At 50.1% G+C, this 206,730-nt stretch overlaps 4 protein-coding genes and 2 long non-coding RNA genes across 9 annotated transcripts; 4 read left to right on the plus strand and 2 right to left on the minus strand.

The window, feature by feature from the left end:
* Window positions 1-2,851: 2,851 nt before the first annotated feature.
* On the minus strand, window positions 2,852-52,945 carry FZD3 (frizzled class receptor 3). Its single transcript, XM_050314762.1, has 7 exons — window positions 52,853-52,945; window positions 48,150-48,656; window positions 28,378-28,574; window positions 26,215-27,232; window positions 9,859-10,007; window positions 8,154-8,387; window positions 2,852-7,162 (listed from the first exon to the last, which is right to left on the minus strand). The coding sequence occupies exons 2-7, from the start codon at window positions 48,336-48,338 to the stop codon at window positions 6,949-6,951; spliced, it is 2,001 nt and encodes a 666-aa protein (XP_050170719.1). The 5' UTR covers window positions 48,339-48,656; window positions 52,853-52,945; the 3' UTR covers window positions 2,852-6,948.
* Window positions 52,946-53,145: 200 nt separating this feature from the next.
* On the plus strand, window positions 53,146-84,384 carry FBXO16 (F-box protein 16). 2 transcript variants are annotated; one of them, XM_050314800.1, is made up of 10 exons: window positions 53,146-53,178; window positions 57,209-57,344; window positions 61,478-61,513; window positions 65,868-66,074; window positions 66,635-66,799; window positions 67,179-67,384; window positions 74,916-75,021; window positions 77,953-78,166; window positions 81,128-83,674; window positions 83,884-84,384. In XM_050314800.1, the coding sequence occupies exons 2-9, from the start codon at window positions 57,249-57,251 to the stop codon at window positions 81,193-81,195; spliced, it is 1,098 nt and encodes a 365-aa protein (XP_050170757.1). In that variant the 5' UTR covers window positions 53,146-53,178; window positions 57,209-57,248; the 3' UTR covers window positions 81,196-83,674; window positions 83,884-84,384. The 2 variants fall into 2 exon arrangements, with proteins under 2 accessions (XP_050170757.1, XP_050170758.1); XM_050314801.1 differs by having other exon boundaries at window positions 84,109-84,384.
* Window positions 84,385-89,229: 4,845 nt separating this feature from the next.
* On the plus strand, window positions 89,230-172,592 carry ELP3 (elongator acetyltransferase complex subunit 3). 2 transcript variants are annotated; one of them, XM_050314769.1, is made up of 15 exons: window positions 89,230-89,319; window positions 90,486-90,585; window positions 91,348-91,486; window positions 92,168-92,238; window positions 94,375-94,438; window positions 95,913-95,981; window positions 96,817-96,971; window positions 122,796-122,957; window positions 126,730-126,856; window positions 141,455-141,648; window positions 144,037-144,127; window positions 148,741-148,806; window positions 154,086-154,313; window positions 156,161-156,242; window positions 171,263-172,592. In XM_050314769.1, exons 1-15 carry the CDS (start codon window positions 89,292-89,294, stop codon window positions 171,337-171,339), a joined length of 1,653 nt encoding a protein of 550 aa, XP_050170726.1. In that variant the 5' UTR covers window positions 89,230-89,291; the 3' UTR covers window positions 171,340-172,592. The 2 variants fall into 2 exon arrangements, with proteins under 2 accessions (XP_050170726.1, XP_050170725.1); XM_050314768.1 differs by lacking the exon at window positions 171,263-172,592 and having other exon boundaries at window positions 156,161-156,584.
* Window positions 157,152-159,236, plus strand: LOC126639707 (uncharacterized). The gene is made up of 3 exons (XR_007628870.1): window positions 157,152-157,170; window positions 157,272-157,304; window positions 157,440-159,236. It is a non-coding gene; the product is annotated as an uncharacterized LOC126639707 (long non-coding RNA).
* An 8,896-nt stretch (window positions 172,593-181,488) lies between the features above and the next one.
* PNOC (prepronociceptin) lies at window positions 181,489-198,320 on the plus strand. 2 transcript variants are annotated; one of them, XM_050314812.1, is made up of 4 exons: window positions 181,489-181,560; window positions 185,671-185,823; window positions 192,918-193,278; window positions 198,155-198,320. In XM_050314812.1, the coding sequence occupies exons 2-4, from the start codon at window positions 185,704-185,706 to the stop codon at window positions 198,274-198,276; spliced, it is 603 nt and encodes a 200-aa protein (XP_050170769.1). In that variant the 5' UTR covers window positions 181,489-181,560; window positions 185,671-185,703; the 3' UTR covers window positions 198,277-198,320. The 2 variants fall into 2 exon arrangements, with proteins under 2 accessions (XP_050170769.1, XP_050170770.1); XM_050314813.1 differs by lacking the exon at window positions 198,155-198,320 and adding an exon at window positions 196,675-196,969.
* Window positions 198,321-202,810: 4,490 nt separating this feature from the next.
* LOC126640275 (uncharacterized) lies at window positions 202,811-205,476 on the minus strand. The gene is made up of 3 exons (XR_007628973.1): window positions 205,381-205,476; window positions 205,167-205,264; window positions 202,811-203,741 (listed from the first exon to the last, which is right to left on the minus strand). It is a non-coding gene; the product is annotated as an uncharacterized LOC126640275 (long non-coding RNA).
* Window positions 205,477-206,730: the final 1,254 nt, after the last annotated feature.

Genomic DNA, 206,730 nt, shown 5'->3' on the forward strand with positions numbered 1-206,730 from the left:
ACTAGAGGTCCAAATTCTTTTAACCCTTGGTTGGCCCCAGATTTTATTGGTCCCCCACGAGCCAGCACATCCTCGGTCCTGCTTGCTAAGTGCATCAGTGCCATCATCCTCAGGCTTTGGGGACCACCGGGAGAGCCCCAAGCCCCCCCTCTGCAAGGGAGAACCACCCCAAGGAGCCGGTTCCCCTCCAAAAATTAACACTGAGGAGCAGCGTTAGCTTTGCCTCATCCCACTTTCTGCAGCCAAGCAGATGCTCTGAGTCTTTTGGCAGCGGCTGAGCCTTATCTGATGGCGGCGTTTCCAGGCGGAGATCAGAGGGCTTTTGAAGGAGCTCGGCCCGAGGTGTGTCGGGGCTCGTCCCTCCTGACAGACTCCAGGTGGGATTTGTAGCTGGATGATGTTGCAATTCAGGGCCTGGGGGGGATTTTTTTTTTCCAGCACGCTTTCCCAAAGGCAGGAACCCTCTGCCGGGCCAACAAACAAACAACGGGAAGCAGCAGAGGATATGTCTACACCAGAAAAGGTGGTTATAAATATATCACAAATATTCCCTTACAGCAGCTTGGGAAAAGACTGGCAAACATTTGGCACTGCAGGTCCTTCCTTCTTCAGCTTTCCCACCATTCCAGGTATCATGATCCCTCCAATTTGCTGAGCATCCACTTGGGAGACATTCTGGAAGTCTCTTTAAAAATCAGCCAGAACTCAAAATGCATCCAAGTGCTGGAGCTGGGTTGTGGAGGTGATGTCAGAAACGAGGGTGGGAAGCAAAGGGGCTCAGTGGAAGGTGGGATTTGATAAACCCAAAAGCAAAGAGATGGGTGAGGAGAAAGCTGCTTTTCCTGCCTGTGACGTCCCCACGGGATGGAGGGGGAGCACAGGATGTTGGTGGGACCATGGCAGCAGGATGTGGGTGTTGAGGCAGCAAACAGACACAAACAGCGAAACTGGAGACTGAATATCAATCAAACGTGCCTGGAGTGTTACAAAAACCAGTCAGACCGGTAGCAGAGGGTGTTGGAGACGTGGATCCCAGCAGATGGTCACGCTCAGGGGTCGGTGGTTGTGTCCCTCTGCACGAGGGGAGGCAACACCTACAGAAAACGGCTTTTTGAAAAGATCCTCCCATTGCCACCTATTTTGCTTCAGCCTTTTGTGACCAAGGATTTCTTGGAGTAGGTTTAGATTAGGTATTAAGAAAAAATCCTTCCCTGTGAGGGTGGGGAGGCCCTGGCACAGGTTGGGTAGAGAAGCTGTGGCTGCCCCTGCATCCCTGGAAGTGTCCAAGGCCAGGCTGGATGGAGCTCTGAGCAACCTGGGATGGTGGAAGGTGTCCCTGCCCACGGCAGTGGGATGGGAACGAGATGATCTTTAAGGTCCCTTCCCACCCAAACCATTCTACAATTCTGTGATTTTGTTTGTGGGGTTTGTGCATGGCCAGATGCTTTTCTCCCTTCCAGCTGGAGAAAAAAACCACAAACAAGAGCACGAGCTGGCAGGGCTGAGAGGCAAAGCTGGACCCAAAGCAGTCAAATAGGGTGTTAAGGTGCATCAGGAAGGTGACAGTAATTAAAATACACCAGCCCTAATCCCAGCCTGAGTGCCTGATGTGCCCTGCCCTGCCCTCAGCCCCTGCTCTGACCACACCCCTCTCCCAGCTGCTCCTATTCCATGCTTCTCCCACCTTCCCCACCTGCAGGTCATGAAACCACCTCTGAGAGGACTCAACAAGCTCCAGGTGACTCCAATCTCCTCCTCAACCCCTGCACTAACCCCTCTGGGACCTGCTAAAGCAGCCCAGAAGTGAGGAGATCGATGCCATGAGCTCCCATTCCTCACCCCTGATGGTTTTTGCTGCAGGGAGAATCCCCCTCAGTGCTCCAAGAGGCCGAGGTGGATCCTCTCTTTGGCTGCTCGACTTTGGAGTCAGCTGCTCCCAACCCACAACAGCCAGAGTGTAAATCCAGGAGAGATGGAGGAGAAGGGATATCGTCCCTCCTGCTCTCCCTGCCATGGTGCAGGTCCTCATGGCAGTACAGGTGTCCCCAGCAGCTCCAGGAGTCCCCAGCAATCAGCAGCCACAGCCCCACCTTGGTTTTCCCTAGAAGGGCTTTTCCTACCACTGCTCCAAGGACTCTTTGGGTGCTGAAGCTGCAGCATTCCCAGGCAAGGCTGATGTTTCCAGATTGGAGCTGCTCTGCTGAGGGAGGAGCCGATTTCACACCTCCACGTGGCCCTGGCAGGACTTCAGGCTTTAAAACCTCAAGTTTCATCTGCAAACTGTTCACCTCCTAAAGTTTCCTCCCTGAATTATTGATCTTCACGAGGCCCAAACCAGCCCCCAGTGCTAAACCAGCCCCAGCTGTGATTAGTGAGTTATTTTATCACCAGGCTCAGCACCTGAAACCACCCCATCCCCGCCCAAATGCCAGACAGCTACTTAAAATAAATCACTCATCAGTCTATCCTCAGGTTTGATTTGGCAATTAAAAAAAAAAAACAACAACCCAAACACCCTTGTATCACTGCTCCCAAACCTGTTTGCCCTTCGCTTGTCCATGCTCATGGAATGTTGGTGGTTGGAGTGGTCTGTTCCCAGGAAAAAGGGTGGAACAAACCAGAGCCCAAAATCTTGTGTTTGCTGGAAGGGTGCCCGGTGTCCACGAGTACAGATGTTTGGGGGGAGGATTAAGCCTAGAAAGCCTTTCTTCAGATTCAGGGCAACTGCTGGCCAGAGTCAAATCTGATCCTCAATTATTTAATCTCAACTGGGATTTTAAAAGGGGTGGGGGGAGGATCACGGAGAGGGGTGGGGAAAACCTGTCGACAGAGAGAGAGAGAGAGAGACCAGGGCGTTTCAAACGTTTTATTAAAAACTTCCAAAGGTCTAAAATGAAAATGTACACCTACTACAGTTTGTACACTCACAGTTAAAGTGCTAAAAAAAAAAAAAAATAAAAATAAAAATTAAACTTTACAAAACCCACACTGGACTAACTGTAAACGCGCCTACCGAGAGCAGAGGGCAGGTCGGGTCAGGACCGGCCCCCGTGCGAGGGACTCACGGACACGGGAGCTCCTTCCCCTCCCATCCAGGTGGATGATGGTACAGCAGGGACACAAAGAGTGTCCGGGGAAAGCATTACATGCACCAAGTTGCCCCCATGCAACGACCCCCAGGGCTGCTCTTGGCAGGCAGGAACTGCGGAAAACGCCCTTGCCTCGGCTGGAAATAAACCCCGGTCCGGGCAGGAAAGGAGAAACGTGGGGAGAGAGGAGGGAAATTTCACATTCAGCTGGACATTCTGCTGTTCGAGGTGGACCTTGGGATGTCTGCCATGCAGGGTGACTCTGCTCTGTGCCCTGGTTTCATGGCACGGGGTGGGGGGCTGCCTGCTCCCCGCTGCTGTTTTGGGATCCTCATCCCCCTGGAATTGGGCTGTGGAGTCAGCTCCCTTGGAAGGCTGGGCATTAACCCAGCTCTCTCCTGAAGCCCTTTACGAGGGGTTTTCCCTCCCCTCCCTGCTGGAACAGCTTGGGAGCGGTGCTGGATTTGGCTGCAGCTGGATTTTGGCCCCGTGCTCACACCCAGCCCCCAGGACAGCCGGTAATCCAAGGCTTCCAGAGCAAAATCTGGGTCTAGGGAAAGGGAAAGCATCGGGAGCAGGCAAAGGCATTTACACCTGAACGTGGCTTTTTGCTGCTGTTGGATTGCTTGTGCTCTAAAGACGATGAGCAGCCCAGACTCCAGGGAAGGGCGGCTGCTCCTTTTCCATGCAACGCGACCGCAGCTCCGATTTGAGATATTCCAGAGCTACGAAGGGAAAGAAGGAACATCACAGGCTCTGGGGAAGGTGTTGTCAGCGGCAGCTGGGTTCACAAAGCAGGAGATGCAGCTCCTTAGGAATACTGGGAGCGAGAAGCCGTGCGTTTTCCGGGAAGCTTCGCCGTCGCGATTGCGCAGAGCGGAGTTTTGGGGCTCAGGTCACCTCGTGTGTGGAGGAGGGGGATACATTAACCTGCTGTGGGGGTGAGCTGGAGAAGCTGGGCAGCTTCTCTGCCTGTTTCCCAGGAGAAAAAGGGTGCAGGTTTTGGTGTCCTGTTTCTGCTGGGAAGGGATAAAGCAGTGCTGGAACACCACGAGGAACGTTCAGCTGCAGGAACATCCAGGCAGCCAAAGCCCAAAGCACCTGGAGTGTTCCAGTGACTGCACAACTCTCCTCCTGGGCAGGGGCTTATTAAAGCAGGGATTTTAAGCTCCAGGAGAATTTAAAGCTTGGCACCATCCCAGAAATCCGGTGCCCAGGCTGGAGCTCTCCCTGGTGAGCAGGATGTGCCAAAGTTAGGAAAGCACCCCAAAAACGCACCTGGTGCCCCTGCCAGAGGTGCTGGCTGGACCACATTGCAACTGGGACATGATTCAGAGCCCCTGGGCAGGATGATTTGGGAGCTGAAGTGCCCTGGCTGTGGAACTGCATCAGGTCTGGGACAATCTGACATCAAGGATGGGCTTCAAAATCCTGGGAGGAATGCTCTGCCCAGAGCTCAGGTGTTGAAGATAAAAGGGAGGGAGTAGGGAGGCAAAAACCTGTCCAGAACTCTAATTTTAGGTTTAATCACCTCTCCAAGGTGACAGGAGTCTGCCCTTTACAGGATCCCTGAGCAAGGAACGGCTGAGATATTCCCATCTGGAGGCAACAGGGAGACTGAACCTCCCAAAATTAACATTTCCAGCAGGATCTGTTTCCAACCTCCATCACTGTTCCCCTCCCTGACTCTAAACAAGTGAAACCATTGCTACAATTTTTAAATATATATATAAAAAGGGACTGGAAATTGAGCCAAGAAGATCAATGTAAACACTTGAGCTTATTTAGTCCGGGTCCAGTGCTTAGGAAAACTCAGCTTCCCGGCTCCTTCTGCAGATCCAGATTCCTAAATGGATCATCCCTTTGAAGCAGCAGGTTATTTAGTAGGAGCTGAACCTGAAAATAACAAAGGTTCCACCTCTGGGGCTTCCAGGGAGTTGCATTTTTGCTGGTTTCAGGATTTTCCACACCCTTCTGCTCTGGGGAGGCGATGCCGGGATCCGGGCAGTTATCCCTGCGGACAGCCCGTTATCCCTGGGGATGTTTGCTGAGCAAACAGGCACAGCAGAGTCTGCTCCGCCCCAGGGAGGAGGGGGGTGGGTGCAGAACTCCCTCCCTGGACTGTTATTCCACGCCGGGATCCCTCTGCTCCTCTCCTTTAGAGCAAGAAGCCCGGTGGAAGCGAGAAGGACAATTTCGGATAAATGTTAATCTCAATTTAGGATAAACTTTATCTCAGTTTAGGATAAATGTATCTCTAAGACTCGGTGCCTCCCGAGGCAGCCCTTGATCCCCCAGCTCTGCTGTTGTGTCATCAGCGACAATTAACAGGAGGAGTTGTGGAGCAGCCCCGGGAGCTGCTGCCCCCTCCCTGCCCTCGAGGTTGTGCCACACAAACTGTCTCCAAAGGCCTCACTCCAAAGGGAATTACGGAAGGACAATGAAAAAATAAGGATTCATCTCCCAGCAATGGTCTGCAGTAATTACTGAGGTAGGTTTACATGGGATCGGTGTCTCCTCACAGCTGAATGAATCCCAACAGCAGATGCTCCGGAATATCCACGGCACCGGCCACGACGTGCCTCGACTCCTGCCTCCTGTGCCTCCCAACAGAGTGTTTCCACTTTAAAAAAGCCCAAAGCGAGAATTCTCCACTCTGAATCTGAATGAAAACAACCTACAGCAGAGGTTGATCCACAATGCAAAATCCCCAGATGGGAAAGAGCCAAAAATTTACAGCGGATCCCGTCTCCTCCTGCTCAAGACAGCAAATCCGGCTGCCACATCCTGCTCTTTCCCCTGTCTGTGGGCAGCTCCTGCCTGGTTTTCTCCCACCCATTTTCTAAATTCTTGCTCAGCACACAGAATTCCCCCCACCCAAAACCAGCCATGATATCGCAGGGCAGGAGGATCGTCCCTGAATAAACTCCTCCCTCCGGTCCTTTTGGCCTCAGCCTTTCCTCACCCAGGAGCTGGGGCTTGTAAACAAAACAGGGCCTTGCTCTGGTTGTAGGGAACGGGCTCTACATTCCTGGCTGGGTGAAAAATTCAGCTTTTCTATTATAACTTTTTTTTTTTTTAAATAGATCAGGAACAGGCAATCTCAGCTTCTGTACAGGACTCTAAAAAATAAGTGGCTGAAGATCATCTCGATAACCGGTTCGAAAAGCCGTTCTCTTCCTACAGAAGCTGCGAACGAGTAGAAAATTTAAAGAGTCTTTTCGTAAAAAAGCAAGGACAATACAAGTCATTAAAAAAAAAAATCGCTCTTCCCTGCCTGTGTCTCCTCCCCCCGCCCTCCCACCCCATCCCATCCTGAGCAGCTCTGGGAAGAGCCGGGGATCCTCAGTGGGGTTTCCTTCTCCGTTGGGTTTCCAGTGTGACCATCCCGGCTCCCACAGGTGTCCCTCAGGCAGCATCTGACGCGACTCCTCCTGATGCACACGATGAAGACAAGCAGGAATTGTGCCAAGGAATTCCCTCAGCAACCAGGAGTTCCCAAGTCTCCCTGGAAAAGCCCTCGGCGCGACCCCGGCGACGAGTTTTCGGGGTGGAACCTCCCGACACGCGGAGGGAGAGAGGGAGGAAAAGGGAGACCGTTTTCCACAAAGAATTTCAGCAGCGGTGCCTGATGAGGACCAGCCACGGAATAAATAACCACCTACAGAGAGAGGTTCAAAGGAGACAACCGGCTTTTTTAACTCAGGAATTCGGGACAGCCGAGCACTGGAGCTCCACGAGGCTGCTTTTGGCTTCCTGATTCAGCCCCAAATTCAGCACCTGACGAGAGGGTGATAATACTGAGGGAGGGACCACGAGCTGTGCAACCACCCCGAGCTGTCGGAGCGCTGGTCCCGGCTCAGGCGCTGGTGCCATCCTCCTCGATGACGCGGTTCATGCTGGTGCCGTGCGTGATGTGGGTCATGGGGTTGCTGCTGAGGTCCCTGATGCTGCTGTGCCGTGACTGCTCGTTCAGCCGGTGCGAGCTGCTGTGCCTGGAGTGGTCGGTCAGTCGGGACATGCTGCCGTGAGGTAGTCGTTCCTCCACGCCTCTGTAGCTGCAGGGAGTGTACCTGAGTCAGGGGAAACGCGAGGACAATTATTGCCGTCGTTACCGCCTGCCTCGCTCGGGGCAGAATGTAAATAGATCTCACCAACCCTCCGCTCTGGGGAGGAAAGTCCTTCCCCTGCTTAGCTCAGTCATTCGGCTCGCACAGCCCCGGGCAATGCGTTTCAGCTCCTCTCACTACGGTTCTTACTCGGTTCTTACTCCAGCCTATTGGTAATTAGGGGAGTAAATCACTCGGTGATAAACTGGGCTATAAACCTTAACCCCACCTCAGGTCAGAGCTCTCCTTTGCTTCAGCAGGGCCGGGGCTATTTAGAGACACAAAAATCGATTTGCACGCAGACCAAACCAGCCACAAAATTACTGAGCTGATGTCGAGACAGGTCTGTTTTTCCACGTGCTCCACATGCAGGAAAACCAGCACTGGACACAGCCACGCTGTGTAACTCATGGAGACCTGAGTGGAGTCTGGAAATACCATCGTATTTCCCCCTCTCCAATCCAGACTCTAACAGGGAGAGGAGATGAAATAGAAGAACATCCAGTTCTAGCACCACGGTGGCCACACAGGCAGGGAAGGGGCCTGTCCAATCTTCTACACCATTTTCTCAGTGAGGCTGGGGACTCCCAGAATCTCAGGCTCTGGGAGAGCTGGGAATGACCAGGCTGGAGAAGAGAAGGATCCAGGGAGAGCTTGGAGCCCCTTCCAGAGCCTAAAGGGGCTCCAGGAGAGCTGGAGAGGGACTTGGGACAAGGAATGGAAGGACAGGACACAGGGAATGGCTTCCCACTGCCAGAGGGCAGGGAGAGATGGGAGATGGGGAAGGAATTGCTGGCTGGGAGGGTGGGGAGGGGCTGGGCTGGAATTCCCAGAGGAGCTGTGGCTGCCCCTGGATCCGTGGCAGTGTCCAAGACTGGATGAGACTGGATGAGCTTTCAGGTCCCTCCCCACCCAGGCCGTTCCGGGACTCCACGTGTTTTTGGGACACACGTACCGTCCGTCCCGCGAGCGGTGCAGGCTGCCGTGGTAGCTGCTCACTTTGCTGTGCACGCTCCCCGCCTTGCTCCTCTGGTCGTCCATCACGGCCAGCTGGGTGGAGGAGGCGTGGGTCGAGGTGCCCTGCGTGGAAGTGCCCCTGGACTTTCGGATGATGGGGGTGTTGGGATCCCTCAGGAGGGACTGGGCGAAGTCTGGCTCCTGCAGCACTTGGCGACTCTCGTTTACAACTCTGAGCAAGACAAAGCAGTTCGAACAATTAACGCTAATTGCGGCGGTGTCCCGGCGATTGCAGCGCTGGAGCTGCTTTACAAACAGAACGAGCTCGGCAAATCAGCCCCCGTGTTTGCATTGTTGGCTCCCTAATTGCCTCACTTTGAAGCATCTCTCTGGATCTGGGTATTTTAGCGAAGTTCACGTTCTTGAATCCTTCCTAATCCCTGACCCTCCCGCCTGGACGTGGGAACGATCACAGCGTTTGCGGGGCTGGTTTGCGAATGTTGTTCCAAGAGAAATCCCTGGGATAGCGCCGTGACCCGGCAGGCTCGGATTCAGTTCAGAACACAAATATTTATTATGAAAACGGCTCCTCACGGCTACCACCCCACCTTGGCCTAAATTAATTTCACCCTCACAGAGGCTCCAAGACATTCTAATTGTCACTTTGTCAAGCTGCACTTCAGCGCTAATGCACAGTGGAAATCAAAAGCAGAGACAGGTTCTTTTAGCTGCGACCACGGTGAAAAGCACTTGTGTTTGATTCCCATTTAAAGGTCTGATTCGGCTGAATGGAAACAACACATTTATAAATAAAACCTTTCAATCCCACCTCTCTCTCTGTAAAGTGGCACAGTAGTTGGGGTGTTCACCTGAAACCTAATTCTTGCTAAAAAATATTTTGAAGGCAGAGGAATGTAGATTCGATTCTGGGACCAAATTACGGAAAAAATAAGGAATTTCAGTGGTTTTTTTTTTTGAGCTGTTGTTCGTCCAGTCCTTCCTCACTCCCCTTTGGAGAGTGAGAAGTTTCTAACAAAACTGTCCCTTTTTTCAAATCCCTTGTGCTATAGTTAACATATATATATAAATATATATGTTATATATATAAAAATATATATATTAACAATGTATGTATAAATATGTTATATGTTATATATAAAATATGTATAGATTATCTACATATAAAAATATGTTGAATGTTATACACACATATAAATATGCATACATATTATCTACATACATATTTATAAATATATATGTAGATAAATATGTGTTTTAAATAATGGGCAGGTGCAGTTACATTCTCATGCACAAGTGGTTTGCCACAGAAATTTTTATTTAACGACGAAGACCAAAAAACTCTTAAGAACCAAAAGTCCACCCTGACCACAACACCCTGTGACAGAGGAAGGAAAAAAACCCAAACCCTAAAGTATAAATATGAGAAGATAACACATTTGTTACCTCTATATACACAAAGTTAAAGGAGCAAGTAATCTTCAAAATCAACGAGTTATTTTTTATTTAGAAATAAATATCTTTTTGTGTAAATAGAAATAAATAGCTTTATGTGTAAAATGGAAACATGGATTGTTTTCGTGTCCTGTCGTGCCTCATCAAAAAAAAAACCAACCATAATATTCCTCCAGGACTATGAGGGCAGAGGTGATTTGCCAGTTGATCCCCCAGCTTCCCCCACTCACTCTTTTTTCCTGCGCCCGTGGAAGAAACTGGCCCACTCAAAGCAGGTCTTCTTGCTCCCAACCCAGAACACGGAGGGAATCCCGACCACCAAGGCCATGAGATACTTCATGAGGAACAGGATCAGATCCGGGCGGCTCATCTGAGGCACCTGGGGAGAGAAAAGGAGAAAAGGGGGGGATTCTCCAACCCATCCTAACTCGCTCTCCCATTTACAAACTCATTTAAACCAACTCCCCCTGCCCCGAGCCAAAGCAAACACGGCCAGGGCTCCTTTGTCCCGGGGCTCCACAGACCATGACGGAGCCCGGTCCCGCCTCAAACAAAAGGCTCAACTGCTGTGAGGTCTTGGCCTTTTATCTGTGTTTCTGGTCCTTTTGTCCGTGCCCTGAATAACTGTGAAATATTTTCTAGCCTACCAATCATAAAGACCCGTCTCTTTGACGGGGTTAACCTATATAGGGCCAGGTGCTGCGGGTGCCGCTGGGAAAAATCCCCTGTGGAACGCTCCGTGGAAGCTCAACGCTGATCCTTTATTCCTTGGCCTTCAGTGGTTGGTTACACCCCGTTTCCCTCCCTTGGGAACTCGAGGCACCAGCAAGGTTCATCTGCCTGGCTCTTATCAACCCACCAAAACCCCCCTTCTTTTTGGAAATCAACTTCAAAACGCTCACGAGGCCTCTTTTGGCCAACGTTTTGATGTACGAAAGGGTTTGTTTGGGAAAGACGTGGAGGAGACACAAAGATATTCCTTCTGGGAAGGTCTGTAGGGCAGCTGTAAAACAAACAGACATCCAGGGGCCTTCTTGAAGGGGTAACTCAGCTCAAAAACCGAAAACCTTCAAGGACGGAGAACTTCGGGTTTAAGCCTCAAAGGCACCACCAAGCTGCAGAGGAAGAGAACAAATTTCTGCTGGTGGAATTAAGTCCTCTAAAAGCACCTGTGCCACTCTTGTCACTGTGACCACGGAATTCCAGCAAAGGCTGGGAGAACTGGGATAAAGGCTGGGAGAACTGGGATAAAGGCTGGAAGAGCCAGGATTGTTCATCCTGGAGAAGAGACGGCACCGGGTGACCTCACTGTGACCTTCCAGGACCTGAAGGGGCCTCCAGGAAAGATGGAGAGAGAAACTATTTACAAGGGCCTGGAGGGACAGGACACAGGGAATGGCTTCCCACTGCCAGAGGGCAGGGAGAGGTGGGAGATTGGGAAGGAACTCCCAGCTGGGAGGGTGGGGAGTGGCTGGGATGGAATTCCCAGAGCAGCTGTGGCTGCCCCATCCCTGGAAGTGTCCAAGGCCAGGTTGGAGCAGGTGGGATAGTGGAAGGGTTGGGACAGGCTCAGCTTTAAGATTCCTTCCAACCCAAACCATTCCATGACTCTGTGTCCTCAAACACCCACTAAACGGACTTGGGGTTCAGGAAAAGCTTCCCCTGCTTTTCATCGCAGGTGAGGGAGAGCAGGTTGGAAAACCAACATGACGTTTCGAGCTGGGAAATGTCGCTCTGTGAGGGAAAAGTGAGGCTGGAATGCTTTGTGCAGCCCTGGGAATTCAGAGGGATGTAAAGCAGGGCCGGGAGGAGGGCAGGGAACAGCCAGCCCCTCCTGCAAGAAGAAGGGAAGGACGAGAAAGCACGGAAAAATAACAGCTACATAACATGAAACAGCTGAACACTGAAATGTGGGGGAAAAAGAACATTTGGAGGGCTTTAAGCTGAGCAATAGGAAAGAAATAGGGCTGCAGATCATGAGGGAACGTCATCCTCATGGGAATAGGATTTTGGAATAGCCTCCAACATGAACTGGGGGACATCTTTTGAGGCTGAGTGTTATCAGTTCATCAAAGGCGTTGACAGTGAGAGTCAGAGCTTCCCTCTGATCCTCTGAGCCTGTTTTAACACAGAAACACAGCCACAACCTCCTGGAACAATATCAGGGACTATTTTTTTCCCCCAAAACTGAAAATCTGAATTCAGTGCAGTCCCTGTGTCGAGAGGATTTTCCAGAAATGTTCGCACCCCGTGGATATTCCAACCGTTTAGTGCTGAGGGGCAGCACAGCTTCTACATGCACCAGTGAAAATATAAGAATAATTGGATTATTATTGCACATTTTTTAATATTGTCACCACTGCAGATGGAAAACAAAAGCGTAGAAATTAATGAGCATCATTAGAAGATTTTCTCAGAGCTCCCCATCCACCCCTGCCCCAGGAAACCCACCAACATCAACGGGTCAAACGGATCTTCCTGCACTTGTCACCATTTAACCAGGACAAGTAGTCTGAGGGTTTTTTTCTGGGTTTTGTCACTCAGGGGAAAAAAAGAAAAAAAAAATAAAAATTAACAACTGGCCAATTGAAAAATTACCCAACAAAACCGAAGCTCTCAAAAATTAACCTCGTTATTTCGCAACGTGCTCACGTGGCACGAAGTGGAATGAGTGGGGAAATTCATCATTTCTTAATGAAGCCGATGTTCAGGTGTATTTTTAAATCTACATACATAACGCTTGTTCACAGGGCCAAGTCTCCCCTGGCAGAGCTACTGCCCTGAAGGGAATTTAATTTGATTTTTGCATTAAGAATAAAACCACCAGTTCCAGCACCAAAGCTCCCAGTTGCTCGCTGTATTACTTCCATGGAGATACCGCAATAAATCACTTGCTATCAACACTTCTGGATCAATTTATTCACTCTGGCTGCCACAAATGATTCCAAGCAAAAAATATAAAGGAGATTTTCACTTCTTTACTGCCAAGCTGTTTAGGAAGAGTCAAAAATACGACTTAAAACAGTGAAGTTGTTGCAGGCTTGGACAGCAGGCTTCAATTCACCTGGAATATCCAAACTCCACACATCACCCAAAGTGCAAAACATATTCCAATGATCTGCTTTGGGTCTTTACTTACAGTAAATCCCCACTGGCAGTGAATATAAGGTTGAAATATAATATTGAAATATAATATAGAAATATAGAACTATAATATAGAAATATTATATAGAAATGTGGTATAGAAATATAATATAAATATATAACAGAGAAATAGAATATAGAACTATAATCTAGAAATATAATGTAGAAATATAATATATTATACAGGGGCTAAAATATATAAGGAATATATAGGAAATATAACGTTTAACAGTTTCAGCAGCACTTGTGCTATTTTAAACCCATTTTAACTCCCATTTTTAACCCCATTTTTATACTCAGCTTTTAAAGCTCAGCTTTCCCACTGCTATTTGTGCCTCCTGAGAAAATCCAGGTTAACTGGGACTCCTGAGGAGAGCCTGGAGCAGCTGGAGCAACAACAGCAGCAATTCCAGCACTACTTCACTGGATCTTCCTCTTCCCAACAAATTCCTTGCCCAGCACCAAATCTTTTCCAGAATCCAACACATGAGACCTCAATGATTTTTCAGGGGGAATTCTTGGACAAAAAGCTGCTGCTTTGAAGGATTAAAAAAGGAGACACAAATGCTCTATGAAATTCCAGACTTGTGTGGAACCACCTTGGAAGATGACACCGAAAATTGGGCAGGATTCCTGGTTTCTATTTCTCTTCTTGGAGAGAGGAGATGATGCAGGGAATAGTCAATAACTGAGACCCTGAGGTCTCTGATGCTGTCCATGCTTAGGGAACAAAGTCACTTCATCCACTTTCCGCTCCTTAAAAATTCAGGATGAGCTTTAATAAGGCCCCTTCCGACCCAAACCATTCTGTGCATCCCAAAATGTGCATCTAAAAAAAAGGGTGAGCACCATAAAAATTACCTAAAATCATGACTGTAACTTTTTTGGGCACAGATGGAGCCACGTGAATCCCTTTAGAAAAGAGATCCCTTCAGATTAGTGGAGTTCCACTGCCAGATGCAGCCAATGAGGGAAAAATCCCTTTAAAGCCAATCCCACAGGCACTCCCATTATCACCTGAAACAGTAGCTGTGAACATCTACTTTAATTTAATTCCATTATTTCTGGTGTTTCCCACTTGGCACCTTCCTTTATGTCTGAACCTCAGCCCTCCCCTCATCATCACGTGCCAAAGGCTTTCAAAATGCCTCAAAAAGCTCAAATCCAGGGACAAATTTCCCCTGGGCCTCAAAACCCTGGGATAATACCTTTTCCTTCTAGATAAAAACCTGCCTTCCAAGAGCTCTGGAACACCAGGAGCTGCCTTTCCATGAGGGCAGACGTTGTTGAGGACACAGGTCCAATGTCCTTGGAGATGAGAACCTCTCCCAGAGGGAAGACAATACTGGGGTGATTTTCTGTTTTCCTTCCCATCCCATTGTTTTCCTGGAAGTGCAGGAGGGGCTCGTGCACTCCAGGAACACGAGAATTTGGCAATTTTGTGGAGTCACAGAATGGTTTGGGTTGGAAGGGACTTTAAAGGTCATCTAATCCATCCCCTGCCATGGGCAGGGACACCTTCCACTAGCCCAGGTTGCTCCAAGGGAATCCAACCTGGCCTTGGACACTGCCAGGGATCCAGGGGCAGCCACAGCTTCTCTGGGAATTCCAGCCCAGCGTTTCCCCACTCTCCCAGCCAACAATTCCTTCCCAATCTCCCATCTGTCCCTGCCCTCTGGCAGTGGGAAGCCATTCCCTGTGTCCTGTCCCTCCAGGCCTTGTCCCAAATCCCTCTCCAGCTCTCCTGGAACCCCTTTAGGCTCTGGAAGGGACTCTCAGCTCTCCCTGGACCTCAGTGTTTTCCTTTAATCCCTTGGAGCTGCATCCCACAGGATTTGTCTGCATGGAAACTGAGAATCCCAACCTGGAGTCATCCCAGCTCTACAGAATCACAGAATCTTGGAATGGTTTGGGTTGGAAGGGACCTTAAAGCTCATCCAGTCCCATGGGGCGGGGACACCTCCCACTATCCCAGGTTGCTCCAAGCCCCATCCAACCTGGCCTTGGACACTTCCAGGGATCCAGGGGCAGCCACAGCTTCTCTGGGCAACCTGTGCCAGGGCCTCCCCACCCTCCCAGCCCAGAATTCCTCCTCAATGTGCATCTCCAGGCCCTCAGAGACATCCAGCTAACACCAGAAACGGGGCATGGAGACGCAGGAGCAGGTTGGGGTTGAGGGCTCCTCGTCCTGCTCGGTGCCCGGGAGCACCGAGGCTTCACCCAACAAGTCCTGGCAGGTACCAAGAGCCCAGATGTGACAGTGGGATTCCTGTAACCCAGTTTTTCCCCCCTTCCCATCTGCTGGGCCGGTACAGTTTCCCTCAGAGAATCCAAGACTCCAATGGCTTGGAGGCACCGCCGCCCTCCCGGAACACGCGGCGGCAGCTGCTCAGAAAGGAGGTTAAAAACATCAATTTCCACATTCCCTCCCGGGAAAAACAACACTTCTCTGCAGGAACAGTGTTCATTTAAATGCTTGTGTAACTAATTCCCGAGGAGTTTCCCCTCCTGCCCCCGGATGATCAATCATAGCTGCTTTTTTAGGGACAGAGACCGGCGGCCTCTTCCCGGGAAAATGTGAGAATCCACAAATTAATGAGCTGGCTGTGGATGTGGAATGAGGGCCCAAACACAACACCTGTCCCCCTCCTCTGGGGCAGGGGGCTGCAATAATGCTGATCATTTGATATTTCCCCACGGGTGGAAAGCAATGAAATTCAAATTAACCCGTCCTTTGGATGAAAATGGGAAAAGTGGGGGGAAGACCAAAGGGAATCTGATCTGAGGGTTCTGCTTTCAGAGCCATTTCCATCACTGTCATTGCTCTGAGAATTGTATCCATATATAATTATATATATAAATATATAAAATATATAAAATTATATAAAAATAAAAATATATATTATATAAATATATTAAATATTTAAATATTACATAAATAATATTATAAAAATATATAAATATAATATAAATTAAAAATTATGTCTAATTATATAAATAATAGTATAAAATTATAATTAATATTATATAAATATTATAGAATTATATAGGATTATAATACTACATATAATTACATATAATTTATATAATTATATATTTATCTAATAGTTTATAATTAATATATAACATTTATATTATATATTCATATATATAATTTATTCAATTAGATATAATTTATATAATTTAAATGTATATTATATATAATTTTAAATAATAAAATAGATAATGTAATTTATACCTAATTTTATATAATAGTTATATACATATTTTATATAATTATCATATAATTATATATACCTATATATTACATATTTTATATTATTACATATAATTATTGTTTTGTTGTTATTATATTATTCTATTATTATATGACTATATTATACATTATTATCTTATAGATAATATTATCATACCTAATATGATATATTTTATATATACTGAATTATATATTATAATATATATTATGTATACTGAATTATATATTATAATATATATAATATATAATAATTATATAAATAAGTATATATCTATTATATATAGTTTCTTTCCCAGTAAAATGTAGTAGGATTTGTCACTGTAAAATAAATTATTATTGAAATCTTGCTTGTTTTAACAAGCAAATCCTCAGTGCTCTTCTGGCCCCTCTGCAAGACTTGGGCCAGTAACGATTTCAAACCTAACCCAACCCAAAAAATAAATAAATAAACTGTAATAAAAGCTCCTAAAATTACCATCTTAACGAGAAAAAGTCTATTCCAGAGGAAACTTATTGACCCCAGGAGCTGTGTTAGCCCAGGCACTGCAGATCCTCCTCTCCATGCCCAACCCACCTAAAACACGTATTTTTCCCCAGGAATTTTATCTAAGTGCCTAAAAAAATGCGACCCTTCCAAAAACCTGCCTTCCCAGCACATTTAAAAGCCACATTTAATTACATTTCAGATGAATTTCTCTTGAGCTCCTCTGGCTTGTTGTGGGACAGAAATATATGGGAGAGGAGTGAATTCAGGGAAGGACGGCACCGGTTTCACCAGGAGTCAGGGGGACACGGTGGAATCTCATCATTTACCGGAAAAACAGCCTGGATAACGACCCACACGAGGTGAACGCTGCATTCCCTCATCCATCTCCTTCCTGCTTCCAAAGGGATCCCAGAGGACGAGTAAAAAAGGTCTCGGAGTCTTAATCACTCCGACTCCTTCCTGCCAGGCCCCCCATCAGTCACTGCCAGCGGGGAGCTCCGCCCTGGCATTCCCGGGATGGGAAGGCATGAGGATGCAGCTCCGAGGATGCAGCTCCATCTCACAGGTGTCTCCTGGCAACCTCAGGACAGGCTGTTCCACAGCTCCTGCCGGGAGAACATCCCGTTCCTCAGGGAAAGCCGGATCCCCACGGAGCCTCCCGGCTGTCCAGGGGTTTGTGGCTTTATCCTGGAGCAGAAGCAGCACCTCAGCCTCATCCACTGGTTTCTTTAAGTGCCAGCCAGGGTTGGGAATTCCCAAGCACCTTCCCCTTCTGCTTTGCCAGTGGGGAACTGGGCTCAACATGGGAAAAGCAAATCCAGCTTGGTGTAGAATCCATGGAATACCTGGACCCTCTTTGCTCTTCCCGTGGACAGGGACAAGGTGTAGTGTGGGGTGTCAAACAAGTCCCCACCCTCCACGCAATTTGTTCAGCCCAGCACTGCTTCCCTTCCCTCCTCTCACTGGAATTAAGGAATCACTTCCCAATCCTTGCATATTTTCCTCCCTTTGGATCACTTAATAACGAATTAATGTTGGCTGAGCTGTCTGAGGCAACAGGTCCAATTCCTGACCAATTATTATCGGTGAATCCATCAGATTTGGGCTATTGAGGAGTTGCATTTGGTAGGTTTGTCCCACGGCCAGAAGAGATTGGAAGTTCCCTCTTGCCACTCAGAAAAAAAAACAAAAAAAGAGGATTTTTTTTCTTCAGGCATTAGCACTTCATTGGGAATCAAACAGTAAGTCAGGGGGGGGAAAAAAAACCCACCCCTAACGAATCAGCAAATCTGATTTCTGTCAACCCCGGCGCTAAAAAACTTAATCAGACCAAAATCTTTGCAGCCTTAACGTGCTGGGGAGTGGATGTTCTTTCCTGAAGTTAATTCCATTCTTGCAAGGGAGAATTTAGGAATATATCCCCACTAAGGAACTCCCACGGCTCGGATGAAGGCACTCGGCAATAAAAAAAAAACAACTTTGAAATCAGTGGAGAAAGAGGCGTAAGAAAAACATCAGGGCAATTTTATAAAGGTGCAAAGAAAGGCCAGACCATTGCTCAAAGCAAAAGTACAGAACTTAGGGGAGAAACAAAAAGGTTATTTTAGCAAAGGTGGTATTTATAAAATATTTCTTACTCTCCACAGACAGAAATATTATGTTCATTAGGCTACAGACTTTTCTTTTCAAGTTATGGGGTGGAGGGAGTAACATTAATAATCATTTCTGTTATTTGGTTTTTAAAAATCAGTTTTAATGAGCCTTTGAAAAATAATTTGGTGTCAGGGTTACTCCATCAATTGAGAAATTTTTACAGTGTAATACTATATTATTAATACACTCAGATATAATAACAGGAGTTATTAATGCCTTGTTTCTACTTAAAATTGCTCTTCTGAAAGAGCTGTTTCAGGAGGAGAGACTGAGGTATTTCCATTAAAAGTCAGGCTGTTAAACCTACGCAGTTTTAGAAGGAGAATTCCCAAAATTTGGATATATTTGGAACATACAGAGGGTCAGAGACCTCGAGTCAACATCCCAGTGAAGACTTTCTCTTTGCCAGCTATTTGCTGTGACTGTCCAGCATCCCAAAGCAACCCTGAATCCCAGGATCATGCACTGCCATCCCGATTTCCAAATGTAAATCACAAGAAATTCCCTTTAATTTATTAAAATGACGAGATGAATCTGTTTTTAAAGATTGGGTTTCCTGCCAGCATCCAGCTCTGAGGGTCAAGAGCGAGCGGTGCTTCAAAAATAGAGCGATCTGAGCTCCTCGCTCGGCTTTGGTCGCTGCTTTAATCACAATTAAAGAGCCAGTGGGGGGAAAAAAATGACTCCTCAATAACCAGAACTGGAGGCTGTTCCAGAAAGGTTATTAAGAAGGGAACGGAATGAGAGTGAGGACTCCAAAATAGCAGGACGTGACCTCCTTTGGCAAAGGAAAGCCAAGGAAGGGCTCACCTTGAGGAGCCACGTTGGGCCCGAATCAAACCCGTCTGAGGGTTGAGAAATGGCCTTTCCCCTTGGCTCTGGCTCAGACAATCCAATTAAAACCCAGCCAGGGCTGAGTCAGGTGATGAAACGATTTCAGGGAACGATTGCAGGGGATGAACACACCACATCCTGCGTGGGGTTTATCCGAGGCCGGGATGCGCCAGGAGGAGACTTCGCGGAAGCCGACGAGGAGAATTCTGAGAAATTCACTTCAATGCGTTATTTTCCTTCAATGTGTCCTTCTCCCCAAGCATCTAAATCAGGAGGAATTACCTGAATCACTGCCAGGAAACAGGGCAATGCTCTTGATTGATAATCACGTTGCTCGGAGCTGATGTTACGTTTGTTTTTGAAGGAAGCCCAGCTCTTAATTCACATTTGCTCCATCTCCTCTGATCAAGAAAATCTGGTTTTATCTCAACCTTTGGTGGTTTTTTGGGTTTTTTTTTTACTCCTTTAGGATGGAATAATTACACCCAACAAGAAGCACCTCCTGAGGGCAGATTTAAGCAAATCCATTACCTCTTCCACCAGGAATTCTAAACAATCACTGCAGAAAAAAGAAGGGGGAGGAGGAATTCTCGATTTATAGACACTCCTAAATACATTCTCTTTACGCCTCTACCACGCAGGGATGGTGCTGAGACACTTCCTAACAAAGCCTCTTCTCTCCACCCAGCCCAGTCACTCCCCCCTACACATTTCAGGAGCCCCACAGATGGCCAAACAGCTGAGACACGTTGGATTTGAAAAGGCTGTGGCAACACCCCTGATTAGTGGAGAAAATGGGGAAAAAAAATTGAAAACAACGGGGAAAAATGAAAAAAAAATGGAAAAAAAATTTTAAAAAATTGAAAAAATTGAAAAAAAATTTAAAAAAAAAAAGTGAAAAAACATGGGGAAAAAAAAGAAAATGCCACATAAAAATGGAGAAACTCCATCCCAACTCGACCAGCCCCACAAAACCAAGGATTCCATGTCCACAATTGTTCCTCAAGCTGTTCTCGGGGTGATGTTTGTCAGCCCTGTCCCTTCTTTGCCTCAGTCCCTGTGTGGGATTGTTCCAAAGCACCTGGAAAATAAAACCCAAGGTGTCCCCCAGGGCACAGCCCCCAGTTAAAAAAACAAGCTGACCTGACCATCCCAAAATGTAACATTTTTGGAGTAAATCCAAATGCCTGTTGGGAATTTTTTGAAGGGGAAAAAAAAATTATATATATATATATAAAAAATAAATTGAATATATAAAAGCAAAAATAGAAATTGAATATAATGAAAACTTTTTTGTTGTTGTTTTTCTTCTCTTTTTTTTTGGGGGGGGGAGAAATGAAGAGACTCAGCCGAGCTGGAACTCTGAGCAGATTGTCTTGGTGTGTCTTTTGTTTTGGCCCAATTTTATCTCCAGGAGCTGTGACAGTGGAGCGAAGGATGAAGCCATGCCAAGGAGGAGTGAAACACCTGGAAATGTTGCTCTTATTCCTACTGGAAAAGGACTTTTAAAAAAAAAGGCAACTTAAGAGCCGCTGGTGAACCAAAACATCCCGAAATGAAGAGATTTTGGTGGCAATGGAGTTAATTTTGGGACACGGGAATGGTTTGGGTTGGGAAGGAACCTCAAAGCCCATCTCATTCCAACCTCCCACTATCCCAACTTTTACAGAACCCACAGGGCAGAGAGGCCACATCCAAAATGATCTTGAAAACGAACCATTTTTAGATCAAACCCGTGAAAACGGGAGGCGGGAAAAGCTGACAGACCGAGCCAAAATCATCAGCGGGCGACCAGAGCTCAACCCTGACACTAAAATCCACTTCTCTAACGTTTAGAACAAATTCCCCCACGGTGTTAAGAGTTTTAATATCACCAGCAACAGATTGGCAAGTGGGCACTTTGCTCTTCCCTGGTCTCTCCCAAGAGGTGCCACGAACAAAACGTTCCTTCTCTTCCCACTTTTGATATCCCAGGGCAACCACAACCCCGTCCTCTTCTCCACCAGGAGGGAGTGGCTGAGAACTCCCATCTCCAGCAAAAAAAAAACCACCAACCCTCCACTTGGAATGAAACACTCGGAGAAGGGGGGGAAAAAACCGGGCTGGATTGTCAATTTTTTGCTGCTGATAAAAGCCACATCCGCTATTACATCACCTGAATAATTAAGTTCTTCCAAGCACCAAGGGCAGGTTTAATCTCTTTTAAAGCGAAGATCAGAAGGAGAGCAGAGAGAAGATTTCGAGATAAGCTCGGTGGCTGCTTCAAAGAACTCAGTGAAAATTGCTTTTGGAAAGGAGTTGGGTTGTAGCTCGTTGTTCCTGCACGTTTATAAAACCCTTAGCAAAGCAAAACTATCTGTCCAAGGGATTCCCAAATCCCAGTGCTTATTTTTATGGCTTCTCCTGAAAAAAATGGGGAAAAAAAAAAAAAAGCCTCTTCCCACATTTTCTTTCTGGAATGATTAGAAGGATTCACACCTAGGCTGGTCAGGATCTACAAAGTGAGTTTAAAAGGGTGAGGTTTAATGAGGGTTTATTCTGATTTCTGAAGGGGACTGATTGCAAAAAAACACCAAACCAACCCACATTTCTCCTACCCCTTCCTCCCAAAAATGTCACCAGGACTTTGTGGCAAAAATCCTACAATAAAAATACCAAATAAGAGCAAATGTGACTTCTCAAAACAGGTAAGTAATTAAGTCAGGTACAAATCATGTTCCATCCCTGGAAGTGGCCAAGGCTGTGCTGGATGGGGCTTGGAGCAACCTGGGATAGTGGAGGCACCTGACACGAAATAAATGATGGATATTCAGCATCCAGCACAAAACTGAGCTCCTAGTGGGAAATAAAAGAGGATTTCTGGTGTAAAAATCAAGAGGTTGAATTTGTTCTACAAACTCACCCCACTGTCAGGTCTTTCCCATCAATAGTAAATCCACATCTGCTTCCCCTCCTCCAAATAACATGGAAAACACAAGCAGGGGCATCACCTTCGCTCTCAGCAAGGCAGCACTTTCAGTCCAGGAGCAGGGAAATGATGAATATATCAGCTCCCAGGCAAAGATAATTAATTCCCAGTGCTCAGTTCCACTCCTCAAGGACTCCCATTAGGGCAGCAAAAGCCTTTGAAATAGTTTATTCTTCTTTTTTTTTTTTTTCTCTTCAGTAAGTATCCAAATTGGGAGTTTTCTCCCACCAGCCCAGTGCCAGCCTGGCCCTGAAACACCCATGGCAACTGGGAAGAGTCCATTTGCATTTGGATTTAAAAGAAATGAATCTTAACTCAGAACTTACTTGACTTTGCAGGAAATCTGATGGGGTTTATTTGGGCCGTTTCATCTCCTACTTTTCGTAAGAGAAACGTGAAATAAAACCAGCTCTGGGGACAGACTTTTGTGAGCATCTATTTCACTTTTTGGCCAAATTCATGCCAGTTTTGAGAGCCTGAGCTGTTGGAGAGTGAGTGGTCATAATTTTATCCATCGCTTCACCTGATTGAGTTCCCACAGGACGACATCATCATGATGATGATCCCATCAGCATCCAGGTAGGAATTGCAAAGTAAGAGAGCAAAGAGACAAACTTTGAGAGCTGAACTTGACAAGCCAGGCCAGTACCAAGAACTTATTAAGAATGGGGAAACTATTAGAGAGATGATGATGGTGATGATGATGATGATGATGATGATGATACCCCACTGAACAGCCATAGGAGCATGTGGAATTATTTCCCCAAACACAACTGGGAGGAGGAACAGCAAACATGGATTTTGAAGCAAGAGATGACTAAATGTGATTATTTTATGATTGGAATGTGTCCACTTCCCTGCTTTTTTTCTCCCTTCATTTCTGAAGGGAGACCACAAGAAGGATGGAGAGGGACTTTGGACAAGGGATGGAGGGACAGGACACAGGGAATGGCTTCCCACTGCCAGAGGGCAGGGAGAGATGGGAGATTGGGAAGGAATTCTTCCCTGGGAGGATGGTGAGGCCCTGGCACAGGTTGCCCAGAGAAGCTGTGGCTGCCTCTGGATCCCTGGAAGTGTCCAAGGCCAGGTTGGACGGGGCTTGGAGCAACCTGGGCTAGTGGAAGGTGTCCCTGCCCATGGCAGGGGTTGGGAAAGGATAATTTTAGAAAACTGAGGGCTGGGATGTGGTCACGGAGCTGCCACAGCTCCTACAAACCCTTCCCCTCTTTCCCAGCCTCTCCCAGAAACTTTGGGAGCCTGGAGGACACCAAGGGCAAGGTAAGGTAGGTAACATGAGCTCCACTTCCTCCTCAGAGAGCTGGAATACCGGGAATTAATTCCCTGTCCTTGTGGAAAAACACAAGTTTTCCCTGGACCAGCAGCTCTCTCCGACTCGGGAGCATCCGGGAGAATCCAGCCCAGGATTAACCCCGTGGTCTTTCCCACACGGAGCAGTCAGGCAGGAGGGAGGAAGAGCTGGAGCAGCTGCATATTCCAAACCCCCACCACCACCACCCCCATCAGGAATTTTCCAGAATAAATGACTGTGCCAACATCTCTGGTGGCAAAGACGATGCAACGCTTGAAGGGACTCGGGGGATTTTCAGCCTTGGATTTGCTGCTATCAGGGGGAGAGGGGATAAAAATCACAACCATCACAACCCTGGGTGAGCTTTGCACATAAACTCCCCCAAAATCCACGTGGAGCCAACTCCAGCTTGTCAGTTTGGGATGGTCTGATAGACACTCAGATATTCGGAGTTGAGTTTAATAACATGAATTGCTGATAAAAATCAGATTTTACTTAGGAAGGGAGGGATACTCCCCACAAAGCCCCACATTTCCCCCAATTTAACAATGTCTTTCCCTGGCATGATCTAAGGACAAAATTATTCCCCTCTTTTCCTCCCCCCCCCCTCCCAGCTTTGGAAATCTGTTTCAATTGTAACTGTGGATTGTTTAATTAGGGAAGCACGTTTAGTTGGGGGGGGGGGAGGATAAAAAAAAAACCCACAACAACCAAACCCTAAATGGATGGGTTAAAAGGAAAACAAAAAAAAAAACCAACCAAAAAACAAAACCTTCTAATGGTTCCCGGGGTCCCTGGGTCCTTCAACCCAATTTGATGTGAATGAAACCATTATTGTTCTTTTGACTCCCGCTGAGCCATTATCCAAGGGTTTGCTGGGGATTGGAGGAGCGGGTTTTGTTTTCTTCCCCTACAGGATTTTGTTATTCCACCAGCCAGGATTTCAGCCCTCAGCTGGGCAGCTTAAGTTTTGGAGGGAACAAAAAAAAAAACCAAAAAAAAACCCCAAAAACCAACCAATCAAAAAAAAAATCCCTCTTGGTTTTATAGATTCTGATAGGAATTTCAGATTTGTTTTAAGTTAATCAAGGGACAGTCTCACAGCCCCTTTCCCCCCTTTTTTTTTTAAAAGCAGTGAATAAAAGATTAAACTATTAAATTAAAATATCAATAAATTAAATATTATAAGTACTAAGTAAATAATCAAAACCTGCAGCAAGGGAGACTCAATCAAACCCATGAAACTGCACACAACACCCCCCTCACCCATCCCACTGCCAGAGGTTTCCTGCCAGAAAAATGTTGGATGGAAGAGTCCCACCCCAATAAAAGCCAACAGGGAAAACAGCACAAAGGGTTAAAAGGCAATAAAATGATTATTATCCAGCCTAAGCCAAACCTTTAAGTGATACTTTGATTGCATTAAAAGGTGAGCTCTGATGATTCAGCTGGTGTTTTAACTGCTTCAGAGCCCAAAATCCTGATTTTTAATATCCCTGTAGGTGCTGGCATTTGCTGTAAAACCTCCTGGAAACAGAGTTCCTTTCAAACAAGTTAAAGGAAATATCTGTGCAATCCTTCCAAAAGCAATTCCCCACTTTGGCTCAGAGTAGGTTTCAAGTAATTTAACACCTTAAAATACTTTGGTTTAGGTGCATCAGAATAAAACTGAATAAACCAGGGGACAGTTTGACCTCGAGAGGCTCCTGTTCCTGTGATAACTGAATTAAACTGAGCAGGCAAGCGATGATTAAAAATAAAACAAAACAAAAGAAACCCGATAAGCTGCGAGCTCTGGTTTTCTTCAGGAGACACACGAAGTAAGATTTTACACAGATGTTTTTCTGACACGCAGAAGGAGGGCAGAACCACCAGGCAATTCAAAGCACCAAAAACTCCTGCGGGCCGACAGACGAGGAGCCGAAAAAACCCCAAGCGCTCGAGCTGACGACGCCTCGGCTCAGGAGCCAAAATCCCACCCACCCGGGGCAACTCCCACTCCTCTCACGGCCACAAACGAACTCCTGAAGTCCTGGTGGTGAAGTTGGTTCAAAATAACGACTTTATAACCCCCGATGGGTCCCACAAAGCCCTGAAATTCCACAAAAAAAAGGAGGGAAGCCTCCAGTTTTCCATCAACACCAGAGGGCCCAAAGGCTTATCCACGTGGTTTGAGGATGGCAAGAACTTGGCCATCCCTGACTTTTCCTGCTGTTTTGCCTTCATTAAAAGATCTGTTGGGCTTTGCATGAGTTGAAGAAGCTGAACCAAGGTGTGCAAACACAGCTCCAGATCATGGATATTCCAAAGCAAAGGGAAAAAAGAGGTACCAGGACACCCAAAACATCTGAAATAACACTGGAATAACTGGATTTTCCCAGAGGAGTCCCACAGAAGGCACGGCAGGTGCACTTTGGGTGCTGGGAAGGGGTTGGTTTTGAGCTCAGCCTTGGCATATTCCTCAAAACACAGAAGAGATTTACTCAATCCCAGCAATCCCAGCCTCTTCTCCCAGGGAAGGAGGGGCAGGACAAGAGGAAATGGCCTCAAGGGGAGCTTCAGGGTGGACTTCAGGTGGAATTTCTTCATGGAAAGGGTTATTAAACATTGGAACAGGTTTCCCAGGGAGGTGGTGGAGTCCCCACCCCTGGAGGTGTCCAAGGAATGACTGGACGTGTCACTCAGCGCTCTGGGCTGGGTGACAAGGTGGGGACTGGGTCACAGGTTGGACTCGATGATCCCAGAGGTCTTTTCCAACCTGAAAGTCAGGGATGGCCACGTTCTTGCCATCCTCAAACCATCTGGATAAGTAATCCAGTTGCCATCCCCGAGCTGCCATCCTCAAGCCATCCAGACGAGTAACCCCGACGCCCAAACTCGAATCGCTCGGGCAAGCAACCCTCGCCACGCCTCACCATCCGCGGCCGCTCCTCACCTGGTAGGGACACGGGATGTGGTATTCCCGGCAGCGCTCCTGGATCCACGTGGTCTCCCACACGCCGCGGTAAGCCTGCTCGTAGAAGTAGCAGCCGATGACGACCAGCAGCGGCACGAGGTACAGGACGCTGAAGACGCCGATGCGGATCATGAACTTCACCAGCTTGTCCTGGTTCTCCTTCTCCAGCGGGATCTCGATGCGCACCCGGTTGAGGGAGATGATCCCGGCCAGGAGGAGGGAGACTCCCACGACGACGTAGAGGCAGAGAGGGGCGAGGACGAAGTACCTCAGCGCGTCCACGTCGTAGAGGCCGACGAAGCACACGCCGCTGATGTTGTCGCCCTCGATCTTGTTCATGGCCAAGAGGATGATGGTGAGGGTGCCCGGGATGCCCCAGGCGCTGGCGTGGAAGAGCAAGGCCTTCTTCTCGATGGCCTCGCTGCCCCACTTGGGCACGGCGGCCAGGAACCAGGTGATGGTGAGGATGACCCACCACACGCTGCCGGCCATGGTGAAGAAGTAGAGCACCATGAAGAGCATGGTGCAGGCCTTGTTGTGGGAGCCCTGGGTCACGGTGGACGCCTTGTACTGGGCGGGGCTGGAGGCGTTGCACGCCACGCGGTCCTCCAGCAGGAAGCCGATGAAGAAGATGAGGGACACCATCATGTAGCAGACGGCGTAGAAGATGATGGGCCGCTCCGGGTAGCGGAACCGCGTGACGTCGATCAGGAAGGTGAGGAAGGTGAACAAGGTGGCGGAGAGGCAGACGATGGAGATGACGCCGATGAAGTAGCGGGCGAAGGAGAGCTCCTCGCGGCGGAAGTACATGTTGGGGCAGGGAGGGGAGCAGTCGCGCACCCTCAGGAAGGAGTAGCCCAGGTCGGGGTCTATTTTCAGCTCCCGGGGGCACCAAAAGCCGTAATCCCTCTGCACCGCCATGGGGGCCTCTTCCGTGGGCTCCCCGGCCGCGCTGAGGTCAACGAGGCGAGGGTACGGCTCGTCGCAGTCGGGGAACCTGAAAAGTGGGAACAGGAGGGTTTACAGGAGGAATCCCCATGCCCTTTGCAAAGATCAGTGACCTCATCTGCACGTGTGACTTCAAGGCACAGTAACCTCATCTCTAGGTGGGACTTCAGGCGTGCCAACCGGAGCGAGGACGGACAATCCAAATTAGGGGGAGTCCACGAAACACTGCACTGTTTACACCCAAACTCCCAGAGCTCCTCGTCCCGGAGCGCAGTGGGTGTCAAAACTGCAAAATAGGTTTAAAAATTAAACAGAGGAATAAGTGGACAAGGAGCCCACTGGGGCTTCAGGGATAAAGGTGAGGGTACAAAATCCATCTCAGGAGGTCTGTAAATTTAATCTCGCTGTAAACTGAGACCGTGTGCCCTTGGTAGCAGGGTTTTATAGTGCATTTTAAAGCCTTTCCTAAGTAACTTCACTTGCTGCTCTCGGGACAGTGAGATGGTTACGTCAAAAATCCAACCCAGTATTCAAAAATTGAAATTATGATGAAGATATATGTGTGATTAAAGCTCTGTCTGGGGGCTAAGGACTGCTGGAGGAGAGACTGGAGGGATTCCACACACTACAAGCACCCTCTGACTTATTTTGCTAAAATAATTTTTAATTGCTTTTCCTTCTCTCCAATCCAACTGTAAGAGAAACTATTTCTTCCTGTTTGTGGTTCTGTATTTTGACTGTTGGAGTCAATTATATATATATAAAAAAAAATAAAGCAGAAGGTATTGTTTTTAATTTCATGCACGTTCTGTTTCAAATAGTTTGGAGCTTCATCACGTGCTTTTTCTGTAAGTTATTTGTGTAATGTAAACCTGAAAACTGCTGTTTGCACACGAGCTCAACAAGAAGTAGATGCTCTGAAAACAGAGAAATCTTTGAGATTTTATGCTCCTCAAACCCAGCCAGTTTTTCAATTATGGGGCAGGTGACGGAAATAGGAACCAGGAAACAGGAATCAGTAAAAACAGGCCGGGAAAAGTGGAACGGAAAACACGGGCACTTGCAGCGGAAAACACCCAAAACACCTGCCCGAGACCATAAAACCCCTGAGACGGTGCCAAAATTTTACCTGGGGGGTTGTGAAAGGGGGAAAAAAAAAAAAAAAAAAAAAACAACTCGGTCAGATCTTCTCACCTGGTGCACTCCATGTCCTCGGGCCAGGCCACCCCAAACATCTCCATGAGCTTGGAGCACTCGCTGTAGGCCCTCTGGCAGAGGCGGCGGCAGGGCAGCGTCACCCGCCCGTACTCCATGCACACCGGGGCGTACAGGGCGCACAGGAAGGGCCGGAAATCCCGGGAGCATTCCAAATTCACCATCGGGTGGAAGGGCTGGGGAGGAAAAAAAAAAAAAAAAAAGCTGGGGTTTAAGGGCCACAGACAGATCATACGCAGGGGGTTCCACCCGAAGCTTTGATTTGTCTCATCGCAACCCGTAAGGAGTTCCAACCTCGTTTCTCTGTTGGAGTGATCAGGTATTTTGGGAAGACAGGTGATCAAGAAGCCTGGGGACAATGACAGCGATTCACAAGGGACATTTGTGCCCTTGATTTGCCTTAAAAGCAGAGGGAATTAAGCAGCTAAACCACCCCACCCCCACCCCAGGGGAATTTCAGTCCTACCATCAGAGCGCATCTGCGGAAGGAAAACAGTCCCAACCTGCACGCTGTCATTGTCATATAAACTCTCATCAACTTCCCAGCTCCCAGGGAAGGGCTGCAACCACAGAGAAGGCACGTTAAATATGTCATTTCTTCCCTAGCCATCAGAAGGCACCGTGAAATCAAAGCCTGGAAAAAAAAAAACCCGAGTCAGAGAAAGAAAGGCCGGTGTCTCGTGCTCCCGCGGTGCTTTTATGACAGGTCTGAGTATCAGCGGGAGCAACGCTCCTTGGAAAACTCAGAGAGAGGAAATCCATCACAGTTGGGCAAATACAGCTGGTCTTGAGCATTTCTGAAGATGAAAAAGGAGGAGAAATAAGTGGGGCAGGGATTTATGTCTGAATAGAAGCTGGCGCACGTTGATAATCCACGTTATCTTCTTACTACCCCACGAGGGTTCGCTCCGCTCTGACTCGCCTTTAAAACTCTCCAGGAGTTAATCAATATTTTATTCCAAGCCTGTGTGGCACTTACCACTCTCCAAAGCCTCGCCATCTCTTTGGATGTTAATGTAAGATCAATTATATCCCTCTGAGAGTGGAATATTCCGGGATACAGAAGACTGAGATCCATCACGACTTACAACTCTGGAATGAAACATTATTTTGACGCCAGAGTTTCCCTTTCTCCCCAGCCAGGCAGGATTACAGAGCAAAAGGGAGCCTAATCTTCAGAGTTTGTGGTGCAATAGCTGAAGCACAAATGAACCTGCTGCAGATAAATACATATAAACCCTAAATCTTATTAGAACTGAAGCTGAAGAGGAGCTGCAGGAAGATTATATTTGCCAGCAGCAATTTCCTGAGAAGTATTTTAAACCAGTTCAGCTTTTTTTTTTTTTCCTTTTCCAAACTATAGAGTAGAACAGACTAAACAACAAAAAAATAGGTCATCTTCTGGGGCAATGTAAATGAGAAATACTAGGAATTACAAGGAAAAGTTTCAACCTCACTTCTCTCTTATCACCTCTTTACTCTTTCAGTTCTTCCTTTTCCCTGCAGAAGGTTAATTTTTGGAATACAAGACCCAACCACGCTGTGATTTTACTGTTTTGGTTTTTGTTTTGGTTTGGTTTTTTAATATTTATTATTTACCAAACTGATTAAATACCCTTCATTTTTTCCAGTGTTCCCTGACAGGAGAGCTGTGCAATTTGGCAACAACCCGCGTGAAGAGCAGCAGAAAGTCATCCACGAGGAAAAAAGCAGCCAGCAGTTGGAAAGTATTTACATTTACAAGCTCGTGTGACCCACGGGAATCTTTCTGTTTGGCTGGACAGGCACTTCAGATGCATAAATGTGTTTTTATTTTTGAATGTTTAGGACCCACAGCACGGTTAAAGGCGTTGTTTGACCTCGTGGATCCAAGGAATCGATTGCAGGGAGTCATGACTGGAAAAGCTGAAGGTAAGTCTTCCTTTATCTGATGCAAAGGGAAAATCAAGGAATTGTTTAACTCTCTTTCTTTTCAAAGAACCTCGAAAATGAGAAAATTGAGTTATATCTTTATGAAAAAGAGCTGTTGTTTTCATTCCTGGCTTGATCCTTGAATCTTGCCTCCTGCCACTGCAGCTTTCCACACCTAAATTTCAAGTTCTCCTGACAAATGCTCCCCTACTCTCCTCTGCTACAACTCCAGTTAAGGAAGGGTGTTCCAGAAATTCCTCTTTTCCTGATGTTTTGCCTTCATTAAAAGATCTGTTGGGCTTTGCATGAGTTGGAGAAGCTGAACCAAGGTGTGCAAACACAGCTCCAGATCATGGATATTCCAAAGCAAAGGGAAAAAAGAGGTACCAGGACACCCAAAACATCTGAAATAACACTGGAATAACTGGATTTTCCCAGAAGAGTCCCACAGAAGGCATGGCAGGTGCACTTTGGGTGCTGGGAAGGGGCTGGTTTTGAGCTCAGCCTTGGCATATTCCTCAAAACACAGAAGAGATTTACTCAATCCAGGCAATCCCAGCCTCTTCTCCCAGGGAAGGAGGGGCAGGACAAGAGGAAATGGCCTCAAGGGGAGGTTCAGGGTGGATTTCAGGTGGAATTTCTTCATGGAAAGGGTTATTAAACATTGGAACAGGTTTCTCAGGGAGGTGGTGGAGTCCCCATCCCTGGAGGTGTCCAAGGAATGACTGGACGTGTCACTCAGCGCTCTGGGTTGGGTGACAAGGTGGGGACTGGGTCACAGGTTGGACTCCATGATCCCAGAAGTCTTTTCCAACCTAAATGGCTCTGCAGATTCCTGGAGAAATTCCCTTCTAAGCAGGGTTAATCCAGCAGGACCGACAGCATCTGCAGGCAGAACAAAAACTCTCTTTCTGAATTACAATCAAATCATTTTAAAATCACGAGGAGGCTCAGCTGGAGAACAGGAGAAGGAAAAAGAACCCTACAACAACTCCTTGTGAGGCAGGAAAAGAGACTGACCTGCTTCCAAGCAGCAACAGCAGCAGCATCTGTGTCTTCAAGTGCCCCATCCCTAAAATTATCTCAAAATCATCCTACCCCCTTGCAGCTCCCAAGATGAAAAGTCACTTCCACCCACTGATTATGTTGTTCCCTATTAAAACTAAAGCCAGGGGCATTAAAAGACTCTTTTCAGGCTCTTGCCCTAGGACTCGGTGCAAGTTATGACATCAAGCCCTGGTGCCTAACAAAGGGCTCCCTGTGAAATGGGATGTGCTTTTGAAAAAAGGCCTCTTGAAGAGCTCCAAGAGGGAAAGGGAAGAGGGCAAGGACAAGGGAAGGCGTGAGGGACAAACCGATTTCAGTAACTGGGGCCAAGTCCTGGGAAATCCCAGAAAGGGAAGAGAGAAATGTTTAAGGGGAGATAAACTTGTGCACTCCTGGAAGTACTTAAAATACACCAGATCACACCACTGTGTAAGATATTCCCAGTTCTACACCCACTGGGTCCTTCCACCTCTGGGAACAACCTTTATGACCACACAAATTCCTTCCAAAATTTCCCGATTCCCAGCAATGTGGCCCCAGCTCCCTCTTTCCCTACAATTCCCACCTGCTGGAAAAAAAGCTTTAATGGCCACTCTCTGACAGAGAGCAGAAGTTTCCTGCTTGCCTTAGTTTTGCCTTCAGGAGGGGATCATGGAATCACAGAATGGTTTGGGTTGGAAGGGACCTCAAAGATCATCCAATTCCACCTCCCCCAGCTTTCATCTCCCAAGGAACTAAAGACAAAGGAAAGATGGAATAATAAGTCCATTTCCCTGCCCCCCCCCCCAATAATTTTCTGAACAAATTCTCATTTTCGGTTACAAAGCAAGAGCAATAATTCTGTCTCTTAAATACCCCCTGGACCCGCGTTTCAGACTTCTCATATTAAGAGAATAATATTAAGAGAGATAATAAACCATTATCTCTCAGCCAATAAACCAAATTCTTCTCTTTATTTTACACACCAGTAGCCACTTTAAAACTGGCTGTTACTCAGGCAGTGACAACACAAGGTTTAAAGCGAATTATTTTGGCGATTTTTTTTTTTTTTCCCTCCCCTTATCTGTTCCACCCTTTGAACAGAGAACGAAACAGGAAGCGTTCTCATAAACTCATGGAGGGAAGGAGGGAAGTTTTCTCCCCTCGGGCTCCTGGGAAGAGAGTGATGCTATGACTGTCAATTGCTCTTTGCAATTCTCTGGTGGAAGCAGCTGCCTCGGGGCACATCCAGCCACGGGAGCTGCTCTTTCTGCCCTGCCTCTTTGATTTACCCTGCTGTTCATCAGGAGAAAAAGGCTGGAATTGTATCTCAAAGGGCACGGGGAGGGGGCGATGCTGCCTTCCAGGCTGCCTCCCCTGAGGCTGCTGCTGGGTTTTTAACTCTTCAGACAGCTCCTGGTGAGGCTGCTTTTGATGACCACAGCTCTCCCCGAGCAGACCTGGTTTTCTGGAGACAGCGGAAATCTTGTTTTCCAGAGTCCCCCCGCTCCTCTAAGCTTGCCAGGTTTCCCGGAGCCTGCACTCCACTCTCCTGCTGCACACAATTCACCTGGAAATGCCTCGTTTTAGGTTAATCCCCCGCTGGAACAAACACCTGACGCCAACTTTCAACCGGGCTGCGGCTCGAGGGTCCTGCCTTCACTTCACCCACCCGGGGCCTCCTGAAGAAGCTCAGGGAATGTTCCCCCAGGCACAGCAGGGCAGGTGCTTGGCAAAGGGCACTGATTTGGGGTGCTCTGCCAGGAAAACGGAGCCATTCCCTCTTTTCCCGCCCGAGCTCGGTTGGAGCGGGACGGTGACACTCAGGAACGGTGGCACAAAGGGCCAGGAACGCACTCAGGTGTGTGAGAGCGAGGCTGTTTCTTCTGGAATCAATCCATCCCCTGCCCAAAATTAACGTGGCTCTGGAGCTGCAGCTTCACTGCAGACACTTCTTTCTGTTTTCTGAAGGCCCCAGGTCTACTTTGCCCAAGCCTGCTCTGACTGCACAGTGCCAGGACACGTTTAGTGCGGAACACCTGGCAGAAAGCGCAGCCAAACTTACCTCACCACTGACTTCCTTGTTGAGAAACTGAGATATGCTTTTATTTTTGTAGTCGTTTCTAGCTTTGCACATATTAAAAAAAAAAAAAAGCCAAATGGGGCAGAGTTCTGGCTGCCTGCTGAGCTCATCCTTCAGCTTGGAATAAAGCTCTCCACACATTTATCCCTATAAACCCCATAACCCACCGCGTTCCCAAATCCCAGGTCTCATAATTTGTTGGTAGCTGGAAAAAACATGGTTGCAACGAGGATTAGATTGACACTTTAGTGGTTGGGAAGGGAAAAAAAAAAAATCAGGTTTTTTTTTTACCTTAGCACTAAAAATAGATGTCTGCATTTAAATAGCTATTTAAGTAACTCCAACAATAAAAAAGACACGTAATTACTCTGGGTTTAAGTACTCCTTTTTTTTTTTTTTCATGCTATAGGTTGAACCAGACACTCACCCTGTTATTTACTTTCAAACCTCAGATCAATTATTTTACCTGCCTTAGTCTGAAAGGGCAGCAATCACGAAACCACCCTAAATGTTGTGTCTGCAAACAGACGGCCAAGGTTTAATTTCTCATCTGCAGGGGGGGGAGAAAAAAAAGGCAGGATAAAGTTTAAAGTAGTTAAAAGACAGCAACTGACATTAATCGCTGCCTGTATGACTAAAAAGCAAAGCCATCTGCTCTTGTTCTTTAAAGATGTCTCTCCTGCTTCATCTGAAATTCCAAAGTTCCTCTGGAAGGCACGGAAAAGACGGGGCCCATCTGTCAATTTGCACTTTTCCTGGGAGTGGGTTTTACGCGTTAGGAGCCGGTGGATGCAGATGGGTGGCCCTGGTAACCATTTCCACTTGCAAGAAGTGTTAGTTTTTATCTGACAGCTGAGGTGGTTCGGGCTTCCTCCTTCCTCTCCATATGCCTGCTGTGTGATGAGCCTGGGAGAATTCCAAAGGGAAATGAATACCCAGTGCTCTGGACTGCGGTTTAGATCCTGTCAAGACACCATAAAACACACTTGGCCTGGACAAGCAGCAGGGCAGGAGAGGTTAAGTCTTGTCAAAAATCCAGTTTTTCACAGAAATGGCACATTTCTATCTCCTGTGGCTGCAGAGACAACATTCCAAGAGCAGACAGAGTGTGATGGAGCTTTGATGGATTCTTGATGCTGACTGGAGAGCACACGGTGGAGTCTGACAGGCAGATCAGGCTCTTCAGTGCTCCAAAAAATTAAAAAAAAAAAAGGGGATTTCTGGAAATCAGAAACACGAGGGCAAATCCATCTAAGGGCAGGGTCGAGATCCAAAATCACCCATTGGATTTGCCTCACTTTTTTTCATTTTATCCGCACCCAGGAGGGCAGAGTCTGCCACAGAACACCCAGCATCGACGCCCTGCAGAGTCAAACCAGACGGGTTGGCTTTCCAGGTATAATTAATTAATAATATATTACATAGAATTATACTGAACCTTCTTACAGAAGAGAATTTAATTTTACCTCCCAAAGGCCTGATGGCTTCTGCTGCCTCGTGTGTGACTTCACTCACTGGGGGTTTTCACCCAGCTGACGTAGCAGAGTTTAATATCACAAGCCAGCTCCTCATGGAGCCACGAAACTCCACGTTTTCCAGTGGGATGAGGGTGGAAGAAGGCTTCTGTTCCCTGAATTTTGAGAGTCAAGCCAAAGTGCTTCTTGGCAGACCAGCCAAGGGAACCCATGGTATTCTGCCTGCCTTCAAAGCAGGTGTGAACCGTACAGTTGTCACCTTCCTCCTCCCACACGGCCGTGAAATGAGGACAAATCCAAGTTGCCATCTAATGCCCTTTCAGGGACAGTTTCCTGAGGGGCAGGAGTTCATCCAGCCCTGCCCTGTCCCTGCCACCAACCTCCTGCACCCTGACTTGGGTTTAAGATGGATTTAGGCCACCCATGAATTCAACCTGAAAGCCACACCTGCTGCATTTGGACCGCTTAGCCGGGTGGAAAAGTCAGGATCAAATCCTGAATGTTGAGTTGGATGAACATTTGCATCCAAATATCTTTGCTGCTTAACAGAGAATCGTCATTTAGGTTGGAAAAGACCTCAGAGACTGAGTCCAGCCTTTGCCTGATCCCCACCTTGTCACCCAGCCCAGAGCACTGAGTGCCACGTCCAGTCCTTCCTTGGACAGGGACGGGGACTCCAGCACCTCCCTGGGCAGGGAGGTTGATCAGCACCTTGGTTGATCCATTCCTTTATTTTCTAAGCTTAGTTTTGACCTGGTTTAAGGAGCCAGGTTGTCTAAAGCAGGAGCAGAACCTCTGGCAGGCAGAAAGCTGCACGAGACAAACCACACCGAAATTCAGGACGCTCTATTTTGCCACTCCCTCGGCAGCCAGCCTGACCTCACAAAATCTCCCCAAAATCCTCCCAAAACACCTGGTTTCATGGATGAGAAAACAGTGGCAGGCTCAGCTGTAATAAACCCCCTCAGTGCCTGAGCTGTGAAGGCCACAAGGTGTTCTCCAAGAAGGAGCTGCCATCCAGCAACTCCCGTGCCCTTCCCTGGCTACACCAGGACCAGCATCTCCCTGGGAACAGGTTGAACGACTCAATTTTGCTCCTATGGAAACCCACAGCAAACCTCTCCCCCAAATAATTGTGCCCCTGTGAAAAGTCACGACAAACCTCACCTGAAGACTTCAGGGAACGATCCTGCAACACCCACAAAGACAATTGCTTTGGAATTCTCTGTTACACAAAAAAACCCAAATCAATTTTGTGCCAAATTATTTCACAGATGTGTGTTGGCTACACATTGAAACTTTTCTGGACTGTCCAAATTGAAAATCCAAAATACTCAGGTGATCCAGTGATTCCATCTCTGGGGAAAAGTCTTTTTTTTTATTTTTGCTATATATGGCTCGGAGAGGAGGAGAGCACACTGATCCAACACAACCATATGCATAAATAAACATGAGCAGTAAGCACATAATCTGCTGGATTTACACTGTAAAAAATTATTCTGGATGGCAAATAAAACCTATCTGTAACATGAACGCTGATCATTTTAACAGCTGTGTCTTAATCTGACGTTACAGACCATCTGTTCCATCTACACACCAGCAAAAACACCTCCCCCTCCTTAATTGGATGGGAGAGAAGATTTACATTTTTTGGGCCTCAAAATCAAGGATATTTCACAGGGCAATAATTAAAATATATTGTTTAGTGGCTTGACAGCTTTTTTCTTTCCCTCCTGGGTACTTTGCAGGCGGGTTGAGCCGTCAGTCCGGCACGCTGAGCTGTCCTTTGGTATCAGGAACTCAAAAATCAGCAGGTTGTTCCACGTCCATAAATAGCTCAGGATGGTTTTCCTGTGTTCCTTTCCACAAGCTCTGGGGCCCTGCTGTCCCTCCTGTCATGGAATCATGGAATTCCCAGACTGGTTTGGGTGGGAAGGGGCCTTAAAGATCATCCAATCCCACCCCCTGCTGTGGGCAGGGACACCTCCCACTATCCCAGGTTGCTCCAACCTGGCCTTGGACGCTTCCAGGGATCCAGAGGCACCCACAGCTTCTCTAGGAATTCCATCCCAGCCCCTCCCCACCCTCACAGGGAAGATTTTTTCCCTAATATCTATGCATTCACTGGAGCAGAATCCATCCAAATCAAGCTGCACCATCTCCAAATCTCAACTCAACAGCACTTCCCACTTCGTTTTTTAATTCCTCTACTACAGCTCTTACCTCTTCTCTTCTCTCTCACACACAAATAATAGGGTTTGGTTTTTTTTTTTTACAATTTACAACTCCAGACTATTTTGGCTGCGAGGATTCTCAAGGGATTACACCTGATTTGGGGATTATTTCAGCCAACTTCCAGCACGGGGAAAGCAAAGCTGCGGCACTTAAGCACTCCTCACACGCTTTAATTGGGTAGATGTGGGCAGATAATGGTATCATGCAGATTTTGCTCAGTAAAATGTGTAAATTCCCCTGAAAGTTTGAGGGGAAAACCCAAGAGTGGCTCCGTGCACAACCACCCTGTCTCGCTGCTCTTACAAAGGACAAATAAAGCCAGGGCTTTATTTATTTCTTTATTTAATTTTTAATTCCATGTTTTGGAATTAAGCATTAAAACTCTTCCCACGTGACACAGACAGTGAGAAAATCAGGGTTTGGATTTGGGGGGGGGGAATTTTCAATCCTCAGAGAGAGATTTTTTTCTTTGCTTCCCGATTATTTCGTACTGCGAGCCCGCAGGTTCTCAACAAACACTGACTCCATTTACCGGGGTTCTTTAACTGCCTTTAAAGGGTATTGTCCATCCCAACATGTATTTCTTTGACCCAATTACAGACTTACAAGAGGGCCACTAAAGAGGCCCCTCTACTTCATCAGACAGGAACACAGAACCGAAAAGTTAATGGAGAACGCCTCGATTAACGATAATAACCGAGAACATCTCAATTTACCCCAACAGATGAGATGAAAATCGATTCACGCTCTAAATAGAAGCTTCGAGGTAATTAGTTGGCGACTCCAACTTTTAACCATTTTTAAGCCATTAGCCATTTTTTAAAACGAGTGCGAGCGCAGCAGCTGTAAATTAAAATTTTGAGATTCATCAGGCAGCACCGTCCCTTCCATTCAGTGCCAAGTTAATGAGGTCACAGCTGAACGCTACAGGGGAGCACATGGGGGGGAAAGAATTAAAAATAATTGCAATTGTAGCCCACTTTTCCACCGGCCAGACAGCTGTTACCCACCCTGCAAGCATCCGAACCCCCCTCTGCCCCCCTAAGTCTGGAATCCTCACCAAAACCGCCAAACTAAGAACAAACTCGAGCTCCTGACATCGATTTCTTTGCCTTGCCTTGCAGTTAATAATTCACCAGATAAATATTTGACAGGAATTCCCACAGTGCTTCGGCCTGTTTGCTTCTGTGGCACCCTCAAAATACATTTAAAAGGATATTTTACCCCTCAAGGGCGCGGGAGTTTCTCCCTGTTGAGGGCAGAAGTTTGTGCCTGACTCTCTGCTGCATCCTGAACGTCATTTTGGTCTTTTTGGGGGTGGAGGGGAGGAAAAATTGCTCCCTGCACGCCTCTGAAACACTCACAAGTAGGACAAGGCCAGACACAATAACAGGATTAATAAGACAGTGGGAGGACAGAGGGGACACGGATGAAGGAAACAAGGGAAGACAAAAAGCTTTTGCAACTGCTCCGTGAGGCCCCTGCACAGGAGGATGGACCCAAACTGTTTTCCAGTGATGTGAAGATAAGGGAATATCCGTGGATGCTGTGCAAGGAGAGCCTCTTAAAAATATTCTTAGCCAGTGACTGCTTAGGGATATTTTTGTCCTTCTTAAACTCAGCGCTGTAAATGTCAGGATCCGGGTGGAAATCACTGCAGGGGTGGGAAGATCCACGTGGAACGGAATCAGTGGGATCAAACCATAAAGAGCAGGTCAGATAAATAAAGAAATAGTCCCTTAAACTCCCTGGAGATGTAACCACTTGAGGGTGATGCAAGAAGAAAGAAGGGGAGGGGGGTGTTTTCCCACTGAATAATGCAAAATCCGCTTTTATATATATATATAAATATATAAAATTCACATCTACATGTTTCTGAAAGGATGGAAAATGCAACTGAGGGAAGAGCAGGTGTGGGGCTCTAAGGAAGGGAAGGCTTGGAGAAGGAGGATGCTCCATTGGTTAGGGCTTCGTGATGACTTCACTCATATCGGCTCCCACTGCCCCCCACCTCGTGGGTGAAACCCTTTCATCCATCCCACTGATGGATACAAGAGGATGTGTCAGAAGGATCAGACCCCACTGGAGGAGAACCCCAATCCCCAGACCCTCAGACAGCCCTGGCTCAACCCAAGGCCCCTCTCCCAAGGAGTCCCCTCCGTGACCCTGGAATTCACAGCAGCCACTCCGGAGTGGGAGGGGAACCCAAGGCTAAATTTTAAAAGCCTGGAAGTTTACTATTCCCAGACAAAAGCAGCTGCCTCCTGTTGTGCCAGGGAGGAAAAAAAAAAAAAAAAAGAAAAAAAAGAAAAAAAAAGGAAACTGCTGGATCTGAAGAATTTTGTTGCCTCTTTGTGATAATAATTAAGGTTATTCTGAGTAACTGGGATGGTTTGCCCGCAGTTGCAAAGTTAAGAGTAAAGAAAATGTCTGTGTAACCTTCAGGGGCTGAGATTTTTCAGTATTTTTAGCCACAGGAGTTTGGAAAACCGGAGGACAGATTCTTCAAATCAGACCATTTAAAATGGTATTTTTTCTATAAAAGTTGTTTTTCGGTGAGAAGGAGATAATCTGTCATTTGAAAAGCTACAGGGAAAAACCTGGAGACACAGAGAGGCTTCCCTGAAAATTTATATTAAAATTTAAACGTGTAACACATTTGTAAAACGTGTAGATAAAACATCATTATCACACGATACACATTTTTTTGTCCTGATATTATTATTATTATTATTATTATTATTATTATTATTATTATTTTATGATTGCCATTAAGCATCAAACCTGAAATCCCAGGTCAAACTTTGCTATCCTCCTTTTCTCTCCAGTTAACATTTCCATGCTGCACCTGCCCAGACGGGACCAGGACGGTGAAAATGCAAAATGAGGAGGAATTCTCAGGAGCAGGGATTCAGAAATGGATCATAATTCTACGATTCTATGATCAATGGCATATGTTCACGTGTCAGATAATTGACAGCGTGATTAAATCCTTATGAAGGGGAAAAAAAATGTAAAAACACGTTGAGTTTTATGAGAAAAACGTTCAAAACATGAATGATGCTTTTGGAACCGTGAGGGGGGGAGAAGCAAAGGAGGGGCTGACTGGAGTTCTCTCATTGAATTTAAAAAGAAAGAGGTTTCCCCTCGCCCCGTGGTGGTGCAGACACGACAACGTTTTGTTCCATAAAATCGAGGAACAGGGAACACACAACATGAGTTCACAAATTGAAAGCAAATTTAAAAAAAAAAAAAAAAAAAAAAAAGATAAATTTCGGGTCCCTCCGCCCGAACTCCTCCAAGGAGCCTTCCCGGTCCCTCGTTCCCAATCCAAACGAAGCGGCCCTTTGTGCTCCTTCTTTTCAAATTTTTCCTTCCCTGGTTTCCATGGGAACCCCCGGGGATGACGAGCCTCGGAGCGGAGCAAGAGGCCAAGCTCGGCGAGGGGAGGGGTGTGAAGAGGGGAGGGAAGTCAAAGGGCAGAATTTGGGCTCGGGAGAATCAAGATGCCAACCTTTGTCACCCCACAAAGCCCTGGAGAGGCGGGGGGGTAACCATAGGAACCAGCCCTGAGGGGGGCATCGAGGCCAAAATGAGCGAGGAGGGGGAAGAAAACGGGAAAGGTGTCCCTAAAAAGGCTTAGAGTGAAAAAATAAAAGTCTTATGGGTGAAAAACAAAATAAAATAAAACAAAACGGGGAATGAGCATCCAACCTCGTGCTAGCTCTAATTAAATGAATCCAAACAATTCGTATGAGAATTATAAGCCAGTTCATAACATCTGATTCTCAAATCTGACACGAGAATCTGATGTAAGAAGGCCAAATACTCCCCTCCACCGGTGGGCTCTGGGGGTGTTTTAATGCCCTGTGGACAAGTGGAAACAGCACTCACAGGGTGAGGAAGGTGGAGCTTTGGTTTCCCACATCCAGCTCACACGGGCAGTTCTGCAGGGTATGGACGAGTCTGGGTGTCATTGTCACCGCAGCAGAGATGTGACAGAGCAGATTCACAGTCTATTGACACGGCATCACGCTCATCCACCCCACAGAAATACCTCAATATGGCTTATTTTTATTGTTGTGCCTCGTAAAAGAGACAGCAGAGGAGGCTGAGCCCTGTGAAATCACAAATGATACATAAAGGGAAAATACGGTCCAATTGTTCACCGTATCTGCAGCACAAAAGAACCTAAAACCAGCAGCTGGTTATTTGAAGATTAAAAAAAAACAAAACAAAACACAGACAAAAAAACCCAACAGTAAATTCTTCACACAACTTATGCAACTGCCACTGGTTTGTGGGGATATAAAAGAATATACGAGTTCAGGGAGGAGGTGGATGTGACATTCCAGGCCTGCTCCGGAGAGCACCCACCGAGGGCCACCACCATCAGGTGGTGACAGGGTACAGACAAATGTGGCCTCCCATTGCTGCTCTCAGGCTCTTCAATTTAGTTAAATAATTGTCTTGCAGGTCCCAAGTGTTGCAAGATGGAAGAGTGGCCTCAGTTCTGGAGCGCTGGGTGCCTCAACTGTCAGGGGTATTCTGCAGCCCTCAGGGGGCTTCAGGACCACTTTGGTGATGGATAAGAGGACAAAATCTGGCTCAGCTTCCCTCAGAAAGTCACAAACCCCTGAGGCATCTGCATTTCTTGATGGTCAGGATATGGGAAATGGGGAATAAGGCCCAAATGAGGCCTGGGTGAATTTAAGGTTTGTCCTTTGAACGTTAAGAACAGGCTTTGATTAAATCTTCTTCTCCCTCTTCCCACCACAGAACAGCTTCAAAGCCACACAGGAACACCCCACTGATAGAAAAATGACTCAGATCTATAAAAGCCACCCTAAATTCACCACAGATCAAAAAACAAAGGAGGAAACTGCAGCCACGCCAGCAAGACCAGTGGTAAAATTTATGACAAGTGCCCCTTGGTGCTGAAGTTATTTCATATTTATTCTCTTCTCCTGTCAGTCTGTTGTGGCTTTCTCTTTGAATCCAACCCTCCTGTGATTGGAACCACCATCACACAGTGTAGAAAGCGAGGAAAAACCCATTTCCCAGGGACCAGCAAAATAAAAAGCAGCTCCTCACCACACCAGCCAGCTTTTGAGCAGCCAAATGTTATTTACGCCACTTTTTGCATGAAAACCCCACAAAGACGGGAAGGAATGTCCGTGATTTTGTGGCGGGTGAGAGAATGGTAAATGGCAAAACCAATATTCCCCCAAAGCCCTGGGCACAACACCCTCTGGCACCTGAATTTACACTCACAGGTCTAACTGACTCAACAGCACGCTGTCATCTAACTATTCAAAATAAACTCGTGTGTGTGCCACCTTTCCTGGTAATTCCTCCTCGAGGCTCCACCAGCTGCTACAGAATTAGCCACAATGCAGAGCCATCTGCCTTGGTGACCCTGGAAACATCCCCCCCCCACCACCGTGAATAGATGTTGATTAAGACGCAGATCATTTACTTTCAACTGAATCTTTAGGTAAAACTGATTTTTTTTTCCTCGTAGGTTTGTGCTAAACCATCACAGGGCTGAACTTTGCTTTCAGCCTTCCAGTTGAATCATCATTCAGAATTATTCTTTTACTGAAGCAAACATGAAACAGTGACAGAGTTCACCCTCAACGTGTTTATCAAATTAACAAAACACCCCCCAACCCTAATTCTCTTCGTTTTTAACTCTCACTGCAAGTCAGCATTTTGAACATCTTCAAGTTCTCATGGACAAACATCAAAGAACAGAAAACAGTATTTCTGAAATGATTCTCTGGGGAACATCTGTAACCCAGGGAAAAGAAAACATCTGTAACCCAGGCAAAAGAAACGAAGAGTTTCTCCCACCTGCTATCCTGCCCTAATATTTGGGGACTGATGTTTGAACCCTCATGTTCTTTGGATCCATTTTAGAAAGAAATGAGCACCTTTTTAGTGCTCATATTCCCTTGGATTGCTGTAGCAGGATGGGCCACATGCTCAGGGATGATTTATCTCCATAAATCCATTCGTTTGCTGCTGTGGATGTGGGTAACTCTGCCTGGAAAAACACCTTCCTGAGTAAATCCAGGTCTGACAGTCATTGTCTGGTTGTTAAATTGGTAATTCTGATTGTCAGAATCACCACGCTGTCCCAAACACAAATCCCTCCACACGACAGCAGCCCAAAAGTCCATTTTTCTGTGCATCTGCTCCCAGACTTCCTCTGTTTGGACTAACTCCTCCAAAAGATTTCCAGCCAAAGACAAGGCTCTTTCCCTTTCTTCCTTATTTAAGCCTCTTCCAGCTCCACAGCAGGTACAAACACAGAGCTCTGTGTTTTACCTGAGTGCAAATTATTCTCTCACGTGGCCGCTCGTCCTGCCCAAACAGCCCAAAGGCTTCAGGATTCCCTGAATTTGCAGCGTTCACTCAGATTATCCTGAACTTCACTGGTCCTTAACGTGAAAAGGATCAAACTGATGGTTCCAATAGAACACCAGCTGATTAAAACTCACTTCTCCATCAGCTTTATATGGTTCTGCTTCCAGGAGTTTTGGATGCAGAGCTGAAGAACACAGGGAGCCAAGGAAAAATGTGACATTTAGAAAGATCTGGTGCCTGGCAGAGGCAGGAGGAGACAAGGGGTGAAAAGGAATGAAGATGGAATTAAGGGGTTAAGAAGTTAAGGATTTTCCACCCTGCACTCTCCCCACCTTTGCTGATCGGTAGGAAAGAAACACCACTAAATGAGCCACTTTATACCTGACCTATCCCTGCTGGAAAAAAAACACCTCTTATCCCAGATATTAAGAGCAGGCTGGGAATAAACAGAGTTGTGCCTTCTGTTGGTGCCATTTTAAGCACACTCCAGTTCTTTTCCACTTAAAAAAAAAAGATGAAGAAAATTAACTGAGGCTCCAAGGATCACAGAAATAGAGCTGGCAAGGGCATGCAGACCTTGCAGCACATCCCCTGCTCTGAGGCAGGTCAGTGGAATCGTCCTCTGCAAGAATCGATGCGGGCAGGAAAACCACTAAATCTGAACTGGGATGTGAAAAATCAGCTGCCCTCCCATCTGTGGCTGCACAGCCTGTGTCAAAGTCCATTAACTATTCACTAGCTCTGCTTCTAAACACTCAGAAATCTTCATCACTGGGTAGTTTATTTATATCGGCTCAGTGATTTCCAGTTGGTGAAATTGGCATGTCGATGGATTAGGAGCACACCAGCTACTTCCCTCACACTGGAAAACAAACAAATTCTCTATTTCCCCCTCCTCATCTCCCACCTACACAGTGGCTACATCCCCAAGTCCCTGCTGCTGCTCTTTTTTGATATGGAAAATGGGAATGGGAGCTGGGAGACAGTGCAAAGGAACAGCACTTTATCTCCCCTGCCCATATGGTGTGGCTGCATCATCTCATTTTGAGAGTATTTGACCTCCACCATAACCCCAAAAGACAACTCAGAGAGGGACCCCATTTAGCCCCCAGCCACGTCTGGCTCCCGTCCCTTTTTAAAGCCTCTTTTTTGATCCCCAGAATCATTTGGGAGGGTCCCACAAAAATCAGGGCTAGGAGAAAGAAGGGCTTGGCAGGGTGTTCAACTGCAAACAAACAAACAAACAAACAAACAAAAAAGGTTGGAAATCATCCTACTAAACTGTCTCTCTTCACAGAGCATCCTCCCAGGCTCCAACAGGCCCCTGAGTTCCATCAATCTCTGATAAAAATGTCTACAAAAAACTGCATCAGGGCAGATAAAACCCACGGCTTGCATAAGCAAATCCTCCAAGGCCGAAGGAATATTAAGTGCAGAAGAGACAGAAGGTAATTCTTTTGCAGCAATAATAATCCACGAGATGGGTAAACAAGGTCAGGTCCCTGTTGGGGAGGAGGGAGGAGGGAGGAGAGGGGTAATTTAACTTCTCCATCCTCACAGACTCAGTTGGGATTTACAGAACGATGGTGCAACATCCCCAGTGTTGCGGCATCCTCGGGAATATACGGAGGGGGAAGTTTTAAACAGCACCCCTGAAACTGGAATTGTGTGTGATGGTTGTTGTCATAAACCATCCTGTTAATAGATTACAGAAAATGTTACAAATAACTCAGAGCAGATGGAAGGAATGGCCCTCCGGAGTCAGGAAGTGAGAGGCCCTGGACAGCTCCCGGCTCTGCTCCGGCCTGGACAGCTCAGTCCATGGAAAATCCCTGCCCTGGATTCCCAAGATCTCACAGCTCCATTCTCTGTCATAATTAATATGTCATCACTCCTTTATTGCCCCTTTTAGATGTAAAATAACTCCCATTTCGGTCCCTGCCACAGCCAAGCGGACGGATGTTGAACAGAGCTTGGAGTGGTGTTTGTCCTCCATCAAAAGCTCCTTCAGGGATATTTTGGGGGTAAAATAATGCTCTGGGCCCCTGGATGCAGTAAACCCTCCCTTCAGTCCTCCTAGATTAAAGCAGAGAGCTTAAGGAATCATCTTCCCTGGGAGTAAATACACAGGAACCGATTCCAGCAGGGACCGGCGGGAACTGAGGGACCCCGGTGTAAAATCTGCCTTTGTTTAATCAAGACTGAAAGAAGGTGGATTGAGATGGGATATTGGGAAGGAATTCTTGGCTGGGAGGGTGGGGAGACCCTGGCACAGGTTGCCCAGAGAAGTTGTGGCTGTCCCTGGATCCCTGGAAGTGTCCAAGGCCAGGGCTTGGAGCAACCTGGGAGAGTGGGAAGTGTCCCTGCCTATGGCAGGGAGTGGATTGGGATGAGCTTTAAGGTCCCCTCTCACCCAAACCATTCTGTGATTCCATGATTCTCTAACCTGCTGATGTGATTTATCAGCCTTTATTATAATTAGGAAGGAACCATATCAGCATAAAGTCTCAGAAAGGCAACTTACTGATTATTTCCAACCTCACAATAAACAAGTTTTCAAGCAGTTTCTTCAGTGAAACAACCAATGGTGTGGGAAGAGAATTACATTGAATTTACTGATGGTAAGAACACAGCTACAAGACTTCCCTATTTCACTCCCACTTTCCCTCCTGGTTGTACTGCACCCTTCCAGCACAAAACAACCTGAATTTTTTCCGACGGGTTTCAGCAGGAATCGCTGGGGAAAAGTGCTGCTGAGAAACGCTGAGAGTCACAAGATGAATCACACTGATCCTCCTGCTTTATTATTTTATCTTTGCAGCAGTTAGGGGAGGGCTTGGAGCTGAGAGGTGCTACCAGAAAAACATCACAACTCAAGGTTTCAGAGATTTCCACCCCTTCAAAATCAGAGCGCTCCATCCATTCGACTAAAAAGAACGACTAAAAAGCCAAAGAATAAAAAAAAACTTCCATCTTCCTAAGCATATATTTAAAGGAGCAATCTAAGCTGACACAAGGAATACACTTAGGAAAAACCTGGGGATTTCCATTCTTTTCCTCCTGCTCAAACCTCAGCGGTGGAGACACAAACCCCTCCAGGGGGAACTGAACTTTGATCACAGGCCTGTTCCCCTCACAGCCCTCACCATTTCTCCAGAGCCATTCAGAAGTGGCCCACAATCCATCCCCAGACTGCAGCTCCTGGTTTAAATGCTATTTATAATTGGCAGAGGGAGAGCTCCACAGTCCATCACCACCACCAAGGCACCTCAGGACGGCTCTGGCACCAATTCCAGGGTAGGAACTGCAGTGAAGTTGTGTTTTCCACCACAGAGGGCAGAGAAGTCACGCTCCACTCCTCATCTCCTTCCCTCTCCCAAGATCAGAATAATTGTCCCCGGTTTTTGTGGCTGAGGGTCCATAAATTAACCTGCTCTTGCTCCCAGAAGTGGCCACAAACGAGCTGTGGAAGTGATGCTTTTGACAACAAAAATCAGAAAGGACGAGCCTAACGCCGGCAATTAGCGGTACAAAGTGTGATTTTAATGATAAATAAATCCCTGGGGGCGATGTGCCCTTCTCAGCAAGGCCCAGGGTAGAAAAAAAGGGACAGAGAAAGTTAATTAAAATTATTGCAGCAAGGAGGCAGCTGGATTGCAAGAGTTCTCCTCTCAGTTTTGGAGAGGGGGTGATGGAACTGAGGTTTCCAAAATCTCAAGGGTTAACAGAGGACTGAACTGCAGCACGATACTGCACAGCACTGGGGCAGAAGGGTGTGAAAAGAAAAGAGCAGGAAACTGGTTGAAAAGAGGTCAGAGAATAAGTAAAATCATAAAATCCCAAATGGTTCGGGTTGGAAGGGACTTAAAGCTCAGCTCATTCCACCCCCTGCCAGGGGCACCTCCCACTGAACCATCCACATGAGTCCTTGCAGGTCCATAATTCTTCCAAACAACGCGAATTTAAGGGTAAGAATCTCTTATTTTCTTCTCACACTGAAAAAAACCCACCACATCTGGTTTCAACTCTTGCATAGAAAGACTCCACAAAGCCAAAGCTTTATATTATTTAACAACAACAACAACAACAACCACTCAATTCAGGTTTTTTGTGTTGTCAGGAAGAGCGTTCCAAGAGGTGAACACATGATTATTCTTTCTCAGGTCTCAGTGAATTTACCACAAGTACTTCAGAAACACAAATAAACCTAATCTGGACAAATCTCCCATGGAAATTTGAACAGGCTGACAGCAACACTTGCCTAACATCCTGAATCTCCACCAGTTTTAGTGGTACCACAGAATACCAAGGAAGGAAACTCCTTAAGACTGAAGGGAACTTGAAAGTCTTGCATAAACTAGACTATAGATATTTAAAGTAACAAGCACATCCAGAGTATTTCACACTCTGTTAAATTATACAATATTAAATTAGGCAAATTCTGCAGTCACAGAATACCTCAGTGTATATATTACAACACACCCTATGCAAGTGGCACCCGGGTTTATATTTAAATTAATAATTATCCTGATTTTTTTTTTTAATTTTCCAATGTATCTTCTTGGTGGTTTGTTGTTTGTTTGTTTTGTACTGATTATTTGCTAACTGAAGGACAAAACCATTTATTTTCCTGGAAAAGCCAGTCTTACCTCCATGGCCAAAGCCGCTGTTTGCTGGTCGTAGTGGTTGAGGAGGTTGGGCATGAAGGTGGTGTTGTAAGGCAGGTCCTGGCACATCCTCAGGATGATGGGCTCGCAAGAAAACAAACTGTGCCCCTCCGTGAGCCCCACCAAAACATCCAGCAGCCAGAGGGAGCACCAAACCCAGCTCCCAGCCATCCTTCCACACGGGGAACGGGGTCGGTTGCGGCCCTTCCAGCTCCTTCCGTATCCCGGGGTTTCACCCCGACGACGACATTCCCAGCCCTTGTTTGAGGCTCTTCCAAACTGGAGCAGTCTTTGTGTTCAGCATCCTCAGCTCAGTCCAGGAGGAGGTGTATTTGAGGCGGGTGTGCAAGGAATCTGCCCTTCCCTCAGTCTGATATGCCATGAATTAGTTTCGGTTTTTAAAGCATTTTCAACCACATTCCCACACGACTGACCCCATGGTGACGGAGCAGCAGCAGCAGAGGGACGTCCTCCCTTCGATGGGTAGCCCTGAAACAACAAAGAGAAAACACTAAAAAACCCCTTGGATTTGCTTAAACTCTGTTACCTCTCAATTTCTGAGGATTCCTACTGGCAGACAAGTTCTCCTGTGCAAGACTAGAAGGTCCTTGGACGAGTTTTAATCCTGGTTGTTTGGTGGGTTTTTTTTTTAATCTCTGGAAGAAATTAATGGAAGATGGAAGAAATTAATGGAAGAGGGAAGAAATCAATGGAAGATGGATGAAATTAATGGAAGGTGGATGAAATTAAGGGTAGAAAAGCTGGGATGCTGAAAGACTCTACCCGAAAAGGGCGACGAAAACAGGGATTGCGTAGTAGTTTGAGGAAACCCCGCGCTTCAAACCTTAACTGCGAGTGTTTGACCACACTGAAACCAAGCTACTTGTGACTCAGCACCTCCTCTGGTGCGCTCACATCGATAGCATCTCGTTCTTTGCGTGGCCTGATGAATAATTATAAAACACAAACACAAAGAGTCACCACCGGCACCAGCCCACAAGTCCCAGCTCGCCACTGTCCTGCCCAACAAGCTCTGCCGTGGTTTGTGCTCGAATGTGCCATTTTCATCTACTTGTAAATGGTTTTTTTTTTTTGGTCGTTCCTGACCCGTTTTAATCCCACACATCCATCCCCCCTCTCCAGGAACCACCGCAGCGGCTGAGGATAGACCAGAGGAGTGTTCTTTGACCGACAAAAAGTAACGATTTTTAATAAATGTTTTGCTTTGCCATGGTAAAATCTGCAAAATTCAGTCCCCAACCGACTGCTTTAAAGCGAATTATCGTTAAAAAAGGTAAGAAATTTAGAAGCTCTGCTCGAACCACAAATTTGAAGGGGCTTCCAACCTTGAGAGGGTTTTTCCTCGGATGTTCAGAAAGGGAAATAAATCCACAGGTTTTCCCTTTCTCCCTGAGAGTGAGGGACAGGAAAGAGTTAATTCCCAGATGTCTGCTGGTATCAGTTCTGCACGTTTTTGTTTGCACAGGCCCATCTGATGGGGGGAAAAATTAAGGAGCATAAAGCTCTTTAAAACTCTCGTGCACTGGGTGATCTTGAGAGGTTCCTTCCAACCCAAACAATTCAGGGCTTCCCTGCAAGATCCTGGGTTTGCCTGCAGGTTTTTGAAGACAGGTTGGTTAAAACCAAACATGAAAACAGGAAAAAAACCGAAAAAAAAGATGATAAACAGAACCATGTTAAATTCAGTTCATTGGTAATATTTTATTTTTTTTTTCAGAGGCTGCTCAGCTCTGTCACAGAGATTGATGGGGAAGGCAGCATGGAATCACATGAAGAATATCAACAGGAAAACTGTTCCAAATGCAGGGAAAATAAAATATGACCAAGAAGGAAAGAGAACTATCCACCCCTTAAGTGGCAGAACCAACCAAAAGAGCTCAAGTCACAGTGTCTTGCTCATATTTTAAAGCAAAAGTTGCTGTGAGGGGCCAACACACTGATTTTAGAAGGCCAAAATCAGCCCACAAGACAGATTTAAGACACGTCACGTGCAACCACATCTGATTTTTAGCCCGGTTTCAAGTTCAGATGAGCTTGAAAGGTCCTGATCTGAGGATGCCATTTCTCAGAGTGCCTTTTTAACAACTTTTTTTTTTAACAATTTGGGGACTCTCGCAAGGAACAAAGAGCTGGACTATCCCATTTTCCAGGCAGCATCACCAGAGCCTGAAGCCTTTGGCGTGTTCTCCCCCTCCCAGCCAGAAAAATCCCAAGTTACAGACAGATAAAACCAATTCCTAGTTGGTTTTTTTTCAGCCCATGGGATGGGATGGGATGGGATGGTCTTTAAGGTCCCTTCCAACCCAAACCATTCCTTGATTCCATGTTGTGCGAGGTGCCCAATCCCCCTGGAATCCAAATCCTTTGGTTTGAATTTTGGTTACTAAGAGTTCCTCCCAGTCAGGAAAAGAAGTTTTTTTGAGCTTGTGGGATTCCTGCCATTCCTTTTTTCTCTTTCCCAAACACTCTGACCACCAAACCCTCGAGATTTTATTCCAGAATTCCAGGGAATTCACCGCACAGTGTGGGATAAGTCACAAAATAAGCGACTTATTTTGCCATTGAGCACTGATCAGAAAATGCTTCATTGAAGAGGTTCAGAAGCAACATAAAATGAACTAAAGAAGTCTGAAAGCACAAACATTGGGAAAACCCAGGTCAGGATCTGAAATCTTGGGAAAAATTCCATGAACACTTCACACAAATCGTATTAAAGGCACAGAAAGCAGAGACTCCAAAAAAAAATCCACCTATTCTCTGACTCCCCCCCCAGCCTCAAACTGCTAAAAACATGCAAAAACACAGCCTCAAACTGCTAAAAACCACCACCAAAAAAAAAGTTTAGGTAAAAAGCAGAAAAACCTTTCCATGTTATGCTCATTGCAGTAGGAAGAAAATATAAAAAATATATTTACAAGGGACACCAAAGTGCATCCAGTGCCCCTTCCTGGGAGAACAACAAAATTCCAGGTGAAAGGAAGCAAAAAAGGGAACCAAATGATTGCAAAAGGAGAGCCAAGTTTTGCACAGGAGATATAGATGATCTATTAATTGGTGCAGACAGATGGGTGCTGTAATAAGCGATCCCCAGTGTCAGGAGAGCTTCTTGCCACAGATCCAGTTTGTACACTCTTTGTTAAGCCTCTGCATGTGAGATTTTTGTGGTTCTTTTTATATGCATATAAAAACAAAACACTTTCGATGACACAGGGGATAAAGAAAAAAAAAAAAAAAAGGAGGGGATGTCTCCTCATCCACCCCAAGGCACTGCAAATAAAATGCAGGGAAAAAGGGGTAGGAAACGGTAGTTTGTTAGTGTGGTTGTGGATTTATACATTATTTATCATCAGAGGAAGCTCATCCAACTCCTGGTGCAAAGAGAACTATTATAAAGAGTGACAATGATGAAAAGAAAGGGTTGACTCCCACAAGTAAATCTTAAAATAAATTTGAAAGTTCCTAAGGTGGGGGGCGGGGGGGGGATGTGGAAAGAATGAGAAAAAACTCACGAGACTTTAAGAAGAAATGGGGAAGGAGGATTAATTCACAGTTATCCGTCCCAGGGAAACGGGAAGGTAAAACAACAAACCCGGGCTCCTCCTGTACAAGTGAGAGGACAAGAGGAAAATGTCACCTCCGTCACTCCCCACCCAGCCCTGACCGCGGAGAAAGGGAAGGAGAGCAGCTCATTCATCGCACACAAGCACTGCCAGCGTTTCCCCAGCCCATTGCCACCCACATGAAGGCACAAAAGCAGAATACATTATTCTCCCCACTCCATTTTAATTAGTCAGTGGGAAAGAAACTCCCGGTGCTCGCGCTCCCCCGTTCCGCTCGCGTTGCATCTTAAGGGGGAACCACACCATAACCACCTCCCCCCCCCCTAATTCAATCAGGAGACCGGGGAGGAAAGAGGGAGCGTGGAAAGGCACAAACCCTTCCTGGGGAGATTTCATGAAATCATGGACTTGTTCGGGTTGGAAGGGACCTTAAAGCTCATCCACTTCCAACCCCAGGGATGCCACTCGCTAGATCCAGAGGGATGGGGCTGGCAGCTCGCTCCTTGAGTCCGTATTCCTTGGGAAGGGACCGGAGAGGGAGCTGGCCATCCTCCCCGGGATGGGAAGCGGGATGCTGAGCGAGCATCCCCCTTTTCCCCTTGGATCCTCGCCGCGTTTTAAAGGCGAAGGGAACAAGTGCACACGCGGGACCAGCATCCTCTCGGATTCCCGCTGCACGGCGAAGGAGAAGGAAGGAGATGCTCGCACAGAACACCTGCACGTCCTTCCCGGGTGGAAAAGGAAAGAGGAGCGCGTGGATAGAGCCGCGAAGGGAGAAGGATGAGGGACCAGCATCCCTTCCCCGGCATCCCGCACCACGGCGCGGGGGGAGCCCGGGACGAGCACCCCCGGCCCCGCAGGGAGGCACGGGCGGTGAATCCATCTCCCCTCCGCGGCGCTCAGCACCAGCATCCCCCGTTCCTCCTCCCGGGACGAGCATCCCCCCCGTGTCCCTGCGATCCGCTCCGCTCCCCCCGCCCGCCCAGCGCTGCTTGCATGGCCGCCCCGCCAGCGCCTCGGCGGGCGGCTGCCCGTCCCCCGCGGCCCGGAGGGCGGCTCCCCCGGCGGGGATGGCCCCGTGTGCCGTCGCCCCGTGGCCGGTACCTGTCCTTGAGGGGGTCCCGCAGCCCCCGCAGCTCCCGCCTTGTCCCCTCGGGTGGCGGCGGCGGCGGCAGCGCGCGCCTCCCCACCCCGCCCCGCCGGGCCACGCCCCCCGCCGCGCCATCGAGCCCCGCCCCCGCCCCGCCGCGCGGCCAATCGGAGCGCGCCCGGCGGGTTGCTAGGTAGATCGGAACCCCCGGCCGGGCTAACCCCGCCGGGGGGAGCTGATTGGCTGGCGATCACCCCCCGCGGTTGTCATGGCGACGGGATGCGGAGGGGAGGGGGAGGAGGAGGAGGAGGAGGCGATGTCCGAGGGATGAAGGAGGAAGGTGAGGGGACACCGCGGGACACGGAGGGACACGGGAGACTTAGGAGAGTGTGGGGAGCGAGTGTCACTGCAGTGGGGCACGGCCGAGCCCTGAGGGGACACGGGGGGACACGGGAGCCCTGGGAGAGTGTGAGGAGGGGTGTCACGGCAGTGGGACACGGGGGGGACATGAGGGGACACCGGAGGACAGGGAACACCTGGGAGAGCGTGGGGATGGAGAGTCACTGCAGTGGGACACGGCCGAACCCTGAGGGGACACAGTGGGGATGGTGGCACCTGGTTTGGAGCAGCCCTGGTGTGTCACAGCCCCAGGGCAGTGCCCGTCCCTGTGCTGGCACTGCTGGGGCACCTCCAGGGCTGGGGGCAGTGCTGGGCCCCTCAGACAAGAGAGACACTGAGGGGCTGGAGCAGCAGGAATATCTGAGGGAGCTGGGAGGGCTCATCCCAGAGAAAAGAGGGATCAGGAGGGACCTTTTCCCACCCCACAACTCCCTGCCAGGAGGGGGAGCCAGGGGGAGTCAGGCTCTGCTCCCAGGGAATGAGGGACAGAAGGAGAGGAAACGGCCTCCAGCTGTGCCAGGGGAGGGGCAGGTGGGATATTGGGGTGCTCAGGCACTGGAATGAACTTCCCAGGGCAGGGGTGGAGTCCCCATCCCTGGAAGTGTTCCAAAAACACGTGGATGTGGCCCCTGGGGACCTGAGTTAGTGGTGGGGTAATGTTTGGACTGGATGATCTCAGAGCTCTTTCGCCAACCTGGACAATTCTGGGATGCTGTGAGGGGGGTCTCCCACAGTGCAGGGAGGACAGGGAATAAAAGGCATCATGCAAAGAGTACAAACTCAGTCAATGAGTGGGAAAAGCACTTGATATCCATGGACAAGTCTCAGCCTTGCTGGGCTATTGATTTCACCCCCAGGTCCTTCTCCTCAGCTCTCCATCTGTTCTCTGCCCTCTGTTCCCATGCTTGTTCCTGCTGCTCAAAGCATTCCTTCCATCATCCCACTGCTTATTTTTGATGCAATTGCAAACAAAACTACTTTCCTGTCTTGGCTTGAGACTGATTCCGTTAAATTCTGTTTATTCCCAGCTGAACCCCTCGGATTGCCCCGTGGATTGATGGGATTAGGAAAAACGCATCCTTAAAATTCCCAGCGCAGCGGGCTCTGTGCACCACAAGGGCTCTTTGCTGTAGGGATGTGGTCAAAAAAACATTAATAAAGTGGGTCTGCTCCTGCAGGAGTTGTTTTGAGTATGGTTTGCCCAAACCATAAGCAGAGATTAGCCCAGGTAAAGGAAATTATTCCCATGCCCTTGGCTAATGGGATATGATCGTTATGGACTGTTAAGCTTTCTTCAGTGCAATCACTTGGGGTTTTTAACCCAAAAACTTGACCCAGCTTGTGCTGAAACCAGGGAAAGTATTTCCTCCAGTGGTTTCCAATTTAAATTGTCTCGCTGTTAGAACCCACCATTCACGTTTCCTGCCCTGTGGAATTATTTAACTTCTTCAAACATCACCAAAATCTCGTGGATCCCCGCTCAGTGTATCCTTCCATCCTAACTGGGAACCATTCCCAGGGACTCTGGCCATAGTAAGTGAGGCAGTTTTCCTCTTTTTAACCCCATATAAACTCCCAAAAGTTGGATTTTCCTCAGTCTTCCCCCCAAATCTCTTTTGCCCTGGTATTTATTATTCCTGCCACCTGCTCCCACATTCCATTCTTACTTTTTCTGGAAGGATAAGAGGTGATTTTTGGGGGGTGGCATTGTGTGTCAATAGTTTTTGCTCCCTGGGTGGTGAACCAACACATTCCTGACATGCATTTAAAGCCTGATTCCCTGTTAACCTCATCCCATCTCTCTTGCTGATGGAAATGTTTTTCGGATCAGCTGAGCTGGATGAATTTCATCCTGGGATAGGTGAAGAACAAGCTGGAGCAACCTCTGGAATGTTGTTTTGGGCAGCCAGTCCAAAGATAAAGAGCATTGCAAGAGAGAAGTGGGGCCCTGGCTAAAGTGATGGGACAAAGGGGAATGGCTTTAAACCAAAGGAGAGGAGATTTAGGTGGGATATTGGGAAGGAATTCTTGACTGGGAGGGTGGGGAGGGGCTGGGCTGGAATTCCCAGAGAAGCTGTGGCTGCCCCATCCCTGAGAGCATCCAAGGCCAGGCTGGACAGGGCTTGGAGCAACCTGGGATCGTGGAAGGGCACAAGGATAAAACCACAGGATCATGGAATCTCCTGAGCTGGAAGGGGCCCACAAGGATCATCCCAGTCCAACTCCTGGCCCTGTGTAGGACACCCCAAAATCCCACCCTGTCCTTGAGCTCTGGCACCCTTGGGAAGTGACCATTCCCTCGGGAGCCTGTTGGGTGCCCCACCACCCTCTGGGGGAAGAACCTTTTCCTACATCCAACCTCAACCTCCCCTGGAGCAGCTCCAGCTGCTCCCTCGTGCCCTGTAGCTGGAAGGAGAAGAGCTCAACACCTGCCCCTCACAAGGAAGTTGTAACCAGGCTTTGTCCACACCCTGAGCCACATTTTGGGCCCAGCAGGTGCAGGAGGGGATCCCGAGACCCCCACGAGCCGCTCCTGGGCCGGCCCTCAGAGGCACTCCGGGAATGTGGCCGCTCCAGCACCGGGAAACCACATCCAGGAGGGAATCTGGGACGTGAACCCCAGGCTGGGAGTGTTCTGCAGTGCCAGCTGATGGGGCTGTGACTAATGGAGAAAGTTGTCCCTGAAAAACAGGACACGGTTGCCCGAACCTGTTTTGGTTTGGTTTGGTTTGGTTTGGTTTTTGGCAGAGGAGCTGTTTCTCCACTCCTGGGTATTTCTGGGCAGGAAAACCCAAACAAAACCAGCCCAGTGAGTGATGCCATCCCAAAGTGTATCCCAAAAACGCCCACGGGGTTGCACGAGGCATTTTCCAGCTGCGGAATGCGGGGCTGTGAAACCTCGCTGGCTCCTTTAGGTCTTTTTTTGGGAAGTTAAAAGTTCCATGTGCAGACATGGGAGTCTTTAAGGATCTTTAGCCTCCAAAAATTAAAAATAAATAAATAAACAAAAAATTAAAAAAGGCAGGAAGAACTCAGGTTCTTGTAATGAACTTATTTCCAAGGACCACGTTACATGCCCAGAGAGGAAAATGTAACAGGTTCTTCATTGGTTTTCCTTTATATTTCTTTGACTCCATAAGGAAAATTAATCATAAAAGTGATGTGCCCAAGCAGATCCTGCAGTGGGTTTTGAAGAATAACCCATTTACATATTGAGGAATTTTGTCTGGGTAAGGAATGGGACCCTGAGCTTTCTATAATGTCTCCTGAGCCTCAGAGCTGTATTAGTGCAAAATGTCCTTTTTTCTGAGTGAGTTTTGAGGTGTTTGAGGGCTCAGGGCAGGCTGGAAAGACAATATGGGAGTTACTTCATGGATTTGCCTTTTCTTGTGTTTCAAAATTCCTATTTATCCACCTTGTTACCAGAAAGCTTTAAAGTAGTCCAAGGAATTTACAGGAAAACTGCCTGATAAGTGTAAGCAGGAAACAAAGATATTTTTTAACGTGGTAAAGGAATTATCTGGTTTTCAGGCTGCTGCAGTTTCAGCCTCCAGTCTGGGAATGGGATACTCGATCTGAGGAATGGCACTATCCTGCTGAATCCAGTCTTACCAATTTCATGAAGCTCAGTTAATTTGGGAAAGGGCAAATTTTATTCAAAGCCCGATTTTGCTTCAAGTAGAAATTTCAGTCCACAAGAGCAGCACAGCCCCCAAAACCACCAACAACCTGCAAGATTTCAGTCGGCTCTGAACCATTTTTGGCTTCCAGAAAACAAAAAACTGCCCCTTCCGAGGCTTGGCACCTTCGAGGCCCCACCCAAGACCAGCAGGCACGCCAGTCACCTGCAGTTTTCAGTCCCAAAAATCTCTGGATTGCAGGATTGTTGAGGTTGGGAGAAATTCTTTGCTCTGCAGGTGAAGGAACAGCCCGGGGGTAACTCTGGCCCGTGTTTTGTGTAAATGTTGCAGCCTCTGGTGCTGACAGGAGGCCGCCCCACCTGCTGCATCCATGGCATTTGCACCTCCCAGGAGCAGCGATGGCTCCAAGCTGCAGGTCAAGATGAGCACGTGGACCCCGCTGAACCATCAGCTCATGAACGACAAGGCGAGTTTTGGGCCTGAAATTCGGAGAATCGCGGGGTTTTTGGGGGCAGGGGGGGTGGAAGAGACTCCTGGAGATCATCCAGTCCAGCCCCTCAGGGCGGAGTCTGATTTACCATTTCTCTGCTCAGGATCATGGCCTGAGGTCTGGAATATTCTCAGAGCCTGAGGTTTGGAATATTCCCATGTCCTGAGTATTGGAATATTCTCCTGTTCTGGGTGTTGGAATATTCCCATGTCCTGAGGTTTGGAATATTCTCCTGTCCTGAGGTTTGGAATATTCTCCTGTCCTGGGTGTTGGAATATTCTCCTGTCCTGAGGTTTGGAATATTCTCCTGTCCTGAGGTTTGGAATATTCTCCTGTCCTGGGTGTTGGAATATTCTCCTGTCCTGAGGTCTGGAATATTCTCCTGTCCTGGGTGTTGGAATGTTCTCCTGTCATGGGTGTTGGAATATTCTCATGTCCTGAGGTTTGGAATATTCCCATGTCCTGGGTGTTGGAATATTCTCATGTCCTGGGTGCTGGAATATTCACATGTCCTGGATGTTGGAATATTCTCCTGTCCTCAGTATTGGAATATTCTCATGTCCTGGGTGTTGGAATATTCTCCTGTCCTGGGTGTTGGAATATTCTCCTGTCCTGAGGTTTGGAATATTCTCCTGTCCTGAATGTTGGAATATTCTCCTGTCCTGAGGTTTGGAATATTCTCCTGTCCTGAGGTTTGGAATATTCCCATGTCCTGAGGTCTGGAACATTCTCATGTCCTGAGGTCTGGAATATTCTCCTGTCTTGAGGTCTGGAATATTCTCCTGTCCTGAGGTTTGGAATATTCTCATATCCAGGGTGTTGGAATATTCTCCTGTTCTGGGTGTTGGAATATTCCCATGTCCTGGGTATTGGAATATTCCCATGTCCTGGATGTTGGAATATTCTCATGTCCTGAGGTCTGGAATATTCTCCTGTCCTGGGTGTTGGAATATTCTCCTGTCCTGAGGTTTGGAATATTCCCATGTCCTGGGTATTGGAATATTCTCCTGTCCTGGGTGTTGGAATATTCTCATGTCCTGAGGTCTGGAATATTCTCCTGTTCTGGGTGTTGGAATATTCCCATGTCCTGGGTATTGGAATATTCCCATGTCCTGAGGTTTGGAATATTCTCATATCCAGGGTGTTGGAATATTCTCCTGTCCTGGGTGTTGGAATATTCTCCTGTCCTGAGTTTTGGAATATTCTCCTGTCCTGAAGTTTGGATTATTCCCATGTCCTGAGTATTGGAATATTCCCATGTCCTGAGGTTTGGAATATTCTCCTGTCCTGGGTGTTGGAATATTCCCATGTCCTGAGGTTTGGAATATTCTCCTGTCCTGAGGTTTGGAATATTCTCATGTCCTGAATTTTGGAATATTCTCCTGTCCTGGGTGCTGGAATATTCACATGTCCTGGGTGTTGGAATATTCTCCTGTCCTGGGCGTTGGAATATTCTCATGTCCCGGATGTTGGAATATTCCCATGTCCTGTGGTTTGGAATATTCTCATGTCCTCAGGTTTGGAATATTCTCCTGTCCTGGGTGTTGGAATATTCCCATGTCCTGAGTTTTGGAATATTCTCCTGTCCTGGGTGTTGGAATATTCTCCTGTCCTGAGTTTTGGAATATTCTCCTCTCCTGGGTGTTGGAATATTCTCCTGTCCTGAGGTTTGGAATATTCTCCTGTCCTGAGGTTTGGAATATTCTCATGTCCTGGGTGTTGGAATATTCTCCTGTCCTGGGTGTTGGAATATTCTCATGTCCTGAGGTTTAGAATATTCTCATGTCCTAGGTATTGGAATATTCTCTTGTCCCATGACAAATTCTCAGGTTCACTTCACAAATTCTCAAACCCTAGAAAAATTTAATGTGTTTTTTGCCTGTGTGGGTCACGATTAATGGAATAAGAACCTCAACATCTTGTTCCTTTTAAACAAAAACAAAAAAAAAAGTGGATTTATTTCTTACTGAAAGTCCCCAAATCATTCTTTTGTGGTTTTTTTTTTTTTCACGGTAAGACTTCAGTTCAGCATTTTTCCCTCGTGGAAGGACTTTTATCCTGCTTCAAGCCAACACTTGAACCTCCTCTGATAAACTAAACAGACTGAGCTCTTTGAAGTCCTTTCAACCTGGCACATCCTCCAGCCTTTGAATCATTTTAATGCCTTTTTCCTGCTTAAAAGGTATTTTCACAGCCACGCATCCCTGTGCAGGGATTGGAAATAATTGGAAATAAGTAGGAAATCACCTTTTCCCACCTTTTTTTTTTTAAACTCCTCTCATCCTTAGGGAGTCAGAGGCAAAACTTTTAGGAGTGAATATTGGGAGCCTTTTCCAGCCTTAATGATTGGTTGAAATGCTGGATAAAAAGTGTTTTCCATGTTTTCCGACCTGCCTGAAGCTCCTTTTTGAACACCTGAAGATGTGGATGTGAGCAGGGAGATCTCAGGAGCCACCCCGGCTGCATCCAAGGCCAGCAGGAGCAGGAACAGCCCCAAGACCTTGGAGGAGAGGACACAAAACACACGTGCTTGATGAAGGCAGTGGGTGATTATCCCAATTTGGGGCCATCCTGCCGCTAATTAACGCTTCCAAACGCCCGGAGAGGCAGAACTTTCCGCGGGGCTGAGCTCAGAAGCGTCTCCAGGAGCGCTGAAAGCAAATGTGTGCCTTGCTTTGATCACGGACCATTAGCATTGCTCTTGGTTACATAAACAGCTCCCTCACTCCGCACGAATTCTCCAGCCCAAAACTCAGAGCTTTCACTATTCATCACTTGGCTCGGGGCAAACCCTTTTCCAGGTTCAGCTCGTTGGGCTTTGGGGGTTTGTGGTTTTGGGGTTGGGGTTTTTTTTTGTGCTTTATATATATTTTTTTTTCCTTCTGGCTTTGCTGAGCGTCCACCCCCCCCCCCCAAATAAAAGCGAGTAATAACTGCACAAATAAAAGGAATGTCACTTCCCAAACTGCAGCAGCACCGACAACAACGAGGTCCTTCCCCACAGGAACCCCCTTGGCGGGCTGGGGCAGCCAGGACTCGTCTGGGCTTTGTGCTGATCAGCCACATTTCCCCCTTAGTCGTGCTTAACAGATGTTTTATCTGCACTTAGAAGCTGGATTTTTCCTCCCCCCATCTTTCATCTGCCCGCTGGAGGAATCATCTGCAGCCTTTTCCTCACTTTCAGGGTCACCGTCCTGAGTGCGGGGGAGGTTCTGTGGGAGAGGAGAAGGATCCAGGGAGACCTTGGAGCCACTTCCAGAGCCTGCAGGGGCTCCAGGAGAGCTGGAGAGGGATTTGGGGTCAGGGCCTGGAATGACAGGACACAGGGAATGGTTTCCCACTGCCAGAGGGCAGGGAGAGATGGGAGATTGGGAAGGAATTCCTGGCTGGGAGGGTGGGGAGGGACTGGCACAGGTTGCCCAGAGACGTTGTGGGATCCCCATCCCTGGGGGTTTGGTTTGGAAATGACCTTAAAAATCATCTCATTCCACCCCCTGCCACGGGCAGGGACACCTCCCACTATCCCTGGCCTTGGAGACTTCCAGGGATGGGATGTTGAATCCAGGGGGTTTCCTGAGTACATTGATAACTTCCAACTGATTCCCAGACTTTAGGGAGCCTTTCAGGGCTGTCCACCATAATATCCTGGTAGATGAGCTGATGAAGGAGAGGGAATTGGACTGAAAACCAGGACACACCAGGAACAGTGAAGGTGGCAGGTCAAGGGATATGGATTCTCCCTCTCTCCACAGCACTGCTGAGGACAGTCCTGGAATGTTCTGTCCATTTTTTGGGCTCCCCAGTACAGGAAATAACAGGGACTTGCTGGACCAGAGCCAGCACAGGGCCAGGGAAGTGATTAAGGAATTGGGGAATCTGATGTTCAGGGAGGTTGTGGAATCTCCATCCTAGAAGATACTTGAAGCTCATCGGGGTTTTGAAGCCCTGAACGACCTTCTTGAGTTGGAACTGAAGGATCTCCACAGGTTTCTTCCAAACTCATCCATTCCCTTCTCCTCAGTTTGCTTTTTCAAGCTGTGTTTTCCTCAGGGCATGTGGAATCTCCTTTAAATATTCCATTTTTTTGTTTGTGTGTGTGTGTTTTACAGGTATTTGAAGAAAGAAGAGCCCTCCTTGGAAAATGGGTAAGCTTTTCCCTTTAAATATGTATTTAAATATGGATATATTTTTGGAACTGACCAAGGGGTTGTCTGATGGGAATGTAAAACTTACCCTGTTTTGAGAAAGGGCTTCATTTTCCTGCCAGGAAAGTGAGCTGTAACTGCTCTGCTTCTGAGGAAAGTAAAGCTCCAAATTCCCTCAGTGCCCACCCTGAAGTTGGGAAATCACATCCCATCATCAGAATGGGATAAGAAAACCCTGGGAAAAGCCTTGAAAGGAGATGTTGGATGTTTAGGAGTAGCCATGGCCACATGGAAATCTGTAATAAATGACATTTTTGTCTACCAAGTGCACACATAAAATCGTGGGATGGTTTGGGTTGGAACTGGGGCTTATTCTTTCTGGTTAATAAGCCATTAATTATTTTTTTTTTTTTTTTGCATATGGACTGGTCTTTACAGGCAAATCTTTTGTTTTTAAGGATTTTTTTTTTGGTCATTATATCATTATTTTTTGTCATTATATCATTATTTTTTGTCATTATATCAGCTCCACTGATAATTCCTTGCTGGAATAGCTTGCCCAGGGGTGGAATCTCCATCCCTGGAGTCCCTTGGGAACAGGTGGGACAAACACCAGCAGGAATGGTTTAGGGGAGAGCAAATCTGAACCAGCTCAGTGTTCCTCCACCTTTCCCACTGAGGGACCATCCAGCCCTCTGGAAAACCCCTCCATCAGGGAGAAGATGTCTGGGGAAGGAAGGGGGGGGGAAATTGCTTCTCCATCCACTTGGCAGAAGAGCCCCGTGGGGCGGAGAATCCCTTCCCAGTGTCGTGGAGCACGGGGAATGCCTGTGGGGTCACAACCCCCCACCTCGGGTCCTCCTGCTGGGCTGGAGGTGAGGATTGTGCCCCTTCCCAGCTCCGGGCAGGGAGAGGGGCCTCTCTGGGATCAGCTGCGGGCGCGGGGCTGTCCCTGGGTGTCAGGCTGCCTGATTTGTGTGTGTGTGTGTGTGCACTCAGGGATTAATCGTAAACCGATCCCAGGAGCGGGGCCCGAGCGATGCCAGCGCTGATGTCACCCCATCCCTGGGGAGACATTGTTTGCCAGGGCTTTGGGAAAGGCCCAGGCGAGGGGAAAAGCCGTTCGTGGCTGTGGGGAGAGGGAGGTGAAGCGAAGGGAATCCGGTTGGACTGGTCGGGTTGCCGGGATCACAGGCAAAGGGGAGGGAGGGAGGGAGGATGTGTGGGGAAAGGCAGCCAAATGTGGGATGGGGACATGCCTGTTAGCTGCTGGAAAAGACACAAATCCTCCAAATCCTGCCAGCTTAACCCCCTGGATGCTGCTGGATGTGATGGAGGAAAGGGCCGTGCGCTCCCGGCACTGATTCCAACGGAGCTTCCCCGGCACGAGGGGAAGGAATCATCCCGTGGCGGGACGGAAGGGGTTAAACAGGAGCGAATCCTTCTCCTGGAAAGTGAAGCCCGATTTGTTTTGACTGGTTCTCACTCGGCGTCTTGATGTGGAAGAGAACGAGCCAGTTACTCCCTCGCGACTCAACTCGGAGGGGAGAAACTTAACTTGGCAAATTGGGGATTGTTTTAATGAGAGGAGGATGTGGATGTGGCCACGGGAGCGAGGCAGTGTCTGCAGCAGCAGCAGCAGCAGCAGCAGCTTTTCCCCTTCCCGGGACAGGGAAAACCTTTCCCATCAAGCTGAGGGGGAGAAGGGGACCAGGAAAAACCTCCTCTGTCCCCCTCCATTTCATTTGTCACAGAGGCACAGAATATTCCGAGCTGGAAGGCACCCCCAAATTCTCTTTCCAAGCCCCAAATTCTCTTTCCAAGCCCCAAATCCCGAGGTCCTACTTCGTTTTTTCCCTGCTAAACACCATTAGAGGTGGAAGTTCTGTGCGAAACAGGGATGAGAGGAACTTAAATTCTGATTGTGTCTGAAAAAAGGGCGCTTGGGAGCTTTTTTTCCTATTTGACTTTTCATCTCCCTGGGACATCAGGAATGCCAGTCCCATCCTTCCTTCATTCTGACCTTCTCCAAGGTCTTGCAGAGGGGTTTGCAAGGAAGGGAAGAGCTATTTACTCTCCAGTGCTGGAATTCATCCAAGTGAAAATAGAGAGTGAAACAAAAGAGTTCTTCAGGATGATCAGGAAAGAAATCACTTCTCAATTACCCTTCATCTGCATAGGATATTTATTTTACACTATTATTCTGCCAGAGCATAGATTTCCTGGGGGGGAAGAAGAGGGGAAAACAATCTGAATTTCTAGTCTGTTTTGTCCTGAAAGGAAAAGGGAGACAGGACATTAAACCATTTACATGCAATAATAAGGAAAACCCTGGGAAAAAAATGTATTTTTTCTTAATATTTTTAATTTTTGGAGGTCACTTTTGACCAAGGGCTTAAATGTCCCTGAGGTCAAATGCAGCAAATGCTGTGATTTGACCTGCAGTGGAAATTTGGCTTCAGGAAACAGCCCTGTGGAAAAGAGGGTGCGTGGTTTGGGGATGGCCAGGCTGTGAGAAGGAAGGAAAAAGGGAAAAAGCAGCATTCCCCATGGAGGGGAATTCCCCTAAACTGCTCAGTTTTCCCTTTGAAAAGAAGGTGAGTTTGGGTCAAGGCGGCTCCTGCTGTGCAGGGAAGGAGGATCATCAAATCCCAGGATGGTTTGGGTTGGAAGAGACCTTAAAGATTGTTCAGTTCCACTCCCTGCCATGGGCAGGGACACCTCCCACCATCCCAGGTTGCTCCAAGCCCCGTCCAACCCGGCCTTGGACACTTCCAGGGATCCAGGGGCAGCCACAGCTTCTCTGGGAATTCCAGCCCAGCCCCTCCCCACCCTCCCAACCAGCAATTCCTTCCCAATCTCCCATCTCTCCCTGCCCCCTGGCAGTGGGAAGCCATTCCCTGTGTCCTGTCCCTCCATTCCTCATCCCCAGTCCCTCTCCAGCTCTCCTGGAGCCCCTTTAGGCTCTGGAAGGGGCTCTCAGGTCTCCCTGGATCCTTCCCTTCTCCAGGTGAACCCCCAGCTCTCCCAGCCTGGTTCCAGAGCAGAGGGGCTCCAGCTCTTGGAGCATCTCCGTGGCCTCCTCTGGACTCTTTCCAGCAGCTCCACGTCCTGGTGCTGTCGGGATTCCCTGCATTTCCCAGGAAAACCTGCAGGAGGGAGGGAAGCTGGACACCCCCATCCCGCCGTGTGCTGACCGTGCTCTGTCCGTGCAAAACCACCCCCTTGTCCTGTCCCTCCCGTAAACAGGACGAGGCATCCCTTGTCCAAAATCCATATTCCACCTCAGGAAAGCCACGTTTGTCCCTGCCGTTCTGCTGCCGGGGATTCCTGCCGCTCCTGCCTGCTGGTCCTCTGGCACTGCCTCCCTGCTGCCCCCGGAGCTCCAGGACCGCTCCGGCAGGTTTGGAGAGGGATTGCAGCGATCTGCGGGGATGAGGTCAGGCTGCTCCCGGGAGATTCCTGCTGACAGCGCCCTTTCCGTGCCCTGCTATCAACAGCAGAGCCGCACCAGCCACCGCCAGCGATGCTCCCACCCCCCCAGCTGACAGAGCTGTCTGTGCTTCCCTCAGGGCTCAGTTCCTCCACAGCTTGTCCCATCCTCCTCTGGATGCACCTGCCAGGAGCCTGGAAATGCTGGGAAAGGTCTTTGTGACGGCGCTGCTGGATCTGGGCACAGTCCCGGGGCCATCTGGGCACCGGCCTGGACCATCTGGACACCACCCTGTGCCACCTGCTCTGGGCTGACCCTGCTTGAGCAGGGAGGTGGCACCAGATGGCCCTTCCAACCTGACCCCTTGATTCTGGGATTCTGGGATTCTCTGCTCCGTGCTGCAGGTTTTCCTGCAGCTCATTTAGTTTCTCTTTGCTCCTCTTCCCCATGGTGGGGGTTTCTCTCCTGTGCAGTGGGATTGGGATTGAAAATACTCCACAAATTGTGAGGCACTCAAATATTGCACCGGTGGGGGGGCACGGAAGTGTCAGGAGAGACGAGGAATCAGCAGTGAATTCGGGATTAGGGACCTGATCCTGTAAAAACACCCATCTGAGTCTCCTCCTTCCCACGAGGGAAGCCAAGGCTCGGAGCCGGTCCCAGGAGCAAAGAGCCTCGTAAGCAGGACTGAGTCCTGGACTGGGCCATCCTGGATGCTTTGAGGATTATAAATCACATGTTGTGTGGCTTCAGAGTTGCTTTCCATGCAGCCTCTCCGTTTGTTCCCAGTTTTTTTTTTGCTCCCGGATGAGTCACCGGGAGCTGCTGCTTGTTGCACCTTCCCTGCCCCGAACCTGTGCTCTGTTTTAAGGGGTTTGAAGCTCTGCTTTTACTCTGAACCTGAAAACTCCCTCTTTTCAGTTCGACAAGTGGACAGATGGGCAGAGGAGGAGGGTCCTGGTGGAGCTGCTGGAACGCTGCTCCCTGGCCCAGCAGAAATTCTGCGCCAGGCACCTCCAGGAGAGAATTCCCACCGAGGCCGTGGATTTTACCACGAGGCTTCCTCGAGTCCTGTCCTTGTACATCTTCTCCTTCCTGGACCCACGGAGCCTCTGTCGCTGTGCACAGGTAAAAAAACAAACAAACAAACAAACAAAAAGCCCAACTTGAGGTTCAGGGCGGTTAAAAAAGAGGAAACCACCAGTTTTTGGTGAAGACACAGCACAAAAATGTGTTTGCATGAGGGAGAGTGCCATGAGGTGCTGGCCCAAAAGTGGTTCTGGATGACAAAATTCAGATATTGGTGACATTATTACTGCATTTACATAATGCCCCATGTCATGTCAAATATATACCAAAATCCCAGCTTGGCTAAACCTTTGCTGGGATATCTTTCTCCAGTGGATGCGACTCGAACTCTCCATTCACAGGCAGGTTAGGAAATGACTTTTAAAATCATGGAATATCCTGAGCTGGAAGGGTCCAGTGCCAGGAAGGCATTGACTGGTTTAAATGGTTTAATCGAGGGTTTAAATGGTTTAAGCAAAGGTTTAAATGGAGCATTGACAGTGCTGAGGAATTGGTTTAAGGACCAAGGGGAATTAAACTCCCCAGCAGGGGAGTCTGTAGCTGGAATCTTGGATGCCTGAAACCCCCAAGGTTTTCAGCTTCCAACTGGTCATTCCCAGGTGAGCTGGCACTGGAAGTACCTGTCGGAGCTGGATCAGCTCTGGATGCTGAAGTGCCTCCGTTTTGGCTGGTACATCAACTTCTGCCCCACCCCCTTCGAGCAGGGGATCTGGAAGAGACATTACATCGAGATGGTGAGAGAGCTGCGCATCACCAGGCCCAAGGTACGTGTGGTTCTGGTTCCCAACCTTCTTCCCTCCGTGTGCTTTCGGGATTCTCCTGCCCTGACCTCAAAAACTCAGCCCTGGAATTTTAAAGGATGGAATTTTAAAGGACGGAATTTTAAGGGATGGAATTTTAAGGGATGGAATTTTAAAGGATGGAGTTTTAAGCAAACTCCCTCTGTGGTCAAGAGGGAGAAGCCAGTGCATCCCAACAGCAGCTCCTCATGTAGATTGTGGGACATGGGACAAGCACTGTCAGGGGTCCATTTCTCCCCACAGTCCTTAATGGGCCTTGGGACAACTAATGTTAATTGTGACAACTCTAAAATCGGGCTAATCCCACTAAAACCTGTTTTCCTCTTTGAACCTCTCCTTCCAGCCTCTTCCCAAGGAGGAGTTCGTGGTTATCGACGTGCAGCCCGTCAGAAGCGGCGCCCCAGAGGCAAAACCCCCTGAGCAGGGGAGGAGGAGAACCAGGGAGAAGAAGGAGCTGCCCCCTTGGCGCTCGGCCGACAGACACCCCACGGACACCGTCCGCTACAACTACCTGGACAACTCGGACCCCCTGGAGCAGGCGAGGCAGGCGTAAGGGCTCCCTCTCTTCTGCTTTCTCCGGGGCTCAGGATGTCCTGTGGCATAGAATGAATCATGGAATCATGGAATTGAGGGGGTTGGAAAGGACCTCTGAGATCATTCAGTCCAACCCTCGCTCCGAGCCCGCCGTGGTTCCCAGCCCGTGGCGCTGATGCCACATCCAGCCTGTCCTGAAACACCTCCAGGGACGGGGAATCCACCCCCTCCCTGGGCAGCCCATTCCAAGGGCTGAGCACTCTCCAGGGAAAGAATCCCTTCCCCACATCCCACCTGAACCTCCCCTGGCCCAGCTGGAGGCCCAGCCCTCTTGTCCTGCTGCTGCTTCCTGGGAGCAGAGCCCCATCCCAGCCGGCTCCCCCCTCCTGGCAGGGAGTTGTGCAGAGGGATGAGGTCTCCCCTGAGCCTCCTCCTGTCCAGGCTGAGCCCCCCCAGCTCCCTCAGCCTCTCCTCATGGGAATTGTGCTCCACACCCTTCCCAGCCTCGCTGCTCTTCCCTGCCCCTGCTCCAGCCCCTCCATGTCCTTCCCGAGCTGAGGGCCCAGAGCTGGGCACGGCACTCCAGGGGTGGAGAATCCCTGCCCTGCTCCTGCTGCCACGCTCTGCCCGAGCCAGGCCGGGATCCATCGGCCCTCTCGGCCCCCCTGGGCACCCTCTGGCTCCTGTTCAGCTTCCTGGCCATCCCAGCTCCCAGCTCCCTTCCCACCTGGCTGCTCTCCAGCCCCTCTGGCCCAGCCTGGAGCTGCAGAGGATTGTTGTGTCCTCCACAGGCACAAGTCCTGGGAATGTGACAGAGCTGTAACAGGAGATCCAGGTGTGACCTCACGGGCTCAGTCAGGGCTTTGACTGTAAAATATATCGATATAGGGAGCTTTAATACCTGGAGATTCAGTCGTGGGCTTATTCCCCAGAGGTATCTTTTATTGATAATTTAGGGGAAGAAAATAAGGGAACCTGGCAAAAGTTCAAAAGGGCGCCACACAAGCTGGACAAAAATGTTCCACCACAGCACTGAGCCAGCACAGACTGATCCACAAGACTTGAGTCAGAATCCAACCCCTCCAAAACACCTGAGGTAAAATCCACCCCCCTTCCCAGCTCCAAGGCACCCAAAGCACCAAGGAAGGAGCACAGGAAGAGAAGCAGAGGGGGGAGCAAGAAGAGAGGAGGGGAAAGAGGGAGAGAAGGATTATGGAGCTACCACTGGGACCTTGTGGAAGACCAGGGGCTCCAGGGGCTGTGGGGTGTTTTATGTAACAAGAGTTTGCTGAAGACTTTCTAAACAGAGCTACAGAGTCCAGAGGAATCTGCAGTTTTTGCACAGAAGAATGAATTAGTTGTGATGGGACGTAATTCCATCACTTCTGGGACCTTCTGGCTGGAATGAGGTTTTGGTGATTGAACTGCAGGGCAGGTGACAGAGGATGTGTGACCTACAGAACATTTAAGTAATGAACAGTATCTGTATCTCCACTGCCTAGATCCATCAGTTCCTGGGCTCAGGGATGACCTGGTCAGGCACTGGCAGAAGGAAATTTCCCCCCACAGAGCAGAGTTTTTCACACTGATCCGTGTCGGGACAGCCCCACATTTTCCCTTCCATCAGAGATTTTCCAAATCTTAGGTCTGTGGTCACGTTCCTGCGCATTAACAAGCAGCAGCAGGAGCAACAGGGAGGCTGCAAGATGTCACCTGTGGGAAGTGTTCCCCCATTTCTTGTTCGAGTCCCTGTTGGTGCCACCTCTGATGTTTCTCGGCAGCCGATGGGAAACGCTGACACCGCCACGGATCCGAGCCTGGGGAGCAGGAGATGGATCAGCCTGGCCATTTCCCAGTCCCTGTGGGAATCCCTGGGGAAAGGACTGCCCAGACACAGCTGAATGCGCAGAGAGCAGGAGATTCCTCCTCCCCGTGCCAACAAAAACCTTGGGAACCAACCAAGCCCCGGCGAAAGCGCCCGGGTTGCGTTAAAGTAAATAACTGATAGAGCCAAGATTATCCCCGTGCACAGCAACAATCAGCCTGTGAATTACCCCAGCCGGGGATTACTTGGCAAGTTGTGCTCTTGTGCAGCCCTTCCCCGATGGGATTAACTCTGCTGGACCCAGCTCTCCTCCGGGCTGTTCCCCAAACGTTCCCAGTGCGGGAGCAAAAAGCCTTTTATGAATCACGGTTTTAATCCGCGTCCCCTGGTCCGTGGGTATTGCACTTTTACTTCAAAGAGCTTCCCAGTTTCCACCTCACCCTCTTTCTGTGGTGCTTTTCCAAGCTCCAGCACCGCTTTTGGGCCGAGCCCTTTGAGGCTTTTCACTAAACAGTTGGCCCAAAACGCCTCCCGTGGCCAAACAAACATCCCGGCGTTGTTTTCCTAAATATAAAGTTGTTCTAAACATTTTTTTTTTTTTTTTTTTTTTGTGAGGCAGCAGCTCCTAAAGGTTTCTTGTGAGGTTTAGGGTTTCTCTTGTGCTGGCCATGAAAAAAAAAGTGGAACAAAAACCCTGTCTGAAGAGTTTAAAAGCCACCTTTTTCCCAGCGTGGAGCTGTGGATGCAGCTGAGAACCAGAGGCAGACAACACACTCAGTGAGTTCCCTCCCAAGTGAGAGCTGAGCCTCTCTCCGTTTGTGCAACGTTCCGGTAAATCTGGCATTTATCCTCAATTACGGGGGATTATCGCAGGGAGAGAAAGGAATTCGGTGAGATTTGCTTGTTTATCGAGGATCTGCCTTTAATATCAGAGGTAATTGCTGCTGCCTGGGCTCCTCTGCAGGGATTATCCAGCAGCACAGGTGCAGCATTGCAGGTGCTGACCCAGCTTCCCACACTGATGTTTGGATGTTTTGGATGTTTGGATGCTTCTTTTCCATGGATGCATCCCCTCTGCCGCCTTTTCCCAGGAATCCTCCCAGGAAAGGCTCCTTTATCGTGTTCTCCGCCCGTTGCTCAGGGTGGCCCTCTGGGCTGTGTGCTCTGCACGACCCACGGACCCCCCAAAACCCGTGCCCAGGTCTGGCTGGCTGAGCTTGGAATCTCCCGGGAATGCCGTGCGAGCTGCTCCAGGCTAGGAAAGACCCTGCCCTGAACCGAGGAGGGAGAAGAGAAACCCGAGCCAGCAATCTCCACCCTCCCCGGGCGGTGTCAGGTGCGGTTGTTCCTCAGATTAGACGGATTCTTGGGATGCCCGAGGGCACAACAACCAAACCCCCTCATGTAAAATGGATGTCGGAGGCAACAAAACTCCCCCCCCTCGTGTAAAACGAGACGCTAAAACAGCTTCCCAAGGTTTGCTGGGGGGAATCTGGCGGGGGGAAAAGGGATTTGCTGAAGGGAGAGAGGCGGGAGGGTTTTCTCGAGGTCATGGGGGTGGGTGAGAGACTCGCAGGAAAGCAGGAGAGAGGCACAAAACGACGGCAGGGAAAAGAATGACAGGAGAGAACAGCGCAGATCTGAGAGCCACCAAACCACTGGGGTTGTGCTGCGCCCAGGAAAACCGGGCTCTTGGGAACAAACGGGGATCACATCAAAGGGATTCCTGACGCCACCATCAAAGCAAGGTGCGGGACCAGTCACCGGGATCAAAGTTAATCCGCCTAATTTCAGGGGAAATTTTGCAGGATTTAGGAGGTAATGGAAAACAAAACAAAAAAAAAATCCGGTTTTTCGTAACTCTTGGGCCTGGTTAAAATGTGCCCTGAGCTCGGGCTCACTCTGAGCTGGGTTTCTGGTCCAGGGACAGGGGAGGTCTCTGCTGGTCATCAAGTCAAGGGGTCCCTGCTGGAATATTGGCTTTTAATGGCAGAGTTCGTGGAGTCCCAGGATGGTTTGGATGGGAAGGGATCTTAAAGCTCATCCAGTTCCACTTCCCTGCCGTGGGCAGGGACACCTTCTGCTATCCCAGGTTGCTCCAAGGGAATCCAGCCTGGCCTTGGACACTTCCAGGGATCCAGGAGCAGCCACAGCTTCTCTGGGCAACCTGTGCCAGGGCCTCAGCACCTTCAAAGGGAAGAATTCCTTCCCAATCTCCCATCTGTCCCTGCCCTCTGGCAGTGGGAAGCCATTCCCTGTGTCCTGTCCCTCCATTCCTTGTCCCAAGTCCCTCTCCAGCTCTCCTGGAGCCTCTCTGGGCTCTGGAAGGGGCTCCAAGGTCCCCCTGGATCCTTCTCTTCTCCAGGTGTCCTCATGAATCCGGTGTGGGAAGGGAATTTAAAGATCCTCTTGTTCCACAGAATCACAGGATGGTTTGAGTTGGGAAGGACCTTAAAACTCATCCAGTTCCACAGGCAGGGACACCTCCCACTGTCCCAGGTTGCTCCAAGCTCCATCCAACCTGGCCTTGGACACTTCCAGGGATCCAGGGGCAGCCACAGCTTCTCTGGGAAATCCATCCCAGCCCCTCCCCACCCTCACAGCCAAGAATTCCTTCCTAATATCTCATCTAAATCTCTCCTTTTTTTAGTTTAAAACTGTCCCCCCTTGTCCCATCACTGTCTGCCACCTGTGATGACACAGATTTGCCATCTCTTTCTTCCTTGTCCTTTTGGGACAAGCCTTTCTCCACGTGGTCCCTTCCCCAGCAGCATCAGAGCAGCCCTGCTGAGAATTCCCAGCTCAGAACTTCTCCCTGCTCAGCCAGAAAAAAAGAAAGTGGAACATGGGAAGTGGAACAAGCTACAGTGAATTCTCGATTCCACAGGGGAGTGGAGATGAAGGGAGTCCTGTAAATGGTAACACAGGACATATTCTTCGGGCTATAAAGCCATAATTGGATGTTTAGCTTTGAAGAAAGAAGCCAGCAGATTTCTGGGGAGCAGCTGGGGGAGGGTTGGGCCTGGATGGTGCTGGTGCTTCGTGTCTCTGGAAGGAAGAACCATCACACTGTCCCAGAAAATGGCAGAGAGGTGTCCATCTGCAGTCTGGGTGATAATTGAAAGCTGGTTTTTTTGTCTTTTCTGATGGATTTCTTGGCTTCTTGCTCAGCAAGTAACGAGCCCGTGCTCTGAAAACGGAGAGGCAGCAACCACTGGAGGAGATTGGGTGGAATGAAGGAGATGGGACGGAGAATCCCCCAGAATGTGCCCTGGGAGGTTGGTGGGTTGGGCTGGCACAGTGTGGGAAAAGCTTGGCAGTCCCTGAGCAGCGAAATTAAGAACAGAAATGATCGGATGCACAGCCCAGGGAGTGGTGAGGTGGTAGAGGAGAGACCCAGGCAGGGCCTGGATTGCAAATTGCCTGGGAAGGGGTTATCAAAATCCCTCAGCTGAGTTTTGGCCGTGCCTGTTGGAGTTGCACTTTATCACTGGGGGTGGTTTCTGCTTTGTTTTCTGCCTGGATTATCCCAGTAGCTTTTTGTTATATCCCCCCCCCCGCAAAAAAAAAACAACCCACAACACCTCCCAGAGATCAGCAAGGATTTGTCTCTTTGGGCACGAAGAAATCCTGCAAAGGGGAAGGGAGAGAGTGAAGTGTGGAAGAGAAGGAGGAAATCTCCCTGTGGGACTCTGACCTGCCCCCGAGGGACCAGGAGGGGCTTTTTTCAGTCCTGGATCTGCTGGGAGGCATCTGGGGCTTGTGCTGCCAAGGAACCAAAAGATTTGCCTCCCTCACTTCGTCGTGAATGATGGATTCCAATCCTGGATCCCTGCCAGGACCGTGTCCCTGTGTCCCAAGAAAGGGCCCTGCTGCCTCTCACGGCAACAGCTCAGCCCAAAATTCAACCTCCTTCCCCGCCCCTCCCCTCTCCCAGCCAGCTCTCCCGGGGCTTCTGCAAGGCAGCACTAATTCAGTGGGATAATTTATGGACGTGGGCTGGCTCCAAAAAACAGTTGCATATTGTCCTGGAGTGTTTACCCAACGAGAAAATAATTACTTGCAGTTAATTGTTCCGTGGGCAAGGCCCTGACAAAGAGGGGGGCTCCGCTCGCTGGCGTGAGAAGGACGTGGTCGCATCCCTGCCCTCCGGAATCCCAACGCTTGGCTCCTGCTCTTCCCAGTCCTCTGGGCCTGCTGGGCTCGTGGGGGTGTAAATTATTCCTGAAGGGAAAGGTGAAAAACGGGAGGAAAAAGGGGGTGAGAATCGCCGAGTTCAGGGCTGGCGGTGATGGAGCTGCCGTTCCCATCCGGGCTCCCATCCTCGTTCCCTGAGTTTTCCAGCCCTTGGAATGGGATTGTGGTGGGGACCTGCTGCAGGAGGAGAGGTTGATATCCTCACTTCCAACCACGAGGCCAGGTCTCCTTTCTGTCTAAAGGTCACAGGGTGCTTTAGGATGGAAAAGACCCTCAAGGTCGAGTCCACCCATCGGGCCCCCCGGGACGAGCAGTTCGATCCCAGCTGGAATATTCTGGATTGAATTTTCTCCCTCGGCTGTCGGTGCTTGTAAACAGGTTGCAGTTTGCCTCCATTTCTTATTTGGAATAATTGGGATTCACGGCTCTAGACCTGCAGCTGGGATGAGGGATGAGGGAATACCAGGCACGTGCTGGGGGTGGCTGATTTTGGGGATGTGTTGTGTGTTGTGAGGGAGGATCCTGCTGCTTCTCAGGAGAAATGTTGCTTTCTGAGTGATTCCACCCTTCCCATCCATGATTTTGGACTCCCACTGTGCTTTCCAGCATTCCTTCCAGGAGCCCAGAGACACCGGGAGACACAATAGGGAATTTGCTGCCTGAAATTCCCTAATCCTGTGGGATTGGAATGTGGAAAGGGAAGGAGATCCTTCAGAGGGGCTGATGGACCTGCCTGAGCTCTTCAGAAACCTTCCCAGGGTCTGGATTTTACTCCTGAGAGTGGAAAATTGGAGCAGCTGCTCATATCCCAGCGTGATTCCCTGCATTTCCACACTGGAATATTCCTGTCCTGACACTTAATCATGTTGGCTTTAATAACAGCTGCATGTAAATGTCTAACCTGATAAATTTATGGGCATCCACAAGGCTGTGTGAGCTCAAGAAGAGCTTGGACAACGCTCTCAGGGACATGGTGGGATTCTGGGAATGTCCTGGGCAGGGCCAGGAGTTGTTGGACTGGATGATCCCAGTGGGTCCTTCCCAGCTCAGGACATTCCATAATTCCATGATTTTATATATTTGTCTAGTTAGATAATTTAAACATCTTTATATTTAATATGTAATGATATGTAATTACATATAATTATATTGCCATATATCATTATATAATATATATTTACATGTGTTTATATATTTAACATGGTTTTTAAATTTATGGTATTTGTATATTTCGATATTTCAGGTATATTTAGATCGAATATATAATTATATATAATTACACATAGTTATATATCATTGCACAATATATATTTATATGCATTTATATATTTAACATAGTTTTTAAATGTATGTATTTGTATATTTAGATATTTTAGATATATTTTGATTTAACATGGTCTCTTCAGTTGTGGCTCCTCAGGTGGCAACGGCGCGAGGGATTTTCCTTTTTTTTTTTTTTTTTTTCTCCATCCCAGGGAAGCAATTCCAGAGCTTTTCCTGATCCTGTTGTGTTGGTCTCTGCAGGAGAAGGAAGGGAGGAGGGGAGAGCCCGGATCTGAGCCGAAGGGCAGCCGAGAGGAAAAGGAGAGCGGCACGTGCATCCCACCAGCTCCGGAGGGACAAATCCCCGGCAAGTATCTCCAGCCTGGAATTGGATCGGCTGGCTCCGTGTCGAGCGCTCCCAGGAACATCTGAGCTGCAAGTTTGCACTTTAGGGAAGAGCTCCTGATTGTAAAATCATGGAATTATGGAATGTCCTGAGCTGGGAAGGACCCACTGGGATCATCCAGTCCAACAACTCCTGGCCCTGCCCAGGACATTCCCAGAATCCCACCATGTCCCTGAGAGTGTTGTCCAAGCTCTTCCTGAGCTCACACAGCCTTGTGGATGTCCATAAATTTACCAGGTTAGACATTTACATGCAGCTGTTATTAAAGCCAACACGATTAAGCATCAGGACAGGAATATTCCAGTGTGGAAATGCAGGGAATCACGCTGGGATATGACCAGCTGCCCCAATTTTCCACTCTCAGGAGTAAAATCCAGACCCTGGGAAGGTTTCTGAAGAGCTCAGGCAGGTCCATCAGCCCCTCTGAAGGATCTCCTTCCCTTTCCACATTCCAATCCCACAGGACAGAATTAGGGAATTTCAGGCAGCAAATTCCCTATTGTGTCTCCCGGTGTCTCTGGGCTCCTGAGAGGAATGCTGGAAAGCACAGTGGGAGTCCAAAATCATGGATGGGAAGGGTGGAAACACTCAGAAAGCAACATTTCTCCTGTGAAGGAGCAGGATCCCCCCTCACAACACACAACACATCCCAAAATCAGCCACCCCCAGCACGTGCCTGGTATTCCCTCATCCCTCATCCCAGCCCAGCTGCAGGTCCAGAGCCATGAATTCCCAATTATTTCAAGTAGAAAATGAAGGAAAAGTGTTTATAAATATATATTTATAAATAATCAAGGGTGGGGAGGGGACAGCGACCTCGTTCCCTGCCCCTCCCTCCCTCTGCTCCTGATGAAGGAGCCTCGGGAAGCCTCAGCCTTCCAGAAAACTCCATGGATGGGTTTGTTTTTTTTTGTGGATGTGGCAATGAGGAACTGCCAGAAGAAGAACATGTTTGAGGACGTATTGGGGGATTTCAGGAAGCAGAGCCAGGAATGTGTTTTTCCAGGAAAAACATCTTTTTTGTGGTTTTTTTTTTTGTGGGAAGGGGTGGGAGGTTTTACATAAAAGAGGCTCCTCCCGACCCCAATCCCAGCCTGTTTGCAAGGAAAAGGATTCAGTGACTGTGAAATGACATAAATAATAATAATTATTCAGACAGTTTCCACTCTCCAGGGGTTCCCTCCACGGATTCATCCCACCACATCTCCCCCTTTCACGTTTAAAGCTGTTTTATTGGCAGTCCTGAAGAGAAAAAAAAACAAAACAAAACAAAATAACTCTCAGTTCAGGCCTAAAATAAGTTAATTTGATTTCTTCCTCCCCCCTCCCAGATTTTACCAAAGTTATTGCTCTTCAGAGTTAATGAAGGCACAAGCACCTTGGGCTGGAATTCCAAAGGCTTCTGTTCCTCCTGATTTTGGAGCTGTCCACATTCCAGTGGAAGAGCTGGGCCTTTTATTCTCACACTACACCTCCTTTAATGACAACAGCACTGCTAGAAAATAAAGCTGAAGGTTACACCAGGCTGATGCACAGAAAAAGAAAATAAATATATATATATATATAAATAAAAACATAATTCACCAGGAATAATCCAAAATTAATTTCCATTTGTTATTAAGGCAGCATTGGGAAACCTTTGAAAAGGCTCTTATTTAATCAAGTCCAAATAAAAGAGGCTTAATGTGCAAATCTTTCAGTAAATCCTCAGAAGGAAAAAAAACAGACCGTGATGAAAGAATAAGTGCCCAAGGCAGGCAAACATCGAGTCAAATTAAAAGGCAGCCCTTCAATAGGTCGGTGATTCAAGTGCAGAGAGCAGGTGAGAATAAAGTGAATTACAGAAAGAGGGTTCTTAGAGGGAGCTCCCGGCTCAGGAGGCATCAACAACACCACCCCAAAATGGGCTAAAAACCCCTCATTAGGGTGATGATGAAGTGCTGGAATTGCATCCACATTTGCATGGGGTGAATCAGCTCCCCCCCACCCTTGGAAAAGCCGGGAGGTTTGGGAGTCTGTTTGTGATGGTGGAGAGCACAAAATGCCACCACTTCATTTGGAATAAATGAAAGTAAATGAGCTCAATTACAAGGCACGGTAAATTGCGAGGAATTAAGTTAATTAGGGCTGTGAATGAAGGGCCACGTTCCTCCCTAGGAAGGCACAGGAACCCCTCTACGTCTCTGCAGCGGGGAGAGAATTGGTGTTGTGGAGTAAAAAAATCACATTTATAATGGGCAGAAGATGAAGGTCCAGGGCTCTCAGCACCCACAGGTGGCCCTGCCCAATGTCCATTTATTTATCTTCTGCAAACCCTGTTTTCGATTTTATTGGCCCAAGACGATAATTTCGGTTCGCTTTTCTTACTGAATGATTTGTATCAACCCACCAAGTGGGTTGGTCTCAATAACCCGTGGGGTTTTTGTGAATCTCGGGGGATCTTCCTCAAGGAATAAACTGTGATGGTTAGATTTTATTATTATTATTATTATTGTTATTATTTGATTAATTTGGATCTTCTGTTAAAATACATTTCATCCTTTACGCTGAGGCACTTCCAAACACCAAGCAAGGCCGGGATCAGCCACAGCCACGTGCACAGGGGAAGGGGGGGAAATTGGGGAATTAACATCTGAATTGCTGTGGAGAAATAATTAATTAATTAATTAACATGGGTTCAGCTTTACTGGCATCAGTTTTTAGTGGGGTCCTTTTGTCCTCCAGGTAAACTTATCCCCCCAGCACAGGCTGCTGTAAATAAAACACATCGTGCTTGTATCATCTAGGGATAAAATGTGTAGGATGTACAGAATTTAGGGAAGTTCTCAGTGGATTCCGAGCTTTCCGCCCTCTGAAGCTGTTGGGGATGTTGGTGTTGTCTTCTCTCCCCAGATGTGGCTTCCTGCAGATCCTGGGTGTCTTCCAAAGCCACCAGCTCGTCCCAGCTGGGCCGCTCACGGCTCCAACGGGAACCTGCCCCCCAAGGCCCTGGCCCAGAGCTCCCGGTGGAACGCCGGGATTCGACCGGCGCCCGTCCGAGCTCCGGCGCCAAAGCCCCGTGGGAGAGGGACTGGAGGTGCCACCAGGATGGAGAGCAGAGCTCCACGTCAGTAAGATGTCCTGTCCCGTGGGGAGGCTGTGCTAGAGCCCGGCAATGTCCGGATCGTGGAATCGTGGAATGGTTTGGGTGGGAAGGGACTTTGAAGCTCATCCAGTTCCACTCCCTGCCGTGGGCAGGGACACCTCCCACTAGACCAGGTGGCTCCAGCCTGGCCTTGGACACTTCCAGGGATCCAGGGGCACCCACAGCTTCTCTGGGAATTCCAGCCCAGCCCTCCCCACCCTCCCAGCCAGCAATTCCTTCCTAATCTCCCATCTGTCCCTGCCCTCTGGCAGTGGGAAGCCATTCCCTGTGTCCTGTCCCTCCATTCCTCATCCCCAGTCCCTCTCCAGTTTTCCTGGAGCCCCTTTAGGCTCTGGAAGGGGCTCTCAGGTCTCCCTGGATCCTTCTCTTCTCCAGGTGAGCCCCCCCAGCTCTCCCAGCCTGGCTCCAGAGCAGAGGGGCTCCAGCCCTGGGAGCATCTCCGTGGCCTCCTCTGGACTCTCTCCAGCAGCTCCACGTCCTGGTGCTGTTGTTCCCCAGGGCTGGGGGCAGCTCTGCAGGTGGGGTCTCACCTGAGGGGGCAGAGGGGCAGAATCCCCCCCTCCCCTGCTGTGGGATGAGCCCAGGACATGAGGGGGCTTTCTGGCCTGGAGCTTGTTGAGCTTTTCATCCACCATCACCCCCAGGCCCTTCTCCTCAGGGATCCTCTCCATCCCGTCATCCCCAGCCACGTCTGTGCCTGGGATCAAGCGATCCCACCGTCCTTGTCACCAGCAGAGCTGTTCTTTAGAGCCCAGGGGGAAGGAGGTGACACTGTGGGAATGCAGGTGACAGGGATTTGCTGCGTCGGGAGAGAACTTGGGGCCAGGGATGTCCCACCCAGCACTTCCCAAACCCCTCCCTGTCCCAACTGTTCATCTTGGAATGATCATGGGCACGGGCCCCACAGGGGTTTAACTCCCCAACAGCGCCTGGCAGAGCGAGGGATGGGGCTGGGAGCTCCATCCAAAGGCCAGGAACTCCCCCAGGTCCTGGAGAGAAGCCCGGAGGAGCTGGTGGGGTTGGGTTTGGAAGCAGAGCCCTCAGCAAATTCCAGCAGGGAGCAGTGAACTGCAGGCAGGCAGGGAACAGCTGAGGAAGCAGCTGATCCAGGAACACCTCCCAAAAATAAGGATGCAGAACGACGTGATTCCCAAGAATTTTGTGCTGTTTCAGTCTGGGCTTGGCTTGGGAAGCTCTCCATGTCTCCTGAAGGTCCTCAGTGTCTGCAGCCCCCTGGAAAAGCCTTTTGGGTACCTCTGAGAAGCACCAACGTTTGTGGAGGTTTGGGGGAAAGTCCTCTGGGTTCACAAGTGGGTTTTAACGACTTAATTACGGTTTTAATCCGTAAGGATTAAAATCTGCGAGCCCTGAGGGTTTTTTTTGGTTGTGCCAGAAGGATGAAGAACCTGGAGGGAACAAAGGAAAATGGGATTCTGATGGGACACTGTTAGGATGCTCAGGGAGATCACAGAGGTGCAGGGCAGAGCTCCTACAATTGTCCAGTAATTATTGGTGATCCCATCTAGAAGGGAGATGATGGAGCACATGGAGAGCTCCAGCATCCCTCTGGATCTCCCTGGAATCTGGCATTTTTAGCAGGTCCACAGGCTGATTTCCATGAGCAGGAAGTGAGTGATCACAAACCCTCCCGTGGGAGATGAAAGGATCTAAACACAGCTGAAGGGAAAAGCACTGGGATGAGAAAGGTTGGATTGGATATTGGGAACAATTCCTTCCTGGAAAGGGCTGTCCAGCCCTGGCACAGCTGCCCAGAGCAGTGGTGGATTCCCATCCCTGGAGGGGATTTAAAATCCCTGTGGATGTGGCACTTGGGGACATGGGTCAGTGGTGGCCTTGGCAGTGCTCAGGGAAAGGTTGAACTCAATGATCTTGGAGAGGTTTTCCAAACTAAACAATTCCATGAATGAGGCCTAAGGAAAACACACACAGACCTCTCCATGTGGGAAGCAGGACATAAATGCATCCTGGCCATAACAGCACCAGGATCAGCCCAGAGGGTCACGGTCCCTCTCAGTGCTAAAGCCACACAAGGTCCCTACAAAACAGGACCCTCCTCCTGGAATTCTCAGCCTGGACAGAGCTGTGGGAATGTTGTGACCTTGGATGGGGGTGTTGGCTGTTCCAGCCAATCCAGGGAATTCTGCTGGTCTGGCAGCAGGGTTGGGGTGGCTTCCCAGGAACGCATCGCTCGGCTCCGGAGGGAATGGGAATTGGGAATGGGAAGGAGGTGTTTGAGTCTCTGTGCTGCTGAGGGGGGGTTAGAGCTGGCAGAGAGGATGTGGGAGCACAGGGAATTCCTGCAGGGATGTGGCCACCCACAGTGACCGTTGCTGGTGCCATAAAGGTGGAGGGAACTGGAGCCTGCCGGGATGTGCTGGTCCGGCTTCAGGTGTGGCCGGATTCCCTCTGCATGGCAGGGAATTCCCTGCGTGAGGAGAGGGTTAGAGGGGAAGCAAACGACCTTCAAACACCACCGTGGTAAAAAAAATCCCGAGGAAATGATCCCTGAGGGATTGCATTTGGATCAGGGGAAATTTGCAAGGCAAAGCGATGTAATTTGTTCATATCTGAGAGAGACAAATCCCATCTTCATTCCTTCGGTGACCTCTCCAGGACCCCTGTGAGCTCTGCCAGGCTTTTCCCGAGGTAAACTTTACCTGGGCTTTGCCAGGGAGTGTCTGCAGATTGCCAGGAAGCGGCAGGAAAAGTAAAGATGTTTTTGATGGACACCGATTTTCTCCGTAATGAGATGAGGGAGGGAAATAATCCAGATTTGCAAAGGTATTCGAGGTATTAAATGCCACCAAAACCCCAAGGATTGGCTGAGCACCTAAACAGGGTTAGGATGTGAATTCTCTGCCTGAGTTAATCTGATCCCAACGTTATTTCTCCTTCCTCCAGCATCTCCAGTGTTCGAGGCTCAGCCCTGGCACATTCCTGCATCCAGCCAAGGATCCGACTCGGAATGAGGGAGGATCCAGAGCGTCCTTCACCCCAGCAGGACTGAAACTTCTCTGCCTGGCAGTGGGAAAACAAAATGTTGCTGCTGGTCTTCGGGATCTCGACCTGGTTTCCTGTTGCTGGTGCTTTATTCTCTTCTTCCTTCCGGATGTGTCACCCCTGAAATGTTCGCTTGGAATTCTGACCGTGGAGGAGACGCTTGCTCGGATCCTTCCTAGGGCTGCTGGACCTCGTGTGAGCTTTTCCATGGATCACCTGGACAAATCTCAGGGCACATCCCACGGCCTGAGCTGCTCTGTGATGCTTTGCCAGGGAATCACGGGAATTGTCTGGCTCTGTGGGCACCCATGGGGTTGTGGGAGATGAGGGATGACTTCCAGCTGTTGGAATGATGGAAATTCTACCCTCCCTACGACTTGAGTGCTTTACCACCAGTACTGCCATGATCCTTCAGCTGAGACCTCCAGCTCCTGCCAAATCAGCTGGGAAGCAACCAGGGAAGAGCGTGGAAGAATCAAGGAAAACACTCCAAGGAAAACACGGATCGGGCTGTGCTGGGAACAGAATTTCTCCCTCATGCTGAACAAGGCAAATCCACCTTCCCAATCGTGTTAGTGAGAAGGAAATCAAATCTCCACCCCCCTCTGGATTGCAGCACGTGGATCCACGTGGGGAGCTGGCACTTGTTATTTAGGAGGAGGTAAATCATGGGCTGTTCCTGGTTTTTTTTCTGGGATTAAGGTATTTCCTGGTAGATTCAACAAATAGCTGTTTTTAAGGATAAGAGGATTGAATGCTCAGCAACTGTAACTCATTGCCTGGTCATAGCCCAGAGTGAAAGAGCTGGGATAAAACTGAACCTTTCTGGGTGTTGGGAAAAGCCCCAGAACACCCAGGAATCCTCAGTATTTCCCACTCCAGAGGGAATGCCAAAAGCCCAGAATCATTAAGGCTGGAAAAGACCTTCAAGATCATCAAGTCCAACCATCAACCAGCACCACCCCCGTGTTCACCCTTCAACCACGTCCCCAGGTGCCACATCCACGTGGTTTTTGAAGACTTCCAGGGGTGGGGACTGTTCCAATGCTTTACAACCCTTCCCATGAAGAAACTGTTCCCAAAATTGCTCCAAATCATTGATGAGGCAACTCAGTGAATCTCCTTTTCCCAGACTTTGGTGTTTCCTTTTCCCAGTTGTCCTGAGTGTTTGGAAGGACGAGTTCATCTCAAAAAACATGACAGCCTAAGAACTAACAAGCCTGAGCTGTCACCTCTCAGAGGATCAGCTGAACCAGGAACTTGCAGATGGGAATCACCTCGTGGATTTTAGGATCTCTTGATTATCTGTTGACTAATGAATTTTGATTAGGAAAGCCAACTGCTGAGCAACTGAAGTGAGACGGGGCAAATCCCAGCCAAAACATTCATCAGCATCATTCCCTGCTATTCCAAACCTCTCCTCACAGGCCTTTTTTATTCCCAGGAAACCAAGGTAAAAGGATTGCTCCATGGGTGCTTCCTTGGCTTCTTAAGGAGCTGTTCCAGCTCTTTTTCTGGTCTCCATGAGGCACAAACAGCAAACAGCTACTCAAGGCAAGGATGTAACCCTGCAGCAATGCTTTTCCTTTCTCACCAATGACCACATTCCCTGGAATCATCCAGCTCCCAGGGTCCTGGAGGAGAGTCCTGGACATCACTGTGCCTTTGCTGCAGCAGATCATGCACCTAGAAACGCTCACTGTACATTTTAAACCTTAGACCTTCCCTGACTGATCAAGTTTTTTTGTAGTTCTGATGGTGTAAATTAACAAACGGGGACGTGCCAAGCCAAGGGGATTATCCCCGAGATAACAGCGGGGCTACACAACGCCCTGGCGGGATCCTACTAATCAGAATTAAATCACACACACCTGAAACACATCGTGTGGAATGTACTGTGTGTAAAAGCCAACATAAAACATACCCGACGTCACTCCCGAGGTCACCAAACGGCTCAGAATCTGAATCAGTGGAAAGCAATAAAATCCAGAGGGAGAGTCTCCCTCACCTGGGAGCTGCTGGAAGTCACATCCCCCCGGGCTGGTGGTTGTTTCCCCCAGCCTTGCAGCGTTTCCAGACGCGCGGATAAGGAGCTGCCAAACCAGAACAGAGGGAGGCGGCTGTGCCCTCGCCCTTCCTCGTAGATGCGCATTTCCCAGCCCGGCCCGGCATTCCCAGATCCTGCCGCATGGATCTCATCAGTCACAGCCTTCGAGTGGAGAAGCGAAGGTGCCTTTGGAAGCCCAGAGGCCACTGAATCAATCAGCTGAATTCCAGCGGCAGGAGCAGGGTCGGGATGTTGAGCTACAGCCCTGCTGAGGGGTGGGGAGCAAACCCCGACCCTCCAATCCCCTGTCCTGCCAGAGCTTTGCCCCCAGCCCAGCCCGGCATTCCCAGATCCTGCCCCGTGGATCTCATTATCCACAGCTTTTGAGTGGAGAAGCGAAGGTGCCTTTGGAAGCCCAGAGGCCACTGAATCAGCTGAATTCCAGCGGCAGGAGCAGGGTCGGGATGTTGAGCTACAGCCCTGCTGAGGGGTGGGGAGCAAACCCCGACCCTCCAATCCCCGTCCTGCCAGAGCTTTGCCCCCAGCCCGGCATTCCCAGATCCTGCCCTGTGGATCTCATTATCCACAGCTTTTGAGTGGAGAAGCAAAGGTGCCTTTGGAAGCCCAGAGGCCACTGAATCAATCAGCTGAATTCCAGCGGCAGGAGCAGGGTCGGGATGTTGAGCTACAGCCCTGCTGAGGGGTGGGGAGCAAACCCCGACCCTCCAATCCCCTCTCTCCTGCCAGAGCTTTGCCCCCAGCCCGGCCCGGCATTCCCAGATCCTGCCCCGTGGATCTCATCAGCCACACAAAGCCTTTGAGTGGAGAAGCGAAGGTGCCTTTGGAAGCCCAGAGGCCACTGAATCAATCAGCTGAATTCCAGCGGCAGGAGCGGGATCGGGATGTTGAGCTACAGCCCTGCTGAGGGGTGGGGAGCAAACCCCGACCCTCAAACCCCCCTCCTGCGGGAGCTTTGCCCCCCAGCCCGGCCCGAAGCTCCGCCCGCAGCGCCCCGGGGTGCGGGGCCCGGAGGGACCGCGGGGTTGGAGTTCGGCCCCGGAGCCAAAATGAAGTTTATCCTGATTATTGCTGGAAGGGGCTGTGTGTAACTCCCGGGAGCTGCAGGCTGGGTTGAAGCGAGGATTTCGGGGAATGTGCAGCCTTTGTGGGGAGGTGGGGGGGGTTGAGCTGCTGCCACGCGGGTGGGAACGTTTGGAGAGGGAGGTGTGGGATAATGGATTAAAGGATGGCCGTGGAGGAGCGTGGAGACCTCGTGGCAAAGGGAAAGCAGCCGGTGGGAGGAGTTAAATCCACATTAAAAACTGCTTTAATCAGTGATGGAGCTGATGAGGAACAGAGAGCAAAGCTCAGCTCGGTAAAGAAGGGCTGAGATGAGGAGGCAGCCACAGGTGAGAGGGATTGCTTTTAGGGAGGCGCAGGGATGTGGGAATTGGTTTGGAGTCAGGCACCTTGTCCCTGCTGACGTGTTGAGAGCCATCACTTTATTGTAAAATAAAAAGAAATTTAAAAAGGAGAAAGAAATAAAATAAAAAGTAAATTGTAAAATAAAAATTAAAAATTAATTACTAAATAAAATAAGAATGAAAATAAATAAAAATTTAAAATTAAATAAAAAGGAGAAAAGAAATAAAATAAGAATAAAACGTAAAATAAAAATAAATTACTCAATAAAAATGAAAATAAAAGGAAATAAAAATAAATAAAAATTTTAAAATGAAATAAAAATAAAAAATAAGTTACTAAATAAACTAAAAATTAAAAATACAAATAAACACAAAAAAAACCTAAAAATAAAAAATAAACTAAAAATAAAACTAAAAATAAAAAATAAATTAAAAAATTAAAAATAAACCCAAAAATTAAATTAAAAATAAAAACGAGTGTCCTTGGCTCAGGACACTCGGGAGACCCCCGGGAGAGGCCAAACCACGGCACAGGCAGGTCCAGGCACTGCAGGGCACTCCCAGCACATCCTGCAGGGACGAAGCTCAGTTCCAGCTCTCCAGAAGTGTCCTGGAGGGAGGAGGCTGTGGTGGGAGGGGAGAGTTTAATTCCTATTTTCAACCTGTTCCGTGCTGGGATCTGGGGAGATGGTGCCACCCAGGGAGGGGAGGAAGGTGGGATGATCATGGATAGAGGACCACGTGCTCTCCTCCCTCCCTGAAACCCCTGCTGGCCCCTCCGTGCCCAGTCCTGACCCTGATCCCCAAAATCCTCACATCAGCCCACAGACCCAGGGGTTTGCATGGAAAACTTTTTACCAGCCCAGAAATCCCAAGACCAGGTCCCGTGGCCATTTCCAGCGTCTCCCTTCAGTTTTATCTGTCATTTGGTGGTGGTTTTTTTAAATTTTGGAGGCCTGTTTTTCCTTGCTGCTTGTTCTCTCCCCCTCGGCAGCCCTGTTGTTTCATGTCCCCTCTGCTCACAGGATCCACCAGAATCCAGAGGTTGACCAGGACACCACCAGCAAGGAAATTTGGGAGCTGGAGGCACCAGCAAGGCTCTGGCTCACAGCAAAAACCAAACAAAAGTTGTTCCCCACATAGGATGTAATTCAGCTTTGGAATTCTCTGTCTCCAGAAGCTGTGGATGTTAAAGCTGATGTGGGCTCTAGAAGCCACTGGAGATTCATGGGGGAATTCCAAGGTCATTTTATAAGAATTTGGACTGGAAGGGACCCCAGGAGATCCCTGGTCCAACCTCCTGCTCAAAGCAGGGTCAGTTCTGGGACCATCCCAGGTGGCTGAGGTCTTCAGATCCTCCAAAGGAGGAGATGATGCAACTTTGGGCAACACACTCTGACACTTGGAGAGTCATGGGATGTCCTGAGTTGGAAGGGACCCACGAGGATCACCCAGTCCAACCCCTGGCCCTGCACAGAGACCCCAACAATCCTGCTCTTTCCCTGTTGTCCAAACCCTCCCTGAGCTCTGGCAGCCTTGGGGCTGTGCCCACTGCCCTGGGGAGCCTGTTCAGAGCCCAACCACCCTCTGGGGGAAGAACCTTCTCCTGACATCCCCTTGGCTGGTCTGGGGATGAAAAAATTCCTCCTTACACCCAGTTTGAACCTTTCTCCTTGAAACTCTCACCCGTTCCCCTCCCACCGTCCCAGCACTGTGTCAAACCCCCTGATCCCCTCCCCTGCTCCCTCCCACCACCCCCTGCTCCGCTCTCCCTGCTCCCGCACATCTCCAGGCGGGATTTCCAGCCTTTTGTCAGGAAAGCGCAGCCTGTTTTTCCCTCCTCATCTCGATCCTTTGCTACCACCTAGCGCTGAGAGGGGCGCAGGGCCCTCAGGCTGGCGTGGGGGTCCCTCAGGGGGATTCCCGGGATATCCGTGGGCTGTGCCAAAGTGGAAGAAGACTGATAGAAGATCCTGGGTAAAGCTGGGTTTGGGTGGGGAAAACAGGATGATCCCACTACTTTGGGAATTTGAAACAGGTGGATTTTTACCTTCTCCTCTTTTAGCCATCAGCCATAGGGTTGTGTCCAGGGATGTGTCCAGCCCTGGGCTCCTCAGGACAGGAGGGACAAGGAGCTCCTGGAGCAGGTCGAGTGGAGGGAAACAAAGATGCTGAAGGGACTGGAGCATCTCTGTGACCAGGAAAGGCCGAGGGAGCCGGGGCTGTTCAGCCTCCAGAGCAGACACTGAGAGGGGACCTCCCCCAGGTCTGTGGGGTCTGCAGGGAGGGGGCAGAGGATGGACCAGGCTCTGCTCGGGGTGGAGGGGCAGCAACGGGACAAGAGGAATGGGCAGAAACCGATGCCCAGGAAGTTCCACCTGTGTGGAGTCTCCCTGACTGGAGCTATTCCAACCTTGTCTGGACAATCCTGTGCCCTGTGCTCTGGGATGGCCCTGCTTGAGCAAAGAGTGGGGACCAGATGACCCACTCTGGTCCCTTCCAACCTGAACCATTCTGTTATTCTGTGATACTGAGATTCTGTGGTTCTGTCATTCCATGATTTCCTAACTCTGAGAGTCTGTGATCTCTGGATTCTGTGACTCTGTGATTCTGTATGTGAGTCTGTGATTCCATGATTCTGTCAGGTTGTGATTCCATGGCTCTGTAATTTTGTGACTGTAGTTTTGTGACTCTGTGGTTCTGTGACTGATTTCATGACTCTGTGACTCTGAGATTCTGAAAGTCCCTGATTCTGTGATTTTGTGAGTCTGTGATTTTGTGAGTCTCTTATTCCATGATTGTGTGATTCTGCAATTCCATGACTGTGATTCCACGATTCTGTCACTCTGAGAGCATGTGCTTCTGTGATTTTGTTATTCTGTGATTCCAGGATTCTACGACTCCGTGACTCTCTCTGGTTCTGTGATTCTGAGTCTGTCATTCTGTATTTCTGTGACTCTGTGATTCCCTGATTCCACGATTCCCTGTTCCCCTGACTCGACAAGCACCACCAAACCCCGATCATTTCACCAGGGAGGGGACACTGAACACGGGGCACGGCGATGAGGGGTGGGCAGGGGACATCCCGGGGACCCCCAACCACTCCCGTGCCTCCCCCCGGCCCCCATCCCCTCATGGCACCCCATTACCCTCACAGCCCCTCCCATTCCCCTCACAGCCCCCCATTTCCCTCACGGCCCCCATCCCACTCACAGCCCCCATTCCTCTCATAGCACCACCCATTCCCTCAGCCCCTCCCATTCCCCTCACACCCCCATTTCCCCTTCATGGCCTCCCCATTCCCCTCACACCCCCTATTTCCCCTTCATGGCCCCCATTCCCTCACATCCCACCCATTTCTCCTCATGGCCCCCTGTTTCCCCCTTATGGTCCCCATTCCCTCATCCCCACCCATTTCTCCTCATGGCCCCCTGTTTCCCCCTCATGCCCCCATTCCCCTCAGGCCCCCATTCCCCTCTCAGTCCTCTATTCCCTTCACATTCCCCTCACAGAACCCCAATCCCTCACAGCCCCCATTTCCCTCACGGCTCCCCATTTCACTCACGGCCCCCTATTTCCTCCTCCGCCCCCATTCCCTCAGGGTCCCTCCATTCCCTTCACATTCCCCTCACAGCACCCCCATCCCCTCACGGCCCCACATCCCCTCACGGCCCCACATCCTCTCACGCCCCCATTCCCTCACGCCCCCATTCCCTTATGGCCCCTGATTCTCTTCACAGTCCTCTCAGCACCCCTCATCCCTCACAGCCCCCATTCCCCTCACGCCGCCCCATTCCCCTCATGGCCCCCATTCCCCTCACGGCTCCCATCCCCTCACGTCCCCTTATTTCCCCCTCACAGCCCCCATTCCCTCACGGCCCCCATCCCCCTCATGGCCCCCATTCCCTCACACCCCTCTTATTTCCCCTCATGGCCCCCATTCCCTCATGGTCCCCCATTCCTTCACATTCCTTCACAATACCTCCCATCCCTCACGGCCCCCATTTCCCTCACGGTGCCCCATTTCCCTCACAGCCCCATTCCCTCATGGCCCCCCTTCCTCTCACCCTCCTATTCCCCTCACGTCGCCCCCATTCCCCTCACGTCGACCCAATTCCCCTCATGGACCACTATTCCCCTCACGCCCCCATTTCCCCCTCACGGCCCCCCTTCCCTCACGTCTCCCCATTCCCTCCCATCCCCCATTTCCCTCATGGCCCCCTATTTCCCTCGCACCCCTCCCATTCCCCTCACGGCCCCCCAATTTCCCTCTCATGGCCCCCCTATTTCCCTCTCATGGCCCCCCTATTTCCCTCTCACGGTCCCCCTATTCCCCTCACGGCCCCCAATTTCCCTCTCATGGCCCCCTATTTCCTCTCACGGTCCCCCATTCCCCTCACGGCCCCCAATTTCCCTCTCACACCTCCCATTCCCCTCACGGCCCCCCCCGGCGGTCAATGGCGGCACTGCAACACTCCCGCCCCTTTCACGCCGCTTTCGCGACGGCGCGGGCCGTGCCGCTTTACGGCGGCGGCGCGGGCGGTGTCGCTTTACGGCGGCGGCGGCTGCAGGAGAGGCCGCGGGACCCGCCGGGATGAAACAAAAGAGGAAAAATGGGAAAGGTACGGGAGGGGCTGGAGCGGACGGGAATGGAGCGCCCGGGGGAGCTGGGGGGGGGCTCAGCCCGGGGAGAAGAGGGGTCAGGAGGGACCTCGTGGCTCTCCGCTGCTCCCTGACATGAGGGGGGAGCCGGGGGCGGGTCCTGCTCCCAGGGAACGAGGGCCGGGAGGAGAGGGAAGAGGAGATGTTTATACTGGATATTGGGAACAATTCCTGCATGGAAAGGGCTGTCCAGCCCTGGCACAGCTGCGCGGGGCAGTGGCGGAGTCGCCATCCCTGGAGGGGTTTAAAATCCCCGTGGATGTGGCCCTTGGGGACACGGGTGTGGCCTCGGCGGCGCTGGGGAACGGTTGGAGTTGACGATCGTAAAGATCTTTCCCGACCTTAACGGTTCCACAAATCCCTCCGCGTGCGTGCAGTGGGAACACGAGGTGTTGTTTTTGAGGAGGGGAGGGGGGTGAAGGACCAGCCCCGACCTTGCTGGGAGGGTGTGGAGGGGCTGGGCTGGAATTCCCAGGAAGCTGTGGCTGCCCCTGGATCCCTGGAAGTGTCCAAGGCCAGGTTGGATTTATTTGGAGCAACCTGGGATGGTGGGAGGTGTCCCTGCCCATGACAGGGGGTTGGAATGGGATGAGCTTTAAAGGTCCTTTCCCACCCAAACCGTTCTGGTATCCTGTGATTCCATGGAGCTGGAACTGCTCCAGGCTGGGGTTCTCAGCAGACTATCCCTGTGGGATGCAGCTCCAGGGGATCAGAGGAAAACACTGAGCTCAAAGGAGACCTTGGAGCCCCTTCCAGAGCCTGCAGGGGCTCCAGGAGAGCTGGAGAGGGACTGGGGACAAGGATGGAGGGACAGGACACAGGGAATGGATTCCCACTGCCAGATGGGAGATTGGGAAGGGATTCCCAGCTGGGAGGGTGTGGAGGGGCTGGGCTGGAACTCCCAGAGAAGCTGTGGCTGCCCCTGGATCCCTGGAGTGTCCCAGGCTGGGTTGGATCCCCTGGGATAGTGGGAGATGCCGGTGTTAGAATTGGATGAGCTTCACCATCCCTTCCCACTGAATCCATCCCACAATTCCATGGAATGCCTTGCAGGGGAGTGCCCCTGGTTGTCCCCATCATTGCCCAGCCCTGACTGTCCCTGTGTGTCCCTCTGTTCCCGTTCCAGGGGGGCTCAGCCAGGCCGAGCTGATGATGATGACGATCGCCGACGTCATCCAGCAGCTCATCGAGGCCCACGAGCAGGGAAAAGAGGTGGATCTCAACAAGTAAGTCCCCCAGGGATGGCACTGAGGGGGGAATCCGTGAGGAATGAGCGTGTCCTGTGCCCTCTGTGACGTCCAGGTCTCCTTTCCACGTCCTGCTGCCGTGATCTAGTAATGAAGGCCCCGAGATGAGTAAATTCTGTGGTGATTTGCTCTGAGAGTGCAAAATGGATGAAAATCCCCAAGGATTTCCAACTGCCTTTTAATCTTTCCACTTGTGTTCATCCTTCAGTAGCCCCAAACTCAATTCCAACCGGGAATGGAAAGATTAATATAAGAATGGAAAGATTAATATAAAAACATTGTTAAATCACATTTTTTTTTTTAGCTCTCTGTTGTGCATGGAGTTGTCCCCAGAAAGTTCTTTGTTTCTTTATGTATGTGGAGTGAATTTGCCTCACTTTTCCTGCTTCTTTGACACGATGCAATTCCAGACTTTTTGCCGACGCCGGAAAAACCTGGCGTGAATTTTCTGGGAGAGATCAGCTCAGCCACAAGGCTGTGTTGTGTTAATCCCATGGAAGGCACGAACTAAATCCCTGAAAACAGGCAAGGATTGGCAACTCTCACAGTGTTTTTATTAAAGTCACTTTTAGGAAAACACCTCAAAACCCAAATTGTTGGCGGTCGTTTGGAGTTTATTTTCCGTATTTTAATCCCCAGAGCGGGTGGGGGTGGCTTTTTAAAAGGCAGAAGGGGGAGAACCCAGCTGGGCTGATGGAAAACAGGAGTTTTTTTGCTGACTGGAGGTGTTTGTGCCCTCAGGTTGAAGACCAGGACGTCGGCCAAGTACGGGCTGGCGGCGCAGCCGCGCCTGGTCGAGATCATCGCGGCCGTCCCGCCCCGGTACCGCAGGGTCCTCGTGCCCAAGCTCAAGGCCAAGCCCATCAGAACTGCCAGTGGGGTAAGCAGGGCCACCATCCCTCCTTTCACCATCCTCCTGCCTTTCTCTCACCCACAAATTGCGTTTAATTGCAGCCAAAGAGCGGGATGTGGAACGTCCAGGGGGATTTAACCCACCTGGCCTTTCCTGTGATGTTGTGCCCACGGGGATGTTGCTTTTAGAATGTTTGGGAGGAGGTTTCCTCCTTTGGAAAGCTGCCCAAGGAAGTTGTGGGAAGCCCATTCCCTGGAAGTTTCCAAGGTTGGACGGGGCTTGGAGCAACCTGGGGTAGTGGAAGGTGTCGGGGTTGGACCTGAACGAGCTTTAAGGTCCTTCCAACTCAAACCATCCTGAGATTCCCTGAGGAAAAAGAGGAGGTGTTTCCACATCTCTGTGCATCCTTTCAGCAGGGCAGTTGATCCAATTCAGTGTAAGACACCTGTTTTTTTTTAAAACAGGCTCAGATTTCCTCTGAAACGTGAAAATACTCAATAACAGGATTCCTACCCCTTGGTGGTTTCCTTTTCTCCTTCATGGGTTAACACCCAGATATTTTAGGTGGCAGACTGAGCTCGGAACATCTTAAAATAGCCTCGCAGATGCTCATGAACACCCAGCCTGCCGAGGTGCACTTTTTATTTCAGTGACTTCAGAAGCAGTGACTGCCGTTCCTCTGCTCTGATCTTTGCCCCCCCCTCGCAGATCGCGGTCGTGGCTGTGATGTGCAAACCACACCGGTGCCCACACATCAACTTCACGGGCAACATCTGTGTGTGAGTACCAGAGAAAAGATATTCCCACCCCCATCTCCTGTGCTGGCACCGCTGGGGCACCCCCAGGGCTGGGGGCAGCGCTGGGACACTCCCAGCAAGGGGGACACTGAGGGGCTGGAGCGTGTCCAGGGAAGGGAATGGAGCAGCAGGAGCGGCTGAGGGAGCTGGGGGGGCTCAGCCTGGAGAAAAGGGTCATGGGGGGACACCCTGGTGGAGTTTGGGGAGGGGGAGTCACTGCAGTGGGACACAGTCAAGCCCTGAGGGGACAGTGGGGGGGACAGGGAACACCTGGGAGGGCGTGGGGAGTGGGTGTCACTGCAGTGTGGCACGGCCGAGCCCTGAGGGGACACGGGGACATGGGAGGACATGAGGGGACTTGGGAGCCCTGGGAGAGTGTGGGAAGGGGTGTCACGGTCCTGGGACACGGCTGAGCCCTGAGGGGACACGGTGGGGATGGTGGCACCTGGTTTGGAGCAGCCCTGGTGTGTCACAGCCCCAGGGCAGTGCCCGTCCCTGTGCTGGCACTGCTGGGGCACCTCCAGGGCTGGGGGCAGTGCTGGGCCCCTCAGACAAGAGAGACACTGAGGGGCTGGAGCAGCAGGAATATCTGAGGGAGCTGGGAGGGCTCAGCCCAGAGAAAAGAGGGATCAGGAGGGACCTTTTCCCACCCCACAACTCCCTGCCAGGAGAGTGGAGCCTGGGGGTGTCGGGCTCTGCTCCCAGGGAATAAGACACAGAAGGAGAGGGAACGGCCTCCAGCTGTGCCAGGTGGGATATTGGGAACAATTCCTGCATGGAAAGGGCTGTCAGGCACTGGAATGAACTTCCCAGGGCAGTGGTGGATTCCCCATCCCTGCAGGGATTCCCAATCCCTGTGGATGTGGCCCCTGGGGACACAGGGCAGGGCTGGCCTGGGCAGTGCTGGGGATGGTTGGACTCCATGATCTTGGAGTTCTTTTTCCCACCTTAACCATTCTGTGATTCCATGACCCAAGAGGGCAGTTTTCCAGTATTTCTGTATAAATCCAGCATTGCAGGAGCCTTCCTTTGGGGACAGGCTTCCTTTCTGCACAGCTGCCAAGTGGCAGGTTGCTAAAAAAAATCTGCTTATTTCCAGCTTTTCTTCAAGGAACAGACCCTTTTTCATGGGCCAAACCCGACACACCATGGTAGATTTACAGTTTCACCAGCACAGTGACCAGGAGAACGTGTTAATTAATACAAATAAGTTGTTTCACTGACCTAGGGCATGCAGGAGGAGTTCCCAAACCTCCTGTCTGAGATGATCTTTGAGCACTTGGAATGCTGTCTTTGTTAAATATCACGTTCCTAAGCTCAGCAAACAAATGTAGATGAGCCTCCTCACCATCAAGATGTTTTTAAGTTCTGTAAATTCCTGGAGAATTCAGTTGTGTGAAGGGGTGATGCCTCTATTTTACATCTTTCCACGCCAAAGGAAAATCGTATTTTTCCATTAAACAAGGTTATGTTCTTCATGGAAGGGTGGAAAATACTGGGAATTGTAAAATTTGAGGGGTTTTGGGGGCAAAAAATTGCATGGCTGCTCCCCAAAAATAATGCCACGTCCCAGAATCCCTCTCGTGATGGGGGGGAATTTGTTCACAGCTCATTTTGCTTCTGGAAAGTCTTAGCAGGTTGTTTGAAGTACCATTTGGTTTTTGATATCCCATTCCCATTAAAATTGGATGGAACAACTGTTTGGCACTGTGTTTGTAAACGTGGAAGGGCTCAGTTCCCCTCAGCATTCCTGGATATCTGGAATCCCAGAATGGTTGGGGTTGGAAGGGACCTTAAAGCTCGTCCTGTTCCAAACCCTCACACCTCCCACTAGCCCAGGTTGCTCCAAGCCCCATCCAACCTGGCCTTGGACACTTCCAGGGATCCAGGGGCAGCCACAGCTTCCCTGGGAATTCCAGCCCAGCCCTTCATCACCCTCCCAACCAGGAATTCCTTCCCAATCTCCCATCTCTCCCTGCCCTCTGGCAGTGGGAAGCCATTCCCTGTGTCCTGTCCCTCCATCCCTTGTCCCAAATCCCTCTCCAGCTCTCCTGGAGTTTCTCCCATTGGAATTGTTTGAGTTTTTGATCCCTTTTTTCTCTCCTTTCACGTTGGCAGGTACTGCCCAGGTGGACCTGACTCGGATTTTGAATATTCAACACAGTCTTACACTGGATATGAGGTACTGCTTTGTTCTGCTGGAAGGCATTCCCAGCATTCCCAACATTCCCAACACTCCATAAACCTGGCTTTGGGTTAGGCTGCTCTTTATTCCCACAAACACACTCAGAATTAAAAGGATAAACAACAAACCCAGCCTTTATAAACTTCGAAATCTAAAGCAGCTCAGCTCTAGGAAGTGGAAATTCTGCTCAATCCCTGCGAAAAATGAGGAAAATGAGGAAAAACTGTGCCTTCACCTGAAAATATTTTAACATGAAGCATCAGACACTTCCATAGGGATGTGCAGAGGTTTTGGGATGTCTCTCAAAGATGGGCAAGACACAGCCCTGAGCTCCCAGTCCTGACTGGAGTTACTTTCAGTCCTGCCCAACCTGCAGGTCTGGATTAAAAAAAGTACAAATTTTGTGAAAAAAACCCCATCTTTTTAGCTGTTGATGGCTCTGAAATTCCATTCATTCCCTTTTTGTCTCTCTGTCTGCACTGATACCCCACTAAATATACAGATAAATTTCCAAAGTAGTGCCCTGCTGTTGTCTGGAGGAAGTTTTAACAGCAGCTGATCCCGTGACTGAATTATCGTGGCTGGTTTTTAACCACAAAAAGCTGTGGCAGGGGTGGAAAAGCAGCCAAATGGGATAAAATACAAACTGGATTAATTTGATAAGCACTGATGCAGCGTCCTTTCAGTAGGGATTTTGTTCTTATCCACTTCTCAGGGACTGGAAACTTGTCCCATTAAGCAGGAAAAGCCTGGGAATGTGTAACTGCTTTATTTAATTCACGGGGTTTTTTTTCGGCTGTGGTATTAATTTCTTTAATCATTTTATTTAGACAGACCACACGTGGGAGTTGTTCATGATTAAGAGCCCTCATCCCTCAGAGCTTTGAGTAGAACAGACAGGAAATACCAGGAAAATCCAGGATACACGAGGTCCTTGGAAACCTTCTTGGAGTGTTATTAATAGGCTTCCATCAGCTAGTAATTGAAAAAAGCAAGTTGTCAGGGGTTTTAATGGGAGGAATACGCTCAATTTAAAGGATATTTGAGTTCAGGCCGAGCTCTTAAGAGGGTGTTGCTTGGGTAAGCTGTGCAAGTGAAAAGGCAACAAAAGGAACAGGAGGGGGAAAAGTGCCTCGAAAAACACTCTGTGGTTTTTGTAATAACTTTTGAGGGCCACTACAGAGATTCTTTGGCTGTTGCAGTGCACTAAAAATCGAAAAAAATGACGGTATTTAGATCATGTTGCCACTCAGGACAAAAATGTGTTTCTTTGGGATTTTTTTAAATTTAAATATAAGGAGCCAAATCCGTATTTACACTTGGACGGACCCTGTGTGAGTCTGAAGGTCGGTTGGGATTTGAAGACTGGAGGTTTTCAATGCTAAAAAGTTGTCCTTTTTGGTCTTTTTCACTGCTTTTAATAATAATAAAAAAAAAAGGTTTACAGAATGAATTTCCTTGTGTTTTGCAGCCAACATCCATGAGGGCCATCCGGGCTCGGTACGATCCCTATCTCCAGACACGCCACAGGGTGGAACAGGTACATTTTTTTGGGGGGGAAAATGGGAAGGGAAATTCCCTGTGGTTGTGATGAAAATAATGCCTTTTATTTAATTATGCCTGGAAGAAGGGGTTGTGGTCACGTTGCCCCATCGGCAGCTCTGAATTTTAATTCCACCCGACCTGATCCCCCCGTGGAAAGATTAATTTTAGACCTTTTTTAATTGTCCAGCTGTCAATTCCATGGGGGAAATAATGAGTTTGGAACCTCTTAAAAGGTCTTGTACAACACCTGATTGTTAATAGGAGATCCTGTTAGTCCTATTCCAGCAAAATTGTACTGAACCTCTCTGGTAGTTCCTACTCCTTGGGAATTTAGTACTCAAATAGTGCCTTTCTTACCAAAATTAATTTATTGGTGTCTCCTCTGGAGAATCAGAAGACCCAAAGAGTTTCTCAGTCCTGTTCTGGTTTTCTGTTCACCTCCAAACAATCTCCATGGATTCACTGTGGTCCTTTTCTCTCCCAAATTTATAAGGAGAGATTGAGGCAATTTTTTTTCCACTTCTGGCCGTGTCTAAACCGGTTTCAAACTGGGACCGGTGTAACTCCACCAGCTCAGATCATTCTGCTTTGCCAGGAAAATCCCCTGCACTGGGCTCGACATCTCCACTGTCCTCTTGCAGTAGAAAAAGGGCTTTTGAGGGTGTTTGGGGTATTTTTTTAGAAGACCTGCACAGAAATGGTTTGTCACCCCTAAAAGATAGAACGGCTCAAGAAGGAAAAAACACAGGGTGAGAAGATCAGGGGTTACAGAGAGAAGTCCCCGAGGGGGCAAAGACAGCAATTTTTCCATGATCCCTTTAATTTTCCAGCTGAAGCAGCTGGGCCACAGCGTGGACAAAGTGGAGTTCATTGTGATGGGTGGAACCTTCATGGCTTTGCCTGAGGAATACAGGGATTATTTCATCAGGAACCTGCACGATGCCTTGTCGGGTCACACTTCCAACGACGTGGCAGAGGCCGTCAGGTAAGAACCTGGGTTTTCCTTCAGGGGAATTGTTTCAGAGCAGAAAACACTGAGGAGAATGATGTTTTAATTTGGTTTTTTTTTTAAAAGGGAATGTTTATCCAAGTATGATTTGAGGCACAGAACATTTATAGCCCTGCAGAAGGCAGGGGGGGTCTCTCTCTCTCTTTCCTGAGGCGGGAATCGCTGATCTCTCCCTGATTCCTTGGCATTCCTTGGCATTCCTTGGGGGGATTGTGACTTTTCTGCCTCATCACCTTGCTGGGGAGTTGTGACGAATGCCATTGCCATGGGATTTATTTCCTGGAGCTGGGAAGGGGAGCTGCTCCTGCCTTTTGAGGGAGGCCAGACGTCAGCTCCCGTAAGGAATGACTCACCCCGGAGAGCGTCAGCGCTCCCAGCCCCTTGCGGTCTCAAATGCAGCATTTTGGAGTGACAGGGAGATGCTCTTTCTCCTTTTACAGCTGCTGAGAACCTGAAAATCAGAGCCTGCTTTATTTCTCTGCGTCCCCATCAGTAAATACGGAACTTTTTCCGAGGAGAAAAAGGAGGGATTTGGTGTTTTGGAGCTGTTAAAACTCCAGGGGGAATCTTCACTTTGCTGCCTTGTCGTTGTTCAGTGCAGTGTGGGTTTTCCTTGATGCCATAATCCACCAAAAACCCCACCGATTTTAGAGCTGAGCAGGGCCAGTCCTTCCCTCCTGCCTTTGTGTTTTAAAGCTGTACCAAATAATTTCGGTTTTCCTCTGGAGGGCAGCAAACTCTTCCACAGCTTCTCTTCGTTTTTTTTTCCTCCTATCACTCGAAAAGACCAAACAGAAACTGCTCTGCTGCTTCTTCCCCGAGTGGATTTTACCATGACACAAATAACAAGTTGGGAAAAGAATGGCTTTTCCTCTGCTCTGGTGCCCTGGCTGTGAGCACTGAAGGTCAAGGTCGTCTGCCCAAATTAACACTGTGATTCAGGGGGTGGTTAGTCCATATTTATTTAATTTTTTTTTTTATTTTTTTTAATTATTTTTTGTGCCTGCTGCAGGTGTCCAGCTCATTTTCTCGGGCCTAAAAATAACCTTTCGAGCAGCCTGGCCTTTGCTGTGCAGATTAATAAGGGGGACTTGTTTACGCCGTGTGACCGGGGGGATCTGAAGGGCTGCAAACCCCAAAGTGACTCTGTGAAGTCACAGCGCACACAACACAACACTGTGTGACAAAAACCTGCCCTGGCAACGTGTGGGCTCTTGCAGCAGATAAAGGAAGGCTTATATTTGTAACACAGAACCCACTCGAAGCGCTCGGTAAATGGAGTAATGTGGGAGTTGCTGGAGTTGCACTTCCCAGATATTCCAGAGGCGAGAAAATGGGCTTCGGATGAATCAGCCCTTCTTGAGTTTAGCTCTGCTACTGTATCACTGCAGCGTTGTTTTGAGATGGTCGATGACACTTGGAATGAGCAGTCAGGGTTGGATTTATTTCTCTTTGTGTGTGAGGATTCGTCTCCCTCGCTCCTTCCGTCGGCAGAGGCCGCGAGGGATGAGGAGTAGGGACAGGATTTCAGAGGTTTTATTTTATGCATTTTGTATTGTGCATTCTGCAGTAGCCCGGGGCTCTGGGTTCTCTCACTCCTTATTTTTAATGGGATTTGGGAGCCTGGATGTTTTTCATCCTTGTGCAAATCCTCATTTAACTTCAGATGTCGTGACAGAACCCCGGAATCCCAGGATGGTTTGGGTTGGAAGGGAACTTAAAGCTCATCTCGTTCCAGGGGCAGGGACACCTCCCACTATCCCAGGCTGCTCAGAGCCCAAATCCACCTAACTCTGACCACAGTTTCTGCCTTTCTGTCCATTATTTTCCCCCCTTTTGGCCAGTAAGTTCTTTTCTTTGTCCTAAACTCGGGCTCTGCTCCGTGTCCGAGGCTGCCTTTCCGGTGACAGCGGCACACTTGACCTGCAGGGTCTGAACCGAGCAGCTCTGAAGGGACTCATCAATCTGACATCCTCCTCTTGACGTAATTCTCAATTTTCTTCTTATAATACTTTGTCTTGGTCAGCCCAGTGTGGCTTCTGGTCCCGGTTAATCTGATAAAAAGGATGTGATTCCGTGCTGTTCCAGCCGGAGCGTGTCGTGGAGGTCGATCCTGTTCCTCACCAGGAACGGGCACTGCGAGCCTGGATAAAGAAATAAATCCCCAGACTGTGGGGGCCCTTGGACTCCAGCTGATATTCTGAGTTGCCCTCAGTGTGTCTTGCAGATAAATACGTGAGTTCACCGACAGAAAGTGGGATTTTTGAGAGGACGAGCGGGGAAAATGCGAGGCTTCAGTAGAGACTGTCGTGAGCGAGGGGAAGGAAATGAATTCCCCCAGAAAGTGCTGCAGGTCTGTAATATTTCTGCAGCACCTCCCTCTTGGGGTAATAAACATGTAGGAGTATTCAGACAGAAGTCTTTGCTCGGGGTGCTTTGCTTTGCCTGAGAAATAAGTTGGCCGAGGAACGGGTTGAAGAATTGCAGAGCCGGAGGGGGGATCTTTGTTTTGGAGAGGGTTTTGCAGCACGACTTGAGAAGTTTTTAATTTTCCTCAGCTGAGAGCCCCACTTGGGAGATTTCTGGGCCCTTCTGGATGCCTCTCACTCCAGCCAGGTTGTGGACTTGCTGATAAGCTCTCCCCTTCTTCGGGAGGGGGTTTGCAATTCACCGCTGAAGAATCACCGCGAGACACCTTTTTTTCCTTCCCCGCTGCACGCCGGAGAAATCCATCTCAGGCAGAAGTGCTGGCTTGATTACAGCTGCCTTGGCTGAGGCCAATCAGGCAGGAAGGTGTAAAAAAACCAGCTCCTGTGAATGGGAATTGCTGCTCCCCGGCAGTTGGCTCCTCTCACCTGACCCGTGAGTCACTGGAGGTGCTGGGCGCGTCGAGCCGAGCGGCCGCCGTGACTCACGCTCAGCTCCCGGGGCTGAGCCCCTGCCAGGGCCACGATCTGACTGTTAATGAGGGGAACGAGCCCCAAGGAGAGCTTGGCTGTGCTGGCAGGAAGGTCTCATCCTCAGGGATGAGCGTCCCTGAGCGTCCCTGTGGTCCCTGCAACGTCCAGCCTTTGGTGGAGATCTCGGGAGCTGAGCTGGGGGGTGTTCACCTGGAGAGGAGGAGGCTCCAAGGTCTCCCTTCCAGAGCCTGAAGGGGCTCCAGGAGAGCTGGAGAGGGATGTGGGACAAGGGCTGGAGGGACAGGACACGGGGAATGGCTTCAAACTGGAATAGAGTAGGTTTAAATTAGAGATTAGGAAGGAATTCTTGGCTGGGAGGGTGGTGAGGCCCTGGCACAGCTTTCCCAGAGAAGCTGTGGCTGCCCCTGGATCCCTGGAAGTGTCCAAGGCAAGGTTGGATGGGACTTGGAGCTACCTGGGATAGTGGAAGGTGTCCCTGGTCATGGCAGGGGGTGGAACTGGATGAGCTTTAAGATCCCTTCCCACCCAAACCATTGCAGGATTTGATCATTCCAAGGAGCTGGGAGTCTGGAATTCCCAGTTTCTCAGCAGACAAATCATGTGGGATGTGACTACAAGGAATTAATAAAACTGAGCTCCAGGGAGAGCTTGGAGCCCCTTCCAGTGCCTAAAGAGGCTCCAGGAGAGCTGGAGAGGGACTGGGGACAAGGAATGGAGGGACAGGATACAGGGAATGGCTTCCCACTGCCAGAGGGCAGGGAGAGATGGGAGATTGGGAGGGGATTGCTGGTTGGGAGGGTGGGGAGGGTCTGGGCCGGAATTTCCAGAGAAGCTGTGGCTGCCCCTGGATCCCTGGAAGTGTCCAAGGCCAGGTTTTGCACTGGAACAGTGGGAGGTGTCCCTGCCCATGGCAGGGGGTTGGACTTGGATCATCTTTAAGGTCCCTTCCAACCCAAACCATTCCGTGGTTTCTGTGATTTCAGTATCTAAAAACGCATCTGGATTATTTTGAAATTTTTAATTTTAACAGCCTGATGAGCTGTCTGATGCTGGATTAGGCTGGATGTGGCAAAGCAAGAAGGAGGGAACGTTGTTGGAACCTCACGTTGTGCCGTTCCAGTCTCTGCTGCGCCCGATCTTCCCGTGCCAATATTCAGGGCCACAGCAGGCTATTTTCCAGAACAATCCCCTAATCCAAAGCTGGGTGGGCTTTCCATCCACCCATCAGCCCCTTCAGAGGCTCATTTTCCACTGGCATCCCGCTGCTGAAGCCCTGAACTCTCAGGAGGGATTGCTGTGGGCTGTGTTCCGTTCCTCGTGGGGCAACCACAGCTCCCAACTCCATCCCACACCCACCCTGGGACTGCCTTTTCCTCATGGATTGCTCGTGCCAGGGGTCCCTTTGTGTCCCCCCCCATTCCCTGGGTCTTCCCCCCCCCCCCAGTTTAGGACCTCTTGGCCCCCAGAGGAACAAAACCAAACCCTGAGCACTGAGCAGTTCCAGCAGGGCTTGGTTTGGGGCTGTGGAGCTCCCGAGGCCTCTTGAAACCCAGCTGGGGATCACTTTTTCCTGAACTGTTTTCATTTGCCCAAATAAGGTTTGAGGTCTTTTATGGAGTTGTTTGGTTTTTTTTTGCTGTGATTTAACCAAGATTTAGCCTGTTGGCTCCACTTTTAGGACACAGCCCCTCAGTGAAGTTATGTGGGGTCACTCTGTGCCTTTCCCTGGCTCCCTGCCCGCATTTCAGACACCTGTGGCAGGGAAATCTCCAGGGAGGAGGTGACAGCAAACCTGTTTGACCTCGTGGCTGCTCCAGGCAAGGAAGAGGCTGTGCCCTAAATCCACTGGGGGGGCTCCATTGACACGTGGCTGCTCGTTGCACTGATGGCCCTTAATTGTTCTTTCTGGGGACTGATTTGAGACTCCAGCAAAAATAACCCGGGTTTGACTCAGCCTCTGCAGTGAGTCACGCTGGGGACACCGGAGAGGTCACTGCTCTCCTCTCATCTGTGCCCAGCTCGGGAAGGACATGGAGGGGCTGGAGCAGGGGCAGGGAAGAGCAGCGAGGCTGGGAAGGGTGTGGAGCACAATTCCCATGAGGAGAGGCTGAGGGAGCTGGGGGGGCTCAGCCTGGACAGGAGGAGGCTCAGGGGAGACCTCATCCCTCTGCACAACTCCCTGCCAGGAGGGGGGAGCCGGCTGGGATGGGGCTCTGCTCCCAGGAAGCAGCAGCAGGACAAGAGGGCTGGGCCTCCAGCTGGGCCAGGGGAGGTTCAGGTGGGATGTGGGGAAGGGATTCTTTCCCTGGAGAGTGCTCAGCCCTTGGAATGGGCTGCCCAGGGAGGGGGTGGATTCCCCGTCCCTGGAGGTGTTTCAGGACAGGCTGGATGTGGCATCAGCGCCATGGGCTGGGAACCACGGCGGGCTCGGAGCGAGGGTTGGGCTCGATGACCTCAGAGGTCCTTTCCAACCCCCTTGATTCTGTGATTCCATGATTCTGTGCTTCTAGAATTCCATGATTCTATGATTCTATGACTCTGTGCTTCTATGATCTACCTGGACCCTCTGCTTGAGGCCCCCCCTTCCCGAGCAGGCAGCTCAACATCCCCGTTTCCCCTTCGGCTGCCGGAGCTCCCCCTGTGCCACATTAATGGAGTTCCAGGCGGGAGAGCGATTTTTTGGGAAGGCAAATTCCTTCCCTGGCCTGTGGGAAGCTGCCCTGCTACAAATTGCCAGGGTCTGATGGTCACAGCTCACCCCTGGACGTGCCCTAATGAGGAGGTGCAGTGACAGGCAGGCTCTTGAAGCCCTTCCAGCTCTTAATTGGTGGCTTACGCTCCGATTCCAGCAGGAATTTGGGCATGTGGGGGGCTCTCTGGTTCCACATCCCTTCCCTGTGTCCACAGCAGCTCCTGGCAAGGAAGGAAGGAAGGGAATAGCGGGAGGCAGCGACATCGCAAATTGCTGTGGCTGAATCCATCAGAGCTCGTCTGTCGAATCCCTCCGGACATCTGGCTGGGATGAGATTCCTCCGTGCCAGGCAGGAGATAACTGGCTCCTGTTCCGGTGCCAGATCTTTTACAGCAGAGATTCTGCCTCGAATTTCCCTTTTTGTTCCCAGAAATTTGGAGGCCAGCTCGTAACGGGCTGGAAAAGGTGGGTTTCTTTGTTTGTGGCTTCGGATGAGGAGCCACGTGGGGAGGGCCTGGCACGGGTTGTGGAGCCTCATCCCTGCAAGTGTCCAGGTTGGATGGGGCTTGGAGCAACCTGGGATAGTGGGAGGTGTCCCTGCCCACGGCAGGGCTGGAATGGAATGAGCTTTTTAAGGTCCTTCACCACCCAAACTATTCCAGGATCCCATGATAAAGGACAGTCAGGTTAGAGGCCATTCAGAGGGGTTTTTATGGAAGCTGGGGATATCAAAGGGGAGAAAAGGGAAGGGAGACCCTTCACTGAGTCACAAGATTCAAACTTCCTTGTTCTCTGAACTGCTTCTCCAAGAGGAGTTGGGCTGGGGATGGATCCAATGTCAGGCTCTGGAGCCAGGCTGGGAGAGCTGGGAATGGCCAGGCTGGAGCAGGGAAGGATCCAGGGAGAGCTGGGAGCCACTTCCAGAGCCTGCAGGGGCTCCAGGAGAGGAACTTGGGACAAGGGCTGGAGGGACAGGACACAGGGAATGGCTTCCCACTGCCAGAGGGCAGGGACAGATGGGAGATAGGGAAGGAATTCTTGTCTGTGAGAATGGTGAGGGTCTGGGCTGGAATTCCCAGAGAAGTTGTGGCTGCCCCTGGATCCCTGGAAGTGTCCAAGGCCAGATTGGATTCCCTTGGAGCAACCTGGGCTAGTGGAAGGTGTCCCTGCCCCTGGAACTGGATGATCTTTAAGTCCCTTCCCACCCAAACCATTCCATGTTTGCCATTAAAACCTGTTTGCTGCAGAGTGTTTATCCCTAAATGCCTCCAGCAGGGATAAGCCTTGCAGAACCCGAGGAATTTTATCCCTTTGTTGCCATCCCATTACTTCTGCTTTGCTGCCTTTTTTTTTGTGGAGACCCAACTTTTATCAGCTGTGACTTCTGTTATTTGGGGAGATATCTCAGTGCAAGTCATTTCAGCAGATCCCAATCTCCTCGTGGCTCATCCTTTCTTCCCTCCCGCAGCTCCGGAATGGGATTTTTCTTTTTTTTTCCCCCTCCACTTATCTGTCTTATTACTCTTCCTCCTGCATGTGAAATAATTGGGGTTAAACACAAGCTAGGGATGAGGAAACCATCCCTGCACCTTTCTGGGCATTTCAGAGCTGGAACCAAATCTCTTTTCTCTCCCTCTCCCCCACGAGGATTACGAGGTGTCGGTGTTTGTTCCCAGCAGGAGCTGGAGCAGCACCGAATTCACCAGCGTTCAGAAATGCTGCTGATCCGTGTTTTATGCCAAGCTGCTGGCAAGGCTGATGGTCGAGGCGCTTGTGACCTTGTCAAAGCTAAATAATGAATTTCCCTGCCATTTTTTTCCAACCCTTCCCCCCCCCCCCACAAACGCTGGCAGCAAATTGCAGCTGAACACCTGCCGAGGGGAATTGTCCTCTCCCCTCTGCTGTGCCGGTGCTGTTGGGCAGGAATAACCTGCACTGAAGCGTTCCTGGTGGGCTGTGGGATGGGGTTTGGAGCTTTGTCCTCCCTCGCTCGCCCGTCCCGTCCCTACAAACGCGGCCCCGTCGCGGTTGCGGTTCCGCCGACCCCCGAAGGTCGTGTCCCAAACCCGGTGTGCTGAGCATCAGCCAGCCCTCCTGGCTTCGTTCCTCCCTGCCATTTACACCGCCCTGCACGTCACAAGGCGGTGAATTCTGCTTTTCCCAGCCCCGCTCTCCGCGATCGCCGATTTTTAGGTCGGCATTCCCTATCCCCCCACCCCGGAGCATGAGACCCGTGCTCCCCTCTTCCTTTCAGCTTTGCAGCCCAAACTGCAACGAGCTGGTGACAGAGAGGGGAGAAAGATGTGTTTTATGGTTCCCTCAGCTGCGCTGTGCTCGCCTCATTGACGGTGTAAAAACTCGGCTCCTCCGCCTTTCGGCGGCGCCGAATTAATTCGGAAGAGGGAAAAAAATAAAAACCAACTCATTTTTGTGGCGGCCTGGTGGGCGCAACAGGCGTGGAAAAAAAAAAAACAAAAAAAGAAAAAGGCAGGTTTAATTTCCATTCTTTTGTCAGGGAGTGGTTTGGTTTATTTTCCTGGGGCTTTTGGGAGCGCTGGGCCAGGCGGGGCAGGGGGCTGTTTGATCAGCAGCAGATTTGCTCCAAGAGTCGGGGCCTCCTCCTCGTGGCCCCCTCGCCTTGGGAAGCTGGATCCTCAAAAACTGGGAACTTGGCAGAGCTGGGAGGGGGAGGTTTGTGCAGCCTTGATTTGCCCACCCTCTGTCTGGGCCTTGGGTTGTCCGATTGCCTCCTTTTTTTTTTCCCCCCTTTTCCTCCGAGACCTTTGCCAGGTTCAGTTCCTGAAATACTTTCTGTGCTGCTCGAAGAATTCGGATTTTAGTGGGAAGGGCCTTTGTTCCTTGGGCAGAAATAACATTCCCCTTTCCTCTGGCAGACCTGAGGTGGGGGGTGGGTTCAGTTTGTGGCTTGGGACAGCTCAGCTCTGATGTCTCTGTGCGAGTTGGGTGCCTGATGTCGGGGATGAAATCCGTGGAGATGGATGAAGCTCATGCTGGGTCTGTGTCCCACTGACCAAGCCCAGCTCAATGTGGGTCTTTCCATCCATGATCTGATCCCACACCAGGAGTCCTGGCTCTGTTGTGGGCTGGGACAGGAGGTGTTTTGTCCTTCATCCCCGACCCCCTGAGCTTGTGCCGGTTCTTGTTGCAGCTCAGCTTTATTCAAGATGCTCCTGTTTTCTCCCACTGTTGGGTTTTGGTTCCATTCTCCTTTCCGGATCGTAGAATCACGGAATAATTAAGCTTGGAAAGGACCTTTATGATCATCCAGTCCAACTATCAGCCAGCACCACCACCGTGTTCACCACTGACCTGTGTTCCAAGTGCCACAGGGACTGGGAATCCACCCCTGCCCTGGAAGTTCATTCCAGTGCCTGACAGCCCTTTCCATGAAGGAATTGTTCCCAATATCCCACCTGCCCTTCCCCTGGCACAGCTGGAGGCCGTTCCCTCTCCTCCTGGCCCTTCTTCCCTGGGAGCAGAGCCCGGACCCCCTCCTGGCTCCTCCCTCCTGTCAGGGAGTTGTGGGGTGGGAAAAGGTCCATCCTGATCCCTCTTTTCTCCGGGATGAGCCCTCCCAGCTCCCTCAGATATTCCTGCTGCTCCAGCCCCTTCCCAGCTCCGTTCCCTTCCCTGGACATGCTCCAGCCCCTCAGTGTGTGTTGTGTGAGCGTCCCAGAGCTGCCCCCAGGGTTCAGGCCGTGCCATTCACAGGCGGTTGTAGCCGTGACAAAGAACATTGGACTTCACCCCCTTCCAGCAACCCGCTCCTTGGATCCAGCCCGTCCTCCCTGGAGCTGCCAGGGATGCCTGTGCTGAGGGAGGAGCCAGTTTTAAGCCACCTGAAATGTGAAATAATTCTCCAAACAGCGAGTCAGCCGCCACCAACCCCCGCGCTTTTGAGCCCCCTTTTTGTCGGGAGCGACGACGCCGTCGCGGCTTTTGCCGCTGAGGGATTTTTGCTTTGGCAGGAGAACCAGCTCAGCCAAACCCACAGCTCTGCACCACAGCACTTTGGCCTGATGGCTGCTTTTTATTAGCTCTCCTCATAATTTGATTGCTGCAATCCCCTTGTTTCCTTCAGAGCAGCGAGTCGGGCTCTTTCCCTTCCTCGAGTTAAATCTCCGAGTCAGGTGGGGACGAGCCGGCTCCTGGTTAATAAAAGTGGATGAGGGAACTGCAAAGCTGGACACTCTCTTTGTGCAGCAAGAATTGGGGAGTTTTCAGAGCTGTTTCCCTCAATATCAGGTTTTTACCGAGGATATGCAGCTTTCCTTAGGCCACACACAGAGAGTCAATATTGGGCCTGGAACAGTGAAATTGGAGCTCTGTTTTTCCCACGTCCCCCTGGTTTTGTCTCTCTCATCAAAAGGAGCAGGAAAAACTCAAATTTCACTCTAGATTTAATAAAAGAGGCTGTTGAGTCTTTTCTCTCCCCGATTTTAGGTGTAAGGATTTTTTTTTTCCCCCCCCTCCTTCCATATTGACAATCCCCTGGTAAAACTGCCTCTGTGATTATGACCTAATGGTTGATCGGATCGATTTGGCGGCAGACGGGGAAATTGCTGCTCCTTCCCGAGTTTTCCTGAAGAAACTGCACGGCAGAGCTGTGAGAAATCGAGGGCAGATCTTGGGCATCTCCTCCTGGAAGTTTTATTCCGGGCTTTGTTCCCGCTGTCCGGAGCAGGTTGATGTCACGGGGAGGGGGTGGGGGGGGGGTGACACGGCTTGTTGTCCCAGAGATGGATTATCTGCTTCCTCACACTTGGATAAAGAGAGAAGGGGATGCAGAGTGAAAAACCTGCCCTCTGGGAAGAGCTGAGATCGATTTCCTGGCAGAGGTGGAATTGAAACTAAAGGTCAAATAAAATTGTGCTGGAATCCACAGAAGGAACAGCTGAAATGGGACTAAAAGCTGCTGCTATTTTTTTAATTTTTTTTTTTTTTTAAGGTTTTATGTTGCTTGGTGAAGCAAAGAGACTCTGTTTAGTGTTAGTTCTGGATTGTTGGACAGAAATCCCTCTTTGGATTGCTCTTCTCTGAGGGTGGGGAGGCCCCTGGATCCCTGGAAGTGTCCAAGGCCAGGCTGGAGCAACCTGGGATAAGTGGGAGGTGTCAGAGTTAGAACAGGATGAGCTTTAAGGTCCCTTCCCACCCAAACCGTTGGAATTCTGTGATTCCACGGAGCTGGATGATGCTGCTGCTGGCTGGGATGGCTCCAGGTGAGTTTCCCAGCAGGCAAATCCCGTGGGATGCAGCTCCAAGGAGTTAAAGCAAAAAAACTGAGCTCCAGTTTGACCTCAGAGCCCCTTCCAGAGCCTGAAGGGGCTCCAGGAGAGCTGGAGAGGGATTTGGGACAAGGAATGGAGGGACAGGACACAGGGAATGGCTTCCCACTGCCAGAGGGCAGGGAGAGATGGGAGATTGGGAAGGAATTCTTGGCTGTGAGGGTGATGAAGGGCTGGGCTGGAATTCCCAGGGAAGCTGTGGCTGCCCCTGGATCCCTGGAAGTGCCCAAGGCCAGGTTGGATTCCCTTGGAGCAACCTGGGATAGTGGGAGGTGTCAGAGTTAGAACTGGATGATGTGAAAGGTCCCTTCCAATCCAAACCATCCTGGCATTCTGTGATTCTCTGAAATTCCCAAACTGTTTCTGGGAAATGCATTTGATTCCTTCTGGAACATCAGAGCTTCAGGTGTCTCCAGTTTTCTCTCCTTGTGCTGAGCATCCTTTATTTCCCCCTTCCCCCCCAGCCTTCTTCCTCTGCACCACAAACTGACAGATGGTTTTGAAAATAATTCCCACTGGGGCTGAGAACCCTCTCCCATGGGATTTTTCCCTACTTTAGTGTGGGTTTGGCGGCTCAGGAGGGCTGAAGAAGGGAAAAATCCCATGGGAGAGGGTTTAGGGGTGGGCTTGGCAGTGCTGGGGGAATGGTTGGACTTGATGACCTGAGAGGGCTTCTCCCACCTCCAACAAGGTCATGATTCCATGATTTTAAGGAGGAGAGGAGCTCTGGTTTGGCCAGAGCTTCACAGCACCTTCCAACTTCCCTCATCTGAACCTCTTCTTCCTTCCTCGTCCCTTCCTCACGTCCTCCAGGATGACATTCCCGGCTCCTTTCCCTTGCTTCTCATTGTCAGATGCAATTAGTGATTAATTAAAGGAGGCAGAAAGTCCATAGGAACGTCCTGGGAGCAAGGGCAGGAGTTTGGGAATGGCTGGTTGAGACCATCCTGTCCTTCCATCCCTCCATCCCTCCATCCCTTTGTCTTTGGCTGCAAAAAAACCCGAGATGGAACCACCAGGAAGGTGTGGAATGACCAGGAGGGTGTGGAATCACCAGGAAGGTGTGGAATGACCAGGATGGTGTGGAATGATCAGGAAGGTGTGGAATGACCAGGAAGGTGTGGAATGACCAGGAAGGTGTGGAATCACCAGGAGGGTGTGGAATCACCAGGATGGTGTGGAGAATCACCAGGAGGGTGTGGAATCACCAGGAAGGTGTGGAATGACCAGGAAAGGTGTGGAATGACCAGGATGGTGTGGAATCACCAGGAGGGTGTGGAATCACCAGGAGGGTGTGGAATCACCAGGAAGGTGTGGAATGATCAGGAAAGTGTGGAATGATCAGGAAAGGTGTGGAATCACCAGGAAAGGTGTGGAATGACCACCTCTATCTTCCACAGAAGACGAATAATTGGGTTTTTTTACTACCATTCATAAACTAATCCAAAATTTGAAGTGTCTGGCTCGTGGAGACTCCTCATCGACAGGTGGAGCACGGGACATTTTCCAACCACTTCCTGCCCTTTTTTTTTTCCCCTTGGAAATCCTGGCAAAGCTGATGTTTTGCCGGTTGTGTTGTGTTTATTAGAACAGGTTTTTTACTTTCTTCAGCTGCCCAAAACCCCAAAGCACCTCCCCCTTTACGCAGATGGGGGTTGGTTGTTCCCACCAGGCTGGGATGGATTCCTTTCCTCTGGCTACCTTGGCCACAGGTGTGGGAATAACTGCACTCAGAAATCAGGGAAAAAGAGATCAGGAAAAGGACTAAGTGGCCAATTAACACAGCAGAGGAAAAGTCATTAGAGGTGTCCCAGAGGAACCTGTGCTGGAACAGGTTGTTTTGACCTGCAGTCAGGAGGAAATCAGGGTAGATAGAAAACCACACACATCAGATTTTTTTTTCCTTGTTTTCACGTGGAACAACAACAGGCTGATGCTGCTCAAAAATTGGATTTTTTTTTTTTTAAGTTACAGTTGATAACTGTGAGGAAAACACAGGTTGGGTGCTCGATATTAGTTAAAGCAGCAGCCCAGCGTGAGGAATTCTAATGAAGGAGCAAAGTGGGAGATGGTGTCGTGCTGCTGGCAGTGCCTTCACAGCTGGAACCTCTGCTCGCTTCTTCCTTGAAAAATAAAAGGGGAAGGGAGGAGGAAAACGATGCTGGGGATCCAGGGAGAAGATATTTGAGAGATTTACGGATAGGGATGGGTACAATAATAGATTTGTGGAGTCCTGGAGCTGATTTGTGTTATGGGGAAGGAGGGCTGGGTGTGAGGTGAAGTGGGAATTAAAAACAAAGGGATTGGGAAAAATACCCAGTGAGAGCTGCCCAGACCTGCACCAAAGGCATCCCCTCTGGCTCAGGCAGCCCCTGGAGAGGAAGATCCCAGGAAAATCCCGCTGCTCTGTGGTCTGAGGATCAGCAGCACCCACTTGGGGGGGGTGTGGGGGGGATGGAATAGTGGGATAAACAGACCTTTTGGACCTGCCCCAGGGAAAACCTTCACGATCCTGGAGCTTTCAGATCTCCAGCTCAGTTTTTGTGGGCGCTCCAGTTCCAAGCTGAAGGCAGGGAATGATGGAATCGTGGAATATCCTGAGCTGGGAGGGACCCACGGATCCAATTCCACGCTTGGGTCTCCCTGAGGTTCCACGTGAAGGACGTTGGGACCACGTGTTGCTGCTTCTGGGGTGGGAAAACTGCAAATCCTTGGACTTCCAGGACTATAATTAGGCTCTGCTCCCTGGGTCAGGTTTAAGAAGGGCAGAGGGAGGAGGAGACGAGCCCTGTTTTGCCCAAATTACCCTCGTTTTAGCTTTTTTTCCCCCCCCCTTCTAAACCTCTTAATTTTTACGGAGGCAGGTTAAAAAAAAGAAAGGTTGCAACTCGTTTTTCTCGTGTGAAACGTTTCCCTCCAGCGCATGTTCATTCATTCTGGTGTTTGCACTTACATCTTGCTGATAATTTGTAGCTGGGGAACAACAAAAATAAATAAATTAATTCCCCTGTGTTGCCTTTGCCTTGATTTTGATGGATGGGAGCTTGGAAAAAACGAGCTGGCAGCGTTAGAAGGTCCTGTCAGGGCTTTCTGTTCAGGGGTCCTGGGTTTTTGGGTTGTTTTTTTTTTTTTTTTTAGCCTCCTGAGCTAAGACAGACCTTGGCCAGAGGTCCTCTGTCAGCGCTGGGAGTGAGATAAAAAAAAATGAGATAAAATGAGATAAAAATAAACCCAACCATCCCTCCCTTGTCATTTGTAGTGGGTGGATGGCAGGTCCCCACCAAAGCCACCCTCTCCCTCTGCAACTGGACAGAGAAAAGAGGGAAAAAAAGAACAGCCAAGGGATTCAGGAGTTGGGATAAGAGCTGGGAGAGGTCTCTGAAGGGCCACGGGCAAAACAGCCTCCAAGTGGGGACAGTGCTTCAATTTATCACTGACAGGATCAGAGCCACCGAGTGAGAAGTGAAATAATCTTAAAAACACCTTCCCCCCACCCCTCTTTCCTTCCAGGTCCTCCCTCCTCCCCCCCAGGGGTGCAGGGGATGGGAATGGGGGTCACAGTCAGTTGTTGTTGTTTGTGCTGCTGCTCTGGGAGAGGAGTTGGAGCCTTCCCTGCTCCTGTGGGGTCCTTCCCATGGGAGACAGTCCTGGATGGAACTCTCCAAAATGAGTCCATCCCTCAGGCAGCAGCTCTTCCCACCCTGCTGTCCCGTGGGTCCCTCCTGCGTGGGGTCAGTCCCTCAGGGATGAGCTGGACCCACGTGGGTCCCCCACAGGGGCCACAAGTCCTACCTGGGGACAACCTGCTCCAGCCTGGGCCTCCCACGGGGTCACAGCCTCCTTCCTGCATCCCCCACGGGGTCACAGCCTCCTTCCTGCATCCCCCACGGGGTCACAGCCTCCTTCCTGCATCCACCTGTCCCATCCTGGGCCTTCTCACGGGGTCACAGCCTCCTTCCTGCATCCCCCTGATCCATCCTGGGCTTCTCCATGGGTTACAGGGGGGTCTCTGCACCCCTGTGACCCCCCATGGGCTGCAGGGGGGTCTCTGCACCCCTGATGACCCCCCCAGGGGCTGCAGGGGGGTCTCTGCACCCCTGTGACCCCCCATGGGCTGCAGAGGGTCTCTGCATCCCTGTGACCCCCATGGGCTGCAGAGGTCTCTGCACCCTTGCCTGCAGTGCCGCAGGTCCCATCCTGAGCTTTGGGCGCAGAGGTCTCACCCTGCTGATCCCCATGGGCTCACGGGGTCTCTGCACCCCTGATGGTCCCCCAGGGCTGCAGGGGTCTCTGCACCCCTGATGGTCCCCCATGGGCTGCAGTGGGGGTCTCTGCACCCCTGTGACCCCCCCATGGGCTGCAGGGGGGTCTCTGCACCCCTGTGACCCCCCCAGGGGCTGCAGGGGGGTCTCTGCACCCCTGTGACCCCCCCATGGGCTGCAGGGGGGTCTCTGCACCCCTGTGACCCCCCCATGGGCTGCAGGGGGGTCTCTGCATCCCTGTGACCCCCCAGGGGCTGCAGGGGTCCTGCATCTCTGTGACCCCTGGGCTGCAGGGGTCTCTGCACCCCTGTGACCCCATGGGCTGCAGGGGGGGTCTCTGCACCCCGATGTTCCCCCATGGGCTGCAGGGGGGTCTCTGCACCCCCGATGTTCCCCCATGGGCTGCAGGGGGGTCTCTGCACCCCTGTGACCCCCCCCATGGGCTGCAGGGGGGTCTCTGCACCCCGATGTTCCCCCATGGGCTGCAGGGGGGTCTCTGCACCCCGATGTTCCCCCATGGGCTGCAGGGGGGTCTCTGCACCCCTGTGACCCCCCAGGGGCTGCAGGGGGGTCTCTGCACCCCTGATGCGTCCCCCCATGGGCTGCAGGGGGGTCTCTGCACGATGTTCCCCCATGGGCTGCAGGGGGTCTCTGCACCCTGATGACCCCAGGAGCTGCAGGGGGTCTCTGCACCCTGTGATCCATCATGGCTCAGGGTCTCTGCACCCCTGTGACCCCCCCGTGGGCTGCAGGGGGGTCTCTGCACCCCTGTGACCCCCCAGGAGCTGCAGGGGGGTCTCTGCACCCCTGTGATCCATCATGGGCTGCAGGGGGGTCTCTGCACCCCTGTGACCCCTCATGGGCTGCAGGGGGGGTCTCTGCACCCCGATGTTCCCCCATGGGCTGCAGGGGGGGTCTCTGCACCCCGATGTTCCCCCATGGGCTGCAGGGGGGTCTCTGCACCCCTGTGACCCCCCATGGGCTGCAGGGTCTCATCTCCACCCCCTGGAAGCACCTCCTGCCCCTCCTTCTTCATTTACCTTGGTGTCTACCTTGTTGTTCCCGCTCTGCTCTTCCCTGGCTGGAATTCCTTCTGTCCCTAAATTCGTTCTCCCAGAGGCGTTACCGTCACTCCTGATGGGTTTGGCCTTGGAATCCCGTCCTGGAGCAGCTGGAATTGGCTCCCCGGGGCAGGGGGAAGAAGCTTCTGGCAGCTTCCAGCAGAAACCACCACCCCCCATTACCAAACCCCCATCCACGCAAACCCCACCCCGTCATTAACGCCGGGCTGTTAATTAGCCCTTTGCAAAACAAAATTAGGGCCTGAAGTGCCTCCTGACTGCGGGGAAAGGGTTTTCTAAACCCGGTTGCTCGGGGTTCAAACGTGGTAAACAAATTAAGAGGAAAAAAAAAACCACACCAAACCGGTGTATCGTTGTTTTTTTATTTTATTTTTTTTTTTTAGGGTTTCTTTCTCTAAAATTGCGCTTCTGGAAGGCGGATCCCGCTGTTGTGGCACAGCGGGAGGGAGCGGAATTACCTGGGTGGCTTTTTTATCTCGCGGTGGCATCTCGAGGGGTTGGGGGTAAATTGTTCTCCCTTATCTCTGAGCAGGCAGGGATGCTGTCACTTCACCGGGAAAACGGCGTTTTAGGCAAGAAATGGCTGTGGTTTTAACTCGCTGGGAGGTTGTTGGTTTGTTTTTGTTTTTTTTTAGGCCAGAAATGGTTGTATTTTAACCAACTGAAAGGGTTTTTTTAGTCAAGGAGTGGCTGTATTTTAACTAAGGTTTTTTAGTCAATAAGTAGATGTATTTTAACTAATTTTAAGGATTGGGTTTTTTTTTTTTTTTAGGCCAGAAATGGTTTTGCTTTAACCAACTGAAAGGGGTTTTTTAGTCAAGGAGTGGCTGTATTTTAACTAAGGTTTTTTTAGTCAATAAATGATTGTGTTTTAACTAATTTTAAGGATTTGGGTCTTTTTTTTTAGGCCAGAAATGTTTGTATTTTAACCACCTGTAAAGGGTTTTTTAGTTAAGAAGTGGCTGTACTTTGATTTTTTAGTCAATAGGTAGATGTATTTTAACTAATTTTAAGGGTTGGGGTTTTTTTAGGCCAGAAATGTTTGTGTTTAAACCAACTGAAAGGGTTTTTTTAGTCAAGAAGTGGCTGTATTTTAACTAAGGGTTTTCTTAGTCAAGAAGTGGCTGTATTTTAACTAAGGTTTTTTAGTCAATAAGTAGATCTATTTTAACTAATTTTAAGGGTTGGGGTTTTTTTAGGCCAGAAATGTTTGTATTTTAACCAACTGAAAGGGTTTTTTAGTCAAGAAGTGGCTGTACTTTTATCTAAGGGTTTTTTAGTCAATAAGTAGATGTATTTTAACTAATTTTAAGGTGGTTTATTTTAAGTCAAGAAGTGGCTGTATTTTTAACTAAGGTTTTTTTAATTAAGAAATTGTCTTTTAACTAATTTTAAGGGGTTTTCAGTCAAGAAGTGGCTGTATTTCAACTTACTAAGGGTTTTCTGGTCAATACATGGCGGTATTTTAACTAATTGTAAGGGGTTTTAGTCAAGAACTGTCTGTATTTTAACTAACTGAGGGTTTTTTAGTCAAGAAATGGCTGAATTTTAACTAATTGTAAGGGGTTTTAGTCAAGAACTGTCTGTATTTTAACTAACTGAGGGTTTTTAGCCAAGAAATGGCTGTATTTTAACTAATTTTAATGATTTTTTTAATCAAGAACTGGCTGTATTTTAACTAACTGAGGTTTTTCAGTCAAGAAATGGCTGAATTTTAACTAATTTTAGAAACTTTTTAAACAAAAACTGGCTGTATTTTAACTTCCTGAGGTTTTTTTTAGTCAATAAATGGCTGTATTTTAACTAACTGTGAGGGGTTTTTTTAGTTAAGAAATGGTTGTATTTTAATGAACTGTGAGAGTTTTTTAGTCAAGAAGTGGCTGTATTTTAACTAACTGTAAGGGGTTTTTAGTCAGTAAATGGTTGTATTTTAACTAGTTGTAAGGGTTTTTTAATCAGTAAATGGTTGTATTTTAACTAATTGTAAGGGTTTTTTAGTCAGTAAATGGTTGTATTTTAACTATCTGAGGGTTTTTTAGTAAATGGTTGTATTTTAACTATCTGAGAGTTTTTAGTAAATGGTTGTATTTTAACTAGTTGTGAGGGTTTTTTAGTAAATGGTTGTATTTTAACTAACTGTGAGGGTTTTTTAGTCAGTAAATGGTTGTATTTTAACTAACTGTGAGAGTTTTTTAGTCAAGAAATGATTGTATTTTAACTATCTGAGGGTTTTTTAGTCAGTAAATGGTTGTATTTTAACTAACTGTGAGGGTTTTTTAGTCAGCAAATGGTTGTATTTTAACTATCTGAGGGTTTTTTAGTCAGCAAATGGTTGTATTTTAACTAACTAGGGTTTTTCTAGTCAATAAAAAGCTGTACTTTAATTGTAAGGGGTTTTTAGTCAGTAAATGGTTGTATTTTAACTAGTTGTGAGGGTTTTTTAGTAAATGGTTGTATTTTAACTATCTGATGGTTTTTTAGTCAGTAAATGGTTGTATTTTAACTAGTTGTGAGGGTTTTTTAGTAAATGGTTGTATTTTAACTATCTGAGGGTTTTTTAGTCATTAAATGGTTGTATTTGACCTCTGCAAGGTTTTCTCAGTATCTGAAAGCTGAATTTTGGGAAACTGATGCTGCTAAAAAACCAAACCACTCCCTCCTACCCCCCCCCCTCCCCCAGTGATCAAGAAATCCCCTAGAGACTAAAAAAAGTGAGCAGCAGAAAGCCAAACAAGTGGGATTTGAGCTTTCAGAAGCGTCTTCTCCGGGCAATCACCGAGCGTGGAACTTCGGGACGATGAGTAAGATGCCGCCTGCTCTGATTGCCGGCGGGAAAACCGCGGATTTATTGCGGAATTCATTCATTTATTGCCGGCTGGGGGGGTTTGGGAGGCTGTGCTGTGCTTGAAGCAGAGCTGAGGAGCAGGGAGGGCGTGGAAGTCGTCGGGAGCAGGAGATATTTGGGTGTTAAATCAGCGGCTTCCTCTTCCAGGAACCGGGAGCGTCGCTTTTTTGCTTGTTTTTGTCTTAATTTGGCGAGTCTGGACGTCACTGTCTGCCCTGGGCACGAGTGATTGTGTTGAGACAGCCAGGCCTGGCAAGGGCACGAGGGGGTTTGGGATGCTGGATGTTCCCAGTCTTTGATGTTCCCAGAGTTAAGGCCTGAAACCTCCTGCCCAGGACTCCTTAAAATTCCCACCTGGTGTTCCCACAGAACTCCAGGCGCTTTTTCCAGGGCGAGTTGTCCCAGCCTTGGTGTGGCTGCAGCACCAGGGAAGGGATTGTCCCCCCTGGGGCACCTGCAGAGCTGGGACACTCTCAACAAGGGGCTGGAGCATTTCCAGGGAAGGGAACGGAGCTGGGAAGGGGCTGGAGCAGCAGGAATATCTCAGGGAGCTGGGAGGGCTCATCCCAGAGAAAAGAGGGATCAGGAGGGGCCTTTCCCTCCCCACAACTCCCTGGCAGGAGGGGGGAGCTGGGGTGGTGTCCCCAATTCCCAGGGAACAAGGGCCAGGAGGAGAAGGGAACGACCTCCAGCTGTGCCAGGAGGGGCAGGTGGGATACTAGGAATGATCCCAAGTGGGATATTGGGAATGATCCCTTCCTGGAAAGGGCTGTCCAGCCCTGGCACAATCCCTGTTGGATTCCCCATCCCTGGAGGGATTCCCAATCCCTGTGGATGTGGCTCTTGGGGACACAGCTCGGGGGTGGCCTTGGCAGTTGCACTCGATGGTCTTGGAGCTCTTTTCCGACTGAAATAATTCTGTGATTTCTGAGTGCGTTGGTTTGGTTTTGTTTGGGGTTTTTTTTTTGGGGGTGGGGGGTTGGCTGAGGGTGGATGGGCAGCTGAGCTGTGACCTCTTCCCCTTCCCAGCTGAGCTGTGACCTCTTCCCCTTCCCAGCTGAGCTGTGGCCTCTCCCTGCGCCGTGTTTGGCTCTGGAGCACCACATTTCATGGAAGTCGCTGCTGTCGGATAATCCATCAGCAGTGGTGGGTGATGAAGGAATGTGAACATCTTCCTGATTTATTCCCTCCTTGCCTTTGAGAAGGTTTCCTTTGGCTTTCGAATCACAGAATCCATGGAATGGTTTGGGTGGGAAGGGACCTTCAAGCTCATCCCGTTCCATGGGCAGGGACACCCCCCCACTATCCCATCTTGCTCCAAGCCCTCTCCAGCCTGACCTTGGACACTTCCAGGGATGAAGCAGTGCTGGAACACCCTCTGGGCAAGTTATTGGGGGGCTGTTGGCTTGGATGAGACTCTTCAGATCCTTTCCCTTCTTTCCACATGGGCAGGAACCCCTAAACCCTTCCTGCCCTTGGTGTTCGCCCCTCTTTGAGCCTCCCGTGCCTTGAGCTCCTGGTGCCTCTCCCAGCTCCTCTCTTTGCCCTCTCCCCGTGCTCTGTGGAGCAGATAAAAGCTCAAAAGTCACGTCTTTCAAACCCCACCTGCTTTATTCTTGGAGCTCCTCTTCCCTCAGCCGAGTCATTCCGAGCTGCCTGGCGTCCTGCCACCCCGATCCCGGCCGGGGACTTGGGGAGCTGCTGGAGCAGGGTTGTAAATAATTGAGTCTTTGATCTCCGGGTCTCAGAGCCGACAGGGCTTTTGTCTGGAGAGCAGAGTTTAACGGAGAGCGAGAGCGGAGCCTTTGGTAAATGAGTTGTTTCGTGCCACAGCTGGGCCTGGCTGGTTTTTTGCTCTTCTGAGTGAGGCCCCCGTGTCTGGGAGGTGCCTTTTTGATCTTAAATGAATGTAAAAAAAAAAAAAAAGAGTCAAAGAGTTTATTCAAGAGGCAGGTTCTGATCTGAAGGTCTGCTTAACGTCCCGGCTTTCTCTGCCAACCTCGCTCAAATATTCTCCAGTGACTAAAATTAATTATCTTCCCTGTTTCAGACAGTTCTGTAATCACTGGCTTGGCAGTAGCTGTGTCTGTGCAAACCTCGAGGCTTCTCTGTGAGGCTTCTCTGTCTCTCCTTCACCTCATTTGCGTGGCTGAGCAGCTCTTTCATTTGCATCGAGCACCGCTGAGGTCACTCCGGTGCTCAAATTGTCACCTCGTGCTGGTCGCTCCTCTTGATTGCTGATTGTTCCTCTCCTGATGTGGGGGGATCCTCAGCACTGCTTGGGGGGTAAAGAACGGGATAATTCCATCCCAGGGAAGGAGGAAAATGCTCCAAGGTGTTTGTTGGTGCTGGAGAAGGTAAAATCCATCTCCTGAGGAGCCAGGCTGGGAGAGCTGGGGGGGATTCACCTGGAGAAGGGAAGGATCCAAGGAGAGCTTGGAGTCCCTTCCAGAGCCTGAAGGGGCTCCAGGAGAGCTGGAGAGGATGTGGGACAAGGAATGGAGGGACAGGGCACAGGGAATGGCTTCCCACTGCCAGAGGGCAGGGAGAGATGGGAGATTGGGAAGGAATTGTTGTCTGTGAGAATGGTGAGGGTCTGGGCTGGAATTCTCAGAGGAGCTGTGGCTGCCCCTGGATCCCTGGAGTGTCCAAGTCCCTTCCCACCCAAACCAGTCAGGGATTCCATGATCATGGGTGGAGTTTCCATCTCAGGTTCATGTGATATCTCCAGGTTTTCTCTGTTTTCCTCTCTTGGTCTTCAATTACAAATAATTCCACTTTTCCTGTTCTGCAGTAAAATTGTTTTAACCTCTTGTGTTTGAGCGTCCTGGAATCCCAGGATGGTTTGGGTTGGAAAGGGCCTTAAATCTCACCCTGTTCCATGGGCAGGGACACCTCCCACTATCCCAGGTTGCTCCAAACTTCATCCAACCTGGCCTTGGACACTCCCAGGGGTGGTGCAGCCGCAGCTCCCGCTATCCCACGTTCCTCATCCTGAAACCCCTCCTCTCAGAGCTCGAGGAATTTGCTTTCCAAGCTTCCAGCCCACTTGGATAAAGACCATTCCCTCTTCCCACCCTCCCATTCCTGCAGGAAACGTGGCTGGATTTCTGTTGTTCTGAAAGATTAAGCTCAGGCAAATCCGTCCTGTCCGTTACGACGATGGATTCCCCAACGGGATACCGGGACTCACAGGGATTTGGGGGAATGAAGTGGGAGATGTTTGACATGAAAAAACAGCCCAGGACAACAAGTCCCCCCCATTCCATTGATTTTTTTTTCCAAACAGGCCCAGCAGGAAAGGGCTGTCCTTGACCCCGCTGGTTTCCGACGGGATTGGGTTGGTTCTGCCTCAGCGTTCCAGCGGCCCTTCCTCGGGGCTGGAAGCCATCCCTCCTGGAGAGAGGGAGTGAGGGAAGCTGAGGACCAGCTGGAGGGAGGGCACAGAGCTTTTTCTAGGAATGGAGCAGGATTCTATTCCAAAATATCCAGAAAATTTTCCGGAGCCGAGCGACGGCAGCATCGGTGTCATCATCGTGAGCTCTGCGTGTGATTCAGCGGCCAAATTACCCCTGAGAGCATAAATAGGGGGAAAATGGGATGGGAAAAGGCGGATGAGATTCCAGCTGGATGCAGGTGTGGGGTGGCTGCTGGGCTGTTTTTGGTAGCGAGGGCGCCAGAAGTGGGAGATGGTGCTAAGAAAAGGGATGGGTGACGATGGAAGCGCGGGAATGCGGGGAGTGTGGATGTGACAGGACTGGGAAAAAGGGATGAGCTTTGAGGTGCCTTCCCACCCAAACCATGCTGGGAGTCTGGGATGAAGGACATGCAGGTTACAGTCCATTCAGAGGGATTTTTGTGGAATCTGGGGGTGGAAAAGGCACAAAAGGGGAAGGGAGACCCTTCCCTGAGTGCCTGAGATTCCCAGGGAACCCCCCCTTGTTCCCGGAACTCCTTCCCAGAGAGGAGTTGGGCTGGGCATGGATCCAATGTCAGGCTCTGGATCCAGGCTGGGAGAGCTGGGAATGGCCAGGCTGGAGCAGGGAAGGATCCAGGGAGAGCTGGGAGCCCCTTCCAGAGCCTGCAGGGGCTCCAGGAGAGCTGGAGAGGGATTTGGGATCAGGGCCTGGAATGGCAGGACACAGGGAATGGCTTCCCACTGGGAAAGGGGAGATTGGGGTGGGAGATTGGGAAGGGATTCCCGGCTGGGCTGGAATTCCCAGGGAAGCTGTGGCTGCCCCTGGATCCCTGCAGTGTCCCAGGCCGGGTTGGATCCTCTGGCACGGTGGGAGGTGCCGGGATTGGATTGGGATGATCCTTAAGATCCCTTCCCACCTAAACCATTCCAGAATTCCATGATTCAAACACTTCCTACACCGAAATGTTCCCTTTAGGAATGGCAGTTTTCCTGTTCTTTGTCTCTGTAAACCTCTCTCAGATCCCGACTCTACACGGAGATCTTTCCAGTTTGATTAAACCTCCCTAAATCCACGTGTGTCCTGATGTAAACTCAGTATTTAAGGGATATTTATCCCATATTTCCTGCCCTATCCAGGTCTCTGCATTCCATTTGACGGGAATGGAATATCCCTTGACTGGGGACAGGGAAGGAGTTGCTGGTTGAGCACCAGAAAAACTTGGGAACTCGATGTAAAAATGGGGTTTCCTCTCAAATTTAGGGTTTCATTCCTTTGTGTAACTCAGCTTTGGGCTGAGGAATAACCATCAGTTCACCTTTGATGGGCCCTGCTTGGGAATTCCTTCTGGAAAACGGCAGCTGAAAACCTGGAGAAGCTTTTCCTTCTGGGTTTGACCTCAGAACTGCTCAGATTTCTGCCCTGGGGTGTTTGTTTTTAAAGGAAATGTCATTGCTCCTTTTGCAAATCGGAGAAATTAACATTTAAAGTTTGGAATTGGAGCAAAAACAGCGGAAAAATCCATTTTCTCCCATTTTTCAGGCGGTGCCGGAGTTGTGTTGCCGGAATCCCCTTCCCTGGAAGTTTCACTGTCACACTCATCTGTCTTTTTTTTCCCCCAGAAATGCCACTTCTGTCACTTTATCTGCTTGGACTTGGCCTTTATTTTGCTCTTCTGCTTCTTTTCAAGCCACGTTTCTCCTTCCAGCAGAGCACTGGGCAACTCCATCTTCAATTTTCCCATTAAAAACCCCGTCGGTGCCCTTGGGCAGTTGTTGCATTTTAGGGTCTTTTGGTGCCCATTAAAAGCAGCATTTTTATATCCTTCCCATAAATTTACTTTGGGGGTGAGCATAATATTAATATTAATATTACCCCTATTCTACTCCTCTTATGCTTTTTTTTTTCACCCCCTCTAAGCCAAAATTTCTCTGTAATTCTTGCAAATCACGTCTCCCAAAGTGGGTGTTTCGGAGCCTGTTAATGAATCACACTTTGGCAGTGTTTGCCCTGACGTGATAAACAATTGTTCTCTCGGCCTGTCAGGTTATTGAGCCACAAACTTGGAGATGTTGTACATGTTGGGGTTTTTTTATTAATTGTTTTCTTCTTTTTAAGATGCATTTTTGTTTGTTTGTTGACAGCCCTTGCAGCCTGTCCCCCCTAAAAATACCTCGTTCTTTATGTAGATTTTAACAGCCTGAAGTGAGTTAATAACTTGTTTTAAGTGAGTCTGAGCCCAGTTGAGGTTTTTTGCTGGTTTTTTAGGGCTTTTTGGTTGTTTTTTTATTAATTTTTTTTGATGCAGTTCTGCTCCACCGCGTCCTGATGGAGGTGGCAGAGCTTTATTTCCATTCAGAACTTTCCAACCATCCCCAGAGCTGGAAAATGGGATGATGAATCTTTGGAGGCACCTAATAAAGAGCTGAACTTAGTCATCCTCGTGCTCCTGGGGTGCAATATCCTGTCAGGGATGGGCACAACATCCCTCCCTTCCTCAAGGTGTCCTCTTTTCAGCAACATTTCATCTCAATACCTGGATCATCAACGGGGACCGTTAAGGAGACTGATTTCCCTCTCAGACTTGTGGCTGTTCATCCTGGCTTGGGGCTTATCCAGGTTATCATCCCTGCACTTTCCAAAGGAGAAGCTCCCTTTCCCTGCTGGAAATCTTCCCCTCCTGTGCTGCAGTCCTGTTACACAACCACCTTCTCCCCCAAGGAAGGAGAGGTGCTCGAGGGAAGCGATTCCTGCGTGGAATCCTCGCTGTTGGTGCCGTTGATTACGTGGATCGAGGGTTTCCTTCGCTTCAAAGGCTGCTCTGGGTTCCTTTCTCCCTTTGTTTTACTCCCTCTCAGGTCACCAACTCACTCTTTTGTCATCAGGAGTGGAGGGGGTGTTTTTCCTGCTACCTGGAGCGATTAGTCTTTGTGTAGAGCTAAATAAATAATAATGATCAATGGCAGAGGAGGAGGAGGAGGAGGAGGAAAAAGGGTAGCAGCGAGTTTTGTTTCATCACTAGACTCTTCCAGCTCGCTCCCAAAGGGAAGGGGATGGTGGGATTTTTCCTGGAGAACCTTGTCCACCTGGTGTCCACCCCCCCAGGGCTGCCACACTCCAGTTCTTTGTCACACAGAGCGACCCCCCCTTTCCCCCCTAGACTCGTATTAATGTGTTTGGGAATGGCTTCATCCCGGCCTTGCCGGGAGGTGAAGGGAACTCTCACCTGGAAGATGCTGGAAAGCCCTTCTGAAGTTCCTCAGTTTTTTTTTCCAGGTACTCCGAGCGGAGCCTGACCAAGTGCGTGGGGATAACGATCGAGACCAGGCCGGATTATTGCCTGAAGAGGCACCTGAGTGACATGCTGTGCTACGGCTGCACCAGGCTGGAGATCGGCGTGCAGAGCGTCTACGAGGACGTGGCCCGGGACACCAACAGGTGAGGGGAGAGAGAGACGTGGAATCCTGGAATGGTTTGGGCTGGGAAGGGACTTAAAGCTCGTCCAGTTCCAACCCCAGCGCCTCCCGCTATCCCAGGCTACTCCAAGGGAATCCAACCCAGCCTGGGACACTGCAGGGATCCAGGGGCAGCCACAGCTTCCCTGGGAATTCCAGCCCAGCCAGGAATCCCTTCCAATCTCCCACCCCAATCTCCCCTTTCCCAGTGGGAAGCCATTCCCTGTGTCCTGCCATTCCAGGCCCTGATCCCAAATCCCTCTCCAGCTCTCCTGGAGCCCCTGCAGGCTCTGGAAGGGGCTCCAAGGTCTCCCTGGATCCTTCCCTTCTCCAGGCTGAATCCTTCAGAGCTTCCAGCATCCAGTGGCTGCTCCTTCAGGCTGGGTCCTTCAGGAACACTCCTGGGAATACTCTGTTTCCTTGACTAATCCCCATTTAACAGAGAACACTGAAACATTTCCCTCATTTTCGTGCTTTGGTGGCCACGTCTCTGTCAAGAAAAGTTATTAACCTGCATTTTAACGCCTTTCTTTGTGATGCTGTGTAGAGCAGGGCTCAAGAAAACGGGGTTGGTGAGGTTTTATTTTCAGATAAATTTATTTGCAAGGGGGCCTCTGATTTATTCCCTGTCATCCTGCACCTGTGGCCAAAGGAAGTGTTTTCCCTACACGGGAAAACGTGGAATGTTTTGCTCCCCCCAACCCCTGCCAGGCAGAACAAGGCAATCTCTCCTCTCTTTATTTATTTATTGCCAGCCTGATAATTCTGCTGGCATTTCAAAATGAGGGATTTTTTCACTGGTTTGGGGTTTTTTTGTCCCCTCAGTTTGACTCATTCCCTCTTATTCCAAATTCCCGTCGCTCCCAACGCCGTTTCATCACCCCAATCGCAGAGTCCAACGGGCAGAGCACATTTTTTGGAGTTTTCCAGAGGAAAGGATCCATCCTAAGGAATGTTCTTAGTTCCTGGCTGCCATAAATTCATTTAATTCATTTCACAATTAATTTCCCTTCAGCTTTTGTACCTTTTTCCACCTCAAGTGTGGGGTCTTTTCCACCTCAAATGTGGGGTCTTTTCCACTCAAATGTGGGGTCTTTTCCACCTCAAATGTGAGGTTTTTTCCACCTCAAATGTGGGTTTTTTCCACCTCAAATGTGGGGTCTTTTCCACCTCAAATGTGGGGTTTTTTCCACCTCAAATGTGGGGTCTTTTCCACTCAAATGTGGGGCTTTTCCACTCAAATGTGGGGTCTTTTCCACCTCAAATGTGGGGTCTTTTCCACTCAAATGTGGGGTCTTTTCCACCTCAAGTGTGGGGTCTTTTCCACCTCAAATGTGGGGTCTTTTCCACCTCAAATGTGGGGTTTTTTCCACCTCAAATGTGGGGTCTTTTCCATCTCAAATGTGGGGTTTTTTCCATCTCAAATGTGGGGTTTTTTCCACCTCAAATGTGGGTTTTTTTCCACTCAAATGTGGGGTCTTTTCCACCTCAAATATGGTAATTTATAATGGAATTCTATTTTATCTCAGAACTCTATTTATGTAATATATAATACAGAAAAGATACAACGTATTATATAATATATAATGATATCATATATGTTATATATGATATTAGGATTCTATTTTATCTTAGAATTCTGTTTTATAATTGTATTTATGGATATATAATATAGACAATATGCAACATATATAATATATAATTATATATTATATGTTATATATTATCTGTTATATATTATGTATTATAATTATATATTATATAGTATATATTATATTAATATTCTATTTTATCTTAGAATTCTATTTTATATTTGAAATGTATTTATGTAATATATAATATAGACAATATACAACATTATGTAATATATAATTATATATTACATAATGTTGTATATTGTCTATATTATATATTATATATATTATTATACATATATATGTATATATACATATATATGTATATATATTATACATATTATATATAATATGTAATATATAATTATATATTACATATTATATATTACATTAGGATTATGTTTTATCTTAGAATTCCATTTTATATTAGAATTATATTTATGTAATATATAATATACGCAATATACACCATATTATATATAATTAAATATTTTATATATTATATATTACATTAGGATTGTGTTTTATCTTAGAATTCCATTTTATATTAGAATTCTGCTGCGTTTTTCAGAGCAATGAATCGAAACCCACTTGGATTAAAAAAAAAAGGTGATTCGAGTTCCTCTTCCTTTTAAACGACCTCATTTTGCTTCTGCACATTTTTTTTTTATTATTATTTGGGCTTTCAACTTTTTAATATTTTGCTGGTAGCAAAATGTCAGATTACAACCAATTAGGCAAACTGTTGGGGGAAATTACTTTCTATTATGTTCCAGAAGTCATTAGTGAGGTTGGTTTTTTTTTCTTCTTTTTTTTGGGTTTTTTTGGGGTTTTTTTTTTTGAAGTGCTTTCGGTGGCTGCGAGGCAGAAAAATATTCGAGACCAGATCGAATAATCGAGTTATTGATGCGGCTCAAATTCCGCTCCTAACAAGAAAATAATTTTTATTTATGGAGCGAAGTCTCCGTTTCTCCCCCTCGGGCTCCTCGAGGTTCCTGAGTAATGCTGTCCTTGAACAGCCTTGGAAAAACACGGTGGCACTTTGTGAAAAAAAGAAAAATCATAAATAAAACTGTAGGGGATAAAAAAATAAAATAAAAAGCTGCGTTGAGGGAAGGAGTGGAGGTGGAACCTTCTGGAAGGGAGGAAGGGATTGATCCCTCAGACCGGGGAAGCAGCTGCTGGGTTGATTGAAATAAAGCCTGGGTGTCCCATCCTGTGTGAGAATCGAGTGTAAATGAGCGGGTTTGGGACTGAGGTTGCTCAGATGGTGTTCATTTTTCACCCAAATTTGGGGCTGTGGAGGAGGAGGAGGAGGGGGAGAAGAGTCACGTCCTTGGAGCGGGGAATTCCAGAGGGTGGGAGGGGGAGTGTGATGGGAAGCAAAGAGGGGTTGGAGAGGGAAGGTCAGGGGTGCTGAGAGGCTCGAAATGTCCAGAGAGATCCAGAAATATCCGAAAAATCAGCCAGTGTTGGGAAGAGCCGAAGCCAGGACTTTGTGGGAAGGCTGATCGCTGTGGTGGGAATTCCACAGTGGGTCTGGAGCTGTGGAGGTGGAAGGAGAGAGGAATTTACTCAAGGATAATGAACCACAGGAGGCTCAACCTTTGCTGCTGCTGTGGTTTGGGATCCAGGTCTCTCCAAGCTCCCAAATCTGAGCTTGGTTTGATGTCAGGACGTGGAATCCTCGAGGAATCCCGATCCAACCCGTGTTTTGGAGCCGAGAAAGTTGCTGTGTCTCTAACAGGAGTGCTTGGGAAGATGTTTTGGGATGGTTTTCCAACTGGCTGGTTTTCCTGACCCTCCTCCTCCTCCTCTCCCTGTTGGTTTTTGTCTCTGGTTGTGCCTCATCCTGACTATCCACAACCATGGCTTTCCCAGTCGGATTCCAGCAGCTCTCCCCAGTTTCTCCAGCTGGGATTTGAGCAGCTGGAACCTTGGAGTGGCTCAAAAGCAGCAAACCTTTAATACTTTCATAAAAACCACCTTTTTTTTTTCCCCCCTCGTGGAGTTCCTTCCAACCACGCTCCAGGCTCGACTTTCCCAGAGCGCAAATCTCAACCAAACATCTCCAAAATGTCTCTCCCTGCCTGACCCTGGATCTCTTCCCTCTCTTCCCAGAGGCCACACGGTGAAGGCCGTGTGTGAGTCCTTCCACCTGGCCAAGGATGCCGGATTTAAGGTGGTGGCCCACATGATGCCCGACCTGCCAAACATGGGCCTGGAGAGGGACATGGACCAGTTCGTTGTGAGTAAAATTCCCTAAACCGCCCCCCCCCGGGAATTTCTCCGCGTTTTCCAGCTTTTTCACCCAGCTCTTCCCCTCCTTTTCCTCAGCCATTAGTTTGTGATCCAGCCCAGGCTTGTTTCTTAAGGACAAATAATTGAAAAATCAATTATATTTTTTATTTTTTTTTGGTGAAAAGGTTGGAGGGCGAGAAAAGATTTGTTGAGCTCCTTCATCCAGAAAATTATATCCCTGCCTCGTGAAAGCCTGAGTCACCAGGGTCCCTGTGGAATATTGCTCTTCCCATATTAACTGGGGCTTTTTTTTTTTTCCCCGAGTTTTCTTCCTTGGGTTTCCACAATTGCAAGTTAAAAAGAAGGCAGTGAATGGCAAAACAAAGGGCACAGGTGTCGTGAGGCATCTCCACGTCTTCGTCAAGGGTGTAGAAGGAAACAGAAAGTGATTCCTGGAGAGATGGAAATGAGGAATGAAGTATAAACAGTGCAGGGAATCAACCACTTCAGGGGGTAGTTTGGTAGAGTTTCATTATTTCTTCTCTTTTTTGTTTTTTGGGGTTTTTTTAAGTCCAAATCGGTCACGATTTTAAAAACGACGCGGAAATCGGGACGCTTCCCGAGGGGTTTTGTGCAGAATTCCCGAACACCGTGAAGTCCTAGCACTTCCCAAATCCTGTGTTTGTGTGCCAGAATAAGGGACTGGGGGCAAAGGGATGTGCCCAAACCCAGAGGTGCAGTGAGAACTCAAAATTCCCTCCTCCTGGATTATTTTCCTCCCAAACCGTAGGGAGCGGAGCGTGGACACGACGTAGGATTTCCCAGCAGTTGTTCCTTAGGATTTCCCAGGAGTTGTTCCTTAGGATTTCCCAGGAGTTGTTCCTTAGGATTTCCCGGGAATTACTTATGATGCTGAACCTGAGAATCCCTCCTGGATGTCTCCTGAATTTCCAGCTGGTTTTATGTGGGGTTTTATGTGGTTTTATGGGCCTGCCACCAGCGAAGTGGTGACAATTTTGGGGCATTACAAGAGCCGATAACGACCAAAAGATTTAAAGAGCCGAGCCTGGGGCAGAGCCAGGAGGGAGGAGAGAGGGGTCTGAGATGCTTGCAGGGTTTTCCCACTGGGATCCCAGGAGAAGGAGCTGCAGGGGATGAGAATGGAGAGGTTGTGGATCACTGGGACATGTTTTAAGATGGAATGATAAACAAGGGACTTCTTTTTACCCCCTCCTTTGCTTTCTCAACCTTTAAAAAAGAATAAATATTTCAATTAAAGTAAGTATATATAAATTAAAATAATTAAATTAAAATAGTTAAATAAAAATTTAATTAATTAAAAAATAAATAATTTAATTTCTAAACATCCTTTGGCTTAAATATGAGAGAATAAGGAGTAAAAACAATCCATTCTTTTATTAACACTTTTTTTCTGGTGCACAGGGCTGTTCAGCAGGCTAAAATTCCTTCATTCCCAGGGATCCAGCTGATTTGGATCCCAGCACAATCTGTATTTCCTACTTTAAAATTTCCTATAATCCTTTTGGGTTATTAGGACAACTTGTTTCTGTGTTGTGCTGTATAAATATTAGTCCAGGCTGGTAAATATTTCTAGACATTTCTACTGGATAAAACTGCTCCTTGTGCAGGATTCTCCTCCAATGTGGCATCTCCTCACAGTCACGGAATGGTTTGGGTGGGAAGGGGCCTTAAGGATCATCCAATTCCAACCCCAAACCCTCCCACTATCCCAGGTTGCTTCAAGGGAACCCAACCTGGCTTTGGGCATTCCCAGGGATGCAGGGGCAGCCACAGCTTCCCTGGGAATTCCAGCCCAGCCGGGAATCCCTTCCCAATCTCCCACCCCAATCTCCCCTTTCCCAGTGGGAAGCCATTCCCTGTGTCCTGCCATTCCAGGCCCTGATCCCAAATCCCTCTCCAGCTCTCCTGGAGCCCCTGCAGGCTCTGGGAGGGGCTCCCAGCTCTCCCTGGATCCTTCCCTGCTCCAGCCTGGCCATTCCCAGCTCTCCCAGCCTGGATCCAGAGCCTGACATTGGATCCATGCCCAGCCCAACTCCTCTCTGGGAAGGAGTTCCGGGAACAAGGGGGGTTCCCTGGGAATCTCGGCACTCAGGGAAGGGTCTCCCTTCCCCTTTCCTGCCTTTTCCATCCCCAGATTCCATAAAAACCCCTCTGAGTGGATTCTGAGCGTCCTTTATCCCAGACTCCCAGCATGGTTTGGGTTGGAAGGGACCTTAAATCCCATCCCATTCCATGGGCAGGGACACCTCCCACTATCCCAGGTTGCTCCAACCCGGCCTTGGACACTACCAGGGATCCAGAGGCAACCACAGCTTCCCTGGGAATTCTATTTCAACACTCCCAAGGAAGAATCCCTTCCCAATCTCCCATCTCTCCCTGCCCTCTGGCAGTGGGAAGCCATTCCCTGTGTCCTGTCCCTCCATTCCTTGTCCCCAGTCCCTCTCCAGCTCTCCTGGAGGCTCCTTCAGGCTCTGGAAGTGGTTCCAAGCTCTCCCTGGATCCTTCTCTTCTCCACCCCCAACTCTCCCAGCCTGTCTGAAAACACCCTTGCCTTTTTGGGACGAAAAGACACCTTTGGCTTATCAGGAATCTTTACAGATTTTTGATTTTTAATTCTGAATAAGCTCGGGATGAAAAAAAAAATCCCTTTTTTTTGCTGTTCCCGTCTCCTTCCCAACCAGGGACAGGGACAAAGGGAACCTGGTTGACTTTAAGAGGAGCTTTTGAAGCACCTTTGCCTTCATCACCAGTTGATCTATGAATTCCAGGGGCTCCTCCTGGGAAGGCAATAACCTGCTGATTGTGCTGACCGGGGACTTAAAAAATCCTGGGTGCTTCTTCAACTTGAGCAGGTAATTACAGTTCCAGGAGCCACGTTTGCCTCTGTCCCTTCTGACCTATTGATTTCCAGGGTTTTTTCCTGCTCCTTCCATCCCACAGGAAAGGGGGGCCCAGCACTTCTTCTTTTGCCAGCACATCAGAGCTCTCTGGGTGTGGGGTCAGCAACTGCCCTGCTGATGTTTTTTTTTATTATTATTATTTTCGCTGTTTATTATTATTATTAATTATTATTATTGTTTTATTATTTTGGCTGTTTATTATTATTATTTTGGCCTGGGGAGGTTGTGGATTCCATCCCTGGAAGTGTCCAAGGCCAGGTTGGAGCAACCTGGGATGGTGGGAGGTGTCCCTGCCCATGGCAGGGCTTGGAATGGGATGAGCTTTAAAATCCCTTCCAACCCAAATAATTCTCTAATTCCATGATTTTTTTTTACAGTAATCTGGGCTAGTGGGAGGTGTCCCTGCCCATGACAAGGGGTGGAATGGGATGAGCTTTAAAATCCCTTCCAACCCAAATAATTCTGGGATTCTGCGATTCCATGATTTTTTTTTCCAGCAAGTGGCGGGTGAGTGGCTCTTTCTCCACCTCCACCATGAAGATTATTCCAGTTGCATATACAATTATTCCAGTTGCATATACAATTATTCCAGTTGCATATACAATTATTCCAGTTGTATATACAATTATTCCACTTGCATATACAATTATTCCCCTTACACACACAATTCCTCCAGTTATATATTCAATTATCACAATCAGGGCGGATGTTCCCTCCCCGTGTCCCAGTTCTGCGGGGCTTTTTTCCCTCCACCTTATTCCCCCCTCCTACCTCTCCTCCCCCCCCACTTCTTATGGATTCTTTTTATAACCTCAGAGGATTTCCTTTCCACTTCAGGTCTTCCCACCCCACCCCATCCCACTCGTGGGAAGAGGCTGCAGGGGAGGGAAGGAGGGAACACGCTCCGCCCGTGCCAAGCATTCCCCCCGCAAACAAACCCCGCTCCTCGCTGCTGCCAAACCATCAGCCCCACTTTACTCCCAGGGCCTCCTCTCAGCGGGTGGCCGGGGGAAAATAATTAGAAGCAAAGCCGGAATAAATCAGGAGGCTCAGCGGGAATGACGGAACGGTCGGCGGAGCAGACGCCTCGCCCCGCGGAACGGGACGAGCACCGCGTGGCTCTTGAGAGATGGGGGGGGGGGATTGAAATGGTTGGTTGGCAGGGAGCATGAATCACGCTTGCCAAAAGTGGGGGCTGCCAAGCAGAACTTTGGGATTGAAATTGGGGGGGGAACTTTGGGAAGGCCGGAGAATTCCCGCGGCGCCGGCGCCGATTCCCTCGCTCCGTGTCCGCGCAAGAACTGACAGCTGCTCTGGTGTGACTCTTCCCAGTCCTAATGTTCCTAATGTTCCTAATATTCTTCTTTCTTCTGGGATAAAAATGCCCAAGCAACATATTTATTAGTGGAGAAGGTGTTGCTGTGTTGACCCTTTTGTTTTATTTTCGGGGTTTTTGCCTGAGCGCGATTTGCTGTCGCTCTTCCTCTGGATCCTCTGGGTAGGGCTCCAAACCCCTCTCAAACAGCTTCTAGGACCCCCTCATAGGTTAAATTAATCTGGGAAGCATTAAAAAAGAGAGGAATGAGCCAGAAGGTTGGGAATTTGGAGCATGGGAAGTGTCGGGGCTGGCAGAGCCCCGCTGGACGTTCCCCAGAAACATCAGATGGGCCTTCAGATGTTGAGAAACTCCTTGAGGAGATCCTGCGGCCTCCCTGTGTCCACCTGAAGCCTCCCATGAATAAAACCCCCCATGGTGAAACTTCCAGGCCCATGGAATGGCGCTGGAGCCAAAAATCGGAGCGGGGAGATTTTTCAACCCCGTTCAGCCGAGCCTCTCTTTGTGCTCCTGAAATAAATCGCAATCACCCGATGATTTACTCCGAAAATTCCTATTCTTAGTCGCGTGTCGAGCTGTTTGGCTTTTCATTTTTCCCCCTCTTTTCTCTGAAGGAGTTGCTAAATAAGCAATTTCCCAGAAATGGGCTAATTTTAGTGCAGTGCCTGATGCATCCGTGCTCCGAGCGCGATTCCACGCCGGCAGTGGGTGAGATGAGTGTCCTTTTCTCTTCTCCGGTGGATCTGACGTTGTTGCAGAACTTCCAGCGGTTTCAGCCGCAGACAAGGCCTCGGTTTTTCCCGAGGGCTCCTTTTTTTTAACCAAGGAGATAAAAATTCATCATGAAACTTGATATATTACGCCTCGATCGGGGAGCTTTTAATAACTGTAATAAAAGACAGTTAAGCTGCTGATCTGCATTGATTTTCGCCTCCCTTTGGGAAGGCAGCTCTGTGATGTTTAGTGGGGTAAATGATTTTCCTTTCAATAACTCCTGAAGATCTCATTGAGGAGCTGTGATTTGCAGGTGGCTGGTTGAAAATGGGCCTTTTTTTTTTTATTATTTTGTTCGTGGGCACACGCTGAAGGAACAGATGAGATGGTGTTTAATGCTCGCTCCTGCAGTTTCCTGGAGCTTCTCTTGGAGTCTGAGTCGGTGGCTAAAAAAAAAAGCTCTTCAGTTCAGAAACGATTCTGGTTTCATGAACTATGACCAGAGCCGCGGTAATTCTGATGTTAATGAGGGTGGTGGTGGTGAGGAACGGGCTATTTTTGGAAACCCATTTTCACAGATAATTGCTCTTATACTTCTGTGGATGAAATACCTCCATAAAGGCCCCTGTGCCTTGCCACGTCTGCAGATGGTTGGAGTGTGTGCACAGAGATTCCCTCCCTCCTCAGACGGGGTGGGGATGACTTTTAGGGGCACATTTCAATCCGAAGCAGAACCTCTCGGTGTAACGAAGTGGGAGAGCTGGGGGAGGGGTTCACCTGGAGAAGGGAAGGATCCAGGGAGAGCTTGGAGCCCCTTCCAGAGCCTGAAGGGGCTCCAGGAGAGCTGGAGAGGGATTTGGGATCAGGGCCTGGAATGACAGGACACAGGGAATGGCTTCCCACTGCCAGAGGGCAGGGACAGATGGGAGATTGGGAAGGAATTGCTGGCTGGGAGGGTGGGGAGGGGCTGGACTGGAATTCCCAGAGAAGCTGTGGCTACCCCTGGATCCCTGGAGTGTCCAAGGCCAGGCTGGGCATGGCTTGGAGCAGCCTGGGATAGTGGAAAGTGTCTTGGTTGGAACAAGCTGGTCTTTAAGGTCCCTCCCAACCCAAACCCGTCTGGATCCTACCAGGATCCTTCAAGGAATTGCGAAGCTGCGTGGGAAAACCTGCATTTCTGATGATCCTGAACTGCTGCCTTTTTGTCTCTGTGAATCAGGATTTCATTTCCTCCAGCTCCCAACCCTTCAAGTTGTGATGATCCCAATCCCTGCCTCGAAATACCCTCCCCTTCAGGACAAACCCAGGGAGGGGGCTGTGTGGGGTGGGAGAGAGCTCGTGGTTGTGCTGATGTCCCTTATGGAGAGGAGAGATCTGATGAAGGAAGATCAGACCATCAAAGGCAGGGTAGAGTTGCTGGAGTCAACATTTTGTGGTTGTTTTTTTTTTAAGGCTGGAAAAACTTTCCACGGATTTTGCACTTCAGACAATGAAAAAAAAAAAAAAACCAAAAAAACCTCTTTATTTCCTTTATTCCCCTGGAGAGGAGCAGGGAGGGTGGAAAGCTGACCCTTCCAGAAATGTCAGAACCGGGTAAAAAAAAAAGCAGTGAAGGTGAAACTCGAGGGCGGATCGATCGAGGAATTCTCCCCCGGGGGAGTTTTCCTCCCAAAATCCCCCCTCCCTCGTAATAAATGGAGCCGTCGCGCTCGGAGCACCTGCACGGCCCCGGCAGATGGGGCTGCTCGGGGCGCTGAGCACAATCTGGAGAGGGATTTGTGTCTCACTGCTCCGTGGATACGGTGGGCAGGAGTCAAAACCCCCCACGCTCCAAGGTCAGGCCTTTCCCGGAGGTGGGAACGTCTCCTCCCGTCGCTGAGTCGCGCTCCGGGTTCGGGGTGAACTTGGGCACAGCAGGAGGGAAATTGTAGATCCTGGCAGATCCTGTAGATCCTGTAGAGCTTGGAATGTGTGGGATGGGGTGGGATGGGGGGCACTTCCCTCCTTGTGTGGCAGCAGGAGTTCCCTGCCCTGTTTCGTGTGGGTGGCGTTTTCCCTCCCGAGCCGAAGGTTGTGAGGATTCACCTGGGAGAAATTCCCTTTGGCGTGAGGATTTGAGGGGTTTTGGGGGCTCCTGGGAAGGGGGGGAGATCCAACAGCTCCAAGGGTGAGTTTACAAGGCCCTTTAGAGAGCGGGGAAATCCCGTTTTTTTGTGTTTGACATTCCAGGTGTCTCAAATGAGGCGTCACGGAACAACCTCAGACTGCTCCTCAGCAGAGAACTGACCCCCTCAGGGCAGAGCTCGTGGGGCTTGTGTCACTTTTAGTGGCTTCCATAATCATATTTATCTATTTAATATCACACATAAATAATTAATAAATCAAATCTGACTCCTCGAGCGTGCCGGGAGCTGAAAGGAAAGGTGAAATTAGGTGAAATTCCTTGGAATGTTGTCTTTCCTGCCCTGGACCCTGAAAGCTTTTCAGGAGAGGTGGAAATTCGGATCACCCCTCTTTAGGGAACTTCTTCCCCCTTGTTCACACCCACAGGAGGTTTTGCCACGAGCACAGACGTGAAGAGGGGGTGATTTGGGATCGTTTGGGTTGGAAAAGACCTTTCCGATCATCAAACCCAACCGTCCCCCAGCGCTGCCGAGGTCACCCCCTTATCCACAGGGATTTTAAAATCCCTCCAGGCATGGTGACTCCACCACTGGACAGCCCTTTCCATGAAGGATTTGTTCCCAATATCCAACCTGAACCTCCCCTGCTGCAACCTGGGAGTGTTTCCTCCTGTCGCTGGAACGTTTGGATGGGCGGCGAGTTTTGCTCCTTCTCCATCAGGGCCTCGAAAAAAACAGGGATAAAATCCGGCCCAACATCAACTCCCCATCCTCCTGAACGGTCTGTGCCGTGTTCTGGGAACTTCTCAACTTCACGTCCTGGAAAAGTCCCGGTCGTTCCGTGACTTTTAAACGACCATTCCCGGCTCCCTGCGCTTCCCGGCTCCTCCTCCGCGTGTGCGTTCCCAGGCTGCTCGGAAGGCAGGGAAAAGGCACATTTCAGCGTGCCTTTCTCGGTCACTGGGCCATTGTCTGCGCCAGTGAATGCAGATCCTATCGTTTAGGATTTAATTAGCCCGGCATTTACGAGGAAAATGCAAATCGGGAGCTAAAATGGAGCCGCGGTTTGGAGCCGGCGGAGCTCCTGTTAATGCATATAATTAAAGCACTAAGTGATTGTTCCTTCCCCCTGTGGAGCTGGGAGTGTCACTCAAGGCAGGAGCTTTCAAGTGCTCCCAGTATTCCTGGTTATAAATAATCCAGCTGATGGAGATAAGGAACGCCGGAGTATGGAGAGCGGAGATAATGTTCTTCCTATTCACCGGACGAATTTAATCATCTGGCTTTAATGTGGTGGAGGAAGCCATTCAGGAATCGGGCTGAGTGGCACCTGGGTTGGGGTGGACAGTCACTAAAAAAGAGATTTCGACCTTTATTTTGAACAAAACCCCGAGGTTTCGGTGAGTTCCTTCCAAAAAGTGCTGCTTTTCTCCTCCGACCGGTGTCTCTCTCCCAGCAGCTGAACATCTTGAGAGGGAGAGGATTTCGGGTGGCAGCTCGATCTTTGCTCTGCAAAATGCTGGAGTGGAACCCCCAGGAAATCAGATTTTTCTCCTTTTGGGGAGCTGCAGCTCTTGGCTTTTTTCCATTTCGTTCTGGGCTTGGTGTGCTCCATAAAAATCAGATTGAAAGGTGCAATCCCTTAATACTGGCCGAGCTGTGCTGTCCCTGACCTTGGAAATGGGACTGAATCATTCACAGTGACCCCAAATTGTGTGACCTTTCCATGGCAGCTCTGACAGGAGTTTTTCTGATGGAAAAGGTTGTTACAAGAGCACAAAAAGGGGAAATGTTTGAGTTCAGGACGTCACCTCCTCATTCCATGGAAGGTGTCCTTGCCCTTGGCAGGGTTGGGTTGGATGAGCTTTAAGGTCCCTTCCAGCCTGAACCATTCCATGATTCTGTGATTATATTCTGATTTTTTTTGCTTCCTGGACTCTTACACTGAATTTTGGTTTGAATTCCTGTTTTCTTGGACAGCAGTGACAGTGTCACAGTTTTTAAGACTGGATGTGAAAATGGGACTGAACTGCTCAGGGTGACCCCAAATTGTGTGACCTTTCCATGGCAGCTCTGACAGGGGTTTTTCTGATGGAAAAGGTTGTTACAAGAGCACAAAAAGGGGAAATGTTTGAGTTCAGGACGTCACCTCCTCATTCCATCTCCTCTCATTCCATGGAAGGTGTCCTTGCCCTTGGCAGGGTTGGGTTGGATGAGCTTTAAGGTCCCTTCCAACCTGAACCATTCCATGATTCTGTGATTATATTCTGATTGTTTTTTTTTTTGCTTCCTGGACTCTTACACTGAATTTTGGTTTCAGTTCCTGTCTGTTTTCTTGGACAGCAGTGACAGTGTCACAGTTTTTAGGACTGGATGTGAAAATGGGACTGAACCGCTCACAGTGACCCCAAATCGTGTGACCTTTCCATGGCAGTTCTGCCAGGGTTTTTTCTGATGGAAAAGGTTGTTACAAGAGCACAAAAAGGGGAAATGTTTGAGTTCAGGACGTCACCTCCTCGTTCCATCTCCTCTCATTCCATGGAAGGTGTCCTTGCCCTTGGCAGGGTTGGGTTGGATGACCTTTAATGTTGCTTCCAGCCCAAATCATTCCATGATTCTGTGATTATATTCTGATTGTTTTTTGCTTCCTGGACTCTTACACTGAATTTTGGTTTCAATTCCTGTCTGTTTTCTTGGACAGCAATGACAATGTCACACAGTTTTTAGGACTGGATGTGAAAATGGGACTGAACCCCTCACAGCGACCCCAAGTAGTTTAACCTTTCCATGGCAGCTCTGACAGGGTTTTTCTGATGGAAAAGGTTGTTACAAGAGCACAAAAAGGGGAAATGTTTGAGTTCAGGACGTCACCTCCTCGTTCCATCTCCTCTCATTCCATGGAAGGTGTCCTTGCCCTTGGCAGGGTTGGGTTGGATGAGCTTTAAGGTCCCTTCCAGCCCGAACCATTCCATGATCCTGTGATTATAAATCTGATTTCACCTTTGGAACCCAAAAATCCTTAAAGTTTCAGCTGATCTGAGTTGCCCTTTTCTTCTTTAATTTTTTTTTCTCTGATTAGAAATATTCTAAATAAATTTTCTTTAGTTCTAAAATCAAGCAATTAATTATAATTAAATCTTTCCCACCCTGCCCATTGTCCACACCCCCAAATTTAAATTTGCCTTAATTATTTGAGACCTTTTAAATGCTTTTGAGCCTTCACCTCGAGGGGGAGAAAACTTCAGGCAGGGTTGGTTTGGTAGCTTTGAAGTTGGTTGTGCTTCCAGTTGGAATATTCCTGGTGCTGCATCCTCCAGGGATCCCAGGAATTCTGGGAATACGTAGGGATCCCTTCTCTCTGGGTCATTTTTAACCTCTGACTCCACTGTCTGGTGGATTATCCCTGACTGGGAGCTTCCTGGAGCTGATGGAAAGCTTCCCTTTGACTCCAGTGCTGTGGGTGGTGGTCTCTGGAAGGAATATTTTTCGGGATTGAGTTTGTTTTGGCAGGAAACCGCTCAGGAGGTTTTTTATCAGCCAGAGACACCTTTTAAGGTGTCTAATTAAAAATTAACAAAAGAAAAAAAAAGAGACTGCAATTCCCACTAAAGCTTGGCACTTGTGGAAGCATTTTCTACCTCCTTTGTTTGGTGAGAGACTTAATCAAAGCTGTTGGCAAATGGGAAAAGGTGAAGCCTTTAAATATTGGGATTTACGGATTCTGTTCCGAGTTGGACACCGGAAAAAGGGGTTCGGAAAACAAGAGCAAAGCCACCTCGGTATCTGGTGGAAATTAAGTACTTATGGAATGAGCTGGAGCAAGAATCATGGAATCATAGAATCATGGAATCAACCAGGTTGGAAAAGAGCTCTGAGGTCATCGAGCCCAACCCTCGCTCCGAGCCCGCCGTGGTTCCCAGCCCATGGCGCTGATGCCACATCCAGCCTGTCCTGAAACACCTCCAGGGACGGGGAATCCACCCCCTCCCTGGGCAGCCCATTCCAAGGGCTGAGCACTCTCCAGGGAAAGAATCCCTTCCCCACATCCCACCTGAACCTCCCCTGGCCCAGCTGGAGGCCCAGCCCTCTTGTCCTGCTGCTGCTTCCTGGGAGCAGAGCCCCATCCCAGCCGGCTCCCCGCTCCTGGCAGGGAGTTGTGCAGAGGGATGAGGTCTCCCCTGAGCCTCCTCCTGTCCAGGCTGAGCCCCCCCAGCTCCCTCAGCCTCTCCTCATGGGAATTGTGCTCCAGCCCCTTCCCAGCCTCGCTGCTCTTCCCTGCCCCTGCTCCAGCCCCTCCATGTCCTTCCCGAGCTGAGGGCCCAGAGCTGGGCACGGCACTCCAGGGGTGGAGAATCCCTGCCCTGCTCCTGCTGCCACGCTCTGCCCGAGCCAGGCTGGGATCCATCGGCCCTCTCGGCCCCCTGGGCACCCTCTGGCTCCTGTTGAGCTTCCTGGCCATCCCAACTCCCAGCTCCCTTCCCGCCTGGCTGCTCTCCAGCCCCTCTGGAGCTGCCAAAGGGCAGGACCCACCCTTGGCCTTGGGGAACCTCATCCCGTTGGGATCAGCCCGTGGATCCCGCCTGGCCAGGTCCCTCTGCAGAGCCCTCCTGCCCTCCAGCACATCAACAACTCCCCCAGCGTGGTGTGCCCTGCAGATGTGCTGGTGGTGGATCCATCCCCTCCTCCGGATCATCCACAGGGACATCAAACAGACCTGAGTTTAAGGCTTAAACTCAGAGTTGAAGGAATAAGTAGGAAAATACATGGATTTTCTGATGAAGGCCGGTGTTTCCGGGACGGGTGGCTGCAGGTGCTGACGTCAAACGTGGGGAGGGCGTGAAGTGCCGAAATTCAGGGTGGGATTGGACCTGACCTCGTCCCTCCTGACCTTGCCTGGGCCGGGTGGTTTTCACCTCCCTCCCTTTTGCCTCCCATCTGCAGCGTGAATCAGGGAGGGATTCAGAGCCCTGCCTGGTGAATCATACCGGCTTTTGTGCTCAGGCCTGTGGGGAATATCCACTCACAACCTCGCTGGGAGCCCTTTTTTTCCCCTCTGGAGTGGTTGATGTGCCTCTTGTACCTCGCTGGAGACGCAGCGTCGCTTCCTTTCCTTCGATGCCCTTGGCCTGAGCACTCCCCTCACGCACCATCCTCCCGTTCCTTCTTTCACAGCAGCTTTTGTTGTCCTTGTGCCACCCACAGAAGGTGGAATTTGGGTTGTTGGGGGACAGGAGGATTTGGAATTACTCTCTGACCTCTATGACCTGGGATTGCACACCCAGTGCCCGGCTCGAGAATCAGAGCAGTGATTTGTGATTTGTCCTTTCCATCTCCCTTCGCTTCTGGAGCATCGGATGCTCCTCAGGGCCGGCACAGGAGGAGTGGGAAGGCTGGTCAGGGAAGGGCAGGGCGTGTCAGCCTTCCCTGGAGATGCCCCTCGGAGCAGAGGGCAGTTTCCCATGGTTGGTTTCAGGAGATCCATCAAACAGAGGTGATGGTTTCCTGCTGTCAGATCTGACCTTGGCTCCTTGTTGGGAGTTGGACTCGATGATCCCTGTGGATCCCTTCCACATTCTCCACATCCCAGTTGGGTTCTCCAACCCAGCCTCACAAAAGAGAAGGGTTCTCCCCAAAACTCTCACTCTGGGGAGGTGGCTTTGACTCATCCCGGTCATGGATCCATCAGGAATCGGTGCTGGCACGAGGTTGGGAGCTGGAAGTGTGGCCAGGGGGATGGATCCATCCCATCTCCTGCCACTGGAGCTGCAGCACCAGCCAGCCCAGAGGGCCTCAAAGGAGTCGTTTGTGTCCTGTGCCCACAGTTGGTGATGATTTTAGGGTTAGTTGTGAGGAAGGAATTCTTTGGGATGAGGGTGGGGAGGGCCTGGCCCAGGTTGCTCAGAGAAGCTGTGGCTGCCCCTGGATCCCTGGGAGTGTCCAAGGCCAGGCTGGATTCCCTTGGAGCAACCTGGGATAAGGGGAGATGTTGGGGTTGGAACAGGATGAGCTTTAAGGTCCCTTCCAGCCCGAACCATTCCATGATTCTGTGATTATATTCTGATTGTTTTTTGCTTCCTGGACTCTTACACTGAATTTTGGTTTCAATTCCTGTCTGTTTTCTTGGACAGCAATGACAGTGTCACAGTTTTTAGGACTGGATGTGAAAATGGGACTGAACCGCTCACAGTGACCCCAAATCGTGTGACCTTTCCATGGCAGCTCTGCCAGGGTTTTTCTGACTGAAAAGGTTGTTGCAAGGGCACAAAAAAGGGAAATTTGAGTTCAGGACGTCACCTCCTCATTCCATCTCCTCTCATTCCATGGAAGTTGTCCCTGCCCGTGGCAGGGTTGGGACTGGATGAGCTTGAAGGGAACGGCTTCCCACTGCCAGAGGGCAGGGAGAGGTGGGAGATTGGGAAGGAATTCTTGGCTGGGAGGGTGGTGAGAGGCTGGGATGGGTTTCCCAGAGAAGCTGTGGCTGTCCCTGGATCCCTGGCAGCGTCCAAGACCAGGTTGGAGCCACCTGGGATAGCGAGACGTGTCGGGGTTGGAACTGGACGAGCTTTAAGCTCCCTTCCCACCCCAAACCATTCCATGATTTTGGATAACTGGTGAAGCACTTCAGCAGCAGCTGGTGAGATCACACCAACCATTAACTCACCTCAACAAACCTGTGTGGGGTTTTTATTCCATGCTGGAGAGCGGGATCGAGCCGTGGATACCCAATATTCCACACTCCCATCCAACCTGAGCCCTGACCCATGTCATCACTTCACTCAATTCACTGCTTGCTTGGTTCAAGGGAGGAAGGGGGGGGGGAGGGCTCGCCCGCCTTTTTGAGTTTATTCTTCTGTTTATTTTGCAAGCAATTTAATTTTAATTGTCATCACGGGGGGGGTGGGGGAAGAAAACGGGATTGGAGCGGCGGGAACGAAGCAGGAGCTGCGCTTCCTCCCGCCCTTCCCCGGGCCTGCTGAGAACACCTCAGTGCAGAAGAAAATCTGTTTGTTCTTCATTGCTATTCAAATGATGTGGCCCAGACACATTGATTAATCTCCAAGTGTGGCCTGCTGAGCGATGGGAGATAAGCACCCTCGCTGCTATTGTTCTAATTCCGAGCACAGTCTGTGACAATAAACGCCGCAATATCCATTGAATTCCTGCTGAAAGGTACGAGCAAATGCACAGATTTGACTCTCGGGTGTTGCCATGTGGATATTTCTTTTTTTTTTTTTTGTCTTCCTTCCTTAATGTCTTTTTTATTTTTCTTTTCTTTTCTTTTCTTTTCTTTTCTTTTCTTTTTTTCCAAACCCGCTCCTCTCGTTTCCAAACCCAAAACGCTCCCAACCCGGGAATTCTTAAAACACCCCCCCCACTTCCAGTTACCTTTTGCAAAACCCAGCTGGAAATCAGCTTTGTTCCAAAAAAAATGTGCTTTCTCTTTGCCCTGACCCCTGTTTTTTATGGTTTTTTTTATTCCCTTCCTGCAGGAGTTTTTCGAGAATCCCGCTTTTCGCCCCGACGGGATGAAGCTCTACCCGACCCTGGTGATCCGTGGCACGGGTCTGTACGAGCTCTGGAAAACTGGCAGATACAAGAGCTACCCCCCCAGCACTCTGGTGGATCTGGTGGCCCGAATCCTGGCCCTTGTTCCCCCCTGGACTCGCGTGTACCGTGTCCAGAGGTAATTTTTCCGTGCCTACGGATCCGCCGCGCTGCCGAAGGGATCCGGAGGGTTTACGGCGTTAGATCTGACTCAGCCTTTTATTGTTTCTCATTAATTCACTGAAGGTCTTTCAAACTGCTTCAGGTTGGGTTTTTTTGGGTTTTTTTAAACACCTCTTCAGGAGGATGAGGAGCTCTTCAGGTGCAAACTCCGCGTCCGGTGCACCCGGAAATTTCTGGAGGCTCAGCCAGACAAGAGCCTGGGATGCAGCCCGTTAATGATCCCGAGGGATAATTGCCTCTTGGCTGTGGGGGGAACATTCCTCTCTCTCTCTGTGGCAGGAGCTGTGTCATTTTTTCTGGCTGTAGAGACTTCCTTTCCCTCCCCGTGGGCGTTGCAGGGTTTTCAGGAACGTTCCGTGGCGGTGCCGTCATTCCCAGGATTAGGGATAATCATTCCATCAGCAGTGTGAGGTCTTCCTTGGGTTATTTTGCTTCTGTTATCTCCTAAATCTACCTGATAACAGGAAGGGAAGGTTGTAAGCACTTCCCTGGTTTTTTTGCATGCACGGACAACGCTCCGTTGGCTCCCGGCTCCGGGAGTTGGAAACGGCTCCAGGAGTTGGAATCGGCTCCAATCCCGGGCTCTCCAAGAGGAGAGCGAGGATTGAGAGACCTCACCTGCCTGGGCTTCTCCAAAGGATTTGATTCTGTGCCTGGTTGGAAGGGTGGCAGAGTGGGGATGAGCAGAGAAACGTGGCAGAGAAGGAAGTGACCGAAGGAAAGCTGGGAAGCTCAGACGGAGAAATCCTGGATTCAGGGATAAGGGTGGGGGTTCAAAAATGCCCATTTTAAAAACTAATCTTGCTCCAAAGTGGCACAGAAAAATAAGGCACTGGGGAAAGCTTGGAGGGCTGGGAAGCATCGCTGGAAGAAGGGGGAGGATCTGCTGGTGGCAAAGCTGGGATGGGAGATGGGATACAGGGAATTTTGGCATCAAACTCCCAGGGGTTTTGCTGTAAATCCCGGGATCAGCATAACAGAGGAGGAAAAGTTCTTGATGTCTTGGTCTGGAGTAGGAGAAACCACAGGGGAATGCAGCCATGACAGGCTTTTTTTTTTCAGGATAAACTCCTTTTGGAGATGGAAGTGTTGGATGCAGCAGCCAGAGCAGGCTTTGGGAATGCCTTGTGTGGGATCCATCCCCATCTTCAGGATGGGAATACGTGCAGGGCAGCATCAGTCTTCTTTTTATTTTTAGAAGGACAGATGTGGACATAAATGACCTCTGAGAGGAGGAAAATCATGGAATCACATGGAATCACACATGGTTTGGGTTGGAAGGGACCTTAAAGCTCATCCCATTCCAACCCCCTGCCATGGGCAAGGGAACATTTTAAGAAATAACCCTTGGAGGAATTAACCTTTTGAGGAAACAGGAACATAGATTTGAACAGAGAAGAAGAAAACAAGGAGTAGCCTGGCCTGAAACGAGGCAGGAAAGTGGGAATTTTTGGGTCAGGGTGGAATGGAATGGCAAGGACGAGGGAATGGAACGAGAAGGACAAGTGGGAGGTGTCCCAGCCCATGGATTTATGAGCTTTGGGGTCTTTTCCAGCCCTTATTTTTATTCCCAACACTTAAGAAAAGCTCCTTTTCCTCGCCCCCCTCAGACTCACAGAGGCTGAAGCTGCACAAGGATCAGGCCTTTGGGATCCTGGGAGACCTTTACCTTTAATAGGATTAAAAAGTAGGAATTGCCCAAAGTAGGAATTACCAAAAAATAGGAACAAATTGCCCCAAAACAGGAATTGCCAACCATAGGAATTGTGAATGGGGGTTTGGTGTGAAAACAATTCCACAGGGAACTGAATGGATCCGTTGGTGTCAGGTATCTGATGGATCCCCTGATCCAATTAAATTTAACCCCAAATCATTTGATGAGGGGGACTTTTTTTCCCTTTCAAGCAGCTAAAATATGGAGGAGTTCTAATCCCACTGGATTTTTTCCCTGGTGGACATTCTGGGTTTCCAGCAGCAGATTCCATGAGGAACATCTGACCTGGAGCCTTAGGAAAAGCTGGATGATCCTTTTTTTTTTTTCATTTCCCCCCAGACTCCCAAGAACTGAGAACAAAATTAACGGTTTTTATACTTTTCATTTTTTTTTTAATTGCTAAAGCCAACTTTTTTATAATAATTTTTTAAATCTAAATAAAACCTGAAGCTTTTTCCTCACTTTTTCTCCTGCTTTTAGTTGTGTTTTGCCTGTTTTATTCAACCGAGGGGCTTCAAACCGAGGGGAATTCTGAGGAATTCTGGGATCTGCCGTTTGGAATCTCGGCTTAGGTGGATATAAAAGTGCTGGAGCTTTCTGGAGGGTTTCATGTTTTCCTTTCCCACGCAGGGATATCCCGATGCCACTGGTGAGCTCCGGGGTGGAGCACGGGAACCTGAGGGAACTCGCCTTGGCCAGGATGAAAGATCTCGGGACACAGGTATAAAAAAAACACCACAAATAAACAAATAAAAGAAATAAAAATCCCATTGGGGGGTGGAGGAGGAGCTGCCTGATGGCTTTGCACAGAGACAAAAACATCTTAATGACTGAAAAAGCGCTTTAATGACCCTTCTGAAAAGCTGCTTTTGTTTGGGTGGCTGGGAAGTTCAGAGCTTTCACCCCGCCCCTCAACGAGTTTGTGATATTCCTCTTTTTTTTTGGTTTTTTTGGAGGGGAATGAAGCCCTAAATGAAAAAGAGGAGGCAGGAAAAGGTTCCTTTGTCATTTGTGCCGTTGGAAACTCTCCTTCCTTTCCCTTTTTCCCAATGGGAAGGAAGACTCTCAGTCGGAGCTCCCTCCCAAGGAGGGATCTTGCAGGAGAGGTTCCAGCCCAAACCAAAAAGGAGGCTCGATATTCCCGATATTCCTGAGGTGGAATAAAAACACGGGGAGGAGGAGGAGGAGGCAGGAATTGGGCTTGTTTTTGCAACCAGGAGGGATGGATCCCCAACTTTTTTTCCCTGTAGTGTCCCCCCCCACCCTGCTCTGCTCTGCCCTTTCCCCCTCTCCTGTAAAGTTGTGCCCCAAGTTCTTCTTCCTTTTTCTTTTGGGATGTCCCATTTCCTGGAAAAAAAACCGTGGCACAACACTGAGGGTGCCCAGAGAAGCTGTGGCTGCCCCTGGATCCCTTGGAAGCGTCCAAGGCCAGGTTGGATGGGGCTTGGAACAACCTGGGATGGTGGGAGGTGTCCCTGCCCACGGCAGGGGGTGGGAATGGATGGTTTTTAAGGTCCCTTCCCACCCAAACCAGTTTGGGATTTGATGATTCCATGGGAGCTGGGATGACTCCAGGCTGGGGTTCTCAGTCTCCCAGCAGATAAATCCTGTGGGATGCAGCAGCTCCAGGGAATTCAAGGAAAACACTGAGCTCCAGGGAGAGCTTGGAGCCCCTTCCAGAGCCTAAAGGGGCTCCAGGAGAGCTGGAGAGGGATTTGGGACAAGGCATGGAGGGACAGGACACAGGGAATGGCTTCCCACTGCCAGAGGGCAGGGACAGATGGGATACTGGGAAGGAATTCTTGACTGTTAGGGTGGGGAGGGAGTGGACTGGAATTCCCAGAGGAGCTGTGGCTGCCCCTGGATCCCTGGAGTGTCCAAGGCCAGGTTGGAGAAACCTGGGATAATGGAAGCTGCTCTTTCCTGTCCATTCCAACCCAAACCATTCCATGATTCAATTCCAAAGGGCTTTGATTGCTCTGCTGTGTGGGCAGGGTCACATCCCCACCACGAGTTTTCCTGTGAGGATTCAGGGCTTCCCTCTTTCCAGCTCCCCCTTCTTTTCAAGAGCTTTGAAGGCACCTCTGCATCCAGGACGTGTAAATTCCCTGGTTGCTGCCCATATCCCTGGATTCCCACACCAGTCTATGCCACTAGCCCGTGTTTTTTGGGATTTAACAGGGATAATCCTCCAGGCTACCTCTGCCCGTGCCATCTCACTTGGATCTTGCCAAGGGAAGGAACTCCGGGCTCTTCCCCTCCCAGCTGGGCTCTCCATCCCACTTAATCTTTCTCCCTTAAGCTGCTACCCTGGACTTTTCTCCTTCAATCATCCCCCCACCCACTCCAGCCTCTCTCCAGAGGGTCAGCCAGGATTTGGAGCTTCCATCCCCTCCCTCTGCCGGGATCTTCACTTCACATCCCGGCAGGGGAGGGAACGGAGCTCTTGGGGTCTCCTGGTGGAACCTCCTCCCCTGGCTTTACCGCTCTAAACCCACATCACTTTCCATCCCAAACCTGGTGGGGACCAGCTGGAAAAGCTGGGAGGAGAAGCCTGATCCGTGGGGCTCAGCTGGAGCTTCGAGAGGAGCCGTGATCTGTAAATATCTCTGCTGGGAAGATGATTACGGGGTTTAATTTAGCGAGGCAGAAACTCTGCAGCTGCTGGGAAGCAGGAACCGAACAATCTGCTGCAGTGCAGCTTGAAAGGAGAGGTGACTGCTGTGCTTTCTCCTCGGGTCAGAGGAGAAAACTATAAATAGTTTTCCTCCCAGCTTGGAAAAGGAGAGGGGAAAGGACTTGGAGGAATCTCGTGGCTTGTAGGGGGGGGGACTTGTAGGAATCTCGTGTATTTGCGGGCTGGGTGGTGAAGATCAGGCAGCTCAGCAGCTCTGGAATGCATCTCCAGGGAAGGTTTGAGGGCTGGGGAGCAGTTTGGTGTCTGTGGTCGTTGGGAAGAGGTTATTCCCGAGGATTTTTGCCGGACTTTGGGATCGCCAGACGCCGAGCGCAGGTGGAGATGCTCGGTTTGGAACACGGAATTCTAAAGGAAGGTCCCAAAATGCACAGTCACTCCTCAGGTTTGGGGTTCTAAATCAGAGTGGACGTTCCTCTGCTTTTTCCTGGGTTGTTGGTGCAGCTGGAAATTGGAAAGTTGGGATGGGTTTGCCTCCAGCTGGGGCCGGGCCCTGGTGGTTCCTCAGGGCTCAGCAGCCGGGAACGGTCCCGTTTAATCCTCAGGGATGTTCTGGGATCACCCTCGGGCAGGGATGGGTGGGATGTGGATCTGCTGGAGATCAGGATGATCTGCAGAGGGATGTGGACAGGCTGGATCCTTGGGATGGATGTGGGATGGATGGGCCGAGGCCACGTGCCGGGAATTGCAGGTGGGGCACCACAATCTCCAAGGAATTGTGGCCGGGGGAAGAGTGGCTGGAAAGATGGGAAAAACCCTGGAGGTGCTGGACACGAGGTGGGCAAGGGGGCCAAGGGCTGTCCCAGCCCTGGTGTGGATGCTGGATGTTCCCAGTCTTTGCTGTTCCCAGAGTTAAGGCCTGAAACCTCCTGCCCAGGACTCCTTAAAATTCCCACCTGGTGCTTCCCACAGAACTCCAGGCGCTTTTTCCAGGGCGAGTTGTCCCAGCCCTGGTGTGGCTGCAGCACCAGGGAAGGGATTGTCCCCCCTGGGGCACCTCCAGGGCTGGGGGCAGAGCTGGGACACTCCCAACAAGGGGCTGGAGCATTTCCAGGGAAGGGAACGGAGCTGGGAAGGGGCTGGAGCAGCAGGAATATCTCAGGGAGCTGGGAGGGGCTCATCCCAGAGAAAAGAGGGATCAGGAGGGACCTTTTCCAGCCCCACAACTCCCTGCCAGGAGGGGGAAGCTGGGGGGGTGTCCCCAATTCCCAGGGAACAAGGGCCAGGAGGAGAGGGAACGGCCTCCAGCTGGGCCAGGGGAGGGTCAGATGGGATACTGGGAACGATTCCCACCTGGAAAGGGCTGTCAGGCACTGGAATGAACTTCCCAGGGCAGGGCTGGATTCCCCATCCCTGCAGGGATTCCCAATCCCTGGGGATGTGGCCCTTGGGGACAGGGGGCAGGGCTGGCCTGGGCAGTGCTGGGGGAACAGCTGCACTCAGAGGACTTTTCCAACCTCACCAATTCCAGGATTCTTTGCTGTAGGATCCCGGTCCAACCCTGAGCCCTGAGTTTATCACACCCCACTCCAAAACCCAGACACAACCCCTCCCCCCTCCATTTTTCCTATTATTTTGTGAGATCTTGGCTTTATGCTGATAATTGAATTTAAAAGCCTTCAGAAGCAGGGCATGAGGCAGAGCTGAGCTTGCTCCCAGTGCCCTGAGTTTCTGTGTGAATTGGATTTTCACACCTTCCTTCCCTGTCTTTAAGTGCCTGGCTTTTGGAATCACGGGGGCAAGGTGGGTGTTGGTGCAATTTTAACCCGCTGGTGGAGGTTATTAATGGCTCTAAAGTGACACAGGGCAGGGTTGGAGGGGGTATTGGGAAGAAACTCTTCCTTGTGAGGGTGCTGAGGCCCTGGGATGCAATTCCCAGAGAAGCTGTGGCTGCCCCATCCATGGAAACATCCAAAGCGAAGCTGGATGGAGCTCTGAGCACCCAACTGGGATGGTGGGAGGTGTCCCTGGATGAGAAACCTGGATGAACCCTCTCCCCACAGCAGGAATTCCCACACTGTCCCAGCTCTCTGCTCACGGCAAAGCCCTCGAATTTTATGGCTTTTTTGCTGAAAACCCTCAGAATTCCAGAAATTCGAGTCCTAACCCATCTTTTAGCACTTGAGCCTCTTCTCTTCCTTTCCAGATTCCTTTCCAGAACTCACCCCAAGTTCCTTGGGGCTGCTGGGTGGGTCGTGTTGGCACTCAGATATTCGGGAATTGCTCCTGGAGCAGCTCCCATTATAAAAATCAAGGAGAGATTTCCTGGGAATCGACCCCTCTCTATTTAAGGCCTCCCCAACGAGTGGATTTTTGCCAGTGTTCCACCTTCCCAGCCCAGGGATGATTCCAAAGTGTCATTTTTCCCTGGATGTCGCCTCTCCCTGCCAGTTGGGGTATCCCAGGGTGCTTTTCCATAAAAGCCAATGGATTTTTTTTGGCCAGCAGGTATTTTCCATCCAGCCCTCTCTCCCAGCTGGATTAAGGCTGGAATGGGGATGGATCACTGATGGATCAGTGATCACTTTTTTACCTGGAAGGCTCCCCCATCCCTGCAACCGTTTTGGACCCCAATATTGCCCCAAAATCTCTGTATTTTGAGCTTCCTGACGGTCTCCTCCGTGATTCCTTTTTCCCAGTGCCGCGACGTGAGGACGAGAGAGGTCGGAATTCAGGAAATCCACCACAAAGTCAGACCTTATCAGGTAAGGTTTGTCTTTTTTATTTTTCTTCCTTCTTTTTTGAAGTCAGAGCCTCTCTTTTCAGACTCGATTTCTTTCCTGGCATTGGGAAAATGCCATTTGTTGCACTTCCAATCCCGTGCTTTGCCGGATCCAATTTTCCATTTATTTCTGCGTGTTCTTGTTCCTTTATTTTTGGGTGTCTGGTTTGAGCACGTGGGGAAATTTATGGGATTTTTATGTGTCCCATAAAGCAACTGCAGCCACTGGTTATTTGGGGGTTTGGTGTAACAGAAGATCTGCCTTTTTTCCTTTGCTCCCTTCCCTAAATTTGGGTTAAAAAAACCCAATAACACCACGTGTTCATTGAGAATTGCAATAAATGTTTTTAGCAGGATGAGTTTAGAGCCCTTTTTTAGGGTGAATCTGCTTGTTTTTTGTAGGCAAAGGGGGTATGTGTAAATACATTTATGCACATGTATGTTTATAGTTATATGTGACGTATTTATTTATATATTTATATATAATTTACTATATACACACAATTATATATATATTTATATATTGTGGTTTTCCCCTCCTAAAATCCTCAAATAGTCCCCAAAAAAGAAACTTTGGAAAGGAAAAGGAAAAGGTTGATTGCATCCAGTTAGGAACTCGTGGAATCCTTGGATGCTTTGGGTTTGGAAGGGACCTTAAAGATATCCAAGAAAGAGCATCTAAATTAAAGCTCCAGTCCCAAGGAGGGACCAATCCTTCCACAGAGGGATCAGGAATTCCGTGGCACCCAAGGAAATGGGGTTTTTAGGAGCACACAGGCCCTGATTTTACTGTCCACGTGTGCTGTGGGTAATTAATCACACCCTGGAAATATTCTCCTCCCCTTCCTTTGCTGGAATTTAAGGAGGGACTGAAACGATTCAGGTGTTGCCTTCGCTTCCAAACAGCTCCAGATATTCCAGGGCTGATCTCCTGAGTGTCCTGAGCTCCAAATATTCCAGGGCTGCTCCCAGCTATTCTGAGCTCCAAATATTCCAGGGGTGTCCCCAGGGATCAGGGGATGGAGCTGCATCCCGCTGGGATCCAGCACCAGTGGTGTCCCCAGGGATCAGGGCCGGGCCCAGCCCTGTTTGATGTCCCTGTGGATGATCCAGAGGAGGGGATGGATCCACCACCAGCACATCTGCAGGGCACACCACGCTGGGGGAGTTGTTGATGTGCTGGAAGGCAGGAGGGCTCTGCAGAGGGACCTGGCCAGGCTGGATCCACGGGCTGATCCCAACGGGATGAGGTTCCCCAAGGCCAAGGGCGGGTCCTGCCCTTTGGCCACAACAACCCCCGGCAGCTCCAGAGGGGCTGGAGAGCAGCCAGGCGGGAAGGGAGCTGGGAGTTGGGATGGCCAGGAAGCTCAACAGGAGCCAGAGGGTGCCCAGGGGGCCGAGAGGGCCGATGGATCCCAGCCTGGCTCGGGCAGAGCGTGGCAGCAGGAGCAGGGCAGGGATTCTCCACCCCTGGAGTGCCGTGCCCAGCTCTGGGCCCTCAGCTCGGGAAGGACATGGAGGGGCTGGAGCAGGGGCAGGGAAGAGCAGCGAGGCTGGGAAGGGTGTAGAGCACAATTCCCATGAGGAGAGGCTGAGGGAGCTGGGGGGGCTCAGCCTGGACAGGAGGAGGCTCAGGGGAGACCTCATCCCTCTGCACAACTCCCTGCCAGGAGGGGGGAGCCGGCTGGGATGGGGCTCTGCTCCCAGGAAGCAGCAGCAGGACAAGAGGGCTGGGCCTCCAGCTGGGCCAGGGGAGGTTCAGGTGGGATGTGGGGAAGGGATTCTTTCCCTGGAGAGTGCTCAGCCCTTGGAATGGGCTGCCCAGGGAGGGGGTGGATTCCCTGTCCCTGGAGGTGTTTCAGGACAGGCTGGATGTGGCATCAGCGCCACGGGCTGGGAACCACAGCGGGCTCGGACTTGGTGACCTCAGAGCTCTTTTCCAACCTGACTGATTCTATGATTCCGTGATTCTGTGGTTCTGTGGCAATCCCAGATAAATTACCCTATTCCTTCCCTATCTCTGCAGGAATTGGGGCTGCCCACACCCCTTTGCAGCCTCCGTGCTCCCCCCCTCATCTGCGGTCCCCTCACGGAGCCTCTCCCCGCCATGTCTGTTTGGCAGCACCGTTGGGGGCTAATCTGATTTAAATTGTAAATTTTTTGGGGAAGGGAGGGGAGATGAGAGGGGGGAGGAGGAGAGCAGTTAGCAAATAGCTTATCACAGGCTTTTCAAAGCAAAATTCCCTTTGTTAGGCTCGTCTGGCTGAGTGGCAGGAGGGTGTCATTATGTAGTCGGAGCGGGAATTTATGGTGACAGCCCGTGGGGAGAGGAATATTTCGGGGATGGCACCAGTTTTTTTTTGGTGTGCTTCAGGCTGATGACAAGGTATACACGATGTTTGTCTTGCCTCTGCAAGTAAACACGTCCTCACATCTCAAATAAATTAATCTGCTCTCCAATTAATCACGGCATTCTGCGGCTCCTTTCCGGGGAGGGCCGGGTGTGTGTATTTTTATAATACATAAGTCTGCTCATCATTTATTTATCCTTTCTAAGTCTGGGGCTTTGAAAAAGCCAATTTGAAGTAGTTTGAGGTTTGGTGGTTGTTGTGGTGGGTTTTTTTTTCCCCCTTTTTGCTGGTTATTTACAGAAGCTGCTTTTTCAATTAGGGGGTTGAGGGAGAGGGAGGGGGGAAGGTGTTTTCTTGCTCCCAGAGTGCTGTGGGATGAGCCTTAAAAAAACCAAAAAACTGCTCAGGTGAATTGTTGGGAGTAAAGAGACGTTGGGAGTGACAGGTTTTTGAGGGGCAGTGACAGCCCTGTTAAGGATATGAAGCTCCATTAAAGGGTGAGGCTTGGAAGCTGCTGCTGCTGCTCCTGGAAAACTCCCCGGGGGTGGGAGTTGGATCCAGATAAGGATAATACAGAGCCTTGGGAAGGAATAAAGCAGATCTTTAGGCTGGGAGTAGCTGGTTTAGGCTGAGTCTAACCTGCAGCTGGGGTTTTGTCTGAAGAAGTTTTTAAAATTAAATGTGCCAGGTGTTTTATAGGATTTTAGAGGGAAGGGGTGACTCGTCCTGATGAGGGATGTTTTAGGGATAAGGGGCTATCCTGGAAGTGCCCAAGGCCAGGTTGGGCGTGGCTTGGAGCAACCTGGGAGAGTGGAAAGTGTCAGGGTTGGAGCAGGGTGGGCTTTGAAGTCCCATCCCACCCAAACCACTGTGGGATTCCGTGACAGGCAGTGGGATTTGCAACGTGGGTGTGTCCCCCAACCACCAAGGAGGTGATTTGGGGTGGCTTTTCCCACAGTTTGGTACCATCTTCCCAGGGGGAAAAAGGTTCTGTGGGAATAACAAACCCCTTGAGTGGATCAGCTTGTCTGGGACGTGTCTTGTGTGGCCATAAAAGTGCCACCATAAAAGGGCTCCTGGTGAAGGCTCCCCGTTTGTCCTGGTCCATCTCTGCCTACAGGTGGATTTTGGAGGGGATTACGTGGAATCTAGCCATGGAATCTTGGAATCCCAGGATGCTTTGGGTGGGAGGGAGCTTTAAAGCTCACCCAGTTCCAACCCCGACACCTCCCACTCTCCCAGGTTGTTCCAACCTGGCCTTGGGCACTTCCAGCCCTGCCCCGTGTCCCCAGGAGCCACATCCACAGGGATTGGGAATCCCTCCTGGAATGGGGACTCCAGCCCTTCCCTGGGAAGTTCATTCCAATGTTTAACCACCATTTCCATGTGGGAATTGTTCCCAGTATCCCACCTGACCCTCCCCTGGCACAGCTGGAGGCCGTTCCCTCTCCTCCTGGCCCTTGTTCCCTGGGAATTGGGAACCCCCAACTCCTGAAACTTCTTCCAGGGGGTTGTAGGAACTGGGACAGTGCCAGGATGGCCCAGAATCCTTAGGGATGGCTCAGGATGGAAAATCCCTCTGGAATTCTGGAGTCCAACCAGCCCAGGCCAGCCCTGCCCCGTGTGCCCAAGGGCCACATCCCCAGGGATTGGGAATCCCTGCAGGGATTGGGAATCCAGCCCTGCCCTGGGAAGTTCATTCCAGTGCCTGACAGCCCTTTCCAGGTGGGAATTGTTCCCAATATCCACCTGCTCCTCCTGGCCCAGCTGGAGGTTGTTCCCTCTCCCCCTGGCCCTCGTTCCCTGGGAGCAGAGCCCGACCCTTCCCTGGATCCATCAGGGAGTTGTAGGAGCCAGAAGGTCCCTCCTGATCCCTCTTTTCTCCAGGCTGAGCCCCCCCAGCTCCCTCAGATATTCCTGCTGCTCCAAACCCTTCCCAGCTCCGTTCCCTTCCCTGGACCCGCTCCAGCCCCTCCATGTCCTTCTTGTCTGAGGGGCCCAGAGCTGCCCCCAGCAAATCCTCCGACTGTTCCCCACCTGGAAAACCTCAGGAAGCCCAGAATCCCGACTCCTTTCGGATCAAAAGCCACTTGAGAAGTTCATTTCCTTCTCTCTGCTCTTCACCCACCATCAGCCAACTCTCCCTTCACTTCTCCCTTCCACCGCTTGGGATCTTCCAGGGATCTTTGGTCTGGCTTGGCACCAAAACCGGGGTTTGAGGCAGATCTTGGGGCGCTTCCCTGGCTGGTTTTGGGGTCTGGAGGAGTGAAAACCCACCTGGGCTGTTGCTGGAGAGACCTGGAGAAGGGAAGGATCCAGGTAGAGCTTGGAGCCCCTTTCAGAGCCTGCAGGGGCTCCAGGAGAGCTGGAGAGGGATTTGGGACAAGGAATGGAGGGACAGGACACAGGGAATGGCTTCCCACTGCCAGAGGGAGATTGGGAAGGAATTCTTCCCTGGGAGGGTGGAATAGAATTCCCAGAGAAGCTGTGGCTGCCTCTGGATCCCTGGAAGTGCCCAAGGCCAGGCTGGATCCACCTGGGATAGCAGGAGGTGTCCCTGCCCATGGAAAGGGGTCGGAACAAGATGATCTTTCGTGTCCCTTCCCACCCAAACCATTCCATGATCCTGTGTCACTCCCAGTCCTTCCTGGGAACCCCATGGACAGGGCCAGGAGCCTGGTGGTGTCCCCTGGGCAAACCCTCTCCGTGGCAGAGCCTCGTGTGTCCCTTGGCCGTGCCTGGCAGTGCCAAAATCCACCTGGAATTTAATTGACCCTTCCGAAGCCGCTCCGTGTTCGCTCTGAATCCCAACACTTTGTCTTTGCTCCATCCAGGATTTCACTCCAGGATTTTTAAAGATGCTTTTTCCCTTTCTTCCCCCCTCTTTGTCTTCCTCCCCTCCCTTTCCCAGATCGAGCTGATCCGAAGGGATTACGTGGCCAACGGGGGCTGGGAGACCTTCCTGTCCTACGAGGATCCCGAGCGGGACATCCTGGTGGGGCTCCTGCGGCTCCGGAAATGCTCCGAGCAATCCTTCCGGCCGGAGCTGAGGGCTGGAGTCTCCATCGTCCGGGAATTGCACGTCTATGGCAGCGTGGTCCCCGTCAGCAGCCGGGATCCCTCCAAATTCCAGCACCAGGTACTCCAAACCCTCTTTATTTTCCTTGTTTTCCCTTATTTTCCTTCCCCTCGCACGACCTGGTTTTCCGATTTACGCTTGGAGCTTCTTCTCCTCTTCCCAGTTTTTTTTTCTTTTCCCTTCCAGCATTTACAGCTGGAGAGAATGAAATAAAAAATAAATAAAATAAATAAAATAATAAAAAAAAAAAACCCCACAGCTTTTCTGAGGGTTTTTTGGAGGTGTTTTGTGTCCCCCCCGCCACTGGCTTTTGATTTCCTTCTCCCGGTTAATTCCTGCTCAGCAGCGGAATTTCCCTGGAATCTGAACTAATTACAGGGGTTTTGTTTGGTCCTCCCCAATTTCCTTTCAAAGGAAGGTTTATTCAGTGGATTTTTCCCACCAAAAAAACCAGAAGGAATCCGGTTTTCTGCTTGAAGAAGCTGCAGACTCCCCATCCCTGGAATTATCCCAGGGACAAGGCTGGGAACGAGGCTTGGAGCAAGCTGGGATGGTGGAATTGGATGAGCTTTAAAATTCCAACCCAAAACCATTCCATGATTTAGCAGAACCTTCCTTAGGTTGTTTTTTTTTCCCCCCCTCCGGAGAAGGCGCCGTGCATCCCTCCAAACACCGGGAATAAAGGCCTGGAAAGCCGCTTCTCCTTCCTTGTAGGAAAAAAATCTCACATTTACCCCCCCCTTGCTGCCTGGAACGTGCCAGGACTTGTGTGAATTAAATTCCACCCTGAAACCTTCTAGGCTTGGAGCTTTGGAAAGCAGATCCCGGTGGCCTGAAGTGCTCAGGGAGGGGTGTGGGGGGGGGAGATGAATTTTTAAATTAATCCCTGGTGGAGGATTCATTTTTGCCCACGGGAGGTGCCCTGAGATGATGGTTTTTGTCCTCCACGCTGACAGAAATATCAGGGAGGAGGGGGGGAAGGAAAAAAATATATGGAAAAGTGGATATTTCTGCCATGGAACCGTTTCAGAGCTGAATATTTGGGAGGGGGACAGAAAAATCAGGAAGGAAAATAAAAGAGATTTGACCAAAAAGGGGCTGAGCACGGATGTGGAAGCGGCTGGAAGTTGGAATTCCGTGTTCTGTCAGCACTCAGGAGGTTGTGCCTCGGCCACGGGGGGGATTCCTGATCAGAAGGATCGTCATTTTTTAGGGATGAAGATCCCTGTGTGCTCTTTAAAAAGATTTTGAGGTGTTTTCCAGTCAGAGAATCCTGGGATGGTTCGGGTGGGAAGGGACCTCAAGGATCATCCTGTTCACAATCCCGGCAGCTCCCGCTATCCCAGACTGCTCCAAGGGGATCCAACCCGGCCTGGGACACTCCAGGGATCCAGGGGCAGCCACAGCTTCCCTGGGAATTCCAGCCCAGCCGGGAATCCCTTCCCAATCTCCCACCCCAATCTCCCCTTTCCCAGTGGGAAGCCATTCCCTGTGTCCTGCCATTCCAGGCCCTGATCCCAAATCCCTCTCCAGCTCTCCTGGAGCCCCTGCAGGCTCTGGAAGGGGCTCCCAGCTCTCCCTGGATCCTTCCCTGCTCCAGCCTGGCCATTCCCAGCTCTCCCAGCCTGGATCCAGAGCCTGACATTGGATCCATGCCCAGCCCAACTCCTCTCTGGGAAGGAGTTCCGGGAACAAGGGGGGGTTCCCTGGGAATCTCGGCACTCAGGGAAGGGTCTCCCTTCCCCTTTCCCGCCTTTCCCATCCCCACATTCCATAAAAACCCCACAGGATCTCATTCCTGTGCTGAAAGGGATGAATCCCTTAGAACTGAGCCGGTTCTTGTTCCGACCTTTCTGTTTTTACGGAACTCTTCACCTTTTCCCCCCTGTCGTTTCTCCCATTTACAGGGATTTGGGATGTTGCTGATGGAGGAGGCGGAGAGGATCGCCAGGGAGGAGCACGGGTCGTGGAAAATTGCTGTGATTTCAGGTACCTTTATCCCTTTTTTTTTTTATATATATAAATCTATATATAAATATCTTAATCTGAAAATAAACCCGCTCCAACCACTGGGAGCGTTCCCGGCGTGAGGCAGAAAATAAGGATCAGCTCAGGGAGCCAAATTCCACTGTGGATTTATCCAGACAACCCCACTATGGTGAGAGGACACTCCCCAGGGATCCATCCCTGAAGGACAGGGATTTGTGTGACCAGGAGGAGGGGTTTTCCATCCCCCAGATCCCATTCCCATCCTCAGGTTATCCCACTGATCCCTGAGGGTGTTTGTCCAGGTGTTCCTTGAGCTCTGAGAGGTTTGGGAAGTGCCTCATTCCCTGGCTCTGGGAAGTTTGGGAAGTGACCATTCCCTGGCTCTGGGAGGTTTGGGAAGTGCCCATTCCCTGACTCTGGGAGGTTTGGGAAGTGCCTCATTCCCTGGCTCTGGGAGGTTTGGGAAGTGCCTCATTCCCTGGCTCTGGGAGGTTTGGGAAGTGCCCCATTCCCTGGTTCTGGGAGGTTTGGGAAGTGCCCATTCCCTGACTCTGGGAGGTTTGGGAAGTGCCCATTCCCTGGTTCTGGGAGGTTTGGGAAATCCCCATTCCCTGGCTCTGGGAAGTTTGGGAAGTGCCCATTCCCTGGCTCTGGGAGGTTTGGGAAGTGCCCCATTCCCTGTCTCTGGGAGTTTTGGGAAGTGCCCCATTCCCTGGCTCTGGGAGATTTGGGAAGTGCCCGTTCCTTGAGCTCTGGGAGTTTTGGGAAGTGCCCCATTCCCTGTCTCTGGGAGTTTTGGGAAGTGCCCATTCCCTGGCTGTGGGAGGTTTGGGAAGTGCCCCATTCCCTGGCTCTGGGAGGTTTGGGAAGTGCCCCATTCCCTGGCTCTGGGAGGTTTGGGAAGTGCCCCATTCCCTGGCTCTGGGGGGTTTGGGAAGTGCCCCATTCCCTGGCTCTGGGAGGTTTGGGAAATGCCCATTCTCTGGCTCTGGGAGGTTTGGGAAGTGCCTCATTCCCTGACTCTGGGAGGTTTGGGAAGTGCCCATTCCCTGGCTCTGGGAGGTTTGGGAAGTGCCCCATTCCCTGGCTCTGGGAAGTTTGGGAAGTGCCCATTCCCCAACTCTGGGGGGTTTGGGAAGTGCCCCATTCCCTGGTTCTGGGAGGTTTGGGAAGTGCCCCATTCCCTGACTCTGGGAGGTTTGGGAAGTGCCCCATTCCCTGGCTCTGGGAGGTTTGGGAAGTGCCCCATTCCCTGGCTCTGGGAGGTTTGGGAAGTGCCCCATTCCCTGACTCTGGGAGGTTTGGGAAGTGCCCCATTCCCTGGCTCTGGGAGGTTTGGGAAGTGCCTCATTCCCTGGCTCTGGGAGGTTTGGGAAGTGCCCATTCCCTGGCTCTGGGAGGTTTGGGAAGTGCCTCATTCCCTCTGGGGGTGGTAAATAATTCAGATTATAATCTCTTTATAATTTAATGATCCAATATAGATGATGATATTGCTGAGGAAACAGGGATTGCAGGGGGAGAGAACCCCTTGCTGGCAGAAAATCAATGTATGGGGGGGAGTGGATTTCATGGAATAACTTCCAGAATAATTTCCAACAACTCTTACTGAAAGCACACCACTCACACGGGAGGTTTTCTTAATTCCTTGCCTGTTTTTCACCCCCTTTTGTCACTTTATTGCCTATTTTGGATGTAAAACCACTCTTTAATCTGCATTTCCCTTCATCTGCATGGAGGTAAAGACCTTCTTTTTTTAAAAAAAATAATCATTTCCTGCCGTCCCACCAAAAACAACCCAAAAATGAAAGATCCACAGCTTTGATCCAAGCTCTGGAATGTCCCCTGGATGTTGGAAAGCCAATGTGGATCCTCTCCAAGTCCTTGTGAGCCAAAGGAGCCAGAGGCTCGCTGATGGTTTTATATTCCCTGGATTCCCTGTTTCTCTGGGCTGGGCTGGAATTCCCAGGGAAGCTGTGGCTGCCCCTGGATCCCTGGAAGTGCCCAATCCCGAGGTTGTTGGAGCAACCTGGGATAGTGGGAGGTGTCAGGGTTGGAACTGGATGAGCTTTGATGCCCCTTCCCAGCCCAAACCATTCCTGTTTCCCTGTGTGGGGTCAGTTTGGAGCGGGAATTCCGGCTGTTTCCGTGGAGATGCTGAACTGCAGCTCTGCCTGTGGTTTTATCTGCAGTGAAAAGGCAGCCAGGAGTTCTTCCTCCATTGGAGGGGGAGATTTTGGGGGTTCTGAAGGCGTTTTTTTTACTTTTAAAAATCTGGGAACCCACTGGGAAGTTTTGTCTCCAGCAGTTTTTTTGCAAAGTGATCCCTTCAATGAGAAAAACGTGGAATTTTAAGATCTAGGAGAAGGTGAAGGGGTTTTTATTGTGGTTGGTTGAAGGGGAGGGATCATCTCTGAGAGCAGGTAAAGGTTGGAAAGGACAGGTCAGGGTTGGGAAGGACAGGTCAGGGTTGGAAATGAGAAGGTCAGGGTTGGAAAGGACAGGTCAGGGTTGGGAATGAGCAGGTCAGGGTTGGGAATGAGCAGGGCAGGGTTGGGAATGAGCAGGTCAGGGTTGGGAATGAGCAGGGCAGGGTTGGGAATGAGCAGGCTGAGATTGGGGAAGGGTGTGGAGCACAATTCCCATGAGGAGAGGCTGAGGGAGCTGGGGGGGCTCAGCCTGGACAGGAGGAGGCTCAGGGGAGACCTCATCCCTCTGCACAACTCCCTGCCAGGAGGGGGGAGCCGGCTGGGATGGGGCTCTGCTCCCAGGAAGCAGCAGCAGGACAAGAGGGCTGGACCTCCAGCTGGGCCAGGGGAGGTTCAGGTGGGATGTGGGGAAGGGATTCTTTCCCTGGAGAGTGCTCAGCCCTTGGAATGGGCTGCCCAGGGAGGGGGTGGATTCCCTGTCCCTGGAGGTGTTTCAGGACAGGCTGGATGTGGCATCAGCGCCATGGGCTGGGAACCACGGCGGGCTTGGAGCCAGGGTTTGACTGAATGATCTCAGAGCTCTTTCCCAACCCCCACTGATTCCCTGATTCCATGATTCCATGATTCCATGATTCCATGATCTCCCAGCCTGCTGGTGCTACTGGATCAGGGGTGGAAAGAATCTCAGCTCCTCCCACCTTTGCCCTTTGCGGGCAGGGGAGAGGAGAAAAAAAAAAGGAGATTCAGGGGTGGGGGCTGAACTGGAGGTAAAATCAGATCCATCTCAGGGCCTTCAATCCACCCAGAATGGGGAATGTCCAGGGGGAAGGAGGCTGAGCTGGCACATAAATCAGAGGGGCACATTTGATGGGGCTTAAGTAGCCTCATTTCCTCCTGTAAACAGCCCTCTGGCCAGGCTGGAAGTGATAAATCACCAGGGATGTTGATTCACGGGATCCTCAGGATTGATGGGCTCTGGGAAGGCTCCCTGGAGTTTTTCCTTCCAGCCCTGGCTGGTTATTTTTAGCCCTTCTGGGTTGCTGTCAATAAAAAAAGAAGTGGAAACGAGTGGAAATGCGGGAGTGGCGATGGGTGAATCGACTCCCTGGTGGTTTTGTCTGGCTTGGATTGATGGGGAGGGGGAAAAAAAGAGAAAAAAAAATTAAGGATAAGGATAAACCTGGAGTAGGAGGTGTGAAATCCTCCAGTTCTTAATGAACTGCGGTTTGGGAGGGTTTTTAGTGATGTGGCAGCTTTGAAAACAGGGTTTGGGACTGAATTAAGTGGGATTTTGGGGGCGGGAATATTGGCTGCCCTTAAAGCAAGGACGATCCTGCACGAGCATTTTGCAAGGGTGTCCTGGTAGGAAGCTTTTCTATATCTATAAATGTTATATTTTTATATATATCTATATTACAGAATCTTAGGATCAGCCAGGTTGGAAAAGAGCTCTGAGATCATCAAGTCCAAATGTATATCTATAAATATATATTGTATTATATAGAATAATATGTATTATATAAATGTATTTATTTATTATATTTTATATAAATAATATAATTATATACAGTTTAATAATATAAATATATTTATTGATATCAAGGCAAACCCTGCACAAAATCTGGATTGAGCAGGAGTTGGATGTTTGGGGAACCCTTCCTGCCTCTTCCTTCCCTACAATCCCTGAATTTATAAAATTTATTAAAAAAACCCCAGAGAACCAAAAAAAAAACCAGACAACAACCAAAGAAAAAAAAAACCAACACAAATTCTGAAGTTCCATCCTGTAGGAATAATTTATAGTTAATTTTATAATTATTTTACGAGCCGGAGCTCGTGTTGGTCCCGTCCCTGCTGTGTCCCCGCCCCACAGGCGTTTCCATCCCTGACTTTCCATCCAGGAATTACTCCTGGCTGTGGGGAAATTTTCTCTCCAGAGGGCTTTTTGTCCATCTCTCCGGGCTGGTGGGAAGGGATTAAAATGCTGCTCCTTTGCTGCTGCTCCCTGAAATTTGGGAAGCTCCTCCTCACCTGGGATCTCCCTCTGGATCGGGGATGATGGGGAGGGCTGGAATTTTCCTTTCAAAGCACATTTAAACAGGATTTCAGGAGCGAATTCCAGCAGTCCCTGGGCTTTTTCAGAGCACATTAATTTCCTAGAAGGGTTAAAAAATGAGAGAGAGTTTCCCAGCAGAGTTTTCCGAAGGGTTTTGCTCTCCCTGCTGCTCTGGGAGTGAACAGGGTCGAGCTGGACTCGTGTGGCAGGTCCCTGCTCCCAAGGTTTTTTAGTGCAGGGAGAGGGGAAAAAAGGGGGAAAGATGCAGCTGGATTTACCAGGATTGAGCGTGGCAGTGCCTGAAATCATGGAAATCACTGCCAAACAAAGGGGAAGGATGAGCTGCAAGGCTCCCCCCCAGGAGTCGTGGCGGGCAATGATGCGGGGAATGACGCCCGGAGCAGCTGCCTCCCGGTGTTCCTGCTCAAATATCCCTTCATCTGCAGAGGAGCAGGGGGAAAACTGCCTGGAATGGGCCCTGGAGTCGCTGACAAATGGATGGGGAGTGTGGTTGGAAGGGAGGATGGGCACTGGCAGCCAGGATGGGGAGGGAGTTTGGATTAAAGGGAAAATCAGGCTGGGGATGGGATGGGATGGGATGGGATGGGATGGGATGGGATGGGATGGGATGGGATGGGATGGGATGGGATGGGATGGGATGGGATGGGATGGGATGGGATGGGATATCAGCCAGGGATAGCTGCTTCCATAATGTGGGGGATGTCCCTGAGATGGATTTAAAGCTTGGATTGTGCTGTCCTGGGTTATGTGGGGCCCCAAAAGTGCAACCTCATCCTGAGTCAACCTTTGACTAAACCCAGGATGAAACATTCCCAGCAAGGTTTGACTAAACCAACCAGGGTGAAACATTCCCAGGAAGGTTTGACTGAACCCAGCAGGATGAAACATTCCCAGCAAGGTTTGACTGAATCAACCAGGATTAAATAGTCCCAATAAGGTCTGATTTAAACCAACCAGGATGAAACATTCCCTGGAAGGTTTGATTAAACCAACCAGGATTAAATAGTCCCAGGAAAGGTTAAACTGAACCAACCAGGGTGAAACATTCCCAAGAAGATTTGACTAAACCCAGCAGGGTAAAAACATTCCCAGGAAGGTTTGATTAAACCATCCAGGATGAAACATTCCCTGGAAGATTTGACTGAGCCAACCAGGGTGAAACATTCCCAGCAAGGTTTAACTAAACCAGCCAAGATGAAATAGTCCCAGTAAGGTTTAAACTGAACCAAGCAGGATGAATCATTCCCAGGAAGGTTTGACTGAACCAACCAGGATTAAAGAGTCCCAATAAGGTTTGATTAAACCAACCAAGATGAAACATTCCCAGCAAGGTTTGACTAAACCCAGCAGGATGACCCATTCCCAGTGAGATTTAACTGCCCCCAGCAGGCTGACCCATTCCCAGGAAGGAGAGGGTGATCCTGGGGCTCCTTTCCAGGGATCCGCAGGAGGAGGGAGGTGCCTCCTTCCCCCTCCTTCCCCCCAAAAAAAAAAAATCCAGGAGCAAAGTACAAAAGCCGCGCCTTGTTTATCGGAGTGGTTGCTCATTTAAGGTAATTTTCTGCCTGAGTGGCGCCTTTCTCCTGCAGCGCCGGGAGCCCGGGATTAGCATTCAGGCCGGGCTTGGGAATGGCAGACCCTGGAGGCATCGCTCCATTATTCAGAGCCCCGGGGAGGCCTGCCTTGTTTTTTCCCATTTCCCGGCTTTTCTAATTGCCTGTGTGTTTTTCTCGCTGCCTGCCTCGCGTGTTGGGTTTTTCGTGCTCTCCCGGGTGGGTTCTGCTTCGGGTTTGGGAGGGTGGTTGTTGTTGTGGGGTTGTTTGTTTTTATTTCCCCTCTTTTCTCCTTTTCGAAAAGCTCCTCCCTCCTCCCCCCAAAGCGAAACGACACCCAAACAAGTTCTAAGTGCCCACAAAACCCTCAGGCGCTGAAAAAGGAGGAATCTGGGATTTTAGGGGTTTTTAAACTCGTGGAATTTTATTATAATCCCCTCTTTGGTCTCAGCTGAGTCCCAAACCGCGTGGTCAGGGTTTTTTTTTTTTTGGTGGGACGCTGCTGCTCTAAAATCCCGAGCAGAGCTTGCCCTTCCCGCTCCACTCATCCCATCTGCGGGACCTGGATGGGATTTTGAGGCTGGGAAATTTCCCTGCTGGTTGTCCCCGAGGCAAGGAGTGACCCCCAGGTGACCACACCAACATCTCCTCCTCTTCCTCCTCCTCCTCCTCCTCCTCCAGCCTTTTGTTGCCCAAGGACTTCCCAAGGGCTTCCAGGTTCCTTTGTGTGTGTGAAAACCCCTCCAGGGGTTTTTCCTGCCTTGCCAATCCTCCTGAAACGACCGATAAACTTCCCTCCCATCCCTCTAAACTTCCCTCCCATCCCTCTCCGGGGTCGCTGCCTCCCTCTTTGCACCTCGAGCCGGGGAGGATCCGGGGGTGAAGGTGGATGAAGGACAATCAATCCTCTACAAACCTTCCCTGTCCTCTCCCTCGTGCCCTGCTTGCTGGGAATTTGATGCTTGACATCCCATAATTAGCCCCATCCGACCCTGAGGGCTTCAAACTTGTGCCTTTGGAGAAAGGCAGCGGTAAATTCTGGGATGCTGGGAATTCTGGACCCCTCCTCCCAGCTTCCAGAGGGGCAGGAGCTCCTGGCTGGACGAGCTCCAGCAAATCCTGGCTCCTTTTTGTGTTCCCTCCACGCTTTGTCTTCCCCTCTGAGTCGTTCCAGGATCATCCCTTTGGTTTCGGGGGATGGAACGATCCAAGGAGATTCCAGTCAGGGCAGGGAAATTCCCAGCGTGATCCCCTCTCTTTTTTGGAGGGTTTTGTCACTCCTGGCTGGGGTTTGGTGGCCTCTGTGCTCCCACCTTGAGGGCCTCGATGGGGATTATTTATTTCAGCTCCATGAGGTGTCTCTGCCCATGGAATGGGAGGAGTTTTGAGGTCCCTTCCCACCCAAACCATGCTGGGAGTCTGGGATAAAGGGTTACACTCAGGATCCACTCAGCGGGGTTTTTATGGAATGTGGGGATGGAAAAGGCGGGAAAGGGGAAGGGAGACCCTTCCCTGAGTGCCGAGATTCCCAGGGAACCCCCCCTTGTTCCCAGAACTCCTTCCCAGAGAGGAGTTGGGCTGGGGATGGATCCAATGTCAGGCTCTGGATCCAGGCTGGGAGAGCTGGGAATGGCCAGGCTGGAGCAGGGAAGGATCCAGGGAGAGCTGGGAGCCCCTTCCAGAGCCTGCAGGGGCTCCAGGAGAGCTGGAGAGGGATTTGGGATCAGGGCCTGGAATGGCAGGACACAGGGAATGGCTTCCCACTGCCAGAGGGCAGGGAGAGATGGGAGATTGGGAAGGATTCCTGAATCCCTGGCAGTGTCCAAGGCCAGGCTGGAACAACCTGTGATAGTGGGAGGTGGAGTTGGAATTAAATGACCTTTGAGGTTCCTTCCAACCCAAATCCCATCCTTTGATTCCATGGGGCTGCCACTGAGTATTCCCATCATTCCCAGCAGAGGAATTGCAGGGATCCCAGCAAGGCTGCGAGTTCCTTTCCCGCCGCCGAAAGGCAGCTCTGTAAATAAATAATTAAAAAAAAAAAAAAAAGAAACACAAAACCCTCGGAGCTTTCGGGGCTGCGGGAGCTGCCGTGACGTCTGTCAGCGTTATCTGCCCGTGCCGCCGCCGGCAAAGCAGGATTTGGGCTTGTTCCGACAGGATTGTCTCCTTATCTCCCTGCAGAAGGTGCTTGTTCGGGAGGAGATTGAATTCCCTCCTCCCCGCCCCCTCCTCGCGGGTGCTCAAACCAGAAGCGCATTAACACCTTCCCTTCCCTTCCCAAACCTTCCCTTCCCAAACCTTTACCTTCCTCCTCAAACCTTCCTTCCCAAACCTTCCTTCCCTTCCCAAACCTTCCTTCCTTCCCAAACCTTCCTTCCTTCCCAAACCTTCCCTAAACTTTCCCACCTTCCTTCCTTCCCTTCCCAAACCTTCCCTTCCCAAACCTTCCCTTCCCTTCCCAAACCTTCCCTTCCCAAACCTTCCCTTCCCAAACCTTTCCTTCCCAAACCTTCCCTTCCCTAAACCTTCCTAAACTCTTCCCAACCTTCCCTTCCCTTCCCAAACCTTCCTTCCTTCCCAAACCTTCCCTTCCTTCCTTCCCAAACCTTCCTTCCCAAATTCCTTCCCAAACCTTCCCTTCCCAAACCTTCCCTTCCCAAACCTTCCCAAACTTTCCCTTCCCAAACCTTCCCTTCCCAAACCTTCCCTTCCCAAACCTTCCCTTCCCAAACCTTCCCAACCTTCCTTCCCAAACTCTTCCTTCCCAAACCTTCCCTTCCCAAACCTTCCCTAACCTTCCCTTCCCAAACCTTCCCTTCCCTTCCCTTCCCAAACCTTCCCAAACCTTCCCAAACCTTCCCTTCCCCAAACCTTCCCAAACCTTCCCTTCCCTTCCCAACCTTCCTTCCCAAACCTTCCCTTCCTTCCCAAACCTTCCCTTCCCTTCCCAAACCTTCCTTCCCAAACCTTCCTTCCCAAACCTTCCCTTCCCAAACCTTCCCAAACCTTCCCTTCCCAAACCTTCCCTTCCTAAACCTTCCCTTACCTTCCCAAACCTTCCCTTCCCAAACCTTCCCTTCCCTTCCCAAACCTTCCCTTCCCAAACCTTCCCTTCCCCAAACCTTCCCTTCCCAAACCTTCCTTCCCAAACCTTCCCAAACCTTCCCAAACCTTCCCAAACCTTCCCTTCCCAAACCTTCCCTTCCCAAACCTTCCCTTCCCCAAACCTTCCCAAACCTTCCCAAACCTTCCTTCCCTTCCCAAACCTTCCTTCCTTCCCAAACCTTCCTTCCCTTCCCAAACCTTCCCTTCCCAAACCTTCCCTTCCCAAACCTTCCCTTCCCAAACCTTCCTTCCTTCCCAAACCTTCCCTTCCTTCCCTTCCCAAACCTTCCCTTCCCTTCCCAAACCTTCCCTTCCCAACCTTCCCTTCCCAAACCTTCCCTTCCCAAACCTTCCCTTCCCAAACCTTCCCTAACCTTCCCTTCCCAAACCTTCCCTTCCTTCCCAAACCTTCCCTTCCCAAACCTTCCCTTCCCAAACCTTCCCTAACCTTCCTTCCCAAACCTTCCTTCCCAAACCTTCCCTTCCCAAACCTTCCCTTCCCAAACCTTCCTAAACCTTCCCAAACCTTCCCAAACCTTCCCTTCCCAAACCTTCCCTTCCTAAACCTTCCTTCCCTTCCCAAACCTTCCTTCCCTTCCCAAACCTTCCCCTTCCCAAACCTTCCCAAACCTTCCCAAACCTTCCCTTCCCAAACCTTCCCTTCCCTTCCTTTCCTTCCCAAACCTTCCCAAACCTTCCCTTCCCAAACCTTTCCCTTCCCAAACCTTCCTTTCCCAAACCTTCCTTCCCAAACCTTCCCAAACCTTCCCTAACCTTCCCAAACCTTCTTCCCAAACCTTCCCTTCCCAAACCTTCCCTTCCCTTCCCTAAACCTTCCCTTCCTTCCCAAACCTTCCCTTCCCTTCCCAAACCTTCCTTTCCTTCCCAAACCTTCCCTTCCCTTCCCAAACCTTCCCCTTCCCAAACCTTCCTTCCTTCCCAAACCTTCCTCCTTCCCAAACCTTCCCTAACCTTCCCTTCCTTCCTTCCTTCCCTAAACCTTCCTTCCCTTCCTTCCTTCCAAACCTTCCCTTCCCAAACCTTCCCTTCCCAAACCTTCCCTTCCCAAACCTTCCCAAACCTTCCCTTCCCTTCCTTTCCCTTCCCAAACCTTCCCTTCCCAAACCTTTCCTTTCCTTCCCACCTTCCCAAACCTTCCCTTCCTTTCCCTTCCCCCTGGGAATACCGGGAGCTTCCTCTCCTCCCTCCCTGGAAGCGGGGCCGTGTTTCCAGCGCCTCCCTGCAGGCAGATCCCTGGATTTTGGCGCTGCCAGGAGCTCATTTCCATGCGGGAGATGATTTCTTCCCTCCCTCCCTGCCCAAAACCCCTGCCCGGGCCGCTCCTCGTGTGCCGTGGAGGGGAAAATTGAGGTGGCCGCGGGCCAGGGATGAGGCACGGCCGGAGCTGGAGGAGGGGAAGGTGGGGATGGATTTGGCTCTCCCATCGTGGGGATCGATCCGAGAGGTGGCCCCGCTGCTCCCCCCTCCTCGGAACCCTCGGGAGGGAGAGGGAGCCGGGAGGGGAGCCGGGATTAATTGGTTAATTTACATTCGCGGCGTGAATTCATCCTTTGCCACCCCGGAGGAGCCGCTGCCTCCTCCTCCTCCTCCCCGTCCCGCAGTTGGTGCTGGTGTTGGAGTGACCGCCCTCCTTTCCTGCCCCAAAAATTTAGGGAATCGCCGGATCCCGGCGTGGTTTGGGTCGGAAGGGACCTCAAAGCTCGTCCAGGGGCACCTCCCGCTGTCCCGGGTTGCTCTTGCAGGGCTGGGGAGGGAAGAGGAGGAGCCCTCTCGGCAGGAGGGGCAACAAAGAGAACACGTGGAAAACCAAAAACAGGTTGTAAAGGATTTTTTTCCCTGCTGCTTTTTAACCACCACTGGCATTATTTTTGGGGCGGTTTTGATGGTTTTTTTATTAAAAATCTGCGTTTTAAAGCACAACCCTCGGGTGATGGAAAACCCTCAGGTGGAGCCACCCGAAGGGCTGAGCGTGCCTGTTCCTGTCCCAGAATCCCAAAAATCAGCCAGGCCAGGGATCCATCAGCCCTCTCAGCCCCCCTGGGCACCCTCTGGCTCCTGTTGAGCTTCCTGGCCATCCCAACTCCCAGCTCCCTTCCCGCCTGGCTGCTCTCCAGCCCCTCTGGAGCTGCCAAAGGGCAGGACCCGCCCTTGGCCTTGGGGAACCTCATCCCGTTGGGATCAGCCCGTGGATCCAGCCTGGCCAGGTCCCTCTGCAGAGCCCTCCTGCCTTCCAGCACATCAACAACTCCCCCAGCGTGGTGTGCCCTGCAGATGTGCTGATGGTGGATCCATCCCCTCCTATGGATCATCCACAGGGACATCAAACAGGGCTGGGCCCGGCCCTGATCCCTGGGGACACCACTGGAATATCTGGAGCTCAGAATAGCTGGGAGCAGCCCTGGAATATTTGGAGCTCAGGACACTCAGGAGATCAGCCCTGGAATATTTGGAGTTCAGGACACTTAGGAGCAGATCATGGAATATTTGGAGCTCAGAACACTCAGGAGATCAGCCCTGGAATATTTGGAGCTCAGGTCAGGGATAGCCCTGGAATATTTGGAGCTCAGAAGAGCTGGGAGCAGTCCTGGAATATTTGGAGCTCAGAACATTCAGGACCAGATCAGCCCTGGAATATTTGGAGCTCAGGACAGTCGGGAGATCAGCCTTGGAATATTTAGAGTTCAGAAGAGTTGGAAGCAGCCCTGGAATATTTGGAGCTCAGAACATTCAGGACCAGATCAGCCCTGGAATATTTGGAGCTCAGAAGAGTCAGCAGATCAGCCCTGGAATATTTGGAGCTCAGGACACTCAGGAGCAGAGCAGTCCTGGAATATTTGGAGCTCAGAAGATCTGGGAGCAGCCCTGGAATATTTGGAGTTCACTCAGGAGATCAGCCCTGGAATATTTGGAGTTCATGACACTCAGGAGATCAGCCCTGGAATATTTGGAGCTCAAAGAATTGGGAGCAGCCCTGGAATATTTGGAGTTCACTCAGGAACAGATCCGCTCTGGAATATTTGGAGCTCAGAAGAGCTGGGAGCAGCCCTGGAACATTTGGAGCTCAGGACACTTGGGAGCAGCCCTGGAATATTTGGAGCTCAGAAGAGTCAGAAGCATCCCTGGAATATTTGGGAGCTCAGAACACTTGGGAGCAGCCCTGGAATATTTGGAGTTCAGGGAGCTGGGAGCAGCCCTGGAATATTTGGAGCTCAGAACACTCAGGAGCAGATCAGCTCTGGAATATTTGGAGCTCAGGACACTCAGGAACATCCCTGGAATATTTGGAGCTCAGGACACTCAGGACCAGATCAGCCCTGGAATATTTGGAGCTCAGGACAGTCGGGAGATCAGCCTTGGAATATTTAGAGTTCAGAGGAGTTGGAAGTAGCCCTGGAATATTTGGAGCTCAGGACACTCAGGACCAGATCAGCCCTGGAATATTTGGAGCTCAGAAGAGTCAGGAGATCAGCCCTGGAATATTTGGAGCTCAGAAGAGTTGGGGGCAGATCAGCCCTGGAATATTTGGAGCTCAGAACATTTGGGAGATCAGCCCTGGAATATTTGGAGTTCAGAACACTCAGGAGATCAGCCCTGGAATATTTGGAGCTCAGAACACTCAGGAACATCCCTGGAATATTTGGAGCTCAGAACACTCAGGACCAGATCAGCCCTGGAATATTTGGAGCTCAGGACAGTCGGGAGATCAGCCTTGGAATATTTAGAGTTCAGAAGAGTTGGAAGCAGCCCTGGAATATTTGGGAGCTCAGAACACTTGGGAGCAGCCCTGGAATATTTGGAGCTCAGAAGAGTTGGGGGCAGGATCAGCCCTGGAATATTTGGAGCTCAGGACACTCAGGAACAGATCAACCCTGGAACATTTGGAGCTCAGGACACTCAGGAGCAGATCATGGAATATTTGGAGCTCAGGACACTCAGGAACATCCCTGGAATATTTGGAGCTCAGGACAGTCAGGAGCAGATCATGGAATATTGGGTTCAGACCTCAGGAACATCCCTGGAATATTTGGAGCTCAGAACATTCAGGACCAGATCAACCCTGGAATATTTGGAGCTCAAAACAGTTGGGAGCAGCCCTGGAATATTTGGAGCTCAGAACATTTGGGAGATCAGCCCTGGAATGTTTGGAGTTCACTCAGGAACAGATCAGCCCTGGAATCACTCAGGAACATCCCTGGAATATTTGGAGTTCAGGACACTCAGGAGATCAGCCCTGAAATATTTGGAGCTCAGAACAGTTGGGAGATCAGCCCTGGAATATTTGGAGCGTTCACTCAGGAGATCAGATGGAGCTCTGGAATCACTCAGGAACATCCCTGGAATATTTGGAGCTCAGAACATTCAGGAACAGATCATCCCTGGAATATTTGGAGCTCAGAACATTCAGGACCAGATCAACCCTGGAATATTTGGAGTTCAGGACACTCAGGAGTGGATCAGCCCTGGAATATTTGGAGCTCAGAACACTCAGGAGTGGATCAGCCCTGGAATATTTGGAGCTCAGGACAGTCGGGAGATCAGCCCTGGAATATTTGGAGTTCAGAAGAGTTGGAAGCAGCCCTGGAATATTTGGGAGCTCAGAACACTTGGGAGCAGCCCTGGAATATTTGGAGCTCAGAAGAGTCAGGAGCAGCCCTGGAATATTTTGGAGCTCAGGACAGTCAGGAGCAGATCATGGAATATTTGGAGCTCAGAACACCCAGGAGCAGATCAGCTCTGGAATATTTGGAGCTCAGAACACTCAGGAACATCCCTGGAATATTTGGAGCTCAGAAGAGCTGGGAGCAGATCATGGAATATTTGGAGCTCAGAAGAGCCAGGAACATCCCTGAAATATTTGGAGCTCCGAAGAGTTGGGGGCAGATCAGCCCTTCCCTCTGCCCCCTGCTTAAGCCAGGCTTAATATCCTTAATTAATTAGGTGTAAATATTCCAATGAAAATCCAGGCCAATCAGGAGGGGGAATTTTGGGGTCCCCTCTGGGCCAGCCCATTGAGGTGAGGGACGATCCCAAAAGGCATTCCCAATTTTACCCCACAATCCTACTGGTTTACCCCAAAATCCTCCTGCTTTACCCCAAAATCCCACTTTCACCCCAATCCTGCTGTTTTACCCCAAAATCCCAGTTTCATCCCAAATCCTGCTGCTTTATCCCAAAATTCTGCTGGTTTACCCCAAAATCCCAGTTTCATCCCAAATCTTGCTGGTTTACTGTAAAATGTGATTTTTACCCCCAAATCCTGCTGCTTTACCCCAAAATCCTCCTGGTTTTCCCCAAAATCCCACTTTCATCCCAAATCTTGCTTGCTTTACCCTAAAATCGTCATTTTTACCCCAAAATCCACCTGGTTTTCCCCAAAATCCCACTTTCATCCCAAATCCTGCTGCTTTACCCCCAAATCCTACTGTTTTATCCACCAAATCCCATTGTTTTACCCCCCAAATCCCACTGTTTTACCCCCAAACCCTGCTGCAAATCCCTGGAAGCGGCTCCGGGCAGAGCGGGATGAGGGGTCAGGATCCCTCTGGAAGTGGCTCTGGGAAGAGCGGGATGAGGGATCAGGATCCCCCTGGAATCAGCTCCAGGAGGGCCGGGAACGATCCCGCAGCTGCTGCCGGGGGGGTTGTTTTTTGTCGGATCCCGCATCCCGCTCTTCCCCCTCTCCCTCTCCCGACAAAGGAGCAGCTCTTCCCACCGGGAAAATCACCCCAATTAACACCATAATTAACCCTCATTCCCGCCTGGAATCCCTCCGGCAATCCCGCGGGATTCCGAGGGGTGTTGATGACGTCATCATCGTTCCCTCTGTTTTCCCAGGGGTCGGCACCAGGAATTACTACCGGAAGCTCGGCTACGAGCTGGAAGGGCCCTACATGGTGAAAAGCTTGGAATGACGAGCCAGGAGGAGCCGGGAAGAGCGGGAGGCGCCGCCTGTCTCGACGCCCATCCCGGGAATGAAGCCCCGAACTCCAAAGCTGCTCCCACAAAAAGGATGGAATTGGACTCGGCGATCCCGGTGGGTCGCTCCCGACTCCGGATATTCCCGGATTCCCATGGAATGGGGCGGGGCAGCCCTGAGAAAGGGTTGTTTTCCCCCCCCCCCCACTGGAAAGGTCGGGAATGTTCCAGGTGTCTCCAGCATTCCAGGTGTCTGGAACATTCCAGGTGTCTCCAGGATGGGCTCCCAGGCTTTGGGAATATCTGGGAATTCTCCCAGTGGGAAAAAACACCCTCCCACTTCCTTTGGGATGCTGTCAGGGGGATTTTCCTGGCATTAAAATCCTGGGGGAAGGAGTTTTCCTGCAATCCCAATAAAATTCCCTCCCTTGGCTTGGTTGTTTTTTTTTTTCCCTCTTTCTTGTCCATCCCAAAAACATTCCCGAGTTTCATCCCTTTCCCAGGAGGCCACGAGGAGTGGCTGGGTAGGAATTTGGGATTAAATTTAAGATGAAGAGATTCCTGGAATAACTGAGGCTGGAAGGGACTGGGAGCTCTCTCCAGTCGGATCAGGATGGGAATGCTGGAATGTCTCCAGGGTATCCATCCCCTCATCCCAGCGGGATTTCTGCCCCTGGGGGATCTTTCCTGCCTTTTCCCACCTCTCTCCCCTCTTCATCCACCCAGGGTGGGGGGGGAGTCCTTTGACATCCGGGATTTCCCGGATTTTGGCCCACGGGGCCTTTCCCAGTCAGGAAGTTTTGGGATCTCCGAGCTTCTCCACCTCTTTTTTCCCGGCATTCCGATGGCAAACGGGGCTGGAATCCAAGCATGGCTCGTGGACACCGCGGCATTTCCATGGGAAGGGCTCTCCTGGCAGCTCCCTGTCCCTGCTGGAGAGAGGAAAATAATGGGAATAAAGTTATTATGGAATATTGGGGATGGGGAGGGAAAAGCAGAGCCCAGCTGGTGATTCCCAACCCGAAAGGTTGGATTTAAACCAGGAGGAATTCCAGAGGAAAGGCTCTCCTGGCAGCTCCCTGTCCCTGCTGGAGAGGGCAAAATAATGGGCTTTTTCCAAGGAATCCTTGAAGGAGGGGATGTTCCTGATGGGAAGCTCCTGATGGGAAGTTCCCCTCTCTCTCTCTCTCCATCCCAAACCCTGGAAGTGCTTTAATTAAAACCAATCCATCAATTCACCTGATTGGAATCCTGTGTTTCAGATCCACACTTACTGCTTTTATTATTATTAACATTAATTTATTAATAATTTTAATTTATTAATAATTTTATTTATTATTATTAATGTATGAATAATTTTATTGGTCTCAATTCTATTAATGAATCCCATTATTTATTCTATTATTATTAATTTATTAATAATTTTATTGTTCTCCATTCTATTAATGAATCCCATCATTTATTCTCTTATTATTTTTATTATATTATTAATTTATTATTGATTTATATCCCCCCCCTTCAGCTTTTCTTTGCTTACCTTAAAAGAGGCCGAAAATTCCTTCGCCCCACGGAATTCCAACCGAAATTCCCACCCAAAAGTCGGTGGAATTCTGGTTCCTCACAGGGATCTGCAGCCTCACCTTGGGATTCCCCCTCTCCGAGAGGGAAGGAGCTCCTTGCCCTGGAAAATGGAAATTCCTGGACAATTCAGGGAACAAAACAGCTGGAAATCAGTGGGAAAAATCCCTTCTTAAGGGAAACTCTGGAAAAGGGAGAGGAGGAAGTGGGAGAGGAAAATGCTTGGTGGAGGTGACTGGAAAGAGTTAAATTCCAAACTTACCGGTTCAAACAATTCCCAAATTCCCACTGGAAAGGGGATCCAAATCATTCCCAGGAGTCCTTGGAAACGGCTCAGCGGCTTCCCAAAAAACCCAGCTTTGCAGCAGGCAAAGGAGTGAATGTTCTGGAAGCAGCGGGGTGGGAAAGGCTGGCCCAGAAAATTCCTGACCTCGGGAATTTGCTCCCTTGTTCATCTTTGAGGCTGGAAAACCAAAGGATTTCTCTTGGAAAAGGAATAAAGAGCAGGAATTCCAGCTGAGCCCGCTTGGGAGGTGGAAAAAAATTAAAGAGGGTGGGGGGAAAAGGCAAGAGCTTCTCCAAGCTCATCCCTAAAAATCCCTGGAAAGGATGGAAAATCCTATTCCCACTTTATGAGTTGGCTCCTTTTTGGTCCCAGTTTATCCCTTTTTTTTTGGACAGCATTCCTTAGGGTATGGAAGGCCTGGCAGCAGAGGAGCAGGAAGGGAATTTTTCCTGAATTTTTACACCCTCCCAGGGGGATTTGGTTGGAATGATTTTCCAGCTAAAAGGCTGATTTGGGAATGTCAAGACCATTCCCTGGGAAGCAGCCAAATCAGGAGCAAGGAATGCTGAGGGTCCTTGGAAAATCCAAGCTCCCTAAAAAACCAAAAACAACCCAAAAAAACCACCCCAATTTTGGGATTTTTTTTGGGGTGGAGAATTCCCAGGAAAAGCCACATCCAAGGCCCACCTTCCCTGAGCTTCCCACATTCCCTGAGGCAGAAAGATTGGGAAGCTCTGCTTGGAGCACCAGGGAAGAGGATTCCTAAAAAATTAAGGGAATGAGGGAATTTTGTTTCATTTGTGCCTGGCTGGGTCACTTTTAGTGGGATATGTGGCAGATTCCCATGGAAAAGCTTCCAAGCAGCATCAGTTTTAGTGGGATACAATGTGGTTTTCCAAGGAAAAGCTTCCAAGCAGGATCAGTTTTAGTGGGATACAATGTGGTTTTCCAAGGAAACAGCTTCCAAGCAGGATCAGTTTTAGTGGGATACAATGTGGTTTTCCAAGGAAAAGCTTCCAAGCAGGATCAGTTTTAGTGGGATACAATGTGGTTTTCCAAGGAAAAGCTTCCAAGCAGGATCAGTTTTAGTGGGATATGTGGCAGCTTCCCACGGAAAAGCCTCCAAGTAGGATCAGTTTTAGTGGGATACAATGTGGTTTTCCAAGGAAAAGCTTCCAAGCAGCATCAGTTTTAGTGGGATACAATGTGGTTTCCCAAGGAAAAGCTTCCAAGCAGGATTGGTTTTAGTGGGATACAATGTGGTTTTCCAAGGAAAAGCTTCCAAGGAGGATCAACTTTAGTGGGATATGACGCAGCTTCCCAAGGAAAAGCTTCCAAGCAGGATCAGTTTTAGTGGGATACAATGTGGTTTTCCAAGGAAAATCCTCCAAGCAGCATCAATTTTAGTGGGATACAAAGTGGTTTCCCACGGAAACACTTCCAAGCAGGATCAGTTTTAGTGGGATACAGTGTGGTTTTCCAAGGAAACAGCTTCCAAGCAGGATCAGTTTTAGTGGGATACAATGTGGTTTCTCAAGGAAAAGCTTCCAAGCAGCATCAGTTTTAGTGGGATATGTGGCAGCTTCCCAAGGAAAAGCTTCCAAGTAGGATTGGTTTTAGTGGGATAGGATGCAGCTTCCCAAGGAAAAGCTTCCAAGCAGGATCAATTTTAGTGGGATACAATGAGGTTTTCCAAGGAAACGCTTCCAAGCAGGATCAGTTTTAGCGGGATAAGTGGCAGATTCCCATGGAAAAGCTTCCAAGCAGCATCAGTTTTAGCGGGATTTTCAGCGGGATCGGGTGCAGCCCCCGCAGCGCCGGCGTTCCGGGGCGATTCCATATCCATGGAAACCCGGAGCCATCGCCCGCCACGATCGCGGCGGCCCAGCGGGATCCCGAGCCCCGGGAAGCTCCGGCTCCATCGATCCGGAGCCGGCTAAGGAAGGGAAGGAGCTTTGGAGCCACGTTCCCTGCCCGGGGGGTGGAGGGAAGGAAGGGAAGGAAAGGAAAAGCAGCTTCTCCCCCCGGGAAGCTTCGAGCGGGATCGACTCGGGAGATCGATCGAGTTCCCCGCAGGAGCCGCTCAATCCTCCATCCCTCCTTCTCTTTAGAAGGAAGTTTCCCTCCTCCCTGTGCCAGTGGCTCAGCAGCATCCCAAGTTTATCCCCCCCAAACGCAGCGTTTTCCCCTTTCCCAACCCCTGAACCCTCCCCCTACCCCGTCCCGCTGCTCCATTCAAAGCCATTCCCTCCCCAAATTCCACGGTCCAGCTCCATCCCCCCTTTCCCAAATCTTTCCTCTTTCCTCCCGACCCTGTTCCCAACTTTCCAACCCTCAGCTCCCCATTCCAAACCTCCTCTTGCTCCCAAACCCCCTTCCCTCAAGAGACAACGGCCCCTTCTCCACCTGAATCCCTCCCTTCCCCATCCCAGCCCCAGCTATTCCCAGTATCCCATCTCAATCCCCTTCCCTTCCCCATCCCAGCTATTCCCATTATCCCACCTCAATCCCCTTCCCTTCCCCTCCCCAGCTATTCCCATTATCCCACCTCAATCCCCTTCCCTTCCCCTCCCCAGCTATTCCCATTATCCCACCTCAATCCCCTTCCCTTCCCCTCCCCAGCTATTCCCATTATCCCACCTCAATCCCTCCCTTCCCCATCCCAGTCACAGCTATTCCCAGTATCCCACCTCAATCCCCTTCCCTTCCCCATCCCAGCTATTCCCATTATCCCACCTCAATCCCCTTCCCTTCCCCTCCCCAGCTATTCCCATTATCCCACCTCAATCCCTTCCCTTCCCCATCCCAGCTATTCCCATTATCTCACCTCAATCCCCTTCCCTTCCCCACCCCAGGACCCTTTTCCACCTCAGATCCTTCCCCTTTTTCCTTCCCCACCTCAGTCCCTTTCCCACCTGGAGCAGCCCCTCAGCCCCAGCTCCTCCCTCCATCTCAGGTGAGACCCCCTTGGCCACCTCAGCCCCCTTTTCCCACCCCCACCACCATTCCCTGAGTCCCACCCTTTCCCTGCTCCTTCCCTTCCCCACCTCAGCCCCATTCTCCACACCCCCAGCCCCCTTCCTCCATCTCCCCCCCTTCTCCACCCTCACGCTCCCAACTCCATCCCGACCTCCACAAGCCCCTTTCCCCCAGCCCTGCAGCCCCAGCCCTGCCATTCCCCAGCCCCGTCACCCTCAGCCGGGTCTCTGTCCCCCCGTCACCCTCAGCCGGTCCCTCAGCCGGGTCTCTGTCCCCCGTCACCCTCAGCCCGGTCTCTGTCCCCCCGTTCCCCTCAGCCGGGTCTCTGTTCCCCGTTCCCCTCAGCCGGGTCTCTGTCCCCTCGTTACCCTCAGTCCGATCTCTGTCCCCCGTTCCCCTCAGCCGGGTCTCTGTTCCCCGTTCCCTCAGCCGGGTCTCTGTCCCCCGTTCCCCTCAGCCGGGTCTCTGTCCCCCTGTCACCCTCAGTCGCTCCCTCAGCCGGGTCTCTGTTCCCCCCTCACCCTCAGCAGGTCCCTCGGCCCGGTCTCTGTCCCCCCGTTACCCTCAGGTGGGTCTCTGTCCCCCCGTTACCCTCAGGTGGGTCTCTGTCCCCCCGTTCCCCTCAGCCGGGTCTCTGTTTCCCCGTTCCCCTCAGCCGGGTCTCTGTCCCCCCGTTCCCCTCAGCCGGGTCTCTGTTCCTCTCTCACCCTCAGCCGGGTCTCTGTTCCTCTCTCACCCTCAGCCGGGTCTCTGTTCCCCCGTCACCCTCAGCCGGGTCTCTGTTCCCCCCTCAGCCGGGTCTCTGTTCCCCCCTCAGCCGCTCCCTCAGCCCGGTCTCTGTTCCCCCTCAGCCGGGTCTCTGTTCCCCCCTCAGCCGGGTCTCTGTCCCCCCGTCACCCTCAGCTGGGTCTCTGTCCCCCCGTTCCCCTCAGCCGGGTCTCTGTTCCCCCCTCAGCCCGGTCTCCGTCCTCCCGTTCCCCTCAGCCGGGTCTCTGTTCCCCCCTCAGCCGGGTCTCTGTTCCCCCCTCAGCCGCTCCCTCAGCCCGGTCTCTGTTCCCCCCTCAGCCGGGTCTCTGTTCCCCCCTCAGCCGGGTCTCTGTTCCCCCCTCAGCCGGGTCTCTGTTCCCCCCTCAGCCTGGTCTCTGTTCCCCCTCAGCCGGGTCTCTGTTCCCCCTCAGCCGGGTCTCTGTTCCCCCCTCAGCCGGGTCTCTGTTGCTCCCTCAGCCCGGTCTCGGTTCCTCCCCGGCCGCGCTCGCTCCGGACCAGTCACCGCCACAATTCCCGCCACAGCCTCAAGCCCCGCCCCCCAAGCGCCTCCCAGCCAATCAACCCCCGCCTCACCCCCTTTGCCCCGCCCACCTCCCGCCTCTCGACCAATCAGCGCACGCACCTCTCCCCTCCTTTGGTTTCGGCGGAGCCCGGCGTGGAGGCGCTTTAAGGCAAAGACTACAAGTCCCATCAGGCTCTGCGGCGGGCGACGGGTGCGCGCTGAGGACAAACTTCCTGGAAACGCGGTGGGCTCTGACCGCTGTCCGACTGTCTGTCCGTCCCTCTGTCCCTTTGTCCCCTCCATGGGACAAATATCCAAGGATTTGCTGCCCAGCTCGGATTTGCCCCCAAACGTGAGAAAAAAAAGTTAAATAAATCCAATTTTTGGATAATTTCGCCGGTTATCCAGAGGGTTATCCCAGCCCGCCCAGGTCCTGCATCCCCCAAATCGGCGTCCTGGTGATTGAACCCAATTTTTAATTACTTGATTTTGGCAGGAAATGGAGCCCCAAAAGTGGTGGGATTGGGAAGAAGGCCCGGGAAGAGGCAGCTGGATCATCTCCAGCCTGGCTGGAAGGGGTTGTTTTGTGAGAAAACATTTGGAAAACCCACCCTGGCATTAGGAATTCCTATGGAATAGGAACTCACAGGGCTGGGATGGGGATCCAAGGAAGGGATGGGGTGGTTTGGGAAGGGATGGGGTGGTTTGGGAAGGGAGGGGTGGTTTGGGAAGGGAGGGGGGATTTGGGAAGGGATGGGGATTTGGGAAAGGATGGGTGGTTTAGGAAGGGAGGGGGATTTGGGAAGAATGGGGTGATTTGGAAAGGGATGGGGGAATTTGGGAAGGGATGGGGGATTTGGGAAGGGATGGGTGATTTGGAAAGGGATGAGGTGATTTGGGAAGGGATGGGGGATTTGGGAAGGGATGGGAATTTGGAAAAGGATGGGTGGTTTAGGAAGGGAGGGGGATTTGGGAAGGATGGGGTGATTTGGAAAGGGATGGGGTGATTTGGGAAGGGATGAGGTGATTTGGGAAGGGATGAGGTGATTTGGGAAGGGATGGGGAATTTGGAAAGGGATGGGGATTTGGAAAGGGATGGGGGATTTGTGAAGGGATGGGGAATTTGGGAAGGGATGGGTGATTTGGAAAGGGATGATGATTTGAAAAGGGATGGGGGATTTGGGAAGGGAAGAGGGATTTGGGAAGGGATGAGGATTTGGGAAGGGTTGGGGAATTTGGGAAAGGATGGGAATTTGGGAAGGGATGGTGGGATTTGGGAAGGGATGGGGTGATTTGGGAAGGGATGGGGAATTTGGGAAGGGATGGGGTGATTTGGGAAGGGATGGGGAATTTGGGAAGGGATGGGGTGATTTGGGAAGGGATGGGTGGTTTGGGAAGGGAGGGGGATTTGGGAAGGATGGGTAATTTGGGAAGGGATGGGGTGATTTGGGAAGGGATGGGTGATTTGGGAAAGGATGGGAATTTTGGAAGGGAAGGGGGATTTGAGAAGAGAAGGAGGATTTGGGAAGGGATGGTGGATTTGGGAAGAGATGGGGTGATTTGGGAAGGGATGGTGGATTTGGGAAGGGATGGTGGATTTGGGAAGGGATGGGGTGGTTTGGGAAGGGATGATGATTTGGGAAAACATGGGAATTTGGGAAGGGATGGGGGATTTGGGAAGGGATGGGAAATTTGGGAAGGGATGGGAAATTTGGGAAGGGATGGGTGATTTGGGAAGAGAAGGAGGATTTGGGAAGGGATGGGGGATTTGGGAAGGGATAATGAAGGAATTCTCAGGAGGTGGAAGGTCCCCAATTCCCTGGGAACAAGGGCCAGGAGGAGAGGGAACGGCCTCCAGCTGGGCCAGGGGAGGTTCAGGTGGGATATTGGGAACAATTCCCACCTGGAAAGGGCTGTCAGGCACTGGAATGAACTTCCCAGGGCAGGGCTGGATTCCCAATCCCTGGAGGTGTCCAAGGAATCCCTGGAATTGGCACTCAGGGCTCTGCTGGGGGTGGGTCACAGGTTGGATCTGATGACCTTGGGGGTCTTTTCCAACCTGAAGAATTCCTGGAATCCCAGGGTGCAATTCCCGCTCCTCAGAATTCTTTGGAACAAAAATTTCACCCCACTCCAAAAAAAAAAAAAACACCTTTAAAACAAATTTATATTTATGGTTTTTTTTCCCCTCTCCCCCTTTTTAATTTTACAAGGGGTCAGCCATCCCAGCTCCCAAATCCCAGCAGAGCCTGGAAAAACCTGGGAATGCTGGAAAAATGGGAGTTTCTCCTTTTTTTTTTTTTTTTTTTTTTTATTTTTTTTTTTTTTTTGGCAGGCGGGTTTTTTCTCGAGGCCCTTCAAGCTGTCAATTATCCCTCTGTTAATTAGCAGGGCCGTAAACCACGACGTCACCCCGCCCTCCCCCGGTGTCATTTGCTGCCTCCTGCTCCCGCCAGCTCAACATCATCATCACCATCATCATCATCATCACCATCATCATCATCATCATCATCATCATCGGCTCCAACGCAGAGAAAAAAAACCCTTCGGCCAAACTGGGGGAGAAAAGGAAGAGGGGGAATTAACACCCAAAAATGGATATTTTGGAAGGAGGGGGAGAGGGGGATGGATGGAGGGAATGAAGCTCTGAGAGGCTGGGAAAATTATCCCGGGAAAAGGACAAAAAGGATCCGGCTCGGCTGCTGCTCCAGATCCTTATGGAAAATCCGGGAGAAAAAACCCGCAGGAAAATATTTATTTAAAAAAATGTTTAAATAAATAAATAAATAAATAAATAAATAAATAAAAAGGATTCGAGAAACAAACAAACAAAGCAATTAAAAAAATTAATAATTAATTTGAAGTTTATTTATTAAACCCCAAAACTGCGCTCTGGTCTCCAGCATTTCCCCACTGGGAATGACTCTCCGGCCTTATTTTTCCCTAAAATATCCCCAAATCCAGGCTCTCCTCTTGCTCCCAGCACCGAGCAGATCTCCTTTGGGAATTTTTCCTTAATTTCCAGATTTTTTTTAGCCCAGGAACGTCCCGGGTGGTCTCACCTTGGGGGCACAAACGGATCGGGAAAAGCTTTTCCCTCCCGGCTCCGGCATTCCCGGGAAGTCTTTAGGAGGAATTACCGAGATAGGATCGTGGTTTTTAGGGTTTCACTGCCAAGGGTGGGGCAGGAAAGGTGCTGAAAAAAAGGAGAGGTGGTCCTGGCTGCGTGAATTCCCACCTGGAAGTGTGGGAAAAACAAAAAAAAACAGGGATAAAAACGCTGCTCTGCGGGAGAAACCACGGAAGGTCGGGATGGATTTTGGCCTTTCCCAGCCTGAGGCAGATGTTTTATTCCCGAGGATGGATCTGGCTCTGCCTTTCCCGAGGTGCCTGGATCCCCTCACCCGTGAAATGGGGAGTGGGAATTCTCTGCTCCATCCCCCAAATCAATCATTTCCCACCCTCCCGCCTGGAGCTGTCGGAGCGGGATGGGAATGAAGTCCGGGATAACCCCCCCCCTCCTCCTCTTTCTCATCCCAGATTTTGAGGGGGGAAAACAGAAAGATTTGAGGGGCCATCCCGGGAATTCAGGGAGGGAAAACAGAAGGATTTGAGGCGCCATCCCGGGAATTTGGGGGCGATCCTTTGGAGTGGGATCCATCTCCAAACCGGGACACTCCATTCCCACCGGAGCCCTCCATTCCCGGGATCCCCCGAGGTGATTTTGGGGCAGGTTTTTTCCCCCCCCTGAAATCATCCCCCCCCTTTATTTTTTCCCAGGATTTTAGTGGGGAAGAAAGCAGGGAATGCTGGCCGGGGCTGCACATTCCCAGCTGGCACATCCCGGGGGGGGTTGGGCTCAGACAACGCACGTGGGAAGTGGGGAAAAAAAAAAAAAAAAAAGAAAAAAAAAAAAAAAAAAAAAAGGGGGAGGGGTGGGAAGGGAAAAAAAAAAAAAAAAAAAAGGGAGGTGATGTGGGAAGCCCGCGTGTCACACCGTCTATATAAACACACACCCGCCCAGCCACCGGCTCCGGAGAGCCCACGGAGAGCCCACGGAGAGCCCACGGAGCCCCACGGAGCCGGCAGCACATCCCACCGCAGGTAAGGAATTCCACTCGGCATTCCCATCGCCGTTCCCGCAGGATTAGGGGAAGGAAAGAGGGGGGGGGGGTTCCTACCTGTTTTTAATTCGAGGACCGCCTGCAATTCGTGGATTTTGGGATGGAAGGGACGGATTTCTCCCCCCACCCCTCCCCGATCGGGGAGGGGGGGGGGAGAAATCCGTCCCTTCCATCCCGAGAGAGGAAAAGTTTGGATCTCTCCGAGCCCCCGAAATCATCCGACAAGAGCCGGCCCGAGGATCGGAGAGAGGGGGGGAAGCTCTGAGGGTTCGTTTAGGGGATAAATGGGATTTATTCAGGATTTTGGGGTTGTTTTTTCCCTATTCCTTCTCCCTTCCTCTTCCAACCAGGACTTTCACCGCGGGATGCTCCGCCAGAGCTCGCCATCCCATTTTTTTCCTCCCCCCCACCATCCCTAAAATCACAAAAAGGCGCAAAACCGCGATTTTTAGGTGGGTTTTTTTTTTAATTGCTTTGTGCCCTCCCCTCCCCTCAAAAATAAACCCCAGCAGGCACGAAGGGCTGCGGGAATAAACCTTATTCCCGAGGGTTTGGGGGTTTTTTTCCCCCTTTTTCCCAGCCTCTCCAACCCCACATCTGTGTTTACAATCACTCGGAGCGGCCGCCGCTCGTTCGGGCCAATTACGGCCAATTACCTGATTGAGGGGCGCGGGGAAAAAAGGAAAAAAGGTTCTTTTTTTTATTCCCAGCACCAGGCAGCTGGAGCCAAACCCCCCCTTCTCCTCCTCCTCCTCCAAATTCCCAAATCCTGCCGTTTCTCCATAAAATCCCACACACCCCCCCAGATTTTAGGTGGGGAGCAGGGAGGCGTTTTGGGGGGATGCTGTCGGACAATATCCTGCTTTTTTTGGGGCTGGAAAAGGCTCTGACTCTTTCCATGCTTGGATGCCGGCGGGGTTGGGTCCTTCCCGCTCTCATCCATCCCTTTTTCCCTCTGGATCAGGCCTTGGTTTTTGGGCAGGGCGGGAATCGGGGGAGGATGGGGTGGCTCGGGGTTGGTTTTGCTCCGGGCACTGCAAAGGGAAGAGCTGCGGGATTTGCTGGGCACGTGGCGGGATTAAATCCCGGAAAAAAAACCGGGAAATCGCTGCCTTTTAACCCCGCTGTTTAGGGAAAAAGGATGGCGATTCCCAGTGGGAAGAGGGGCTGGAGCATCCATGGAAGGGGGGAACTCCCTCCCCGGCCCGGATCGCGTCAAATGAAGCGAATAAAATCCCATCTCAGCCAGCACCTGCTTCCCCCTTTTCCACCTCCTCTCCCGGGCTCATTCCCAGCCCCTCATCCCTTTCCCGAATCACCCCTTTCCAAGGCAGCGTCTCCCTCGTCATCACACCCGGAGTGAGAAATTCAAACCCTCTCGCCCTGATGGATTAACCAGACCCCGGAACCGCAGGGCTGGATTTCCACCAAAAGAAAATAAAAATAAACCCCAAAACCCTCATTTTTTCCTTTTTCTCTCCCTCCCCCCCTTCCAAAAAAAAAAAAAAAAAAATGAATGAGGGTAATTCCACCGGCTGGAAAACTCGTCAGGATTCACCCCCGGGGCAGCCCCGAGTGGTTGTTTTCCCGACACACCCCTTGGCGTGGATGGGTTTGGTGGGTTTTTTTGGGGAGGAAAAGGGAGGTTTTGTGCCCCAGGAGATGCCTCGGTGCGGCCGTGACATCCCTTTTTCCAAAACACAAGGCTCGTGGGAAACGTCCCTTGGGAAAGAGGGCCCAGGTTCGGCTTTTTTTTCACTCCACAGAGAGGAAAAATATTTTTGGAATGGTGAAAAACGCCCCCCAAACCAGTGGAAAAATACAAGAATGGGGGGAAAAGGGGAGGGGGGACAGGGAAAAATAGGAGAGAAGGGGGAAAATGGGGAAATTAGGTGGAAACATCCCTCTTTTTCACACGGATTCGTGGCTGGGAATCTCAGGAAGGAGCTTCACCCACCCCCCCATCCCGAGGCTTCCAAAGGAAAATCAAAAAAAATCGTCTTTTCCTTAGAACAGGTGGATTTAATTTGGTTTTTTAAAGAGTGGGAGGGGGGTTGTTCCCTTGTTTCCCACCGGTTGGGAATGCTGGCATCCCGATAACATCTTTCAATTAAACCGGGAAGAAAAGCCGAGCCTCGGTGTCGGCGCCTCCTCCGCAGCCAGACCCGACCCCTTCTTTTCCCGCTTTTTTTTCCCGCTTTTTTTTCCCAGCTTTTCCCGCTTTTCCGGGGACGTTGGACTCGGTGTCCCCTTGGGGGGTGGGTGGATTTTCCAGCCTTTTCCCTGCCTCGTTGAGGGGCCGAGCCCTTTTTCCAGGGGGGGGAATTTGCCCTCTCCTGGGAGCTCCCTGCCAAGGCTCTCTCTGACTCAGCCGGGTTTAATGACTCGGTGGAGATTAAAAACCTTAATTCCCCAGCTCCTTATCAGCTTTTTTTCCCCCTCGGACCCTCCGGCAAAACGACGAGAGGGAGCTGCCGGGCGTGGGGGACAAAAGGTGACCCTCGTGCCACTCAGGGAGCCGGGAAGGTGCTGGAAGAAGAAGAAGGAGGAGGAGGAGGAGGATGGAGGGGGGGGCTGTGCTTGGAAAGGCGGGAAATAAATAGGGAATCTTTTCCCAGGTACTCAATTCCCACCTCCCCATTCCCTCCCCGGCCTGGAAGGATGGAGCAACGCCCAGATCTCCTCGATCCAGGCTTTTCTGGCACGGTGGTGGCACCAAAGTTCCCGTCACCTCCACCCCACCCCCATCTCCTTCGCTGTCCTACAAACCCACAAAGCACCGGGAGCCGCTCCCCCAGGGAATGTGGGATCCCTTTTCCCACATCCCAAGCGGGGTCGGGAGCACAGGGAATGTGGGATCCCTTTTCCCACATCCCAGCGGGGTCGGGAGCACAGGGAATGTGGGATCCCTTTTCCCACATCCCAAGCGGGGTCGGGAGCACAGGATCCCTTTTCCCACATCCCAAGCGGGGTCGGGAGCACAGGGAATGTGGGATCCCTTTTCCCACATCCCAGCGGGGTCGGGAGCACAGGGAATGTGGGATCCCTTTTCCCACATCCCAAGGGGGGTCGGGAGCACAGGAATGTGGATCCCTTTCCCCACATCCCAAGGGGGGTCGGGAGCACAGGGAATGTGGGATCCCTTTTCCCACATCCCAGCGGGGTCGGGAGCACAGGGAATGTAGGATCCCTTTTCCCACATCCCAAGCGGGGTCGGGAGCACAGGGAATGTGGGATCCCTTTTCCCACATCCCAGCGGGGTCGGGAGCACAGGATCCCTTTTCCCACATCCCAAGCGGGGTCGGGAGCACAGGGAATGTGGGATCCCTTTTCCCACATCCCAAGCGGGGTCGGGAGCACAGGGAATGTGGGATCCCTTTTCCCACATCCCAAGCGGGGTCGGGAGGACCGACCTTCCTGTTCCCGGGTGGCTCCTGGGGGAGAAAACCTCCCGGGAATTGGTCTCGGTGGGGTCAATTAATGACGTTTTTAATGGCACGCAGCGACACTCGGCGTGTCACCTGCAAAGCCACGGGCGGGTTCTGTGGGATTGGCCTTTGATGCTCCACATCGGGACGGGCTCAGATCCCGGGAAAAATAAAAACAAACAAAAAAAACAAACAAACAAACAAAAAAAAAACACAAAAAAAAAAAAAACCAAAAAAAAAAAGCACACCCCAAAAAAAAATTTAAAAAAATAGAAAAAAAGAAAAAAAAAAAAGACAGGAACAGGGGGTGGAAGCACCCACCCAGGAAGGAAAATTGGGATGGGGAGTTCCCTGCTCCGGGCACATCCAGGGGACTTGGGACGTGCTGCCCAACCACGTCCCCCTCCTAAAATAACCCCCGACCGGGCCTCGTGCCATGGGATAACCTGGAAAAAAAAAACCTCCTCCTGGGGATCCGTTTCGGGTGGCGTTGAAGGGGGGGTTTTGAGGATCGATCGTGCTCCTTTTTTTCCCCCACTCCTCCGAAAGGATAATTTCGGACGGGGAAGCGAGGAAGGGGAGGTGGTGGCGGTGGTGGCGGTGCCGGAGCCCTCCCGGCGTGAATGAATTCCCGTTTTTGGGGTTTTTTTTTGTTATTCCAGGCGCTGCCGGGGTTGTGGGGGGCTGGTGCCGCCATGAGGGCCGTGCTGTGGGACCTGCTGCTGCTCTGCCTGTTCGCCCGGGCGCGGGGGGATTGCCGGGGGGATTGTCTGCACTGCGACCGGCAGCTCTATCGCGACTCCTTCGACGTCCTCGTGAGTCCCCCACGGGTGACGGTGGAAGGGGGAGAGGGGGGACACACGGACAGTGATGGCCCCTGGCGGGGGTGGGGACAGGGACACGCTGCTCCACCCCGTTCAGCATGGGATGGTCCCGAGGGAGGGTGGAGAGAGAGGGTTGGGAGAGGTGGGGGCAGAGGTTGTGATGGCTCCGGGAGGGTCGCGAGATTTCTGAGTATTCCCGGGTTTCCTGCGTCCCAAACTCTGAGTATTCCCGGCTTTCCTGTGTCCCAAACCTCTGAGTATTCCCGACTTTCCTGCGTCCCAAACCCCTCAGGGTCCCCAGATTTCCTGCATCCCAAAACCTGGAGTATTCCTGGCTTTCCTGCATCCCAAAACCCTGAGTATCCTCCTAAACATCCCCAGCTTTCCTGCATCCTAAAACCCTGAGCATTCCCAGCTTTCCTGCATCCCTAACCCTGAGTATTCCTGGCTTTCCTGTGTCCCAAACCCCTCAGCGTCCTCAGATTTCCTGCGTCCCAAACCCCTGAGCATTCCCGGCTTTCCTGCATCCCAAAACCCTGAGTATCCTCCTAAACATCCCCAGCTTTCCTGCATCCCAAACCCCTGAGCATCCCCAGATCTCCTGCATCCCAAACCCCTGAGCATTCCCAGATTTCCCACATCCCAAACCCCTCAGCGTCCCCAGATTTCCTGCATCCCAAAACCCTGAGCATACCCACTTTCCTTTATCCCAAACCCCTGAACATCCCCAGCTCTCCTGCATCCCCAAACCCCTGAATATTCCCACCTTTCCTGCATCCCAAACCCCTGAGCATCCCCACTTTCCTTTATCCCAAAAACTGGAGCATTCCTGGTTTTCCTGCATCCTAAACCCCTGAGCATCCCCAGCTTTTCTGCCTCCTAAACCCTGAGTATTCCCGGCTTTCCTGCATCCCAAACCCTGAGTATTCCCAGCCTTCCCGTGTCCCAAACCCCTGAGCATCATCCTGAGCATCCTCAGCTTTCCTGCATTCCAAACCCTGAGCATTCCCAGCTTTCCTGCATCCCAAAACCTGAGTATTCCCAGCTTTCCTGTGTCCCAAACCCCTGAGCATCATCCTGAGCATCCTCAGCTTTCCTGCATTCCAAACCCTCGAGTATTCCCAACTTTCCTGCATCCCAAATCCCTGAGCATCCCCAGATTTCCTGCATCCCAAACCCCTGAGCATTCCCAGATTTCCTGCATCCCAAAACCCGGAGTATTCCTGGCTTTCCTACATCCTAAGCCCCTGAACATCGTCCTGAGCATCCCCAACTTTCCTGCATCCCAAACCCTGAGCATTTCCAGCTTTCCTGTGTCCCAGACCTGTGAGCATTCCCAGATTCCCTGCATCCTAAACCCCTGAACATCATCCTGAGCATCCCCAGCTTTCCTGCATCCCAAACTCTGAGTATTCCCGGCTTTCCTGCATCCCAAATCCCTGAGCATTCCCAACTTTCCTGCATCCCAAAACCCTGAGCATTCCCAGCTTTCCCACATCCCAAACCCCTGAGCATCCCCAGCTTTCCTGCATCCGAAACCCCTGAGCATTCCCAGATTTCCTGCATCCCAGACCCCTGAACATCCCCAGCTTTCCTGCATCCTAAAACCCTGAGCATCCTCCTAAACATCTCCAGCTTTTCTGCATCCCAAACCCCTGAGCATCATCCTAAGCATCCACAGTTTTCCTGCATCCCAAAACCCAGAGTATTCCTGGCTTTCCTGCATCCCAAACCCCTGAACACCATCCTGAACATCCCCAACTTTCCTGCATCCCAAACCCCTGAGCATCCCCAGATCCCTTGCATCCCAAAACCCTTAGCATCATCCTGAGCATTCCCAGATTTCCCACATCCCAAACCCCTCAGCATCCCCAGATTTCCTGCATCCCCAACCCCTCAGCATCCCCAGATTTCCTGCATCCCCAACCCCTCAGCATCCCCAGATTTCCTACATCCCCAAACTCTGAGTATTCCCAACTTTCCTGCATCCCAAATCCCTGAGCATCCCCAGATTTCCTGCATCCCAAACCCCTGAGTATTCCCGGCTTTCCTGCATCCCAAAACCCTGAGTATTCCCGGCTTTCCTGCATCCCAAACCCCTGTGGATTCCCGACTTTCCCACATCCCAAACCCCTGAGCATTCTCCTAAACATCCCTGCTTTCCTGCATCCCAAAACCTGGAGTATTCCTGGCTTTCCCACATCCCCAAACCCCGAGCATTCCCTGTTTTCCACCTCCACATCCTGTGGCATTGCTATCCCTTCAATCCCAACCCCAGACCCCCATCCCAACCTCCAAGGAGCCCCCAAAATCCCACTCTGAGCCCCTTTAGGGCGGGAGCAGCTTTGGCAACACCCGGAGCTGGGAATTGTCCCCCCATTCCACAAAATCCCAGACTTCCAAGCCCTATGGACACTCTGGAGCCCACTCCTGGTGCCACCCCCTGCCTGGCACGGAATTTTGGGATGGGACCACTCCCAAAACGTTGATCTGCGTGTGAAGGCACCGACAGCTCCGTAGGATCCTCCTCTTCCAGCTGGAAGAGCCTGGAATTGCTCCATCTCCCCACCATCCAGGAAGCTGGGGAGGGAACGGGAATGTCGGTGGATCCCGAGGGAGCGGAAGAACTTAGGAGATCTTTCCAGGCCCAGTTTCAGGTGGAAGAAGCTCCCAGGTGGGAATTCCACAAGATCCTGTGCCATCTCCAGAGAGCATCGTCCAAGGAATTCCCACCAGGGAGCAGGAGATGCCCCCGAAGTCACAGGCATGGAAGGAGGAGGGAAGGACAGGGATGAGCTGGCGGAATGGGAATGCATTCCCAGCATCCAAAGTCATGCTGGGATGGCACAAATCCACGGAAAAACGGGATGCGGAGGAGCTCCCACCGGTGTTTGCCGAGAATTCCCGATCCACCACCTGCGGAGAGAAGCCGATTCCTTGGGATTTGAGACCACGGGTGGATACCTGAGGGCCTTGGGATGCCCACGGTGCCACTGGGACTGCTGATGGTCTCCATCCCCACCTCCGGAAAATCTCCCGTGGGAACCTTTCCACGCTCGACCATGTCGACATTCCCGACATTCCCGACATTCCCGAGAGTCTTTCCAGATGTTTTCACCTCTAACCATGAGACCCCCAACGTGCTCTGATGCCTGCTTGGTGTCCAGCACTTTAAGGGTCCCACCAGGAAGATGTAAATGGGATGGAGACGATTCCATGTCCCGGTGTTCGTCCGGTTCGGATCTTCCATGGTTTTTTTTTCCTCCTGGATGGTGTTCCCTGGGCGGTCCCGGTGCCGGGCCGGTGTCTGGATTTGTTGGATGAGGCCTCTCGGAGAGGGATGAGGCACGGGAAGTGCCGATGATGGAAGGGACGTGGTGAGGGTGGCGGATTCCTGGGAAGCGGGAGGAGGAAGATGTCACACCTGGCAGGCACGGAGGAGGATTTGGGAATATCCAACGGGGCTCCCCTCAATCCTTGGAGCTCATCACCCTGCAGGGGGTGAAGGAAGGGGAAGAAGGTCATGGGAGCAACGGGAATGGATTCCCATTCCAGCTGGGAGAGCAGCAGGTGCTGCTGCCATCCAGAGGAACATTCCAGGCCTGGCAGGAACCTGGGAAGGATCAACAAGGAGGAAAGTCCTGCCCTTTGGGGAGGAACAACCCCAGGCACCAGGATGTGCCATGGGAACGTGCCAGATGTCGCTTCCCACCCGTACCATCCTTTCCCACTCCACCATCCCTCCCCACTCCACCATCCCTCCCCACTCCACCATCCCTCCCCACTCCACCATCCCTTCCCATCTCCACCATCCCTTCCCACCTCCACCATCCCTTCCCACCTCCACCATCCCTTCCCACCTCCACCACCCCTTCCCATCACTACCATTCCATCCCACCTCCACCATCCCTTCCCACCTCCACCATCCCTTCCCAATCCACCATCCCTTCCCACCTCCATCATCCCTTCCCAGCTCCTCCATCCCTTCCCACCCCTACCATCCCTTCCCACCTCCTACCATCCCTTCCCACCCCTACCATCCCTTCCCACCCCACCATCCCTTCCCACTTCCACCATCCCTTCCCACCTCCATCATCCATTCCATCCCACCTCCACCATCCCTTGGCATCTCCACCATCCCTTCCCACCTCCACCATCCCTTCCCACCTCCATCATCCATCCCTTCCCACCTCCATCATCCATCCTTTCCCACTCCACCATCCCTTCCCACCTCCACCATCCCTTCCCACTTCCACCATCCCTTCCCACCTCCACCATCCCTTCCCATCTCCACCATCCCTTCCCACCTCCATCATCCCTTCCCAGCTCCATCATCCATCCCTTCCCAGCTCCTCCATCCCTTCCCAGCTCCTCCATCCCTTCCCAGCTCCTCCATCCCTTCCCAGCTCCACCATCCCTTCCCACCTCCAGCATCCCTTCCCACTTCCACCATCCCTTCTCACTTCCAGCATCCCTTCCCACCTCCACCATCCATCCCTTCCCACTCCACCATCCCTTCTCACTTCCAGCATCCCTTCCCACCTCCACCATCCCTTCCCACCTCCACCATCCCTTCCCACCTCCATCATCCCTTCCCAGCTCCTCCATCCCTTCCCACCTCCTCCATCCCTTGGCATCTCCATCATCCCTTCCCATCTCCACCATCCCTTCCCACCTCCATCATCCCTTCCCACCTCCACCATCCCTTCCCACCTCCACCATCCCTTCCCACCTCCATCATCCCTTCCCATCTCCACCATCCATCCCTTCCCACCTCCACCATCCCTTCCCACCTCCACCATCCCTTCCCATCACCATCCATCCCTTCCCATCTCCACCATCCCTTCCCACCTCCATCATCCATCCCTTCCCACCTCCACCATCCATCCCTTCCCACCTCCACCATCCCTTCCCACCTCCATCATCCATCCCTTCCCACCTCCACTGTCCCTTCCCACCTCCACCATCCCTTCCCACCACTACCATTCCATCCCACCTCCACCATCCATTCCCACCTCCACCATCCCTTCCCATCACTACCATTCCATCCCACCTCCACCATCCACCCCTTCTCACCTCCACCATCCCTTCCCAGCTCCTCCATCCCATGACTCGCTGATTTTTTGGGCTCATGCCTGGCTGGAGCACCCAGGAGAGCCTGGAGCGGTGGAACAGGAGCGTGGAATTCACTGGGAAGTGTGGGGCATGTCCATCCAGGAGCAGAGCCCACCTAGGGAAGAGGGATGCTGAGCACTCCATGACTTCCCAACTTTACCACCACCAACCCTCCCAACCTCCAGGAGCCCAGGAATGGGATTTGGGAGGGGAATGAGGTCAGGGAAGGGCTGATGAGCTGCTGGTGCCTTTCCATGGGTGTTTTCCAATGGGATGCAGGGCCAGATGGGCTGGAAGTGGGTGGATGTCCAAGCACCTGGAATTTAATGAGGAGCTCTGAGCTCCCTCCTGATCCAACACAACCCAACCATCCCAACCCAATTCAGCCCAACCCAACCATCCCAACCCAATCCATCCCAACCCAATCCAACCCAACCCAACCATCCCAACCCAAACCAACCCAACCAAACCCAACCATCCCAACCCAATCCAGCCCAACCCAACCATCCCAACCCATCCCAACCCAACCAGCCCAACCCAACCATCCCAACCCATCCCAACCCAAATCCATCCTGCAACCCAATCCATCCCAACCCAATCGTCAGCCCAACCCAACCATCCCAACCCAATCCAACCCAATCCAACCCAACCCTCCCAACCTAAACCAACCCAACCCATCCCAACCCAACTGGCCATCGCCAGCCCAACCCAGTCCCGTCACCAGACACCAACCCATCCGTCCAACCCAACCCCAATCCAATCATCCATCCCAACCCAATCCAATCCATCCCAACCCAACCCAACCATCCCAACCCAATCCAACCATCCCAACCCAATCCAATCCAACCCATCCCAACCCAATCCAACCATCCCAACCCAATCCAACCATCCCAACCCAATCCAATCCATCCCAACCCAACCCAATCCAACCCATCCCAACCCAATCCAACCTTTCCATCCCAACCCTCCCAACCCAGTCCAACCCAGGCCTCCCAATCCAACCCAACCCAACCCTCCCAACCCTCGCAACCCAACCCAAACATCCCAACCCAACCCAACCTATCCCAATCCTCCCAACCCAACCCTCCCAATCCAATGAACCCAACCCAACATATGCCAACCCAACCTATCCCAACCCAACCCAACCCTTGTAACTGATCCCAACTCAACCCAACCTTCCCAACCAACTCAAACCTCCCAGTCCAACCCTCCAAACCCAACCCATCCCAACCCAACCCAACCCTCCCCAACCCATCCCAATCCAACCCAACCCTCCCAGCCTAAACCAACCTAAACCTCCCAACCCAACCCTTCCCAACCCATCCTACCCATCCCATCCCATCCCATCCCATCCCATCCCATCCCATCCCATCCCATCCCATCCCATCCCATCCCTCACAATCTAACCCAACCCAACCCCGCAACTCATCCCAACCCAACATATCCTAACCCAACCCAACACATCCCAATCCAACCATCCCAACCCAACCTCCCATTCCAACCCAACCCATCCCAACCCATTCCCTCCCAACACAACCCAATCCTCCCAATCCAACCCCAACCATCCCAACCCAACCCAGCCCAGCCCAATCCAACCTTTCCTTCCCAATCCCAACCCAACCCAATCCAACCCAACCCAACCCATCCCAACCTTCTCATTCCAACCCAACCCAATCCAACCCAACCCAATCCAACTCTTGTAACCCAACCCAAGCCAATCCAACCCAAGCCTCCCAACCCTCCCCACCCAATCCATCCCAACCTTCTCATTCCAATCCAATCCAACCCAATCCAACCCAACTCTTGTAACCCAACCCAAGCCAGTCCAACCCAACCCTCTCATCCCAACCCAACCCATCCTCCAATTCCACGATTCAGGGGGGGACAACACTACCAAGCACCCCACATTCCCAGGAATTCTATAACCCGCCCTGACCTGACCTCCCACCCCTCTCTCCCCCTTCCCCCAGATCTGCATCCTGGAGTGCGAGGGCGAGGCGGTTCCTCGGGCCACCTGGGAGCTCTGCGCCGCCGCCAGCCGCGCGTCCCCGCGGGCTCGAGACCTCGCCGCCCAACCCTGGCCCGACCCCAACCCGCCGAACCCGCCGCGGCGCCGCGAGGCCGGAACCACGCCGGGAGCCTTCCCGCAACCTCCCGCCGAGGACATTTCCCGCCGCTTCCCGCCGGGCTGGCGGGCGGTGCCGGCGGCCAAGGGGGTGCAGAAGCGGTACGGGGGCTTCATCGGGGTGCGCAAGTCGGCGAGGAAGTGGAACAACCAGAAGAGGTTTAGCGAGTTCCTGAAGCAGTACCTGGGGATGGCGCCGCGCTCCAGTGAGTACGACTTGGGCGGCGGCGGCTTCGGAGAGCACAACGAGATCTAACGGAGAAACCCCCGCGGAGTCCGCCGGGGCCACCAAAATCAGCCCTCCATAAAAACACCCCCACCCACACCACCCACCACCCACACCTCGCTCCGCCACGGTCCGTAGGGAAAATTTAATAGTGGTAAATTAATGATATAAAAGGGGTCAAGTAGTGGTAATAATTAAATAAAACAAAAAAAAGGTCAAAATGATAGTAATAATAATAATCAAATAAAAAAATAGGGTCATAATAATAATAGTCAAATAAAAGAAAAATAAAGGGCCAAAATAAAACAAAAAAGGGGGCATAATAATGGTAATAATAATAATAATCAAATAAAAAAAAAGGGTCATAATAATAATAGTAAAATAAAACAAAAAAAAGGGTCAAAATGATAGTAAGAATCAAATGAAAACAAAAAAGGGTCATAATAATGATAATAATCAAATAAAGCAAAAAAAGAGGTCATAATAATAGTAATAATTATAATCAAATAAAACAAAAAAGGGTCAAAATAATAGTAATAATAATAATCAAATAAAAAAAAAGGGTCATAATAATAATAGTCAAATAAAACAAAAAAAAAGGGCCAAAATAATAATAATAATAATCAAATAAAACAAAAAAGGGTCATAATAATAGTAATAATTATAATCAAATAAAACAAAAAAAGGGAGAAAATAATAATAATAATTATAATCAAATAAAACAAAAAAAGGGTCATAATAATAATAATAAAATAACACAACAACCAAAAAAAGGGGGTCATAAGAATAATAATAATCAAATAAAACAAAGAAAAAGGGGCCAAAATAATAATAATAATAATAATAATCAAATAAAACAAAAAAGGGGGTCATCACCATCATCATCAAATAAAAAAAAAGGGCCAAAATAATAATAATAATAATCAAAGAAAACAAAAAAAAAAGGGGCCAAAATAATAATAATAATAATCAAATAAAACAAAAAAAATTTGGGAATTTGAGTGGGAAAGAGAAATTGGAGACTGAGGGAGGGATGGTGAGGGTGGAAGGTCCTTTGGGGTCCAGGGAGGAGGATTTAGGTCTTGCCCCCCCAAAAAAAAAACCCAAAAACCACGAGGAAAATTAAAATCAATCAGGAAAATGTAAAAAAAATTAAAAATTTAAAAATTGAAATTAAATTTTTTTTAAAAAATTTCAAACCCGAACTCGAACGGGAGAAGTTTGAAATGAAAGGAAATTAAAATGAGGGTTTTAAAGTAAAGTTGAAGGTGAGGATGAGAGAAGTGGAGAGTAAAACATAAAGGGATAAAAAATGAAATCTGAGTGGGTAAAACCAGAAGAAATTACAAATATTGAGAGGAAATAGAAAGGGGTTCAGAATCTTTACAAGAAATGAAAAGTTTAGGACTCGTTAAAATGAATTTAAAAAATTAAAGTGTTTAAAATGAATTAAAAGGAAATGAATTCAAAGAAACTGAAAGGAAAGAATAAAATAAAAATAAATCAATTTTAAAATCAATTAAATGACGTCGAAATGAAATGACAGTGAAATTAAATTACGATTAAATTAAAAATAGACAAGTAAATCAAATATGATAAAATTTAAAAATAATGAAACCAAATGAAATGAAATGAAATAATATAAAATAAAATAAAGTAAAATGAAATAATATGAAATAAAATGAAATGAAATGAGATGAAATGAAATAAAATAAAATAAAATGAAATGAAATTAAGTAAAATAAAATAAAAAAATAATGAAATAAAATGAAATAAAATAAAGTGAAATAAAATAAAATTAAAATAATGAAATAAAATGAAATAAAAGGAAATGAAATAAAATAAAATGAAATAAAATAAAATAAAATGAAATGAAATAAAATAAAATAAAAAATAATGAAATAAAATGAAATAAAATAAAATGAAATGAAATGAAATGAAATTAAATAAAATGAAATGAAATAAAATAAAATTTTTAAAAATGAAATGAAATAAAATAAAATAAAATAAAATAAAATAAAATAAAATAAAATAAAATAAAATAAAATAAAATAAAATAAAGTAGAACAGTTTCCCGTCAGGAATTAAAGAGTTCCTCCCCCAGAAGGCTGCAGTTCTGCATTCCCAGCCGGAGCAGGGGGTTAATCCCACGCTGCCATTCCCAGGGATCTGCCGTGTCCCCCCCCCGGGCCGGGATGTTCGGAACCCTCCCCTCTCCCCCTCGCAGCTGCCGAGACCGCCCCTCCCTCCCTCCCCAACACCCCAAATCCACAATTTGGGGGAGATTTAATTAAATTTCTCCCCCTTTTTTTTTTATTTTGTTCTTTTCCCTTTTTCCCCTCCCCCTTGGGCGCCATCCCCCTTTTAAATTTCGGGATGCACCCCCTTCCTTCCCTCCCCGTCCCCTCGGGAAGGAGCTTGGGGCTCCCTCCGCTCTCTCGGCTCAGCTGCTTTTTTGTTTTTTTTTTTTCCCTCCCTCTCCTTTTCTTTTTTATATATTTTCCATTTTTTTCCCCCCTTCTTTAATTTCCCCAATTTTTTTTCCCCCTCCCCTTTTTGGAGTTGTTTTTTATTTATTTAATTATTTATTTATTTAAATTTATTTATTTATTTATTTATTTAAATTTATTTTAATTTTATTTCTTTCTTTATTTAATTACTTATTTTATTTAATTACTTATTTTATTTAATTTATTTTATTTATTTATTAAAAAATTTTATTTATTTATTTATTTTATTTATTTTTTATTTCTTTCTTTATTTAATTAATTATTTTATTTATTTTATTTATATTTATTTATTTTAAATTTATTTATTTATTATTTCTTTCTTTATTTAATTACTCATTTTATTTAATTACTTACTTTATTTTATTTATTTATTTATTTATTTATAATTTATTTATTTATTATTTCTTTCTTTATTTAATTACTTATTTTATTTAATTACTTTATTTTATTTATTTATTTATTTAAAATAAATTTATTTTAATTTTTTTTTATTTAAAATTTTTTATTTATTTAATTACTTATTTTATTTTATTTATTTTATATTTATTTATTTAAAACTTACTTATTTTTTTATTTATTTATCATTTTATTTCTTTATTTAATTACTTATTTTATTTAATTAATTTAATTTTATTTATTTATGTATTTATTTATTTATTTTATTTAATTATCCTCTTTGTGTTTTTTTTTAATTTTTTTAAAATTTTTGTTTTGTTTTTTTTTTTTTTGTTATTTTCCCCTTTCTTCTCCTCTACTTTTTTCCCTTTTTTTTTCCTTTTTGGGTTTTATTTCTGTTATGTTTTCCTTTTGGGTTTTATTTCTGTTATGTTTTCCTTTTGGGTTTTATTTCCGTTATGTTTTCCTAGCGTTCCGGCACCGCATCCCGGCACCTTCCGCCCGGCACAGGCAAAATTAAAACCTCCCGTCCACCCCAGCAGCTCCATCCTCTTCTTCTTCTTCTTCTTCTCCTCCTTCTTCTCCTCCTTCTTCTTCTTCTCCTCCTCTCTCTCTGCCGGATTCCCAAAAAAAAAAGGCGCTTCCGACTCCTCGCCCTGGGCCCGAAATGACTTTTGCTCTTCACCCACCTAAAGCCGCATTCCCAAAACCGCCACCCGACGGAATTTTCGGCGCCACCGGAGCGAGATTCCAACGGGGGAAGGGAGGGGAGGGATGTGGGGGGTGAGGGATTGGGATGGGTGGGAATTCCAACAAAAGGAGGGGGAAAAAAAAAAAAGGGGATTCCCCCCCCCCCTAAAAAAAAAAAAAAATCGGATTATTTTGGGTTTTGGGTTCATTTTAATTTCAAACATCCCCTTGGATCTGGGATGGGGGAATCAACACCTCCCCCACCCCATCAACCACGTTCCCAGTGCCTTCCCAGCATCCTGTGGGATTTATTCCCAACTTTTAGGATGGGGAGTGCCCAGTCTCCAACCCTCACCCAGAGCCCAAAAATCACCTGGAATTCCTTATTTATCCTAATCCCGATCCTAATCCTTTCATTTCCGCCACACTCCCACCCCCCACTTTTATTTTCCCAAGCGTTTTTCCCGGTTTTCCCTTGGAATTTTGAGGGTTTCCCGTCGCGTTCTCCTCCCCATCCTTCCCATATCCCCGCCCTGGGAATGTGGGATTTTCCCTCCTCGCTCCCAGAGGGAGAATCAAACCTGGTCGATTCCCCCCTCCTGCAAATTCGCTCTCCCCTTCCACCCCCTCAAAAAAAAAAATTCCAAATTTAATCCTGGGAATGACCCAGAATTAAAAAAAATAATAGAATAATCCCCCCACGGAAAAAACCCCACCAAAAACCAGGAAAAAACCCAACCAAACAACAAAAAAAAGGAGGATAATTCCGCGATTCTTGTTCTTTTTAATTGTTTCCTACGACGATTTTCTCCATTAAACTTGTACATAGCAAAAAAAAAAAGGATTAATAAATTTAGTTTACTGTTTCTACGATATCCTGGCGACTGGCCCCCGTCACTTGGGTGCCCCATCCCCACTCCTGCCCCTCACAACATCAGCCCTGGGAATTGTTTTATTTGGGGGGAAAACAAAAAAAAAAGGGAAAAAAAAAGGGAATTTCGGTGAATTTCGTGTGATTTTTTCCAGGAGCTGTTCCGGAAATTCCCTTTGTTGGGAGGACCATCCACCCTGAAAGAAAGGGATGGATCAAAAGGGTTGTTAGAAGGGGAGAAAACCAAAAAAAAAGAGGTATTTTGGGGTTTTGGGAGCGAGGAGAGGAATTCCCAGCTGGCTCCATGACCCTTTTCCGTAGGGATAGCGGAGGGGTCTCCGTCGGAACTGCGGCCCAGGTGGAAATTTGGGTGTCCCTCTTCTTTTCAGGATCTGGGGACAGGAGAAGCTCCCAGGATCCTCAGCCAGGCTGGCCCCAGGATGCCCAGTTAGATCCCAGCTGGGTTCGGAACCAGCACCTGGAGGCGATTCCCAGGCTCGCTGTCAATTAATTAACCAATTAACCGGGACGAGATTTGGGGGTTTCTTTCTTTTTGGCCTGTGGGGAGGTGGGACAGGAGGTCCCCGAGCTGCCCTGGTGGGATGGGTTGGGATCTCGGGTTCAGGGCCAGCCCCAGCCCTCCAGGAGTTGTTGTAGGAATGGCAGGAATTGCGGGAATTGCGTCCGTTTGGTGTTCCCGAGGGGGTCGTTTTTAATAAGAGTTCTTTTTTTCCCCCACCTCTCTTTTCCCACATGGAGGGATCAACCCTTCACAAACCACCCATCTCAGCCTCCACCCCCCCTTTCCCAGTTCCTCTCTCACCTCAAAATGCCTTTTAAAAAACCAAAATAATGAATAAAACAACAGAAAATCATCCACTTTTTGCTGCATCAAAAGGCAACTTCGACCCGGAATTCCGGGACAACACTTCAGGAAATCTGGGAAGGTTTTAGCCCTCCCTCATCAAACTCCTTCAGCGCCTTTTTCGGGATGCTGCCAGCCGTGGAATTCTCCTGGAAGGGCTGGCAGGACCTGGGGGTGACCGGGAATGGCGCCACTTCCAGCCGGGCCCTGGTGGTTCCTCAGGGCTCGGAGCCGGGAACGGTCCCGTTTAATCCTCAGGGATGTTCTGGGATCACCCTCGGGCAGGGATGGGTGGGATGTGGATCTGCTGGAGAGCAGGATGGATCTGCAGAGGGATGTGGACATGCTGGATCCGTGGGATGGATGGGCCGAGGCCACGTGCCGGGAATTGCAGGTGGGGCACCACAATCCCCAGGGAATGTTCCAGGATGGAGGAAGAGTGGCCAGGGAAGGGAACGGAGCTGGGAAGGGGCTGGAGCAGCAGGAGAGGCTGAGGGAGCTGGGGGGGCTCATCCCAGAGAAAAGAGGGATCAAGGGGGACCTTCTGGCTCTGGATCCAAGGAAGGGTCAGCTCTGCTCCCAGGGAATGAGGAGGAGGAGGAGAGGGAACGGCTCCAGCTGGGCCAGAGGGAGCTCAGGTGGGATATTGGGAACAATTCCCACCTGGAAAGGGCTGTCAGGCACTGGAATGAACTTCCCAGGGCAGGGCTGGATTCCCAATCCCTGCAGGGATTCCCAATCCCTGGGGATGTGGCCCTTGGGGACACGGGGCAGGGCTGGCCTGGGCTGGTTGGACTCCGGAATTCCAGAGGGATTTTCCATCCTGAGCCATCCCTAAGGATTCGAAAGGGCTGTCAGGCACTGGAATGAACTTCCCAGGGCAGGGCTGGATTCCCAATCCCTGCAGGGATTCCCAATCCCTGGGGATGTGGCCCTTGGGCACACGAGGCAGGGCTGGCCTGGGATGGTTGGACTCCAGAATTCCAGAGGGATTTTCCATCCTGAGCCATCCCTAAGGATTCTGGGCCATCCTGGCACTGTCCCAGCTCTCTCCACAATTCCCTGGCAGGAATTCTCAGGATTCCTGGGTCCCCAATTCCCAGGGAAGGAGGGCCAGGAGGGAGAGGGAACGACCCCCAGCTGTGCCAGAGAGAGCTCTGGTGGGATATTGGGAACAATTCCCACCTGGAAAGGGCTGTCAGGCACTGGAATCAACTTCCCAGGGCAGGGCTGGATTCCCCATCCCTGCTGGGATTCCCAATCCCTGGGGATGTGGCCCTTGGGGACACGGGGCAGGGCTGGCCTGGGCTGGTTGGACTCTGGAATTCCAGAGGGATTTTCCAACTTTAATCATCCCAAAGGATTCCCAATGCTGGCATTGTCCCATCTCCTACAACCAAAAGGGATTTTAATAAGGTGGGGCTTCCCCAATTCCCAGGGAATGAGGACCAGGATGAGAGGGAACAACCTCGAGAGCACGTTTAGTCAGATATTGGGAACAATTCCCACCTGGAATTCCTGCTGCCAGGCACTGGAATGACCTTCCCAGGGCAGAGCTGGAATCTCCACTCCCTGGTGGCATCCAAGGAACAACGGGACGCGCTCCCAGCTTGGACTCGCTGACCTCGGAGCTCTGAACAATTCCCGGGATTCCTCCCGTCAAAAATTCCGGGGAAATCGGGGCTGTTTGGTTCCGTTTTTCCCTGGGCTCACACCGCTCCCTAGCGGCGCCAGGAAAAACTATTCCCAAAAAAAAACATCCTCTGGGATGAGGACGAGCGGCAGGAAAAGCGGGAAATAAACACACAAATCCCACAAAAACATCCACGGAGCCCCCTCCTCTCCAGGCGACTTTTCCTTTTATTTCTTATAAAATATATTTATTTCCTTCTCGCTAAATGTAAATGTAAAAATTACATTTCACTTTTTTTTCTTTGTTTTTTTTCCCATCTCTTTTTTTTTCCTTTTTTTTTTCCCTTTTTTTTTTCCTTTTTTTTTTCAATTTTTTTTCATTTTTTGTCGTTGTTTTGTTGGTTTTTTTTTTTATTTATTTAAACCATAAAAATAATCCTCGGAAGACAATTGAGAAAAGGTTTGATGTCGACAGGTGATAAAAAGTGTCCCCAATCCCTTCCCTGGTGTCCCCCCCCAAACCTGTGCTTAAAAAAAAAAACAAAATTTGGGAAGAGTTTCCTGGTTGGAAAAGTGGGAGCAGCTTCCAATTAAATTAGTGGGATGAGGGAAAATTTTCCCGGTTGGATTTCCAGGTTGGGACAGAATAAAATAATTTAAAAAAAAATTAAAAATAATAATTAAAACACAAACAAACAAAACAAAAAAAAAAGGGAAAAAGAGCCACCCAGACTCAGTTTTTTCTGTTAAAAAAAATAATAAAAAATTAAAATACTAAAAAAAAAAAATTAAATAAAGGGTGGGATCAAACATTCCTATGGCAGGGGATTCCCTGCCAGGCAGGTAAGTGCTCTGAGATGGGGGAAAAAGGAGGGGGAAAAGAAAAGGAGGAAAAAAGGAGGGGGAAAAATGAGGAGGGAAAAAGGAGGGGAAAAAAGGAGGAAAAAAAGGAGGAAAAAAGGAGGAAAAAAGGAGGAAAAAGGAGGAAGAAAAAAGGAGGAAAAAGAGAAGGAGGGGAAAAGGAAGGGGGAAAAGGAGGAAAAAGGAGGGGAAAAAAAGGAGGAGGAAAAAAGGAGGGGAGGAAAAAGGAGGGGGAAAAAAAGGAGGGAAAAAGGAGGGAAAAAGGAGGAAAAAGAGGGGGAAAAAGGAGGGAGAAAAAAGGAGGAGGAAAAAGGAGGAAAGAGGAGGAAAGGAGGAAAAAGGAGGAGAAAAAAAGGAGGAAAAAAGGAGGAGGAAAAAGGAGGAGGAAAAAGGAGGAGGGGAAAAAAGGAGGGGAAAAAAGGAGGGGAAAAAAGGAGGGGGAAAAAAGGAGGGGAAAAAAGGAGGGGAAAAAAGGAGGGGAAAAAAGGAGGAGGGAAAAAAGGAGGGGAAAAAGGAGGGGGAAAGAGGAGGGGGAAAAAGGAGGAGGGAAAAGAGGAGGGGAGAAAAGGAGGAAAAAGGAGGAAAAAAGGAGGAAAAAAGGAGAAGGGAAAAGAGGAGGAAAAAAGAGGAAGGGAAAAAAGAGCAGGAAGAAGAGGAGGGAAAAAAGGAGGAGAAAAAGAGGAGGAAAAAAGGAGGAGGGAAAAGAGGAGGAGGAGGAAAAAAAGAGGGGAAAAGGAGGGAAAAAAGGAGAAAAAAAAGGAGGAGGGAAAAGGGAAAGGGGAAAAAAGGAGGAGGAGGAGGAAAAAAAGAGGGGAGAAAAAGAGAAGGAAAAAAAGGAGTGGAGAAAAAATAGCAGGGAAAAAATAGCGAGAAAAAAAGAGTGGGGAAAAAAAGGAGTGGAGAAAAAAAAGCAGGAAAAAAAGAGCAGGAAAAAAAGAGTGGGAAAAAAAGGAGCAGGAGGAGGCACTGCCCGAGCTGGGGGTGTCCCACCAGCCCCCTGGATCATCTGGGAATGCTTTTTCCAGAGCCAAGACCTTTTCCTTCCTTATTTTATATATATATAGATATAAAAATTAAAAAAAAAAAACAAAAAACATTTTAATAGAATTTTTTTGTTTTCATTTTTGGGCACCTGAGCTCCCTCCAGTGGCCCGGGAAGGGTTGGGATGAGGCACATCCCAACTTCCCTGATCCCTCAGGGAATTCCCACCACTCCTGGATCCATCTGGGGCAGAAAGGGCATAAAAAACCCAAAAAAACTGGATAAAAATCTCCAGGGTTTGGAAAAAGGGGGTGTTTTTTGGGAGTCACAGGGATAAAGGCACAAGGAAAGCAGAAATTCACCTTTTTTTTTACCCCTTTCTCGTGCTCTTGGAGCCTCTTTTTGTTTTAAAAAATCCTTTCAAATATTGAAGGGATTCCCACAAAAAAAATCCTGGATCCAAAGGGGCCTTTCCCTGGAAAGAGGTGGATTTTCCTGAGGGGACACAGGAAAAGCTGGAGAGTCAGGAATTGGTGGGGTTTATATTAAAAAAAAAAGGTTATTTTTGCCACAGAACTCCGGGCGCTTCCCTTCACCTGATCCCTTAAAAAAATCGGGAATCTGGGAACCCTCCAAAAACGAGGCTCCTGGAAGTGGAGGAAATTCCCAACCAAATGCAGGCCGGGTGAATCCGAGGGACAACTTGCTGGAGGGAAATTCCCAACCAAAATCAGGTGTCCGAGGGAATGACCCCGGAGAGAGGGGAACTGGGGCCAAGGAAAAATTTTTCCCAGCCTTTCCAGCTGCTGGAATCTTAATTAAATCTTAATTAAATCCATCCAGCCTGGATAAGTCAAGGAGGTTTTTTTTTTCCAGGGGGGGTTGCACAAACTCCCAAAGTCTAAAATGAGGAGGAAAAATCACATTTTGCCCTAAAATCCCACTTTTCCCGCTTCCAACATTTGGGATGGGCTTTTTTTGCCCCCCCAAATTCCTCCTTCAGGAGGAACCGCTGGGTGTGAGGTGAGAAATTTCCAACTCCTTTCCCTTCCCCCTCATCTCAAAAAATAAAATCCCAAGTTCCTCGGGGTGTTTTCCTCTTTAAAAGCTTTTCCAGCCTCCCTTTTTCCTCACAGGAAAAGAGGGATTTGCACTTTCCAGGGAGTCAAAGTCAAAACCTCCCCCTATCCCCAACTCGAGCCAAAAGTTCGGGGGATTTTCGGGCCGATGTGGGAAAATCAGGAAGCTTTTTGGCCCCCTCATCCCACCCAGAAGGAGCAACCCCCTCCCTTCCCAATCCCGGTGCGAAAGAGGGAAGGATTTTCCATGTTTTAGAAACCATAAAAGAAGTGGGAAAGGGTTTTTTTTTCCGTTAAAAAAAGAGCAAACCCAGACGGAGAAGGAGGAGGAGGAAGAGGAGGAATTTTCGCGCAGCTCCGGAGGCGACTCCGGAGGCTCCCGGAGGTACTTCCAAGGTTTCCCTGGTTGCAGCAGTGTGGGAATTCGGGAATGGGATGGCAGGGGTCAGTCCAGGAAGCGCTGGCAGGCCTTTTTCCAGCGGCAGGCCGTGCACCACTGGTCCCGGTGCTCGATGCCGTAAACCTTGCGGCACTTCTTGGCTTCGCCCCGGATTTTCCTGGGAAAACGGGGAGGGAGGGAAGGGACACGGGGGGGAAATTGGTTATGGATCCACAGGGAAATGGGTTATGGATCCACAGGGAAATGGGTTATGGATCCACAGGGAAGGGAGCTTGACTGGGTTATGTTCTGGGGGGAGAAGGAAAGGGGGAAAGGGGGAAGGGGGAAAGAGGGAAGGAGGGAGAAGAGAGGAAGGAGGGAAAAGGAGGGAAGGGAAGGAAAAGAAGAGGGAAGGGGGAAAGAGGGAAGGGAGGAAAGAAGGAAGGGAAAAGGAGGGAAGGGGGGAAAAGGAGGGAAAGGGAGGAAAAGGAGGGAAGGGAGGGAAAAAGGAGGGAAGGGGGAAAAGGAGGGAAGAGGGGAAAAGAAGGAAGGGGGAAAAGGAGGGAAAGGGGAAAAGAGGGAAGGGGAGAAAAGGAGGGAAGGGGGAAAAGGAGGGAAGAGAAGGAAAGGAGGAAGGGAAGGGGGGAAAAGAGGAAGAGGGAAAGGAGGGAAGGGAGGGACAAGGAGGAGGGAAGGAGGGAGAGGAAGGAGGAAAGGGAGGGAGAAAGGAGGGAAGGGGGAAAAGGAGGGAAGGGGGAAAAGGAGGGAAGGAGGAAAAGGAGGGAAGGGGAGGAAAAAGGAAGGGAAAGGGAGAGGAAAAGGAGGAAAAGGGGGGAAAAGGAGGGAAGGGGGAAAAGAAGGAAGGGGGGAAAGGAGGAAAGGGGGAAAGGAGGGAAGGGGGGAAAGGAGGAGGGGAAGGGGGAAAGGAAAGAGAAAAGGAGGAAAAGGAGAGAAGAGAGGGAAAAGGAAGGAAGGAGGAAGAGGAGGGAAAAGGAGGGAAGGGAGGAAAAGGGGGTAAGGGAGGAGAAAGGAGGAAAGGGGGGAAGAGGAAGGAAAAGGAGGGAAGGGGGAAAAGGAGGGAAGGGGGAGAAAAGAAGGAAGGAGGGAAAAGGAGGGAAGGGGGAAAAGGAGGGAAGGAGGAAAGGAAGGGAAGGGGGGAAAGGAGGAAGGGGGAAAAGGAGGGAAGGGGGGAAAGGAGGGAAGGGGAAAGAAGGGGAAAGGAGGGAAAGGGGAAAGGAGGGAAGAGGAAAAAGAGGGAAAGGGAAAAGGAGGAAAGGGAAAAGGGAGGAAAGGGAAAAAGGGAGAAAGGGAAAAGGGAAAGGGAAAAGGGGAAAGGGAAAAGGGAAAGGAAAAAGGGGGAAAGGGAAAGAAGGGGGAAGAGGGAAAGAAGGAGGAGAAGAGAAAGAGGGGGAGAAGAGAAAAGAGGGGGAGAGGAGAGAGAAGGGAGAGGGAAAGAGGGGAAGAGGGAAAGAGGGGGAGAGGGAAAGAGGGAGAGAGGGAAAGAGGGGGAGAGGGAAAGAGGGGGAGAAGGGAAAGAGGGGGAGAAGGGAAAAAGGGTCAAAGGGAAAGAAGGGGCAAGGGCAAAAGGGCTGTGGCTCCTGACCTGGTGCCCAGGGACACCCTGGGTGGGGAGGCGACGATCAGGTGGGATTTGAGCAGCGGCGTTTGGGGTTCGCTGAAGCTCAGCGAGCGACTCCGGACCTGGGGAGGGGAATGGGGAGGGGGGTAAAAAATCAAGGATCAAAAAGGACACCTCGTGCCCTTCACTCCCAACATCCAAGCCCCCATCCCGAAAGGAAAACGGCCCCGGCGCTCACCGGTGACAGGGACGGCAGGGTGGAGGTGGCGGCGGCCCAGCTGATGCTGGTGAAGATGTGGGGGGACACCGGGATTTGGATGGAGGGCAGCGCCTGTGGGGGGACAAGAGGGGGGGCAGCATTAATCCCATTCCCATTCCCATGGAAATTCCAATGGAAATTCCCCCCCCAATCCACGGATCCTGCTGAGGCGGAGCATGGAATGTTCGGAGCGTGGAATGTTCGGAGGGAGCGTGGAATGTTCGGCGTCACCCCCTGCAGGGTGACTTCCCAAATCCCAAATCCCAACACCCCCACCCCTCCAATCCTGCCTTGTTGGCATTTCTGGGGTTTTCCAGGGGTTTTCCCGAGGGTTTTCCCGCTTTGGGATGACGTCACAGGCGTTCCCTGTGGGATGGGGGGTGGACCCAGAGGTGGCTCCTGGAGTTCCACACTCCCAGCTCCCAAGATTCCCAGCTTTCCCAAGATTCCCAGCTTTCCCAAGATTCCCACCTTTCCCAAGATTCCCAGTTTTCCCCCCCCTGTGCCCCAGGATCCGGCAGGGCAGCATTCCAGCCTCGGGAAGGGTGTGTTGCATTCCAAAGGAAGGGAACAGAGGCCCCAGGAGGGGGGGAGGGTGGAGCTGCCAGCTGGGAACGGGGCACCCAAATCCCTGGAACGTCCCTAAAATCCCCAGACCTCTCCAGGGATAACAGGACATCCCTCTAGTCAGGAACAAGCACCCAAATCCCAAAAAAACAGGGGCTATGGAAGCAGAGGCTGGGCAGCTCCACCCAAGCCTGGAACAGGCATCCAAATCCCAAAAAACCAGGAGCTATGGATGCTGGGTTTGGGATGCAGGGAAACCTCTCCAAGGATAACAGAATGTTCTTCCTGCCAGGAACAAGAACCCAAATCCCAAAAATCCAGGGGCTATGGAAGCTGGCTGTCCAAAGGACTGAAGGGAAATCTCTCCAGGGATAACAGAACATCCCTCCAGCCAGGAACAAGCACCCAAATCCCAAAAAACCAGAGGCTATGGAAGCAGAGGCTGGGCAGCTCCACCCCAGCCTGGAACAGCCACCCAAATCCCAAAAATCCAGGGGCTATGGAAGCTGATTGTCCAGAGGCTGAAGGAAAATCTTTCCAGGGATAACAGAACATCCCTCCAGACAGGAACAGGCACCCAAATCCCAGAAATCCAGGGGCTATGGAAGCTGATTGTCCAGAGGCTGAAGGAAAATCTTTCCAGGGATAACAGAACATCCCTTCAGCCTGGAACAGGTACCTAAATCCCAAAAATCCAAGGGCTATGGAAGCTGGGTTTGGGATGCAGGGAAACCTCTCCAAGGATAACAGAATGTTCTTCCT

The sequence above is a fragment of the Myiozetetes cayanensis genome, unplaced genomic scaffold (genome assembly GCF_022539395.1).
Source record: "Myiozetetes cayanensis isolate MyiCay16 unplaced genomic scaffold, myiCay2020 scf2-11, whole genome shotgun sequence".
NCBI lineage: Eukaryota > Metazoa > Chordata > Aves > Passeriformes > Tyrannidae > Myiozetetes > Myiozetetes cayanensis.

Coding starts and splice junctions, on each gene's coding strand:
- FZD3 (XM_050314762.1), bottom strand. CDS start 48,338: ATGGCTGGGAGCTGGGTTTGGTGCTCCCTCTGGCTGCTGGATGTTTTG. Junction 10,008..26,214: donor ACATCCCGTGTCCCTACCAG/GTGAGGAGCGGC, acceptor TTCTCTCCCCAG/GTGCCTCAGATGAGCCGCCC. Junction 7,163..8,153: donor CACCGCTCGCGGGACGGACG/GTACGTGTGTCC, acceptor CCCCTGACTCAG/GTACACTCCCTGCAGCTACA.
- FBXO16 (XM_050314800.1), top strand. CDS start 57,249: ATGGCATTTGCACCTCCCAGGAGCAGCGATGGCTCCAAGCTGCAGGTC. Junction 67,385..74,915: donor CTGGAGCAGGCGAGGCAGGC/GTAAGGGCTCCC, acceptor TGGTCTCTGCAG/GAGAAGGAAGGGAGGAGGGG. Junction 75,022..77,952: donor TCCGGAGGGACAAATCCCCG/GCAAGTATCTCC, acceptor TTCTCTCCCCAG/ATGTGGCTTCCTGCAGATCC.
- ELP3 (XM_050314768.1), top strand. CDS start 89,292: ATGAAACAAAAGAGGAAAAATGGGAAAG. Junction 89,320..90,485: donor AAAGAGGAAAAATGGGAAAG/GTACGGGAGGGG, acceptor TTCCCGTTCCAG/GGGGGCTCAGCCAGGCCGAG. Junction 126,857..141,454: donor GGGACATGGACCAGTTCGTT/GTGAGTAAAATT, acceptor CCCTTCCTGCAG/GAGTTTTTCGAGAATCCCGC.
- PNOC (XM_050314812.1), top strand. CDS start 185,704: ATGAGGGCCGTGCTGTGGGACCTGCTGCTGCTCTGCCTGTTCGCCCGG. Junction 185,824..192,917: donor GCGACTCCTTCGACGTCCTC/GTGAGTCCCCCA, acceptor CCCTTCCCCCAG/ATCTGCATCCTGGAGTGCGA. Junction 193,279..198,154: donor GGGGATGGCGCCGCGCTCCA/GTGAGTACGACT, acceptor TCTTCTTTTCAG/GATCTGGGGACAGGAGAAGC.